Source organism: Tamandua tetradactyla, chromosome 4, assembly GCF_023851605.1.
Source record: "Tamandua tetradactyla isolate mTamTet1 chromosome 4, mTamTet1.pri, whole genome shotgun sequence".
Lineage (NCBI taxonomy): Eukaryota > Metazoa > Chordata > Mammalia > Pilosa > Myrmecophagidae > Tamandua > Tamandua tetradactyla.
In genome coordinates this window covers 182,940,078-183,192,933 of record NC_135330.1, presented here as the reverse complement: position 1 = coordinate 183,192,933, position 252,856 = coordinate 182,940,078, and the positions used below count along the sequence as shown (strand labels likewise).

Genomic DNA, 252,856 nt, shown 5'->3' with positions numbered 1-252,856 from the left:
AAGGCTAAACACCACGTGATTCCATTTATACGAGATTAATAACACTCCTGAAATGACAAAATCATAGAGATGGCCGATCAGTGTTTTCCAAGAGTTAAGGATGGTGGCAGGAGAGGGGAGTTGGATTTTAAGCTGCAGCAAAAGAAGCCCTTCGTGGAGCTAGACTAGCTCTGCCTCCTGGTTGGGGGAGGTGACAGGAAGGTGCACATGACAAAATGGCATAGAACTGTGCACACATGGTGCACCAGTGCCACTTCCCTGGTTTTGATAGTGTACTTATAATCGTGTAAGATGTAGCCATTGGGAGAAACCGGGTAAAGGGATCCTGGGAAATTCTCTGTAGTATTTTTGCAACCTCTTGTGAATCTATATTTCAAAACAAAAAGTAAAAAAAAAAAAAAAAAAATTAAACAATATACTTCTAAATGTTGGTGACTCAAAGAAGAAAATCACAAGGGAAATTAGGAAACATTCTGAACTGACTCGTAATGAAAATACATTTCAAAATTAGTGGAATGTAACTAACAGTGCTTAGAAGGATATTAGAAAGGTAATGAGGAAGATCTGTCAACTCAGTGGGCACAAATGATTTACAGAAAAAAAAAGTGTCCACAGGCACAATTAACTTGCCATCTGGAAAACATTTTTGAGCCCTGCCTCACCCTATGTACAAAATAAATTTCAGATGGGTTAAAGATAGTGTGTTAAAAGAAAAAAAGAAAGCGTATGTGGTGACTTCCTTGTAAAGAGTACAGTATGTAAAGGAGAAAAAGAAAAATTTGCAGTGGAGGAATTGACAGAACGGACCCGAGGAGGCAGCGAATTCACAGGTCAGTGCTGAGTCACGCTGCCCACAGGCGCGCTGCAGGGATGGAAAGGGCACGTCACCTCTCTGTCTTTCTGCCAAGACCTCACCACCCCAGGCTGACCAAGAGAAAAAAATCAGACAAATCCCAGTTGAGGAGTGAGTACTTAATACTCATAAATATGTGAAGGTCAGGGGTACGAGGGTTGTTCAGTGGTAGAATTCTCCCCTGCCATGCTGGAGATGCAGGTTCGAGTCCCGGCCCTTGCGCTCCCCCCACCCCTCCACATGGCCAAAAAAAAGAAAAGAAAAAATTCAACAAATGGCGCTGCAGTAACAGGATACTCAGTGGAAAAAGAGTGAATTGTCACCCCTGCCACACATACAAAAAGAAAAAAAAAGTCAGGGTCATTAAAAACAAGGAAAGTCTGAGAAACTGCCAGGAGGAGCCTAAGGACACCTGATAACTAAAATGATGTGGGATCCTGGATGGGTTCTTAGGACAGAAAAAAAAGGGCATTAGGTAAAAACTGAGGAAATGGAATAAAGTCTGGACTTTAGTGAATGATAATGTATCAATATCAGTTCATTGGTTGTCACAAATGTATCATATACTAATGTAAGATCATAATAAGGAAAAGGCGGTGTGTGATATATAAGAACTGTGGACTTAGCTGCAATTTTGCTGTAAATCTAAAACCATTCTAAAATAAAGTTTACTAAACAATAGGTTAAATATCCTAAAAGAATATATGGGCAGACCTTATTTTATTGTGCTTTGCTTAATTTCACTTTGCAGCTATTGTGTTTTTACAAATTGAAGATTTGGGGCACCCTGTGTTAAGCAGATTTATCACTGCCATTTTTCCAGCTGCATGTGCTTACTCAATGTCTCTGTATCACGTTTTGGGAATTCTCACAATATTTCAAACTTCTTCATTATTGTCTATCTGTTACGGTGATCTGTGGTCAGTGACCTTAGATATTACTATTGTAATTATTTTGGGGTACCACTAACCACACCTGTGTGAGACAGCCAACTTCATCAATTAATGGAGAAGTGTTTGTTTGACTGCTGCACTGATGGCCCTTCCCCCTTCTCTCTCCCTCTCCTCAGGCCTCCCTATTCTCTGAGGCACAGCAAAATTGAAATTAGGCCAATTAATAACCCTACGATGGCCTTTAAATGTTTAAGTGAAAGGAAGAGTCCCCTACCTCCCACTTGAAATCAAAAGCCAGAAAAAAAGTGAAAAGGGCAAGCTGAAAGCCAGAGAAGCTGAAAGCGAAGCCTCTTCTCCTAAACAGCTGGTCCCCTTATGAATGCAAAGGAAAAGTTCTTGAAGGAAATTAAGAGTGCTACTCCAGTGACACAGGAGTGATAAGAAAGCGAAACAAACTTTATTGCTGATAGAGAAAATGTTAGTGGTCTGGATGGAAGATCAAATCAGCCACAACATTCCCTTACACCAAGGCGTAATCCAGAGCAAGGCCCTAACTCTCTTCAATTCTATGAAGGCCGAGAGGTGAGGAACCTGCAGGGGAGAAGTCTGAAGCTAACAGACGCCATCTCCATAACATGAAGTTAGAGATAAAGCAGGGAGTGCCTGATGTAGAAGCTGCAGCAAGTTATTTAGAAAATCTAGTTAAGATAATTGATGAAGGTGGTTACACTAAACAACAGCTTTTGAATGTAGAAGAAACAGCCTTCTATTGGAAGAAGATGCGATTTAGGACTTTCATGGCTAGAAAGAAGTCAATGCTTGGCTTCAAAGGACAAGCTGACTCTTCTGCTAGGAGCTAATGCAGCTGGTAACTTTAAATTAAAGACAATGCTAATTTACCATTTCAAAAATCCTAGGGCACTTAAGAATTATGCTAAATTGTTTACTGATTATTTTAAGCTCACTGTTGAGACGTCCTACTCAGAAAAAATGAGTCCGTTCAAAATATGAATGCTCATTGACAATGCACTTGGTCATCCGAGAGTTCTGATGGAGATGTACAATGAGATTAATATTGTTTTCATGCCTGCTAACACAGCATCCATTCTGCAGCTCATGGATCAAGGACCCATCTCAACTTTGAAGTCTTATTATTGACAAAATATATTTTGTAAGGGTATAGCTGCCACAGATAGTGATTCCTCTGATGGATCTGGACAAAGTCAATTGAAACCTTCTAGAAAGGATTCACCAGTCTAGATACCATTAAGAACATTTGTGATTCATGGAAGGAGGTCAAAATATTAATATTAACAGGAATTTGGAGGAAGTTGATTCCAATTCTCATGGATAACTTTGAGGGGTTCAAGACTTCAATGGAGGAAGTAACTGCAGATGTGGTGGAAACAGCAAGAGAACTAGAATTGGAAGAGCCTAAAGATGGCTGCAATCTCATGATAAAACTTAAATGGATGAGGAGTTGCTTCTTATGGATGAGCAAAAAAAAAAAAAAAGTGGTTTCTTGAGATGGAATCTACTTCTGGTGAAGATGCTGTGAACATTGTTGAAATGATAACAAGAGATTTAGAATGTTACAAAAACTTAATTGCTAAAGCAGCAGCAGGATTTGAGAGGACTGACTTCAATTTTGAAAAAAGTTCTGTGGTGGGTAAAATGCTATCAAGTAGTGTGGCATGGCACAGAGAAATCTTTCACGAAAGAGTCAACCAATGTAGCAAACTGCATCGTTGTCTTATTTTAAGAAATTGCCGCAGCCGCCCCAACCTTCCGCAACCACCACCTGTCCAGTCAGCAGCCATCAACATGGAGGGAAGAGCCTCCACCAGCAAAAAGAGCATGACTCACTGAAGCCTCAGATGATGGTTAGCATTTTTTAGCAATAAAGTATTTTTAAATTCAGGCATGTACATTTACATTGGTTTTTAGACATACTGCTATTGCATCCTAAATAGACTACCGTATAGTATAAACATAACTTTTATATGCACGGGGAAACCAAAAAAATCACGACTCGCTTTATTGTAATATTCTCTTTTATTGTAGTGGTCTGGAGCTGAATGTATAATATCTCTAAGGTATGTGTAATTAAATATGTGTAAAACTTGAGGTCCTACAGATACTTAAAAATGTGGTGAGGAATCCTAAAATTATTGAATAATGACAGACCTATTTGGCTACATTAAAAAACAAACTTGCTTTTTTTTTTTGCCAAAAATAACATGACAAAATTAAAAGGCAAATGGTATACTTGAATGAAATATCTGTAATGTACAAACAGCTCTTAAATATTGACAAAGGAAAAAAAGGAAAAAAATTGGACAATATTAATTTACAAAGGTGCAAATGCAAGTGGCCAATAACATTTGACATGTTCAATTTCACAAGTAGCTGGGGAAATCCTGATGGAAGTAATAATAAGTCAATTCTTATACATCTTACCAAATATTAAAAGGAGCAATAATTTTCGCTGCTGAAAGAAATGGAGTGAAGTGGATATTCCCCTATATTTTGGCAGTGAAAGTATACATTTTTATAGCCTTTTGGGAATAGCTCCAAAAATTTAAAATAGACATATCTGAGCAACCCCATTCCTGGGGATCTATCTAATGGAAAGAAAATCCTCTGTTTGAAAATGCATGTACTAGGATGTTTGTATGAGGTTGAGTTCTTGGGATGTAAGCAATAGAAATTGACCCAATTTTTAAATAGAAAGAAAATTTATTGGAAGGATGTGGGAAGTTGTCAGAATTGATGATGAGTCTGGAGGATGGGCAGAAACTAAGACAAATGAGGTAGCAGGAATCATCTAGACTGAAGCCAGTGGTCAGCACTGCCGATGCGGGAGGCTGAGGCTGTGTTAATTTGCCCAGTTGTTATTCCATCTGCCTCATCCTGCAAGATCCAAAGTCTCAGACAAAAGTGTCTGACTGACTAAGGCTAGAGCACATGCAGAGGTGGGTGGTGGATGAGAGGGGGGCAGGGAGAGGGAGGCTTTGCCCCCTTCCAGTTTCCATTCTGAAGCAGAACCTTGCCTCACACCGAGAAATGGGGTATTTCCCAACTAACGAGGGGTTGAGATGTTAGGTAGTCCCCCAAAATGGGGTGGGGTGCAATTTTTCTTTCATAATTTATTATGATTCTTTGAGGTGGTAAACACTAGAAACCAAGCTGATGCTTGTAAACTGAAAATGATTAAATAAATGAGGGTGCATCCATACCGTGGAGTATTATGCAGCCATTAAAGTGAATGAGTTAGTGTTAAGCCACATGCCTTCGAGGAATTTCTGCATTTTTTGTTGATAGGTGAGAAAAGCACAGTGTAGAGAACTGCTTAAATATTACATTTTGTGTAAAACAATGAAAATGTTTTCCTCTGTGTATGTGTGCATAACGGGACGGTATGAGCATGGATGGAGTGAGACAAGGATATATGCACAGTACAAATATTAGCTATTTTGGGTGAGTAGGGAGCGCATAGGGTTCAGAATTTAGTAGGAATAAACAAATACATAGAAAAGCGTATTAAGCATTAGAACAAGCAATTGACAGAAGTAACAATGGTAAATAAATACATACACAGAGGTTCAACCTCAGAAGTACGCAGGAAAGAGCAGATTTAAACAAGGAGATTCTATTTTCAACCATCAGATAGGCAAAAAGGAGCGCAACTGACAAAAAGTTTTTGATAAGAGAAGGGGAAGCAGGGAGAGAAAAAGAGTTCCAGTAAGGAAAGGAGTGAGAGTCCAGAGGGACTTTCCAAAAGCCTTCATTAGTGCAGTTTTGCTCCTTGGGTGAAGCTCACCAAGGACACAAAGCCTACACCTGTCCCCAGTGCCGTGCTGTTCCCTTTCACTGTGAATAGCCACTCCGTCTTCCTCGGAACCTCAGCGTGGGCTTCCTTAGGAATAGGCGGACAAATTGGTGTTGGACCAGATAGGGAAGGCGCCCTGCAGCCTTGGTCAATGCGGGTGGCTGGTTCTCCCTGGGCGCAACATCTTACCTTACTTGTGCTCCATTCAGGATGTGAGACTTGACGCCACCATAGTCCCAGGGGATTGCACTGGAACCAGAAAACAAAATCATCAGATCCCTCACCTTCAAAACTTCACTTCAGATGTATTAGTCAGGAGAAACAGAACCAACAGGAGAGAGCTGTAAATATGAGACTTATAAGGGTGTCTCACTCAACCGTGGGAATGGAAGAGTCCAAAATCCGTAGGACAGGCTGTGAAGCTGGCAGCCTCAAAGAAGGAGAGGCTTGCTGGCTGAAGAAGCAATGATAAATCTTTTTTTTCCTTAAAAGTCTTCACCTGATTGGATTATCTAATTGGTGGGAGACACGCGTTAGTTGATAGTAGATACAGTCAGTCACAGCTGTACTCAAAGGACTGATGATTTAATAAACCAGCCTTCCAGTTTCTCAGTCAGCCAGGAAATATCCTTGCAGCAATGGTGAGGCCCGTGCTCGCCTGAGCAGACAACGGGGCACAATCAGCCAGCACCAGATCTTTACCACCACACCGGATCTGAGAGTACTAATGAGTAACGATGAGCCACGAGTCCCGGGGAGAGAGGAGCTGGAAAGGCAAGAGAGTTCAGTACGTGAAGGGGTTTGGTTTGGGCAGCTGGGCTCCATCAGGCATCTAGTCCTTCCTGGTTCTAGTGAGTTATCCTTTGTTCTTTCCTTTATATAAATACATCTAGGCACCTAAATAATACCAGCCATCATTAAACGGTGCTCATGGCCATTTATAAATGATCTTACTTTGGCAGTTTCCTTTGCTTTTTTTGCTGAACTTAAACTTAGGCACATAAGTTAGCTATTATTATATAATCAAATTAAACTTTTTGTACAGAATTTCTCTAACATTTGTTAAAATGGAGAAGCTTATATAGATGTTAGTTTGAAGGACCCTGGTACTCTACAAATCACTGACTTAAAAGTGATGATTTACCTTTTCCTAATTAGCTAAATAGAAGGCAGTTAGACCCACTGTAGAGCATGTAACAAATATTTCTTTTTTGTTTTGTAAATAGGTAGGTAGATACGGTACCCAATCCGTGGTCGTATATATTTGTAAACTTGAGTGCCTTTTGAGAATCTGATCCTGTCAAATACTCCTTAATCAAATTTCAATAAAGCATTTTGGGTATTTAGTGCAAAATCCTATTCTTAAAATGTTTATGAACATTCAAATAATGGCATCTAATATTCTGTGATTTTTCCCATTTATCCATTCATTAATTCATTCAACAAATATTTTTTGAGTAGCTACTACATGCAAAGCACTGGACTAAATGGGGCAGATATGATAACGTGCAAAAAGAAATTCAGTATCTACCTTATGTGGCTTACAATTTAGTGGGCAAGGCTGGCATTAATAAACCCATTCACACAGATAAAGGTAAGATTACAACCTTGATGAATGCATGAGAATGTATTGGGGGTGGGGGTAGGGCACTGACCTTATCTCGTAGACATCAACACTTAGAAGATATGTGGTCTTAAGTTCAGTAGAAAACACTGATATCCCAGGGATGAGCAAACAAGCAACTTGTTTAGCTTGTTTTCCCGGAGAATGCATGCAGTAGATACGTATTTATTTTTAAGTATGATGACCATTTCTGTGCTACTGTGCTTATTTTTTGTACTATATTGTCCAATTAGTAATCTCCTTTCAGGTGTCTGTGATAACCTATGAATGCTGAGAATGGTCAGTTCTAGGGTTACAATATATTTAATTTCACTGGTCAATATTTTCGCCTTCATTTGTCCCTAAAATCTTAGCTAATTAAAGTATCATGTTGATTTTTATCTCCATTAACTCTTATACTTACAGTAGAGCTTTTAAAAGTTCTAAAGATATTTAAAATGATCTGAGATACTCAAGAGGACCTGTTTGTTCTTAATCTTAAATCCTTTCACTCTTTGAATCTTGTTAAATCAAGTGAATTAGAGCACTGGTAAGTAATTTCTCCAAATTATGATTTTGTGTAAGTAATTTTAATGACTAATATATACTCTTAATAAATAACATGTTTAGGAATCCATAGTTCTCAAAGTTTTAACAAATAAATTAGGGAAGCACGAGTCAACGGGCCCATGCTCATGTCTTATAATTTCTCATGACTTGCTGATGGGCCAAGAGAAAGCCAAAGTGTGCATTGATAAGAGATAATGTGCTGTAATGGGTGAAATGTAAAATTTTCTCAACATCAAGCAGTAAATGCTTACTCAAGATGAAATGGCTTTAGCCATGGCACCTGTTATCTAATTATGGGGTTTGATTTCCTCAGTAAGAAATTTTTCATCTGATTAATAGATAATGGGTTTCTAAGATTTTTGTTGGGTTTCTATCAGGTTTGATTAAGACTAAGTAATGTATCTCATTGATGAGTTAGAAATTTGCAAGCTGATTAAATGTTCCTGAATAATTCCAACAACTCTATGAATAATAAAAATGTATAAAAGCCAGCATTTCCCTTAAGGAAGTTAGCAGGATTATAAAATTTTAAATGATATTCCCTTAGTGCAAACAGAGTATCATGAAATTGTCTCCCCAAGATTTCCCACAAATGAGAAGGCTTAATAATTTATGGCTGTTGATAATGTTGGGATAGTGTTGAGTGAATAAAATGATTGGCCATTGAGTGAATAAAATGATTGGCCATTCAAATAAACACAGGTGGATGGCGTGGGTTGCTTACACCTGCTGAGTTTCACATCAAATGTGCAATCATTCAGCTTTAGAAAATGCAAGTGCCTTTACCTGAATGTGCAATCATCCGGAGTGTACGAGCTTCCAGGTTTGAGATCAGACATTCAGTTCACCTGAGACAGGTGTGTATGTTGGCTAGCCACAAAAAATAGTCATCACTGAGATTCTCAGATTCACCGTAGGCATTTACTTTCTGTACAGGCCATAACATCTTACCTGATGGTACTGTACTGGCTATTGGAGTTTGGTCTGTGACAGTGACAATCTATTCATTCAACATATATTAAGTACTTAATATGTGCTATTCTAGGTGCTTGGGGCCAGTGAATAAAACAAAGTTACCTGTCTTCGTGGACCTTCTAAGGAGGGGAGTTGGAAGAGGAGAGAGGAGCAATAAAAAACAAACAATAAATAAATACATATCACAGCACATTAGAAGGTAACAAATGCCAAGCAGAGCAGGGTCAGGGCGTTCGGAATGGGGGTGGAGGGGTGGGTAGTGGAAAGGCAGGATGCAATATCATGAGATAGTATGGCCAGAGGAGACCTTTAAGACTCTGAGATTTGAGCAAAGATGAAGGTAGATGAAGGAGCGAGCCCAGCCTCTAGCAGTAGGGAGACTCCTCCAAGTGGAGGGGAGACGGCAAAGCCCCGTGAGAGTAGGCTGCCTGGCACGTTTGAGGACCAGCATGGAAGCCCAAGGGGCTGGAGTGGGGGTAGAATAGTGAAATGTGGGGTTCAAAAGCTTAGGGACCACAACAGAGGCTCTCAAATTTTAGCACGGGCAAGAATCACACATCCCGTGATTCTGACCCAGGACCGGGAAACAGCACTTTTATCCTGGGGCAGGGGGCAGAAATGACCAGGAGCTGCTGTAGGGGAGAAACCCTCTATGGTCGGTGCAGGGAGGAGCGGGCCAGTCTTTGTCCTGCCCATGTTCCACTGCTCTCCCCAACTCCACCGTCTTCCTTGGCCCCTCTCCTTGTGTTTGCCACCCCTACGCCGGGGAACCTGCAGGGGTCTCACCTCTGTTGGGAGACTGCTTTGTGGGTGTGTATTTTCTGTGGAAACTAAAGCCCGGGTTGGTTAAGTGGAGCAGGTAAGGAGAGTCAGGACTAGAACTCTCTGCCAAGTCTTCTTTCAATACTTTCATTTGGTACATGCATCACCTTGCCTGAGCCTCTTAGAGGAGTGCTTCTCAAACTTAGAAAGTATCATCTGCATCTGAGCTTGTGAGAAACTGCAGACTCTGATGTAGCAGGGGTGGGATGAGGTGCAGACTTTGCATTCCCTACATGTTCCCGGGGTGGCCAATGCTGCTGTTTTGAGAACCACATTATTCAGTAGTGACTTGACTATGTCATAATTTATCATGTAGGTCAATAAGTATCATCTCCATAAGGATAGGGGCCAGTGCATATTTATCTCCAGATTCCCCAGTGCAGCCAATACAATGCTACCACAAAGCTGCCTTCCATAGCTGCTAAATTTAGTTCATGAACCAATGCAAAAGATCTTTACAACGGTGAGATACACACGTTTAGTCTGACCAACCGCTGTTCTGAAATGAAAAAAAACAAAAACACCCCTATGTACATACATAATATCTTTCTGATTCTATGGCTCACAAAATGTTTGTGTGAAGCAGTTTCGGAGTGTGTAAAGGATAGGGTGATTTCTCAAATCACATAGTCTGCTGACTTATGTTAATTAGTGATATAAAGTACTCCCAGATGATTTAACATTTATAGTTCTTTGTGTGTTACAGAAAATATTTGGCAAATAGAAAAGATGGGTCATTAGCTGGAGAATGGGAAGACAATAGCTTTTAATTCCTTAGTTGTGTTTCTCCTTGCCTTGCTAAGGCATTTTTCATCACACTTCTACTGTAGTTCTCTAGGAACAAATGAACGGGAAGAAACCAGTCTTCATACTTTTATTCCTGGGTGAGGACCGAGAAAAGGTCCTCTGTGCAATGCAGGCTTAAAGCCTCAAGAACAGAAGTAGCTGAAAATAGCTGGAGAACAGGAGGACAAGGGATCTCCCTGGTTGCTGCCTCACAAACATATTCTATGGTGCTGGAAATAAAAGTGGAGACATTGGAGTGACATCACAGAAGAACCAAATCTGTCTGATTTTAAGATTCTTTATGTCTTTATTTTTTGTCACTTACTATTTATGCTTTGCTTTTTCCCTCTCCCTTTGGTTGATTTGAATTCAGGATATTTAATCTCTTAATTAGTTCATTCAATCTGGCGGCAAAAACAACTTATCAGAGGCAACTTTTAGAATACAAGTTGCCTCCCAGAAAGAATGGTGGCAATCTTAATTTTTTTTTTTTGCACAGCACCTTATGCATCACCACCACACAAAAGGAATAAGGCTTTACTTTTTAGCATATTATTAAAATACATATCTTGGGAATTTGCAATTAAGTGGAAAATTGATATATTGTTACAAGCTAATGCACATGTGTTCACTCATTCTGGAGACCAGGGTGAGGTCAAGTGGTTGTGGCAAGACCCACTCATATTTGGAGATTGAAGATTACTAAACAGCAGAATACGTTAAAAATGTTGAAGTGGCTGTTATTTTCTGTGGGATCAGACCTCTCCCATTACAAAAGCACAGCTTTCTCTTGCTCTTTCACCCCCGAACACACAAAAGGGCAGCAGTTATTGTTTTTCCTGATACAAGAAGAAAAGATTACTCTAAAAGGTTAAAATTTATGAAAAGTAAAAGATGGAATCGAGATTATAAACTGAAAAGGTAAAAGGTAAACATTAAAGCCAAAAGACTAAAAAGAACTAGAAGAAAATAACATTTAAAAGAAAATAAAGGGCGGGCCATGGTGGCTCGGCAGGCAGAGTTCTCGCCTGCCATGCCCGAGACCCGGGTTTAATTCCTGGTGCCTGCCCATGCAAAAAAATCAATAAAAATAAAATAAATTGAAAGCTTAAAGATTTATTCATGCAATTAAAATTTCCAGAGCACTATCTATGTGTCAGAAATGTTCTCAGAGGAATAAAAAAGCAGTCTGACTTCATGGGAACCCTGAGGCTGTGGTACTTGAGTTAAGCAAAAGGTAAAGAGTAGACTGGGAAAGCGCCTGGCCCAAGTGAAAGTCAAGCACCGGCCCTGAGGCAAAACGAAACCTTTAGGCGTCAAAGCAGGCTTCCCCAGCCTGCTCCCACCCTCCAACCACGGGGTGCCACTCCATTAATCAGAATCCCACGAATTGCAATCAGATACTAGGATAAACATATATTTACACATTTTTGATGTGTTTTTTTTTTTTTTTAAATCCCACTCTCACCCCCTGCCCCTGTGATTTTCTGGTGCAGCCTGGTTGAGAATCACTGCTTTGGGGGAACCTAAGGAAAGTCATAGCTAGGAAAGGAATGCCAAGTGAGAAAGGCAGAAAGTGAGCCAGTGGCCCGGGCCTGTGGGCACCCCAGTGGCCATGAGAGGGGAAAAGAGCAGGAGTGAGCAACGGCTCAAGGCCGGGCGGACAAAGCCTCAGGGTCTTCCAGAAGAGGTGGGGGCCGTTCCTGGCAGCACCCAGCGTCCTGACTGGGATGGGAACAACAGAACGAAACTGCTCTACTAAATAAAGAAGTTGGATTTGACCAACAGAATCTGAGAGACTGGTGTTGGGGTTACAAGGGCCCCAGAATTTGGGCAAGAGCAGGGGCTGTCAGGAGCAAGAGGAGACAGAAGTGACCACGAGAGTGCAGGCTACCCCCCAGGCCACAGATTTTCAGTTGAGGGGATTCTGGATTTCCCACAGTATGTTTCCCACCTTTTTTTACTGCTGTTTTCGTTAGCAGAAAATATAAGTCCAACTTAAGATTTTTATTTATTTCTAAAGAAATTAAACCAGACATTTTCTTTTTCTTTATTGCAAGCAGATTCAGGTGTCCTGCTTAGAGAATCTACAGAAAAGTCTAACATAATTAATATTATCAAGTTATACTTTATCTACAGAAATAAAAGTTAAAAATAGCATACAAAATAAACTTTACAGAAATATAGGAATTGGTTTAATCCACAATTTTACATTTCAAAGCAGGTTAATGAATTATTATCAATTAAACATTACTGTTTGGAGGCTGATTTATGATGTTAAATGCACCTACTATATTTAATATTTTAAAAATAAATTCCAGTATTTATGATGATGATACCATTCATGTTAAATACACTTTGAAGATTTTCTTTTATTATATTACATAATGAATGGACACTTTAAATGGCAATGCATACCACATTATAATTTTAAGTCAGAGACAACATATGCATATTAAAATTCTGTATATTTCAATAAGGTAAAAAATAAAGCTATATAAACTGATCTTTACATTTTTTCTGCAAAAGTAGAATCACTTTTCATAATACTTCCAATACATCTTCATTAAAGCTTTGCTTATAGACGCAGTGTCAGAATGACTCTCATTACCATTCACCTCCCCTCCAGATTAAAAAAAATCTATTTGCCAACTGACATTTTTCCTGTTTTCAAAGTTATAAACAGGCAACTTCCAAAAGAAATGAAGACTGCAAGAAACTGTACTACACTGCTATATTGTCAAAAAATAATATTAATTTTAAGATAAAATAGAAATGGTTGCATTAGTTTATTAGTCAGTGCAAAACACATGAATATAGTGGTCTTGAAAAAAAAAGGCTAAAAAACTTCCTTCATGTTGCGTTGAATATTGGGTTGATGCCTAACAATAAAAAAAATCTTATAACAGCATGTATGAGATATTTTTGTAGTTAAAGCTGCAAAAAGCCCAATCAGCCAAACTAAGAAGTTATGTAAAGCTTATTATTGTCTAAACTTGTCATTTTTTTTTTACTCTCCTTCATTGGAATCTCCAAAATCTACTTATTTAGTCCACACATATACCAGTCATATTATCTGTGTGAGAGCTACAGCCCTCACAGGTATTTTATTTGGTCTGCTTTCTTCACCCTTTTGATTCAAATACACAGGAATGGGTTGATGTGGATTTTAATATGAGCTGCCAAGAAAAGGAAGGCTTTTTTTCTCCTAGCTGACTTGTGGCAAAGGGCTAGCCCCTCCTGATGTGGCAATGGCCTGTGTCCCTAGAAGCATGCAGGTATGTGTGAGCTTTGGTGGATTCCAGACTCTGCTTTCTGGCCACCTCATCTTAGGTGCTGAATTGCAAAGGAGGTTTAAATGGAGGGAGGTGAACTTCCTGCAAGAGAAAGAACTTAGTCCTGGGCACTGCTAAATCCTTCATGAATAATCCTTAGAAATGAAGCTATGGCTTCGAACCCCATTGCCTGCTGTGCAAAGGCTTTCTGATGTCTTTGTCAAAAATGAGCCTCTTATTACTACTTAGGTATAGAAAGTTTAAGGAAGTCTGATCTTTCCAGACTTGGGCAATGACTTCTTGCAGGGTCACCTTGGGAAGTTCAGGATCCAGGGAGAGTATACATGTGTGTGTTTGTGTGTGTGCATACATGCCAGCACACATGTATGCATATGGCCGCGAGTGAACTTGGAGATGAAAGCAAGAGAATACAAATATAGTCAGGACTACTCATGCATTTATAAAATGATATGCTTTTAAGGGTATGGAATGGGAATTAGGGATTGCATCATCAGATCAACAGGGTAATTTACAGGCTGATAATTTATTAACATGTATAATAGTGGACAAAAATAAGAAAAATGCCTAAAGTTGACATTACTTGCTTTAAAGTTAGTTTAAAGCAAGTTAAATACTAGCTATTATAAGGTGAAAATCTAATTAAATTATGTCTGAAATGTCATTTCAATGTTTTTATTCTCTTCCTTTTACTTTTCACCTCGTGCCCCCTTATGTACTTCAGATTATCAAGCACATTCATATAATAATTTCCTAAACAATGTTTTAAAAGATATTTTGGAGAGTATAAGTTTAGTGACTTTCATATTAAGACCTGAATTAATAGAGGTATATGGTAAATGTCTAGACAATAGGCAGGACTGGGATCTGGCATATTTAACCATCAAGCAAGAATCGTTTAAGGCTGAAGGATGGAAATTTAAAAACAAAAACAAAAGCAGATGATTTTGCAGTGAATTATGAAGAAATAGCACAGCAAATTACTGTACTCCAAGTATGCCTTTCAACTAATTACTGCCATCAGAAATACCAACAAATTAAGAGGTAAAGAGAATAAAACCAGATCTGAAAATCTCATTCATCGGATATTGAAACATTCAGCCAAAACTCTCACTAGAATTTAAATGTAAAGTGGCCAAATTTTCATAAACTTAAAAAAAGTTTTTTAAAACATACTTTAAAAATTAGATATGGTATGGTAACAAATAAATGCATAAAAGAGGTATAAATAGCTATGAAAATACTTCAGTGCAAAGGCAATTTTAAGGTTTCTAAAAAAATACATTACAAATAATTTGTTAACTAAACATACAGAGAATCTGTCACCCCTATAATATTACATTTATACCCATGTAAGGTTCTTAAAAAGTACGTAGAAATGCACACACCATTGATTTATAGGGTCAGGTTTGGACGGTGACTCCCATGATGTGACTTTGTGAGAGTCACATGACAGGGTGGCTGGAGGGAAGGGGCTTTTATGAAATGGTAAAGACAATTTTTAAGACAAAAATGGTATCCTCCCTCTCTATTTTTATACTAAGTAAAACTTTCATTATTCTAATCTTTGGTATGGTATTTATATTTCACTTAAATTTACTCCAACCACTTTGTGTTCACTGTTCATTCAATTCCCCTTTTGGAGAACAGTTCAAATAAATATTTTATAGGTGAAACATACAACAAAATTGTGAGGCATAAAATTTCACAATTTTTACAACAGGAAACCTAGCAATGGGCAAGGCGTTTATTTTTAGTTTAGTTTCTGGATGATGCTTTCTAAAAAAGGAATCAGTTTTAAAGTCTAAAGTCTGAATCTCAAACTGAAATGTCTTATTTAAGGACCAGTAAAGTTATGTTAAATAGCCCTCTGAGGTTAAGCTAAATAAAGTATCCCTAGAAACAGAAATACTGGTACAGAAAAGTAACAGGAACTTTATAATAAAACAGCCTTCTGATTGTTTTTCCACCCCAAATAAAACACTCAACAAAATCCTAAAACGAATGGGAGATGTACGAAAAAAAAATCAGAGCACAGCATGGTAAAATTATAGAGCAATGGAGGAAGTATACGATGGAGATACCGCTTTTTGAAAACTGCAAGGCCATTTTGTCATCACACCCATTTCAGCCTGAAGTAGATCTGGTAGAACATCACCCCCTAGTGGTCACGGTAATTACAGTGAAAGGGGTGTCTGACTTTTACAAGCCAAATACTTACCCCAGGGCACCCCAAACCAACACTCTTTTCCCTAAGACCTGTGAAATAAGAATTTTCCAATAATAGTAAACTAATAAAATTCATCTTTGGGAGGGTGACAGATAAATGTCTCAAAACTACTATTGGAAACGCTTACGTTAACAGTCTTAACGTATTTCTCATACATGAATAATTTTTTTTTCCCTCTACGGAGGCAGCTGGGTGATGGGAAAGGAAAAGACATGGACAAGCTCAAAAGCATTCTAAAACATACAGGAGTAACACTCATTTCAGCAAAAGGAGCTCAGAATCAGACAAAACAGGAAAATGGACACACAATTATTTGAATGTCTAATTTGGCCACTTCCAAAACCATAAGTATTAGAGGGTTTCTTGAAAAAAAGGTTTGCAGAACAACAATTTGTTCTACAGAGGGAGCACAGAAGGAGGCGAGGGTGAGTAAAATGCAAGAAACAAAGGGTATCATACATACTTAAAAATGATGGTCGCTGGGGATGTGTGAGGTGATAGCTTCTGGCTCAAATTTGAACTGCGGATCTCAAAACGGAGACCATTTGATGAGCTATTCTGTTCAAGTAATACCAAATACCAAATGACTGAAGACAACAGAAGGGATAAGAACACAAAAACCTGGACATGGGATGAAGAGACTTTCCAGTCTTACAGTACCAGAGCGTCCTTCTTTTTAGCAGTCCAACTAAATGCACAGAGAAAAATATGAGTAGCCACCAGGCTTGGAAAAAATTATAATGAAAGTGCTCTGTCTAGACTGTCAGAGCTAACTGCCTTTTAGAACAAGTCCTGGAATACATTTCTCTCCTCCTTTGGAAACAAAGGGAAAAACAAACACATATACAAACACACATACACTCAAGGACGCAGTTCTTAAAGGCTTGAATCGGTGACCTATCAAACAGGTGTTTCCAAATTGCACCCATGGCGGTAGTGTCTCGAACTGGACCTCCCAAAGTTATTTGAAATACCAAAAATGGGTGGGAGCACTGAATACTCCTCGCTATTCCAGAATGTTAACATCACTTTTTTAGGATGAGGACTAGACCTTGTGGCTGGCCTGCTGAGTTCGTTGCTCTGATAGCTCCGGCTTTGTAGAAAGGAAAGAGGGGTGAATTCGGAAACAGGGTTCTGAGAATGCCTGGATGTAGTCTGTCAAGAAAAAAGCAAAAAACAAACAAACAAACAAAAAAACAAAATCAGTCCCAGGAACGATCCTGTTAACCTCCATGAGAACCCTATCTAAAACTGATTGTGTCATTTCAAAAATGGAGTTAAATACTACTACTTCCTCTAGGAATTGCCAGACTCAACTCTCAGGTCATCAATTTTCATTAGAAATGGCAGGTCAGATGGTATCCATCTTATTTCAAATACAAATCAGGGATGGATATTCTAAGTATGAATCTTTCTCTCTTTTGGTATCAGTGGAGTGACTCTTTCATTCCAGAAACTAACAAAAGAGAATTGGGAAATAAAAAGACTGAGACTTAAAAGCTCAAAAGCCCTAAAGCTAAATAAAGTTTGACTCCTTTAACATAAAATTACAAGCCCACTACCGCGAAGGCAGGAAGGACTCACCCGATGCCAGCGTAGCCTCCCCAAGCCCCACCAGAGGTCGAGGGTGGACAGCGTACTGACCAGGCACGTCTTGAGTGTCTTCAGGTTACTGTTATTATTGTATGTGCCACAGATAAATGTGATTTTTGAGATTTCTTATTAATAGCCAAGCAAGGCCAACGACATGACATAAACATCACCAATAATGAGGTCTTGTGGGAAAATGGGAAGCTGTACAAGCCAACTATACTTTAATGAAATAAAAATTCCCATATAGGAATACTTTTAAATAGAGATGTCAGATAACGAATGTGCTTGTCAAACCCGGAGAGGTCTAGATCAGAAAATGCCTCATGAACAGTTATTTTACCATCTCCACATTTTTCAGATATAAGATATTAGTTACGTGTGTTTCAGCTAATGGGTAACAATGGCAACAAATAGTTAAGTGGGTTAATGTCCAGTGTAAATAGTGCAATATTCCATTTTTCATTTCAAAGTAGTATTTTTCTTCATGAACCTTTTAAGTGAAGCTATCTCCCCCACAAAGGATTAGGGAACTATTTTCTGGCAACACTGGACACTAAACATGGCCAGTGAAGCTAATATTGCAAAAATGCATGTTGAAGAACGTCAGCCACAGCATACATCTATGTGGGTAGGTATGTGCATACACACACGTGTGCACAGATACAATACACACTTGTGTGTATATACAATGCACATATGTGGGTAGGCATGTGCATATATGCACACGTGCACGTAGCAACAATGCATACATGTGAATGGATATATGCAAATACATGCATGCACACAGTACACATATGTGGATGGGTACGTGCGTATACGTACACGGGTGCATATATACAACATACTACCGTATGTAGTGAAATCATTCTCAGGCATGCGACTTACCTGGGATGGCAAATACATATGTGTGTGTAAAAGAGTTGTGTGTTTTCATCATCAACCTTTGTTCTCAAAAATGGCACAGCACAGCAAAAACTTTGGAGGAAAAACAGACAGTTTCCCAGAATCACAGCACACCAAGAAAGTGAGTCCCAATTTGGCAACATCTGTGCAATACTGTTACCTATCATTGAGCTAATTATGCTTCGGAAGCTGTAACAGGTCCTTCAAGAAGTGGCCCATCGGTGCTCGGCACTGTGCTTACAGATGCTTTATGTTTCATACTCTTCTGCAAGGATGAGGAAAAACACTGAGATGGTTGCTGCATATATCAGGGAAACGTGAAAGAACGTCCCAAGGTAGAGAGCAAAAATTCAAACTGTGTACTGACTTCGATCTTAATCAAACCAATTCATAAAAGTGTCAGGGCACCAGCGCTCTGTTAATATGACTCAGCTTCTCTCTGCTTCCTAAACCATTTCAGCATCTGCTGCAGGATGAATACAAACCTGTGGTTGTTCATGAGGCTTCACGAATCGTGAAAGAATACTGCCTCTGCTTTACTTTTTCTTTACTTTTTTTTTTTTTTTTAGCTTTTTTTATTTTATAATAGCTGCTTTACTTTTTAAAAGAGCCTTTCTCCTTATAGTGGCTAACATGGAGTCTGCAGCATTGGCTGATAAATATATACCTCCAGGGAGGCTGAAAGAAGTATAAAGACATCAGGGCAGCACAATGATTTCTTCTGCAAGTTGCCTATTTACAAAAGCAATTTACTAGGAACAGAGCTCTTTCCTAAAAGTTACTCATGGGGAAAAAATGCCATTAAGAACTGAAAAACAGCAAGAGGACTTAAAGAATAGGCCACAGCACCAAATGTATCTGTTGGGAAGGACAGGCAGAGAATCTGATGGGGGTCACTACGCAGTCCCAGGCCCGCGTTCCAGGTTTCAGAGGAGTCCCACTGACTCCTGCTCTCAGTGCAGCAGCAAACAGGGGCTGGCAGCAACAGGGTACACATCCAGACTTCTCAAGTTAAAATTCCTGCTATACTGTCACAAGCATTCTGCCCACCTATTTCCTAGGCAATGCTATGTTCTTCCACAAAGAGCAGCCCAAAATTTCCCGAGAAGAAGAAACTGTGGTTCTATCCTGTGCCGAATTACAGAGGAAGTTTGGCAGGAGATGCAGAATTCTGAAGACATAAGTAATGGTACTCCAAGCGCTTGTAGAGCAAAGTGATTGAGTGTCTGAGCATTCAAGATTTTCTAGTTAGGCTTTATAAGCTTCTCAGTAACAAGCATTAAATGCATTTTAAGAGTTGAAGAACTGCAGCCTTTGTAGCAGGTTTGAATTGGCAAAAAGTTTCCTGGTGAGAAAGATGAACTAAACAAATGATGGCGTTGTTACCCTCTGCCGGGGGGTGGGATATATATACGCATTATATATACATACATACATACATAGGTATGTATATATAGTTTAAAAGAAGCCTGGTGCCTGTGATTTTTTTTTTAATAGGAAAAGGTTAAAAGGAAAAAACATCCATTTGAAGTATAATATATTGCACATTGGATTGGTCAAATGTTTATTCCTCCAAAGTTTTGCAGAAATCTCGGCATTCATTTGTGTGTGCTGAGAACGTGTCGAGGCACTTGTGCTCATTACTCAGGTGTGGATGATGTTGAGACTGCAGATGACCCCACCTAGGGGCCTGAACTCCTCATGCCCTACACAGCTGTGGAAGCCTGAGAGTGCCAGGTGAGGCCTTCTCTAAGCAGTGAGAGCTTGGCTTCTGCAAATGTTCAGAAGCAAATCAACTCTTAATAAACCATGCCAACAGTTAGAATATTTACTTTTAGCTCGGAGTTGGTGTGATTAAATCAATTTTGTAAGCACTTCCTGTGACTTATTAAAGTATTCCTAATAATTTCATCCTAAATGTTTTCAAGTATATAAACAGTGAGATGAAATTATATAATTTATTCTAACAAATTCTGATGGCACCAGATTAAAAAATTTGATTGCTACTAATTTACCTTGAACTAAAAATGCACTGTCTTGTTAGTTAAAAACTAGTGTTTAAAATGTATAGAGATGAGCTGTTATTAAAAGGGAAAAAAAAGCCTTTTTCTTGCTTTAGACATTTTCCTATTTAATAAACTGCACTGGTAATTACTTATACCAAATATACATTTTCAAAAGATGATTAATTTTGAGGAATACATAAGTGTAGCATTTAGGTACATGACTAAACAACTACAAAAAACGATAGAAAACAATTTCTAGGCAATGATCTGTTTCTAAACAAATGATCTGCTCTTGGCTCTGAATAGAAAAGCCTTTCAGAGCTAACATCTGTCATGGGAAAATGCCATGCAAATGGCTCTATATTCCTGAGAAGTAGGTCACTATAGTTATTTAAAGCAAGTTAGAAGGCTTTTTTCTAAAAGCAACCAGATTTTCTCCATTTTTTCCTAGAGGAAGCATGGTTCAACCTGTCTTGACTTTTCCACTAGTGTTCTGTAGGACCCTGAGCAAATCACTTACTCTTGCAAAATGAGGGTGGTGATGCAGACCTCCCAGGGTTGTGCTGAGTTCACAGAAGTGCGTGTACTGAGTGGATTCTGGCACACTGTACAAATACAGGTATTGTCATTCATTCTTTATAGGCCACGGCACTGATATTCTTTATAGGTGGCACTGACAGAACTTTGGTTAAGGGCATTTATGAAATGGTAAGCAGTTGACTGATGAACTGCAAATGCCCAAACCTTCATGCATAAGTGTCACCTCAAAGTATATGTGTGAGAGTTTCACGTGGCACAGCTCTGAGCTATTAACTATGCCTGAGATAAAGATGTAATCTAACCCTCACTGATGGTACAGGTGAAATTTGGATACTTCTAATGGATACTGAGAAAGAAACACTGTTAGCTATTGAACAGCCCATGTCCAATTTGTATGTCTTAAGATACATTTTATCACAATATTTCTTGATGTGGGTTGAGATAATAAATGACAGACAGATACAAGCACCAGAGTGTTTATTCAGTAGCTCTTGATAATAAAAGTAAACCCTCTGCTGACCTGTGGATATAATCCCAAACATACAAAAAGGTAGAAAAGAGTCACCTTGTGTTCCATTAGAAACTCAGACTGCTGGAAGTCTGAGAAAGCATAAAGATGGTGGACTGCTCAACAGAAAGGCACTGATGTTTAGTCTGCTAGTCCCAGAAGTTTCAGGAGGGGCCCATGCACATCATTTACGTTTAAACAAGGCAGTGGTTATTTAGGCAAAGCAGGTTGGAAGACAAAAAGAGATACGGAAAGGAAAAAAAGAGAAACAACACAGGGTGGTGAGTCCAGTTAAAAGTAACAACTTTCTAGTGCATATTAATTCTGATGACACTACACAAACAGACATTGGTATTGTTAAGACCAAACTAATCATTTGTTCATTTTCTACCAATGACACGGTCCAATTTTATCCCAGCATTTATACCTCCTGGGTTTTGCTTTATATTTGACTTTCAGTAAGGGTTATCCCTGACTTTTGTGGATCATAGTGGTCAACAATACAGCTGGGACTTCTAAAATGCATGAACGAGATGGGAAGGAGCCACATTAGCATTTCTGGAATATTTTAAGGAACACAAGTTTCAGAAAATGTTCTGTCTAAAAAGGGGTTCTGTGGTCAAAATATATTTGGGAAGCACAACATTCTGTCTATCCCTCTTGAAAATGGTAATGCACATTAGCATCTTAAAGGCTCTGAGAAGTCCTGCAGCAAGAACCCTTTTAACAATGTCTAACTCTCCAGTTCTCAAACTTCTTGGCACCCTTCAACACCTAATAATAATAATACCCATCATTCAGGTGTTCCACAGAACACATTTTCAGAAGTACTGATCTATGTTACATATTGCCAATGCAAGGTTTACCCATCGCCACTAGTTTGAACAAGTGTCTGGACCCACACTCTTTTGGAGTCAAACCCACAACTCTACACAGTCTTGCCACACCGTCTTTGGTATGTTTATCATGTATTTGTTTCTACCACAGAGCTGCACTGCTGAAAAGAGTTTATGCACTAAAGATCTCATTTAGAAAAAAGTGATCTTCTACTACTGCTCAGTGGGTGGAAAAAAAAGAGGATGGGATGCTGCAGGTTGAACGGGGATTAACAAAGTTTTCCATAAACTATAGGAGGCAGCTGAGTCTCAGGGGTCTCCTCAGAGTTTATAGCTCTCACTGCCCTAACACCAAAGCCTGGTCCCTTTCTCACTGGTCAACAATGAAGTCCTTTACTCCCTTTTTCAGAAATCCTTTGGGAGTCATTTCTGGGCACTTCATAATCTGGAAGGGCAGTATAAAATTTATTTTCCTACAGTATGTATCCTGCTTGTGATAAAAGGGAGAAATGGCTCAAGTCCCTTAAAATATCCCTGGTCCTATACCACTTTTGTTTAAGGGCAGTAACTTAATTTATAGTGAATTATTTTACTATTACGGAGAAGAGATTTCTTCATCATGAGTTTCTGTTAAGCATGGATTTTACAAACTATGGCAGGAGGCATAAAGAAGGGAAATATTTAGGAACTGGTAGATAGGGTTTCAATATTTTAAAATTAGCACACAAAGCACTAAGAAAGCTTTATAAACAAAGACTTAATTCAAATTGTTGGGGATTAATGGTAGACGGGCCATATGCAGTAACATGAACTACATCCATTCTAACCCCAACACAGAATTACCCATTTTCCATTGCAAACACTGGCCAACACCACTTGGAAGTTTAAACCACTGATATCATCTAAGTTTTTAAAGAATTAATGAATACTGGTTTGGAAATAAAATTTCTGGGGCTAGAACTTGAGTCTGCATTTTCTATAACCTCCTGGAGTGATTCTAACCCAGGTGGTTCCCATATCACAATGTGAGACAAACTCCTTATCTTGCTGTTAATCAATATACAGGTTTCTTGTGAAAGAATGAGAAAGGAGTTACTGGGGAAATGTGTGGTCATGCAAATCCTCCCCTGGCTTAGAGATTGGAGGGCTACCATTCTCAGCCTCCGGGGTCTGCTGAGTGGTGGGAGGGGGAAGTTCCCACTTAATTTCCCACAAAGTCATGATGCCAGAACTGAGGCTGCTCCCAGCAAAGGCCAGGTGCTGCAGAGGGCATGTGCAGACGGACAGAGATGTGCTGCCTGGGAACACAGACGAGAGCCAGGTTAATCACAAATACCATTTAGTACACACATGTTTTGGTGCCCTAGACCAGGTTATGCCTTTTGCATATATTCTCTCCTGAGCCCAGAACTGAGTTTGCTGGCAACAGTTAAGGGAGCATAGAAAATAAGTAGCCCCATCAATAACTAACATCTAATATCAATGTAAAATTCTGAGCCAAATTCACTACCCTTGAAAATTACTTTATTTAACCTTGAAAGGAACGATGAATGAAAATCATTTTTGGATTTACATAAAATAATTTGTCTTTTGTATTGGCTTTCTCTCGCTCTCTCTTTTTTAAATCTCAATTGACAACTCTTTTAGGTCTAAACGCACAATTTACATTGGGCATCCTGAATCTTACTTAATTTAATATTAAAAGAAAAAAATCTATCATTATGACATTCATAAGTAACACTTGGACTGATCATATTCTCCTTTATAATGATTATTTCCCCATCTTAAATCCAGGAAGCTAAAACCACACCGGTGCAGAAGAGAAGGCCCCTCCTACCTGGATTCTTTCTGTTGCCGTGGGCCACAGCTGCCTACACAGGACTTTTTTGAGAACATCAGGAAGGAGGCTCACAGTAATGAGGAGAATGATGGCCAGCCACGCAGGACCACTAGACAACATCTGTATAAACACATAGTACATCCTTTGATAATTGAGGAACGGCCTGAAGGATTAAGGAGAAAAAAAACAATGGTAGGTTAGAAATTATCAGGAGAAACAATGAAAACCTGTTATCTGTTTTCTCTACGTGCATGAAAAGGCTATTTGTTCTGGCAATTTTTACTTCTATCACTAAGAGTTGTTTTAAATCAATGGGCAAGCCATTTAAGCCTGCCTGCTTTGAATTTATCATATAAAATATGGACGCAGACCTTCCTTTATAATACTGGGGTGTTAGGAATGGGAAAGGGAGGACAAAATTCTATGAAGTCATCCCAGGGGGAAAATACAACTCCCTGAAATTCAGTGTCATCAAAATGAAAAAAAGATTAAAATAGTTGATTTTCTTCCAATCTCAGAATCAGAACTGCCCAATGATTATTAACATAGACAAGATGTACAAAAGTTCTGAGTAGCAGAACTATGGTCAATTATCTACAGCTTAAGCTATAGAGGCATATTTAAGTATTTTCTACAAAAGTGCAGACTACAAAATGATTTTCCCACTAGATGAATTTATAATTCACAAAAACTATATGGGGCTTCATGAAAGAAGTTGGAAAAGGATGCAGGTCCTAACAATACAATTCTAAACTTGAGTTGTGTAGCTCCATTTCTCATATACTTTTCAACTAACTTTTATGGATCATCACATCACTTACGGGCCTGGTGCTATGAACAGTATTAGAGACACAGAGCTGAAGACCCTGCCTCCAAGAAAAACACAGCTAAACTGGATGTGGATAACTAAATAGAATGAGAGAACAGTGTGGTGAATTTAATGATACAGGTATGCACAGCATGCCACAGGAACACAAAGCAGACTGGAAGGTCCTGGAAAGGCTTCCTGGAAGAAGTGATGCCTAAAGTGACGGAAAGTTGGTGCTTCATCACCGAGTTGTATAGGATGGTTCCTAAATCTGTACGCATGGTGAGATTAGGTATGCAGGAATGAGACCTGGGAAGAACTAGTCAGTTTTAGTACCAAAGTTCTAGGACAGGAAGAAAAAAAAGCCACTTGGACTTTTTATCAAGGCCCACAGAGAGGCACAATGCCTAAACCCCAAGGGCCTGAGAGCTATTCAGAAAAGTTTTCAAGATGAAATCTTTCTCTTATAGCCACAGCTTCTGAAAGTTCACTAAAGCTATACAGTTCTTTAGTTTAGGGCAGGATTGTTGGAAACCCACCAGAAGTTTACCTAGTTTTTCTTAATTCTGACGTCTCAAAAGAACCATGTAATACATGTCTTTGGTCACTAGGGGTCACCCATTGAACAAGAGAATTGGGATGGATAACAGCCAAAGCAGGTATCAGGCACAACAATGCATTACAGAGCAATTTCCTCCTCCTTTTCCTTTGCCCGTCTCCGCCCCCCCCCTCCCCCCCAGGCTGTCTACCCTGCTCCAGGTACTGTGCTCAGTATTGGAGATACTGGAGTAAAGAGGATGATGCTTCTGGCTTCAAGGTCAGACCAGGACTAGGGCAAAGCAAGCGTGTAAAACTGAAGGAGGCACTTTCTCACGTTCAAGGCCCCAGGCGCCCTGTTAGCCTCACCCTAGTTCCAACCTTACACAAGAAATCCTGTCTTTCAGAAAAGACAAAAATGGAAACAAGAGAAATATAGAAAAATACAGTAAGTGTTAAAACACAAGCCCGAGGGAATGTGTAGGGACTGTGCGGCTGCCGCGTGGCCCAAGATGGTTCAAGGGAGCATCCAAGAGGTGGGAGCTCAGAGCCTGGAAGGTTACCAGGTGGGCGGGAAGGACGTTCTGGACAGAAGGCACAGCTGGGGCAAAGGCATGCTGTGATACAACCCCAACTTATGCCAAATCTACTGACTTCTCTGCCTCTTCAGGGCTAACCTAATCAATACCCTCAGTCGACTGTTGATTAAAATAGTCTCCAAACTGGTCTCCCCGTTTTGCTTTTGCACGCCTCAATTCATTTTCAACACAACAGCCACAACGATCTGATTTGTCCCTCCTCTGTTTAAAATCCTTCAGTGACTCACTGCTGTCCTCAGACTAAAGCCCAAGTCCTTACATGGCTGACATGGTCCAGTATGACCTGTGAGCTGACTTACTCCTCCAACTTGGCCTCATGCTAACCTCTGCAGGCTCACTACTCTCCACCTATACTGGGCTTCTTTCATCTACTAATGCCTTTCAGCCTCATGGCTTTTAGATATGCTTTTTCTTGGGCTGAAACAGACATTTCTTTCCCTAATAGTGGAAGCTTTGGGATTAGATGGCCTCAAATTCCAGCTCTGCTGACTTAGCAATTGTATGGTCTCAGTTTTATCATCTGTCATATGTGGAGAATATGGCTGTAGTGAAGATTTTATAAATGAGATTCAGTACAACATATAAAGTACTTAGCATTGTGCCTCATACTAGAGAGCATTTTATAAATGATAGCTATGATTTTCTGTTATGATTTTCTTCCAAATAAATTTAAATTATTACTTTTTTTGAGAAGTCATCTCTGACCATTTGATCTGAAATACAACCTTGCTATAGCATCCTGGTATATTCCTCCTTGTAACTTATCACCACTCTATTATTTACTCATATATGTTACTATTTAGCATCTGTCTCTCCCATTGAGAATGTAAGCTCAAAAGATCAGGGAACCGGGTGCATGGGTGGTTCAGTGGTAGAATGCTCGCATTTCATGCGGGAGGCCAGGGTTCAATTCCCAGACCATGCACCACCCCCCCAAAAAAGAACAGGCCCCACACTGTCTTACCCCCCTTCACTGTATCTGTAGGACCAGGCAGAATGCCTAGCAAATAGTGGCATTCAACAAATACTGGCACAAATGAATGAGGTTACTTGTAGAGAAATGGCCTATTGAGTCCTTCATGAAAGATAATACAATACAGGATATAATATTACATAATTATATAGTATTTATTAAATTCATACCAGATAATTCCTCCCCAGAGTAGGGAAAAGACAATGTAGAACAGTAGTGAACCCCAGATAACAAAATGGTTTATCCAAGTCCAGTAGTGTGTATCTAATGCAAGCTAAAAGGGAAAAAAAAGGTTATTAATAATGGTATAATCTAGGCATGTCCCATGAGCCATAACAACTAGGAAAACAAGTCAGAAAAACTAGGAAAGAAAGCCAGAAATAATGAAATACAAAACAAAAAAAAAAAGGGAAAATTTAAAGTTAGCCAAAGTACCTTTATAAAACGTTTTAGAAAAAACAAAACACAAAACATACTTCCAATGAAGAACAAGAGGATTGTAATATCATAGCTCTATTTAGTAACAATATCCCTAATAAACTCTCACCCACATTTTGGGGGAAATGGAGCCATGCAAGCATTGCTCAAACTGGTAGTCTTTAGTTTTAAGTGTTTGTATTACTACCTAAGAAAACTACTTTTGAATTTTTTTGCATCATTTTTTAAGATTCAGTTTGATAGGTTTAGCGACTTTCATAAGGTTTATCCTATATGGAATTTAACTTGACTTTAAAACAGAATGAATTTTCCAAGATATTAATTCAACTGTATTTTGATTACAGTGTAGATGAGGCTACTTACCATTTAAAAGAATACCTATCTGAATCCTTTTATTAAAAAAAGATGCATTCCTTACTTTATCATCTGCATGAATCTGTAAGCTCACCCATGGGATGGCTCAGGTGCACTGTGACACTGTGCTCTCCCCATGCCAATTAAACCAGAGCAGCAGGAATTCACCTGGGCCATGTCCAGGGGTGGCCTCCAGCCTCAGTGTAGGTAATAATTCAAAGGGTTCAGAGATGATGAGACCTACCTGTAGCAGGATCAAATGTGACCAGAGGATGAAACATTAACATGATAATTTACCTTCAGCGTGACTGTAAATACCATCACGGTGAATACCAGCGTCCCAAAGGTCCAGTTTCCAAATATCTGTTTTGGGAAAAAAAAGAAACAATCCAGGTAATCTCTTGCTAATGGATATTACCTCTTTCACTCTCAAAGTAAGAGTTTTAGAAAATATACCTCATTGTTCTTGAGTGACAACCTTCAATCCCCAAAGATAAAGGGAAAATATTTTGTCATTACTAAGTAAAAGAAGATGGCAATAAGCATCCCGGGGCACAGTAAGAACTCCTAATTTCCTCCAGAATACCAGTGATTTATTCGGAGCCCAACTACAATGCACTACCTGAATTCCCCTGACACTGATCCTACTCAATACTCTCCCGTGGTAACAAATATCAGTCTAACATCTCACACTGAGAATAAGAGACACACTTAACAGCTGATATTTAAATATGGGCAATGCAAACTTTGGTACATTCTAATCTTTTTTCCTTTTCATATTTTATGTAGAAGAGACATTTAACATGCTTACTTAGCCATACTTCTTTTGCATTTTTCAAAATTAGAGAAACTCAATAGAGTCTGAGACTATTTTTTGAATTCTTCTCAAATATCTGCCTACTATTCCAGGGACTCAATTGCTAGAACACTTGCCCAGTAAACAGTTAGAGGACAAACAATCATACAGATGATATCATAAGGATAGGATTTTCCTCTGGAAAATCATAAGAAAGTGAAGAAGTCAAGAAACAAGGACAGACAGGACAGAGCCAGATGAAGGCCCTCAAACAACCAGTTTGACGGCCAGAAAGCAGCACAGATACTCCAACAACCCAACGGAAGACACAGGCCCTCATGGGGCAGAAGAAGAGCCCATCAATGAAAAAGAGAGAAAATTAGGCAGGGCTTACATGCACTCCATTCATTCCCATTTTACAGACTTTGGCGGGATGCAATAGGGGAAATGGCAATTTTGTGGAAGTATGTTTATGAGTCAAAATCCAGGAAAACAACACATTTTTAACTAAAGACAAAAGACACAAGCAAAATGAAATATCTACTACTAAAGACCTCTTTCTTTTAGGAGAAATCAGCTCACTGGAAATTTTGTTAGTAAAAATTATTTTCTTTGAGGAGATTTCTATAGTATGTAAGAATTGACCCATTTCTAGTTTATTGGAGTCTGTAGAGAACTGTTCTTCTCAGAGAATGACCTTAAAATTTCTTCAAAATAAAATTAAAGATTTCACAAAGAATTAAAAAGCTGGACTACAAATGGCTTTCCTTTATGGTTAATTTTCAAACATGTATACCTCCATGCTCAATTTAGGTGAAAATGTAGGCTACAAATCTGATACAGGAAGGTAAGCGCTTACTTGTAGAATTCTAGAAGAAAACCTTGCATGGACTTTTTGGAGTACACACTGAACTTTCTAAGGACCACATTTTATTCTTCACTCCTGCATAATGATCAAACCTGGGTTCTTCTTCCTTTTGGCTCGGAAACCAACGAAATCAACTCAGATTGTATATACCAGTGGTTCTCAACAGGAGGCAACTTTTGCTTCCAAGAGACAAATGGAGATTCTGGAGACAGTTTTGGTTGTCAGATGGGGAAGGTTGTGTTATTGGCAACTCGCGGGTAGAAGCCAAGGATGCTGCTTAACATCCTACAATGCAAAGGACATTCTCCTACAACAACAAATTATTTGGCACCAAATGTCAATAGTGCAGAGGTTGCGAAACCCTGGTCTACACTCACCAGCAGTGTGTTCGGAGGCAAAATGACTGCTTTGTTTTATTGAGAAGCTAATATTTTCAGCCAAATGTAAATGATGAGCCTGCAGTAAGGTAAGGGCAGGCTTTGAATTCCCACCTGCACCCAAACAGCCAGATCTGAGCAGAAAGGCTCTTCTTACTCTGTCCGGCCTTGTAATTCTTCATAGCAAGGCTTAATGTTTACCACCCCTGCTGGGGAGGACATGTAGAAATCTTTTTATAAGTGCTACATAATAGCAAAATGTGGACATTGAGTTTGCATTATATGATATTACTAATAGCATCATAAAATGAGGAAGAAACTTTCAATCACCTCAAAGGGCTTCCTTATTGTCCCTCTTATCCTATTCCTGTGAAACAAGAAGGTGAGACACATTCCTATTTCATACTGGCATTCCTTGGATTTAGTAGATTATGGCAGAGTTGGAATTACAAATTAGATCTCCTAATGCTTAACCCAATAAAACACATGGGCCACAGCTGTAATTTTTACAAGCAAATAACAACAAAGGACAAATTATCTTGAATCCAGATTTGGAAATTTTGGCTAAGAACCCTGAGAAATACTGAGATATCTACTCTGCCTTTACTTGTGTTCTTTGGCAAACTATTTCCAGATCAGTGGAACACACAATCATAGTAACTTAATTTCCATATTTGTTCCAAGTGGGAGTTCTTCGATTAATTGCTAATGGTCAATTTATTATTAAAATTGTCGGATGCCCCCACAGGACCATTCCAGCCAATCGTAAAGAACATCTAGGCCAATACAGAAGATTCCACGAGGGTTCCATACACTAGAGTAACTTTTCAGAAACCTACAACCTCCAGATGGGTCCCTGGACCAAATACGTCCTAAAACCTAGAGGGCCCAGCCTCTCCAGAACATCAGCTAGTTCCATCTCCCTACCCCATATTAGTGACAGACCCTTCCAACATGAAAAAGTTAGAATGGCTTAAACACGCCTAAAGAGAGGGATAGAAAGACCAAACGTGATAGAGTGATACAGAAAAACAGAGTTTAACAAATGAATATGATTTCTGAATCATTGAATTGATATATGTTTTAGTCTCCAGTATCTTATAGCAGCTAGAAGTAAAAACCTAAATTATGGAATTGTAACCCATGTCAAACTCTGAAATATGTTATATAACTAATTGTGGTGCACTGCTTTGAAATTTGATGCTTTTTTGTATATATGTTTTTTCTCAAAAAAGAAAGGGAATAAGTCAATTGTGGTGATAAAAAAATATTTCAGACTTCTAGCCTCCAATATTCTGGAGCAGCTAGAAGGAAAAATCTGAGAGGATCATGGGTAGCCCCTGACAAACTCTGGAATCTCTCGTAACTTCTTGTTGCCGCATGCTTTGAAAACTATCGTTATTGTATTTGTTTGCTTTGTTTACATGTTATACTATACAATCAAAAAGTTAAAAAAAAATGGATAAGGGGAAGATTCTGGAAGAGCTGTAAACTAAATATATCCCTTTATTAAAAGGTGAAAACAAACAAACAAAATATTGTTAGATATTATATCTAGTAGGATTTTGGGATATGAGTCACTGTGACACCAATACCCCTTCTAAAAGGGTAGCCCAGAGGCATAATTTTTTCACAAGTGACATCAGTCCCCCACCTTCAAAGCTCTTATTCTGATTTAAGATTTAGTAACTCCGCACCTGAAAGAAACACGGTATTTTAATTGAAAATTTAATTAACTTTATAGCACCATTCAGATTATTAATAACTATCTGCCTTGAACAGGCTCTGGAACCAACCCTCACTGTTACACCAGATGTGAGTACCTCTTTTCCTCGCACCTCTCAGTCTCAGGCATGGGGATTCTTACAGGCAGTTTCTCTGCCCATAAAGCTCTTCAAACCCAGACCAGTTCAATTTTCATGTGTAAAAAAATTCCATAAAACATAACTTTTGTTTTTTCAAGGTCACAGTCATAAAAAAATCCTCTATGCTGTCTTCATGTACTAATTTTGTACTTCTATCATAACAGGTTCCTTGCCCATACTGTTGATTGTTCATATTTCAGCAATTCTTTTGGTGTTTACCAACTTCTATTATAACATGTTTCTGAAGGTTTAAGTGTTCATCTAGGAATACCCTGACATTCAACAATAATAAAATAATTATTGTTTAATTTTTCTTATTTGTGGCAGCAATATGTTATGATGGTTTGGGGTTATTAAGGCTTCTGAGGCTGTTACAGAAAATGCTCAATAAGTGAGTTTTACCTTTTCAAAAGTTATCAATGATTCTATCCCTCCCACTCCAGCAACATGAGTGATCTATAAGCTTTCCTTCAGAATGGTTTAGAAATTTTGGAAAAAAGAAAAAAGTAGTTCCTCACCTCTGCCAATCATAGAACCTGGCATCTAAACTTAATACAATTAAGATGCATTTTAGCCCTGAAGGAAATACCATAAGAAAGTGATGAGTGCTTAGAATCCCCAAATTGTCCTTCTACTCAAGAACAAAAAGAATTATCATTCATCTAGGCCCACCCCTTGGTTTACTTGAGCTATTGCAGACTTATCAGAATTATTACAGAACTAGTCTTTAAAACTGTTTTAAGTTTCCTAAGTGATCCAACACAACTTATCCCCAAAACAAAGTTTTAAAAAACCCACCAAAATCAATTTTCCAGAATGAGAACGGCTACTTCTCTCTGAAGGCATTGAGGCTCAGTGGTAGATTTAGAGTTCAAAAACCACAGGTCTTTCTGGGCTTTTCCACTTACTGGGTGAGTGGTCTTCAATCACTCACAACCTCCTTGAGTTCCTTTCCTCATCGGTCACATAAGGGGGAAAATATACACTCTGTGTCCTTAACAGTCATTATTTATAGTAAGAGATATAACTATAACTAGTCTTAATCTTATAGCTTTAAGCCTCCAGTTCTTTAGCTTCTATTAGAGCTTTACTAAATTAAAGAAAATATCATCTCCTCAATGCATAACTGTGGATAAACACTTCATATTAAATAACTTAGCACCAACTGCTCTGTGTGCTGTTTCATAATAACACTGTCTCTAAGGTTTTTATATTTAAAAAATGTATATTATACATATTTAAGTCAAATACAATACTGAACACTGCACTCATATATACTTTGTCATGACAAGCCAGCAAGTACAATAGAATGAGTGCTATAAAAAGCTCTCAGCCAACAAGTGTTGGCATCATACTGGGATTTTCTTAGTTTGAATGGTGCTGGTCAATTTGTTTATTTTGTTCTCCCTTTCTGCATCATTTCAAATTCTAATGGACAGTTTTGTCCACTAATGGCTGATCAAAGGCACACAAAGGATAAAAGGGTCAAGGAAAAGATCATCCCAGAAGCTTTATGATGGTTCAAGGTAACTTCAAGTAACAGTTAAAGGAAACAGAAGATAAGAAGTAGAAGGCAGTATGGAACTTGAAGAAACCCTCAGATCAAAAACATCACTGCAACCACCAGCCAAAAATAGCATGGAGAATGGGTGATGACACTGGCTGGAGATGCATCACGACTGCAGGGGACTTGAAAAGAAAGAAGAGACACTGCTTAAGCCTCTTGCTGCTAAGGTGTCACTCTGGGGACTATGCTATAAGAACCATTCAGGGCTGATTCAATCAGCACTCTCATTTCCAGAGTGCACGCCAGCCAGCAGGACTTTTTAATGTATGTGCCCTTTCCCCCCACCCTTAAATCAGCCTTTTATCATTACATACTTCTTGAGAAGTAGCTATCATTTTTACTCTGTAATACTGAAATTAATTAAGAAGCAGCATGAAATAAAACAAATACTATAACATTTTGCCCCAAACATTCTAGGTCCAAGTTCTAGGCCCTGCCACTTATTAATTATCTGACATTGTACAGTTATTTAACTCGGCTGAACTCCAGTTTACTCAATGTTAACATAACAATAATGTCCAATGTAAAGGGTGATTGCAAACAGGATAATGTCTGTGAAAGTAAACTGCAAAATAAAGTACTGGATGAATGGTGCTTATTGTTGTTACTGATCTTGGAAATTCAGTTCTTGGTATATAAAATTTTAATTCTTTTTAAGATACATGCAAAATGCTTACTTAAAGTTTGGCCCAGAAGGAAATTTTATAAGAGAAATACACAAGAATGAAAAGAAGTATTAGGTTAAATATGAAATGAAATAAATTCTGCTTATAAATTACCCTGAAGGAGTCGCTGAAGAAGAATTTTTCTGATGTCAATAGCAGTATTTATTTGCATAGCCAGTATTTAACTGGTGACATTTAAGTAGAGAACTCTAGACTACTCATTGCATCTCACTATTCTCTCTGATAGCCTAGGTGTGTCATATTCAAAAACAATTTCCCCAATAGGCTTCACATACCTGCTTGTGTTGCCTTTTAAACATAAGTAAAGGGAAAAACAAATACATCAAATCAATTTTTAAAAAGTCACTGACTTAATTGGCAATCCTGACACAGAAATCCAGAGAGAAAACACCAAATACAAATGATCAAAATGTACACAGACTATTCTAGCACAACTTTAAAATTCTAAAGTGATAGAAGGCAGGAGCAGCTAACAGAATTTCTACTACAAAGCACACAGAAGAAGTCACATTTGAAAATATTTTCAAGAAATATTTTATTTGTAATGCACTCCGAAAACATAAAGAAAGGACAAACCCATATTGTCTTACCATATGTGTGTTGGTAGTCATTATCTGAGGGTGGGAAGAGAAGCAAGTAGCAAAAAAGGAAAAAAAAAAAGCAAGATACAAATAAAACAAACCCCCAGAAATTATATTAACAATCAGAGAGCTGAATGTCTACAAGAAAGCTATAAATTTATTCATTGCAAAGAAAACAGATAAAGATAAGTACATGTGAAAAACAGTAAAAAATGTTAAATATGAAATTAATTCTCATATTAAAAAAAGTAATGCTTGAACGATCTAATTGAACCACAAGAGTAATGACTAATGGTGAAATGTAAACTATGAAAAAAAAATCTGAAAAACCTCAGAAAGGATATTCTTTACAATCAGCAGGAAGCTGTCTAGAGCATGGCATTTACTGACGCTGAGCACTAATATAATGTATTCTTTAAAGCAATTTGATAAGTAGATACACAAATATGTTTATCTTCTTATGACACCCAAACCCAATAGACATCCTCACAGGCAGTATTGGATTGACAAAATGATCACGTAGGATTAGGAGGGTGTATTCATAGTAGCTAAGTTCACAAGATCAAGTTAAATACTAACCTGTCCATTGCTGGTCACTGTTGTATTCTCAAACATGAAATAAGCACCAAAGAAAAATACCAGAGCATCAAATACTCCTAAGAATGTCCAATAAATGAACACTCGCCAGCGGAGTAGGGCATTCTTGGCAATATCTCTGTATAAAGAAAAATGTGAGATAACTGTATTCTCATTATACAGTCTCAGTTAATTTCATTATATTCACACCATAATCCCAACCATTCTCCAGAGCTTTGTAGTTATTATTCCTTTTTCTAGGTAGGTGAAGAGCTGTAAATCACTGGAGTTTTCCCCCTAGGTTAGCAGTACCCATGCATGGACCTAGCTTGGAGCAAAAAGACTAAAAACTTCATATCCTTTGGTATAATCAGTGGCAAATTCTGCTCTTTGAGGAGGAAAGGAGCCTCACTGGTATATACAAAATTATGAAACAGTGTTTCTTGTTAGTAAGAAGTAACAAGATCTAATGCATACCTTTGAGTATTTCTCCCTATTTGGGGGGGACTTATCATCCTCAACCCATACAAAGCCTATCCACTTCTCCGCCATGTCTACATGTCCACCCACTGTTTAGGCTCAGAATATGCTCTCTGATCTCCATTAAGTCTTCTGTGTTGATTCCAGACCATACTCTTCTTCACCCACAGCTTATATCACTCAATTTGTACCTAAATTACACATTCAGTGTTTTCTGATTGCTCTGCACAGTTTGATACTTCACTCAATACCATACTTGGTTTCAGAAAGGACTTGAGACAGCTTTTAACACAAAGGTATTACAACAGAAACAGAGACTCATAACCAAAATAAAAAGGAAGAAAATATTCTATGATGGTCTAAACAATTTTGACAATGTAAAATGTGTATGACTGATAAACATTAAGTTGGAGCCCCCTGGCAGCAAAAGCAAAATGTTTTCCGGATGTAGCATTTTACTACGCCTAAATATTCATGACTGATTTTTGTTTAAATATTTTATTTAAAAATTAGCTTGTAAATTCACAATAGGCAGACAGATGTCATAGCTCACACTTCTTTTGCCTCTGAAAGTAATCAACACAGAAAACAATGCACAATGTCCAGCATTCAGCGATTAAAATAGAGTGAAGACCACAAGTTTGTTACACAATTCATGGTATGACTTCTTTTCAGGCTTGAATATACCTGTTCATTCAATAAGAGATGATCTGCAGGATTCCTTCTGGATGCATGTCTAATAGAGTGCATACTCTTCTATTTTCTTATGCTTATTCCTATATTATTAAGTACTTACAACAAACTCAAAACTTTGCCTTTTTATTGTTGGCTAAAGTGATTATTTTGGAAATCAGTACTTCAAGAGCACATATAATGGCTTAATATTCTGAGAAAGGCAGTGAAATCAGCATAATAGTTTCTACAAAATCTCTCACAGGTGAAGCAAGTATTGTTTGTGATGGTGAATACATGAATCTATATATATGAAAATGGCATAGAATTAAATACACACACGTGTGGGCACACACATGAGTACAAGCAAAAGTGGAGAAATCTGAGTAAGAGTTGATGGAATCAATGTCAATACCTTGGATGTGACATTGTGCTACTGTTTTGTATGATGTTTGTAAAATGTTACCATTGGGGTAAACTAGATAAAGATACACAAGAGCTCTCTGTACCATTTCTTACAACTACATATGAATCTAAAATTACCTGAACATAAAAAGTTCAATTTAAAAAAAATCCAAAATACAGTAACACATAAAATCTGCCAGAGATCCTGGAGTGTAGTTCTGAAATGGCAGAAAAACATTTTTTTCTTTATTAAAAAAGAACATTTTAAGCACACCAAGATCTGTTAGCTTTTCTTTTCTTTTTCTCTCACTGAATAGAATACACTTAGTTTTTAAAATATAACGTGGGCTATGAATTTACAGGAGTCACAATGTGGCTAGTTTTTCTTAACTATCAAAAAGCATGGTAAGATACAAACTGGTTTATGTTCATCTCGAATGCAACTTTTACCTATCCAAACTTGAAGTATATTCATTTAAATTACATTGCTTCCTGCTTCAAGGATTACCTGTAGAAGTAAGTGTATTAACTGATACACTGGCTTTAAAATAATGTCAGTCACATATTTGTTTAAAGGAATTTTAACAATTTGCTCCAGAGAAAACTGGTTTGTGAGCCACATACCTGTACAGTGAAGGGTCTCTCTTGAGCATATCTATACTGACATGTTGTTCCATCAGACTGTACAAGAGAATTGGGAGGGAAGTGAAACTGATATTGTAGAGTGTAAGATATGCGGTATCATATAAAGTCTGTAAGAAGGAAAAAAATTAAACTGAAAACAATACTCTGTTGCATTTTTATAAACATTCTGGATGTCTTATTTAAATAGATTTCTTTTTTCATTTACAAAGAACCACAAGCATGAACATTCTAAAATCCATAAAGAGCCATCTTCCTACAGATACAGAATGACCAGGACATTTTTTGAAGTTTCATTATGTAAACTAGTTGGAATTAAAATTTCGCCTGACAGAAGACAGTGGCCATCTCATTCTGCCACTGCAAGCTACATGCAATTCTCATCCCTGTCTTTGAACTTCAATTGCACCCAATGCTAGTCCCTTCAAGGTCAAAGCAGTTGGCCCACAGTCCAATTGAGCAGGACAGAATAAGCAAATAAATGATAGGAAGGAGATATTTGCCTCTGCAGCAATTGCCTCAGGAGATCCTCCATTCCTTTCCCCAGTCAAGATTGCCTCTAAAGCACATTTAAAAAATATACCAAATTTTAATGATGATGAAAGGGTCAAGGATATAAGATTTAAAGTCGATTATTCTACCATCTTTCAGAGAGAAAGCCCAACAAAGTACCACCCTGGACCCTGGAGGGGAGGAAAGTTTCTCTCAGTCTCATCACCAACTGGACTACATTTAAGAAGTGTATCAGCACTTAAAAATACGAAGTCAGCAGAATTTGGGGAGAGCTGGGAAATGGCCAGAGCATGATCCCTGGTGCCATACCCTGTTCCTTTACCCCTATATGCAACTGGGGAAAACGCATGTACTCGAGAGAGGCAGGAGGATGGAGGTGTACTTTTGCCTTCTTCAACATCTTCCCAGGGAGGGTTTGCCTACATACTTTTGGCAATCTACTCTCTCCCTGACGCAGCAAAGCAATACGGTGGAAGGAAAATAAGGGCTCAGGTAGGCTTCTAATTTGAAATACTAGAACTGACCTGTTGTGAAAATCCACAGAAGAACTGGTATAAAAACTGAGGGAAAATGAAGCAGACATTCTGAAAGACAAGTCACAAGTTGTCAGTTCTAAGATATACTGTAAGAAGTATCCTTTACTTATAGGAAAATTCCTTGAAGAATATGTCAATGTAGTACCACTTTATTTGGAGAAGGTGATCCAGACATGTTCTTCTATTCTTACAGAAGAACAGGTAATGTGCATTAAAAATTATTCTCTTATTTCAATAATGTACCTAAAATGTACACATGACTATGTTCTGGCCGTTCTAGGAACAGACGATGTAAAAGAAATGAGAAGGCAATACAGGTGTCAATATAAATAAGAAAGAATTTAAGTTGCAGGACTAGAATGAAAAAAGAATTATTGAAAGGAATTATAAAAGGATGCCCATTCCTCAAATACTTCACTACTGATATCTTTATATTGGTGCCACACTGAATTTTGTCAATGTGAAAAACGTGCTGGGGGTTCCCTCTTGTAGTAATAGGATTATGTTTAACTTTCTGGTAGTTACTTCTATTTATTGAGAAAAATTCCCCTGGTAGCATCAAGTTACTCTGACAAATGTGTCATTGGGTTCATGTACATTATATGCCATTGAAACAGTGATAGGAGCAAGGGAAAGAATACTACCTTATAAAAGAAGTATTGCACAAGCTCAGATATCCTAATATAATAAAAATGCCCATGAACAAGTAGCATCTTCTTTAAATGCTTAAATTTGGGTATTGCATAGTCACTGTTCCTTGCAGCCTGACGACCTTCCTTTCCAATGACACCTATAAAAAGGGATAAAAGTGCTGTATAAATCCTTTTTCATCACCATGCAAATAAAAATAGGAAAAAGCAAAATAAGGTTAGCTAAGCCATTATTCCGAGGTTTTCCAAGAATGCACTCAATTGCAGATGGTGTCTTAAATGTACCATCTAAATTCTATGATATTTCCTTCGGCTGTATCTCCTAGCTAAAGTGACAAATCTTGGTTACCAAGATTTGCAGGTAACCAAAATGAAAAGATAACGGCTTACCTATGCCCACATGTGCTTCCAGGATCATGCTGACATCATTTGCACCATCACCAATTGCTAAAGTGATAGGGTGCTCTTTTGAAAGTTTAATTAATTTAACAATCTGTAAGAGAAATAAATGTAGAATTTATTTTCTCTGCTTTATTTTTACTCAGGCTATTCATTAGCTAGGCAGAAGTAACACAGACATGAAATTACTCATGAAAAGGAAAAAATTAATTGCTCAATTCATTATCTTCAATCTAGCTTGTCTATATAGGATAAAATATCTTTCTTATTGAAAGCAAAATAAATACAGTATAAGTAACTATGGTAGGATTACAATGTGGTAAATAAAAAAAAAAGGCTGGTAGGCAAACTGAAGATAAAGATATGAAACCTATGAAGTAGTTTTAGGTTACTGCTTACTCATATTTAAATATGTAAGAGAAAGATATTTAAATATATAAGAGAAACGTATTTAAATACATAGGGGAAAACTGAACATTGCATTTCATTGGATGTTAAGCTTCTATTTTTTAAAACAAGCTCTTCTTAATGCTATTTTAATTTTTAAATTGTCATAAGTGCAAAACCAAATCTGACAACTTAATGCAACTAATAGTCAAATTTTTGTTCATTTCTTTATTGTTTTTTTTAACATTTATGTGTTTATGTATAATGATATATACTGAACATATAAAACTGAAAAGATGGAGAAAGATGCATTGATTTCACTCTTGTTTCAAAAAGAGAATTAAACACAAAATTAATTCATTAACAAATTAATATGCATAAACAGATTGCAAAAGTTAGTTGAAAACAAAAAAAAAGTAACATGGAATAAATGAAGGGGCAAACATGAAATCCTTGTCATTCTGAGAATAATTATATAAAGTTTACACATATTGTCAAACATAAAAGAAAGAGATTACGCTATCAAAGTATTTTTATGTCAAATAGAATGTATATGAATTCTGAAGTATCAGATTGCCTTCACTGAGAATTAGCCAAAGTGGATCTTGTTTTTATATTTTTAGGGGTATCAACTTCTGGCATTGCAGCATGAGGAGCTCCACTGACCTGTTCTCCAGTGCAACTTGTGAAAACTATTAGAAAAACCACCACCACCACCATTTAAAACTTTTTGGAATAATCCTATCTGCAAACATAGAAGGAACATCTATTTAGAAAAATCTATGAATATTCAGTAAGAAAGGTTAGAATCTGTGGTATGTGAAACAAGACCAGTACTTCCTTCCCACCATAAACTCAGCAGGGCAGAAACTTCACCCAGAATGCTACAGCTAAGAACACAGGGTTCCCTCTTCCCCCAGCAACTACTTGGCAAGCTTTAGTGTTTTCTCACCATGCCCCCAGCTACCTGTTCCTGAGACCACATCCTGAGCAAGTGCAGTTGAGAGGTGACAGTCCCTTCTTCTGCCCAGACATCACTCTTGGAATGGAGGTTCCAATTTGGGCACAGGAAGCTGAAAATAACTGACCCCCACTATATTAACCCTTGTGGAGTGCTGCTGCCTACTCCACAGCCCCCTCCCCAGCTCTAGGGCCCTGGCTCAGGGCCTTTGCCTGTGGGAAGAAGCAGGCTGTAAGAACAGATAGCTCTCAATCTCTTCCCAAAGGAAAAGCATATAACAGAGCATGAGAGGTCAAGTCAAAGGGCACTTTCAAGAACAGTGAGGCTATGATGAAATACAATGGGAAGAGATTTGTGGATTTGATAAAGATACAGCCTAGACTGTAGGTCAGCTAGTTTGCAGGAGAGAACTAGAGAATAAGGTACCTGAGAGGAACTCCCAGAGTCAGAACACATATCAAACACTGACCTCCAAAAATATTCTTCCGAGGAGACATCATTTGATTGAATTTGTTTGTGAAGCAATTTATGCCCAAGTGTATTTTTGAAAACAACAGAGCAACCATCCAGCAGTTAGTGGAGGTTAAAAGTTGGCCTGGTCAGGGAAGAGAGGAAGCCCAGTATCACTGTCATCCAGGGTCACTGTGGCGTGCCCTAATCTCTGCCTCACTGAGGAGTAACATCAGAGATGCAGCACTGTGTAATGAAGTAGATGTCACCAAAATAATCCAGCCAGTCACTAAACAAATAAACAAGCAAACAGCAGTAACAAGCTCTGGGATAGAGACAGGACCAAAGTCCAGAATTGTTACAATATAGTACCTAAATCGAACAATCAAAAAAAAAATTACTAGGTATGAAAAAACCAGGACAGTATGAAGGTATAACCCAAACACCGGGGGGAAAAACAAACAAAAGCAGGCAACAGAACTGTCTATAATAATGACCAGATGTTAGATTTAATAGAAAAGACTTAAAACTAATAATTATAAACATGTTCACAGAACTAAGACTAAGTATGATTAAAGATGCAAAGGAAGGCATTATAATGTCACATCAACTAGAGAATATCAATAAAGATATAGAAAGGAAATAAAACAACCAATTTACTTTTGGAATATCTAAAGTTGAAAAGTACAAAAAGTGAAATAAAAAACTGATTAGAGGGGTTCAACAGTAGATTTGAACTGGTAGAAGAAAGAATTAGCAAAGTTGAAGATATGCTGATAGATTATGCAAGCTAAAGAACAGAGAGAAAAATAGAATGAAAAAAAATGAACAGGGCTGCAGAGAAATGTGGGACCATATTAAGTGCACCAACATGCACAATATAATGGGAATACCAGAAGGAGAGGCATAAAAGGAGAATAAATATTCGAAGAAATAATGTCTGAAACTTCCCAGATTTACTGAAAATTGGTAACTTACACATCAAGAAAGCTCAATGAATTCTAAACAGGATAAATGCAAAGATATCTGCAAACAGAGACATCACAGTAAGATGTCAAAACTCAAAGATGGAGATAATTTGGAAATAGCAAGAGAAAAATGACTCATCATTTTAAAAAACAAACAAACCCATTGTGGTGGTCTGAAGCTGTATGTACTCCAGAAAAATATATTCTTAAATTTAACCCATTCCTGTGGGTGTGGACCCATTGTAAGTATGACCTTTTGATGAGGCTACTTCAGTTACGGTGTGACCCACCTCAATCAGAGTAGGAGTTTTAACCCTATTACTGGAGTCCTTTATAATCAGAATGAAGACATGAAAGACAGAGAAAGCCACGTAACAATAAACTGAAATCAATGAAGCCCAGAAGAGAACGGAGAGACTAGCAGATGCTGCCATGTGCCCTGCCATGTGGAAGAGGAGCCATGGATCAACAGCAGCTGATCTTTGGGAAGAAAGCATTGCCTTGATAATGCCTTAATTTGGACATATTCCTAGCCTCAAAACATGAGCAAATAAATTCCCATAGTTTAACCAGACCTATTTTGTGGTATTTGCTTTTAGCAGCCTAGAAAACTAAAACATCTATCAAGATTAACAGCTGACTTCTCAGCAGAAACAATGGAGGCACTGGAGGTATGGAATAACATTTAAAGTGCTAAAAGGAAAAAAACAACAAAAAACTATCAACCAAAAATCCTCTGCCCAGCAAAGCTATCTTTGAAAAATGAAGTTGAAATAAAGACTTTGCCAGATAAACAACAACTAAGAATATTTGTTGCTAGCACACCCACCTTATAAGAAACATGAAAAGAATTTCTCTAAAAGAATTCTGTCAGGCAAAATTGCAAGTGATCCTAGACAGTAATTCAAATCCACATGAAAAAGCAATGATCACAGCAAAGGTACTTATATGATTATAAAGACATTATAAATGCACCTTTTCACCTTTTTAAAAAACTGAGTTAAAAAAGCAGTTGCATAAAATAAAATGTATAGAATGTATTGTTGGGTTGATAGTATGGGTAAATGTAATGTATTTGCCAGTAAACACAAAAAATATGGGTGGGAACAAGCTGTAACAGGTTAAAGAAATGGCTACAGATGATAAAAATTATGACAGTACTGTATTGCTAGGTTTGTAACATTAATAGATGTATTATTTATAATACATCTTTATATAACATGACCACAAAAAGGAGGGAAAGGAAATAGAACTATATAGGAGTAACATTTGTACATATTACTAAATTTAAGCTGGTATCAATTTGAAGCTAACCCTTAAAAAATACTTGTTTCCCCAGATTAACATGGCAGAGTGGGTAGTAGACTTGGAGTCAAATAGACTAGGAATTAAATTCTGACTGCTATTTTTCAACTTTTTGGCAAGTTGTTTCATTTTTCAGCATCTTAGAAACTTCATTTGTAAAATTAGGATACACATACTCATCACAGTTATTAAGATTAAATGAATTCTTACCTGTAAAATGGTACACAGTAGATGCTCAATAAATGTTAGTTCCCTCCCCAGCCATCTTTAGTATGGATTCTTAATAAATGAGCTATTTCTGTGGATATGATTTTATTTTACATGAAAAGACAGGGAATCTCTCCTGGGCTTTGCATCTGCAGAGGTCATATATTTGATTCAATCCACACCCAACTAACCACATGTTTAATCACAACAAGCAAAATAAGTTCCATATTTTTATTTCTATCATTTTAAACTTGTGCTTCAATTTATAAAAAAAAAGGTGATAACTTCACTAGATTAAAAAAAAATCAGTGATTATAAAAACTAATGAAAGGCTCTTTCTCCGCCGGCCCGCCGGGCGGCGCCCACGCCCCCGCAGCAGCCGAGCCGCCCGCCCTCCTTCTCCCCTCTCTTTCTCCGCCGGCCCGCCGCGCAGCGCCCACGCCCCCGCAGCAGCTGAGCCGCCCGCCCTCCTTCTCCCCTCTCTTTCTCCGCCGGCCCGCCGCGCGGCGCCCACGCCCCCGCAGCAGCCGAGCCGCCCGCCCTCCTTCTCCCCTCTCTTTCTCCGCCGGCCCGACGCGCGGCGCCCACGCCCCCGCAGCAGCCGAGCCGCCCGCCCTCCTTCTCCCCTCTCTTTCTCCGCCGGCCCGACGCGCGGCGCCCACGCCCCCGCAGCAGCCGAGCCGCCCGCCCTCCTTCTCCCCTCTCTTTCTCCGCCGGCCCGACGCGCGGCGCCCACGCCCCCGCAGCAGCCGAGCCGCCCGCCCTCCTTCTCCCCTCTCTTCCCCCTCCTGCTCCGGCTGCTCTCTAACCACCACGGTGCCCTCTTCCCCCGCCTTCACCGTGCTCCTCCGCCACCAGCCTCGACAGCCTTGCCACCCTCACCTTTCCTCCTCCAGAACAGCTACTGGGGGAGTGAAGATAATACAGAGCAGCTCCCGGAACCACGAGGGAGATCAAAGGGACAGCGTACCCCATCCTGGAACGGCTGACTATCTGGGAGAACCAGCTCCGGTGAGATCACCAAGGGGCACGGGCTTTCCTGGGTGGGACGGCAAGCGACCGGAGTCCCTCCCTTCCACCTTCCTGTGCCAGCTGGTAGAACTGGACAGGCGGTCCCCTTAGGCCGCGGCGGCTGGTGCCCCCACCACACGAGGCCCCCCGGAACAACTGAGATAGTTGGGTTGGAAATCCCCAGACTGCGGAGAACAGTGACCGGGGGATCCCTTCCAAACACGTGACTCCCCCGTCGGCTGGGAACAGTGTACTCTCCCGGGCTGCGACAGCTGGCGCCCTCCCGCCACGCTTGGTGCCCCGGGCCGACTGGCTAATTTGGCCGGACGCTCTCCTGTGCTGCGACGGCCGGCGACCCTCCCCGCGTTTGGAACCCCGGGCCGGCTGGCATTCTTCCAAGACGCTTCGGTTGCCGAACCTCCCCTACGGCGAGAGTTTTCCAGAGTTGAGGGACCCACAGCAACTTTCGCTGGTGGAACCCACAGACAGGCGTGTGCCACGAGCGCCACCTACTGGGCAGGATAGGAAGAACAGAACCCAGAGATTGCACAGAAAAATCTTTCAACCTGTGGGGTCGAACACCCGGGGAAATCTGACTAAATGCCCAGACGCCAGCAGAAGATAACGGATCACGCTCAGAAAATTGAACATATGGCCCAGTCAAACGAACAAACCAATAGTTCAAATGAGATACAGGAGCTGAAACAACTAATGCTGAATATACGAACAGAAATGGAAAACCTCTTCAAAAATGAAATCGATAAATTGAGGGAGGACATGAGGAAGACATGGGCTGAACATAAAGAAGAAATAGAAAAACTGAAAAAACAAATCACAGAACTTATGGAAGTGAAAGATAAAGTAGAAAAGATGGAAAAAACAATGGATACCTACAATGACAGATTTAAAGAAACAGAAGATAGAATTAGTGATTTGGAGGATGAAACATCTGAATTCCAAAAAGAAACAGAAACTATCCAGAAAAGAATGGAAAAATTTGAACAAGGTATCAGGGAACTCAAGGACAATGTGAACCGTACAAATATATGTGTAGTGGGTATCCCAGAAGGAGAAGAGAAGGGAAAAGGAGGAGAAAAACTAATGGAAGAAATTATCACTGAAAATTTCCCAACTCTTATGAAAGACCTAAAATTACAGATCCAAGAAGTGCAGCGCACCCCAAAGAGATTAGACACAAATAGGTGTTCCCCAAGACACTTACTAGTTAGAATGTCAGAGGTCAAAGAGAAAGAGAGGGTCTTGAAGGCAGCGAGAGAAAAACAATCCGTCACATACAAGGGAAACCCAATAAGACTATGTGTAGATTTCTCAGCAGAAACCATGGAAGCTAGAAGACAGTGGGATGATATATTTAAGTTACTAAAAGAGAAAAACTGCCAGCCAAGACTCCTATATCCAGCAAAATTGTCCTTCAAAAATGAGGGAGAAATTAAAACATTCTCAGACAAAAAGTCACTAAGAGAATTTGTGACCAAGAGACCAGCTCTGCAAGAAACACTAAAGGAAGCACTAGAGTCAGATACAAAAAGACAGAAGAGAGAGACATGGAGAAAAGTGTAGAAAGAAGGAAAGTCAGATATGATATATATAATACAAAAGGCAAAATGGTAGAGGAAAATATTATCCAAACAGTAATAACTCTAAATGTCAATGGACTGAATTCCCCAATTAAAAGACATAGACTGGCAGAATGGATTAAAAAACAGGATCCTTCTATATGCTGTCTACAGGAAACACATCTTAGACCCAAAGATAAATATAGGTTGAAAGTGAAAGGTTGGGAAAAGATATTTCATGCAAACAAAAACCAGAAAAGAGCAGGAGTGGCTATACTAATATCCAACAAATTAGACTTCAAATGTAAAACAGTTAAAAGAGACAAAGAAGGACACTATATACTATTAAAAGGAACAATTAAGCAAGAAGACATAACAATCATAAATATTTACGCACCGAACCAGAATGCCCCAAAATACGTGAGGAATACACTGCAAACACTGAAAAGGGAAATAGACACATATACCATAATAGTTGGAGACTTCAATTCACCACTCTCATCAATGGACAGAACATCTACACAGAGGATCAATAAAGAAATAGAGAACCTGAATATTACTATAAATGAACTTGACTTAACAGACATCTATAGGACATTACATCCCACAACAGCAGGATACACCTTTTTTTCAAGTGCTCATGGATCATTCTCAAAGATAGACCATATGCTGGGTCACAAAGCAAGTCTTAACAAATTTAAAAATATTGAAATCATACACAACACTTTCTCGGATCATAAAGGAATGAAGTTGGAAATCAATGATAGGCGGAGGGCCAGAAAATTCATAAATACATGGAGGCTCAACAACACACTCTTAAACAACAAGTGGGTCAAAGAAGAAATTGCAAGAGAAATTAGTAAATACCTAGAGGCAAATGAAAATGAAGACACAACATATCAAAACTTATGGGACGCAGCAAAGGCAGTGCTAAGAGGGAAATTTATTGCTCTAAATGCCTTTATCAGAAAAGAAGAAAAGGCAAAAATGCAGGAATTAACTGTCCACTTGGAAGAACTGGAGAAAGAACAGCAAACTAATCCCAAAGCAAGCAAAAGGAAAGAAATAACAAAGATTAGAGCACAAATAAATGAAATTGAAAACATGAAAACAATAGAGAAAATCAATAAGACCAGAAGTTGGTTATATGAGAAAATCAACAAGATTGATGGGCCCTTAGCAAGATTGACAAAAAGAAGAAGAGAGAGGATGCAAATAAATAAGATTAGAAATGAAAGAGGAGACATAACTACTGACCTCACAGAAATAAAGGAGGTAATAACAGGATACTATGAACAACTTTACGCTAATAAATACAACAATTTAGAAGAAATGGACAGGTTCCTGGAAAGACATGAACAACCAACTTTGACTCAAGAAGAAATAGACGACCTCAACAAACCAATCACAAGTAAAGAGATTGAATTAGTTATTCAAAAGCTCCCTAAAAAGAAAAGTCCAGGACCAGACGGCTTCACATGTGAATTCTATCAAACATTCCAGAAAGAATTAGTACCTACTCTCCTCAAACTCTTCAACATAATCGAAGTGGAGGGAAAACTACCTAATTCATTCTATGAAGCCAACATCACCCTAATACCAAAACCAGGCAAAGATATTACAAAAAAAGAAAACTACAGACCAATCTCTCTAATGAATACAGATGCAAAAATCCTCAACAAAATTCTAGCAAATCGTATCCAACAACACATTAAAAGAATTATACATCATGACCAAGTAGGATTCATCCCAGGTATGCAAGGATGGTTCAACATAAGAAAATCAATTAATGTAATACACCATATCAACAAATCAAAGCAGAAAAATCACATGATCATCTCAATTGATGCAGAGAAGGCATTTGACAAGATTCAACATCCTTTCCTGCTGAAAACACTTCAAAAGATAGGAATACAAGGGAACTTCCTTAAAATGATAGAGGGAATATATGAAAAACCCACAGCTAATATCATCCTCAATGGGGAAAAATTGAAAACTTTCCCCCTAAGATCAGGAACAAGACAAGGATGTCCACTATCACCACTACTATTCAACATTGTGTTGGAAGTTCTAGCCAGAGCAATTAGGCAAGAAAAAGAAATACAAGGCATCAAAATTGGAAAGGAAGAAGTAAAACTATCACTGTTTGCAGACGATATGATACTATATGTAGAAAACCCAGAAAAATCCACAACAAAATTACTAGAGCTAATAAATGAGTACAGCAAAGTAGCAGGCTACAAGATCAACATTCAAAAATCTGTAGCTTTTCTATACACTAGTAATGAACAAGCTGAGGCGGAAATCAAGAAACGAATCCCATTTACAATCGCAACTAAAAGAATAAAATACCTAGGAATAAATTTAACCAAAGAGACAAAAAACCTATATAAAGAAAACTACAAAAAACTGCTAAAAGAAATCACAGAAGACCTAAATAGATGGAAGGGCATACCGTGTTCATGGATTGGAAGACTAAATATAGTTAAGATGTCAATCCTACCTAAATTGATTTACAGATTCAATGCAATACCAATCAAAATCCCAACAACTTATTTTTCAGAAATAGAAAAACCAATAAGCAAATTTATCTGGAAGGGCAGGGTGCCCCGAATTGCTAAAAACATCTTGAGGAAAAAAAACGAAGCTGGAGGTCTCGCGCTGCCTGACTTTAAGGCATATTATGAAGCCACAGTGGTCAAAACAGCATGGCATTGGCATAAAGATAGATATATCGACCAATGGAATCGAATAGAGTGCTCAGATATAGACCCTCTCATCTATGGACATTTGATCTTTGATAAGGCAGTCAAGCCAACTCACCTGGGACAGAGCAGTCTCTTCAATAAATGGTGCCTAGAGAACTGGATATCCATATGCAAAAGAATGAAAAAAGACCCATCTCTCACACCCTATACAAAAGTTAACTCAAAATGGATCAAAGATCTAAACATTAGGTCTAAGACCATAAAACAGATAGAGGAAAATGTTGGGAGATATTTTATGGATCTTACAGCTGGAGGTGGTTTTATGGACCTTAAACCTAAAGCAAGAACACTGAAGAAGGAAATAAATAAATGGGAGCTCCTCAAAATTAAACACTTTTGTGCATCAGAGAACTTCATCAAGAAAGTAGAAAGACAGCCTACACAATGGGAGACAATATTTGGAAACGACATATCAGATAAAGGTCTAGTATCCAGAATTTATAAAGAGATTATTCAACTCAACAACAAAAAGACAGCCAACCCAATTACAAAATGGGAAAAAGACTTAAACAGACACCTACCAGAAGAAGAAATACGGATGGCCAAGAGGCACATGAAGAGATGCTCAATGTCCCTGGCCATTAGAGAAATGCAAATCAAAACCACAATGAGATATCATCTCACACCCACCAGAATGGCCATTATCAACAAAACAGAAAATGACAAGTGCTGGAGAGGATGCGGAGAAAGAGGCACACTTATCCACTGTTGGTGGGAATGTCAAAGGGTGCAACCACTGTGGAAGGCAGTTTGGCGGTTCCTCAAAAAGCTGAATATAGAATTGCCATACGACCCAGCAATACCATTGCTAGGTATCTACTCAAAGGACTTAAGGGCAAAGACACAAACGGACATTTGCACACCAATGTTTATAGCAGCGTTATTTACAATTGCAAAGAGATGGAAACAGCCAAAATCTCCATCAACAGAAGAGTGGCTAAACAAACTGTGGTATATACATACGATGGAATATTATGCAGCCTTAAGACAAGATAAACTTATGAACCATGTAATAACATGGATGGACCTAGAGAATATTATGCTGAGTGAATCCAGCCAAAAACTAAAGGACAAATACTGTATGGTCCCACTGATGTGAACGGACATTCGAGAATAAACTTGAAATATGTCATTGGTAACAGAGTTCAGCAGGAGTTAGAAACAGGGTAAGACAATGGGTAATTGAAGCTGAAGGGATACAGACTGTGCAACAGGACTAGATACAAAAACTCAAAAATGGACAGCACAATAATACCTAATTGTAAAGTAATCATGTTAAAATACTGAATGAAGCTGCATCTGAGCTATAGGGTTTTTTTTGTTTTTGTTTGCTTGTTGGTTTGTTTGTTGTTGTTGTTTTTTACTATTACTACTACTTTTATTTCTTTTCTTTATATTAACATTTTATATCTTTTTCTGTTGTGTTGCTAGTTCCTCTAAACCGATACAAATGTACTAAGAAACAATGATCATGCATCTATGTGATGATGTTAAGAATTACTGAGTGCATATGTAGAATGATATGATTTCTAAATGTTGTGTTAATTTCTTTTTTTTTTCTTTCCGTTAATAAAAAAAAAAAAAAAACTAATGAAAGATTTTCAGTATTTAAATGTATCTCAATCATTAACTAATTAAAATAGAAATAAAGTATCAACCTGTGCCTTCTGCAAAGGAGCCATTCGACAGCACAGCACTGCACTGCAGTTTCGGCAGATTTCAAGGAAGAGTTCTCTGTAGTTGCCAGAACTTCCATCTTCTCGGGGTTTCATTATTAAAGACAATGCAGCTCCATCAATAATTAAACCGTAGTCTTGCATATCTGTTGAAAGTCTGTTAGATGATACAAGTACGAAAGAATATTCAATAGCTAAATTTACAGAGTTTAGAAGACATACAAATTGTTTTGCTAGCTACAGATGTTACAAATCCACAATCAAGGGATTAAGGGAAAAACATTTCTTGTTTAATCAATACCGTCTTTACAGTAGTGGATGTAATACTTTTGACTGTATTTTTAAGTTGTGTTTTAATTAAATATCCTTATTTTATGTAAAGCAAAAACACATTTCTATTCGTGGATCCACACCCAAGTTCCAACACTTCTGAAACAATATAAGGAGAGTTTATTCTTGCATTGTAAAGAAGTCAAATTTATTCTTAAACTTCCTAGCTCCATTTGCTAAACTTGATCTTTTTCTTCACCAGCTAATATAATATCTCTTTGGTATTCTTCTCAGATTACCTACATTGGTAAGAACATGGCCATATTATTCTGTTAGGTTTCAAAAACAGACATTCTGCAGATCAGATAAAGAAAAATATTTTTGTACTATTTATGAATAATTTAAAATTTACATATGACTAAACTCCTGATTTTGCTTCACCTGCATTAATGAAAATCTGAAACAATTCAAATGAAATCTAATATCAGATAACACATCTAATTAGCCAGCACAGACAGCATTCCTAACATGTGTCAGAATAAACTGCTGAATATTCTTGGGTAAAAACAACCCTTGGGCTGTTTTGTCTTAATAGAATAAGAAACCATGCATTATTAATATTTCCCTATCTCCTTCTGGCAGACACTCTAAGGAATCTACAATGGAGCACCCTAACTGTCTTAGAAGCAGATGAAAATTATCCCATTCAAAAAAAAAAAAAAATGGAGAGGGGGGAGAGAGTAAGGGAGAGAGAGATGTGTTATATATGCTGAACAGAAATAGCTCTAGTCTTGTCCCCAGTGCTGCTATTGCTGCCCAAGGAGAGAACCAAATGCCTAATATATATATAATCAGGTTCTACAACCTTGCAAATGTGGGTAAAAGTTCAAATTCTCCAAATTTTGTCTTAGAATTAGAGGACTGAATGTGACCCCAGTAATAAAGATAGATGGGATGCATTTATGGGGAACATTACACGTGAAAATTTACATGAGGTGAGAGCTTGATGTGCATGTGGGGCTGTAAAGGACAAAAGCCACATCTGAACTTAAATGTTTACAAAAATACACCTTTTTTTTTTCTTTTTCATTTTTCTTTCAAAAAAAAAAACATATGGAATGCTTCACGAATTTGCGTGTCATCCTTGCGCAGGGGATGCTAATCTTCTCTGTATTGTCCCTATTTTAGTATATGTGCTGCCAAATCGAGCACAATATACCTATTTTTAAATTTAAAATGTTTAAAAAATACTTATTAACCTGGACTCAGAACACTTCTCTAATAAAATGAGGTGATCAGACAAAGTAAGTTTCAATGAAATAAATAAGGAATTGTAAGAAGTTCCTGATGTGCCATTTTTAAAACACAGCCAAACACAGTGCCTTCTCTTCTTGGAAGGTCCTGAGAACACTGTTTTGTGGTGGACAGCAGGGGCACCACCTACCCTGAGTTGTCTCTCGTTAAACTGCCACTGTGGCGGAGCACGGTCTTGCTCAACTCAAAGAGAACATCGTGTAAACTCTGCTCTTCAATTTTCTTGGTGGTAAGCTCCAGGAGTTGTGTGTTTCTCCTAAAAAGTTTGCAGGCATAACAGGTGGCTGCTGCAGTCTCCATTTTATCTCCTGTTAGTACCCAAACTTTAATTCCAGCTTTCTGTAGTGCTTCAATGGTATCAGCAGCTTTCTCCTGGAGTCTGAGGAAAGTTTAAAAAACAATACTGACAAAGGCAAATCAAGATAAAGAACTTCAGAAATTGTGACTCGATTAAAATATGCATGCCCTATTCCAACCCCAAATTAAAAAGCACTATCTTATTGGCTTATGATCTTATGTAGCATGCTTGAATCTTTTTTTAAAGTTACGTGGGGAAGTTTTCTAAAAAAAAAAAGCAAACACTTCATAATATCAGATAGATAAACACAGACAAAATATTTAAGAAATAAAGTGGTCCATCTTGTATAATGTACATTTGCTAGACATCACAGTTTTCTGTCTAATGGGACTCAGACTACTTGGAGAGAATTTTAAGCAATTATAAAAAGGAAAATCATACCAGACAATGACAGTGAAAAAAAGTCTTAACCAGCTGGAAAATGGGATCTAGCAAAGAAGCGGCAAGAAATATTCATTATCTTTTCTTTAGGTATAAAATAGCCTAATTTTGTAACTTATCAAATTGGAGTCCAGACACTTCTCAATAATACAAAAAAATACCGATAATGACACTAAAAATTCTACTATTAGCTAGTGTACTATGTGCTTATCACGTGCAAAGCACTACATTAAGCATTTTATGGGCAATATTTTATCTTCGCAACAACCTTATTACATTATTACACCCACTTTACACATGGAGAAAACAAAGCTTAGAGCAGTTTAAAAAGTTGCCCAAAATCCTGACCAAAAGGGGGAAAAGAAGCGTTACAAATAAGGTACCAGGGCTGAGAGAGTTCAAATAGTCGAGAGCCTACTCTGGAGGTCACTTTTATGCAAGCTTCATTTGGACACTGCTATTTATGATAGCTTGCCAACCCGCAACCAAAACCATTCCAGCTGATCCTAAAGAATACGGAAGGCAATAATACAAGATTCTATAAAGGTTCCATGCACTAAGGTAACTTTCCAGAAACCTACAGCCTCCAGATGGGTCTTTAGACCAGTTAAGTCCTTGAAATGCAGAGGGTCCAGCTTCTCTAGAACATTAACTAGTTCCATTCCCCACCCCATATTATCAACAGCCCCTTTCAACATGAAAGTGTTAGAATGGGCATAGTTCAAATACCCCTAAAGAGTGGGAAAAGATCAAAGGGGATGGCGGAATTATACAGAGAAGGTAGGGTTTAACAAATGAGTGTGATTGCTAAATCATCATATTGATATTTCTTTTAATCTCCAGTGTCTGGGAGCAGCTAGTAGTAAAATCCTAAAACTGTGGAATTGTAACCCATACCAAACTTTGAGATCTGTTTTACAACTAATTGTTGTGATGTCCTTTGAAATTTGTTGCGTTTTAATATATATATTATTTTTCACAAAAAAGAAAAAGTTGATTGTGATGATAAATGCACAGCTATATGATGGAAAAAAAATTTATATTAAAAAAAAAAAGGTGCCCCAAAATGAACAGCTATCTTAACATTGGTCAAGCTTTGCCATTATCCTTGGAAGGTTTGGTATCAAAACAATAATTATTCCATTTTGGTAGCCTAACATTTTTTTCCTAGATTTTAGAATTTTAACTTTTTATGGGTGTGTGTGTTCTAATGCATTATGTTTTTTTAAAGTACCGAAGGAATGGATTTAAATTAGAATGATTTGGGTTAGATTCTGTAACACACTTGTTAGATAATCTCAGGATCACACTATCTTAGCCTTTGAGAGAGAGAAAAAAAAAAACCCCTAACTTTCCAAATTTTTTTTTTTTAAGAAAGAAAACAGAGGCCCAGAGAGGTTTGTAAATATGCTGGCATGAACTTTTAAATTAATAATTTTGAATCAAATATCACTTCAAAGCCATTCATCCTCTCCCTCTCCCCTACTCTCTATTCTCTGTTTTTGCTGTGCCCCAACCTTCTCCCAGTCAACCTGCTTGCACAAATCCTCAGGATTGGCCATGTGCACGTGTGCCTCTGCATGTGCCACTCCCTCCGCCTGAAACATCCTTCTCTTCTCCGTCAATCTAGTTCCATCATTTCCTTTAAGGATTGCTACCAACTTTTTCCTAGGCAACACCACCCCACTCTTATTCTCTTATCCTGACCAGTCCTCCTCTTTTTGTCAAATGGGGGTCACTGAAAGGATTAAGTGTCCTAATAAGCATAAGCACAGTACCTGGCACACAGTGACTGCTCAGTAATTAAATCTATTTTATTTCCATAGCTTCACTTTTTAAAACTGTCTTATGCATGACGCTTATGTTTATATCTCGTATCCTTAATGTATACTGAATATAGGGGAGTGATTTAAGAAAATAAAAATAAAACCAACCCAAAACTTCCTATATTGCCTATTACCCTACTCAGATCAAGAACTCCTTATATGCTTGCTAATTAAAGACATTAAAAAACTATAAGCTTAGAGATAAGAATTTAAGTTTTGAACCATAATAAATCTTAAAGACTTCAAACTTTATAGTATGACCACTGCCAGGAAATGATATCTCAATAAATTCCCTGGAGTTTTTAATTGTATATATTTTTTCTTCTCCATTCCTTCAAAAGAAATCATTACCATTCCTTTCACTTTGCCTCTCAAAACAACGAAGTACTGTAGGAAATACCTCGAATAAGCAAATTCACAGAGACAGTAGATTACAGGTTACCAGGGGTTGGGGAGATGGAAGGAATGGGGTGGGGTGAAGAGTGGGGCGTTATTACTTAATGGGTACAAAGTTTTGTTTGGGGTGATTCAGTAGTGGATGGTGATGACAGTAGCATAATATTGTGAAAGTAATTAATACCACAAGTGTATATGTGAAAGTGACTAAAATGGGAATTTTGAGTTGTATATATGTTACCCACATTAAAAATTAAACAAAATTTAGCAACAACAAAAACTCCATGTAACAGCTGACCATTCATTTCTTGTGGACAAAACCTTAAATAACTCTAAATCCTTGTTGCAGAATTGTGGCAGAAACTCTTTTGTTTGGAGTTATTTGAAAACCTGTAATTTCAAATTGGTAACTTTACTAGTTATTATATTCATCTTTGCAATATTCCAGTACATTATTTTAAATTTCTTAACCAAGTAATGACAAATACATTTATTTGTGTTAAGATGTTTATTTGTGTTAAGAATGTGTTAAGATCTAAATTAAGGCAATAACTACATTTGGAAAAAAACTGTAAACAATTTAGAAACAGAATGAGCTACTGATTCCATTCTAAAGAAAAATTCTTAAGAAAATAGATGCTATCTCTTGATTATGTATGTCAGATGTTCTATTCATTGAAAGTGCACATCTTTTTTTCAAAATATAGATCAATAAATTTTCATCTTGCTTTAATGATAACTAGGTTAATTTTAAAGCATTCACATTTTCTTTGGTGATAATCACAATATCATCCAGTTGTTGACCTGTCCTGTGCTGTCACTCTACAGTGTGCAATGAAACAAACGTGTCTCTTCCTAATGAGCATATCAAATATGTGAGGTCACTGATAACAGTTCCTTCTGAAGCTCCCACTGTGTATCCCATGTTGTTCTAGTTCGTCATTATTGTTTCCTGAAGACAAGGTACAAGCTGCTACCTTACCGATCCTCAACAGCCGTGGCCCCCAGCAGAATGAGGTCCTGCTCTATTTGCTCATATGCCTCTGCTAATTTTTTTTCTCGATCTTGAAGTGCCAGTTTAGCAGCCTGAAGCAGCTTACAAACACCTTCATATTCTTCTTGGATGAGTCTTTTATAGGCAACACACAAAGTCCTCAGCCCCTCCTACAGAATAAAATGTAAGATTTAACATGAATTGAAAGCATCACATGATGAAATACTAGTTTTCAATAGCTTTCTTAATAACCCATCTCTAATTAGAATGACTGACCAAAGAATTATAAACCAATCAACCCTCAAATGAGTTAGTCATTTACAACTGAATTATTTATAGCCAATTAAATATGGCTAATCATTATAGATTATAGGTTTTCAGACTAGTAAGCATGGGAATAAATAATTCAAATCAGGGCCATCATACCAAAAGACAGACTTTGTTCTTTTATTTTGACAAAGAGTTCAATTTAAACTTTTCAAAGAATAATAACTTTCACTTTTATGGTCAATATCAACCAATATTTCTAAAGAAACATGTTTTATGTAGGAAGATTGTGCTATATTTTGACCTCACTCAGTTTTCACTGAAGGAAAACTGCTAGTTTATTTATCAAAATTCCTGGGACCACAAGAGAGAAATAAGACTAAGAACAACAAAATGCTTTGCTGTGATGAAGAGTTCTGAATTTCACAGAACACAAAACATAACAGCGGCCATCTAGGTATAAGTATATAGGACACAGAGACTGAAGAGACAAAAAAGAGAGCATTTAAGAGAAAAAATGTCTTTGTATCTGTCAATAAAAGTTTCATTCCCATCAAGACGAAACAAACCATGTCCACTTTAACTTTTTACAACTACATTTAATATTTACTAAACATCAATGCCAACACAAATGTTTTAAACTAATCATTTATGGTATGATTTCCCTTTTTGTTTTTGTTTGTTCTTTCATCTCCAACTGTACTGATAAGAGGAAAAGAACCAAAATCCCCCTAAATAATCATTCCAAATTCTGGGAGAATACTGGTTTTTAATACTGGTTTTCACTGTATGAGTTCAAATGTCCTATAACTATCGGGGAATATTCACATTTCTCAGGCCTCCAAATTTATTTCAAGGATATAATCACCATTAGTTTAATATCTCTTATTGTCCATGGAGCTCTTGAAAGCCAGAAGAGATGAAGGAAGAATCCATGAGGAGTGGGAATAAAAGAAACACTCGGTATTGTTTGAAATTCTATTCCGCAGGAACACTCTGGAACTTCTTTTCCTACCCCCCCTTCAGGCATTCACTCATGGGCTAAATGACATCTCAAAGAAGGCATCATTTTCCTTAATACTTCAATATTAAAGCTTTAGAAAGATGCTGCTCCCTCACATCTCAGTTTGCTCTTCTAATTTAGTACATTGCATTGTGATTTTCTGTTTCCTCATCTGTCTCCTTTGTCAGGCTATGAGTTGTCTGACAGCTGGCAGGGATTCATCACAGCCCTGGCATACAGGAAAAACCCAACAACTTTTGCTGAACGAGTAAGTGGTTGAAATTAGAGCAGAGGTGTACATGGCTGACCAAGCTCAAGATCAGAAGCGCAGACAAATGCTACAGGACTAATAATCTGACTTTTTAAAAAAGAGGTTATAAAAAAATGCAAGACCTATGACTTCATTTTAAAGACAGAAAAACTGCATGACAAGACAATGGTTCTATAAAGATAATAATTCATATTTGTCCCAGAAATTAGGGTTGGTGTGAATGGTTAGCAGAAATTTAGATCCTTGTTTTTAAAAGTAGGTGGGGAATTTCCTCTTGTGGAAAGATGGAGTCAAGTACTTCCCCCCTATTTCTCCTCCAAAAATCCTGGGCATGATGTGTAAAACAAACATCCATAGGTTGGGAAAGGTGGAGAGAAGGAAGACTAACTAAGAACAGGTTGGTGAGTTCCCTGGATTTTCTCTTTGTCTCATAAGGCCCAGACTAGGTGCTGGAGTTGCTGGCATTGGAACACCAATGGGCACAAACAAAAGTGACCCACAACAAAAGACTTTTAGACGACAACCACTCAACTCCAGCCAAACAGCACAGAAAACTGTAACTCCACACCTACTCTCACCAGCATAGGCTGAGGGGGGAGCCAGTCTTGCCAGGCTGTACCAAGGCACCCAATTCCCACACACCCCTGCCTACACAACACACCAGGGTGGTGACAGAGAAAGCTGAGGAGGGGCCAGGACATTCTTACGTGGAGGTAATGTGCCTAGACTTCCACCCCGACTTGGTGATGGAAGGTGTCCCTCCCTACTGGCTGGGGTGGTGGCACAGAAGGCCTGGTGAAGAGTCAGGACATTCACCACTGCCCAGCAGGAACAGGCCACCCCTTCATGGTGACAGTGGAGTCAAGAGGGGAGCACTCAACACTCTGGCTCCTCTCAGCCATGGTGGTACGAGAGCAGCCTACTGGGAAGCTAGAACTACATCTCCGACCCAGCAGCTATGAGGAGGCCCTTCCCCCCAAGTCACCAATTTCACAGGTGTAAATGGAGGTGGAGCAGGGAAGGTGGGTTTCTACCTCTGTGGCAGTAACTAGGTACATTGCCAGAGCAATGTCAGAGGAAGCCAGATAGAACAGAAGGTTTAAATAGCGGATCCGGACTCTCATGACAAATACCCGAAATGACCAGGGCTCAACTGAAAATCACTTGTTAGACAAAGAACGAGAGAAATCTCAACTTGAATGAGAAAAGACAAGCAACAGATGCTAACACTGAGGCAACAGACATGTTAGAATTACCTGGCAAGGATTTTTAAAGTGGTTACCATAAAAACTGCTTCAATGAGCAAGTAAGAACATGACTGAAACAAATGAAAAAAGAAATTCTCAGCAAAAAGACAAAGGTATAAAAGAACCAAAAGAAATTTTATAATTGAAAATTAGGATAACTGAAATAAAAATCTCAATGGATGGGCTCAACAACAGAATGGAGGGTACAGAGTAAAGAATCAATGTACTAGTTTGCTAGCTGCCAGAATGCAACACACCAGAGATGGATTGGCTTTTAATAAAAGGGGATTTATTTTGTTAGTTCTTCAGAGGAAAGGCAGCTAACTTTCCACTGAGGTTCTTTCTTAAGTGGGAAGGCAGAGGGTGGTCTCTGCTGGCCTTCTCTCCAGGTCTCTGGGTTCCAACAACTTTCCCCGGGGTGATTTCTCTCTGCACCTCCAAAGGCCTGAACTGAGCTGCGAGTGCAGAGATGAGGTATGCCAAGCTGCTTGGGCTGTGCTACGTTGTGCTTTCTCATTTAAGCACCAGCCAATTAAGTCAAACACCATTCATTGCAGCAGGCATGCCTCCTAGCCAACTGCAGCTGTAATCAGCGACAGATGAGGTTCACGTACCATTGGCTCATGTCCACAGCAACAGAACTAGTGCCTTCACCTGGCCAAGTTGACAACTGAATCTAACTACCACCATCAATAAAGTAAAAGAACAAAAAAATTACCCAATCTTAACAAAAGAGAGAAAACTGACTGAAAAAAAAAAATGAACACAGGATCAGGGGTCTGTGGGACAATAACAAAATCTAACATTTGTGTCATCAGAGAATGGAGACAAAAGTGAAGGTGGGTGGGCCTAGAAAATATTAGAAGAAATAATGGCTGAAAATGCCCCAAATTTGGCAAAGACTTAAACCTTTAGATTCAAGAAAGTGAGCAAACCCCAAACAGGATAAATCCAAAGAACTCTACACCAAGATGTACCATAGCCAAATTGTGAAAAGTAAAGACAAAACATGTTGAGTGAGATGAGAGAGAAACACTATCCTAACTACTGGGGATAAACATTTCGAATGATAGAGGATTTCCCATCACAAACCCCAAGGGTCAGAAGGACACACTGACGTGCTGAAAGGAAAGAATGGTCAACCCAGAGTTTATATTCAGTGAAACTATTATTCAGGAATGAAAGGGAACTCAAGGTATTCTCAGATAAAAGAAAACTAAGACTGTGTTGCTAGCAGACTAAAAGAATGGTTAAAAGAATTTCTCTACACAAAAAGAAAATGTTAGAGGAATCATGGAGCATCAGGAAGAAGACAAAGAATAAAATTATGGGTTATTATAGATTTTCCTCCTTTAGCTTTCTTAGTTATGTTTGATGGTAAAAGCAAAAAGTGTAACACTGTCTGATGTAGTTACCAATGTATATAGAGGAAACATCTTAAACAATTTTGTTATAAAAGAGGAAAAGGGGCTACGGTGGCTCAGCAGGCAAGGATGCTTGCCTGCCGTGTCAGAGGACCCAGGTTCAATTCCCAGTGCCTGCCCATTAAAAAAAAAAAAGAAGAAGAAGAAAAGTAAAGGGATACAAAGAGAGAATTGCACATTTCACTCAAATTGGTAAATATCACCAGTAGACTGATAAGTTATGGTTATATAATGTAATGCCTAGCACAAACAAGCTATATGAAGGGATACACTAAAAAACAAAATAGAAAAATAAAAACAGAATTCTAAAAAATGTTCAAGTTAACAGAAAGAAAAGAAAAGGAATGAAAAAAACAGAAGGAACAAGCAAAAGATAAAATGGTAGATTTAAGCCTTAATGTATCAATAGTCACATTAAATTTAAATGGTCTAAATATACCAATTAAAAGATAGATTACCAGAGTGGATAACAAAGCATTACCCAACTATATGCTGTTTATAGGAAACTCCCTTCTAAGCATAGGCAATTTGAAAGTGAAAAAATGGGAAAAGATATTCCATATAAACATTAGTCAAAAGAAAACAGAAATAGTCATACAGATATCCGATAAAGTAGACTTTGGAGGAAAAAAATTACCAGAGACAGAAAAAATATCTTATATAATGATAAAGGGGTCAATAAACCAAGAAGGCACAGCAGTCCCAAATGCGCATTCATCAACAACAGAGTTGTCAAGTACTTGAAACAAAAACTGATAAAGCTGAAAGAAGAAACAGAAAAATCCACAATTATCGTTGGAGACTTTAACATTCCTTTCTCAACAGTTCATAGGACAACTAGACATAAAATCAACAGGGATAAAGGAGAACTCACAACACAACCAATTAATTGGATCCAATCAGCATTTATAAAATACTCCACACAAGAACAGCAGAGTACACATCCATTTCAAGTGCCCATGGAACACTTACAAAGTAGACAATATCCAATTTACTAAGTAGACAATACCATGAAAAAACCTTAAAAAATTTGAAATAACTGAAATTACACAGAATGTGTTCTCTGACCACAGGGCAACAAAACTAAATATCAAGCACAGAAAGATAATGGAAAAATCTCCAAACAATAAGAAACTAAATAATAAATTCCTAAATAAGCTATACATCAAAGAGGAAGTCTCAAGTGAAATAAAAATATACACTGAACATGAATACACTGAAAATGAAAATACAACATATCAAAAATTGGGGGAGACAGCTAAGGTATTACTGAAAAGGAAATTTACACTACATGATTATATTAAAAAAGGAAAAGTTTCAAATCGATAACATAAGCTCCAATCTAAAGAAACTTGCAAAAGAAGGCCAAATACTCTCTCTCTCAGCCAACACTACAAGCAAACTCACTGCCCTCCCCCTCTCTACATGAGACATGACTCCCACGGGTGTGGACCTTCCTGGCAATGTGGGACAGAAATCCTAGAATGAGCTGAGACTCAGCATCAAGGGATTGTGAAAACCTTCTCGACCAAAAGGGGAAATAGCAAAATGAGACAAAATATAAGTGTCAATGGCTGAGAAATTCCAAACAGAGTCAAGAGGTTATCCTGGAGGTTATTCTCACACATTAAATAGATATCATCTTTTCAGTTAAGGTGTAATGGAGAGACTAGAGGGAACTGCTTGAAAATGTAGAGCTGTGTTTCAGTAGCCATGTTTCTTGAAGATGAGTGCATAATGATAAAGCTTTCACAATGTGACCGTATGATTGTGAAAACTTTGTGTCTGATGCTCCTTTTATCTGTTTTATTGAAAGACAAGTAAAACATATGGATTAAAAATAAATAAATAATAGGGAGAACAAATATTAAAATAAATTTATTTTATTAAAAAAATTTTTTTGAAAAAAAAAAAAGGCCAAATAAACCCAACACAAGCAGAAAGAAGGAGTTAATAAAGATAAGTGTGTGAATCAGTGAAATAAAAAAACAGAAAAGCAATAAAGAAAAATCAATAAAACCAAAAACTCTGAGAGGGTTAGAATAACTGTATTACATAGGTTCAAAAAATTGGAATAAGTATGGATATGAAGTTATAAAAAAGAAGCCCCAACAGAACTCTGAGATAAAACACCCTATGTCTGAGATGAAAAATATTCTGGATGGTAGATTCAACACCGCATAAAGGAAGATCAGCGAACCTGAGGGCAGAGTAACAAAAATGATCTAAAATGAAGCACAGAATAAAAATGTTTAAGATTAAAGAATAGAGCTTTAGTAAGCTGTGGGACACTTTCAAGCAGCCTAATATACAGGCTATTAGAATATATCAAAAGGAGAAGGAGGGCAGAAAAAAATATTTGGAAAATAATTCCAAACTTGATAAAAACTATAAACCTATAGATCCAAGAAACCCAGCTAACCCTGAGCACAAGAAATAAAAACAACACTATACCATGCCACTTCATAACTGAATTGCTTAACACCAGTGATCGAGGTAAAATCTTAAAAGCAGCCACATAATGAAGGCACGTTATATACAGAAGAACAGATATAATAATGACATCAGACTTTCCAAGAGAAAAGGAAATACATGTCCATCCTAAGACATTGACACAAATGTTCACAACAGCTTCTTTTTTGGCAATCACTGCTCAAAATTGGAAACTCAAATGTCTATCAACAGGTGAATGAATAAATAAGACACAATGGAATACTGCACAATAACAAAAAGGAGTGAACCATTTTTGTACATGTGACAAGATGCATGATTCTCAAAATAATATGTGGAGTGGATTCCATTTATATAAAATTCTAGAAGACGCAAACTAATTTATAGTGACAAAGAGCAGACCAGTGTGGGGAGGGAAGATTAAAAGGGACAGGCTCTCTCTCGAAGCCAGCTTGGCAGGTGAACTCATTGCCCTCCTCACTACATGGGACATGACATCCCCGGGATGAGGCTGGACCTGGCATGGTGGGACTGAGAAAGCTTTCTTGACCTAAGTGGGGAAGAGAAACGAAGCAAAGTAAAGTTTCAGTGGCTGAGAGATTTCAAATAGAGGTGAGAGATCATTCTGGAGGTTATTCTTATGCATTATATAGACACCCTGCTTTAGTTTTTAGTCTATTAGAATAGATAGAAGGAAACACCTGAAACTGTTCAACTGTATTCCAGTAGCCTTGATTCTTGATGATGACTGTAAAACCACATAGCTTTTACAGTATGACCATGTGATTGTGAAACCTTATGGCAGATACTCCCTGTATCCAGTGTATGGACAGATGAGTAAAAAAAAATATGGACAATATATAAATAAATAACAGGAGGTGATAAGGGGTCTGGGATGTTTTGGATGTTCTTTTTTATTTTGGGGGGGGTGAATGAAAATGTTCAAAAAATTGATTGTGGTGATGAACACACAACTATACGATGATACTGTGAACACTGTTTGTATACTTTGGATGATTATATTGTATGTGAATATATCTCAATAAAATTGCATTAAGAACAAAACAAAACAAAAAAGGGGGTGCAGAGAAACTTTGTGAGGTGATTTACACTAACTGTGATAATATTTTCATGCTTGTGTACATATGTTAAAACTCATTACTTTTATACTTTAATATATATTAGTTTACTGTGTATCAATTACATTTCATTAAAGCCTTTTAAAACAAAAAGTAGATAGGCTTTAAAATCATCGTAAATAACAAAATACCTGCTTTTCCTTTCTCAAGGGAAACATTTTATTTCCAGATAAACTGGAGAGAGAAATCATGCAGGACAAATAAAGTATATGAGGGTATAACTCTGTTCCCTAAACAAAACCTGCTACTCCCAGTGAACCCATGAAAGATATGCTCCCAGAGGCTGTTTCTGACTGAAAAACAGGGACAGAGTCCTCACTAAGCTCATGAAATTTTAGAGCAAACAGCAGGCTTTTGAGATTCTGGTACTAGTAACTTTAATAAAGCCCATAACATACTGCAAAATGCCACTTAACAATATATTACTTTGAGAGAAGATAAATAATGCTCTATTAAGAGAATGTTTATGTTAGCTCTGGGTTTTAATAAATGGGAGCAGAAGGTTGTTTTATTTTCAGTCCATCAGCAGATCTATCTGTTCTTCATTTTTTGGAGAAACAGTTACAAAAAGATGATCTCCAGCTTCCTCAAGAAGCACTGCTACTAAATTTCTAGGACCTGAGAGAAGGCTATGGCATAATCCGAAAGAAATAAGAAACTTTCATTTATGAGACACTGGTAGACAGAATGCTTAAAGCAACTTTAAATGTAGAAAGTAAGATTATTTAAAAGGAAGTTGAAAGAAAAGTTTCAAACTAGTTATAAGGCAAAGAGACTTGCCACAGATGAGAAAACTCCAGGCTGCCTGTACCTGCTTTTGCAGAAGCTTCTATATTTAGAAGGCTAAAATAATGCAATAACACGGCACAAAGAAATATTGAATTTGAAATATTTGATTTTTTTCAGACACAGACAAAAGGTGTTGAGATAAAATACACCAAATAACAGGTTTGGTTCCATTAACTTCCTTTAGTCCAGACGTGACTTGCTCTCAAAAAATGGGTGTGACAAAAGGAAGAGCAGAGTTAGGGGGCACATCGAGTCCTTACTCCTCTTCCTTATCATGGGCAGAAATGTCTGGGTTTAGGTCATGAAAAGCTTTCTGTCAAAAGCCTATCCTGTCTGACTCGTATGTTTATAAATGTGCTCCGAGGCACACAGTAATCGACTCCTTAGTGGCAAACAAGACTTAGCTTGCCCTTTCAGAACCCAGCTTTGAAAGTGAATCAAAGACCGAACTACCTCCTCTGGGAATATGATCTCATGCACCCTTGTAGGCAATGTTTTACTAATAAAACCCATATAAATGGACTGGTCATTCTTGTACATATGTACTTGTGGTACCTATAAGAAGTCAATTTTCCATGCTAAGTTTTTCATCTCTGTGGATAGTAGAAATAAGTGACTTGTTATTACATTTCATGATCCCATCCATTAAAAAGTTGTAAACCTGCAGCTTATTTGTTAATTCTTGTTGGCTCAATAGCTGCTACTCTATTTGACCAGTAAGTGTAATTAGGTGTTTTAATAGGAACCTAAGCAAAATAACATGTACAGGGATGCATGGGTATTTCAGTCGTAGAATGCTTGCCTTCCATGCGGGAGACCTGGGTTCAATCTCCGGACCATGCACCTACCCCACTACCAAAAAAAAAAAAAAAAAGACATGTATATTGATGGCAAACAACATTTAACAAAGTTTAAAACTTCATTAGCAAGCCTGGTCTTAGTATAAAATAGGCTCCACTCAGTCAGAAAATTTTAATTCTACATATCTTGAATAAAGCAGTCAAATATTGAGAAGGAGAAATTGATATGAGGACAATTGATTTATTTATAAAAACTAAAGCTGTAAGCAAAAGCAATGTTAAATTTTTATTAACATTATTCTAAGTATATTTTGGCTAAATCTTCTTTGACGTATAGTAATTCTTTACCCTTAAATTGGGTGGTGGATCATCACTTGAATTAGCATTATTTTGGGTCTCTGGGTGGGGACTTTGTCAGTTACCTTTGCCTTTTCATGAAAATACGATGACAGCAGCGTGAGGTGAGGGGCTACTCTGGGCTGCAGAGCGGGGAGGGAGGACCTCCCAAGAAGACTTCCTTGACTACGACCATAAGGAAAGAGTAGAAAGAAGGATGCGAATGTGAGGAAATCAGCAACCATGTGGATCAAGTTTGTATAAAGGATAAAGTCTGTATGAAGGCAGAATGCTTCTAAGTCAGAGTCACACACCCAGTGTGGAAGGGAAGGGGGCTAGTCCCTATGTCACAGCAGCCATAGCAGCCCCAAAGCTGGGGCTATCGGGTAGAAAGTTCAGACTTGGTGAAAGACTGAACTATGCTATTAAGATTACAGAAAAGATTCAGTTACAGGCTTAAAAATAAGATGTGGGATGAAAAACAAAGGTGAAATTACAGTGAAAAAGTATAAGTGCTAATTTATCTTTGAAACTAATCACTAGATATCCTTCAGGATAAAGATTTATTTGCTCTAATACAATAACCACAAAAGTATTTATGATTCTGACCCCACTTCCTCCATGCCAAGGGCACCACTGGTGTAGAAACCAACAGGTGAGTTTTACATTTCGTGTACACATAATCTATACTAATTTCTACACTGATATCTTAGGGAATCTAATATTCCCAGCCAGCAACTTTTAGAATACAAAAATTCCTTAATGATGCAGGAGAACAAGATGAGCCACTGTGAAATCCGACATCCCTCAATCCATCATCTTACCACTGCATTGCGCTCCACTCTGGACTGTATTTGATCAACTTTGCCTTCAATTACTCTGGGGAATATTGAAGAATCTGCTCCTTTGCAAAACAGATATATTTCCCCTATAAAATGAGAAAAATTTAATTAATCACAATATGGGGAAGACTAAATTATCTTTTAAATTATGCCAATATTAAAAAAACAAAAATAGAACTATAAGAGCTGAGACCATGGTAAAGGAGATTTCAATAGATTGGTTAACATACAAAGTCAGGAAAAAATTAAAGTACAGATTATCCCAAAGCTTCATTTTATTCTTTCAACCCTAGAAATCTCATAGGAAATTCAGGAACCATCAAGAAAAAAAAAAAAACCTGGGTCCTGAGAATTCTTCCTCCTTTCTCTTCTGCCATCTATGCTGTAAGGATATGAATGAGCAATAAAAATGACCTTGTGATAGGAAGTGGGTTATAAAATAAGACAAAGGGTGCAGCTGAACCTAAAGGTGGGATAACCCGCAGAAAAACTGCAAGGTGAATATAAAATTCCTTTCTGAAAGTAACATAACTTTATGCAGAACAAGAAATCCAGGCTATCTTTTTATATTAAGAGCTACAAGAAAAATCCTTTGTATAATTTTTTTCCTCAAGTAATGCCCCAAGGACTTCAAATGTATTTGTGCTATAAATGTATGCCTCTCATCTCTCAAGATGAAAAGATTTTCTCTTTCAGGTAAGTGTATGTGTGGGGTGGGATATTCTAGTACATGACAAAATAGAAGCTAAAAGAGGTTAAAGACACCAACACTGAACCAAAATGCTCCTTGTCATACAAATATTCCCTTCTCTTTTAGCAAAAAAAAATCTTTTAGACTGCAAAGTAATTTAAACCACTTTTGCAAGCCTGGCTTTGTTTTATACTGTTGGCTCACAGCAATACCACAGTCTCTATCATAACTGCACTGGCTGGAGAAGCACCACATCTACATCCTGTATTATATTCTTAATTTGTTTTCCAAATAGAAAGCTCAAATGCTGGCCTTCCTGGTCCAGTACAGATCTCTAACAACCCTGGAAACATATCAAGGAAACAGAATCCAGAGGGCACCACAAGAGATGCAGGCAATTGTTCGGTTGGAGCCCACTCTCACAGCAGGGGGTAGGACTAGGAAAGGGTGGGGAGCGGCACACTTCTGGAGCTGATGACTAGCTGAGGCCATACCAGCTGATCTACACTCTGGAACCGGGACAAGGGTCCATGAACTCAATTACACTATCAGGGACCCACTTTGGCACATTTCTGAGATCCTCAGAAGTCCCCTGTGATACACACACAGTGAAAACACTTAAAACAGATAAGCTTTATACTCACAGAAATCCTTAAATTAAATAAGGGTTAATGCCAGCCTATGTTCAGAAAGGATGGCATCTAATAATGTCTGTGCTGCAAGTACATGGAGCTGAGCAGACGGTTGCAGCCAAGGTTTAGGAGAGAACTGGGAGCACAAACAAGCCACACCAAGCAGGAATGCTATTAAGAAGTCCTATTACTACAAGAATCCTATAAAACCTAAACAGATTTTTAACCAAGGATTCTTAGTTGTTCCCCATGAAAGAGCAGATGGACTGGTTGGTCCAACTAGTTTGATTTCAGAATCAATTCTGTACTATCTGACATAATATCTAGCTAATACTCATATGCTATCATAAAATTATAAAATATTGTAGTCCAGATAATATAATGATGCATTCGTGAACAATAACATATCTTTTCTATAAAAGCATGTTTTGTGGCTTGTGACGCATGCTAATGGCATGTGACTGGCTTAAATTTCTCAGGCAACTGGGCTTTCTAAACTATGACAGCACATACATGGGTGACAAAATTGAACATTCAGAAATTTAGTCTCAATAGACAACCGGGTTGTGGCAACTATGGAACTCTGTGTCTGCTGTGTGGGTTTGTCTTCCACTCTGCCACACAGAAAAGCTCTAACAGCATTTGGAGAAGAGTGAGGATTTGATCCGATGGTGCACACTCATTGTGGATTGTGTTTCTTGCTGTGTCTCACACAAGCCAGTTCAATGACGTGAAAAGCCATGATGGACAACAAAGAAATGTCTCAGAAGTGGCTGTCTGGTCAAAAAATCAATTAAGCAGCTCCAAGACAGTCTGAAGCTATTACTTCTCTTTTTTCCTTTCTAAATTTGGTGATTTATGAATTATTTACACTTCATCTTGGGTGGAGTGGACCTCAGCAGAGGGAGGCACTGAAAGGTTACATTTCAACAGTCCACTCTTTAACCAGGACCACCTGATGCTGCAAAATGCGGGAGGACCTCCTCATTTCTTTCCTCAGATTCAGTTGCTATTAGTCCCAAGAGAAGTATACACCACTGAAACAGAGACATTTGAAAAGACATTAGGATCTTTCCAAAATTTGGAAATTGCAGAGGCAACAGGAATGTCTGCGTCTGGCTGAGATCCAGTTTTGACCTGCCAATCACAGCTGGGAGTGATAAGCCGTCAGAAAAGAAATCTAAATCGTTAACTGGTTTCAGTGGCTTCCTGCCTCCAATCTCACCCACTTACAAGGGTACAAAACAAGGGCAAGTAGTGTAGCGCTCAAGTGTCACAACTCAGAGAACAGCTTGTTTAATTAAATATTCAACTTTTCTTAAAACGCATAGAAGCAGTGGCTGGTTTCAGAGGGAATGGCTGGCTCCTCTTCCTGGGCTCACGGCTCCTCAGAGAAACCTCAGGAAATCTGTAGACCCCTTCTCATGGTGAGAATATTCCAACGGTGTGAATGCCTTGAACATAAACTCTTAATGATGTGACCCAACTCCTTTCCAAGCTTTTGTGACACCTTTTTTGGATGATAAATGGAAGTTATTTATGAAGATTCCATGGTATTCCATGGTAATATCAACAATGTGATCATGGTATTTCAGGGAAATGAACAGATGTGGCAAAGTACTTCCGTTGGGAAATTATTGTGGGAGGCAGCTTTATGATCTGTTACAGTAGATTCTCCTTATTTGAGATACTTACGTTCTATAAAGTTGCCATGAACACTGAATTAGCAAATACTGAACTACTGCTGCTTCCAGAAGAAAGACAGCCTCAGGTTCCCATGAGCCTCAGATCCCAATTGATCAATGCATAGCATTTGTTGATGTGTCACAGCAACGGCAGGCACTATAACCGATGGTTGAATGAAGCTTATCTATCACATGCATTTCCTCCAAAAGGCACTTCACAGCCTACTTGCACTTAAGAACACTAAACAGCACTTTAGCACTATGCTTGGGGGCTACTTAAAACAGTGATATTATCAAGAGAAAGCAAAAAAAAAAAAAAAAAAAAAGTAGCACTAAATATATTGCAAAAGGATACTGTTTATAGTATGAGAGGTAAAATAAGAAGGCAGAGTGTCATCTTGTCTGAGTTCAGCTGGGAATGGGCACAGCAGCAACAACATTTTTTACTGTTCTATGCACATTCATGAATGACCACAAACATGGCCTGAGTATTGATTTATGGGTTACAAATCAATTTTGGCAAGTAGGCACATTCACAAATATGGAATCAGTGAATAGTGAGGACTCAATGCATATCACTTCTGGAGAACTGTGATAATTACTGCAGGATCGTGAATTGGAACTTTTAAACCTGATTTAACTCCTAGGCTATACATTTTTATGGGGGAAAATCACATGACAAGAGGTTTCATAATGTAAGCTGCCACAATTCGATGTCTTTATTCTGATAATTTAGAATTATTTTGCCAGCTGAGCAAGTATTAGCATATCTGCATTTGTTTTTAAAAAATACAGAAATATATTTAATGATATATTTCATATATTACGAAGTGCATCTTGTTGATCCTATTGGCAAAAATCTCTCTTTTCCATGTATTATGGAGAGTACTACTATTATACATTCTTTTATTTTCTATGACATTTTAGTATAAGTCTCAGTGGCTGGTGCTTGTTCTTATCCCTAACATTTGATAATTTGTTTAAGAAGTGATGCTGTAGGACTTAATTGGAACTACATTTATAAGAGAATCAGATTTGAGACAGAGAGCTCCCAGAGTAGCCACGATGTTCTTTGGGCTGTTCATTAAACACCCAAAACTCAGATCCTTGAAAAATAATTGACATGGTATTACCGAAAGGTATGCCTTCAGCATTCTCCCATGTCTTCAACAGCCTTAGCAGAAAACACAAGCAATGCTAGTCCAATCAGAAGAAAGTCAGAATGTCTCTGTTTAAGGAACTCTACCTTGTTTATTTCACATTGAAATGAAATTCTGTCAACACGAATGTTCAGGAATTGGCTAACATAAAAAAATCCAAAGTGTCCTCAACTCACTATTTTAAGCTCAGAGTAGGTTTCATTCCAAAGTAGATGCTGTATTTGGTTGCTTACCAGGAATCTTTCCATTGAGATAAACACCCAGAGAGTGTCTAGTTTTAAGAAACAAGAAAGAATAAGATCCTATGCCTCTTGATAAAATGTCGTTTTGAAATTGCATTAAGTAAACTGAATTTAACAGATATTTATCAAACACTCAGGAGTAGGCGGTGCTATGTTAAGTATATTGCTAAGGAAACCACAGGTCCGCATTTGGGTTGCTTACAGTTTAGCAGGACCAGACAACAAATGAGCAGCTCTAACACAGAACAAAAGGTGGTACGTGCCATAAGAGAAACAGCCAGTAGATTACTATGCAGCTGAGGCAACAAGAAAAGGTTTCTTAATGAGTTGGCTGTTAATTCGTATTTGGAAAAATGAAAAGAATCTTCACAGGTGCAAATGAGCAAGAGAGTGTTCCAGATAGAGAAATACATGCCAGGCAGGAGGATAGTTTGGGACATGTGTAGGGAAACAATATACAGGGGAGGCCAGGGGACAAAGCTGGGAAGGCAGGTTTAGAGTCTTGTTTTAGTTTCCTGGCTACTAAAACAAATACCATACAATGGGCTCACTTAAACAATAGGAAATTTACAGGCCAACAACTCTGAGGCTAGGAGAAGCTCAAAACCAAGGGGCCAGCAATGCAATGCTTTCTTCCCAAAGATTGCAGCATTCTGGGGCTGGCTGCTAGAGAGCCTTGGTCCTTGGCTCTTCTGCCACAGGGCAATGCAGTGGCAGCCTCCTCTGGCTTCTCAGCTCCTCTGACTTTCCTTCTACCTATAAAGGACCCCAGTAATCCAGATTAAAGCCCAAGAGACTCAGTTGGGTTACACCTTAACTCGGGTAATATCTTGAAGAGATTTTATGTACAATGGACCTACACCCACCAGAATGTGGACCAAGAACACATCCAATTGGGATAATACAATTCAATCCACCACAGGCTCAATGAAAAGAGCTTTGAGTGCGGTGGGCGGAGATGTTATCTGATACAGTCAACCATAAGGAAACACTGAGTCTTCTAGCAAGGAATCATAAGGAAACTTGGGTTTTAGGAAGAACAATTTGGTAGCAGGATGACTGAGATATAAAGAGACTGCAGATGGGCAATCTGTTAGGAAGCAGGGTAGGTGTTGGCAGTGAAAAATGAAAGAGGTGGATGCCAGACAACTGTGGAAATAAAATCTAAAAGAGTTGCCAACTGAAGGGAGAAGCACCAAACTGACTAGTCTTTGATCCTAAGATGCCTGGGGGGAAGAAACAGAAGAGACTGAGATGTCAGAGAGTTGTTTACCCAGTAGCTGTTACTGAGTGGTGGGAACTGACTGGGGGTTAGGGCAGAAAAAGTATGGTCATCAGCCTAGAAGTGAGATTTCTAAAGTGAAAGTGGCAGAGTTTCTCAAGGAGAGTGTACGGCAAGAGAAGAGAAGAAAGCTGAGGATGGGACCTTGATGATAACCACACTAACACAGCAAGTGGAGAAGAGAAGCAGCAAAGGGGAGATGGAACATTAACAGGACAGGGGAAGAAGTGGTTGCCATAGAGAGAACCATATTAATATAAGAAGTGGTAAAAGGACTACAATGTCCAAACCAAACCACAGCCTTGCCCAGATTACATGGTAATTTGCAAACAAAATTCAATTTAAAACTATTGTTGTTAAAGGAATTTGACTTGAATATTTCACACCATTTATAATTCTAATATTCTAAAGAACAAACAAGTTCGTTATTCTCAAATAGACATATTCTTACAGCAACCCATAAATAAACAACAAAGGTCATTTAAGCATTTGGAATATCATTTTATATACATTTGCAAATCCATATTACCTTTCTTAAAAAAAAGGATTTTGAGCTATGTTTTATATTTAGATTATTAGATATACATAGAGAAAAGCAATGGGGATATGCATAAATGGGATTAAATATAAAAATTTCAGTGGTAAAATTATCCCAAATCCATACTAAGAAGAAGGAAGTACAAGTAAGTGTGGGATGTTTAGCTCAGTAGTTATTATTAAACATTTTAAAAAATATTTTACTTTTGTTAAATATAAAAATATCATGGAATGGTTTATCTGTACTTTCTCAAAAAGAAAAAGAACAAATCCTTAAACCTTCTACAGAATTTAACCATAAGAATAAACAATAACCATAATGTATAATTTAAAGAAAATGGTAAAAAAAAATTTCTACCTGTAGCAGATTTTACAATTACACTCATTCTCCTCCTTACTGAGTCAAAACTCAAAATTTCCAGCAACTCAAACCTGAAAAAGAAAATTTAAACAAAATATAATATACCTCTAGCAGTGCATGTTAACTCTGGATAATTATCAAGCTACTTAATATGGACCAAAATTTTACTGAGAAGAAAGGAGTAGAATGGGCAGACCAGCTCTCTTCCTCCCTTTTCTTATATACTGCTTTAAAAAAATTCTCCTCATACAACTATATCTCCTTCTATGTATTAATAGTATAAAGCAGCACTTTGAAAAAAAGAATATCATCCATTTTTCTGGATGATATGGGATGATTTCCTCCACAGATATGATGAAAATAGTCTGCATTTTAAAGCTGCCCAAACACAATTCATTTATTTAATACAGTGCTGGCCATTTACCTCCCTGCAATTTATACCAACTTTCTAAGATGGTGCAGGACTAAGATTGACTCAAGGATTCTGAATCTTTTCTCTACCAAGGACCTTCTTATTGTTTCTATCCACTGCATCACCTCCAACCCAGTATGCATATCTTACAAGACTTTGTTTACCCAACAAGCTGCATTCTTAAATATTGATCCATTAGTCTTAAATTCTGTTAATTATACACATAAAACGTTGCATGAGAGCTTTTCATGCCTATAAATAAGCTAGTGTACCTCTAGGTTAATAAAAATAAATAATAGGAAGCAACAAAACTGAGATTTAAGTCAGCTTGTAAAGTCTTATTATCAGAAGGCTTACAATTAGTCTGGAATTTGAAATATTGAGAATAATTCAGAAACCCCTAATACTAACAATGAAAACTCCTTAGAGTTTAAAGACCCCAGCTAGGACAGTTAACTTTTGTAATTCTTATCTGAGCTTAAAAACTGCTAAAAGATTTCCCTATAAATATTTCAGTAGCATTGTGATGTGTTCTGAAATCTAAATAGTGATTTTATCTACCCTTTTCAGTAGTTCCAGCTACACATGCCACAGTAATTATGTCACTGTTACCCTCCCCAAGGAGTGATTCCAAAGTTCCCATCGTGTTGGCACTGCTGACAGCCTGGATGCCTGCAGCACTCCAGGGAAGGAGCCAGTCTGATTTCAACCTAACACGAGGACTGTGTTCCATAGTTAAAGGATTTACCCTTACTAACCTAGGAGTCTATCTTTCTTAAGAACAAAATTTTTAAATCCATTTGTTTTTTGAGGCAATAGACACAATAACTTATGCTCTTTGCCATCTGTTTTTTTCCCTACATCTATTACTGTATTTTTCTGTTTATTTGTAAAGAAAAGATGGATTACCCTATTCACTACTAAATCAAAACTCAAGATGCATCACTTGTGAGACCAGCAACTTGAAATTGAAATGGCTCCTAAAAACAGAAACCATTTGGTCACTAAATCTATGAAAAGTAAAACAATCTAATTTCAAATTGAGAATTAAAAAACATAATTTCTCAATATGCTTTCTAGAGAACACTGTGTTCCATGAAATGTTAACTGTGTTATGGTGGTCTATGAAAATAAGATTTCATGGCCACTTACTAGAAAGGCTGCTTACTTCACCCCTTTCTTAGAGAGTCTAAGAGTAACCTGGAAAGAGTCTGAACATAATGAAAAATTTGAGAACTCTTATAATAAACCAATTTTAGATGGCTAACTCAAAACATAGTTGATAAGGAAACTTCTTTTTTTTTTTTTTAATTGAACACCAGTTTACATCTCCAAGGAAAACAGGCTGGGTGGGAAACACTCTAGTAATAGCACCACACCAACTTTTCCTCTAACTGTTGAGCTGTTAAAAATTATTCAGAATGTTTCAGTGACAATGTTGGTGTTGTTACGGGAAGAAGAGGGAGCAAGTAGTGGGGGGACACACAGAAATTTCTTTTTGCCCAAATGAAAAACTATGTAAAGGCCATTTTTCATTATCATCACATTTTAATGAATAGTATATTTACCTTTCAATGTCATTGTCCCTATTTAATATCTCCATATAATTGTCTTTTAGCCTTAGGTATGTAAAACCAAGTCTGCAAAAATCAGAAGGAAAATCCAGGGGTTAATCTAAAATTCTCGATATTTTCTTTAATACAATTTTTCTGTTCTACATTTTGGTAAAGCTTCCTTTTCAAGAAGAAATACTTTCAGTAAAAAAGATGTTATAAACTGCATTCTAAAGTTAGAAAATTAAAGTACTGAATATATTCAGCATTCCCAAAAATTCTCTATATAGGACTTCCAACTTCTTTCTCTTGAACCACAAATAATGAGGCGTACTATTATTTTCATTATTGGTAAGTATTAATGGTTTTCAGAAAGTAAGGAGTAGTTCTCCACATTGCAATCTCTATTTCTACTGACATTTTCACTTACTGATTAGTTTTGGTGGTGGTTTTTTGTAGTGGAAGAGAATACAATGTAGGCACTGGAAGAACCTTTGGAGACTTATTTATGCCCAGACTAATCCTTTCATTTTACCAGTAAAGGAACCGAGGCCCAGAACAGGCAGCCAGTTCAATAAACATTTGCAAAGTACCTAATCTGCAACAACAACCTCTTTTACCACCACGTTCAACCGCTTAATACACTTCAGGTGCTGGGTGGGTAGGTGCTAGAAGATGAAGTGAAAAAAGGAATGGCTTCTGTATTCAGGGAACTGGCAAATGAATGGAAATGGAGAGGGAGAGGGAGAGGGAGAGGGAGAGGGAGGGAGAGGGAGGGAGAAGGAGGGAGAGAGAGGAGAGAGAGGAGAGGGAGGGAGAGGAAGTGAGAGGGAGGGAGAGGGAGGGAAAGGGAGGGAGAGGGAGGGAGAGAGAGGGAGAGAGAGAGGCAGAAATTCGAAATAATGTACAGACATAAGGTGCTATACAAACATGGGGAAAGGGTCTCAACTTAACCCAGGTAGGAGGGGACAGGTTGAAGAAAAAACTTCTTGGAAGTGATAATACCTAGCATGTGTCTAAAATGGTGGGTAGAAACAGCCTATTCTAACTTTTAATATCTATGACTGAAAAGCAGTTTGTTTTCTGAGCACTCATTTTTCTAAGAAGAGAGCAATCAATCTTTGAGAAATCTCACCTATATGTGTTTGGATTTATACATTTAATAAAGGTCAGTAATGATATATTTTACATAGCTAATGTGAATACGCAAATTGCATCAGAAAATAAATGTTAGTTTAGTCAACAAAAAATACATTCTTCTTATTACATGAGAGGTATTAAAATGCTTTTCTCATCAATCTTTCAGTCCCTGAAGGTGACAACCACACTTTTAATAATATGCTCTCAAACCACAATGGAATTAAAATAGAAAATCAACAACACTAGCTAGCTGGAAATTCTCAAAATATTTGGAGATTAAAATACACACTTCCACCTAACACATGGGTCAAAGAAGTCATCTCAAGAGAAATTAAAAAATATTTTGAACTAAATGAATTGAAAATTCAATTTATCAAAATTTGTGGGACAGAAGGAAAAAGATGAATAAAAGTGATAAACCTCTAGCTAGGTTTACTAAGAAAAAAAAAGAGAAAAGACATAAATTAGTTATATCAGAAATGAAAGAGGGGACATTCTTACTGCTTTAACATTATTATTAAAAGGATAATACTAGTTTCAAAGTTTATGTGGAAAAGGAAAAGACACAGACTAGACAATACAGTGTTGAAGAACAAAATCAGAAGACTGACATTACCCAACTTTAAGATTAACTATAAAGCTTCAGTGATCAGATGGTGTGGTATTGGTGAAACTACAACCAAACTGATCAATGGAACAGAAGAGAGATTCCAGAAACAGACCCACACAGATACAGTCACCTCATCTCTCAAAACGGAGTAAAGGCAACTCAATGGAGAAAGTATAGACCTTTTAACAAATAGAGTCAATCAATTGGATAGCAACATTTGCAAAAACAAAAAAGAATCTAGACACAGACCTTAACCTTACACAAAAAATTAACTCAAAATGTATCACAGAACTAAATGTAAAATGCAAAACCATAAACTTTCGGAAAATCTAGACAGTTTGTTACAAAACTAAACAGAGAAAAACAAAACAAAACAGAACCAAAAAAACTAAACATAGGCTTACCATAAGATCCAGCAATCATCTCCTAAGGAGTGAAACACTTCTTTTCACACAAAAACCTGTACATGAATGCCTATGGCAGCTTTATTCATAATTGCCAAAAATCAGAAAAACAAAGATGTCTTTCCAACAGTGAATGAATAAATTATAGTAGATCCATACAATGTAATATTATTCAGCATTAAAAAGAAACGATCTATCAAGCCATAAAAAGACAAGGAGGAACTTTGAATGCATATTACTAAGTGAAAGAAGCCAGTTTGAAAGGCTACGACATTGTATGATTCCAATTATATGACATTTTGAAAAAGACAAAATTATGAAGACAGAGATCAGTGGTTGCTAGGCGGAAAACAGGGAAGAGATGAATAAGTGGAGCATATGGGATATCTGGGGCAATGAAACTATGGTGCATGATGGTACTGTAGTGGTGGATACATGACATTATTAATTTTTGAAACCAACAGAACTATACAACTCAAAGAGTGAACCCTAATGTTATCTGTGAACTTTAATTACTAATAATGCATCAATAATCAATATCAGTTCATAACTGTAACCAATGTACTGTACTAACACAAGATGTTAATAGAGGAAGCTGTGTGTGTCAGGGCAGGGGTAGGCAGCTGGGCAGGAGGCATACGTGGGAACCTTCTGTATATTCTGCTCAATTTTTGTGCAAACTTGAAACTACTCTAAAAATAATCTACTAATTTCAAAAAAATACAATGGTTAAGACTCTTACGACTAGGAAAAAAACTTCTTACAAATAGACACCATCTTGTTCTCAAGAGAGACAGTACCTCAAACAATAAGGAAGTCAAAGAGAAAAATCATGAATAACAAAGACAATTACTGCCTAGCCCATTTTTTTTTTTAGCAAATATCCCAGAGCACAGAGTAGGATGAATCAAGGATAATTCGAAGTACAAATATTTGACTTTGGGGTTCAAAATGAATTCTTAGTCCAATAATTAGCACACCTCTCAAGTTCTAAAACCCACATATGAAGCCAAAAGACATACCTCTGAATACCTTCAACCAGTGCCACTTCATCAGGTGATGATGATATATACACACAAGATTTTCCTGAGTCCGGAGATTTCCTGGGTCCATCCACATTATCATCATCTTTCACCTGGATTGTGTGGCAAAGACAGAGAGCCCGAAAAAACAGCTCTTCTCGCTCCTATAAAAAATCATTTAAAAAACAAAAACAAAAACCACGAAACCAAAAAAACCTTATAACAAATCTGCTTAAAATAGAAGGAAAATTTAAGAAGGCAATAAACAATAAAGAGTGTTTATAAAGCAGGGAGTTATAACTTTTAGGTGTCTAGGAATTATTCACTTTGCCTTTGGTGGTTATAAAGTAAAATCTAATTATGGCTCTTCACTTTCTTGAGTACTTCTACAGTAATTAATATTAAGATTAATGGACTATGACCACTGGAAGGAAGGAGTGTTTTATTCAGTAGTGATACTTTTAGAAACTGCAAAGGCATAAACTCAACGCTGCTTAGAAATGGCAGACAACTGCTAAGCGCTGTAACAGAGCAAAGAGAGACTCTACAAGTACACTATAAAAATTCACAAATACCCAGGACCCTAATTCTATCACTGTAATGATGATATACACTATAGTGATATTTTCCTAATGATGATATATATATATATTAAACTAGGTATTACTTATAGAGTACCTACTGTATACTTGATAAATTCTATACATCATAAAATTCAATCTCAAAATGACTTATGAAGTAGAAGGTATTATCTTCATTTTGCAGGTGAAGAAATTAATGTTTCAGAAGATTAAGTGATTTGTTCAGGGTTCCCAAAATTAGTATATGGCAGACTAATTCTGCTTTTTAAATTCAGCTGATCTAACCATTTTGCTGCCTCCAAACCCAACTTGTATATGGAAACTTCAGAAACGCTGGTGCTTGAATTCCACTAGGATTTTTACAAGTTCTCCCAGGTGATTCTAATGGGCAAGGACGCTTGAGAAGCACTGTTGGAAGGCATCAAAGAAGGGCCTGACTCTTATGGAATATATCAGGTAGTTGAGTTATGGTAGGTAATAGGAGAGTGTGACTTTACTGTGATATGTCTTACTATGGCCTATAATTAATTTATTCCCTAATGTATGAACTTTGTAATTAAACGGCAGTTTTCAATAATGAAATCAATGGAAGCATAAATCACAGGTGATAAGAGATACTTTGCTAAATAAATGGTATCTTGCACAATTCAACTAAAACAAATCCTTCTTTAGAGAACCTCAGACGAGGTCTTGACACAAGGTCTATTGTCAACAAACTTTCTGGATTGGTTTTCCATCTAACCACTGACGAAGATTACTACCTCCTTTCTGTGGGGGGTGAGATTGGAACCACAGCACTGGGCGGTGTGTGTGCCTGGCGCGTGGTCACTCCACTCACTGCACTATTTCCTCTGCCTCTCCAGATCTTTAAAAGTCATTTCTAACACAGACATCACTGACCAGATTCACTTTGAATGTTAGCCATGAAATTCTAAAAGGGAAAACCTATAAATACTTTGGCATCTTACAATTTCCTCACTAATGTCACATAGAGGATTAAAATTGTTCCTGGACACCCACAGTAAAATGTGACCACTAGTCTATTTTTGTGAACTAATTATACATAGACTTCCCAACTCAAACTCGGCAAATGTCAACAGTCTGATAACTAAAACCTATATGCTCCTAAAGGGAGAACCTACCTTTCCACTGACTCCTGGAGAAGAGTCAATCATATCAATTCCTGAAGAATCTGGGAGAACCTGTCCATTACAGATGACATGAGGGACATATACATGGCCTTCAATACAGCATTCTTTAAATTCCATGTTGTTTTCTGTGAGGGTGCCAGTTTTGTCAGTGAAGATATATTCTACCTGTGGAACACAATATGAACAAAAGTTAGTATGATGCATTGTGAAGAATTAAATTTATCTTTCTCTACGAAGAGAGAGAAAAGTTGAGGCTCTCTGGCTCAGAATATCAGAGCAGCCATATATTTTCCCTACTATCATAACTTAAAAAAAAATGAAATAGATTTCTAAAGGTTTTACTCCAAACATGCTACTTCACCAAGTGTGCCTGACAATACATACTCATTCTCATCTTACAATATTACCCAGAAATTCTCTGAAAGAGAAATTCAGGGGGAATGGAGAGGCTTTTGCTTTCCTCCTGCTGGTAATGGTTTCATAATTTTCTTGGGTCTTAAGCAAAAAAGAATGTGACCTGTCAGCCATATATCCATCTCTCTGCCTACCAGGCAAATAAAAAAGGGATGAAGCTAGGTTTCTATTTGTTTGGAAAGAAAAAAGATTGAGGGGGGATAGTCTTGATTTTTTTTTAATGAAAAATATAGATAAAATAAACTATTTAAATGAAGCCTGGAAAGTCAAAATTTAATTATCATACAAAATTAACTTAAAATGGAACAAGGCCCTAGATATAAGAGCTAAAACTATAAAACTCCTAGAAGATAACATGGAGCAAATCTTCATGACCTGAGATTTGCCAATGGATTCTTAGACCCCTAAAGCACAAGCAACAACACTAACAATAGATAAATTCAACTTCATCAAAATTGGAAACTTTTGTGCATTAAAGGACATCATCAAGAAAGTTAAAAGACAATCTATAGAACAGGGGAAAACAGTTGCAAATCATATCAGATAAGGGCTTAATATTCAGAAAATTTAAAAGAATTTTTAAAATGCAACAACAGAAAGACAACCCAATTTAAAAAAATGGAAAAAAATTTGAACAGATGTTTCTCCAAAGCAGATACACAAATGGCCAGTAAATGCCATGAAAAGATGCTCGACATCATTAGCCATAAGGGAAATATAATCAAAACCACAATGAGATACCATTTCACATCCAGAAGGATGGCTATTATGAAAACACAGAAAATGACAAGTGTTGAAGATAATATGTAGAAATTGGAGCTCTAGTGTACTGTTGGAAATGTAAAACAACAGAGCCACTGTGGAAAGCAATATGGCGATTTCTCAAAAATTTAAGTATAGAATTACCATATAATCTGATGGAATGGCCTATTGGGGAAAATGATAATATTCTCTACTGGGGAATGAATCATGTCTCCCACAGAAGGCATGTCCAGGTCCCAACCCCTGGTCCTGTGGGTGTGAACAGGACCTTTGAAGAAATTACTAAAGTGTGCCCACACTGATGAGGGTGGGCCTAGATCGAATATGGCTGAATCCTTACAAGCAAAGGAAATTAGTCTTGAAAGGTGAAGCCCGCGGGTAGGAACCCAAAGCTGGAAGTCAATGGAACCCAGAGGAGCAGGAGGAGATATAGTCATGTGCACTGCCATATGACAGAAAAGCCAAAGAACAAGGATTGCCTGCAGCCAGCCCCTGCACCCCACAGTCTTTAGGGAGTAGGCCTGGCCTGCTGATGCTTTGATTTTGAACTTTCCTAGTCTCAAAATTGTGAGCCAATACATCCCCATTGTTTAAACCAATCCATTGTACGGTATTTGATTTATCAGCCAGGGAACTGATTCATATTTAAGAAAGTGAAAATAGAGTCTCAGTTAATTGAACACCAATGTTTACACCAGCATTACTCACAATAGCCAAAAGGTGGAAACGAATGGATAACAAAATGTGGAACATATACAATGGAATATTATTTGGCCATAAGAAAGAATGAAGTTCTGAGACTTCCTGCAAGATGGATGAATCTTGTAAACATGCTCAGTGAAATAACCAAGACACACCAAGACAGATAACACATGATGTCATTTGTAAGAGAGATCTGGAAATAGTAAATTTGCAGAAACAGGGAAGTAAATTAGGGGTTACCAGGAGATAGGGAGAGGGGGAAAATGGGTATACATGGAATATTTATAAATAAAATTAATTTTAAAAAACATTTTTGACAAAAAAAGCATATAGAATAGTAGAGTATGTTGAATATTATATGTGGAAAGATATACACAAATATATTAACCATGTCTATTTCTCGATGTTCAGAGTACCTGGGCTTGTTTTATTTTTTTACCTTTGTATTATACTTCTATATACTCAACTCTGTTTACAACTGATATGCATTATTAAAAGATAAGCAATAAGTACTATTAAAAAGTATTTTAGAAAGCTAGACATCAACAACCCTCAATATCTTTTAAGTTTTAGAGTAGAATTCAAACCAATAAGAAGACAAAATAAATGTAAGATAGAAAATTGTAAAAATACAACTAGCTTCAAATCCTAAATTTAAATAAATTTAATTATATATTTATCTTAAATAAATGAAAGAAAGTAGGAAACCTCTGGAAATGTCAGGATATTCTGATTTTGATGCAGGGAGTGCCTTCTCATATCCCTAAGTAGGTGCTGCCACTGTCAGAGACAGATGGTGGCTGGAAGGGGACAGAGGTGTGGCTGGTGCAGGGCAGAGAGCCTGATGCCTCTGCAGGCATCTTGGCACAAGTCTCCTGCTCAGAGTTTCTCAACTCACATCACTAACTCCAGAACAGAGAAGAAAGAGTCAGAGTTCAAAAGCCATTATAAAATAATTGGGGAGGCAGAAAAGACCTAAAAAGAAATTAGCTTGCATGTGTTACAGTAGGCCTTTTTTCACCTAGATCTTTCAGGAATATATTCTTTTTTGACTTATAAACCTCACAGTAGAAAATGCCTTTTCCACTGCGTGCTTGATGGTAATGGATACACTATAAGTGCACAGCAATGCTACCCTGAAAATATGTTATAAACAAAACAAAAATAAAAAAACCCTGCTATCCAAACACTTGCCTAAAACTTAGTTGCGCCTCCTTCTGGGGCCTGGAAATTTAGTATGATCTACACTGTGAATGACTCATATTCATATCACGTCTTCATATTCACAGTCTTTATGGACTCTCTGGAACAAATACTATTTTTTTAAACACGAATGGCTACTAAACTTTTTTTCAAAGCCAGAGTCAACAATAATAACTAATACTTAAGAGCAAGTCTTTCTCATAAATATCTGGAGCTGCCATATTATAAAGTAAATCCTAGACTTAGTGTGTCGGATGAAGGAACGTTTGATACAACATTTATATAATGTTCCTATTTTCATAGGACTTAATGTAACTTACAATAAAATGTTATTAAACCCTAAAACCATAATTTAAAAGGGTTAAATGGATAAAGTAATGACTGTTAAAAAAAACTTTAATTAAAAATTTAAAAAATGATTTATCATCCTGCTTAGCTACAGCTAAAGTTGGTATAGTTTTAGGAACTGTGACCATAGAAACTAATAATAAAATGAAAATTATAATGCACATTTACTGAACATTAGTATTGCATTGTTCATTCCAGGCACTGTGTATTCCCTCAATTAATCTTCACATCAACCATGTTATTATTCCAGTTTCACAGGTGAGGAAACTAAGGTTTGGAAACTCTGGACACTAACCTAATCAGTTCTGTTAACTAGAGAAACTAAGAAAAATTATCATTTGTTCCATTACTATTAAAATAAGTTGTAGAAGGTAGGGTTCTCCAGAGAAGCAGAACCCTTGACACATCACTTAAGCATCACATAAGTCACTAAGATTATCAACCACTAAGCCAAATGTTAATAAATGGTGCTGTCATCCTCAACTATCAGATCAAAAGATAGTTCTCCCTGCAATGCAATTTTGCTTGCATAACTCTGCATGACGTTCAGATATACTTAGTCAGGGAGACAGAGTAAGAAGGATCAGTGGGAAGGTAGCATTGCTTCATGAAACAAAGCAATTGTTGCTGCTATTTATGAGGTGTATGACTTTTCTGAGCTTCAGTTTCTCATCTGAAAAATAGAGACAACATCGTTCACAGGACTTTAGACAGGATTACGTGAGATAATGGGCACAAAATGCTCACTTAGTAAAAGGTAGCTGTTTTAGTTGTAGACAGAGAAACTTGAGTGGAATTTCTACTTCACATCCAAAAGAACTCATTTCATCATACTACATATCATACTACATAAATTAAATTGGGCATATAAGTTCCATCCACATCAATCTAATAGTAAGATGAAACCATTATTTGTTCATCCATCTGAATCTTAGTGTGTTCCTAGTATGAGCCTACAGAATGCTGTCAATGTAACCCTCATGGATGTACCCTTTTTTGTGGTCAGAAGAGGATGACATAAATCAAACCCTGTTACAATGAGCTCCTCCTGTATGACAGCCAGGGTGAGGGGAAAAGGAAATGTGCTGTACTGAATACAGCTTGAAATTTTTCTTGTTCCAGAAAAAAATTATTTCCTGTATGAATTTCTCAGGAACGCATAAAGTATACCATGTATTGTTACAAAGGATATTAAATATTCTAAGGTAAAAACATTTTATTACTTAGCAAATATGATGTGCATACCACTAAAACAGCATACACACCACAAGGGGGTGTGAAATAGGATTTAGCCAGAGCCAAACATCTCAATAAACGAAAGATCATTTCATAGTAACAATTATTTTTAACTGGAGGCAGATGAAGGTAGTAATTATCTACTAGAGTCTAGCCATTTAAATCTAGATTATTTTTTTCTAGGGAGATGAAGGAGAGGCTTTCAGATATCAATCTAAAATGGCCCTGTTTGCAAAGTTACTCCTCTAAGTATCTTCCTGTTTAAAAAAACAGAAACATAAAGAAAAAAAAGAAACAATGAACTGTCATCTCATGAAATGGTTTTCCTGCAAAACACATGCTGGGAAAGGTATTAGATTGAGAGGGGTGTTGGCAAGGCCAGAAGCCCAACGTCAGATCGGGTGAAACTTGAAGCTACTCTTAGGCAGTAATCAATCTTCCCTGGCTCCTGTTTTACACAGGAAATGGCCGAGGTTTTGCCATCACTGATCTGGGTTGGAATCCCAGCTCTGTCCTTCACGCCAAGGGGTTTCTGGACACCATGAGGGCACCGGGGCTCCAGGGTGGAGCAGCAGCTGCAACTTCTGCCATTTGTGGTGGTACCAGATACAGTGAAAGGCTCTTTAAATACATTATCTTATTTAATCCTCCCAGCAATCTAGCAAGGCAGATATAGGCTATTATCCCCATTTTATAGATTAAGAAACTCGAGGCACACAGAGCTCAGGTAACCTGCCCTGGTCACGCAGTTGCTAAGTGGCAGAACATATCTGAACTCCGTGTAACTCAACATGCCATGAGTTATTTAAACTCTCTCAAGTCTCAGTTTGCTCATCTTTAAAATGATAAAGATTGCTTGCTGTGAGGACTGAATAAGACACCATTTGTAAGAGTCTAGTTCAATGCCTGTTAAGTAGGTAGTCAATAAATATTAGTTCATTTACCCCTTTCAAGCCTTAACTCACACCATTAAAACCCAGAATGGGTACCAATTAGCCCATGTATTAGCTTATGTCAATTAGTGATATGACTAATTTTTCAAAAGTTATAAATATAAAAGCACTGTCAATTGTTGTGTAAATAAAGTTGACAGAAAAAAAGAAAATTCTGTCATCTTTCACCAGTTATAGGTTATATCTATAGATATGAATTAAAATTGAAAATTTTCATTTGACCATTTGGATAATTTATCTGTATGATATTAATCATTTAGAATCTAGATACGTAGAAACACAAAATGGATTGACTAAATTTTTAATAAGTCATGAAAGACAATTTAAGAGACACTGACCTGTCCTAATTCTTCATTTAAATCAGAGGTATTAACCAGAGGCCCTTCCCCTGCTTCCTCATCAAACATTTCTTCATCCCAGGTGATGAAATAAGAACCAAGAAATTTCTGCATTTCAACTGTGACATACATGGATACTGGGATAATGTAATTAAAGAGGACCATGAAAGCCAGGAAATCTGTGAAAGCTTTGAGAAACTAAAAAGAAACAAATAATTGCAGTTAACATTGCATCAAGTTTCATATCATTTCATCAATCGGTACAGAATAAAAGTAACATCGTGATTATATAACAACTTAAACTGAGGCATAAATAATACAGGTGATATTTTTAACTACAAGTGTTTCAAAATCCAAAGTAAGGACTACTTAGTGGTGGCAGGAGCCACCTCTTAACTAATTTTTCCTCTCATTACCTGCCAAAGGCCAAGGGCCCCTTAGCATGGCTGCTATGGCAATGGGGTAAAGATAAAGCTCCATCTTAAAATAATCCTACTGTCAGGAAACAGGAGATGATTCTACCTTGAATCCAAAGGAAAATTTTATTCTTTAAGCAATCTTGAGTTTCCTTTGTAACTGACATAATAGCGAACTTAATTGGTAACGATTCAAAAGATGTAAAAACAACTTTTATGTATCTCTCTCTACCATGGCTTTGTCAGATACTATTGCTACTTTTACTCCTAGAAATCTCTGCATACCATAGAAGAACCTACAGGCAACCTGGTGAGATAGCTCCAGCCCACTACCTAGGCAAGCACTCTGTGGCACTGGTCTAGATTTGCACACAAGCAATGAATCCAGCTAGAAGATGTACTATTTTAAGTATAGGGAGGTTTAATTATTTTACCTACATGGGTTTGGGGAAAAAATAATTTTGGTAAACGTGAATAATTAAACTGAAATTTCCCTAAGGAAAAATGAAACTTATTTTTACCACACTTTCCTGTAACAGAGATTTTACATACTTAGATATCATTTACCCCATAATTATTAATATATATTTACTAAGTACCATCTAAATATAGGGCACCAAGCTGGAGTTTGGAAACCCAAAAAGTGTTTAAGACACTGTCTTTATGAATTTACTATGGGAATTAATAAGCTTCCCAGGCTTGTATATCCAAATATCCAAACACTGCAGCAATAACCACGGTCTACAGCTAGGGAGGGAACCAATACATTAAATGTTAATTAATGCATCTATTATAAAGCTTTAATCAATCAAGATTTCTTTTGCCCACAGAAAATTCACCTTTATGATTTTATTGTTCTACATTTATATAACAATAATTGAAAGGTCATCTTTGATCCCTCTAAGGGGAAAAGAGATCCCAGGAGTCATTTTCCATACCAGATTCCTCTGTCTCTCTGAGTCAGTTTTCTGATTATACCATGGCTCATCTCGAAAAGGTTCACTCTGCCATACATATTTCAGGACAGTATTTATCAGTGCTTTACTGATAAGAATACAGAGGTACACAATTAGGAATACATTCATTGATCTAAAACAAAAAGACAGTGACAATTATTTAATTATTGCTCCTTGAAGAAATAATGAAATACACGTAACCTTTCTTATAAATGTTAGGATAAACACAAAGTGAAGAAAAAAACAGGAATAAAGGGAATTAGTACAGTAATGCTTTTTAAAGGAAGTTTATTCCCTGCACTTGGCACAATAAAAATAAAATCTGAACTCATCTATAACTGAGCTTTCCCCATAATCAATGGCATTTTATTCTAGAGGGCCATAGCGAAAGCAGTAAGTAAAGGGAAAGGTTTTGTAAGCAGAGAAAAAATTGGATGTGACCCTATTGCTGACAAGTATTTCTCTGTGGTTTAAAATTCCATTATTTAAAAGAACATCTGAAAATCAATTTCTTCTACATTAAGCATCAATCAATGAGTTTGAAATTTATTGAATACTACCCACAAATAAAGGAGGGAAGGAAGGAAGGGAAGAAGGGAAGATGGGAAATGTTTTCAGAATAGGAAATTTACTGAATAAGGCCAAAGTCTTATCAGGTCTTGTGAAAGAAATATGATCTTCCAGTACCTATTTTTGAAATCTATACAGACATTTGGAAACAAAGCAAGTTTAAGAATCAAATCTACATTTTCTTCTTTTATACAGGCCATAGAAGAATAGACACCTCATTTAAAGGTCAACAGTATATACTCCAATAGTCTTCCTAAAAAAATTATCGTTTTATTAAATAATAATTATTAAATAATTTGGCAACCATTTAGTTGTAAGTTTCAAGTCAAGGATTCACTTTAACAAGAGGTAAAGCAAATAAAATTCCAGGCCACATTTTCTTACAAATCCAACTTATCATCTTGATATATTATCACAAAGATTTTACTGTGTAATAAAAAGACTATGTCCTCTTTGATAATACTTTCTTTAATAAAATTATATCAGAAAATATGTGGTTTCCAAGAAATCCCACCAGAGTTAAAAGTGTCCCTATTTTAAATGTTTAATTAAACTGTGAGAAGAACTGTATGAGCATTTGCAATTGACTCCAAAACTAAAAGTTCTTTGGAATAACTATAAAGAGTGAGTGCTTTTAATGTGTACTGGATATTAATAAGAAAAATAAAATAAAATAATATAAAAAGGTTTGTGGCATTTTTAACTCATCATAAAATAAAAATGTGCTCAGTTGTTACTAAAATAACTGTGTATCTACAAACTATAAAGGAATTTCTAATAAACCCAGGAGGAAAATATTTCCCTATCTACAGTGGTTTAAGTACTTTTAAATCACAAATTTTTACACACTTCAAACAGAGTACTGAACCTTACTTTTCTACAGCAGATCGCTTCTGGGATTTTGATTGATAATTTAAAGCCATTTTGGTTTCCATACCAGTATAAATAGCAACACCTATAAAGGAGAAAAACAAATGTTATAATAATAATAATAATAATAATATAAATGCATCTTGCTTTTACTTAGTAAGTTATGGAGAGCTATGATAAAAATGGATTTGGGGTCAAACCATATTTTCAATTTCACTGAGCATACTAAGCATTTCATAAAAGGAGTTGCACAACAGGGTGGCTTTAATCTAATCCTTTTTTTTCCATAGAGAAAATGGGTGCTTTATTATTTTTTTAAAGCTCAGATTTTAATATACAGGGTTTTCTGTCAGTGGGACACGTATATTTTTAAAAGTTGTCTCATTATATAGAACATAAGAAATAATCCACCAGAATGGGAGATAATAACAAAGAAATGCAAATATTAAAAGAAACCTTCTGCAGAACTTTATTGTGTGCATTCCTTCATGAACATAACAATGTTTCTGAGTCAAATCTATAGGCACTTAATATGCAATCAATATTCTCAGATGCCATTGCCTTATAGATCGCATTTATACACTGATGCTAATTTTCTTAGTGAGGCAAAATTATTGCTGCCATAAAGTCTACAGTAGGTCAAAAAGAAGAGATCTTCTCATGGTACCATTATGGATTTTAACTTTGCTTAATGTATCCTTAAGTTTAGAAGCTAGTATTAATAATTCACTAATTAAAATATTTACCAAAGATTTTCTCAGTGTTCTTTAGCGTGGCTCCTCTAAGAAGCAAGTTTTCTGATCCTAATGGCCTGCAAAGATAATGATCGTCGAAACAAAAACAATAAAGCAAACAGAGGAAGAGAAGAAAAAGAAAATTAATTCATTTGCTTAACAGACTTCATTTTAGGGGGAAATCATTTAAATGTAGATTTGCTTATGTGTAGATTATTAAAGTTAGTCCAGGTTCATGTAAAATTAAGTGGTCTTTATCTGTGGGAAGACAAAAAACATCGCCTACTATAATTCTTCTAGAATTCTAGTTCTAGAATCGTACGGGAATTTGTCAGAAATGCAGAATCTCGGTTTTCACCCCAAACCACAACATATCCATTAGAGATCACTACAGATTAGTGATTTTTCAAAATGTGGTGGCCTTAAGGGACCTATCTTGGGAAGTTGTCAGAAACTCAAATTCACAGAGCTCACCCCAGAGCTGGTGAATCAGAAACTCAGGGGTGGGACCCAACAACCTGTCCTTTAATAAGCCCACTGGGTGATTCTGAGGCACCCTAAAGTTTGAGAACTGCTGCAATACAGGATGCCCAAATGTTCTGAAACGCAAAAGGGCAGTGCATTTCATAAATGTGACTTTCAGTTGCTTCTATCACAACTTCAGTGAGTTGGATGTTCTATTACATCTTCAATGAGTTGGATGTTCTCATTTAATATAATTATATTTTTAAAGATGAAGCTAAGATACTTTATATGACATCTATAAACACAGGTAGTCTAGTCCACAAAGATTCTCTGAATGTAGAAGACCTACCTGTTACTTCAGGGGGAAATGAGTAACAACAAGAGAATTTAAACAGCATTCATTTAAGAACATGTATTGCCTCAAGCACTAAAGACATAGTGAGCCACACACAGAAATCCCTGCCATTATGAGCTTCGTATTTAATGAGTTCCCCATTTGTGTTTGGACGGGCAGGTACTGGAAATCGAACCTGGGTCTCCAGCATGGCAGGCGAGAATTCTGCCACTGTGTGACGTACCGCCCAGGTTTCCCCTTTTGATGGATACTCATTTTCTAAGCAGTAAAAGAGAAATAAGAAGCAAAATTTAATTTTACAAATTTTGCTACTGAGAACATTTTACTGATTTCTCTGGAGGGTAGAGAGAGAATTTGAATGTGTATCCGTATATGTTAACCAACAGATGATATTCATGAGAAAAATTTCTCCACAAAATTCTGCTGAGAGTATCTTCTAATACTTTGTTTAAATATCTTGCCAGAATCACATATAATGATTCCAGAGCGAAGAGATCGTACATTTTCTTCACATTAGAAATTCCCTTTCAAAATTCATATAATAATATGTCTTCATCAAATTTGCTAAAGTTTGTCTTTTACTCTATCAGTGTATTTTGTTTCTTTTCATCACAGAAAGTTGAAAACCTACTAAATGCTATAAGCTTGAAATTCATTCTGCGTATTTGGCCCGAGTGGAGTCTGCTGAAAGGATGAGAGGCACCCCGGAATGTACATAAACTGACAGGCTCGTCCCAGGGCCATCAGATAGCTTCAACATCCATTTGTCTGCCTGACAATCATTAAGAATGAAGCCCTCTGGGTTGCACACTCGCTGTCTGGTTGTGGTATAAGTATTGCCAGCTTCTGTTGACATACTTACAATAATCATGTCACAAGTATTTATGAAAACAACGCTCCTAAAAAGTGTCTCTGGGAAGTCAAAATATCATTTACTTTAAAAGGTACTTTGTTCCTAGTTTGAACAAGAATGAAGAAGAGATACCACTGTAAATGGATTGAGAATTTGGATGTAAAATTCATAAAAGTCCAAACCATGAATTTATAAACATCTTTAAAAACCCGAATATTAAAAGTCTACTGAATAGTATAAATATTTAAGAAGCTTTACTTAGCATCAAAATGCAAAATATAAATTAGTAACTATCTTCCTAAGCTGTTCAGCAATAAATTTCATCTAAATATAAGGCAGGAAAACCCTGCAATGTTTAGCTTTTCAGACTTATTCCCCTGGCAATAGGAAAAAACTTAAATCTATTTACTCATTCAAGCACAAATTAATTCTCACAATGGACAGAAATATGTTATTTCTCCAAAGAAACTAGGAATGTATTTTTGGAATAATATGCATCCAGAAAAGAATAAGAAATGCTTTTAGGAATTCTATAACATACCTACTAATGTACTAATCACGATTAAAAAAAGTGCTGATTAAGAAATAAACAAATTGTTTCCTTAAATGATTTCAGGAGTCTCTAAGGAGATCAGCCATTAGGATTTACATTTTAGTAACTACTTATTTTCCAAAAATTTTCTATTGAGTTTATTTCTACTTACAGGTAAATGTTTTCTTTAATACCAGGATATTGACAACCTGGAGATGGCTTAAATTGGATGAAAAGTAATTTCTCTAACAAGTGGATCTTATGGAAAAGTACCAGCTTTAAAACCTACTGAAAGTCAATTTCCTAAATTTTAAAATTCAAACACATAATCAGCACACATACTGATAGGATCTTGAAACAATGTCCAGATAAAATATAGGTATGATAAAAATATAGACAAAGTAGAAGACATAGATAAGATAAAATATAGGTGTGGGAAATCACAGAACCAGCTCACAGACCTAGAAATCTATATTATAGAAGCATTATTCAATTGAATACTTTAATTCAGTTGAATTATAGTAGCATCCTTTCCTATTCTATATCAATGACTGGTTCTGAGATATGACTGTATTATAGCCAAAGTTAGGTATTCGATGTGTTGCTACTTTCTTGTGAACCTACTATGTGTACGATCACCTCTATGGAACTTCTATGATTAAATAAACAAACGTGCTAAACTGTGATCTGCATCAGTAACACATTCTCATCACCTGGCAATAGCTTCGTACATTCTTAGGTAGCTGGGACCTAAAATATGCCCTTTGTAAGGCATATTCTACTATATCTGGAAAATAATCTGGAACCAAAAAATTGTTCCAGTAATAAATATAAGTAGATTAATAAATTCCAACAAAACAGTCTCTAAATTAAAAGAACTTTAAACTGCACTGATGAAGACATATTATTATATGAATTTTGAAAGGGAATTTCTAATGTGAAGAAACTGCATGATCTCTTTGCTCTGGAATCATTATATGTGATTCTGGCAAGATGTTTTCCAAAGTATTAGAAGATACTCTCAGCAGAATTTTGTGGAGAAAGTTTTCTCATGAATATCATCTATTGGTTAACATATACAGATACACATTCAAAAAAACAACAGAAAAGAAAATAGAGCCATATCCTTTGGAAATATAATTCTATTTGTAAGACTTAATAGGGAAAGCAGCCATGAAAAACCCTTGTTAATAAAAGAATTAACTTTAAATTTAATAATATAGGTCACAATGGCTAAAAATATATAAAAGAAAGCAAGTACATCTCCTTACCTTACCACAGGGTCATTTAGATCATTGTAAACATTTATGCGACCAACAAATCTGACAACAAAAAAGTAAAATTACTGAAACATCAGAATCAATGGAAGAGACAGAAGCACATAATTTTACATACTGATTTTGCTACTATTCAGAAGGAAATACGTGCTATTATGATTTGTGATGCTTAACTCAAAAAATACATTTAATATGTGGTTAAACTACTCTACTCCCTTACTTTCTCCCCCTTTATTCTTTTATCTTCTATTCTTCTTGTACTCATGATTTAAATGATTTATTGTAATATAGTTTACAAATTACTCCCTCATAATAAAGATAATCAATTTTTCTCAAATTTAGTTCTTTCAAGTCACTTTAAATACTTGTATTAAAAGCTACAGATCTGAAGATTTGCATAAACTTCAAACTTTTTTCTTAAATCATTTTTCTTACTCATTCTTAATTTCTAAGTAGTGATTTGTCTTCTCTTACCAAACAACCATATTGCTATACTATTTGTGGCGAAGAAGCAAGAACAACATTGAGGGAAAAGAAAGCTATTTATGAGGAACACAGGGATTCTTCTTACTTATAGAGGTCGGGCTGAGGCTGCTCGCATTCGATGGTAGCATGTAGCCTGTCTACATCTTCTTCAGTGTGAAATCCCTTTGTGTCTTGAACTGCATAATGAGTCTACAAATTGACAAGAAGTGTGAAGTTACAACCAAAATGATCAAAGCCAACATAATAGCCAGTGCCTCCATTTCTAGGGCAGCAGCAAGATATAATTTTTTGTGCTTTTAAATAATTACAAGACTGGCTTACATTATGAGAGAAAATGAAGAATTTGTAAATGTTAAATGTTCAAAAGTTGTAGAAATATAAGGTATGACTGTTATTCCTATACTGATCCATGTTCCAGAAAAATTCTAATTCTTCCATTCTCACTTATTGCGATCTTCAAAACTAATAGGACAAATAGCAATGACTGGGTATTCTTCAAAATGGAGACTTCAATTTATCTGCCATAGTGATAGCTATACATTTAAAAATTCAGGAGCTAAAATGTTCCTTTTCATTCATATAATGCCCTATTGTTTACAAAGGGCTTTCACAGGCATCACGTCACTGAAATTTCAATACTCTACAGCAAACTCTCCTTGCAGATCAATGCTGAAGTAGCACAAGCTTTCTATATAACCGTTCACTTGTCCTAGACCAAAGGGGTTCTCAAGCTTGAGCGTGCATCAGAACCACCTAGAGCACTTGTTAAAACACTGATTCTTGGGTTTCAGCCCAAGTTTCATATTTAATAGATCTGGGGTGGAGCCCAAGAATTGCATTTCTAATAATTTCCCAGGTGATGCTGAAGCTCCTGGTCTGGGATCACTTTTTGCAAACCATTGGCCTAGATATTATCTGTATGGATGGATAGGTAGTCTTGGGAGCTACACCTGCTTTGCCTAGGGAGGAGAGAGAAAACAAAGACTCGTGTAGGAGGCCTAGAAGAGGGAATAAATCTCTGGATTTCATTATACCTTTCCTTCTAATAAAGAGGTGTCCGAAAAATAAAACGTGCAATTGAATCAAAACAGATATAATCACTGCATTATCATCACCACCATCATGTACAATATATTTTGGACACGCTGTAATGTCTGACATTTTGGAAAATTTTCTACGTACATCCTTACAAGAACCTCTGAAATACAGGTTTGTCCCACTTTTACAGATGTGAAAATTCTAGGAGCTGTTAAGAAATTTGCCCAAGGTCACACAAGCAATAAATGGCTTATTCAGAATTCCAACTAAGGTTGGCTGAACTTTCTTCGCTCCCCACAATGCTTTTCAGGGAAGGGCTTATATAGTTCTAGTCCCCAAGACAAATCAAATGCACAAATATGAAATTAGAGAAAACTCAGTTAAAATGAGAAGTGCAAACACACAAAAAGTAGAACTACTATAGCACTTTTCAGTTCTGACTAGGGCAACTGCCATAAAATTTCATCTTGAAAAAAGTGATATACTAAAGCATTTGTCTTGGTAGCAATGCTATGGTGCATTTGAGCTTGAACAGAGATATTTCTTACATAGACAGGGGGTTCAAACAGCAATTCACTGAGAACCAAAAGGACATCGATGGCTCATTAAGTCTCAATGATTATAAAATCTTAACATCCTTCATGCTCCAGAGGAACCAGCAGTAGCAGATGCATGTCACTATAAATACATGAATCATGCAGGGCTTTCCATTCTCCCCAAAGTGCTGTTGCTTATGATCTATTATGGCAGAATGTTAATTTTCTTAATATATGTCAACTTAGAAAATGTGAAAGTAAATGTTCCTTCTTACCCCCAAATTCACCAGGCTTTATACAATGATACCATGGATTATTCATAAAAGATTAGCATATCCCTTGGGATTTTTGCAAAGAAAGCTTCCCTTTCCCATAATATAAATTGCCTATTTTGAGAGGTATTGCTTAAATACCTTTTCAGCATTGCAACTTTGGGAGCTAATGCTTTAGAAATGATCGAATCTACTGAACTATGCTGATTTTCATAAATTTCTTGGAAATGTTCACATTTTTAAAATAATAACAAAAAACTTGAAATTTAAAAAACATTTTATTGTTTTATGACTGTTAATTAAAATTTTTGTAGAAGCAACTGTCAGTAAAGAATTTCGCACTGAGTACAAAGAAATTAAATATAATTTCAGAAAACCCTTCTTAAGAAATTTTAACAAAGACATTCATTGAAATAACAGGCAAAATCTAGAATTGTATATGTCTTTTCATGTAATTCTTGGCTAGTAAAGATATTAATTTTGACTAGTGAAATAAAAACCTTCAAAATTCCAAAAATCTATTCACTAAGTCCTTAATTTAGTACCTCAGCTAAACAAGAGGCTAATTTTGAAGTTATTTGTTAACATGATGGTCATTTGTTATAGACACTGAGGGAGGAAAGAGCAAAGTATAAAATAGGAAGAAGCAAAAGTGAGGGAAAATTCTGGTCATTACATCTCCCTAAGGTTTTTATCGTAACCAATGAAAAAATAACATGATGTTAATTTCTGTCGTTATATAAACATATGATCACACCTCCAGTGAGTAAGGAAAATTTTAAGACATTGTAATGGAAAGGCAAATAAAAGGAATATTACTTTATGGCTTGATTCTCCATCTAAACTGGCAGTCGTAACATGGCACGTTCCATCTCCTCGGCTGCTGGAAAGGAATATCAAGTCACAAGGAAAGGTCTCGTTCTCCTTTACCATCACAATGTCACCAACCTGCAGGACAAAACACAAAGAACAATTAAACTAAAAATTTCATACTTAAGAAATGGCTCATAGATTTTGCTGGGATTTCTTTATTGATCTTCAAAATATTCCCAACTGCATTTCCCAGTCAACCATGCTTCAGAGGTTTGCCAAGCCAGAGCAAGCATGCCTGGTTTCAGGGGATGAAATAAGGGGGAGTGAAGGCTAACCCAGTTTGCACTCTGTGAGTTTCCATGTTCCTCTTGAATAGCATCTAAGCACATTGTACTACAGGCTGCAGGAAACTCTGCTTACTCAGTACCATCCTGGTTTAAAGAGACATATGGATGCTAATGCAAATCCAGAAAAAGATCCCTTTACAGACATGCTAAGAAAACCAAGGAAAGACTGGAATACTTTCTAACTGCAAACAGAAACAAACATCTATAACAAGATTATCTTGATTCAAACCAAGCAGAATGAATTTATGGATTATTGTTTGTTTAAGTTTCAGAATAGGAAGTGCTACTGCGGGAAGGCTCTGATGGGAACCTAGTGTTAGAAATGCAGGTATGAAAGTCCTAAGAGCTGACTGAAGGACAGAACTGTCCAGATTACTTGAGCAAAACTAAAGATAAATGAAAGTGGCAAAAACATTTAAAAAACTATAGTCGAGATGAATCACAGATTATTCTGTCATATGAATTTTTAAACTAAATGCAATCACCCTAGTTTTATGTCTGTATCATTACCAAGAGGGCTCAAATGGTACTACAGTCACTTACTGTGAGAAGAAATCTAAATGACAACTCAGAAATATCCTTTTTCTCTGCGACTTTGACTGTGTATAGCTGGGAGGTAAATGATGATCAAAAATTCACAATAAAGCTGACTAGACAATGGATTCAATATCCTTTTACTCACCTGGACTGTCTTACTGTTACTTGTAAGGTACTTACTTCTCACAATCAGAACTACCATACTTCAGTCTGTACTGTAAATGGATTTCTCTGTCAATCCACATTACAGTCACAGCTCAAGGGAATGTGATAACTTTCAAATTAGAGGGTTATTCTCCCCAAACGGACCTATAGGTTTAATTAAATTTCTATCAAAATTCCAATAAGTATTTTTTGTTGACATGGACAAGTTATTCCAAAATTTATGAGGAAAAACAGAGGGCTTAGAAATGCTAGAACAATGCTGAGAAAGAAGACTAAGGTAGGAAGAATCACTCTGCCTGATGTTAGAGCTCACAATACAGCTACCTTCATTAAGACACCGTGATGCTAGCAGAGGAACAGACACAGAGATCAACGGAACAGAACAGAGCAGAGAACCTAGAAACAGACCCACACAAATGTGCATTATTGGTTTTTGAGAAAAGCAGAAAAGCAACTCAATGGAGGAGAGACATCCTTTCAACAAAAGGTGCTAGAGCAATTAGACATCATAGGCCCCCAAAACAAAATAAAATAATTTTGACCCAAACCTCATAGTCTTATGCAAAAATTAACTCCAAATGGATCACAACCTCAGATGTAAAACATAAAACTATTCTCTTAGAAAAAAAATTAGAAGGAAATCTTTGAAATTTAGGAATAAGAAAAGAGTTCTTAACTTTGACGGCAAAACCACCATTAAAGGGAAAAAAAATCAATAAACTGGATTTCATCAAAATTAAAAACTTTTGTTTTGTAAAATATCCCTATTTTTTTTTTTTTGCATGGGTAGGCACCAGGAATTGAACCCAGGTCTCCAGCATGGCAGGCGAGAACTCTGCCTGCTGAGCCACTGTGGCCCACCCTAAAATATCCTTTTAAAAGGATGAAAACATAGTTTTCTCTTTTAATAGAAAATACTTGTAAACTGTTATATCTAATAAAATACTAATAAGTAGAATAAAGAACTCTCAAGACTTAACAGTAAAAAATAATAATAATAATCCAATTTACCCTTAGAAAATAAGTAAAAGACAAGGAATTATTTTGCTTAAGAGGATACATAGATGGCAAATAAGCACATAAAAATATAGTCAACATCATTAGCCATTAGGGAAATTAAAATTAAAATCACAATGAAATCTCTCCACATACCACACCTATCAGAATGGCTCAGGTAAAAATACTGACAACATCAAATGCTGACAAGGATGTGGAGAAATTTGGATCACTCATACTTTGCTAGTGGGATTGTAAAATGGTATAGACACTCTGAAAATAGTTTAAAACTGAACATGGATTCACCCCTGTAATTTAACTCTTGGGCTTTTATTCTAGAAAAATGAAAACTGTATTTATACAAAAACCTACACACACAGATGTTCATAACAGCTTTAGCTGTAAGAGTCTCAAACTGGAAAATATCCAAATATCCTTTAACTGGTAATGGTTAAACAAACTGGTACATCCATACCACAGAGTATTACTCAGCAATAAAGAGGAAAGAAGTATTGATACATACAACAACTTGGATGAATCTCAAGGGAATTATGCTAAGTGAAAAAAGGCAATTCCAAAGGGTTACCCAGTTAGAACCCTACTAAATAATACCATTTTGAAATGAAAAAAAATCATAGAGATGTATAACACATCAGTGGTTGCCAGGGGTTAGGGAGAGTGGGGCGAGGGTGGGTGGGCGGGTAAGGAAGGTAGGTGCAGTTATTAAAAGGTTTGAGCTGATGAAAATATCCATCCTTGTGGTGACTGAACTGTTCTGTATCTTGACTGTGGGGTGGACACACGAACCCACACAGGATAAAACTGCATTGAATAAACACACACATATGCACAGAAATGAGTACACATAAAACTGGTGATGTATGAGTAAGACTGATGGATTGCATTTGTGTCAGTTTCCTGGCTGTGATATTGTACCACAGTTTTACAAGATTGGGGATAAAGGGTACACAGTATGTATCTCTATTATTTCTTACAACTATACCTGAATTACAATTACTTCGAAATAAAGAATTTAATTGAAAAGGAAAAAAATCAAAAGGTTGCTTTTTTAAGAGCTTCTAAGCAACCTCTAATAAGGCCAAAGTCAATATAGCCAATAAAATCAGATGCCTGGAGTTAAATTAGGAAAGCTCTACTTTGTCTTTCTTTCTCACACAGTAAATTTAGAATCCTCTCAATTAAAATATGCAGGATACAGAAGCAGGCCTTTCCCATAGGAGACCACTGCATTAAAAACTGAATTTTATGTTCGCAGAAATTGGAAAAAGACCTGAACAGACATTTCTCCAAAGAAGACAATGAGCTACCATTTCATCCCCATGAGGAGGGTTATTATTTTAAAAAACGGAAAATGACAAGTGTTAGGATGTGGACAACTGGAACTCTAGTGCACTGTTAATGGGAATGTAAAATGGTAGAGCCACTGTGGAAAGCAATACGGCAGTTCCTCAAAAAGTTAAATACAGAATTACTATATGACCTGGCAATTCTACTTCTAGGTATATACCCCAAAGAAAGTGCAGAGTCACAAACAGATACTTGTATACACCAGTGATTAGAGCAGCGTTATTCACAGTAGGCAAAGGGTGGAAACAACCCAAGAGTTCATCAATAAATGAATGGATAAGCAGAGTATGTATGCACAATGGAATATATTTGGCCATAGGAAAGAATGAAGCTCTAAGATATGCTGCAACATGGAAGAACCTGTGAAAACATGCTAAGTGAAATAAGGAAAGATATGAGATGTGTAGAAATAGTATATCTATAGAAAGAGTAAGTAGATTAGAGGCTACCAGGGGACTGGAGGAGTGAGAAGGGGGAGGATATGAGGACGCCTCTTCCCTCTTCAAGTTTCAGGAATGTTGCCTGGAAGCTGAGTCTTTGGCTGAAGAGGAATGGAAGAGAAGGGCCACTTTTCTGTAATTATACACGAGGGCTAGTAACGTCCCTTGATTATAATTTCCTTATTCCTCCCCAATAATTTTTGACCAGGAAAACAACCAAGAGAGATGGTGGAACGTCAAGAAAAGTGAGTGAAATATAGGAGATAAGGTGGTTGGCAGGGTGATGAGTACTAAATGGACAGAATAAAAAGGTAGGAAGAAGGATGCTTGGGGGTGGTAACACCTGTCATTTTATGTCACATTACTATGTGAGACAAACTTTAAAAATCACATATAAGTACTACTAAATTGTTACTACAGGTCTGGAATAATTAATTCACTTAAATAATTTAAACACATATTTAAACATATAATGATGTACTGGTTACATTAACAATCAATTTTAAAAGATATCAAAATTCCCAACTATTAATATGATTTCACCTTATTCTAAAACAAATTTTCTAAAAGTGTTTTAGGATTTTTCCTGTCTTGATTAGCTCATATAATCTCATAAAAATTAAAAAATTCAGACAACCTATTTTGGCAAAGAAGCTAAAAATGTTATTAGTAAGATAGATGCATCAATTATTACTTACTCTTAGTTTTCGACTTTGCTTTCGAACAAGTTTGCCATGCTGAATGAAATGAACAGGACACTGGTTCATTGCATTGTCTGCTTTGTGGCGAAGCCAGTCTTCATAACCCTACAAAACAAAGAACAAACAAATTCCATGTAACAGAGTAAGAAAAACATGTAAAGTGTCCCACTTTAGCTCTAATTCAATCATTAGAAATCCCTTTCTTCGGTTTGCTGAGATAGGCCAGAATTACTGCTGAGAGAGGCCACAGCTCACTTTAGCTCAATGCTATAAACAAGGCGGCTAAGGGCTTAGAAGAACAAAGTGTCTCTTCACCATCTCCATGAGGATGACTAACAGCACCCCAACTACACCCTATCTTTTTTTTTTTGATATTTTATTTTATTTTTCTATCAGAGTGGTTAACAGACAACTTTGTAGGCAGCAAAGCCTTAAATCAAGGAGAAGCATTAACATCTTACAGGAAAAGTAGTATGCTGATTGCTAAGGATTGTGCTATTTCTTACTAAAGAAATAGACTTTCTATTTTTAAATTTTAATACATTTGTTGGTTTTCTACTAATTCAGAAGTGATGCATGTTCATTGTAAAAAAAAAAATGAAAGTATTGACAAGTAAAAGGGATAAATTTAAGGATATTATAATCCCATCAGCCAGATTCACAGTGTTGCAGGTTGGGATGTACATCACATCCCTCTAGACTTCTACTATGTGCACTTTTTTAAAGTGGATTCTGCTGTTTATTTCATTATGTCATCTTCTTTTTTCACATGAGTAAACATATCTTTCTATATCATTAAATATTCTTCTCCAACATTGGTTTTAATGTTTATATAGCAATCCATTGTATGGATTTAGTCTACCCTATTGCTGGTGATTTAAGATTATTCCAATGTTGTTGTTGTTGCTTTAACTGTGAAAAATGACATATATACAAAAAAGCAATACATTTCAAAGCACGCAGCAACAATGAGTTATAGAACAGACTTCAGAGTTTGGTATGGGTTACTGTTCCACAATTTTCAGTTTTTCCTTCTAGCTGCTCCAAGACACTGGACACTAAAAGAAACGTCAGTGTGAGGATTCAGCAGTCATCCTCACTTGTTAAATCTATTAAAGCAGCATTCTCGACTCCCAGCCCCACCCATCAGTGGGTCCTCCCCCAGAGTTCCCGGTGATACCACTTGTTCCTTCTATTGTATGTCCCAGAAAACCAGAGGTCATGTTTTACTATTCTTTTCTTAATTCCTTACAACCCATCTGTGTTAGTTAGATTCAGTTGTCAACTTGGCCAGGTGAGCATACCTAGTCTTGTTGCTGTGGACATAAGCCAACGGTATGTGAACCTCATCTGTTGCCAATTACATCTGCAGTCAGCTAGGAGGCGTGTCTGCTGCAATGAGTGATGTCTGACTTAATTGGCTGGTGCTTAAATGAGAGATTGCAACGTAGCACTGCTAAGCAGCTCAGCATTCCTCATCTCAGCACTAGCAGCTCAGCCCAGGCCTTTGGAGATGCAGAAAGAAGTCACCCCGGGGAAAGTTGTTGGAACCCAGGGGCCTGGAGAGAAGTCCAGCAGAGACCATCCTGTGCCTTCCACGTAAGAAAGAACCTCAGTGGAAAGTTAACTGCCTTTCCTCTGAAGAACTAATGAAATAAATCCCCTTTTATTAAAAGCCAATCCGTGTCTGGTGTGTTGCATTCCAGCAGCTAGCAAACTAGAACACCATCCATCAACAAGTCCAGCTGCTTTACATTCAAAATGTATCCTAAATCTAATCACTTCTTAATGTCTCTAAAACTACCTTTTTTGTTGAAGTCCCTACTCATTCTCATAGGGACAACAGAAACGGTCTTCTAAACAGCTAGAGCTGCTACCAGACTTGCTCTCTCCCTGTATTCCATATTTACCAGCAAGAGAGATGCTTTTTAAATTTAAAACTGATCATGCACCTTCCCTATTCAAAATCCCGCAACAGCTTCCACCACGTATAGAATAAACTGGAAACCATGTCTTAACAAGTTTTTACATGACCTGATCCCTGCCGACTGTTGGGAACTTAGCTTCTTCTAAGCAATTCATCCCTCACTCCAACCTAATTACCGCTGTCTTCTTCTTCCTTTAAAATGATGCTTCAAAACCTCTTCTTTGGGGTCAGGATACATGTGGAAAATAGTAATTTTATGTAAAAATATTAATTTTGTATGGTTACTATATCAGGCTGCTAAATGGCAGGAGCCACTGTCTTTGGACTTCTTATGAGCCTGGAACCTACCTGGTTGGCTGGGGGGCTGAGAAAATCAGTATGTTGGCAAGCTGAACATGTACTGGGTGGGCTACATCAGTTAGTTCTTGCCTCTGAGCCTTTGCCCTTGCTCTTCCCTTACCCAAGAAAGCTCTTATCCTCTACTTCCCCTTCCCAGGGCTCACCACCTTGCTTCATCTGGTGTCTGATCAAATGTTATTTCTCAGAGAACACTTTGACATCTTGTATAAAACAGCCACAGACCTGTTCATGACACCTTGTCCCTAAACTTCTTTATTGTTCCCCAAAGTTTGATCACTACATGATACTGCATTATATTATTTACTGTTGCTTCTTTATTGTCTGTCTTCCTCACTAGCATGTTAGGATAGGGGATCTTGCCTGTCCTTTTCACCATTATTGTCTCTAGTGCCTAGAAAAAGATTCAATGTATGGTATCCATTCAAAAAATATCTGTAAAATAAATGAATAAACAAATCCAGAAGCGTCAAAAAAATGTAATGGAGAAAATTAGAAAAGACAAATATTTCCTAACTATTGGCTTGGGTTCCATCCAGTGTTTCTAGACATTCTTCTCTGAGCAAAATTTAGAAAATGCACATGAGATCCCCCTCCAAAAATAAAACAAAATTTTCAAAAGTATTGGTCCTATCACTCATTTAAAACTATTGCTAATATTAATGCATTAATATATAAAATTACAAATAAACATAATTCTAGCCAGTGAGGTTTGTATTTTCTCAAAATTAGGTCCACACTGCACATATAATTCTACTTTGTCTCCCTGACATATCATGGACATTTTCCTACATTACTAAATATTTTTCTAAATCATGGCTTCATAGCATTTTATCATATGAATATAGCATACTTAAACCAATTCATAATTTTTGGACATTGGGTTGCTTTAATTTTTTTGTAGTTATAAATTTACTTTGATAAAATATTTTCTTAACTACATTTTTGTACCTACATATGGTATGGAAAATTACTATTTTCCTGGGTCAAAATACAAAGACTTTTTATGCCAAAAAAGTCCTCAAAAATCTTAGCACCAATTATACTTCCACAAACAGCACTTAAACATTTTACCTTGAGAGGTACAAGATAGCTTATATACTTCTCTTAACTCTTTTATTTGGTTTTGGCAGTGTAGATTTTTATTAAACTGTCCCAATTTACTATATCACACCTACAGCGGCCTTCCAGTTTTCTGCGCAAATATGCATTTTGTTAATTGTACCAAAGTTGAAAATAATCAGAATCAGCTGGTTCTATCTAAACTCATCAGACATTGGCTAAAGCACTGAAAAAGCAGCCTACCTAATTCTTGTAACTAACAACTCTATGAAATCATCTTTGCCTTAAATAGGAGCATATACACAAATTAAAATTCTTCCTACTAGTTTTACAAGGTCTAAGGTCCTCCTCTGAAAATTCCCAGATATAAGAAACACACACTACTGGTCCAAAAGTTTGCTGTAGTATTTTGAAAGAAGTAGGCGCTAGAAGATGCAATATATAAAAGTTTTCTAGATTGACTGGTGTGTCTTCTAATTTAGGTTTTGCTAGATGGGAAAGTACATTTAAATTCAAGGATGATGAATAGGCTAATCTTTATAATTTCCTATTATACTGAAGAATGAAAACAAGGTGCCAAAAGAGGTGTAAGCAAAGTCCAACAAAAGGCTAAGGATCAAGTAGCACCAGATGTGGCATGGATAACCACACAGATTATGATGACATAAAATCTTTACAGATTTTGCAAGTTCTGTGACAACTTATATTGAACAAATTTGTGGAGAGGGAGACTTCTGCATTAAATACCAGATCTATAAAAGAAAAAAAACACAGAACAAGCATATATCTCAACAGGATATGTTAAAGTGTCTTTTTTCCAATAAGCTGCTCTGCAATGATAATCACTTTGCAACTGGAGTCTGCTCAGATGGGAAAACTGACAAGTAAACAAAAACACACTGTAGGCAGGCCTCGGTGGCTCAGCAGGCCAAGTTCTCGCCTGCCATGCCGGAGACTCAGGTTCGATTCCCAGTGCCTGCCCATGCAAAAAAAAAACAAAAACAAAAACAAAAACAACAAAAAACACTGCATTTTCAAGTTTCAGACAATTAAGAAGTCTGACATGGATGAATACCTGAATGGTAGGAATTTCCTCAGGTTGTGATAATTACGAAGGGATGCTGTGGCTCTGAATACTTTCTGACAGATTTCTCCTGAATTGATAAAATATTACCGTTCTGGGGAAATGCAGGAACTGTTTTACTTGGAAGAATGCAGTAGGTGGATAATTCCTGGGTTCATTAAACAAATGTTTATTTAATTCCAACTGTGTGCTCGGTAAGTACCAGGCACTAGAGACACAAAAAAGAAAGACGCGGTCTCCATTGTACTCTAGATTTGTGGGAAAGAAAAGGAAGCAATTGCAAATTCAATGTAGGTAAGAGACATACAGCACCAAAGGGGAGTACCCAGTTCTGTTGGATGAATCAGAAGAGGAGCGATTCCTGAACCAGTCTCAAAGGCTGATCAAGTATTTTCCAGGAAAAGTATAAGCAATAACATGTAGAAATGCTGCGTGGCAAAGGGAAAGAGATTATTGAATTTGTTGGGAAAACTTCAGACTGGTCATCTTGGTGGAATGAAAGGGAAGTATGGACCCAGGGTAGAAAACAAAGCCAAGATAAGGAGGAAGGGGCTGATAACGAAGGGTTTCGTGGGCCATCGCAGGAGGTTAGACTTAATGCTGAACGATGGGTAGGATAGTTGGGGGTTCCAAGGAGAAGGGTGACAGAGGTAGATCAGAATATTAGAAAAGTCATTCTGGCAGATGACCTAAGTTGGAGTAGAAGGCAAAATCAGATGCAGAACACTAACTAGAACACTGTTGTAGCAGCCAAGTGAGAAATGATGTGGCAGTGGGTTTAAAACGAAGAAGAGATCATTAAAAGGTAGACTCTAAGGAATGGAGAGAGCCTTTTAAATTAAGAGAGGAAGAGAAATTGAGGAGATGGTGGTGCTAGTAATGGAGTCAGGGAATACAAAGGATCGCCAGCACATATGTCTTAGTGGAAGTCACAATTGTGGGTGAGATAATTCAGGGAAAGTATATATATATTGAGAAGAGATAAGGTCTGGGGGCAAATTATGTCTTCAGGTTAAGAGCTGGATGGTAGGAATCAGTGGAGAGGTGAGACGAGGCAGTAGAGATGGCGACCATGCACTTTGGAGAATTTTGCCAGGATAAGCAAAAGAGATAATCAGATGGAACATGAAGGAGTTGAATGTGAGATGGATTAACCCTAACATGACATAGGAACTGAGGTCATTGCTAGATGGCTCTAATGGGGAAGAGGAAATGAATTTTTCAGAGGCAGATACAGAAAGCTGAAGATAAGTATTTGGACAAAGTTTTCACTTGCTTAGTACTTCGGAGGTTACAGAGCTCTTGAACATATATTATTTCATTTGATTCTACCAACAAAACACTTCAAGGTAGGTACTGTTAACCTCATTTTTCAAATGAGGACGTAGCGAAGTCTAAGACTTAATATGCAGTAGAGCAGGACAGATGCTGTCAGTTCTAAGATGGCATCGCACATTTGCAATTTACTCGACTCAGTGCACATTTACTAGAATGTGTGCATATTACCTTCAGAATAATGTGATAAATGCTTTACATGAATAAACTCAATCCTCACGACATTACAAGCCACTACTATAATATTGTCTGCTTCACAAATAGAAAATCAGACAGAGTGACCAGTAACCTGCCCAAGACCACGATGGTGGAACCAGGATGGGAAAAGTCTCACTGCAGGACCTTGCTCTGAGGCTCTGCACCTCATAGCCCCTCTAACAGTGCCATGGAGAGAAATGAGCTATGGACTTCAAGGACCTAGTGCTCTAGGAATAGAGACCCCACCCCCTCAGGCACCTTTTAGAGTATGTTTCTGAATAAAAGCTTTGATAACTGGCATTCTTTATGTACTCTTCTATCTAGGGGAATATATTTTAATATTTCTTCAAGAATGATGTTTGCTGAAGGGTTTTGTTAACACCCATGAATACCTGTTATCAAAATAAGTTGCTTTCAAAACTCAAAAACGGACAGCACAATAATACCTAATTGTAAAGTAATCATGTTAAAACACTGAATGAAGCTGCATCTGAGCTATAGGTTTTTTTTTTTTTGTTTGTTTTTTTACTATTATTACTTTTATTTTTTTCTCTATACTAACATTCTATATCTTTTTCGGTTGTGTTGCTAGTTCTTCTAAACTGATGCAAATGTACTAAGAAACAATGATCATGCATCTATGTGATGATGTTAAGAATTACTGATTGCATATGTAGAATGGTATGATTTCTAAATGTTGGGTTAATTTCTTTTTTTCCGTTAATTAATTAAAAAAAAATAAGTTGCTTTCTATCGCTAAGAGTTTTAAAATTTTGTATCAATAAATGTTGAATGCTGTCGAAGTTTTTTCTGCATATACTGAGATACATATAATTTTTTCCCTTAATTTGTTAATGTTTTAAATTATAAAATTCCTAATAAAACATTTAGCATTCTTGGAATAAGCCTTACTTGATATGATATATTTGTATTGATATATAGCTTGCTAGTATTTTACTTAGGATTTTCATAATATGACCATGAGTTTAGCCTCAATTTTCCTTTCGTTTACTATCCTTCCTGGGAATGCTATGTTAGCCTCATGAGAAAGGAAGAAACTTTCCTATTACTTGAATTCTATGAAAGAGTGTTTAAGATAAGGTTATATGTTCCTTGAAAAAAAATTTAATAAAATACTCCTGCAAAACCATCTGAGCCAGCTAGAAGGAAAAATCTGAGATGATGGTATAGGAACCCATGACAAACTCTGGGATCTGTCCTGTAACTACTTGATGAAGAGCGCTTTGAAAACTATTCCTTTTTTCTTGCTTTGCTTTGCATATATGTTAAATTACACAATAAAAAAAGTCAAAAAAAAATCTGAGCCTGATGCTGTTTTTGGACAACAATTTTCTTTAAGAGTTACAGGTTTTTACTCAGGTCTTCTTGGTCTTGACTCAATTTTGGTAATTTACGTTTTCCTAGAAAATTGCCCATCACACCAAAGTTTTCAAATCTATTTGCAAAGGTTGTTTATAGCAATATTCTCTCTCTCTTTTTTTTTTACATGGGCAGGCACCGGGAATCGAACCTGGGTCCTCTGGCATGGCAGGCAAGCATCCTTGCCTGAGCCACTGTGGCCCGCCCTATAGCAATATTCTTTTGACATTTGAACATTTTCTACAATATTTATTATTTGGCACTCTTCTTATATTTAGACTTGTTTAGTTGGCTCAACTAAATTTTTTTCTTTCAGTCTTGTCAGAGCTAGGTGAAGTTTATTGGTCCTTTTAAAGAATCAACTATTAATTTTTTCATTTCACTTTATATCAAATCTGCTTGTTATGGATCAGATTTATTCTCTCACTTAAAACAACCATAAATACCAGATAAAACATTTAAAACAATGGTTGGCATATTTTGGACAACAGGCCACATAGGACTGTGATCCTGAGACAGAGGAACAAATGAGTCCTACCTATAGCTGATCCAGCTCACAGCCCAGAGAAAGTTTCTCTTTCACCACAGTGTGGGAAAAAGAAATCCAAAGAGAGCCCAGAGGTTTCCCAGGCTTGAGGATATCAGAGTTTAGTATTTGGGGAAGCCAACATAGCTACCATTTGCAGAGCAGGGTACAGAGAGAGGGAACTGCACATTCAGAAATAAGTAGAGGATTCCCTCAACTATTTAGCTAAGTATTGATCAGCACACGAGTGTGAGAAAACTAGAGGCTAGAGAAAATACCACTAGAAAGAAGCAGACCAAATAATCCCTAAAGCCCAAAACTTGTGTACTCAAGCAGTCAAAGTAGAAAGACTTCCTGATTTCAAGGCCACTGAGTAGCATCCTCAGAAGTAATTGCCTCAGTAGTGGGACTAGATGAGCCCCAGACCAATGCCTGTGTTTGACCTGCCTAAGAAAGGTTAAAATCAAATCCTGAAGTTTCAGCTATTTTCAAATATCTTAACTGTGTCTAAGAAGAAATCCCCAAAATATCTAAAGGAATTTAAAATATCTACAATCAAATAATTTAAAATCCACAATTTCTGGCATCCAATTTAAAGTTACCAGACATTCAAGAAAGTAGAAAATTACAACCCAAAAGAAAAAAACTAAAAAGAGAAAAAAATCAGTCAACTTATGGACCTGGAAATGATGCAGTTGATGACACTAGCAGACAAGTATGGAATGAACCATGGCTCCCCGCAAAGACATGTTCAAGTCCTGTGAATGGGACGCCATTCATAAACTGGAACTTCAAAGCTCCTACTAGTTAAAATAAGGCCAAACTGGATCAGGGTGGGTCGCAATCCATTATGACTACAGTCTCTAGGAGAGAGGGGGAAGCAAAAAAGGACCAGATGGCTATATGAGAGAGGCAGAGATGAGTTATAGATCACCAGTAAGCCACAAAGAGAATGCTACAGACTTCAGAAAAAACACAATCCTGCCAACACCCTGATTTTGGCTGTTAGCCGGGAAAACTGTGAGATAATAAACTGCTGTTGAAGACAACTACAGCAGTCCTGGAAAACCAAGACAACAAAGACTCTGATATTAAAATAGCTATCATAAAAATACTGGATTTGCTCAAGAAGATAAAGAAAGGCAGGAGCAGGATAAGGAAAGAAAAGGAATAAACAAAAAAAATCTCTATCAAATATCCTAAGAAGAAAAAAACAGATTAGATTGAATTAACAGCAGAATACACCCTGAGTAGAAAATACTAGTGAACTTGAAAAAACAGGATAGAAACTATCCAAAATGAAAAACAGAAAAAAAAAAAAAAATGAAGAGAACATCAATGAGATTTGGAACAACAAAATCCTAACGTATGTGTAAGTGGAGTCCCACAGGATTAGAGAGATGATGTGACAGAAAAAATATTTATTTAAGGAATAATGGCCAAAATGTCCTCAAACTTAATACAATAAAATGCATTTGAGGAAATCCCATTTTTCACCTTCACACTGATGTGCTGTTTGTGCAAGGTATCAGAAGCCAACTCTCACCCAATCCAGCCAATACTACAATGACACAGTAAAGAGATCTCCCCGACTCACTTCACATAAAAAAACAGCGGCTCCTAACTTGGCCCAATCTCTCTGGGGTTGAAATTTAATTGGCTAAGTGGATAGTGAAAATACCTGAGATGCCTTCTAAGGAATATACCCCACCCTTGAAGACTATACATGGGTCAAGGAAATTAGCATGTTCTGCTCTGAAGGTTCCCACTTCTATAAGGAATCCTACCTTTGTGGTCAAAACAGACTAGGGCACAAACAGGTTAAGCAACTCATCTAAAACTAGCTATCACCTCTGGTTGATTTAACAATGTGAAAAACAGTCTTCTCTAACTCAAAGGGCATCAAACTAGCTACTCAATTATGTAACCTCTCTGATTTTAACTTGAGTATCAATCTAAAACAGTGAATTTCTAGAACTTAGTTAAATTTTATATGAACTAGCCAAAGTAAACTATATCATCTTGCTTTGAATCAAAACATATTCTTTGGATTATGATTTTCTTCCTTTCTGTCTTTAAAATTCTTACCTGTTTGATAGCTGTGACAGTAATGACAAAGAATAGTGGAAGTCCACTTGTTACTGGACTTGTAGGTGTATCAATAATCAACTGCAATTAAAAAAGAATTGTAGAATCATTTTCAAAAACACATATCAGTGACTTTAGACAGATCAGTTTCCCATGTTGTATCACCACTTAAAATTTCCTTTAAGTGCTTTACTGTTACCACATTTAACCTACCAAAAGATATGTTAGATAACATGCGTAACATTTCCACTTAAATGATTAGAAGGCTGAAAGTAGTTTCCTTAAGGAAACATTGGTAGAGAAAAGCAAAGACACCAAGTCTGATTACAGTAAACTGTGTTTCTGGGTGCCACACTTTTCTTAGATTACTTGGACAATTTAGCATTTGGGAAATATTAAAAATCCTTCCTTTGTATTTTTTTTTTTTTTTTTTTAAGGGAGGAAGGGAAGGAAAGACAGAGAGAAGGAAGGAAGGAAGGAAGAAAGGGAAACATCTTTAAACATTTTCTTGTTTTATTGTATTTTGTTTGTTTTTTGTTTTTTACATGGGCTGGGGCCGGGAATCGAACCGAGGTCCTCCGGCATAGCAGGCAAGCACTTTGCCCGCTGAGCCACCGCGGCCCCCCCCTTCCTTTGTATTTTATTATTGAGAAAAATTAGACTGCTGTGCTTAAAACACATCTAACCTATTGTTCCCTAATTCATACTCTGTTGTGGTTTTCACTTTTTTAAAAAACTTTTTTTTTATATGTAGCTTTTGTGGATTTTCTCTAGAGCATCTACTCACACTTAAGAAGAGGATAAGCATAATCTTACTTAGTTTGGCTGGTAGACTTATTCCAAAGGTTAGAAAGCTTTTGATTTCCCTTCCAGCTCTAAAGGGATGATAATGACTGACAGAAAGGTAGTCATAAATAACTTATGAACATAAATTAATTACTTTTATGTTTTAACTCATAGTTACTTTCACACTACCAACATATTTTGTGTTTGGAGAAAATAAATGGACTAATTGTGGATAAGGACCCCAAGTTTCTTTTCCTTTTAATTAGCAAGGTATGGACTACCTGGGGAAAAAAAAACTACTTATTTAGATTTACATTTGATAAGTTAGGAAAAAAATCATTTGATGAAATAGAAAAAGATGATGATGATCAGCCTTACCTGTACCAGAAATATGATAAGAAAATAAAAGTTGGCTATTCTTCTGAATTGTTCAAATAAGTTCTTGGGTATGAAGTTCCAAAATGTGTACTGTATAAAAGAAAAACAAAAAATGTATCATTTTTTATCACATTTTACTTCTTGTAGCGTTACTCTACTGCATATTAAGTAGCATTGGATTTCAAAGTAAAAAATGTTTAGTTTTAAATACAAAACTCAGTTCAAATTTTAGAATGTTTGCTGAAAATTTTAACAATATCAACCACAAAACAAACTGCTAACACAGAATTTGCACTCTAAAATTAGCATATATGAATGATCTAATTTGACATAATTCAAGATACCACAGAGTAATTTAACAATTATTTTACTAGCAATTTTCTGAAATAGAAATCTATGATCGTTAATTCAAAAATACATGTTTAGCATTTTTTACTTCATTTTAATCTCATTTTCATGACAGTATGACTAAGTGGTGACAGAAAACTAGAATACTAGTTAAAATTATTAGATCACCTTGAATCAGTCTGAAGAGTTTCTATAGAACAGAAGTGTATGATGTCTTTAATCATAAGCATTAGAGAGAACGGAGAGGAAAGTAAGGAGGACAGTTTTGGGGACCATATATTCTCTAAATTTTTAATTTTTGCCTTAGGAGGAGAGTTTTCACTTTAAACTTTCATGTAGAAAATTATGTCATGCCTGTTATTAACCTATAGAAAACAGTGAGTTTGGATATTCTTTTAAAGATTCCATCTAATGTGCTTTTTGCCTTCTAATGAAAAGTTTAGTGAAAATAGAAAAATTGCTCTGCACAATCTGTACTGTGATCCTTTGCCATCTATCTGTATTTTAAATATAAGTATTGTAAACTCCTGATCAGAGGAGTGTACTGGCATATGCAAAATCCTGACATTAGTAATCATACTCATATCAGGAATTGCTTTAATCCCAGGATCATAAACATGAGCTCTTTAACATTTAATAAAATAACTAAAGTCTGGCAAGGCCCTGAATTATCCAACACATTCTAAACTTGCTTACATATACATCACAGTAAATTAATGGTTTAAAAAAAGATTCTGTATTCTTAAGTTACAAACTGTTGGAATTTGTGACGGTTAATTTTTTTTTTTTTAATATAGTCTCATTGAGATACACTCATACACCATACAGACCACCTGAAGTATGCAATCACTGGCTCACAGTATCATCACGCAGTTGTGCATACATCTCCGTGATCAATTTTGGAACATTTCCATTACTCCAGAAGGAAATAAAAATGAAAAATAAAACCCAAAAAATAAAAATGAAAAATAAAACCCAAATAAAGATGGTTAATTTTATGTGTCAATTTGGGAAGGCTATAATGCTAGCTACTTGGTCAAACACCTATCTAGATGCTGCTGTGAAGTTACTTTGTAAAAGTGACTAATATCTCCAAGCAACTGACTTTAAGTAAAGGCTAATGTGCGTGGACCTCATTCAATAAGTTGAAGGTCTTAAAACTGAGGTTTCCCAGAAAAGAAATGCTTCCTCAAGACTGCAGCATAAAAATCCTGCCTGAGTTTTCCACCTATCAGAGCATGGCCTAAAGATTTTGGATTTGCCAGGCCCCACTTGTGAGATAATTCCTTAAAAAATAACAAGCAAAAACTCTTTAAATATTCATATATATGTATCCTATTGATTCTGTTTCTCTGGAAAACTCTGACCAAAACACATTTTGGTACCAAGAAGTAGAGTTCTGCAGTAACAAATACCCAAATACCTAAAAATGTAGAAATGGCTTTGGAATTGGGTAATGGGTAGATGCTGGAAGAATTTTGAGATGCATGCTAGAAAAAGTCTAAATGGCCTTAAAGAGCTTGAGAGAAATATGGACGTTAAAAAAGTCTTCCTGGTAAGTTCTTAAGAGGAAATGATGAGCATGTAATTGAATGGTGTAAAGACTATTCTTGTTAAGAAGCAGTCGAGAATGTGGCTGAATTATTTCTACTGTTTTGTGGAGCACACTTGTAAGCAATGAACATGGATATAAAGCTGAGGTAGTTTCCAAATTAAGTGTGGAAGGTACAGCCTGGTTTCTCCTTGCTGCTAATAGTTAAAATGCAACAGGAAAAAGATAAATTGAGAAATGAGCTGTGAAGCACAAGGGAACCAGCACTTCATATGGAGAATTCTCAGCCTATCCAGATAGTTTGCTCTGGAAACAGGGTGAAGGGCATGGTCGGACAACAGTTTGCTAAAGAGATTAGGCATGTGACTTATGGATATAATCAACCATCTCTGCAAAGACACTGCCAGTTGGGACTGAAGGGGACAGAAAGGGACTAAATGAAGGAAGGCCACTGGACTCCTAGGATCCTACAGGTAGGAATCAAGCTGATAGAGCTACTCAGCTGCTAACATGTACCATCCTTCAAGAAAAGGGAAGAGTTACAGAGGGCGGCTGCCACACCACCACAGGTCTGGTGAATGCAGGCCCAGGGCTAGGGTTGTGGCCTCCTCATTTGAAGGCCCAAGATCTCGGGCTAGGAGAGGTGGGGGGTCTGGCAGCTTTGGCCAAGAGCCCTGAAACCTGATAAAATTTGCTCTGCTGAGTTGCATCCCATGTCCCACTTTCTAGGTAGCTCCTTCATGCACATTCTAGTCCAAATGTACTTATCTTCCAAAATATTGCTTGAAATGGAAGCTCCTTTTTATTTAAATTACTGTGCAAAACACTCCCTTCTGCTTATCCATGCTCCACACAGCTTGCTTGTGCCTGGTATCCACCAGATTTGCTCCATATGCCTTTTCCCTTTGCTGATTTTGCTTTGTTTCTTATTAGTATAATAAATCATAGCCATGAGTACAGCTATATGCAGTTTCGTAAGCCCTAGCAAATCATCAAACCTAGGGGTGGCCTTGGAGACTCCTAACACACTGTGGGATCCTGATTCTTTCCTATAGATAAAAGGTTGATAGTTCTCCTACATGATATAAATTAATTTGGTTTATTAATGTGAAAATATTCATATTAAGCCCTTATAAAAGGAAATAAGTTTTTTTTTCTAGATTAGCTTTACAAAGTATATATTTCAAACTTGAATCAAAGATTATTGCTCAAGTTAATAGCACTGTCAATCCACACAGCTCTAGCTCTCTTAAACATCTCAGAGATCATTTAGAGATTCTGAAGTGCATTTAAGAACAGTCTAAAAATAAATTACATTCTTTGGTAGTTAGATTCTTTAAAGAACCACCTTCCTGCACCATGCACATTTTTAAAAATTAAGGAATCCTATTTGCTTTGGAAATTAACTTGCCAAAGTCAAACAGCCATAGGAAAGCAAAGTCAGAAATTGAACCCGTCCACCTCAAAGCTACACTGCTTCCTTCTCTATATATTCGATCTCTGTGTCTGTACAGTAAATTTCTAAAGGAGCTACAGCTAGGTCTATTTTCTGAGGCTGTCATAAACACAAATTTCAAGGCTCAAAATGATGCAAATTAATTACCTTACAATTCTGGAGATGAGAAGGCTGAAATGGGTTTCACTGGGTTAAACTAAGGGTAGCAGCAGGGCTGTTATTTTCTGGAGGCTCAAGAAGAGAATCCATTTTCTGGCCTTTCTTAGTTTCTAGAAGCTGGCTGCATTCCTTGGCTCCTTTTCCATCTTCAAAGCCAGTAATGTCTGGTTAAGCCTTTCTCACTTCACATCACTCTGCTTTCTGACTCCCTTTTCCACTTACAAAAACCCTTGTGATTATTTTTGCCCATGCAGATAGACCAGGATAATCTATCTAGTCTAAGGTCAACTGATTAGCAACTTTATTTCCCTCTGCAACCTTAATCCCCCCTTGCCATGTAATTTAGCATATTCATAGGTTCCAGGCATAGGGACATGGAAATCTTTAGGGAACCACTCTTCTGGCAACCACACTAGGTTTTCTTTAGTTAAGTACAAGTAAATTGAGGGTCTAAAGCAGGTAAGCAGGTGACATGGTTAGAAATAAAGAAACCTAGGTAGAATAGAAAGCATAGCTAGAGCTAGATTTTCACCTTTGCTACTAGAGCAGGAAAAAAAAAATCCAACTACCAGTAAAAACGAGCACTTTCAATATGCTACTTAATTTTCAATTTGCTACCCTGGTCATGAGATAATTTGGCTACTCTATGAAAATTTTGAAATATTTACATTATTAGGATAGTGGGGGAAACGTGGTCTTTGGAGTCAGATATATTAAATCACATCCCTGCCATTTAAAAGTGGTATAATCTTTGGCAAATTACTTAACTACTCTGAGTGCTGGTTTTCTTGCCTATAAAATTAGAATAATAGCAAATGCCTTGAAGGATTGTGGTAAGGATCAAAGTTCTGACTCAAAGTAGATACTCAAACATGACAGATAAATTGAAATTCTAGAACTTGACAAAGAGTTGTTTAATGAGTATTTTTTTAATGTTTAGGAAAGATATATATTTTCTTTTAATAAGCCATAATGAAAAAATAAGTTATTTTTCATTAATTTTCAAAGCTATTGAAGACATAAAAGTTTTTATATAAACACAGGGTTTATGTTCCATTCCATGTTTCTGTAATCTATAAGGAATGATTTTATATTCTTTATATAAGAGATATTAAATCCCAAAATTGAATTGTTTTTAAGGCCCTCTATTACGTGGTTCCAATCTATAACACCAATCTTATTCTTCAGTACCCAGACCAAAACATTTAATACCCATTAGTTAATCAAAGCATTTTTCCAAATTTCTGTAATAAATTACTCAGTAATAGTCACATTAGTGGAAAAAGTTTCTATTTAAAAATCTCATCCTACTGAAATACTTATGGATGAAATGATAAACTGCCTAGGATTTGCTTGAAAATAATCTTGGGGGATAAAATGAAACAAATTGGCCATGTGTTAATAACTGCTAACACTGTTATTAACATTAGGGAAATCAGTTTAGAGATTTATTGTGCTATTCTCTTTACTTGTGTATATTTTTAAAAGTTTCCAGGGTGGGCAATGGTGGCTCAGCAGGCAGAGTTCTCACCTGCCATGCCAGAGACGCGGGTTCAATTCCTAGTGCCTGCCTATGCAAAGAAAAATGTTTCCATATTAAAAAATTTTAACAATAAATACAAAATAAAATATCATCTTCTACAATCCTTCTAACCTACACTGTATTAACCCTAGCAGTTTATATTGATATCTGGTTGTTTTAATGTTCTTATTTCAGGATCCCTTTTAATTTCACAAATTCTATTCTACCTGGGAACCAATGCAATATTTGGTATTTAAAACTATGCAAATGATTGCTTTATTTTAATCAGGTGCTGAAGGACTTCTGTAGTTAAGATATAATGCTTTGTAATCTCTACATTTTACAGAATAAATAAGCATTTATTGCAGATTATTATATAATGTCAAAACAGGCTAACTACCTATGATGCATGATAAGAAAAGGAAAATCCCATGAAATAATCGAAACATTCATGACTGCATTATCATTAAAAATGGATAAAATAAAATAGTATGAGCATTTTATTATACATATAAAAGCTACCAAGCTGATAATGGGTGGCCAATTGTACAATTTTCACTGTTATTAAATCATAATAACCTAAATATTTACCTAGACATATGACCCAAAAGATAACTGTAATACTTTGACCTGTAATCAGTTATAAATCCTACCTTCTGGTATACAATCAGTAGAAGTACTTAATACTGGAAATTCCTGGTATCAAAGCCATCAGCATGGAATTAAAGTAGATTTTCCTTTCTATAATGAAGCCAAGAAATGTAAATAGACCACAGCATCTTTCTTTTCTATAACAGATATTTTTAGTTATGTTGAATTGAGACAATTAATAATTTCTTGCATTTCACATTTACAAAAAAAATTCATGTCCAAAGTCTTTTATATACGCTGTGTTTTTAACCCTGAGATAAGAAATAAGAAAACTTCACTTGCATTTAAGCTTTATGTTTTGATCTGCCTTTCTTGTTCCTTTGTGTAAATCAATCTCTGGTTTTGTATTACTTGATTGGAGTGTGGTTCAAGAACAAAGAAGAGAGCAGTTTCATCTGATCTACCTTTGAATCATGTGGCAATAAGAAAACCTGTAAGAGAAAAACCTTGGGATGCCATTCTTCTCTGATAGCAGACAGAAAGGAAAATGAGAGCATCTGAAAACATCCTTGAAGCCTCACCTGAGTTTACGTGGAAATGGATCCTGCACTACATCTGCCTAGTCATTAGTCTACTTGGGGATACAATCAACTCACAGAGTTGAGGCTTCTCTTTCATTTATGTTTGGTGAAAAAAGATATGAAAAATGGGAAATTATGCAGGAATTCTGGATTACTGATATTAGAAAATAAGTTAACCACCAAGATAGGGTGTCCATGGAGTGGCACTGGCACTCTGGAAATAACACTGGACTCAGTGACAGACAACAGCACCTAAGGATTGGCCTTTCCATTTCTGTGGCCCAGGGTATATTAAGCTGCTCTAAGCCTCAGTTTCTTTGTGAATAAATTGGGTATAATAAGTAGCAGTTGCCTCAAAGATGTGTTTTATAGTTTAACTGCAATGATAAACATAGAAGACATTTATACAAATAGAAATCATTAGAAACACTGTAAACATTTACTAATTGGTGGATGTGACTTTCCTTTCTAAATAATCAAAATTCAGTTTCCTTGAAGTTATGGATGACAGTTGTGCTGGTTTGAAATGATGTATGTACCTTAGAAAAGCCATGTTTTAATCCTAATCCCATTTTGTAAAGGCAACCGTTTCTTCTAATCCCTATTCAGCACTGTATGCTTGAAACTGTAATAAGATCATCTCCCTGGAGATGTGATTTAATCAAGAGTGGTTGTTAAAGTGGATTAGGTGGAAATGTGTCTTCACCCATTTGGGTAGGTCTTGATTCGTTTACTGGAGTCCTATATAGAAGAGGAAACTTTTTGGAGATTGTAAGAGATTCAGAGAGCAGAACCACCCAGTCCCGAGAAGCAGAGTCCACTAGCCAGTGACTTTTGGAGATGAAGAAGGAAAATGCCTCCCAGGGAGCTGGACAGGAAGCTAGTAGATGACGCTACGTTTGCCACATCCCCTTCCAGCCAAGAGAGAAACCCTGAACTTCATCGGCCTTTGTGAATCAAGGTATCTTTCCCTGGATACCTTAGATTGGACATTTCTATAGACTTGCTTTAACTGAGACATTTTCTCAGCCTTAGAACTGTAAACTAGCAACTTATTAAATTCCCCTTTTTAAAAGCCATTCTGTTTCTGGTATATTGCATTCCGGCAGCTAGCAAACTAGAACAACAGTACCAAGCCTAATATTTCATTTTGTACCTCCCAAGGGCAAAGCTGGGAACCACATAAATTTTGTGTCTTAAAGTACAATTTTGTAAAAAGTAGTAAGGAGTGTCCCATCATTCTTGAGTTCATAGGATTTCCCCAAATAGTGGGTTTAAGCATGATTTGGATAAGGAATTCTGAATAAGGACAGGAAGCAAAGGAAAGAAACCATTCTGGGAAACAATTATTTTTGTTTCTATGTGATATTGGACAATCACCAATAACTGTGCTATCTACCAGATTAGAGCTTTAGAATAACTAAATTAGCATTTTTATCCCCTATTATATTTTTTCACATGATAAATCTTTTTACAACCTTCTGATTTACTAAAAGTAAACTTATGATTTACAGGATTCAAGGGCACTTAAGTCTTAACTTCTAGACTTTTTTAAAATTAAGTCTTTTTATAAATACATAACAATTAGTTTATTGATCTTTCATTATACTACATAATCAATGTTACATTATAACACACAATCTGGATGTTACAATAAAATACACAATAATGTATTGATATATAATAACAAAATACATTACATTGCAGTATCATCTATTTTATCAGCCTGAGTTCAAGCAGAGAAGCAGATATAAATTCCAACAGTTATGGAGGTTGACTAAGCACATCTGAAATCCCAGCAGGTTGGAACTCTTCAGGGATGGGCCAAAGCTTTTTGGCCACAAGCAGGAGTCAATCTCTTTCTCCTCAGGGAAAGTCTAAGCCCTTACACAAGGCTATTCCAGCTGACTGAGTTAGACCCACCCAAGGTAATCTCCCTAATTTAGAGGTAATTGATTAGGGATGCAACCTAACTGGATTAGATTATATTATGGCAAAGAGAATAGTCAATAATGCTCGAGGTTGAGTCTCTAATTGCATCTTCAGAATACCTTTACTATAGTGCCTAGATTAGTATTTGAGTAAATAACTGGTGGCTATAGTTCAGCCAAGCCATTACATTTATGTTTCCAGACTTTATATCTTCCTCTGAAGAATAACTTTTTAAATAGGGTTTCTCTAAACACATATAAAAGGAATAACCCAGTCTGGATTCAGCAGGAATAAGTCTTTTATACTAAATCTCACTTTTACATTGCTAGGAAGAGCAGTAAAGTATGGTAGACATAGTTTATCTAGATTTTGGTAGATCACTGACAAAGTCTCTCTTAGAAAAGATGGAAAACAGTGCAAGATGCTAATGCAATGAGCTGTTGGCAGTGATCAGTTGAGCAGCCCTAACCAGAGAGTGCTGACTTGTTTTTCTGTAATTATGAAACGAATTCTGCGAATGGCATGCCATGACAGGTCTCTTTCTTGCCACCTATTCTAGTAAAAAATTTTCTTATCTAAAGCCTTAGAAAAATACATAATTTTTTAATGAAATAAAGCTGAGAAAGTTAAAAATGTGTTCAATAAGATCTTTACACGATGAAACTATGGGCTGAGAGTGACAAAAGTTAAATTTAACAAGTTCTCAACCAGGGGTAAGTCTGCTCCTCCCAGGGGCCATTTGCAATGTCTCAAGATACAGTTGGTGGTCCCAACTGTGAGCTGTGCTACTGGCACCAAGTAGGCAAAGGCTAAGGATACTGCTACACATTGTGCAATGCACAGGACAGCTCCCCACAACAAAGAGTAATCTGCCCAAAATGTCAATAATGCTGAGGTTGAGGATCCTTGATAAACAGTAATATGGGTGTTCATTCTAAGCAGTTTGCCCATATACCCTTCCCTAGACTTGCTTGTCATCAATCTCGCATTCTTGTTCCTTCAAATTTCCTGACCACCAAGCCAAACCATTAACAATGGCCCATAAATTAATACTTCTGACCATCTCTTACTACAAAGCAGACCACCAAATGCATCATTCAAACTTCTGCTGATTAGGAGATCTGTCCTTCATCAATGTCCTTCACAGTCACAGCTAAGTGGCTATAATGATGCAGCTGTCCACTTTTCAGTGGTGCTGACATGTGAAACTATCTGTAAACTAGGCTCAACGTTTTTCTTTCTCATTCATTTGGTCACAGGGAACTCCACAGGAGGTAAGCCTCTTTTATTGTGGTAAAATGCACAACATAAAAATCATTTTAATCATTTTTAAGTGATCAATTCTGTGACATTAAGTACATTGACAACATGGCACAACTTTCACCACTACTTCCAGGACATCACCACTATTTCCAGGACATTTTCACCACCCCAAATAGAAACTCATGCCCATTATGGTGGTTTGGAACTATGTACCCCAGAAAAATATGTTCTTAAATTTAATTCATTCCTGCAGGTGTGAACTCACTGTAAGATTTTTTGTTGAGGTTATTTCAGTTAAGGTGTAGCCCACCACAATGAGGATGGCTTTTAATCCTATTACTGGGATCCTTTATAAGAGAAATGAAATTCAGACAAATAAAAAACCGCAGGAAGCAAGAGCTAAAAGTCAACAGAGTTAGGAAGAAAAGGTAGAGGCCAGGAGAGGCTGCTGTGTGCATTGCTATTTGACCAAGTATCACTGCAGACAGTTCCAGAATGCCAGTCTTCAGAAAGAAAGCATCACCTTGATGATGCCGTGATTTGGACATTTTCCTGGCCTCAAAACTATGAACTAATAAATTCTCATTTTTGGAGTAAACCTATTGCATGGTTGATTGCTTGAACAGCCAAGGAAACCAAAACACCCATTAAGCAATAACACCCCAATCCTTCCTCTCTGTATCCATTGAGTAACCATTATTCTCCTTTCTTTCTCTGTAGAATTTGCTTATTCTAAGTATTACATATAAGATAAATCATATAATATTTGTCCTTTTAAATCTGGCTTATTTCACTTAGCATGATGGCTTCAAGGTTCAACCACGTGTAGTATGCATCACCACTTCATTTCATTTTATGGCTGAATAATATTCCATTGCATGGATATACCACATTTCGTTTACCCATCAATCTGTTGATGAACACTTGTGAACTTTTAACTATTGTGAATAATGCTGCTATGAACACTGGTGTACAAATAACTATTAGTTCCTACTTTCAATTCTATTGGATAAATACCTAGAATGGGATTTGCCAGGCCGTATAGTAATTATATGCCATATGATATGCCAAAATAGAATTTTCTGAGAATAGCCAAACTGCTTTCTACAGCAGCTATACCATTTTATATTTCTACCAACAATGGAGGAGGTTTCCAATTTCACTCCATCCTCGCCAACACTTGTTATTTTCTGGTTTTGGTTTTAATAATAGTCATTCTAGTAGTTGTGAAGTGGTAGCTCACTGCAGTTTTTTTTGGGGGTGGGGGGGTGCATGGTTCGGGAATTGAACCCGGGTCTCTAACCACTAAACTACTCGGGTACTCTCTCACTGTAATTTTGATTTGCATTTCTGTAATGGCTAATTGTGGTGGCCTGGAGCTACACGTCTAGGAAAAAAATTTTCTTAAACTTAATCCATTCCTTTGGGTGTGAACCCTTGTAAACAAGACCTTTTGATGGGGTCACTTCAGTTAAGATGTGGCCCAACTAAATCAGGATGGGTCCTAATCCTATCACAGAAGGCTTTCTAGGGAGGCCACAGAGAGAAAGTCAACAGAACTCAGAAAAGCCAGGAGAGACTGCCATATGCATTGTCATGTGACAAAAAAGCCAAGGGCGAAGGATCACAGGCAGCCTGCTTCCAATACCATACTATTGTGGGAAAAGCACAGCCTGATTTTGGACTTCTTCTAGCCTCAAATTTCTGTTGTCTAAATCAACCCATTGCATAGTACTGGTTCAGTACCCCGCAAACTAAAAAGACTAATACGTTGAACATTTTCCATATGCTTATTGGACATTTGTATATCTTCTTGGGAGAAATGTTTATTTAAACCCTTGGCCCATTTTTAATAGGATCATGTGTCTTTTCATTATTGAGGTGTAGGAATTTCTTACATATTCTGGATATTAAATCTTTTTCAGATATATGGTTTCAGAATATTTTCTCCCTTTCTGCAGGCTATCTTTTCATGATCTTGATAATGTCCTTTGACATACAAAGTTTTTAATTTTGATGAAGTTCAATTTATGTATTTTTTGTTGTTGTTGCTCATGCTTACGGGATAAAATCAAAGAATCCATCACATAATATCAGGTCCTGAAGACTCTCTATTTTCTCTTTTAAAAGTTTTATAGATTAGCTCTTATGTTTAGGTCCTTCATTTTTGTATATGATGAGGGATAGGGGTCCAAATTCATTTTTTTAGATGTGGATTTCCAGTTGTCCCAGCACCATTTGTTGAAGAGACTATTCTTTTTAATTGAATAGACTTGGCACCTGTTCTAGTTTGCTAGCTGCCGGAACACAATATACCAGAAATAGAATGGCTTTTAAAAAGAGGCATTTAATAAGTTGCTAGTTTACAGTTCTAAGGCTGAGAAGATGTCCCAATTACAGCAAGTCTATAGATATGTCCAATCTAAGGTATCCAGGGAAAGATACCTTGATTCAAGAAGGCCAATGAAGTTCAGAGTTTCTCTCTCATCTGGGAAGGCACGTGGTGAACACAGTCAGAGTTGCTCTCTCAGCAGGAAGGGCACATGGTGAACACGGTCAGCGTTCCTCTCTCATCTGGGAGGGCACATGGTGAACATGGTGTCATCTGCTAGTTTCTTCTCCAGGCTTCTTGTTTCATGAAGCTCCCTGAGAGGCATTTTCCTTCTTCATCTCCCAAGATTTCTGGCTGGTAGACTCTGCTTTTCATGGCTATGTCATTCTGCTCTGCTCTCTCTGAATCACCTTCATTCTCCAAAATGTTTCCTCTTTTATAGGGCTCCAGAAACTTATCAAGACCCACCAAAATGGTGAGACATATCTTCACCTAATCCAGCTTAACAACCACTCTTGATTAAATCATATCTCCATGGAGATGATCTGATTACAGTTTCAAATATACAGTGTAGAATAGGAATTATTCTGTCTTTATGAAATGGGATTTAGATTAAAATATGGCTTTTCTAGGGGACATTTACATCCTTTCAAACCAGCCCAGTACCCTTGTCAAAAATTAACTGGCCATAGATGTATGGGTTTATTTCCAGATTCTTAATTCTATTCCATTAGTCTATGTCAATCCTTATGCCAGAACCACTGTTTAAATTACTGTAATTTTGCAATAAGTTTTGAAATCAGAAAGTGTGAGTTCTCGCACTTTGTTCTCTTTTTAGAAGTTATTGTAAATGAAATCGTCCTTTTTATTTCCTTTTCAGACTGTTCATTACTGGTGTATAGAAACCTAAATGATTTTTGCATGTTTTTCTTGTGCCTTGCAAACTTGCTGCACTCTTTTATTAATTCTAATAACTTTCCTGTGGATTCTTTAGCATTGTATTCATATAGGATCCTGTCATCTGTGAACAGGGATAGTTTTACTTCTTCCTTTTCAATTGGGATGACTTTTATTTCTTCTTCATGCCTGACTGCTCTGGCTAGAACTCTCCAGTGTAACTGGTGACAGTGATCATCTTATTTTATACCTGATCTTGGGGGAAAGCTTATAGTCTTTAATCATTGAGTTGAGGTTCAGTGGGTTTTACATAAATATCCTTATCATGTTAAGAAAATTCTCTTTTATTCCTAGTCTTCTGTTTGTATTATGAAAAGATTTTAAAAGCCTTTTCTGCGTCAATTAAGATAACTATATGGGTTTTTTCCCTTCTTTTTATTAGTGTGATGTATTCCACATTGATTTTTCTTATACTGAACCATCCTTGCATTCCTGGAATAAATCCCACTTGGTCATGGTGCACATCCTTTTAATATACTGTTGAATTCAATGTGCCAGTATTTTATTGACGATTTTTATGTCTAAATTCATTAAGAAATATTGGTCTGTAATTTTATGTCTTTATTTATTTATGTTTAATTTTTATGTCTTATATAATGTATGTCTTTATTTGGCTTTGGTATTAGGGTAACATTGGCCACATAGAATGGGTTTGGAAGTGTTCTCTCCTCTACTTTTTGGAATAATTTACAAAGGACTGGTATAACTACTTCTTTAAATGTTTGGTAAAATTCAGCAGTGAAGCCATCTGGTCCTGGGCTTTTCTTTGTTGGGAGGATTTTAATTACTGATACAATGTCTTCAACTTGTTATAAATCTGTTCAGATTTGGTATTTCTTCTTGCATCCAACTGGGTAATTTGTATGCTTCTAGGAATTTGTCTATTTCATTTATGCTTTCTAATCTGTTAGTGAACAACTGTTCATAGCACTTCTTTTACAGGCCTTTTAAATCTGTTAGTACAGGAGTAATGTCCCCACTTTCTTTCCTGATTTTTGTTTCTCTCTCTTTTTTCTTTGTCAGTCTAGTTAAAGATTTGTCAATTTTACTGTTTTTTTTTCAAAAAAACAACTTTTGGTTTCATTGATTCTCTTTTTTAAATGTAATTTTACTGAGATACATTCACACACCATTTAATCCATCCAAAGTATACAATCAATGGCTCAAAGAATCATCATATAGTTGGCCATTCAGTGCCTCAATTAATTTTAGAACATTTTCATTATCCCAAAAAATTAAAATTAAAAGAACACTCAAAACATCCCATACACCTTATCCCTCCTTTATGTGTATAGGTATGTATATATGTATCTATTTATTTGTCTGTTTGTTTTTATTTTCTTACTCAGCTACCCATATACTGGATAAAGGAAGAGTCAATCACAGGGTTTTCACAATCACACAGTCACACCATAAAAGTTATATACTTGTGCAATCATTATCAAGAATCAAAGCTGCTTGGTTGATTAACTATAGAGATTTTAAGGTGTGACTGTGTTATTGTGAAAACATTGTGACTTACCCTGTGAACCAGTGATTGTAAAATCTGGATGAATATATGATATAAGAACAAAGTTCAATGAAATTGCATTAAAAAAGAGTCAAGGCTACTGGGCTACAATTCAACAGTTGCAGGTCTTTACTTCTAACTATTCTAGTATTCTAGAAATTAAAAAGGAATATCTACATAGTGTGCAAGAACAAGCTCCAGAATGACTTATAGAGCTATAAAATTCCCTGTGATTGGATGCCTTTTCTGCATCAGTTGAGCACCAAAATTCCAATAACCCACTTTGAAGACTAGGAAAAGCTATTGAGCAAATTTATTTGGAAGGCAAAAGGGTTTTAAATAGCCCAAAACATCCTAAAAAAGAACAAAGTAAGAGGCCTTACACACTTCCTGACTTTAAAGTTTATTATAAAGCCACAGTGGTCAAAACAACACGTTATTGGCATAAAGATAGATGTATTCCTCAATGGAAGCCAACTGAGAGTTCGGTAATAGACCTCTAGATCTATGGCCTATTCATCTTCGACAAGGCTTCCAAATCTACTGAACTGGAACAGAACAATTGGGGCTAGGAGAAAAGGATATCCATAGCCAAAGGAATGAAAGTGGATCACTACCTCACACCCTATAGAAAAATTAAGTCAAAATGGATGAAAGACCTAACTATAAGAGCCAGTACCATAAAATTTCTAGAAGGTTAAATCACAAGTTAATAGGCCAGTCCTCAATCTCAAGGCTGGCTCTTATGAAATTTATTTTCGTAACATGAAAGCTAAACCCACCTATGATTATCCCTAAGAGTCAATGCCAGAGAACCTCTTTTGCTGCTTAAATGTGGCCTTTCTCTCTAAGCCCAACTCTGCAAATAAACTCATTATCCTCCTCCCCATTCCCCCTGCCATGTGGGACATGACTTCCATGGTTATAAGTCTTTCTGACAATGTGGGACATGGCTCCCAGAGATGAGCCTGTGCTTGACCCTGGCATCAAGGGACTGACAATGGCTTCTTGACTAAAAGGGGGAAAAGAATTGTAAAAAAGATAAGGTTTCAGTGGTCAAGAGATTTCAAATAGTCAAGAGGCTGTTCTGGAGGTTATTCTTACACAAACAGCAGCTAGATATTGCAAATTGCCACAGTATGCCAAGCCCCAACCAACAGTATTCCTGAAAACCTTAAAGAATACCCAGAGTTCTATCTGAGACTCTATAATAGTTACACTCAGTTTACTTTTCATAAATTTAAAAATTCCATATTGTCCCTATACCAAATAAGCCCTGAAACCCAAAGGTACCAGTCTCTCCAAGAACATCAAGCATTGCACCCCCACCCCACCCCATAATGTCAACACTTCTTCTCAACATAAAGAAATGGGAGTGGTCATTGCCCAAATATCCTTAAAGATTGAGAGAAGGATCAAATGAGAGGAAGCAGTTGTAACAGAGAAGATAGGATATAACAAATGAGTATGACTACTGAATCATTATATTGACATTTCTTTTTAGCCTCTAGTGTATTAGAGCAGCTAGAAGGAAATACCTGAAATTATGGAACTATAACTCATATCATACTTTGAAGTTTGTTCTATAACTACTTGCTAAAATATACTTTGAAATCTATCACTTTTTTGCATATATATATATATTTCGCAAAAAAAAATGTTTTTAGAAAATAAATAAAACAAAAACCAAAAAGAGGTATATATTTAAGATTTCTCTGCCACTCTTGCTTAAGGGGTGCCCCCACCAGAGATCTAAAGTAGCTAATCCAAAGCATCAACGATCAGACCACTCTCCTGTGGATATCGGAGGACTAGGTCCCTACAGTACACCAAGGTAGGAGCAAGCTACACCCGGAGCTCAGGCTACAGTTCCCATTGCTCCTATTTGCTGCTAGGGGTCGGGGCTTGCTAGCCGCTACAGGGAGGGTGAAATTCACCAATATTTACAGCCTCTTCACCCAACTCTTCCTTGGATGCTGCAAATATTCCATTAGACTCCAAAATTCCAAAAATAGTTGATTCAAACCGTTTTTAGTAATCCAATAGCTCTTCTGGTGAGGGAATCGATTCCTGGAGCTTCCTACTTGATTAACTTCGCACAATCCACTGGTAGTCATTTTTAAAAGGCAGAAATAAAAGTTTTCTTCCCAAGAAAAGAGATACATTACTGCAAACATTCTGCAAAACTGGCTGTATACTTATGTTTTACAAATTAAGGTCCATCTTCGTAGATTCTAAAGAGCAGTTATTGAAACAAAAAAAATATGGAGTCTCAATGATGTGCTCTGGACTTCCACTTTGGTTTTTTTTTTTTAAATCCATCCCACCATCAATCCAGCTACCAGCTTTGATTCTAAGTCATCCACCTTTCTAAAGGCCTCTTCCTCACTGAGTTTGAATAGCAAGAGAGGTTTGCTTTAGTTTCTCTGAAATGTGGTAACACTGACTACTTGAAACTGAGATTATACCATTAATCTTAGTCTCTTTGAAAATGCACTAGATAATGCACAAACACATATTTGAGAGCACAGTCCCATTTTTTAATCTAAAACTGAGATTAAAGTTGCTCAAGTACTTTACCCAACACTTAAATCTATTTTACATGTGGACTCAGCAGCCGGGGACTTTTGACCCACTCTCCCTAAATTTACTTCCTCTGAAGTATATTGACGTTATTCTTTTAGTTCCTGCTCTAGAGCTTCCTGATATGAAGGAGGTTTAGGAAAAATATTTTCCAGAAGTCTCCTGGAAACCTTCAATTCTACAACAAAACTCTATTCTTACACACTTCCCAGCACAGGATTTCCTTGATTAGAAACCGAAGAGGCTTCCGGGAGTGCTCTAGTTCATACAGGGTGCTGTAATAAAGAGACTGCCACAGCAGGAACAGAAGAGAAGCAAAAGAAAAGAATACCGTGCTAACTTGTGGAGCTTGGAGGTTAACACATCTTAAAATTTAAGGCATCTTAAAGTTACTGTGACCTACAGTTCATAAAACTTTTTAATAAGGAAAATATGAAAACAACATATTGGCTCTGAAAATTGAATCAGATAATAAAGGGGTCTTAAATGGGATTTAGAAATCACTGCTTTGGTTTTCTCCTCCAAACACCTTTGACAGGGGATTTATAATACTAAAAGCATCCTTCAACTTCCAGTCATACTCCACCAAATGGATCAAGAGTGTGCTTTGAAAAGAAAATCTTATCTATTGTGAAGCAGTCTTTAAAAATGATAGCTTTTTTTGATAGCCTACAAAAGATTAGATAAATCTATTTTTTTTATTAATTAAAAAAAGAATTAACAAAACAATTAGAAATCATTCCAATCTACATGTACAATCAGTAATTCTTAATAACATCACATAGTTGCATATTCATCATTTCTTAGTACATTTGCATCGATTTAGAAAAAGAAATAAAAAGACAACAGAACAAGAATTAAAACAATAATAGAACGAAAAAAAAAACAAAAAAAACAAAAACAAAAAACCTATACCTCACATGCAGCTTCATTCAGTGTTTTAACATAATTGCATTACAATTGGGTAGTATTGTGCTGTCCATTTCTGAGTTTTTATTAGATAAATCTATTTTATATGTCTGCATATGCTCAGGCACATACTCATTCATGTACCTGAAAGGAAAAAGTCTCCATAATCTGGGAAGCATGTCACACTTATGTACCATTCTTCTTCAAAAGCCAACAACTAAACTCTAACTCCTACTTTTAAGACCAATTTTACTAGCTATTCTCTAATGTGTAAAATATACCCCACTCTCCCAGTCAATGAAAAGATAAAACACTTTATTTAAATGATGAATTCAAATCATATTTCTTCTTTAAACTTGTAGTATCCAATTGATAAACTCTCATATTTATTCAGTGTTTCAGAGTTTACAAAGTTATCTTACATATATTATTTCACTGGTAACAGGATCATTTCTATTTTACAAATGGAGAAACTCTGGCTGAGAGTAGTTTATGACTTACACATGGCCAAATAGCTGTTAAGTGGCCATAGTAAGATTTGAATGTCCCAAAGTTGCCACTATACCCATGGCGTAAGCAAAAGAGAAGTAAAGAAAATGTGCTGTGACCTCCTGGCATATCTGAAAAGTGTTTCTGGAACAGTCAAAGGGATAAGGACTGCAAACGCATTTTGTAAAGTTCTAGTCAAAAGTCCTTAGTCAGGAGAAGATAGCAGCTTCTATAACAGTCCTAATAGAAGTGTTGGTAATTGCTGTCAAAAATTAATACTCTCCAAAGCATTTTCTTTTAGGTAATTAATAAAACACTCAGACCAGAAGATAAAGTTACCTTGGAAGACACTATTCTGTTATCTGGGTACCTCTGCGGAATGTAGGCCTCAGCACCTGGAGGTGGTTCCCTGTGTCCCACGTAGATGGTCCGACTATCCACCCAATTCTCTTCTCCGGCACACTGTGGAAGAAAGCAAAATGTTACCAGAGGTCCCTAAGAACCTGGGTGCAAACATCCTCATCTAAGTGTTGGCTTTACTGCTAGTTTATACTAGCAGAAATGTGTACAGCTGGCTTAGAGCATCATTTCGGATTAAAAAGGAAGAGCTCAGGAAGAGTTCAACCGAAGTTTGCACTCTTCCTGAATCTTACTCAGCCCCCACAGTCTAAGTTCTTCAAACCACTGGCCAAAATTTTCAAGTAAATGATCGGAGCAGGCTGCCTATACTCCCACTAAGTGGTATATAGAGGTAAACTTTAAAAGTTCATTATCAATGGAAATAAGATAAGGTGGCTTCATTTAAAAATAGAATGCTTAAAAATCTTAAAATGTCCAAAAAGAAAGATAATGATGGTCATCTGTTTGGGGGAAAGATCTTTAATGGAATTAGAAAGTAAAACTATGACTTCAAATTAAGAATTCTTCAAGTGTTTCAGGTCTCTATACTTACAGGTCTTTCCTAGCTAAAACAATTTGGTCTGATTCACCTTTGTATTATCCAGAGTTGTGCACAAATGGCATTAAGTAAATATTTTCTGAGTACAAGAATCCTTAAAAACACACAGCCATACAGAATGCTATCAGCACTGAAGTGACCAAGATATTCTGGTTACTGATCTGAAACCAAAATGTAGACTCAGCATAAGAAGTTCTCTACCATGTAGTCCAGTGTACCAATCCCAATTCTTCCCAAAGACCTTTCAAGACATCAGCTTTTCTGGGGTGTAATAAACAGTGTTGGAAAGGAGACTGAAATATTCTTAGGTGAAGAAACAGTGTGATGCAATAGGAAAGATGAACTGCCACTGGAGTCTACAAACTATGGGTTTAATCACTCTAAACTACTTGTGCAAGTTGACACTGCTGAACTTCAACTTCACCATCTATAAGACAGTGATGGTAACACTTCACTCACAGAGTTGTCAAGAGAATGAAATGACTTATTGAAAAGGAAACACAACAATGTGCTAAGCCCAACAGATATTGTATTAATATGAGGTTTCATCTCCCTTCCTGTTTCTTTTGTTACTTTAGGAAACCCTCACTTTTTATAGTCAAACAGGCCGAGGTAACATAAGTAATCTAGTATCTCTTTGCTTGATGTTATAAGTCGCACAAGGGTTCCTTTTTTGTTTATTTGTCCTATTATTTCCTTTTGCTCGCTTTTCAACTCCTTGGAGTCAGGAAGTCTTTTTCACATTTGTGGAGTCAGGAAGTCTTTTTCACATTTGTATCCTCCTCATAGCACATTATGCACTGTAGCTATATAAATGGTTGTACATTTCCTTTAATAAATTTCATCTCTGTTTATAGTCACCTATAATTCCTTTCACTGGGGCCTATGTTAACTTAAAGGAAAAAGACCAAATTAGTTTGAATAAATTCCTATCTTGTTTTCAGGGATGTTCAGCAGAGCTACATGAAAGATCCTTCAAAGTTTCTAGGGAACAGAAATGGACAAGGCTGCTACCTGGCAAGAGATGAGTGGCTCTCAATACAAATGAGCTAAGTGCACTTTTCCTTCCTAAGAATGTGATGTGGAGCCCTCGGAGGAGCATGCTGGTTCTATAGTAACGATCACCTTAGATTTGCAATGAGTACTTTCAAAAACAAGGCACAGAGACAGGTATATAGAGCAAAGAGATGAAGTTAAGTGAAGAAGAGAAACACCCTGGAGACACTAAAAGAAGACTCACAAGAAAGCTCAGAGAGGTGTCCCTTGAGGAACAAACAAGGACACAAGGAACCTAAAAGCAATTGAACCTTGGAGGAAAGGACCAGCAGACACCTTCCCATGTGACAGAGGAAACCCAGAAGCCATCAGCCTTTCTTCATAGAAGGTATACTCATATTGATGAGTTAATTTGGACATTTCCATGGCCTTGGAACTGTAAATTTGTAACCTAATAAAATTCTATTGGAAAAAGCAAAAAAAAAAAACAAAAACAAAAACAAAACAAGGCAGACAGTGGTCATACCAGCATCTCTGTCTGGTCAAGCTGAAAGTCAGATTGCCCATCTCTGGCCCTTAAACTTCATTAGAAGGGACATTTCAATGTCCACAGTGGTCTTTCTTATCACCTTCCTATTTGGTGTGAGACCATCAATAAGGAATATTAGCTACAAAAAGAGCTTTCTTAAGAGCTTCATAAATAACTCTCTACATATGAAAAGGAAATATACAGAGTCCTTTATTTTCTTGGAACATAGCCAAATGGATGCTTCTCTTCTCATGGAAGAGATGTCATATTGAAAAAGAATATATTATAAATGATAAGGAAAGAAAAGCATAAAACACAACTTTTAATACAAAATGAAAATCCTAAAAGCCTTTTCCTAAACTTCAAAAACAGCAGTGTAATTTCAAGAGTAGCAACAAGCACACTACTATGACTTTCTGAAAGCTCAAGATCTTCCTAAGAATCACGAGTAACACTCATATGACAAGGTATGTGGTCCTTTCTATATCCAGCCGGGGGACAAATATGGCCTGTCTCTATGGAAGCGTAATTAAAATGAATTTTATTAAGGTAAGTTCATATCCTCGACACTGCCTGATAGATATCATTAAATAAATTAAAAACAACTCAAATATAATAACAGTATATATGTCATTTAAACTAATACAAGTAAGAATTATTAATCCTGTCTATGTGACAAGATCATGCATTAGGACTTCCCTAAATCACCAAAAGAAAAAGTTCATTTGAGAATAAACCATATATATATTAAATGCAAGCTAAACCCTATAAGAAAGGCACCCTTATATTGGCCACTTAAGTATGAAAACAGAAGCACATAACAGTTTTCTTGCTTCTATTAGGAGGTTAAAACTCAATGGACTGAAACTGAATGTCCCTGGAACATCAGTGAAATTACACTACCATCCTCCTACTTGGACTGACCAGCTTAGTCAGCATAACAGAACCCAGAGAGTTATAAAGAAAAAACTCACACTTTATGAGGTCATAAAATTTATTTAGATTATCTTACAAATGACATGAGAGGGTAGGAAAGACTTCTTTGGGTTTAGATTTAAAATCAAGGGTATTCCATGTGTTGTTCTTTTTACAAATGTTTCAATTCTAAGCAGGCTAAAATTAAATGTTCAAAAGGTAAAAAATACAACAAACAGAATGCCTAGTATAATATGAAGTTTATAATCATTTCAACATACAGAGTGATAAGTGCTGAGAATCACTAAACCTGGCTCTGCAGCTGACTGCCATGACCATGTCTCACTATCATTTGTGCTGAATTTCATCAGCCATAAAACGAAAAGATGAGACTACATGACCTTTATAATTTCCTTAGCCCTACAATTCTGATTCCTTGCACAATTAGCAATAAAAACCAACTTATTGGTTCTAATTATTTTTGTGTATTTCTTAATTATGCCAGGTTTGAACCAAATGTCAGCCTAACTGTTCACTGTCAAACAGGCTTAAGTTTTTTTTTTTTTAAAGATTAAGAATGAAGAAATGGATAGTCATGAATCTCTCAAGGGGCAGGAAGTTGAAGGCACCAATATGCATTTCCAGGCATTCTCAGATAGGAATTTCTTAGATAGGATCAATGATATTGCTCAATAAGCATTAGCTAAACTTACACCAACAGGGTTCTAGAGAAGGCCAGCGATTTTCATCAGCAGTGCAAAGCTAACACCAGGAACTAAATTCAGTTTCTCAATTAGCAGGTTTCCTAATGACTTACTAACAACTCAGTTGCCCAGTGCAGAGAATGCCACCTGGTCTACCCTCTGGAAGGCTGGGATCAATTTCAATTTCAGAAAATTGTGAGCTGTTCCAGGGGTGTGGGGCAGGCGAGTGTTTCCCGCTGAATACCGGAAATAACCACATGGTCCTCAGTTCATGAAGAATGCAACAATACTGAGATGCTACCCCTGCCTGGTAAGCTCCCAGACTGACAGAACTGAAGCTGCTCAGAGAAGGGAAGTGAAGCATCCAGAGTCTTTTTATTATTATTATTATTATTATTATTATTAACATTAATAAAACTGTCACCTACAAAAATAAGGGAGGGTCCTCCAAAAACCAACGGCTGATGGGGGAAAGTACAGCATAAGTAAGACTGGCAAAATATAGGGGGAAAATAGAAAAGAAGTTCCAGGAAGAACGTGAATCTAGAAAAATGACACTTCCTCAAGCAGTGCGTGAAACATGAATGAAGGGTGGACCCTACACGTGAACAAGTCACTGGTAACAGGGCACTTCCCCTTGAGGTGAGGAAGCAAATCAATATATGTCCATACAGATAAAAGGACTCAATCATTTTGTCTTCAACAGCTGGAAATAAAAACTTCCATTTTTGTGTCAAATGTTTACTACAAATAAATCTGATCATTTTACAACCATATATAATACTAGTCCAGGCAGAACTCAAGACCTTTTCCACAATACTAATTAAGTATATTAAAAAGGATAAAGCAATAATTCTGACAGCACAGCAAAACTAACAATATAAGTGAATTCTCACTGCTTTAATATGCTTAATCCTGGTGGATAAAATGAGGGATCTAGAATCTGTTCAGTATTTTTATACACAGCATTCATGAGGGGAGTAGGGAATTGTGAAGAAGAGGTGTGTTGTAAAAGGAGGCATATATGGATATATATGAATGTATACATTTAATCACTGTGGAAATAAATGATGACTATCAAAATAAGGACCAGGCTGTTGATTCAGAGTCAACCACCATCACTGACGTTTGGCAGAAACTCAGTGACAGACCAGGGAAGGGGAAAGCTTTGGAGTGAAAAAGGGGAAGATGCTGATTGGAAATTGTTGTAGGAAAAGCCGGAGGCAGCCTAACTAGAAATGGGGCATTGTATGTGATTAGTTTAGGGAACATTTTGGCTTTTTCTGGTTGGTCCTGAGTTGGAAGCAAGGGACAAAAAAATAGAGAAGCTGGTAGTCCGTGTCTAAGTCCTGACCACTGTCAGAAAACCGTTGCAAGGATTTTGGGTCAGTGTTCTATTTTCATACAGAGCCGGTCACACATTGCCCGTTTGCATATTCGGCCTCTCATAATTAAGTCTTATCTATACTTCTCCAAATTTTCCATTCATATTTTGGTGGGGGGGGTGAATTTTCAAACATTATTAAATAATTCAAACATACAGAAAGTATGGAAATAAACCATGCAAGTTTAACAAATATTAACATTTTTGGCATATCTGTGCCACATAATTTTTTTAAGAAATAAATTTAAAATATAGATTTTTCTAAATAAGCTATTTGAAAGTATTCATCTCCTCCATCTTTTTAAAATTTTGGAAAAATTTAAAATTTAAAATTAAAAAAAAATAGAGCTTACTTAATTTGCCTTAAAGGGGTAGGAAGATCCCTAGATACATGTTTAATTCCTAAGAGAGGGCCATTCTTCAATAAAACCACTGCCAAGTGCAATTATAAATTGTCAGGAACATATTCTTACTGTCCACCCAATCCTAATTCTATGTTAATCAGTTAAAACCATATTCATTTACATTATACGTTACACAGAAGATAAGTGCTGTGGCTTTTCAACATTCATTTATAAGGAAGATTATTAGACCATGAGAGTGTAGAGAAAACACTGTACCTCAATTGAAGACTATGTGCTGTCTACAAACAGCACACTCTTCCGGTTTGGTTCACTGTCTTTGAGCTATTTTGTAACTCTGTAAGTTGTGGGTAACTGATAACGATGCAGAGTAATTCTCATAGACACACAAAATATTTTCTGCCCTGTCTAGTATAATTTCTCACTCCTGTAGAAATACCAGTTTTATATTTATTTGCACATTCATTTCAACATTACTCCATATAAATCTGTGCTTTTTTATTTCTGAATCGGTTATAACATGTGGTTCCCTCACTATGAGTAAAATAAAATCTTTAACATGTATTCACTTATATATATGCATTAGAATAAAGGTTTTTATCTTTTACTGAAAATTATCTTTTAGTGGCAGACAAAAAGCCCCATACCTCACCTGAACTCAGAGGTGATGAAAAATTGCCTCTCATGACACCCTCACAAGGGAAAAATAAGGAGGCTGAGTGGGAAATGGCCTCAGAGTAGCGCCTAAGAGGCCTCTTATCTTTAGGTGTTGCTTGAGGATCACAGAACGTTCTGCCAAGAGTCAGATTTTCTAAGGTTCAAACTTGTGCCCGTATGTCTTACATGGATGCATGCACATGCCCCAGGGTGCCACAGTGGAGCCACCCCTACAAAAATACTTGCAAATCACATATCCAATAAGGACTTTGTAAGCACAGTATATCTAAAAACAACTAGAACTCAATAATAAAAAGACAAATTAGGAGGATATGAACAGAGAGACATTCCTCTAAAGAAGACACACAAATGGCCAACAAGCCTATAAAAGAAGCACAACATCATGAGTCCTTAGGAAAATACAAATCAAACACTGGCTAAGTGAAAGAAACCAATCACACATGACCACATACTGTATGATTCTATTAATAGGAAATCTCCAGAATAAACAAATCCAGAGAAACAGAAAACATATTAGTGGTAGCCTAGCACTGGGGCAGAGCGGGGAACCAGGAGGTTGGAGGGAGCAAAGAGGCATAAGAGGAGAAAGGAGGTAACTGCTAGATGTCTTTTGGGGGTGATGGAAATGTTCTAAAATTAGGTCATGTGATGGCTGCACAACACTGCACATTTTCTAAAAACCATGAATTGTATCCTTAAAACAGGTGAATTATATAGTATATACATACTTTATACCTCAAAAATGTTAATTAGCTCCTCACAAATTCATGAGATTCTAAACATGGCTCATTATTTTGTTTCTCATCTCAACCTGCTTCAGTCCAACTGCACCTTACTTTGCTTAAGCTACCATCTACCTACTTACTTCTCTTACTAAAATAAAGAATAAATTTTACCAGAATGTAGGTATGTATGCCTAACAGTGGAAAAACTCAAAAAGAAGAGATTATACCTTAAGTAAAACTGGATAAACACAGCTGAGAACACTGTAAACACTGTACAACTTCATACTCTATGGAAGTAAACCAATGAAAAAACTCACTGCTAAAAGGGCCATACATATGTTTATCAATTATCTCAGACACAATTGTGGAGTGCTCCTCTCTGCATTGCAAAGCCAAATACAATCAGAAGGAGGAATTTCACAGGCGACTTTGTTTAGTGCATATATTTTCTCCTGTCTGTTGTGCCAGTAAGGACAAGATTTTTCTCAACTCAAAACTTAATCAGGAAATGACTGGATCACAAAAAATAACCAAATTTTTGCACTGAGTTATACCTTCAAATTTAAGTTGAACTTTTTTAGGATTTGGCTTACAGTTGCCTTGAGTGTTAATGGTTAGAAGGCACACAAGGACAAAAGAGATTTTTAAAACATATGCTGAAAATCAATTTTAGTCCATGTTAGTCAACTAATGGAAGGTTTGAATTTCAGCTGAAATAAACAAAACTTATTAGCTGAATTACATTCTGGGGAACAGAACATAAAAGCATGTAATCTGGCCTCAAATTACTATATCTATTTTTAAACAGGCAGTTCCTTTAAATGACCATTTTCCAAATTTATAGGTATCCAATGGCAAAGCAATTTCTTGTTCTAGTATCTATTTACAGTTTTAAAATTTTTAAATTTCTTGTTTGATGGGTATGATTAGGAAGACATATATAGTTTCTTAAAATATCACAGGCATTTTTTAGGTTCATTATCTACAAATTGCTTCACCATTCTAGCTATAAAGACAACAATGGTTGTGCTCATTTGTCCTCCTAGGCTGGATCTCCTAACTTGAGTTTTCCCAGGTGCCGGGTCTACAGTGAATACCTCTTCCTTTGGTCTGCGCTGAAGTGGTTTTTAGTCTTGGTTTCGAAGGACCTAGTCAGGCATATAATAAATAAAAATAAATACTCCTAAAGTTGAATATAAATTTTTAAACTTTTTGATAAGATCAAAATTTCTATCCCATGAATTTTACCCACCTTTTTACTGATCAAAAAGCAGGATCTGAACTACGTGGTCAAGACTTTAAAGCATCACACTGCGAAACAGATATGCCAGTTATGTCTCGTTTCTTCTATCCTACTCAGTTCTGAGACATTGGTATTTGTAGTCTGGTGGGTTTTTTGAAGCAAATGATGAAAAACTTAATTTAATTCTTACTATTCATACCTTAATTAATAGTAATGACTCTTTTTATTTTCTTCTTTAACAAATGTGGGTATTCTGCAAGGCTCCGAGTAGCATTTTTTTTTTGGGGGGGGGCCTAAAAATATTTTTAAAACACAAAATTAAGTGGCTGACAAATACACAAATGAAAATCCACTTCATTTGGAAACAACGCCTATCTGGAAAACGTTGAACTTCAGCTAACCTAAACCATAACTTACTAGGTCCAGAACTGAAATAAAAGATATAAATTCTAATCACAAAGGAATTTTAGCTTGCTCTGGACTTGCCTAACTCTGATAGTTTACAGTAGTAAAAAGGAACACTGAGTTTCATAAAAGATTTCAGACAATGGACTAGTACAGAGAGGTCAGGGAAGAGAGAAGAAACTTGACTGAAGAAATGGTGCAACAGTGAACATGATTTGGATTGATAAAAAGCACTTAAAACCAAATCCCCAATGCCTATGAAATGGAACAGGAGCAAAAAATCATAATTTTGTTCAATTCACTATATGTTTTTGATGAAAATAATTTTCCAGAAAAGGCTGCCATCTTGAAAGTAAGTTATTTGGGACACATATATGAAAATAAAAGAAAAATAACAAGGACTTAGTTCAATTAGAACTGCTTTTTTTTGTTTGTTTGTTTTACATGCGCAGGCACCAGGAATCGAACCCGGGCCTCTGGCATGGCAGGCGAGAATTCTGCCACTGAGCCACTGTCACACTGCCCTAGAACTGGTTTGTAATCACAGTTTCACACCATGGCTTTGAGTTACTTACAGCCCGTTTTGCTTTATTGTACCATTTGTAGAAATAGAAATCATCACCTTTATCACAGGGTTACTGTAAAGGCATAAATGTCACATTATCTATAAAGGTGCCTAGAAATTAGCAGTTTCTCTGTCAATTTATGCAGGTAAATTATATTCTTTATATCCCTGAATGTAAAACAGAGGTTGGCTCACTGTGATATGTATCTCATCTGGAAACCCAAAAAAAGGATGAAATTCACTTTACTGAGCCATGTGCTAGGTTGTGGGGATTGTGGTGGTGATAAGAATAGACAAGGTCAAGGGCTTATTTGATCTTTGCCTCTTAGCAGGGAGCATGGAGAAACTACCTCAGGAAGTAAACAACCCCAGAAGCTAGCCTATCTGCAGGGACATTGTCTTCCAAATAAAAAGTCAGAAATCAGATATTGTAAAGCAGATCCAACAACTGAAATCTAAACTGATGTCGAGAATGTGTGTTTCGGGGTGGGTGGGTGGTGGTGGTGGTGGTGGTGATGAAACGGGGCCAAAATGAGTGACTCAGTGAGAAAATAAGAAAAAAAATCCTAAGAAAGGAGATGAAAGCTTCAAGGAAGAAATGTGAACTTAGATATTACAGGGGAAGCCAGGGGAGAAAGGTTCTTGAGGTCGGGCAGAACCATGGGAGTCAGACCTTTCAGCAGCCACTGCTTGTTTCCAAGTATAGGCTTGGAAATGTGTTTTTAAGGATTCAGCAAGAGGGGAAGGGGAGGGTATTGGGGGGCTCTTTTGAGAAATGGATGGGGGCAATGACTACGAGAACCATATATGACAGCAGAATTCTAAGGTGGCTCCCAAATTCCTGCTGCTTGGTGTGCATACCATGTATCATCATCCCCTCCCTTCAGGCCTGGGGAGAATCTGTGAATGTGATGGGACACCCCTCCTGTTCTAGTTTGCTAGCTGCTGGAATGCAATATACCAGAAACAGAATGGCTTTAAACAAGGGGAATTTAATGAGTTGCTAGTTTACAGTTCTAAGGCCGAGAAAATGTCCCAATTAAAACAAGTCTATAGAAATGTCCAATCAAAGGCATCCAGGGAAAGATACCTTGATTCAAGAAGGCTGATGAAGTTCAGGGTTTCTCTCTCAGCTGGAAGGGCACATGGCGAACACGGCATCATCTGCTAGCTTTCTCTCCTGGCTTCTGGTTTCATGAAGCTCCCCGGGAGGCGTTTTCCTTCTTCATCTCCAAAGGTCACTGGCTCGTGGACTCTGCTTCGTGGTGCTGCAGCATTCGCTGCTCTCTCTGAATCTCTCATTCTCCAAACTGTTTCCTCTTTTATAGGACTTCAGAAACTAATCAAGACCCACTCAAATGGGTGGAGACATGTCATCCCCTAATCCAGTTTAACAACCATTCTTAACTAAATCACATCAACCAGGGAGATGATCTCATTGCAGTTTCAAACATACAGTACTGAATAGAGATTATTCTGCCTCTATGAACTGGGATTTATATTAAAACATGGCTTTTCTTAGGGGGCATACTTCCTCTCAAACCAGCACATTCCACCCTCTGGCCCCTAAAAAAGACATGTTTTTCCCATATACAAATACATTAACTTCATAACAATATCAGAAACCTTAAACCTTTCAGTAGCAATACAATGAAGTACAAAATTAGAGACAGTATAAAATCTCATCAAGTCAGTTACAGGCATGGTATGTCCTAAGGCAAAATTTTCTCCATTTGCTCTGGACCTTTGAAAACTCACAACAAGTTATTTGCTGCCAACATACCAAGGAGGAACATTCATAGGATACATATACAGATTTCCATAGGGAGGGAGGAACACAGGGGTCACCGGACCCATACAGTTTCAGACTTTGAAATCTAATGGACTTTGCCCTGCAGGTTTTCGAAACCGTATGGGTCCAGTGACCCCTGTGTTCCTTCCTCCCTATGGAAATGTGTATATGTATCCTATGAATGTTCCTCCTTGGTATGTTGGCAGCAAATAACTTGTTGTGAGTTTTCAAAGGTCCAGAGCAAATGGAGAGAATTTTGCCTTAGGACGGACTATGCCTGTAACTGACTTGATGAGATTTTATACTGTCTCTAATTTTGTACTTCATTGTATTGCTACTGAAAGGTTTAAGGTTTCTGATATTGTTATGAAGTTAATGTATTTTGTATATGGGAAAAACATGTCTTTTTTAGGGGCCAGAGGGTGGAATGTGCTGGTTTGAAAGGAAGTATGCCCCCTAAGAAAAGCCATGTTTTAACATAAATCCCATTTCATAAAGGTAGAATAATCTCTATTCAATACTGTATGTTTGAAACTGTAATGAGATTATCTCCCTGGATGATGTGATTTGGTCAAGAGTGGTTGTTAAACTAGATTAGGGGATGACATGTCTCCACCCGTTTGAGTGGGTCTTGATTAGTTTCTGAAGTCCTATAAAAGGAGAATGAGATTCAGAGAAACTCAGAGAGAGCAACACTACAAAGCAGAGTCCACCAGCCAGCGACTTTTGGAGATGAAGAAGGAAGATGCCTCCCGGGGAGCTTCATGAAACAGGAAGCCAGGAGAGAAAGCTAGCAGATGACGCTGTGTTCGCCATATGCCCTTCCAGCTGAGAGAGAAGCCCTGACTGTGTTCGCCATGTGCCTTCTCACTTGAGAGAGAAACCCTGAACTTCATCGGCCTTCTTGAACCAAGGTATCTTTCCCTAGATGCCTTTGATTGGACATTTCTTTAGACTTGTTTTAATTGGGACATTTTCTTGGCCTTAGAACTGTAAACTAGCAACTCATTAAATTCCCCTTTTTAAAAGCCATTCTGTTTCTGGTATATTGCATTCCAGCAGCTAGCAAACTAGAACACCTCCCATGACCGAGTTATTATCTGTTGACTTGGAATAAACTAAAAGATAAAGTTGGCCTGATCTAATCAAGTGAGTTTTTAAAAGCAGGGCTGGGCCTTTCCTGAAGTCAGAGAAATAGAGAGAGATTGGAAGTATGAGAAGACCCATGGAGGGGACATGAAGCTAAGACTTATGGATGGCCTCTGCAACTCAGAGCAAACTGTGGGTGACTGCAAGAAAGGAAATGGAGATCTCTGTTTTACACTCACAAGGAACTAAATTTTTGCCCAACAACCTGCATGAGCTTAGAACAGATCCTAACTTCTAGATGTGAACCCAGCCCCAGCCAGGATCTAGACTTCAGCCCCAGGGAACCCTAGGAGGGGATCCCATCTAAACCTTGCTCAGAATCCTGACTCTCAGAATCGGAGAGAGAGTAAATTTGTGTCACTTAAAGCCACTAAATCTGTGGTGACTTATTACACAGCATAAGGAACTAATACATGTTAAGTTCGAGGTGCATTGTCTCATTTAATGCCCAAAATTCTACTACCATTAGTACATGTGGGGACAGCAAAACGCACAGTGGCTGAAAATGGGCTCTGGAGCTAGACTGCCTGGTTCAAATCGTGCCTCCACCACTTACCAGGTGTGGGATTTTAAGTAATTTTTAAAAACTCTCTGACTCAATTTCTCACCTATAAAATGAGGGTAATCAAAAAATTATCAACTCCTAGTGTCATTCTGTGGATTACACGGCATAATACCTATGAAACAGTTACAATGGTACCTGGCTCCTGGAAGGCACTCAGTAATATCGGTTTTTGTTTCTGTTTTTAAAAAGGTCACCCACTGTAAGTGGGTGGCAAACTGGTATGTAAACCCAAGTCTGACAGACTTCAGGGCCTGGCTGTGAGGTTATCCTACTGGATGGCTCCCAGCCGAGAGCATGTGCTCAGGGGACAGCAAAGCAGGGGCAACAATAACAAACTTTTAAAAATATGTTTCAAAACAACCACCTAAATAGACATAGGGAAAAGTTGAAATTTTTTTTTGACACTTGACAATTTCATATTATTTATATTTTGAATTATATGTGTAAATGCTGGTAATTAAGAGTGGGGCTAGACATTTTCAACCTATAAGTGTTAACTCAGCCCTGGTAGCCAGGAATTTTAAGATGCTGGGATTCAAAAGTTAGGAAGAAATTATTCTGGCTGAAGTCAGCTAGGCATTCAGATTTTCATAGTATATGAAAAATAAGAATTCTTGGCTCTTTGCTGTCTAAAAGATGTGAAAGAGAAATGAATTACAAGAACCAAGTGGTGGCAGGGTCAGTGAAATGAAAGCTATTTTTAGAGACCACTGCTATACTCAAACCAGGAGACAGAATTATTCTCCAGATTTCTTAACTTTGCAACTATTATCTCTGTATTTGGGCACCTCACGCGAACCTAACAAACAGAACCAATGTTCCCCCCCTACAATGATCAGAAAAGGGTCACATTTTGTGTCCAAGCCAAAGAAGAAAGCATAGACTGGAAGTCATGAGGCCTGACCTTTGGTTACAGTTATCAAGGATGTAGGTCAATGCCATCCAACTCTTTTAATTAATCCCCACATGCAAAAAGGCAGGGAATCATATGTGTCACTGACAAAAGACTTGCCACCCTTAGCTGTGAGCCAAAAGCTAAGGTGGATCCCATGGAAAAGGGAGCATTTTACCAGAGGTTCTCTATACCTAATCTTCAGAATGGAAGGCAAATCTTGGCCGGTCCAGTAGGTAAGCCCTGGAAGTGGACTTGTGTTGGTAGGTAAGTGGTTGCAGTAGCAGGAATGGTTGGAGGTGTTATTTTATAAAGAGAGAAACACAACGGGAATGTAAGATCAGGTTCAGAGAAGGCAATGGGAGTTGGGGAGTGAGTAGGACCGAGAGGGCTAAGGGGAGATTTATCTGGGGCCCTGCATAATTATTCTTCTGCCTCTTCCCAACTGCAAATCCGTACCCAAAGATAATATGCTCTCACCACAGACACCTATCTACTAACACTCACAATAAACAGAAACCCTGGTGTCTCCCTGTCTTAGTTTCCCAGGGCTGCTGTACCAAAGTGCCACTGACAAGTTGACTTCAATAATATAAATTTATTGTCTCATAGTTCTGAAGTTGGAAGGTCAAAATCGAGGTGCTTCCTCTGGAGAGGTTCCATTCCATGCCTTTCCCCTTGTTTCTGGTGAGTGGCTGGCAGACCACGACATTCCTTGGTTTGTGGTTGCATGACTCAGTCTCTGCCTCCACCACACAGCCATCTCCCTCTGTCTCTGTCTCTCTGTGTCCACATTTCCTCTCTTCATAAGGACAGCAGTCACACTGGCTCAGGGCTCACCCTAATCCAGTTTGACCTCAACTAATAACATTAACAACATTTTCAAAGATCCTATTTACGAATAAATTCACATTCACAGGACCTGGGGTTAGGGCTTGAACTTGCTTTTTGGTGGGACACAATTCAATCCATAACACTCCTCAATTATTAAAATCACAATATCACTTCAATAACTTTCAGTAATAAAAATGAATAAAGTATTGGAAAACTGAAAATCCAAAGAAAATCAGCCTAAGCACATGGATCAACAGTAAACACTGCACTTAAGATGGTGAATTAAATATCAATGGCAAGAGAGAGCCAACCCCCAAATTCTTCATAAGTCACTATAAAAAGTTGTGTAGTGCTTGCTTCGGCAGCATATATACTAAAATTGGAACAATACAGAGAAGATTAGCAGGATCCCTGTACAAGGATACCACACAAATTCGTGAAGCATTCCATATTTTTAAAAAGAAAAAAAAAAGTTGTGTAACCCAGGAATCTGGCATGAAAACCAAACGTTTTTCTATATTTCCCACTGCTAATTCCCTCAGTTTAAAGATGAATTAGGCAGAAAACTAAGCAAAGTTATCCCAATTCACAAATGAAAACATGTTGGTATATATGTAGGCTTTTAAGAAGCTAAAATTATATACCTTCCTACTGCATTGTAGGCATATTTTCAAAATATTGAATATATATCTAATGAAGACAAATGCAGGACTCTGAGTCAGTAATTATAGCACACTGTTTAGTGAATATACTGACAAATTAGATAACAACATACATAGAACAACTTCAGAAATCATGGTTCAGCTGGCTGACTATAGCCTTAAAAATAAGCTGTTTGAAATCAGACGTGAATCTCTGAAACACTGAAACCAAGATCTGTATCAGGAAAAATAACTGCATGATGAGATTGAGGCCAACCCATTGCATCATCCCAGTTCCCCAAGAGGTCTGTGCCATAGGCCTGTGAAAGTCAATAGCCAAATGCAGTCCAATGATGTCCTTAGATCTGTGGATGTACTGGAGGCTGCAGAAACCAAGGATGAGACCAGAAAGATGCTGTCAGAGAAACCATTGTCCAGATGAGGTCTGCCTATTTTGCCTTAAAGTAGCTCTCATCATGGGGCTGTAACGACTGTGTCCAGAGTCAGATGTCATCTGGGTAGACCAGAATAAAGGAAAGGATAAGCAATGAGGATGCAGGATAATAGGAGAGAAATTCCCTTGGAAAAAACTTCAGAAGAAAGAAAGAAATGACAAAAACATAGTTTCAAAAGGGAGGAAAAGAGAGACTGCCTCATAAACCAAACATAAAGCCAGACAAGGCATTGGAAGTTCAGAAGCAAAATTACAGTAAAATTCTACCATAGTTAACTTTCATTTTACTAATGTAATAAAACAGCCTGAGAAACATTTCTCAGACAGTGTTTTCCATGGACTTCTAAAGGATATTAACAAAATACAAAACAAATTTTATTCAATAATGTAGGCTGGTCACTGCTCTACCATTGTGATAATCAGTTTCCTAACCTACTTTTCCTGGAATCCACTTTTCTGTTTTTGCTTGTGTACTACTTGCATTGCTTTTACACTTTGCATCTTATGACCTATTGTTGCTCTTACCACTTAATTAACCTTTTAAAAAAAAAAGCAGTCTTGAATTTATAACCTAATCACAGGACAGGAAATGTATTCCTGACGGTTATTTTCACTTTTCTGCTCTTTCTACTTTAACTACAATTTTACAAAAATAAAAAGAATCTGTCTTACAAAAACAGTTTTCATCTATTGCACATAACCCATCTTTCAATTCTATTCCAGAAACATGGATGGGAATGGGATGCCTACTTAGGCACACTAGGATAAACTCCTTTTATGGGATACTGAAAGATGAACAGACTCAAAGAGTAATCACGGACAGTAATCCAACCCCTTCATTGCCCTAAAATTAAGAAAATCAAAACTGAGGATCAGAAAGGTGAAGCAACCTATGTGACAGACCCAGATCATTTTCTATTCAGAGCTAGCTTCTCATAATCATACTGCCTCCATGAAGAACTAGCATGCAAAGAACTCAGTTCTAATGACGTAAGAAGACCAACATTTTGGGATCAGAACTTACTAGGAGGAGTGAAGTCACTGCTCCACCCCAGCAGGGGTAGCAGGAAAGGGTTTCCAGCACAGCAGATAAACTACAACACCAAAAATCCAAAGTTGAGTGTTTAAAGTTGGCTCTAAAACATATAGATTGCTAACTAAATGTTGGTAAAAAGATAAGGCTTAAAAAACCAAGCACTCCTTTTGCTGGTTCACTTAATTTTCTAGAGTTCCAATGGACAAGGGTCATCCTAAAGCTCTAAAAGAATTTAGAATTTGTGGTGCTGCTACTGTTACCAACTGGCCAATTTACTTAAGAAGGGTAATTAACTGTCCAAGCAACACAGGGAAAGTAAAGCTGCCAACTCTTTATTATGAGATAAATTAGAACGAAGAATTATGTCTTTTCAGAATAAAAGAAGAGAGTATTTCAAACACACGTTTTAAAAAAATTCAGTTACATATAAATTATCTGAACCAAGCTGATATATCCCAGAATTTGGGCGTTTTGTGGTTAGACAATCACTATCATGCTGGAATTGTGAAAAGTTCTAAGTGATATTTTGTAGATTGGCAGGAATTACAGACACACAAAGAACTTCTGAGATTACCAGTTAACTCACATTTTATAGCAGAGAATGACCTTCTCAAATCACCCTTTCTCTTCACCTTGTTCATTTCCTTCATAAAATTAACAGAATTTTCTCAGTTTGTGTACTTGTTTACAGTCACTCGCCGCTCCCATTCCCCATAAGCTCTGTAAGGGCTGGGAACATGTCTAGACAAGTTGTCATTTTATATCTAGCACACTGTATAACGCTTAATATGCAGGAAGCATGAATAAGTATCAGGTGAATATATGAATAAATGAAAGAAACAAAGAAGGAATGGAATGAGAGAAGAGTGCTAGACAATGAGTCTATAGACATGAAAGAGGTATCTCCTTTTCTTAAAGAACTCACAGTCTAGTTAAGGAAACAAACACATTTAAAAAATCTCCTCCCAAAACCTAAATGGTTAGAATTTGCTGGAATTCGTCAGGTGAGGAAACTAGAACTTACAAAGGTAAGATAACCTGCTTATGTGAAATGACTGAACTAGGGTTCAGAGGCAGGAGTCTATCATCTAAGGCCTATGCTCTTCTCACTTTATCTTGCTGATTCTATGAGGGGTCATAAAGATTGAGATGAGTATTACAGATCTCCTCTATCCAATAAATAGCTAAAAGCCACATGTGGCTACTGAGCACACGAAATGTAGCTAGTTCAAAGTGAGATGTACTCTAAGTATAAAATACACACCATATGCGGAAGAACTAGTATAAAAATAAGAATGTGAAATACTCCATTAATAATTTTTATGCCGATCACATGCTGAAATAATATTCTGGATATACTGGGTTAAATAAAAGAAAATTAATTTTTTATGTTTATTTTAATTTTTTTAATGTGCTACTAGAAAATTTACAATTACATATATGACACACATTTATAGCTTGCATCATTTTTCTGATAGGGAAACAGCCAACCCCTGAGGTTCCCTATTACTGTCTGTGCTAGTTTGAAATGGTTATGTACTCAGAAAAGCCATGTTCTTTTAATACAATCTTCTGGGGGCAGACCTATTATTGAGTGAGACTTTTTGATTAGGTTGTTTCCAAGGAGATGTGACCCACTCAACTGTGGATGGGATCTTCTGATTAGATAGAGATGTGACCCCATCCATGTAAATGGGTCTTACTGGGGCCATGAAGAGAACAAAAGGCAGAAAGCATAGAAAGAGCTCAAAGCTGACACAGAGAGTAGAGATATGAAACCAAGTGACAGGTGTTTAAAGATGCAAAGAGATGAAATTCAGAGTTTGCCCTGGAGAAGCTAAGTGAGGACCTATGGACGCTTAGGGAGAAAGCCACTGAAATTAGAAGCTGAGAGCAACAAACCAGGAACAAGGACCAGCAGACGCCAGCACATGCCTTCCCAGCTGACAGAGGTGTTTCAGATGCCGGCAGCCTTTCTTCAAAGTCAAGTTATCTGTCTCTGGATGCCTTAGTTTGGACATTTTCATGGCCTTAGAACTGGAAATTTGTAATCTCATAAATCCCTTTTATAAAAGTCAGTCCATGTCTTGCATATTGCATTCTGGCAGTTTTAGCAAATCGAGATATGGTCTTGGGTAGGTGCTATGATGGGCAACCCAGATTCCCCTTTCAAGACCGAGACTCTCATTTCCCCAGTCACCAGGTGTGTTGGCTGCTCACAGCTACAACTGAGTACCTCTCTGGGACTGCCCCCACAAAAGGGAGCAGCCTGCATGTAAAACTGTTCATTTGGTTCCAAGAGGTCAAGCCCCTTAGAACCTCGTAAGCACTGGCAGCCTCTGATGTCTGCATCACAGACCACTGCCCCACTGCCCAGCCCTGCTCCCCTCCCTTCCTTACAGGTGTGCCCCTAATAATCCTCCTGCACACAAATCTCTGCCTCAGTCTATTTTCTACAGAACCAGGACACTGGCTTTCAGTATATTAGAAATGGAAGGAAAAAAGGCAAGCCCCCTCAAAGTAGTATACCCTCAATAAATCGGAAGAAAGCAACCAGGATATTCATCACCCTTTGCACCTCTCCCTCACAGAGATTGATTAAAATAAACAGTCCCCTCAGAGGAACTGATTTATGCTGATTAAAATCCCCAGAGACTCTGAAAAAAATAAATAAATAAACTGCCTGATATGTACATGGCACTCTGTAGTCTTAGACAGTACTTGCAAGACATCACCTATCCCCAGATACTACCAAGGCTAGTGAGTCCTAAAATCCCTTTTGGACAATGTACCTGCAGGGCTGGGAGGAGAGAAACAATGATTAACACAAAGATGGAAGAGTATTATTTTAACGGGTTCAAAGAGAAGCTGATTCTTCCACTAAAAGCAATTCAAAGATAGGGATTCACTAAAAAGAGCTGAGATTAAAGAGGACTGACGCTTTCAGCCCACGGTTCCCCTTCTCCTCAAATAGGAACAAACATTAAAAAAAGTATTAGGCCATTTTCTAAAAAACAGTAACAGTTGCTCCAGACTGCATCCGTAAAATCCATATTCTAAACTTAAACTACCAAGCACCACTGAGTCAGTGACCAATGCCAGAAATCATTCTCATAAAAAGAACGAAGAATGGGGAACAAAAGATTTTTATAATTATACCAGTCCAATTCTGTGAGCAAAATGGACTGTTTTATACTAGTTAAAATAATTTGTGCTGTGGGTTATTAAACCCACTGCCAAGAAATATCAATGAAAACACTTTCAGGAACTATTATTAAGAGTTACCTTGTGATTCTTTTATTGGTTGGCTTGCATTCTCAAAAGCATTTTACAACACAATAAGTGCATATGGCATAAAGATATTTTTTCTAAATGAATCTACTTTCCAAAACAAATGGTTCTTAACTGCCTTTCAAAGCACAAGAATTCATCTAAAAAGATCAACATTTGTTCTCACCATGAAAATATAACCAAATATTTCTTCACCTTTTTGAAGTTCACTTAAGAAATTTCAGTGTATTCTTCATCCCTTAAGCCATTTCTTAATGCTATTATGGCACAAGAACAAAACAAAACAAAAACACTCTCAGAGACATATTAGATGGAGGAAAGGGAGTGAAACTGGCTGGAGTGAGGGGAGTGAAAACAGAGAAGAGAAAATTGCCTAGAGAGAGCGTCACAATCAGAGAGCCCTCGTCCCCATATAGCTCCAAAGGTATATGAGCAGAATCCTCAACATGGTGTCAACACCAGTAAAGGTGACACAGGCAACCAAGAATCCGATGAAAAGAGGCCTGTTGTCAGGCAGCTCTTCAGAAATCTTTCTGTGAGAATTTGAGGGTTGGCATGATAACAACTCACCTCCCACGCCACACAACCCAATACTGCCACCTTTCCCCAGCTTTCCCATTTTTCCATTAACATGATACTCTGTCAGCGACCCCGGAGCTGTGCAGCTCCAGTGAGCAGGTTTTCTCGGGTAGGTGTGTGTGAAGTCTGCGCATCAGACCAGAGGAGTCAGGCAGAGAAAGACAGGAAGCCTTAGGCTAGAAGGAGGGAGAAGCCAGCACCTGCCGAAGTACGTCTGCAGGGAGAATGGGGAGCGCTGGCATCACTTCACTGAACAGCCTAAATAACCCCAGACGATTATAATAAACGCAAGCACTGTTCAAAGGGCTTCCAAGAAAATCGCATCACGGGGAAGGGAAGCCTGGTTATTTCACCCCATCTTTACTTGGTTATGATTTAATGTTTCTCTAATCAGCTCGTGAGACAGTTGTCTACCCTTTAGCCGGCAAAAGAAGGAAAAAACACAAAAAACAAAACAGGCAAAGCATAAATCAGAATGACCACTAATCCCTTCTAACTAGCAGATCTAAGAAATGTATTACTCTTAGTTCTTAGCTTTGACAGGTCCCCCCAAATCAAGTCAAAGATATACTGCCTGGCCACTAGAGGACACCCTGAAAACTGCTAGCTCTTGCCTCAGCTTTCTTCCTGAAAGGCCAGGGAGGTTGGGTCCGGAATACTGTGTGACCCAAATGGGATCCTGCAGTTTCTGGGAAGCAAATGCAGAGAGAAACAAATGCTGTAAGGAATTATTACTTTTTTCATCACAAGTTACTTTTGCTGGATTTTTAGTAGATGAGAGGAGAGAGAATTCATGAACATGGGCACATCCTGGTTCCCTCACCTATCTCCCTGTGCCCTACCTCCTAAATTTTTCAATAAAATATTCCTTTATAGTGAATATATTTGTGTATTCTGTGTGGGAGAGAGAGGGAGGGAGGCAGGAAGGTGGGGGAGAGAACATGCATGAGCAAGCACAGGCACACAAGGGGTTGAGAAGACACAGACAACGGTTTTCTCAATGAGTTAAAATCCTACTGAGAAGAGGGTTCATTTGTACGAGCATCAAGAATCATGATTTATAGGCCAGACGGCAACATGTGAGTAAAGGGTTCACATACAAACTAGGTCTGAGCTGTTTTTCTTTAAAAAAAAAAAAAGAGAGATAAAAGAGGAATGTTTTATGTGCATCATATCTTGGATATGAAGCAGCCACACATGCATTCCTGTGTGAATAAAGGGACAAAAGAAGCTGCACACATACATAGTGAGTCTTGGACCTTGATTAGATGAGAATGCTAGATATTCCAGATCTCTACCTTATATGTCTGTATCCTCTTGTTAAGTCAAGTAAACAAAACATTCTTACCAGATAACTATTGAAATAAACAGTAAAATATATAACTGATGGAGGGGGCATGCATGCATTCAAACTAAAGTAAGTGATGAGAAATACATCAGGCTGGACACTTTGAGAGATGCCTTATGAGAGGATGTCATATGGTAATTCTATACATATATAGTGACGTATATGTCCTCTGTCTTTTCTGAGCCTGTATTTTGTCTTGGGTGTGTTCTTGTTTATGGCCTTATGAATTTTCTGGTATCCAGGAATTTGAATGTCCTCTCTACTCCCCATGAAATTGATTTTCTCTCCCTCTGGGGTGCTCTATTGCATGACTTAAAGTAGGCAATCCTTTGCCCCAGGTTGCTTTGACTTCATTGTTTCTTTAACTATCTGCAATTGCTTCTGCTTTCAGTTCTAGCAGGATGAGCAGCCCTAGAGGAATTTCCCGGTTCAGTCTTTCAAGCTGCTACCCAGTAGCCTGGCGCCAATATACAGGCATCCCAGTACGTTGTAAAAGGGTTACTCTGCTCCCTAGGGAACAGGGACAGCAATCCACCATGGGAGCACAGGCTGGCTCCACAACTCGCAGGATAGGAGTTGGGGAAGAGGCTAGGCACAGTGCCGCGAGCTTTACCTGTTTTTAAGGCTGCATTTTCTTGATTTATCACTCACCCAGTTACTGCAACACTTTTAGAGTTTTCTGCGGAAGATGGTTCTGTCAGTTTGAGCTAGTTGTTCAGAGTCTGTAGGATAACAGCACCCTGGAGCATCTGAGGCTGCTATTTCTGTCCCATAGTTATCTTACAAATGGGAACTCTAGTGGTAACCTAGAATAGATGGAGAAGTTCTGTCTGGAAGCAAGGAGACCATCAGAGACAGTGGCCTGTGTTCTGAGCATAAATCATGGATGGGAACATTATCATCTACCACTCATCTGTCCACTCAGTTAGCAAGCATCTACTTTTCTGAAAGGCATTGTGCTTTTTAAGATAGTAAAGATATGGTTTTGTCTTTAGGGGACTTACTGTCTGGTGGTTTAATAATGAAGGCAACAAGCGGGTGTGGTGAGGGAATGAGAGTACACATTGAATCAGACACAATCCCTTACTACTAAGAGACTTCTCCAAACCTCCTGCTTGCTCTCAAGAGTAGTTTCTTTAGTGTGTGCAAAGAAAAAGATGCCTGAGTCTTCAATCATCCTTTCCTGATAACTACGTTAAGTTTCAACAACAAACGTTGCTGAATTGCCTTCATTGTGTCTGACGACACATCTTGGTTTTCTTAAGTTTCCTGAGTCAGCATGCCATATGCTACCCTAGTGATTATCTTTACACTTTTCTGAATCTGTGGTTTCTGTCAGATTCTAATACAAGATCGCCACACTGCAAAAGATCTTTTATTACCTCCTTATTGTACATTATGATCAAATAGTCACTGTCAGTACTCTTTCTTTGACCTAATGACAGAGGTTAACCTATAATAGAAAAGTGTGATAAAAATTATTAATCTTCAAGGAGAAAAGAATCATGTTGCAAAGATATCATAAGAAACATGCTTCTGGAACCCTATTCATGTCAGGAGACCTTTTAATGTGAACAGTTTGTAGCCCATAAATGTCCCTAACTTTTCTGTTCCCCCATACAGATAAGCGTATCAAGTGAAATACAAACCTCTGTTGAATTACACTGATTTAAATTACAGAGCCAAGGGAGGTTCTATCAGCTTGTATGAAACAAGCAGATAAGTGACATCACACAGGCTTCCAGAAGCTGTCCTGGTAAGTGATACCTTAGAAATCTTGTTTAATGTCTGTCTCCATGGCAAATTTATGGTCAGTATCCAAAATCACCATGATACCTAAGAAAACTCCTATCTGGAATATATTTAGGTATTAGAAGAAATGAATAACATATCCCAATCTCAATGGCACAGCAGTTTTCTAGTGCTGTATTCTCAATGTGTCCTGGCTCTGCTTACCAACATGACAAATGGTTCCCAAACTTTATGTATTCAGCCCAACATTTCCTCCTGTTAACATTTTCTACTGTCTCCATCTCAATGAAATTCATAAAGAATAAAACTCACACATTTAAAAAAAAAAACCAAAACGCTATACTGCCCTGTTTGTAAAGGAAAAATGAAATGGAAATAGGTGGTAATAAGCCATATACGCATTTTGGCCTAGAATGCACAGGTTTAGCTATCCCTGAAGACATAGCAAAACAGTGCTTGCACCTTTGAGTAAATCTGTCATGAATGCAATAGCTACAACTGTGGATTTCCAAAATGGCAACAATTCCTCATGAAGTTCCAAATAAAATAAGGTAAAATCGCCCCCCCCATTTAGTAATAGCTGTTTTGCTAGAAAACTTCAGTGCGTATTAAATAAAACTTTGCATGTAAGGTGGACCTAGCTCCTACATTCAAATAATGCTTACATGAATGTCTGGTGGGGCACTCAAGTCACATGAGGAGATGGGCAAAGTCTTCATTATATAAAACTATCCCACACATTGCAGGATGTCAAACAACCCTGACCCTACTTACTAAATACCAAGACCACCACCCAATCACATGACAAAGAAAATATTGTGTCCCCTCAGCCCCACCCCCACCCCAAACTCCCTCTTGAAGCAGTACTATTCCCAATTAAGAACTACAATAAAAGAATAGTATTTGGTTTCCACTCCCAAAAGTGCTTATCTTCCTGCTCTCAAATAAAATATAAAAAATAAAAACGAGAAAATAAACTACACTAGCTCCCTGCTAGATGATGCAAAGAAGATGTGCACTTACCCACTGGCATTTCTGTGATAAGCTTCTCTTCTTTCTAGGACTCGGTACAGTAAACACGAGCAAATGGTAACAGATGCCAGTGGGAGGATAGTGAAATGTTTGTCTCCTTTGAAAATGTGCTGCAATGGTCTCTGCCAGCAAATCACATGATATTTTTGATCCACACAATTTGCACAGGTAATTTCTTTGGTATCTGTCATTTTATTTTCACCATTTTGCAGACCTCCTTGAGACCTCTCTCGATTAAGAGAGCCCAAGAAATCCCTTTGCCTGTGGAATGAATACACTCATGGCTGGAGCGTCTCATGAAAAGAAGGTAGGGAATACATTTTAAAGGCAAGCAGAAATACATCCAAAAGAAGGGCTTAATGATTGTAACTGGCATATTTCTTAACATACAGAGCTGCTTATTCAAGAAATTAGACCCATGATAATGGATCAATTTATTTTTTTTAGATGAAATCATATAAAAGTGAGTGTAATTTAATGTTTATACTGTCAATAGAAATGTGCTGGGCATATGTGAATTTACATTTGTTTACAGCTACTGAAATGTATAACTAGGAAGTATCTTAACTAAAATAGCAAATATAACCCCAAGATTAGAATCATCAGGATGTAATAAACTCAAGCATATGATAAATCTCAAGATTAGAATCATTCCTAAGGCAGAGATTTTTCTTTGTTGCATCTAATAAATTTTAGTGTTTTACAATTTGGATATGCTGCCATTCTAGGAACTTAAAGATAGGAAACAGCATTAACGGCAAAAAGATATACTAAAACAAAGGCCCATCACAGGTGATTCAGAGATGTTTACTTTCATTTCATCTTTCAGCTCACTCTTATAGAATGGAAGACCATTTTAAATATGTACCTTTGATGTGTAACTACAGCATATTTGAGCTGCAAGTGAATTTAGAGGTATTTTCATTCAAACCCTTTATTTTACAGAGGAAGACACTGCAGCCCAGTGATGTTATGTGGCCTCTTGAGGTCACAGAATTAGTTGATGAAGACAAAGCTAGTACCCAGATCTCTAGATACTGTTCCAATTTTAAAGTGATTTTCCTGACAGAGTTTCTTCATTTAGTTTATAATTTCCTGAGTGGAGTGGCTGGCTGCATCTTCTATTTTTTGGCAATTCCCTTAGAATAATAATGGTTTCTGTTCAAAATACACATATTTCATTAATTTAAAATTAAGTAAAAGTTTCCTGAAACATTTTCTATGCTACATGTAGAATGCTTCTTGAAATTACAGGTATAAGATGGAACACACTACAGAATGTGTTCATTCTTCTCCCTCAAGAAGCTATCAAAAAGGAGTCTATAAAGAGACCAGTCATCTGGCACCTTTCTTTCTTTCTTTTTTTAAATCATTACAAAGATTTTATTGAAATCTACTTTTGGTTTGCCTTTAGGATGCATATTAGATGATGAAATATTATAAACATCTTGAAAATATCTAAATGCCCTCAGAGAAAATACAAAGCTCACTGAGGCAACAGAAAAAGCAGAAAGTGAAATTCAAGCAACACTTAAAAACTTTCTCCCTGTTGCACTTAAGGTGCCCTGCCTGGCTTCCTAGTGGATGATCTTGACCAAATCTACTACATGTACAGTTTTCCTGAGACTGGTTTCATAAGTTTTTTGTTTTATCAGTAGTTTCCAAAAGCAAAGAACAAGAACTCTACGCACCGTCTTTCTAACTACAAGCTTGCAAAAGCAGCATACACCTTGTGAAGATCATGGATTGGGCAATATATCACATACTCTAAGTAACCACTTTTCCATTTTATGTCAGAGAGAAACTATGCTTGCAACGTGAACCAAGTCAGGATCAAACCAGGAAAACTAAAGTGGAAACTAGCAAGGCAGGAAGTAACAATCATGGGGAAATGGGCAAACAAGCAACTGAAATTTACCAACACCTCAGCTTTTGACTACTTTACTAATTTCAGCATGAGAGAAGACATGAAGAAAAAGCATGTTTTAAGCAAAAATTGACAGTAGGAGCATTGAATGAGGAGAAGGCCTGGTGTTTTGAAAGAACTCTGCCACAAACCAGTTCTAGTGGCTCTGGGCAAGTTACATTTATGTGCGGCCTAAATGACCAATCAATTTCCTTCTAGTCTGCAAACTCTATCATACTTTGAACATTTTAAACAATATTCTTTGCTTCTGATGTTTTGTGTCTTATGATTTTGAAACAAATTATTTGGCAGAAGTTATCAGTTCAGTATAAGTGGGTATGAAACTCACTGTGTTAAAGTGATGAAATTTTACTGATGAGAACACAGGAGAAAAGACTAACGACATGTGGTCATCTCTGAGTTGTGATACATCCCCCTGTTCTAGTTTGCTAGCAGCCAGAATGCAATATACCAGGAATGGAATGGCTTTTAAAAGGGGAAATTTAATAAGTTGCTAGTTTACAGTTCTAAGGCCAAGAAAATGTCCTAATTAAAGCAAGTCTATAGAAATGTCCAACCAAAGGCATCCAGGGAAAGATACTTTGGTTCAAGAAGGCTGATGAAGTTCAGGGTTTCTTTCTCAAGTAAGAAGGCACATGGCGAACACAGCCAGAGTTTCCCTCTCATCTGGAAAGGCAAATGGTGAACACAGTCACGGTTCCTCTCTCATCTGGAAGGGCACATGGCAAACATGGCATCATCTGCTAGCTTTCTCTCCTGGCTTCCTGTTTCATGAAGCTCCCCAGAAGGTATTTTCCATCTCCATCTCCAGACGTTGCTGGCTAGTAGACTTTCTGCTTTGTAGTGCTGCAGCATTCTCTGCTCTCTCTAATCTCTCATTCTCCAAAATGTTTCCTCTTTTATAGGACTCCAGTAAACCAATCAAGACCCACCCCAATGGGTGGAGACATGACGTCACCTAATCCACTTTAACAACCACTCTTTACTAAATCACATCATCCAGGGAGATGATCTGATTACAGTTTCAAACACACAGTATTGAATAGGGATTATTCTACCTTTATGAAATGGGATTTTGATTAAAACATGGCTTTTCTAGGGGGCATACATCCTTTCAAACCAGCATAACCCCCCAAAAGACCTCATCTGTAGCTTTCTCTTACCAATGAGAAATGTACATTGAACCATTACAGACTAAGGACACATCCTTTCACAAATATTTTTTAAGTACAAAGCAGTTTTATGGATTTAACTTATAGTTCATTCGGATGCAGATACAGCAATTTCTTGCATTCTATCCAATAATGGCCTTTCTAATCACACTTTACAATCTCAGAAACCGCCTGTCAACTTTAGCAACCAACTTCCCGATTTCAGAATTAGGCATAATGAATGATGTAGAAATGCCATGCCATGGATAGTTGCCCAAACTCACTGTATAATAAGTGATGAGTCAAGGGAACATCTCAGAAGCTAACACTTCCCCACTATTGGTTTGGTTTAGAGGTTTGGGAGGTTCTGCATTTAACTGTTCTGTTAGTTTCCCACACACTACTTATTTTAAAAAACTAAAAAAAGAGAAAAAGAGAGAAAGAGGGAGGAAGAGAGAAAAGAAGGGGGAGCAAGTAGCGAAAAATAACTACAACAAGAGAAAAATTAAAAAAGAAGAGGTATACTGATCACCACTTCTGCTGGGATTTTATCAATTCAAAAAGAGAGAGTAATAGGGAAAAGCTGGAGGGTCTTCCATACAGTTAATTTCTATGCTAATATACTTTTCTTTTGTTTAATGAAGTAAAGTATCTAAGAGCATATTATAAACTGCCATGTTCCCGCCTTTCACAGTTGGCAAATATTAACATTTTATATTTGATTTAGTATTTAAGTACTAAAATATTAGTTATATTTTAAGTATAATTTAAGAACTAAAATCTGAAGTCCCTATTTTCCTTCTCAGTCTCATTCTCCTCTTCCCCCCTCCCCCCACCCAAGGTATGCACTATTGTGAATTTCCTATGTATTCCAAGTTTGTTGTCATAGTCTAGAATCTGTATTTATATATGAGATACAAACATTATCTAGCATTGTTTTGTGTGTTTTGAAGTTTTTATTGTAACACACTATTGCCTTCTGATAAACTGCTTTTTTACTCAGGATTATTGTGATAATGATAATAATGATGAAGCAATAATAATAGCATACCAAATGAATAAATATAGATCAGGCTCATTTATTTAAACCCTTGTATAATATTCCAAAGTATGGATATATATTTATATATTCCTTTAAGGATTTCTTTCTCCTAATTTTTTGCATTTACAAACAGTGATGAGGTAAACGTTTTTATACATACCTCACTGTGCATATGAATTAGAATTCTTAGGGTATAAACCTAAAAGTGGAATTGCTAGGTTGTAAGATATGAGCATAATGAGTTACAAGGGATTACTAAATTGTTCTTCAACATAATTTTATCAATATACACTCACACCAGCAATGCATGCAGAGTATTTATTTCTCTACATTCTTGTCAATCCTCAGTATTCTCAGACTTTTTAAATTTGTCAACCTGATCCAGGTGAAATATCCCACTGGTTTTACTTGGCACCTTAGATTTATTGGCCATTCTGGCCAATATGGTTAATTCTCCTGTGAACTATGAACTTAATATAATTTAATCATTTTTTTTTCCTATTGGGTTTTCTTTCACAGAGTTTTGTAGAAATTCTTTTTTGGTGATAAATATTAATAATTTAAGCAACAATACTGCATGTATCTTTCAGTCAGTTGTTTCTCTTTTAATTCTTACAGTGTCTTATCACATAGAAGTTTTATAGTTTGGTGCAAATTTATGAATCTTTCTGAAAACACTTTTTATGCTCCTGATATTTTAAAAATAAATGTTATCTGACAGAATTACTATAACTTTCAGTTCCTAGGTGATAAGAATTTGATGGTTGATTGCCCGAATGAGGTGAATACCCAGACACTTAATTTTATAAATGAAGTAACAGTAAAGCCCCGACAAAAGGCAAGTGACTTACAGAAGTGGCAAAACTCAGGGCTTCTATTCCCTGGTTCAAGCGGGGCAGCGAGGGAGGAGAATGGAAATAAAAGTCCAGAAAGTCAACTTGTGGATGAATAAAAGATTAGGGTGTAATAAAAGTCTCATAAGTCTGTATGACTTCAGTTAGATCAAAACTTGAAAGCAGGGATCGTATTCAATACCGCTTTCCATCTTCGCTCAGGCAGGGGCCAGCCAGGGAAGTGGGTGGGTGAGAGCCGTCCACTGGGCAGATGCTGGCCCACTCTGCAAACTATCTCCTTGTGAAATGCATGAATACAATCTGCCCTTGCTGCAGGGTCACGGTATAACTATGGCTAAGCATATGGATTTCAAGGGCTTATAAAAAAAAAAACAGAACTGTAACAAGCCAAAACATTCTGGTCTTTGGGCCAAATGTGGCCGTGACCCACCAGTTTGTCCAATGCATGCTATGGAATGCTTTCATCCCCACACCAGTAGCCTGTAGCTACTAAGAGTAGTTGTTAACTAAACAGAACATTTATTACATAAAAAAGTAACTTTCATCCTTTCCAGGCCACTATATTTTAAGACTCAAATTGATTTTCATATCAAAGCAATAAACATTTATTGGCAGTAGTATCAACAATGCAATGAACAAACATAATTTTAGGCACTTTAACTTCTGGTTTCTGAGTGAAAAAAAATCCTTGCAGCTTATAAATGTGTTTAATGTCTGTGTGAACTGGCTGGAAAAAAAACTAAACAAATGTTTAAGTTGAGAATCTTTTTAAAAACAGAATATTAAAGTGATAATTACGTGACTGTAGAAAAAATGCTGATACCATGGGCACATATTTCTATCTAGTATGTGAGAAATCTTCTTTGCTTAAATCGTCAAAAATGCACTGTACTAAAACCCTTTTCTTGTTGGCATTTATCACAGTTTGTAATTATGTACTCATTTGGGTAGATATTAACTCCGTAATTAATATCTACCACCCCTGTCATTAGATTCAGCAGGGAATCTGTTCACAGTACGGAGCACACAGTAGGCCCGCTATTATTATTAGCTAAAAGAATGAAAGTATAAAATCTTATATTGTTACCACTTCTTGGCCATACTCTTATGACTCATAGAGAAAAATAAGAAAAGTTACTTTTGTCCCAACTTTTTGGACTGCTCATGTGGAACAGATTAAGAAATTCAGTTCTTCTACCGAATATGATATGGAAAATGCAATCTGGCATATGTATCAGAATCTTTGTATTTCTCATTCTTTAAACCCCTGTAGCAGTCACTGTAAGGCATATTGACAGAAGGTTTACTATATAGTTCTTTATGGTGTTAACGATGACAGGAATTAGTGCAGCATATGGACTGAGCAAGGTTTTGTTTTACTTTGCATGTTTTTTTAAGTTGAAAAGCAAATCACATGAGAAATGCATAACTTGTTACCAAGTAAGTTACTATGGCTCGCTAAAAGAACAACTCATCCAAAGCTGTTGGTTTTTTCAATTAAAATACTAACATTAAAGTAAAGATTTACTGCAAAGAGATGGAAACAGCCAAAATGTCCATCAACAGAAGAATGGCTAAATAAACTGTGGTATATATATACTATGGAATATTATGCAGCTTTAAGACAAGATAAACTTACGAAGCATGTAATAACATGGATGGACCTAGAGAATATTATGCTGAGTGAGTCCAGCCAAAAACTAAAGGACAAATACTGTATGGTCCCACTGATGTGAACGGACATTCGAGAATAAACTTGAAATATGTCATTGGTAACAGAGTCCAGCAGGAGTTAGAAACAGGGTAAGATAATGGGTAATTGGAGCGGAAGGAATACAGACTGTGCAACAGGACTAGATACAAAAACTCAAAAATGGACAGCACAATAATACCTAATTGTAAAGTAATCATGTTAAAACACTGAATGAAGCTGCATCTGAGCTATAGGGTTTTTTTGTTTGTTTGTTTTTTTACTATTATTACTACTTTTATTTCTTTTCTCTATATTAACATTTTATATCTTTTTCTGTTGTGTTGCTAGTTCCTCTAAACCGATGCAAATGTACTAAGAAACGATGATCATGCATCTATGTGATGATGTTAAGAATTACTGAGTGCATATGTAGAACGGTATGATTTCTAAAAAAAAAAAAAAAAAAAAAAAGTAAAGATTTACCATTTCAGAATAGACTAAATTCTGTCTGCTTGGCAAAAATGGGGGAAAAAAATTAGAAGTTTACAAAACAGGCACCAAAAACCTTCCAGATAATATTGGAAACATCTTTAATACAGCAAGCAAAAGTTACAGAGAGTCCTATCTCCAATTTTTATATCAACAAATGAAAGTAAATGTGCTGAACCATAGATAATGATAACTTTTATTGACGTGTAAATTCAACAAACAGCATAAAAACTGAAAAGTAGTAGTCACAGCTGGCTTGAATTTTTGTGTTATACAAATCACGTTAAAAATTTGTTTAAGAAATACATTTCTGGGGTTGGCCACGGTAGCTCAGCAGGCAAGAATGCTTGCCTGCCATGCCAGAGGACCTGGGTTCGGTTCCCAGTGCCTGCCCATGTAAAAAAAAAACATTTCTGGTGACAGAGCCCAAAGTGTTAATTAAGAACACAGTCTTCAGAGCACCTTTCTCAGCCTCAGCACTGCTAATATCTGGGACTAGACAGTTCTTTGCTGTGTACATGTTGTGTTATGGGTAGAGGGAGAGAGAGCTGTCTTATGCATTATAGGATATGAGCAGTTTCCCTGGCCTCTCCAGTAGCACAATCCCCCTTGCCCAAATCATGACAAAAATGTCTCCAGACATTGCCAAGTGTCCCCTAGGGAATACAGATAGAAAATTGCACCCAGCTGAAAACCTCTGCTTTAGAGCGACAGAGATCCAAATTTAAATCCCAGCTCTAAAACAGGAAGAATCCCTTGGGAAGGCTTCATGATGTGGTCTATCTCCACTACAAACTTCCCTTCATGCTCCTCTACTTATTCATTCTCTCTCCTACTCCTATGCCCATTCTGCCTTTCAATAATTATCCTTAATACTAATCTTCAATGCCACCTGAAGATCAAATATTCTATACAATTCTTCTGTGGTAGCACAGTATTAAAGAGTTATTTCATCTCTCTAGTTATTTGTCAATTCCTTGTCCTCTTTTACAACCCTCTGGGGCAAAAGTACTTGTGGAACAGAAGGATTAAAAGTTATACCTTCAGAATGAAGTCGTGTGGCATGCAACCAGTGAATGAACCTTGGGGAGTGAAGCAGGCCCGAGACAAAAGGACAAATAATGTATGGTTTCACTAGTGTAAACTAATGAGAAAACTCTGAGAATTGAATGTTTGCATAGGCTATCAGGAGCTAGAAAGTGGACAGAAATTGGGCAATCGATGACTAAGGAGTACAGAATGTCAAAATAAAGCTCACTGCCACCATGGCAGATGAATTCACTGCCCTCACCCTACATGGGACATGACTTACAGGGGCATAAATCTTCCTGGCAATGTGGGACAGAAATCCCAGGATGAACTGGGACAAAGCATCTCGGGATTGAGAAAGCCTTCTTGACAAAAAGGGGGAAGAGAAAAATGAGGCAAAATAAAGCGTCAGTGGCTGAGAGATTCCAAACAGAGTTGAGAGGTTATCCTGGAGGTTATTCATATGCATTATATAGATATCCTTTTTTAATTTATGGTATATTGGAGTGGCCTAGAGGGAAGTATCTGAAACTGCTGAATGATATTCCAGTAATCTTGATTCTTGAAGATGACTGCATAACTATATAGCTTTTATACTGTCGCTGTGTGGTTGTGGAAAACTTGTGTCTGACACTGCCTTTATCCAGAGTATGGACAAATGAGTAAAAAAAATAAGGACAATAAATACACAAATAATAGGGGTGTTAAGAGTAAAAAAATTTGAGTAGATTGTAATACTAGTGGTCAGTGAGGGGGGGATAAGGAGTATGGGATGCATGGGTTTTTTATTTTTATTTCTTTTTCTGGAGTAATGCAATGTTCTAAAAATGATCATGATGATGAATATATCATGATATCATGAGCCACAGACTGATAAGTAAATAAATAAATCTGGCTCACTCACTGTAAAGGTTCCTACATTGTAAGATCACACAGCAGTCACATCTACTCCTGAGCTTTAACAGTTATTTCTAAATTCTGAGATGCTGTGCTCTTTGTGTATAATATGGTAGTTCCTTGGAACATTGGGTAGCAGACTCAGAGTTCGAGTTCTGCAGCTCTGAAGGTCAGCATTGCTCCCTATAGTAACTGTTAATGAAGCTGAAAAAAAGGTCAGACTCCAATTAGAGATATGAATGAAAAGGACTTGCTTAAGGATAATACTGTCTGTATTTAAAAACTTCAACTTCTGTGGGGGACCAAAGAAAGGCAAGTTTATTTGGTCCAAAATCTAAATTTTCTCTAGCACATTATCTAACTTAACCTGCTGGTGGTCAGTTAATGTAAACAACACTAATTACATGGAACCTAGAATAGGAAATGAAATCTTATTATTCCGTATAGGATAATGTAATACCCAGAAACATTCCAGAGTATTTTGGCAGAAAATAAAAAAGTAATTGCAAAGTCCCCTTGATGGAATGGAGAAAAACATGGAACTAATTAAACTTTCCCATCTGGGGGATTCCTGATATTCTCTCAGGCATTAGGGACACTCCATTTAACAAGCCAAGACATCATCTTGAGGCTTGTCCTTATGAAACTTATTTTTGCAATGGCAAAGCTAGGCCTACATGTAATTATGCCTAAGAGTCACCCCAAGAGAGCCTCTTTCGTTGCTCCGATGTGGCCTCTCTTTAAGTCAACACTCCGACCTCCCTCTTACATGGGACATGACTCCCAAGGATGAGGCTAGCCTTGGCATCGTGGGATTAACACTATCTTCTTGACCAAAAGGGGGAAAAGAAATGGAAAAAAGTAAAGTTTCAGTGGCTAAGAGATTTCAGATAGAGTCCAGCGGTCTCTCTTGAGGTTACTCTTATGCAAGTTTTAGATGTTGCAAACTAGCACAGTATGCCATGCCCCAACCAACAGTATTCCTGAAAACCATAGGGGTGCCCTGGGGTCTAGTCAAGTCTATACACAAGTTCTTTTTAGTAAGTTTATACTTTTCAGAAACTCAAGGTTTCTATATTGTTTCTATGCCAGATAAGCCCTGAAACCCAGAGGTACCAATTTCTCCAAGAACATCAACCAGTTTCATTCCTCTACTCCATAAGGTCAGCACCCCTTTCCAGCACAAAGAAGTTAAAATGGTCATTGCCCATATATTCCTGAAGATTGAGAGAAAGATCAAATGAGAGGCAGGAGGTGTAACTGAGAAATTAGGATTTAACAAATGAGTGTGACTACTATACTCATTATATAGACATTACTTTTTAGTGTCTAGTAATTTACAATAACCAGAAGGAAATACCTGAAGTTGTGGTAGTGTAATCCAGTAGCCCTGATCTTTAACCATAACTGTATGACTATATTGCAAAAAAAAAGAAAAAACATCAGTTGCCATGTCTATATGGATCTCTTCTGGAATTTTCAAATATATATCTATCTCTGACAATATTACACTGTCTTATGTTTACCTACCTCTACTGTAAGTCTTAAAATTAGGTAGTGTACAATACTAGTGGTCAATAAAAGGGAGGGGTAAGGGGCATGGGATGTTTGGAGTTTGCTTTTTTATTTTTTTTTCTGGAGTAATGCAAATGTTCTAAAGATGATTATGGTGATGAATGTACAACTTGTGATGATACTGTGAACCACCGATTGTATACTTTGGATGGATTATATAGTGTATGCACGTATCTCAGTAAAATTACATTACAAAAACTTTAGTTATCTATCTGTGTCAACATAATTGAGCTACTCTACTTCTTTTATTTACAACCACAATAGAGATCACTACAGAAATGTCCCAGTTTAATTTCATCCCCAACATCCTTCTACTCTCAACCAAATAACAACAAAAAGAATTTTGGTTTGCTCCCAAATAATAATAACTGGAACCAACTATTTAAACTATGCAGAATCACTTGAACATACTGTTACTTGTGAGTATGAAGAAGTTTTATAATGGTGCATATGTTTCACGTACAGGACAGTATTTCTCCTGTACATTCATGCTCATGTCTATATTCTTTCTCAGAGTTGAAACTTTACAACTGTCTTCCTTATGAATTCTTACAAAGCTAACATTACTCTGATGGTCATACAATGGGGAAGATTCTCCTAAATGTAACCTGCCATGTAAAATAAACTTTTCTCATAGCAAAACTTAATACTGGTTAATTTTTGTGATGTTTCAGAAATGAGCTGCTACCTGCATTAATTTCTTATTGCCTGGATTAGTTGTAAGAGAAATAATAGATAAGGAATCCAGAAGCAGGATTCTGCGGCAAATTAAATGACAGGAATGTCGAAAAAGAATACACATCTGGCACTTTACCTGAGGTAAGAGTTCTTCAAAACTGCCAAGTGATCCCAAACTCTTTCAGACAACTCAACTAAACAGAGGAGAGAAGGAGGGATGGACATAGCCAATTATCGCTAAAATAAGAGTTGGTCTGTCAGTATCATCAGATTTATTTTCAGGAAGTCATAGTAACAGTAAAAGGCATACCTCTTCTAGCTAGACAAGCACAGACACTACTTCTTTAAAACTCAACATCTCAGCATAAATCTGGGCTAGACATAGCATTATCAAAACACTGGCAGCCTCAGAAAAGAAAAATATATGTTGAGAGTGGTAGCAAGTAATGACAAAGCAGAGGTACTCTGCCGTTTTTATATTAGTATATTATTTTTATTCACTTTATCATTATTCTTTCTAGAGATGCTTTTTCATCCTTATCTCAATAAGCAACATTTTCCTAGTGGTTTATCCTAGAGGTCCAAAATGTAATAACATTCTTATATAAAACTCGATGCTTTCAATACAATTACACCAACCGATGAGGATTTAAAAGGGGACTAGGTAGGAGCTATAATTTACATACATTAAAGTTAAAATTTCAACAATTTAAATAATTTTTATCATTTGCATCATATCACTGTAGGTTTCCTGAGTAGGCCATCAAAGTTGGATGTACTCCACAATGAGATACCACTGCACATACATTAGGGTGGTTATGATAAAAAAGATAACAAGAGTTGGTAATACACAGCTGGTTGGAATGTAAAACCATTCCTTAAAAAGTTAAACATAGTGTACTATATAACCTAGTAATTTCACTCCTATTTATATACCCAAAAGAATTGAAAACATCCAACCAAAGAAAAACTTGTACAAAGATTCATAGCTACATTATTCATAATAGCCAAAAAGTGGGAATAACCTAAATATCCACCAACTGATAAATGGATAAATAAAACGTGATGTATACATACAATGGAATACTCAGCCGTAAAGAGGAATGAAGTATCAATACATCCTACAACATGAACGAACCTTGAAAATATTGTGCTAAGTAAAAGAAGCCAGAAACAAAAGGCCACATATTTGTATAACACCATCTATATGATATGCCAGGAAAGGCAAATACACAGAGACAGAACGTAGATTGGCGGTTCCCAGGGACTGAGGGCGGAGAGAGTGGGCATGAAGCTTCTTTCGGGAGTGATAGAAATGTTCTAAAATTAGACAATGGTGACGTATGTACAACTCTGAATATACATAAAAACACTGACAGCCTTTAAAAGGCTGACTTTTATGGTATATGAATTAGATCTCAACAAAGCTGTTCCATAAAAAATAAGAGGTGGCATACTACAAATTCCCTGTTTCCTGTGGAATGGTAAATCCAACCTTGTTGTTGTTCAGCCATCCAAGGATGTATATACAATTCTCACTATAATCTTCTGAATTCAGTTGTGGTTTTATTTCTCAGACATTAGAAATAATGAAAAGTTTGGTATAAAAGAGGATGTTGCTATGGCACTATCTACAGTATTGATCACTGAAGCAACAGTACAATATGCTTCACAAATGAAAGAACAAGAAATATTTCCTATTTACCTAATAAGGCTCAGCTCCCATGAGATCTGCTCCTTAAAAGGACCCTCATTCTCACACTGGATTTAATTGTTCTGTGGGGGAGTTCTTATCTACTCTTTATAACATCCTTCATTTTCTTCTGTTCTGTCATCCATCTGCCCTTTTTCTCTTTCCAACAAGACTACTGACTCCTGGAGGGCAGGCTCTAGGTCTGATTCTTTTCAGAACAAATCTTCAGGTCGATATCAGAGCTTTACAGATAAGAAAGAAACAAAATGAGTTGGAAGAATGAATTTCTATACCCTGAGCACACTGACATGCTCACGAGAAAGAGACATTTCAAGATGTCATTTCAAGAAGATATCACTTCAAAATGTCATTTGAAGAAAAGACATTTTCTTAAGAGAGATTTGTTTTATATTTACTCATGGATGTGACAAAAGCATAAATGTTACTTAATTTTTGCATTAAGTGAATGAATTTATTCAATGATTTTGTTTTACATTTTTGCTGGTAACTTCTGGTACCTTCAGCTAAATTTCAACTGTTAATCTCTTTTGTGGATCTGAAGAAATAAAGGACAAGAAGGAGAAAAGGGAAGAAAGGGAAAAGAAAAAAGAAATGCTTCACGAATGAGTAATTCTTGGGTTACAAGTAAAAGGAAAATATTACTTGATGTCAATTTCTTCTAGGTTCAACTACAAAACTGAAAATTCTAAAACCAATTTCTTTACCAACTGCTGTATCTAAGTTAGACAGTCTGCTTTTACAAAGAACACATCCTATTACAATTAACCATTTCGGATTATATATCTGAAAATTATAAAATGGTCTACAAGTGTTAATCAATTAGAGTGATTACGTAGTTTCAAGTATGAGAGGAGCTAGTGAGACATGATCAACTCATTTTATTTGAAATACCTTTAATAACAGAAGGCAAAGACTGAAATTTAAGTGAAACTTAAGTAGTAAGTGTTCTGCATTAGTCCAGCACTGATCAAAAAACCAGTCACGTGGGGTTTGTTCTTGGAAATGCTACCACCAATGGTATGCTTATAAAGTTCTCTGGGAAATAAAGGTACACAAATATATGTGTAGATAAGATAGTTATACATTTTACGGTTATTTTATAGTACACAATTTATAAATAACTCACAGTACTCTACTGTAAACTCCAAATATCCAATTCATTCTCACAGAATGCTTTTGTTGGCTTTTACCAAATTTTCATATCAGGAGCCAACCTATATGTTGCAATTGACAAAGGAGTGTAAGTTCTGATATGAATGTTGGCTGATATTTTCATTTACATTAAGAAATAACGTGATGATGAAACAGCAAATATTCATGTCAGAGCTTCATTCAAAGACATAAGCTACTTCTTTACTAAAAATGGATATCAGCTTTTGAACTCTGGAAGAATATCTAAATTTTTTGTGTGCTATAGATAATACCTACTTTAAGTTCAATTTGCATTAACATTTTTTCCTCCATCACTGTCTTAAGTGTAGACAATAAATTAAACCCTGATTTGTAAAACCCTGATTTGTAGCATTTTCTCATTTTCAAAGTATAAAAACATTCCCCCCATGGAATTTTAAGTTACCTCTGAAAAGAGTTAGGAAGAGTAATTATCATTATACCATACAGGTACAACAGACGTTCTCAAAAGCATAGAACACAATAAAATGTAGTGAAATAATTAGGAAGTGGTAATTTTTGAGTACTAATTATCTTTTTAATGTAACATTTAATTGTTTATATAATTTAATTTTTAATAATAGCTCATAATATTCCTGAAAATTTAACAGTCAGCTCCTGCAAATCAGCACAAGTTAGCTCCAATACCAATGGCTTGTACAAATATAGAATAGAAGTGAATAGTTAGGTCTAAGGATAGCATCTGGAGATTCCATCAAGCATAAGAGGAGCCAAGTTTTTGTTCCAATTCATTTGGGGACCCTTGGCTTTTTTCTGTTTCAAATAAATTTTTCTTCTGCAGGGGATGGGGGTCTAAGAAAAACATCAACTGGTTTTTGGAAACACATCAAATCAAAATGAGAAAGAATAGAGGAATCCTGAATAAACCTTCCAGTCTTCACAAATACCTATGAATGCAATTAAAATAAACATCAGAAAAAAGTTGAAAACAATGATAGTAATACAAAGAAAACTCAGACTAAGCATATTCCCTCTTCTAGAAAAAGCTGTATGTAATGAGCATGAGAATTTTTTTTTACCTTGTTTATACCCTAAAAATGAAAGCATTCTATGTCTGCTAACAACTAGAGAGGACACAAAGACCAGAAAAACACAACTTTCTTTGTTTTATAATCATCAGGGTTCTTCTATTGTCAGATTTTTTTCTCCCTGCTCTCTGTAATGGGGAAACAAGAGATGTTGAATTCCCAAAAGTTTATAAGGTTGTATAGCCCCATTCGTAACATTTAAAAATAATTTTGGTCACATATTTTTATATTTTTCTTAAATAAACAATATGGCACTTAGCATACAGCAAGTACTCAAATGACTATATAAGAAATTTTTAAATATCATTTTTTAAACAATGTTACTAATATATAATTTTAATCTTTAAATTACTAGATGTCAAAGCTGCTAAAATAAGCAATTAATATATTTCAATATCCATTTTTTTCCTAAAAGACACTCAGTTCTTATTATTGGCCCACATCTTCAAAATGTTTGAAAAGTTTTCATCTCCAGACTATCTGGAGCACAGGAAAAGCCACCATCATTCATATGTCCTTAGACTGTCACCTCTACTCCCCTATTCCATATGGAAACTTCTGGCCTGGGCCTAGAAAGAATTTGGTAGTTAGACAAAAGAATCAATTCTGGGGAGTAGCGGGAGCTGGGAGGGATGCCCTTCCATCTTTCAGAGGAATGCTTCCTTCTCTTCTGTAAGGCACCATTCTACTCGCAGTCTGGGAAGCTCCACGGTCCCATCACCTCTTCCATTCTTCTGATTTAAAGGAGCACTGGTTACACTGTTGTTGCAGTCAACTAACCAAACCCAAAAGTGAAAAAATGAGTTGTTCCAAAGTTTGCAGTTTATAAATTAGACATAATGTATCACACCTAGGTAATGGTGAGAAGAAATACTCTAGCTACACACAGAATAATGGCTGGCTATTTATTTACACATTACTTCTGACTGTTTGATATATAACTATTAAGCCACATGTTTTTTGCTTCGTTTTCGCATGGGCAGGCTCCGGGACTGAACCTGGGTCTCCCGCATGGCAGGTGAGAACTCTGCCACTGAGCCACCATTGCTGGCCCAACCCACATATTTTTATCCCAAAAGAAACACTTACAGAGCTTCACCAACAATATAATGTCTTCATAGTCCCATTTGGTAAATAATGAGGAATCCAATTAAAGAACAGTAGAGGACAGTGTGAATTAAATTCCTCATCTAACCTATAATATGCCAATGTGTTGGCACAGAACCTGATAGGTGATGCCTCAGTATACTCTGCTAAAGATATACTATACAGAGCACTTGGAGTGATCTGTCCCATCTCCTATTTTAAAAACCTCCTCACTGTCTTCATTATCTTTCTGACCAGATGCACACTGGTACATCTTAGGCCCTGCCTACAGCTTAAATTAAAACTATTTTCCTTTACTCCCCAAATTTTGGCATACCAATGGATCCATAGCATTAATCCATACTGCAGAGAAAACAAGAGATCTCATAAATTTAGTTGAGCTCACTCAACATCTGGCAAGAACCTCAAAACTTTCAAGAATCAGGGACTGTCTTAACATTTTATAATCCCAAATGAGCAGCTCTCTATAACTTAGGCCAGAGCCCAGTTGGTGTCTCTGCCCAATTTAGTCTTAGATAGACAAACATCAAAATGCCACCAAGACTCTCTCTGAAATGGCGGCCACTGAGCAAAACCATCTATATAACTTGGTATACTAGTTAGGGTTCTCTGGAGAAACAGAATCAACAGGAGATATCTGTAAATATGAGATTTAATAAAGGTGTCATGCAACTGTGGGGATGCACAAGTCTAAATTCTGTAGGGCAAGCCATAAGCTGACAGCTCTGATGAAGGTCTTAATGAATTCCCCAAGGGAGCGTGGCTGGCTGAAGGGGAGACAGACATTCTCTCTTCTGATTTCTTTAAAGCCTTCAGCTGATTAAATTAATTGGAAAAGACACTCCCTTAGGCCAACTGCAGATGTAATCATCCATGGATGCAATCAACGTGCTTATGATTTAACCAGACTTCTGTTTTATTAACCAGCCACAAAATGTTCTTGCAGTAATGGTTAGGACAGTGCTTGCTTGACCAGACAAATGGGTACCATCACCAGGCCAAGCTGACACATGAACCCAAAGCATAACACTTGTCAAATAAAATTACAAGGGAAGTAATCACTGTAGTTTATCTTTATATGCTCTGTCAAGAAAGGATCTACAGAGAATAATTAATCACATTAAAATTCAAAAGCTTCAAACCCCAATAAGGGGATAAAGAAATTTTTATTACGTGAAAATTATATAAAACATAAATTTCAGCATCCATAATTTTAGTGGAACACAGCCACCCTCACTCTTTACATATTGCCCATGGCTACTCTTGCCCTCTGATTTCAGAGTTAAACAACTGCAACAAAGACCAGATGGCCAGTAATGCCTGAAATATTTACTATACAGTCCTTAAATGAAAAACTATGCTGACATCTGCTGTAAAGTACGTGGTAAGGATGCATGCTTGACCAGTGATAATGAAGGAAATGGGTTAAGAAAGTCTGAGAAAATCTGCAGTGGGAATTGATCAGTGTTCCACAAAGCTAAATGATTACAATTAGTCAATTCTGGATCCCAGGCCTACTGACTTTGACTCTCTCGAATGAATCTCCAGCATTTACATTTTGGACATATGTCCTGGGTGATTCCGATGGCCCCTAATGCTACAGATATACTGGCATATGAGATCCACAAGGTCCATCCTGTGAGATAACGGCAAGAAAGTAACTATTTCACCCAGAATTGAGGGCTTTTAATAAGCTTACTACATGATTCTGATGTAGGTGGTCTGCAGACCACACTTTGAAAATTTCGCCCGTAGGGTAACACAGGCTAAGCACACAGACTTTAGAACTAGACTGTCTAGGTTTATACTTTCTAAGTACTACTATTTCTTACACGTGGAATCTTTGGTTAGTTAATCTCTCTCTGTCTCATTTCCCCATCTGGAAAAGGGGGCTAAAATTAGATAACATAGGGTTGTTGTGGAGAGTGAACGAACTAAATATGTAAAATGCATGACATAATAAACACAAAGCAAAAGGTTTTTTTTTTTTTTTAAAGGGAGAAGTATAGGTAAGGGACTGGGGGACTTTTTCCAAAGATCAAGAATTAGGTACAAAAAAATAACTGGATCATAAAGGCAAACAGTCTATGGAATGAAAATAGTCTGTGGAACGAATGAAAGCTTCTATCACTTAAACATCTTCATGTTCATTCTCTGTGGAATAAATAACTTTCCCAGATCACACGTCAAGGTATTTTTCCACATGTCAGCAATGGTTAACATGGTTCAAAAGGTGGCTCAGGATAAAAGTTCAAAAAAACCAAGGAGAATAAAGATGGAACTTTTAAAAGCTTGGCCAAATGGGAAAAATCACACTGCCAAGATCCCTACATGCATTGGGTCACTCAAGGCCCCCGACTCACAACAATACAATTGCTGGACAACACCACTCTCCCAACAGCCACTGAAAAGGATGCAATAAATAATTTTAAAACTCAATTAGAGCTACATAAATGCCCTTGTAACAATAAAGAGCCAAATAATTTTCCAGGAAGAAAATATATTTCTTCTTTCTCTAATTTTTAAACATATTTGTTTTATTAAAATAATTTCATATTGGATTTTGGAAAAAAGTATTCACAAATAATCTTGTCTGACTGCAGTAAAACAATTTACATGTCTCTGGACTAGAGTATTAGTCTCATTTATTATTATTAATAAATATGGCAGGCATACAAAAATATTGAAAATAAAACATAAAAAGAAATCTAAAAATTGAGAAAAAAGATTTATAACCCAAAAGAAAAGCAGGCAAAAAATATAAACAGGTCATCACACACACACACACACACATACACATACACACACACAAAGGGCAAATGGGCTTAGACATATGAAGATTCTCCACTTCTTTATTACTAGGAGAAATCCAAAATAACAACACAATGACACACAGTTTCTCAGCTAGCAGATGGAGAAAAACCTGAAAGTTTGGCAACACATTCTGTTGGCAAGTAGTTGGAAAGTCAGCATCCTAATACATTGCTGGTGGTAATGCAAAATAGTGAAAATACAAACACATTTCCCCCTTTCTCGGAAATTCCACTTCTATAAACTTATTTCAAAGATATCCTTGCAAAAATACAACTGAAGCATTCACAAAGGCTTATAACTGCAGCATTATTTATAATACCAGAAGACTGGAATTCAAATGTCTTTCCCAATTTCATTCCCTTCCTCCACACCCCCAGATTATCATTCTCTTGATTTTCCTCTTTATCATTCCCATGAACATATATGTACTCATAAACATATAATGTTTTGTATATTTTTAAATTTTACATATAGAGTATACAGAATATATAGTAAACAGTTTTTGCTCAACTATGATATTTGAATTTTTCATGTTAATATTTTAATCTATTTTAGCTGCTGTATATTCTTTTTTATTTTTTTGCATTTTATTTCAGAAACAGTAAAGGCAAAAAACCCATTTCAAAAATAACTTCAAAGTCTAAGAAACTTTTCTACTAAGAACATATTACTAAATCAGGGTTTCTCAATCTCAGGACTATTGCTATTTTGGCTCAGTTAATTCTTTGTTAGGGGGCCTGCCCTGTGCATTGTAGGATGCTGAGCAGCAACCCTAGCCCAACCACTAGCTGTCAGTCGTACTCCCTGGTTATGACCCCAGGCATTTGTCAACGTCTCTAGGATGACAAAATCACTCCCCATTTAAAACCACTAAGTGAAATATGCAGGCACTATGAAAACTTTTAGCTGCTGGACCATATAATCTACCTGCATGCATGATAAATCTTACTCTTCCACTTATATTTCAAAATTTGGGTTAAAAAATATCAGCCAAGCTATTAATAATTTTTCCTAAACCATTTCTGCCTCTTGAATGAGCTTTGAAATTCTATTTGCCAATTATAGTGATTTTTGTTTCTATATTAATAAACTAGCATCCTATTTAATTATTCAATAAAATAATTAATTTGCTCATTGATATTCAACTCTATCCAATAACTATTAATTGTATGAATCTGTTATATTTTAGGAACTATCCTTACTTCTAAATTAGCTAATTTGCAGACATAAAACTCAAAGAACTTCATGCACTCTGGAATTTCCTTTCCTCAAAGAAGTGTCCACAGAGTAAGCTAATTTTGAAGAAGACAAAAGTTTGATGGTATTAAATTAACAGATTTTCACCAAGATATATTCCTCAGACTATTTGTGGCCCAGAAGATACTTTCCTTGACTGCCATGATCATTCACCCTGGCCCAGATGTTATCTTCTATCTCATTATAAATCTCTGGGTAAAAAAAGGCAAAAACAAAATCTTAATTTTTAGCTTAAGCAGGATTTACAGATTACATAGCTTCTATCAATAGATTCACACTGGAAATGGCTTCAAGAAAACTCCATCACAGACAGCCGGTAGAAACCAGACAAACCACTGGTTTGTATCATGTTCAGAGTTTTCCTGGAAATTCTTAATTTATACTGACTTCTACTACATTTTCTCCATAGCATTTTGAAGATGGCAGGAATGCACTGTGGTTTTCTGTAACGGAAAGTAAACTGTTGACATTCGACTGTTATTCCAGGCTATTAAACTACATTACAGTATTTTGCTTTGTGGAAATGTGTGGTTTATTCCATTTAAAAGGCAATTAAAGTTTGTAAGGTCAGAACATCTCTGAATAAAACTGTTCATTAATTTTCTCACGTAGAAATACACAACCAGTTAGAACGAGGGTGTAATTTAATGTTGAAGACGATGGCTGGGGGAGAGCTGGAAGAAGCAGGCAATGAAAAGACGACACTACATTCTAGGCATTCACAGTTCTGCCTCTAACCCATAGAGCTCCAACGCAAACTAGACTTTCCTAAACCCCCACTTCCCACTTACATGAACGTTTAGAAGATTTAGAACCAACATGGTATCTTCTATCCAGGGCCTCAAAATTTCAGCCTGGAATTTTCTTCTCAGAGACAGCTGCATGGCTGGTCTCTTCTCATTATTCAGGTTTACGTTCAAACCTTTCCTCTCAGAGATGCCTTCCCAGATGTTATTATCTGAAGACGGTCCTCTGCCTCTTCCCTAATCACTCACCCCCTCCAATACCCTGCCTTATTTTCTTCGTAGTACTTATCACAACCTGATATAATAACAATGATATTATCATGTATATATCCACTGCCTGCCTCCCCCAACCAGGATATATGAATGAAAGTAGAGGCAGTACCTGTTGATACCCACTGACAAGTACACAGCTTGGCATGAATTAGGTATCCAATTAGTATTTGCTGAATGAATGAAACCCAAGGGGGGGAAAGACTCACTGGTGTAATTAACAACAGAAACAAATATTAATCACAAATTCTCATCATATTCTTTACATTATATATTTACACATGACACTTTTTTGATTTTTTTCTTCCTATTATTTCTTATTTAATTGAAAGATCAGTGCACAGGGCACTAGCTACTTCATAATCATCACAGATAACCAAAGAAATCTATATTCCCCCCAAGGAATTAAATCTTAAAAAAAAAAATCCCATAACATAATGGCAATCTAACCATAGCACCCATGGGAAATGCTGTACACAGCAAGGTATAAAAAAAGGCAAATTAAAAATTCTTCTTTTACAACTTCACTGAATACCTGATTCTCCCTAGCAGAGAAAGAGGCAACCTACCAGAGTATGGGATATATTTTCAAGAGTGCAGGGAAGGGACCTTAACCCCCAAACTGGTCAGTCATGCTACAAACATAAAATTTACCTTTTTAAAGGAGACAGACAATTTTATTACATAACTAGACACAAGGTTCAAAGTAAAATGCCCTGGGAAAGATAACACCATCTTAAATTTCCTAAGATATGAATGACCAATATCAGACCAATTCATGAGAGGAAAGCTTATGACTGCGGGAAGGGAAATGGTCCCTTTAAGCATGTGGCGCCCCAGGGGGTATAAAATGATAATAATCTGACCACATATACAAATATACACACACATATATGTATATACATATATTCACACATACACATACATATGTATAATAAAATAAAGTCAAAAAACAAATGAGGAGGGTGCGAAGGTGGTTCAGCGGTAGAATTCTCACCTGCCATGCGGGAGACCCAGATTTGATTCCCAGATCTTGTATTTCCCAAACAAAGAAACCATCAAGAACAAGTAAAAAGTTCAATAAATGGTGCTGCAATAATGGGATACTCCCATGGAAAAAGAATGAAAAGTGACCCCGCCATACAGCATACAAAAAAAAAGAACATAAGAGCAAATGAAAACCAGGAAAACATTTGAAACGTACATACTAGTCAAAGGCTAATACCTTAATAAAAAAAAGAGCTCTCACAAACTAAGAGAAAAAATGAATAGCCCAAGAGACTAATGCAAAACACATTAATAAGGGGTTTCACAGAAAAATATTGTGGTGCTACATGAAACAAAAAGAAGCTTAATATGTCTCATAATTAAAGAAATGTTAAATCATAACAACATGGTAATACCATATTTTACCTACGAGATTGGCAAAAAAAAAAAAAAGTAAAGTCTAAGAATATCCAGTATTGGCAAGGATGAAGGAACTTGCTTAGGCATTGCTGTTGGGAGTTTAAACTTAGGAGGCTTTCTGGTAGGCAGCTTGGCAGTAAATGAACAAACAATAAATAAAATCACACGTTTTTTGATGTAATAAATTCACTTCAACAAATATACAGATACATTCATAGTGGTATGCTTCTTCTGTGCAACTTATTAACAGTGTCACAATGCATGACTTTCTTCTTTTTGTGCCTCAATTCCCATCTGTAAAATATAAATAATAGTGCTAACTCTACCTCAGACAGACTTGTAAAGATTAAATGTAAAGTACTAGAAACAATGACTTGCACAGAGTTAATTGTTGTATAAATTAGTTGTATAATGATTTATTTGCTAAAAAAAAAAAAAGGAGCAAAATCTGCATAAATGTAACCTAGAAGTTGTCAGAGGTCAACTCTTCCAAACAGGAAGCTTCCATTTTCACCCTGTTTCAAACTTAAAGTAAAACTCAGCATTCTCTCTGCCAAAAGAAAACCTAATCCATAAAATATGAGTTAGCAAAGTATACTGAAATACTGAAGAATTCATGGGGGCTAGGGGGTTGAAGAAGGATTTTAAATCCTGCACCCTTACGGCACATTTGTTGTTCCCTACTCAACCTGCCTCTATTTCCCCAATTTGTCCTTCCCATTTGCAAGGTGGGGAGGATGGAAATTCTTCCATATTTTCTTCTCTAACATAATATCCACCTTCCTAGAAACCTTGATTAATATCAAGGTTCAATATTTTTCCAAAAGCATGTTTGCATTTCTTTTTCTTTTTTGTAGTGGAGTCACATTTCATTATCTTTTTCCATGTGAGTATCCCTCACAGCACCATTTCTTGAATTTTTGTTTGTTTTGCTTGTTTGCTTGTTCTTTTTGGGGGGGAAGTGCATGCACTAGGAATCAAACCCAGGTCTCCCACATGGCAGGCGAGAATTCTACCACTGAACTACTCTTGTACCCTCTGTTTACATTTCTTTTTTGACTTCTGTATATATTCTTTGCCCATTTGCAACTACAGGGCTCATAATAGTTTCTCAACAAGTTGCAAATCTTTGTGAAAAATTTATTAAGCCTTTGATTACTCCTAGGTATAGTTTACAAGAATATTGTTAATTCAAGAAAAAAGTTATTAGATGGTGAAAGACATTTTAATAAGTATTACCTAAAATGCTACAAAATTTAAAGAGTGACAAATTCCAATGACCTCTCAACTATGATGCTACTAAAGTACAGAGACTGAAGGCCTCAGGAACTGAGAGAGCTACACAGAGTATAATGGTCTTTCATACTAAGACAGCGAGTGTCCCAAGCAGGAGGCCATGAAAAAGGATACTGATGCCATCAGCCCCCAGAGATGCCAGGTGAGGCCTGGGGCAGCCTGAGCCTGGACTGGTCACTCCAGCCAGGAGCATTTTCATATCCTGCCTACCCATTTACCCAGTATATTGTTCAAATATTATCATTTTGTATGTATTTTGTGGTGTGAAAAAGGTTGGAAAGTGCTGCAATAGAGGGCAGTAATGGTTACAAATTTAAGTAATGGTAACAAATTTAAGGTGTTAAAGATACCAGCAGGATCTTGTAATTCTAAAAGAGCTGACCTTTTCTAATCTTCATTCTGCCACATATTAAAATTTTAATTGTGCAAATACTAAAGACACTGAACTATGAACATATGTTCTACACGATAATACGGTTTAAAAAACATTTTTTACATTATCTCTTGCAGTTGGTTAGCAAACAACACGATTGCTTTTCCAGATTAACAAAAAACCCCAAATTATTGTAATTTTAAAATTGTATTCGTATTTAGTTGAATAAATTTGTCTACTACATATCCATCAAAATTAAAAGGTAATAAAAACCTATCTTGGTTTGGAAATCATGTAAATACCACCTAAGCTCTGTCCATAAATACTTTATGAATTCATTACCATTCCTTCCATTTTGTCTTATGCTTTCTTTTTGCAAAGTCCTACTTCACTTATTTTTATTTATTTATTTATTTATTTATTGCTAAAAGCTATAAAGGAACTGCCAAATGTGCACATAATGCACTCTCTAAGAAAAACATTGTTTCTTTGAAACATTGCCAAAAAAACTATTTTGCTTTGCTGCTATCTTGGCATAACTGGCTTCTGAGCTGGATGCCCACACGCTGAGTAGAAGCGAATCTTTACCAATCAATGGCCTGCACTCCAGGAGCTCTGTATTAGTGTCTGCCACAATCCAAAGAGATTGCCCAGAGGCTTCTTTGTCACCATCTCCCTCACTACCTACCTCCATCCTATCCTCTAAAAGGGGACAGGGAGGCATTCAAGAGTCCCTCCTCTTCCTCTCCCCTTACTGATCCATTCATTCTTACAGCTTTAAGTATACCTGTAAGAGAATGACTCCTAAATACACATCCCTAGTCCTGACTTTGAAGATGAACACCAATCCCTTATTCCCACCTGTTTACCAGACATCTCCATGTCAACATGTGGAATGTTAACTCATTTTCTTCCACAATCAATCTGGCAGATATTTATTTCTACTCTCTCTTCCTTCCCCCACTCCTGCAAGCCCACATCTTCTGAACACAGTATCTAATATATGGCACCTACCCATAATCTAAGGTCAGACCTGTTATTTATGCACTTGTTTTAAACCTGGGTCAATGGTTTTCAACCCTGACCTAGGGTCACTTTAGCATCACTTAATAATAGTGATCCCTGAGCCCCGCCTCTCAGAACTTTAATTTAATTGGGGTGGGGCCTGGGCATCTTTTTTTTTTTTAAACAACTTCTCATATGATTCTAGTGGATAGCCATCACTAAGAACACCTATAATTTATAAACTAAAATAAAAGATATCTAAATTTTCTGTATACTAAAGTACACAATAAGTGTTCAGTATTTATGGATTGAATAAAATCATGAAATGGTTAATTTGGCAGTAATATGACTGGATATATTTAAGAACACTAGGCTAAAAATATAGGGTTCTACTTTAAATTGTGCTGCTAATCTATCTCAAGACCCACAAGTCTTTTAGCCATCCAGTGTCCAATTTTCCACCTGAAAAATAACTAATAATAGCTAGCATTTATTTATTAACTACTATGTGCTAGACACTACTTTAAGTACTGCCACATATATTATCACATTTAATCCTCACAATCTTATGAAGTGCTACTCTTATTTTCATTTCATAATTGAAGAAACTGAGACCTGGAGAACTTAAGTATCCTGTATGCATTAGGGCAGGGATTTGAACTGGAGTCTCTTAATCACAACGTTTTAATTTATAGCCACAGAACAGTATCAAGAAACAGTAAAGAAAAGATTTTAAAAAAAACATTAGTCAAAGCCATAGCTACATAAAAGTTCATTTTTGCTCTATTTCCTTTCATTTTTAATTAAGGAAAAAGAGTAAAATCTATAAAATACAATAAATTTGCTCTGTAATTACAGCATGTATGATTCAGACCAAAAGAGTCACACATCTTAATGATACAGTTGACATGACCATAACCAACTGTTGTGTGGTTTCATAAGAAAGGCATCATAATATACTGCCTGACCACACTGAGGCCCCGGCCTCCTAGATCCTCTGTAGCATTAAGCTCACCAATATGAGGGAACATGCAGCCTCCACTTTCATGCATTGTAACATCACCTGGCACCCATCCTTTTAATAAATAACTTGCTGAATATGAGGTATAAAATTCTCCTCAAACTCATGACACAAACCTTCTCTAGGCTTTTGATTAGCCAATCTTATTTTCTTACCTCTGATGATACTGACTAAGCAAAATATCAAAAATAAGGCTAAAATCCATAATTTGAACATCATAAAGCTGTTTCATATATTTAAGCACTGTAGTGTGAACAGGGATGGAAGGTACAGGTGGGAGTTTCAAAGGAAAGTATGTAGGACACAGTGTTAGCGTGCCCATCACCTTCTACTAGCATCCAAACCATGACCTTTCCTTTGGATTAAAATTGCCTTTTTTAGTCTCCTATAAACTACCAAAGTTATAGTTTTAAATGATGCTTTTTCACTTGGTTTGAAAGATGCCACTTAGGATCACTTTTTCATTCACATTTTCACTTTTTATAAGGAATTTTAATTTCAACTCCGTCTTAGGCTAACGTTGATTCTCTGCACCGAAATGCATCTTAAAGCATCTCCCTTAAAGAGTACATTTAAAGTGATAGGCATGTCTGAAAGGATATGCTTTGTGTTCCCTGTGATTGCAGTTTGGAGAATTTACATTTAAAATGGTTCCCAACTTCTTGAGAAGTCATATCAAAACAGACCTTTAGGAACATTTTTCTTTCATTTAATACATTCATCTCTTCAACTATAGCTGAGTATATGAGAATATGCAACACTGCATTTTACATACCTCAAGAATGACAAAGAGTCAGGTGAAAAGGGTATAGGGAAGTGTGCAATCTTGGCAAAATCAAAATATCTTAATAGCACTCAAATGAGAGGTCACTGCAGTTCAATGAACTTAAGCAGTGAGTCGGAGAGTCAGGTGAGCACTAGTTTATAAACTATCAACTATAATAAAGCCTCATCTATTTCATATTAGAAATATGTCCAGGGCTCCTTTTATCCAGGGTATGGACAGATGAGTAAAAAAAAATAATGAGGGGGGGATAAAGGGTAAAAGATTGGGTAGACTGAAATACTAGTGGTCAATGAGAGGGAGGGGTAACGAGTATGAGATATATGAGGTTTTTTCTTTTTTCTTTTTATTTCTTTTTCTAGAGTGATGCAAATGTTTTATAAAATGATCATAACGATGAATACAAAGCTATGTGACGATACTGTGAGCCACTGACTGCCCACCATGTATGGACTGTATGTGTGTGTGTGAAGATTCCTCAATTAAAACATTTTTTAAAAAACAGCCACAGACAACATATAAATGAATAAGCATGGTTGTGTTCCAATACAACTATGTTCTAAAATTTGAATTTCTAAATTAATAAATAAATAATGGGGGTGGATAAAGGGTAAAAAATTGAAATACTAGTGTCAATGAGAGGGAGCGGTAAGGGATTTGGGATGCATGAGTTTTTTTCTTTTTTCTTTCTATTTCTTTTTCTGGAGTGATATGCGTGTTCTAAAACTGACCATGGTGATGAATACACACCTATGTGATGATATTATGAGCCACTGATTGTATACCAGGTATGGACTGTATGTGTGTAAAGATTCCTCAGTAAAAATATTAAAAAAAGAAAAATATATCTAGGGAATCACCAAATGGGGAGATTAAGAAGTCCTTTATGTCTAAGACGGACTGTATAAAAACTATGCTTGAAATGAGCATTCAGAGAAAACCATAATAAATCAGTAGAGAAAAAAAAACAACACTCAAATCACACTATTCTAGACCATGCCAAATCAGGTCACTTAAAGAGTAGTGATGCCTTCCTGGTTCTTTTGTTGACCTTCTTGACAACTGACAAATTGTGCCAAAGAAGAAGGTATTTCTTACTGGAAAGCAGCAAGCAGCAAAATTCATTCCATTTGAAGTTTAGGCTTAGTTTTCGTAGTTGTATGACTAAAATAACGACTTTCCACAGCAACAACAACAACAAAATTAATTTGAAAATTGGCTCAGCCTATTAACTTGTACTGCTGACAGAATCATAACCAAATACTATGAAAGTTCCATTTCTCTTCCAAACACTTCTTTAGCATTCTTGACAAAGTCTCAAAAGTTGAAATAAACCCTGCAGTGACTGATGAGCCCATTTTTAAACCTCAGGGAGGAAAATGCTGAGACCACAGTAGATAAATTACTCTTTTTTTCCCCCAAAACTATATAAGTTAACAAACTACTGTTCACAGACTCTTAAATTAGAAGGCCCTACAACATCAGGATAAGTAATCAAACACCTTCTCTTGAAACATCTCCAGAACCTTCCTCAGCCCATTCCATTTTCTGAAACATTAATTGTTGGTACATTATTCCTTATTCCTTATGTAGGAATGAAAACATAGTCACTTTCATAAGTCAAAACCTCACAAAATAATATCCATTTTATCAAGATGAATAAAGAGGTAAAAGGATGAGAGTATCACAACCACTGTTTTGTTAGTTTGAATCGTTTTCATAAAAGCCATAGCAGGCTAATTATTTTGCTTCTCCATAAAACCTTCTGCATATGTAAAGACTGTCAGCAATCTACTGCGTACGGCTATCTAGGCCTAACAATAGAAATACATTATTCCTGTTAAATTATACTTATCAGACTTCTGGTCAATTCCTGACTGAGTTTCTTTCCCAATCGTACTATACACAAGAAAGATTTGAAAAATGTATGTTCTGTGAATAGGATGTCACAACATTCTCACAGGTCAGAATCCAAAAATATTCTTTCTGATTTTTGAGAACATGTGGCCAAGCCCTATGAGACAGTGTTACCCTGCAGGAGGGGCTCTGCATGAAGGCTGATTACCATATATGGAATATATTGGTAAAATAAAATAAAAACAAGGTTAGTCTGACAATTAATGATAAAGTTGTTATGCTTCATGGATAACTGGTATAAACAGTAGGTGTACTGGTTTGAAAGGATGCATGTACCCTAGAAAAGCCATGTTTTAATCCTAATCCCATTTTGTAAAGGCAGCCATTTCTTCTAATCCATATTTAGTACTGTATGTTTGAAACTGTAATTAGATCATCTCCCTGCAGATGTGACTCAATCAAGAGCAGTCGTTAAACTGGAATAGGTGGAGACATGTCTCCACTCATTCAGGTGGGTCTTGATTGATTTATGGAATCCTATAAAAGAGGAAACATTTTGGAGAAAGCAGGAGATTCAGAGAGAGCAGAACGACAGAGCAATGAAAAGCAGAGTCCACCAGCCACCGACCTTTGGAGATGAAGAAGGAAAACACCTCCTGGGGAGCTTTGTGAAGGAAAGCCAGGAGAGAGAGCTAGCAGATGATGCCGTGTTCGCCATGTGCCCTTCCAGATGAGAGAGAAACCCTGACCCTGTTCACCATGTGCCTTCTCACTTGAGAGAGAAACCCTGAACTTCATCAGCCTTCTTCAACCAAGGTATCTTTCCCTGGATGCCTTAGATTGGACATTTCTATAGACTTGTTTAATTGGGACATTTTCTCAGCCTTAGAACTTATACTAGCAACTTATTAAATTCCCCTTTTAGAAACCCATTCCATTTCTGGTGTATTACATTCTGGCAGCTAGCAAACTAAAACAGTAGGCTTCATATAAATCATCATAATTGGCATTAGTTTTATACTGTCAAGCTAACCTTTAGTTTTTCCTTTTCTCCCGTTTGGTCCTTCAGTACCTAAAATTAGTGCTAATGTCAAGTTCACCTCAATATCAAAAAACTACTCAATCAGACACCACCACTAATATACAGCTCTTCTCTACACTCAAATGCACCTGTAACATCCCAGAACTAATACTTTAAAACATAGAATCCCTTTTCTCCAGGCCTCTCCTCAAGGGATAGTTGCCTGGAGAAAGATCTCTTCATTTTTTAATTCATTTATTTATTTATTTATTATATACTCTATGGCGGGGGTCACATTTCATCCTTTTTCCATTTGACTATTGTAGCATCATCTGCTAAATTTCTGTTGTTTATTTGTTTTGGGGAAATGCACAGGCCAGGAATCGAACCCAGGTCTCACGCATGGCAGGTGAGAATTCTACCATTGAACAACCCTTGCACCCCCACCCAGTCTCTTCATTTTTTTCAATCCATATTCTGAGCACTTACACAATGCTGAAACTAGCGTTTTAGACACATCTTTATGTGGGAAGTAACAGCAGAGTGCCCATCTTTTGCATTATGTACCTGTCCCAGTCGATGTAATTTTTTACAACACTACAACAGTTGATGCCTACGCGTATTTTAAAAATCTCTCAGCAACCATGAAACCATGTAGGCCAGTGTTCTAGTTTGCTAGCTGCTGGAATGCAATATACCAGAAACGGAATGGCTTTTAAAAGGGGGAATTTAATGAGTTGCTAGTTTACAGTTCTAAGGCCGAGAAAAATGTCCCAATTAAAACAAGTCTATAGAAATGTCCAATCAAAGGCATCCAGGGAAAGATACCTTGGTTCAAGAAGGCCGATTAAGTTCAGGGTTTCTTTCTCAAGTGAGAAGGCACATGGCGAACACAGTCAGGGCTTCTCTCTCATCTGGAAGGGCACATGGCGAATACGGCATCATCTCCTAGATTTCTCTCCTGGCTTCTTATTTCATGAAGCTACCCGGAAGGCATTTTCCTTCATCTCCAAAGGTTACTGACTGGTGGACTCTCTGCTTCGTGGTGCTGCAACATTCTCTGCTCTCTCTGAGTCTCTCATTCTCCAAAATGTTTCCTCTTTTATGGACTTCAGAAACTAATCAAGACCCACTCAAATGGGTAGAGACATGTCATCCCCTAATCCAGTTTAACAACCATTCTTAACTAAATCATATCATCCAGGGAGATGATCTCATCGTTTCAAACACACAGCATTGAATAGAGATTATTCTACCTTTATGAAATGGGATTTATATTAAAACATGGCTTTTCTTAGGGGGCATACTTCCTTTCAAACCAGCACAATCAGCAATTAGGATTTATGCTTGCTTTCAAAGTTAAGCTGCTTTCTACGGGTAAGAAATTTATAGGAAGCTTCAGTGCTGCTATCCAGAGGCAAAAAGAAACAGCCCAACCACAGCTACAAACAAAACACCGCCACGTGCACACGAAAATGAGCACAAAGAAAGTCAACTTCACAGGCTAAAAATCTAAGGAAAAGAAGGAAAAGGAAAAGGCAAAGTCCCAAGCAAATGCAGTGGACTGCTGCTCTCAAGGCAAGTGCGTGGATGTGTGACAGTGTGTATGAGATCAAGTGAGTGTGCATGGAGTGTGAAAGTAAATGTGAGAGGGAGTGGGCTGGTAAGGAGGCATGGAGATATGAGGTAAGTGTGGGTGGGTTTAAGGGGAGTAGTAGAGACCATGCAACCTGTGGTTTCTGACAATCCTCTCTGAAACTGGCACTGGACTGAGTACCGTGGGGGCCCTGAAGTGTAGAATCCAGCCCCACCCAACGAGGAATATCAAACTAGTCCGAGAGAGAATTCTTGTAATACTCATATATGTCTCTGGGTTGGTGTGAAGTCCAGATTATTTGGCCTGCAGTCTGGAAAGAGGTGTATTAACCATGAAGGTACACGATTCACACATATTTAAAAGCACAAGCAAGCAAGCCCGGGGTGCGCACTGTGATTGCCACAGGGGTCCCAAGAACTGGACACCTAAAGCATGCAGAGGATGACCGTGGGGCTCTGCTTGCAGCCAGCCGGGCCCTACTCCAAATCTGAAACCAGGACGAAATATTTCTGATTTAAGCAGAAAGGCCTGAATTCCAATTCTTTGTTGGTGCCAAGTAAGGCCCATGGCCTCGGACACCAGCCACGACTGTGTGTGGCGTGGGTGCCCTCAGCACTTGGGTTGCCACCCTTGGGCACCCCCAGTGATTGGCAGGCGTCTTCCCTCACTCCACACTGAGCAGTCTGACTCCAGGGCCCTCCCACAGCTACCCCTCTGACTTGGGGCAAGCCTTGATGTCTCCCTCACCCTGCAAGGAGCTTACTCCCTGGGCCTGGCCAGCCACACACGCCCCTTGATAAAATATAAAGTCTTGCGTGAACGCAGGCACAGAATACCAGACATTTTCCTACACTGTAAATTTTTTCTATCTAGGCCCTCTATTCTTCAAAATATTGACCTAAACAAAACACAAAGTACCCCCATGTGAAAAGCATTCAAATGAGTGTCAAGCTTTCCTTGTTTGGCTTTCAAACAACCACAGAAAACACAACACTCTAGATCAAAATCTATTTTTGATAAATTTGATACTGTTCTTCCCCGTTAATGTTCAGTACAACATGACCTAAGCAGCCAAAATGGCGATTATTCAGTAATACAACATGGGATTCCAACAGGAAGGGCCTTCATTAATGAAATTGGTTAGTATTTCATAAGCTGTAATGGTCAAGTTCACATTCAATTTAGCCAGGTTCTGGTGCCCAGTTGTTTGGCCAAGGAAGCATTTGCCTGATTGTTACTGTGAGGATATTTCATGGATTTAAATCATCCATAAATTGACTGCATCTACAGCTGATTCCATCTACAATTAACTAAGGAGACTGCCTTCAACAACCAGATGTTTCCTTATCCAATCAGTTGAAGGCCTTAAAATTAGAACTGATGATGTCAGCAGCCAAAAGGGAGAATTTTCATCTTCTACTTCAGCCAGCTGGCTAGCTTCTCCTGGGGAATTCATCAAAAATGTTCCTCGGAGTTCCCAACTCGTGACCTGCCCTAAGAAATTTGGAACTGCCCATCCCACAGTCATGTGAACCAATTTCTATAATAAATCTTATAAAATGTGTACTATATACATTATATATATTATACATTCAGCTGTGGGTTCCGTTTCCCTCGAGAATCCTGACTAATTCACAACCAAGACCACTTGGTATTTGAGAGCAGTGTCTCTGCATGTCATGCACGAACAGGAAGCCATACTAGGTGACATAAAGGAGCTATGAGATAGGTGGTGACAATATAACCCAGTTATATTGAAAAATGAGTATCTAAAAAAACACGTCTTGTCCTCTGAAATATAAAACCATTTCTTCTCTGTGGAAGTCTTTTTCTGGACCCCTGGGCTATGTTTCATTTTAAAAGCTTCCTCTAAAAGGTTACTGAATGCTACTCCAATGCGAAGGATAAAATTTTTTACCTTAGCCTAATACAAATTTCTGCCAGAGGCCAGAAATAACGCATGAAACATTCGTATGAAGGGTAGTCTTATTTCATATTATTCAAGGCTGAAAATTATGCTAGATTACTTATCCATACATTCCCATGATAAAAATAAAATTTGCTCATAAAAGTCTAACAACATCGTCTTTTAGAAAACTGAAATTTAGAGTAACAGAAAAAGAGTTGAATGCTTATTATGTGTAAGGCACTGTTTTAAGCAATTTACATGTAGAATTCATTTAAACCCAATGATAACTTTATTAAAAAAGTTATTATGATTATTATTACTATCCCCATTTTGCAGATGAGAAAATTAAGGAGGCTAAATAACTCGCCTAAGGCTACACAGCTACTAAACAGCAGAACCCAAGGAGACTGACTCTACAACCTATGCTTTTTACCATTACTGTACTGTGACTGGCTCCTATTAAAATATAAAACTATCAGCAGGCAGAGTTCTTGTCTGCCATGCCAAAGACCCAGTTTTGATTTCCGGTGCCTGCCCACGCAAAAATAAAAAAATAAATAAAAATAAAACTATTTCAATGTTTGATCGCTGATCTGATAGTTTCATCAAGAACAATTCATTTCAAGTCTCTCTCTCTATATATATATACATATCATCACAACTGTCAGCTTTCCTGTTACAATAGCTTTTTAGGCTAATTTGGCTTGTTGAAATAAACCATTCTATTTATCACAAGGCTTAGTGAGGCAGGTAATGAAGCAAATTTTGGACTATTGCCACATTTATACTGGGCTATTAAGGAGCTCATAAATCATTACAATATCCTTTAATATCCTATATATATTTTTTTGAGGGGGTGTATGGTCCAGGAATCAAACCTATACACATTTTATTATACAGAATACTATGTGATTTTAGAAATTGTGTCAAAATAATTTAATGGCTAAAAATATTCTATTTGATAAATTGAAGCTATAAAATCCTTTTTATTTTTCCTGTGGAGCACAGACATGAGACTCAGCATTCTAAATATTGTTTCAAATCAATGGTTCTACCATTTCTCAGAGAAAAGATTTTGTAGTACTCACAAAGCAATCATGCCTCTAGTTTCCACTTACTAAGAAAATGTTACTGTGAATCCAGTAGTATAATCAACTTCATTTTTCTATATTATTAATTTCAAATGTATCTACATATTTCAGAAAAACAGTTGTACTTACTTGTGAAGTATCTAGTGCATTCTATAAATAATGCTGGCAGGCCATTCAAACAAAACTTTTAACAGCTCCACACAGTTTGCAGGTGTCTACAAGTCCACAAATTAGAAATTCATAATTTGAAATATATGATATCAACCTAGAAATTTAAAGTTTAAAAAAATGCCTAAACTATGAACTTTATGAGAGATTGCAACACTTGCGATTTCTCTTCCCATTTCTGAAATATGAGCTTTTCCGTTTTGTCTCATCAGGATCTTTTAAGAGTTGGCTACAATAACTGTTTGGTTTGAGTTCTATCAAATCAAACAAAGCTGAGAGGCACTGAAAAAGTAGAAAGTAATAGTATGGAAGCTGCTGGGAGTAGGCCTCCTACTTAAGGAGCCTGTCTTGGGTAGAAAAAAAAAAAAAGAAAGATTTAGTTTAAAATTGGCTGCTGATGAAACCAGGCAGCATCTCCAGACAATGACTCTTGCAGGTGGCTGCAAGGTTCTGTGTTATGATTCTCAGTGAGCATTTACTGATAGGCCATCATTTAAGGCATTTGCCTACCTCCACCCATGATCAAGAGTCCAGTTACTCCTAGTCCACGCACTAGAACTAAATAAAGGAAGGGATAAAGTTCCTTCAACTTTCTTTACTGGCCTTGGTCCTGCCCTTTCCACTTTTAAAAAGGCAAGAGAGCCTGAGAAATCAACATGCCTGATCTGTCTCATTCAGAGCAGTCTTGGCCATACAGGAACCCCACTGTCTGATTCCACAGATGCTATGACTGCCAGCACCGCTCCATTGGCCTGGACTGTTATGTTAACTCAGTGCTTCTGCTACACCTTCTTGTTTCCTGGACAAGTCTCCTGTGTCCAACGGTGTAGCTGAGAAAGCGCTGGGTCACACAGGGGCAGGAGCGCAACAGACCTATTATATAATTGTCAGAATCAGACTAGGGAAGAGGAGAGGGAGATTTTTAGAAGTCTGATGAAAAAGAAAATGATTCTGACCCCCCCAAAAAAAGACTGCTCTATCTTTGGTTGATGGTCACACTGAATGTCAAAATATATAAATTATGAACAAGCTCATCATTTTTCTATAAATGAATAGTCTCAATACTTCTACTAAAAATCTCTGTATTATCCACCACCATAAAATTCACTCTTTGAAAGAATACAATTCAATGCTTTTTTGTATTTCATGGAGTTGTGCGAACGTCACCACTCATCTCAAAAATATGCCCCATACATTCCATGCTCATGGACTGGAAGACTATCGTCAAGATGTCAATTCTACCCAAAGCAAATTATATATTCAACACAATCCCAATCAAAATTCTAACAGTCTTCTTTACAGAAGTGGAAAATCCAATCATCCAGTTTATATGGAAGGGTAAAGGGCCCCAAATAGCCCAAATCATCTTTATAAAGAACTAACTTGAGAACTCACACTTCCTAATTTTGAAACTTGTTACACGGACATGGGGCAAGATGGCAGCACAGTGAGGTGTGCAAGTTGGTTTGGCCTCCAGAACAGCTAGTAAATAGCCAGGAACCATGACCAGACCACACATCTTACACCAGTCTGGCACGGCTGAGATCCCACACGGAACTATAGAACTGAAAGCACAAGCAGGCTCAGCCCTGCCCCAGGCAAGGGCAGAATTAAAGCATGTCCCAGAGGCAAAGTATATAGTCAGGTGAATGAGGACAACTTCCTAAAGGGTGTAGCATACCCAAGAAAAGGGGGCAGGGCCAACTCAAGTGGCAGCCCTCCTTCAGGGAATTCAGGCCCCAGAGGCTGGAAAACAGAAGCAACCTAAACCCTCCCTCCACCGCAATCTCTATCTCAGCCATACCACTGGCAGGAAGAGACAATGCATCATTTTACATTGGTAGGAAGCTGTGGGCAGATAAGCGCCATATGCTGGGGCAAAAGAGAAAAAGCACAGAGTCTAGAAGCGTCTAAAGTCTCTAGTCTGACAACCTGCTGGGTCTCACGCTCAGGGAATCTTGATACTGACTACTCTTTCTTCCTGAGATGTGTGGCTATCTGGTCTGGGAAAATCTGACTGGGTCAATCATATCTGAGGAGACCCTCCTCAAAAAAAAAGGTCCCATATATGTAGGGCAAAAAGCAGAAAAACAAAAGTTAAAAAAGTCTGATGAGTTAAAAAAAACCTATGATAGAGCTTTAGAATAAGTTGAAATGAATGCCAAATAACAGACAGAGAACTAAGCAATACAACAAGAAAACCCTACATAAGAGTGAAAACAACCTCCTGAATAAACAAGGAATTCAAATGCCTAGATGTCAGCAAAAAATAATACTATGAATATCGAAGATATGGCCCAGTCAAAGGATCAAACCAACATTTCCAATGAGTTACAGGAGTTGAAATAACTAATTCAATATGTTCGAACAGACATGCAAAATCTTATCAAAAATCAAATCAATGAGTTGAGGGAAGATATGGCAAAAGAGATGAAGGATATAAAGAAGACATTGAGCGAAGACATTGAGCAAACACAAAGAAGAACTCGAAAGTCTGAAAAAACAAACTGCAGACCTTATGGGAATGAAAGGCAATAGAAGAGATGAAAAAAACAATGCAGACCTACAGCATCAGTAGATGTGAAGAAGCAGAACAAAGGACAGGTGAACTAGAGGCTTGGACACCTGAAGTCCTACATACAAAAGAAAAAACAGTGAAAAGAATGGAAAAACATGAGTAGGGTCTCAGGGAACTGTATGACAAGATGAAGTGCATGAATATACTAGTTATGGGTGTCCCAGAAGGAGAAGAGAAGGGAAAAGGAGCAGAAAGACTAATGGAAGAAATAACCACTGAAAATTGCCCATCTCTTATAAAAGACATAAAATTACAGATGCAAGAAGTGCAGTGTAGTCCAAACAGAACAGAGCCAAACAGACATAGTCCAAGACACTTACTAATCAGATTGTCCAATATCAAAGAGAAAAAGATAATTTTGAAAACAGCTACAGAAATGCAATCCATCACATACAAAGGAAGGTCCATAAGATTATGTGTGGACCTCTCAGCAGAAACCATGCAGGTGAGAAGGTAGTCTCTATACCAATAATTCTATACCCAGAAAAACTGTCCTTCAAAAACTGAAGGGGTAAAAAAAAGGTAGAAGAGATTAAAATATTTTCAGACAGTCACTGAGAGAAATTCACATTGAGAGAGATTCCCCCAAAATGGTAAAGAGAAAAATAAGACAAAGTTTCAGTGGCTGAGAGATATCAAACAGAATTGAGAAGTTTTCCTGGAGGTTATTCTTATGCATTAAACAGATACCCCTTTTTAGTTTATGGTGTATTGGCGTACAGAAGAAAGTACCTGAAAGTGTTGAACTGTGTTCCAGTAGCCTTGATTCATGAAGATTGTATAACAATATTGCATTTAAACGTGACCCTGTGATTGTGAAAACCTTGCGGTTGATGTACCCTTTAGCCTGGGTATGGAAAGACAAGTAAAAAATAAAGACAAAAATAAATAAATAATGGGGAGGAGGGAGAAGGGATAAAAAAATTGGGTAGATTGAAATACTAGTGGTTAATGAGAAGAAGGGTGAGGGGTATGGGATGTATAAGTTTTTTCTTTTTCTTTCTTTTTCTGGAGTAATGAAAATGTCTAAAAATGATCATAGTGATGAACACAAAACTATGTGATAATATCATGAGCCACTGATTGTATACTTTGGATGAACCACATGTATATGAGATAGCTTTATAAAAATATTTTTTTAAAAAGTATTACAAAGCTACAGAGGTTCAAAGCAGCATGGTACTGGCACAGGACAGACACATAAACTAATGGAGTTGAACTGACAGTTCAGAAATAGACCCTCACATTGACGGCCAACTGAATTTTGAGAAGGCTGCCAAGTCTACTCAATTGAGAAAGAACAGTCTTTTCAACAAATGATGCTGGGAGAACTGGATATCCATATGCAAAAGAATGAAGGAGGACACCTATCTCACATCACACACAAAGATTAACTCAAAATGGATCAAAGAACTAAACAGATGAACCAAGACTATACAACTCCTAGAAGAAAAAAGTAGGGAAGCATCTTCAGGACCTTGTGTTAGGCAATAGTTTCTTAGATCTTACACTAAAAGCACAAACAAGAAAACATAGATAAATGGAACCTCATCACAAAAAAAACTTTTCTGCAAAGAATGTCATCGAGAAAGTAAAAAGACCACCTACAAAATGGGAGAAAATACTTGGAAATCACTTATCTGATAAGGGTTTGATTGTCAGAATCTATAAAGAAATCCTACTTCTAAAATAACAACACTAATAAAGTTAAAACTTAAATCACAGGGCGGGCCGCGGTGGCTCAGTGGGCAAGAGTGCTTGCCTGCCATGCCGGAGGACCCCGGTTCGATTCCCGGCCCCAGCCCATGTAAAAAACAAACAAACAAACAAAATATAATAAAATAAGAAAATGTTTAAAGATGTTTCCCTTTCTTCCTCCTTTCCTTCCTTCTATCCTTCCTTCCTTCTCTGTCTTAAAAAAAAAAAAAAAAAAAAAAAAAAACTTAAATCACAAACTCTACAGAAAATTTCTGAGTTCTTAAAGAGGTCCACATATTACAGTTTTTACTGAGCCATGTTTTCTGGGGAGACTAATCTTTAAAAAGATGACAATCTTTTCACAGCTGGAAGGTACTTGAAAACTTTGACTGGTGCTGGAGCTTTCCATTACCTTGACCAAAATCCAACATCTCCTCAAAATGACAGAACTGAACAAGAAAGGGCAGGACGCACAGAGGAGGGATTAGCATTAATAAGCACCCACAACATGCCAAATGATTTACAAAGGTCTCCTTATTTTCTTCTCAAAAAACCATATAAACTGTAAATTGAACTTCTGCAGTTCAAAGATTCAGCACTTTGCCTAGCATCAGTTGCCTGGTTCAGTGATAAACCCAGAGCTGAAATACCCTGGCCAGTTTAACTTTAAAGCAATTACTGCTTTTTTCCACTACAGTAGAATGTACTCATTATTCTGGTCACACCATTTCTACCTGCAACCTCTCCCTAGGAGGAGGTTATACCTGAGGAACCACAGCTGCCCAGTCAGCCTTCCACTCCCATTCATGCATCCATGAAGTCTTTATTGTTAACTAATTAGAAAAGTTAAGGCAATTTCCACCTCTTGTGCATTTCCTAGTCTCCTGTTCTCTTCATACTCAACTATACCTGTGTTTATACACAATGTAAATTTACAAATATAAATCTGTTCAATACTCAAAGAACAGAGGACTATATGCCTTTCAAAGTTGCCAATAATTTCTGTTACAAACCAACAACATAGGGGTCCAAGGGTAGTTCAGTGGTAGAATTATCGCCTGCCATGTGGGAGAACTGGCTTCGATTTCCAGCCCATGCACTCCACCCCCCCCAAAAATAAACAAACAAAAATTCAACAAATGGTGCTGCAATAACAGGATACTCACATTAAAAAAGAATAAAATATGACCGAGCCATACAACATACCAAAACAAAAAATACCCAACAACATAGGTTGGATCTACTTCATTCAGAGGCACAGTGCTTTCAAAAGCCAAGTATTGAACAAATATGAGAGCTTTCAAGTGCTTTCTACCATAGTTTGGTTCCAAGAAAAAGTGAAAATGGCTGACAATAGTATCTCTGAAGACTTGTTCAGATAACTTGTAAGGGCCAATCTTCAGCTACTTAGGAGGCTATAAAAGGTCATACACAAGCAGTGATCCAAGTGAATGATGGGGAATGCACATACCAGACTGATCACCATAGAATCAGCATGCATACCTTCATTTATTAACTCAGCAACATGTGAACTGCCTTACCTTACCCTACTACAGCTATTCTCAACACAAGCTAGGGTGATTTTTAAAAAATATATAAATCAGCTTATATCACTCCTCTTCCCAAAAATCCTCAATGGTATCCCATTCCAAAGGACTCACAAGGTCCTCCCTATGGCCCCCATTCTATTTCACCATCTACTACTTTCTATTTCACCTACTGTCTCAACCACTCTGCCCTCCTCACTGGTCCTTAAAAAAAGGTCAGATAGGCTCCCCTCAGAGCGCTATGCCTGCTACCTCTTCTGTCTCAATTATTCTTCTTGCAGATATCACAGGTCCCCTTCCCTCCCCTTCTTCAGGTCTTACTTCATGTTGCCTTAGTTAGGCCATCCTTTATCATTCTATTTGAAACTCCAAACTTCATCATTCCCTGTCTCCCATCTGTATTTGATTTTCCCCCATAATACTTACATGTGATTTATTATATATTTTAATACACATTTCTTTCAAGTAAGATATACAGACTTAATCTAAGTGTAGAGCTCAATTTTTACCTGGGTAACTAGCACCCCAGGAAGTCCCCTTCTGCTATTTTCCATTCACTCTTCATCAAAGGTATCATCAATCTTGACCTCTATCACAATAATTTAGACTGGACTGGTTTTAAATTTCTTATACATGGTATCTTATAATATGTACTCTTTTTAGCCTGTTTTCTTTTGCTTAATCTGAGGCCTGTGAGACTCATCCCTGTGGTTCATTTTATTTAATGTCATATACCATTGCATGAACAGAGCACATTTTATCTTTTTTCAACTATTGACAAATGTTTGAGTTGTTTCCAGGTGCATATATTTAACTCTACTGGAGAGATCCAAACCATTATCTGAAGTGTTTTTTAATTTACACTACCACCACAGAATATACAAATTCCAGTTCCTCCATATCCCTGCCAATGCTTGGAATTATCTTCTATATAATTTTAATAATTCATCTGTTTACTGTCTTTCTCTCCCTTTAGAATGGACACTCCTTAGGTACATACTATTAGGGCAAAATTTCCAAAAAATTCTTTTTAATTATTTGTAAAACTATACTGACAGAAGACCTGCACACTGAAATGTATTATAAATATTACTTTAACCTACTGGAAACGAACCAGATTTTAATTTTATCTGTATTGACAGATCAATACACATTTTTTTTGTGCAGACATCAGAAGAGAACTTTTTCTATGGTCCGTAGTTTCACGCTGGCATGTGTGTGTGTTTCAGTTTGCTAGCTGCCAGAATGCAACATGCCAGAAACAGAATGGCTTTTAAAAAGGGGAATTTAATTGCTAGCTTACAGTTCTAAGGCCGAGAAAATGTCCCAATTACAACAAGTCTATAGAAATGTCCAATCAAAGGCATCCAGGGAAAGATACCTTGATTCAGGAAGGCCGATGAAGTTCAGCATTTCTCTCTCAAGTGAGAAGGCACATGGTGAACAAAGTCACAGCTTCTCTCTCAGCTGGAAGGGCACATGGTGAGCAAGGCGTCATCAGCTAACTTTCTCTCCTGGCTTCCTTTTTCATGAAGCTCCCCGGGAGGTGTTTTCCTTCTTTATCTCCAAAGGTCACTGGCTTGTGGGCTCTCTGCTTCTCGTGGCTATGTCATTCTTCTCTGCTCTCTTTGAATATCTCATCCTCCAAAATGTTTCTTCTTTTACAGGGCCTCAGAAACTAATCAAGACCCACCCAAAAGGGTGGAGACATGTCATAACCTAATCCACCTTAACAACCACTCTTGATTGAATCACATCTCCAGGAGACGATCTAATTACAGATTCAAACACACAGTATTGAATAGGGATTATTCTGCCTTTAAGAAATGGGATTTTGATTAAAACATGGCTTTTCTAGGGGACATACATCCTTTCAAACCAGCACAGTGTGTGTATATGTGTATTTTAGTTCAGGTAAACTACTTCAAATACTTCCTGGAAGAAGGAAGACAAGAAATCATAATGAACAGCTCCTTTCTATTACATCAACTAGCCCCTCCCAGCCAAGTATCATCAGTGGCTTATATTACTTAAAATATATTCTGGAAATTGGAGGACTAATGCTCAGCTGTCGGAGTTATCTCAGGAGACCACACTATTTCATGAAACACTTTGATGACATTTTTTCTCCTACAAAATTAGCTAATGCTTTTTGAGTTCTTATTATGTGCCAGTACTATCTGACTGCTTTACATATATATTCTCATTAATCATTATATATATTTTTCCAATTAATCATTATAACAACTTCATTAAGGCATTATTATAATCTCCATTTTACAGACAAGAAAACTAAAGCTAAGGAAAATTAAATAACTTGACAGAGTCAACATCAGAACCCAAGGCAGCTAGATCAGGGCTCAACTCTCTATACTGGTCTCATAAATTAGCAACCTACTACTGCCAACCTCATAAATGTGGGTCTTCAGTACCAGACAAGGTGTGGTATGTATGCCCTGCACATGCTCCTACCAAGGTGCAGTGGATCAACATGCAATAACAAGCAAGTGTTTGCATATTGGCAAAATCCACAGTCCTCCTGCATTATAATTCAAATTAGCAACTTTAACAAATCTTTGCTCTAAAGATTTGGTTGCATGTATAAGAAAATTAAGTTTAGCTTTCACACAAGATGGCGCAGGAAAGGGCTACAGAATAACTCAAATCGATTTTGCAGGTAGGCAAGGAAAGCGCCTATGACTTAAGCCTAGAATTGGTGCAAAACAGAAACAAAGTTTAAGTAAGTAACGGCCAACATCATTGAAATATAAAGCATAATCAAAAGTAGGAACCTTCTGCAGGAAATTTGAACTAGTGAGACTATCTGGATAGGGTGTAACTTCTGGAATATCCAATCAGTGGTGAAACACAGGAGGGGCCTACATGCTAAGCTCAGGATATAAATACCTGTGGCATTCTACTGTTTGGCGTGCCAGCCACCTTTTTCAGGTGGGCACCCATACCTGCAAGATCATGAATAAATTCTTTAAAATCAGGTGAGTGCTTATTCTCTTTCAAGTACAGTGTTCTTTCTAACAGTATGGATTGATCTTTTTTTTTTTTTTGCATGGGCAGGCACCGGGAATCAAACCAAGGTCTCCAGCATGACAGGTGAGAACTCTTCCTGCTGAGACATCATGGCCAGCCCTGGATTGATTTTTATGTTTAGAAATGCAAGCACTGTTAGGTGGAGTTAGGGAGATGCTCATGAGTTCAACTCAATAATACCTCTGTTCAGTTTCTGGAACATTTTAAATGAGAGCAGAAAGTGAAGGGTTTTAAAAACTGTTCCCAGTTTACAACCACTTATCTGTGTTAAGATTTTCTCAATACCATGCAAGCAAAACAAAAACGAGAAAGAAACAGGTTGGCTCCAACAGGCATCATAAACTCCAACTTCAAATTTTTATGTTCTTTTCAGCCTGCTTTTCATTGATTTTATGGGAAGTAAATGTTAGAACTTGGAACTTAAAAATTCATACAAATACTTTATTTGAGAAGAGGCTCTGTTGAAAAAATCTGTAGGGAATTACTGCTGCAGTTCTCTAATTTCTACTCTGGTATGAATTCAGATGATCAGAAAGCAATGCCTATCAATACATTGTAGAAGCTGCCTTGCTTAGTTGCTATGTGTTTCGGTTTGCTACAGCTGCCAGAATGCAAAATACCAGAAATGGACTAGGTTTTATAAAGGAGATTTATTAAGTAACAAGTTACAATTCTAAGGTGGTGAAAATGTCCAAATTAAAGCACTAACAAGAGGATACCTTCTCTCAAGAAAGTCTGATCACTTCTGGGGTTTCACTGTCACTTGGGAAAGTACATGGCAATGCCTGCTGTCCTTCTCTCCCAGCTGCCAGGTTCAAACACTCTCAAGCTCCTTCTGCATCTCCAGACGCCTGTGTGCTCTCTATCCGCTCTCCAAACATCTTTGCTTTCTTTAAAAGGTCACCCCCTTTTAGGACTCCAGTAAGTGGATTAAGGGGGATTAATGGGTGGGGTCACATCTCCATGGAAACAAACTCATCATAGGGTTTCCCCAACAACAGGTCTGCCCCACAAGACTGGATTAGAAGAACAGGGTTTTCTAGGGTACATAGCAGCTTCAAATCAGCATACTATGTAATACCTTGCTTTCAGCTTATTCAGAGAAATCAACTTTTTATTTAAAGAAAAAAATCTCAATCTGAACATGATCGAAACACTAGCAAAACCATACTTTCAGATATGTAGATTTCCCAGTGTCCCTTTAATAAACTATTCCTTGAATGTAAAAAGTTAATTTTCCAAATAAATGTACAAAGTATCTTCCATCAGACTCAAATGGATAGATCCTTTTTTCACTTTAACTGCCAGAAAACTAAGAGCTAAATTCTTCCCAGATGTCTATGACATTTTTGTTTTTTGTTTGTTGTTCCTGTTCTATTTAATTGTATAAGCTACTTCAAATTTTTCTTGGAAATAAGAAGACTGGAAATCCTAATTAACAGCTCTTTTCTATTACATCAACCTGTCCCTCCTAGAGAAATGGCTTTAGTGGCTTATATTACTTCTACTATATTCTGGAAATTGAGGCATATTTAAAATAACACTCAACTGCTGGGGATGCTATCTCAAGAGAAAGTGCATGATGTCCCACAAACACTCTGGTAACATTCCTACATACAAAAATGTAGGCAAGGTGTACCAAGTGCAGGATATAGAATAGTTTTTATGTCAAGAGAAACAAAACGTCTATAAAGAGACAAATGTTTTTTTGCACGTTGAAACTACAAAATTATGGAAGGGAAAGTACATAGAGAAGGATTAAATATTAGGTCACATTTTTGAAGACTACATCTGTTACTAATATTTACCATACTAGTAAACTTACCGTTAGTCCAAAAGAACCGGATCTTTCTAGTGAAAACAGCCTGTGGTTTTACAAATGTGAACGGCTGATGTTACTGACTAGGCACTTGAAATTGAAAATTTCTGCCCAGAGACACAATTTTTTAATTTACAGATTAGAATTGAAGACCAGAAATTTTATTTCCATCTTAAATTTTTGGTTACTACAAATTGCACTACAAAAACATGTTATTGTTGTTGTGACAGTTTGTTTAAAGAGTTAACCAGCAGGTAGGAAAGATGTTTTACTTACCCTTCCCTGCCCCTCCAACCCCACCACACCTGATCTGTTTTATCATCAGCACCAATTAAAACTCAAGCCGAGGGAATAAAACTAAGCTAGGCTGGGTTTCAGCTATATTATTCATATCCATTCTGCAGTTATTCCAAATTCATAGTGTTTAGTTTCTCAAACAAAAAATTATTTCCATTTCGAGGCTAAAAAAGGTATCAACAAAGCTCAGGAACATCCATTTTTCTGGTGGTTCCATTTTTTAAGGCCATTTTACTTCATTAAACTGGATTAAATAATTACTGGGATAATCAAATAACATAAGGGCCTGGCTTAATTATAGAAACTCAATGAATATTTGTAATAAATGACCTATCAACGAAATACAAAAATTGCTAATTTAGGATGGGAAAGAAAATGAAACTCTGCTAAATAACCCAGAAACTCCTAAAGACAAGAATCACAGAAGTGAGTCAGAAAGGTGCCATTTGGCTCTGTACCATATCTGACAATGTAAGTCAGCAAAGAATTTCTGGAGTTCTTGGACAAAAATTGAAGTTGAAATGGGATATACATTTCAGATTTATATATATAAATACATATATATATTAGCTTTTCTAAAGTAGGCTCCCATTTGCACAGACTACTACATCTTAGAAAGAAAAAGAAGAAAATTCAGTGCAATCCTCTTCCCCATGTGACCTGTACCCCATGATCTAATGTGTAACTGGGATTGAGTTAAAAAGTCCAGAATTCTTTAACACACCAAACAACCTGTTAGCTTTTCATCAAAAAGCCAGTCCACAATAAGACTGGGCTCAGCCTTATTCAGTAAGTGAAATGCATGTTAACACAATATAGCAAAGGTAGTTTAAAATTTTAATATTCAGTAGTGGCAAGAAAACAGCAAAATTTAACTTCATACCTGCTAATGTGAGTGGTAAAAAACTTTCTGGTCAGTAATTTATAATCAGGAGTTTTAAAAAACTATCTCTGACCATTTAACTCCCCTTTTGAGAATGTGTCCTAAAGAACAAACAAACAAAAAACAGAAGCCCAAACAAAGATCTACATACAGAGATGTTCGCTGCATTATTTATTATAACAAAAAGCTGGAAACATGCCTAATGTCCAATAGAATTGTTAGTTCTAATTCAAAAAATACTGAACATATACAAAAAGTTACGATATACTACTAAGTAACAAGTACATAAATTGGGAAGACTGACTTAAGGAGTTAGTTATACTGGATATTTAAAGCCAGGATTAAAATAAGATTTTAATATTCCTGTCTAGAATATCTAGATAAAACAAGCTCCAGCTCAGTATTCATCCTTACACCCAAGGCAGACTCCTTTGTTTGGAAGATATATATATCTTATACACTGAGACCGTCCTGAATCTTTCACTGGCCATCACTGGTTTTAAAGTAAGACTCCAAGTTTTACTACATATACCACCCATGCCACATTCAGTTTTCATCTTAGCTTCCTGTGTGGAAGTACATGGACAACGAGAAATATAACAGATGCATTTTAAAATATGATTTAATTGTATGATTAAGTCTTTAAGGGATCTATCATTGGGTTCCTAATGTTTAATTTTAACAATGAAATGTATTTTTAGAACAAAAATGCACAAAAATCTTTATATAAATAAACTGCAAACAAGATGTCTATTGCTCTAACTGTAAAATGAAAGGGTTTAAGTCAAATCTCTGTAATTCACCATCTGTCACGTAAATAAAACATAGACACTAATTAAACTACAGACAGGTATGTCCATAAAATAAACTCTTAGGTATTAGTATTTCCCAGACTTACCCACTGTGCTGGCTTGAAAGGATGTATATCCCCTAGAAAAGCCATGTTTTAATCTAAATCCCTATTCAATACTGTACCTTTGAACTGTAATCAGATCATCTTCCTGGAGATGTGATTTAAGAGTGGTTGTTAAGCTGGATTAGGTGACGATATGTCTCCACCCATTGGGGTGGGTCGTGATTGGTTTACTGGAGTCCTATAAGAGAGGAAACATTTTGGAGAATGGGAGATTCAGAAAGAGCAGAGAATGCTGCAGCACCACGAATAAGAGCATCCACCAGCCAGCGACCTTTGGAGATGAAGGAAAATGCCTCCCGGGGAGCTTCATGAAACAGGAAGCCAGGAGAAGCTAGCAGATGATGCTGTATTCGCCATGTGCCCTTCCAAAAGAGAGAGAAACCCTGACCGTGTTCACCATGTGCCTTTCCAGATGAGGGAGAAACTTTGACAGTGTTCGCCATGTGCCTTTTCACTTGAGAGAGAAACCCTGAACTTCATCAGCCTTCTTAAACCAAGGTATCTTTCCCTAGATGCCTGATTGGTGTAACTGGGACACTTTCTTGACCTTAGTACTGTAAAACAGCAACTTATTAAATTCCCCTCTTTGAGGGCCATTCCGTTTCTGGTATATTGCATTCCGGCAGCTAGCAAACTAGAACACCCACTAAAGGTAGTAAAAGGGGAAGAAAAAGACAAAAGAATGAAGAGAAAGAAGTTAGAAAAAGACCTACTGTTTTCGTTTGCTAGCTGCCAGAATGTAATACAACAGAGACAGATCGGCTTTTAATAAAAGGGGACTTATTTCATTAGTTCTTCAGAGGAAAGACAACTAACTCTCAACTGAGGCTCTTTCTTACATGGGAAGGCACAGGGTGATCTCTGCTGGCCTTCTCTCCAGGCTCTGGGTTCCAACAACTTTCCCTGGGGTGATTTCCTTTCTGCATCTCCAAAGGCCTGGGCTGAGCTGCGAGTGCTGAGATGAGGTATGCTGAGCTGCTTGGGCTGTGCTACGTTGAACTCTTGCATTTAAGCACCAGCCAATTAAATCAAACATCATTCATGACAGCAGGCACACTTCTTAGCCGACTGCAGATGTAATGAGCAACAGATGAGGTTCAGGTACCATTGGCCCATGTCCACAGCAACAGATCTAGGTGCCTTCACCTGGCCAAGTTGACAACTGAATCTAACTACCACACCTACGACCCAGGTTCTCAGTGGCCCACTACAAAACATCATTTCTTTTTAAATACTGTGGTTATACTTACAGTTTTATGTGAGCTTTACATTCTATTCTACAATAAACCAGAATTTGTTCAAAGTTTTTTTTTTAAACTGCCTACCTCTGAATAAACCCAATGAACCAAAAAATGCATACATTCATCTTTGTGGTTTTTTTATCCCCCAAACCCTCCCCCACTTCCAGCAAACTAGTATAATGGCCCAAATTGAGAAGTGCTTACCAGTCAGAGTTATTATAATGTATCAGATATATCCATGCTAAGATTAAAAACTAAAACTCCAGGTTATCCCTAGCCACAGAATCAAACTCTCTGCCTCAGCCTTACATTCCAGCTCCACAACTATTCATTCAGTGCTTATGAAGAGGCAAACACTGTACATACAAGTATCTCCAAGAATATTCTCACCCCAGCCACATTCTCGGGTCCTGAGGACACCTGGCACTTTCACACTCCTCGCCTCTGTTTAAGTCAGCGCATCTTCCTGGACCGCCCTTCCCTTCCCCTGCTTCTCCACTAAACCAGATTCCAGTGCGCCTGCAGCACTGGGCTCACCAGCTACCTGACTCCTCGCAGCCTTCCCTTGATACTTGCAGGCATTTTCTTCCCTCCTGTGACCTCACTTGGCCAGTTTCTGTACTTCTGAGACTTCTCATAAGTCTTATATCATAGCTGTGAGCATGATTTCAGTCTCCTCCTGTCTTTCACACCTCAAGTTCTTTGGGGAGGTCTAGACAATGCCAACGTAAAGTCAAACGAATAAATGCATATCAAATTCTAACATGTGGTCCAATTGTCATTTATATTATGACATTTACAACTCATATAATAAATAAAACAGAGAACTGACAAGCACAGTGCAATTCATACTACACTACAGAAGGTTTGTTTGCCTGGTACAAGATTTGTGAGTTTGTGAAATTCTGGCTGATAAGAGAGCAAAATACATTAAGTAAATAAATGCATTATGCAGCCATCATAAGAGTTTTGGAATTTATCTTCTATTTTTGCTCAGGTGGTATTTCTTCTTTGTTTGGTAATAAAGCTAATTTTTTAAATTATAAAGTCATATTTCAGTTAATTAAGAAAGCTTGTACAATGAGCACAACTGTCCCATGAAAAAGTATTTTTTTCAAAGATTTACTTTTTTTATTAATTAAAAAAATTAACTAACACAACATTTAGAAATCATTCCATTCTACATATACAATCAGTAATTCTTAATATCATCACATAGATGCATATTCATCGTTTCTTAGTACATTTGCATCGATTTAGAAAAAGAAATAGAAAGATAACAGAAAAAGAAATAAAACGATAATAGAGAGAAAAAAAGAAAAAAGAAAAAAAGAAGAAGAAAAAAAAAACTATACCTCAGATGCAGCTTCATTCAGTGTTTTAACCTAATTACATTACAATTAGGTAGTATTGTGCTGTCCATTTCTGAGTTTTTGTATCCAGTCTTGTTGCACAGTCTGTATCCCTTCAGCTCCAATTACCCATTATCTTACCCTATTTCTATCTCCTGATGGTCTCTGCTACCAATGACATATTCCAATTTTATTCTCTAATGTCAGTTCACATCAGTGGGACCATACAGTATTTGTCCTTTAGTTTTTGGCTAGTCTCACTCAGCATAATGTTCTCTAGGTCCATCCAAGTTATTACATGCTTCATAAGTTTATTCTGTCTTAAAGCTGCATAATATTCCATCGTATGTATATACCACAGTTTGTTTAGCCACTTGTCTGTTGATGGACATTTTGGCTGTTTCCATCTCTTTGCAATTGTAAATAATGCTGTTATAAACATTGGTGTGCAAATGTCCGTTTGTGTCTTTGCCCTTAAGTCCTCTGAGTAGATACTCTAGCAATGGTATTGCTGGGTCGTATGGCAATTCTACATTCAGCTTTTTGAGGAACCGCCAAACTGCCTTCCACAGTGGTTGCACCATTTGACATTCCCACCAACAGTGGATAAGTGTGCCTCTTTCTCCGCATCCTCTCCAGCACTTGTCATTTTCTGTTTTGTTGCTAATGGCCATTCTGGTGGGTGTGAGATGATATCTCATTGTAGTTTTGATTTGCATTTCTCTAATGGCCAGGGACATTGAGCATCTCTTCATGTGCCTTTTGGCCATTTGTATTTCCTCTTCTGAGAGGTGTCTGTTCAAGTCTTTGTCCCATTTTGTAATTGGATTGACTGTCTTTTTGTTGTTGAGTTGAACAATCTCTTTATAAATTCTGGATACTAGACCTTTATCTGATATGTCGTTTCCAAATATTGTCTCCCATTGTGTAGGCTGTCTTTCTACTTTCTTGATGAAGTTCTTTGATGCACAAAAGTGTTTAATTTTGAGGAGCTCCCATTTATTTCTTTCTTTCTTCAGTGCTCTTGCTTTAGGTTTAAGGTTCATAAAACCGCCTCCAATTGTAAGATTCATAAGATATCTCCCTACATTTTCCTCTAACTGTTTTATGGTCTTAGGCCTAATGTTTAGATCTTTGATCCATTTTGAGTTAACTTTTGTATAGGGTGTGAGATACGGGTCCTCTTTCATTCTTTTACATATGGATATCCAGTTCTCTAGGCACCATTTATTGAAGAGACTGTTCTGTCCCAGGTGAGTTGGCTTGACTGCCTTATCAAACATCAAATGTCCATAGATGAGAGGGTCTATATCTGAGCACTCTATTCGATTCCATTGGTCGATATATCTATCTTTATGCCAGTACCATGCTGTTTTGACCACTGTGGCTTCATAATATGCCTTAAAGTCAGGCAGCGTGAGACCTCCAGCTTCGTTTTTTTTCCTCAAGATACTTTTAGCAATTCGGGGCACCCTGCCCTTCCAGATAAATTTGCTTATTGGTTTTTCTATTTCTGAAAAATAAGTTGTTGGGATTTCAATTGGTATTGCGTTGCATCTGTAAATCAATTTAGGTAGGATTGATATCTTAACTATATTTAGTCTTCCAATCCATGAACACGGTATGCCCTTCCATCTATTTAGGTCTTCTGTGATTTCTTTTAACAGTTTTTTGTAGTTTTCTTTGTACAGGTCTTTTGTCTCTTTAGTTAAATGTATTCCTAAGTATTTTATTCTTTTAGTTGCAATTGTAAATGGAATTCGTTTCTTGATTTCCCCCTCAGCTTGTTCATTGCTAGTGTATAGAAACACTACAGATTTTTGAATGTTGATCTTGTAACCTGCTACTTTGCTGTACTCATTTATTAGCTCTAGTAGTGTTGCTGTGGATTTTTCAAGGTTTTCGACATATAGTATCATATCGTCTGCAAACAGTGATAGTTTTACTTCTTCCTTTCCAATTTTGATGCCTTGTATTTCTTTTTTTTTTTTTTTTTTTAGGAAAGACAGAGAAGGAAGGAAGGATGGAAGGAAGGAAGGGAGGAAGAAAGGGAAACATTTTTAAACATTTTCTTGTTTTATTATATTTTGTTTGTTTGTTTTTGTTTTTTACATGGGCTAGGGCCGGGAATCGAACCGGGGTCCTCCGGCACGGCAGGCAAGCACTCTTGCCCGCTGAGCCACCGCGGCCCGCCCGCCTTGTATTTCTTTTTCTTGTCTAATTGCCCTGGCTAGAACCTCCAACACGATGTTGAATAACAGTGGTGATAATGGACATCCTTGTCTTGTTCCTGATCTTAGGGGGAAAGTTTTCCATTTTTCCCCATTGAGGATGATATTAGCTGTGGGTTTTTCATATATTCCCTCTATCATTTTAAGGAGGTTCCCTAGTATTCCTATCCTTTGACGTGTTTTCAACAGGAAAGGATGTTGAATCTTGTCAAATGCCTTCTCTGCATCAATTGAGATGATCATGTGATTTTTCTGCTTTGATTTGTTGATATGGTGTATTACATTAATTGATTTTCTTATGTTGAACCATCCTTGCATACCTGGGATGAATCCTACTTGGTCATGATGTATAATTCTTTTAATGTGTTGCTGGATTCGATTTGCTAGAATTTTGTTGAGGATTTTTGCATCTATATTCATTAGAGAGATTAGTCTGTAGTTTTCTTTTTTTTGTAATATCTTTGCCTGCTTTTGGTATGAGGGTGATGTTGGCTTCATAGAATGAATTAGGTAGCTTTCCCTCCTCTTCAATTTTTTTGAAGAGTTTGAGCAGGGTTGGTACTAATTCTTTCTGAAATGTTTGGTAGAATTCACATGTGAAGTCGTCTGGTCTTGGACTTTTCTTTTTGGGAAGCTTTTGAATGACTGATTCAATTTCTTTACTTGTGATTGGTTTGTTGAGGTCATCTATTTCTTCTTGAGTCAAAGTTAGTTGTTCATGCCTTTCTAGGAACTTGTCCATTTCATCTACATTGTTGTATTTATTAGTGTAAAGTTGTTCACAGTATCCTGTTATTACCTCCTTTATTTCTGTGAGGTCAGTGGTTATGTCTCCTCTTCCATTTCTGATCTTATTTATTTGCATCCTCTCTCTTCTTCTTTTTGTCAATCTTGCTAAGGGCCCATCAATCTTGTTGATTTTCTCATAGAACCAACTTCTGGTCTTACTGATTTTCTTTATTGTTTTCACATTCTCAATTTCATTTATTTCTGCTCTAATCTTTGTTATTTCTTTCCTTTTGTGTGCTTTGGGGTTAGTTTGCTGTTCTTTCTCCAGTTCTTCCAAGTGGACAGTTAATTCTCGAATTTTTGCCCTTTCTTCTTTTTTGATATAGGCATCTAGGGCAGTAAATTTCCCTCTTAGCACTGCCTTTGCTGCGTCCCATAGGTTTTGATATGTTGTGTTTTCATTTTCATTCGCCTCAAGATATTTACTAATATCTCTTGTAATTTCTTCCTTGACCCACTGGTTGTTTAAGAGTGTGTTGTTGAGCCTCCACGTATTCGTGAATTTTCTGGCACTCTGCCTATTATTGATTTCCAACTTCATTCCTTTATGATTCAAGAAAGTGTCGTGTATGATTTCAATCTTTTTAAATTTGTTGAGACTTGCTTTGTGACCCAGCATATGGTCTATCTTTGAGAATGATCCATGAGCACTTGAGAAAAAGGTGTATCCTGCTGTTGTGGGGTATAATGTCCTATAAATGTCTGTTAAGTCTAGCTCATTTATTGTAATATTCAAATTCTCTGTTTCTTTATTGATCCTCTGTCTAGATGTTCTGTCCATTGATGAGAGTGGGGAATTGAAGTCTCCAACTATTATGGTAGATGTGTCTATTTCCCTTTTCAGTATTTGTAGTGTATTCCTCACATATTTTGGGCCATTCTGATTCGGTGCGTAAATATTTATGATTGTTATGTCTTCTTGTTTATGTGTTCCTTTTATTAGTAGATAGTATCCTTCTTTGTCTCTTTTAACTGTTTTACATTTGAAGTCTAATTTGTTGGATATTAGTATAGCTACTCCTGCTCTTTTCTGGTTGTTATTTGCATGAAATATCTTTTCCCAACCTTTCACTTTCAACCTATGTTTATCTTTGGGTCTAAGATGTGTTTCCTGTAGACAGCATATAGAAGGATCCTGTTTTTTAATCCATTCTGCCAGTCTATGTCTTTTGATTGGGGAATTCAGTCCATTAACATTTAGTGTTATTACTGTTTGGGTTATACTTTCCTCTACCATTTTGCCTTTTGTATTATATATATCATATCTAATTTTCCTTCTTTCTACACTCTTCACCACACCTCTCTCTTCTGTCTTTTCGTATCTGACTCTAGTGCTCCCTTTAGTATTTCTTGCAGAGCTGGTCTCTTGGTCACAAATTCTCTCAGTGGTTTTTTGTTTGAAAATGTTTTAATTTCTCCCTCATTTTTGAAGGACAATTTTGCTGGATATAGAAGTCTTGGTTGGCAGTTTTTCTCTTTTAGTAATTTAAATATATCATCCCACTGTCTTCTTGCTTCCATGGTTTCTGCTGAGAAATCTACACAGAGTCTTATTGGGTTTCCCTTGTATGTGATGGATTGTTTTTCTCTTGCTGCTTTCAAGATCCTCTCTTTCTCTTTGACCTCTGACATTCTGACTAGTAAGTGTCTTGGAGAATACCTATTTGGATCTATTCTCTTTGGGGTGCGCTGCACTTCTTGGATCTGTAATTTTAGGTCTTTCATAAGAGTTGGGAAATTTTCAGTGATAATTTCTTCCATTAGTTTTTCTCCTCCTTTTCCCTTCTCTTCTCCTTCTGGGACACCCACAACACGTATATTTGTGCGCTTCATATTATCATTCAATTCCCTGAGCCCCTGCTCAAATTTTTCCATTCTTTTCCCTATAGTTTCTGTTTCTTTTTGGATTTCAGATGTTCTATCCTCCAGTTCACTAATTCTAACCTCTGTCTCTTGAAATCTACCATTGTAGGTTTCCATTGTTTTTTTCATCTCTTCTACTGTATCTTTCATTCCCATAAGTTCTGTGATTTGTTTTTTCAGACTTTCCATTTCTTCTTTTTGTTCATTCTTTGCCTTCTTCATATCCTCCCTCAATTTATTGATTTGGTTTTTGAAGAGGCTTTCCATTTCTGTTCAATATTCAGAATTAGTTGTCTCAGCTCCTGTATCTCATTTAAACTACTGGTTTGTTCCTTTGACTCACCCATATCTTCAATTTTCCTGGTGTGATTTGTTATTTTTTGCTGATTAAATTTAATCAGATTTCCCTGAGTGTGAGACCCAGCAGGTTGAAAGATTTTCCTGTGAAGTCTCTGTACTCTGTTTTTTTTTTTCCTGCCCAGTAGGTGGCGCCTGTCTGTCTGCGGGTCCCACCAGCAAAAGATGTTGTGGCTCCTATTAATGCCACTATTGGTGTTTGGTTGGACCCAGTCCCTGCCACTATCGGAAACCTCCTCCTCTCCCTCCGGGCAGCCGCCTGTGGGGGAGGGGCACCGGTCACCAGCCGTCGCGGCTTGGGGAGCCCGCTTATCCGAGACTCGTAGCCAGTCCAGGAAGCCGCCCGCGAAAGAGGGGCGCCGGCCGCTGTGGCTTGGGAAACTTGCCTCTCCGAGATTCTCAGCCGGTCCGGGAAGGAGGGAGGGAGGGGCGCCGGCCGCCAGCTGCCACAGCCCGGGGAAGCGCGCGCCGCTCGGGGAGCTCACTGCAGCAGAGTATCGAAGATGGTCTAGCCAGTCCAGACTGGGGTACGCTGTGTGTCCGTTCCCTGCCGTGGCCCCGGGAGCTGTTCTGCAGTTTCTGGTCACCTAGTAGTTGCTCTGGAGGAGGAACTAAGACGCGTGTACTTTACTAAGCCACCATCTTGGCTCCTCTCTCCTCAAAGATTTACTTTTAATTGCTACAAATGATGAACCAATATTGATACATGATTATTAACTAAAGTTCGTAATTTTCATTAAAATTCATCCTTCCTGTTGTACAGTTCCACTGGCTTTAAAAAATGTATTATGTTTTGACTTTACTACTGCACTATCATATAGAATAATTTTGTTGCCCTAAAAATGTCCTGTACTGCACCTTTTCATCCCTCCCTCCTAAATACCTGGCAACCACAGTTCTTAACTTTTTCAGTAGTTTTGCCTTCTCCAGAATGTCATATAACTGAAATCATACAGTAACTGCCTGGGTTTGCTAAAGCTGCTGGAATGCAATATACCAGAAATGGAATGGCTTTTATAAAGGAAATTATTAAGTTACAAGTTTACAGTTCCAAGGCCATAAAAATATTCAAATTAAGGCACTAATAAGAAACTACCTTCACTCAAGAAAGGCTAATGCCATCTGGAATGCTCTGAAAGGTGGGAAGGCATGTGGCTAACATCTGCTGGTCCCTTGTTCCTGGGCTCCATTGCTTTCAGCCTCTGTTTCTCATGGAGGGGTCCTTTACTTGTCTTCTCCTGGGCTAGATTTCATCTCTTGGCTTCCCTTGGCCCTTTCCAAATCCTCGCTTGCTTAGCTTCCCACACATGGCAACATCTGCTGGGCTCTGCCCAGCCCTGCCCATGTCAAGACATCTGCTCTCTCTGTCAGCACTCCAAGCATCTCCAAACATCTGTGTCTCTGTTAGTTCTGAAGCAACTGTTCTCCAAGCCTCTGCATTTGAGGTTTCTCCAAAATGTTTCCCTTTTAAAGGACTCCAGCTAACTAATCAAGACCCACCTTGAATGGGTGGAGTCACATTTCCAGCTAATCAAAAGGCCACATCCAATTGGGTATATCACAACTTCATGAAAGTAATCTAACCAAAAGGTCACATCCACAACTGGGCATGTCACATCTCCATGGAAATAATACACTCAAAGTTTCCTACCCTAAACAATAGGTCTGGCCCCACAAGATGGGATCAGGATTAAAGCACGGCTTCTCTGGGACACATAATAGTTTCAAAATGGCACAGTAACACATTAAATGTCCTTCAAAGAAACTCTGACCTTGTAAAAGTCAAGTTAGGTGATTTATTAGAAAACCCCAATTGTCTTGTCTCTGGTATGTGATAAAACCTTAAGTAAAGGGTACTGTGTCTGAGTAACTGATTATCCTAGGGAAAATCCTGTGCAAACAAGTCAGGAAATATTTATTAGCTTCTCCTTGGCAATTTTACAGCATTTTTCCTCCAAATATTTAAAAGCCCTCTATAAAACCTCACCCTTAAAAAATGATTTACAAAATCACAGTGTGAACCCAGTCCTAACTGCCCGTATGCTTAGCGGGCAGTTCTGTGTATTGGAAAAACTTTTAGCCCAGCAGGCAGGCCCTGGAAAGGCCTAAATAGATTCACCCAGCTGCAAACCACTCACCTCCATAAACCTATCCACCTCAAACCCCACACTGACTCAGGTATCTTCATCTGGCCTAATTTCCTGGGAAACTATTGTGTTCCATTTCCTACGGCTTTAAGCAAATAGCACTTTATTACTAGAGAATAGTGATTTATCAAGAGTTTACTCATGTATTTCTTTGAGGAGATAATTCACACTTAAGTCTAGTGGCAGTACTGGGAGACAAGTATCAAAATGATGAAACAGTTTTGCACTTAGGTGATTCTGCTCTTTGAGAATAAGTCGCTATAGAGTGGTTTGCAGCTGGGTGAATCTGTTTAGACCTTTCCAGGGCCTGCCTGCTGGGCTAGAGGTTCTTCAAATACACAGAACTGCCCGCTAAGCATACGGGCAGTTAGGACTGGGTTCACACTGTGATTTGTAAATCATTTTTTAAGGGTGAGGTTTTATAGAGGGCTTTTAAATATTTGGAGGAAAAATGCTGTAAAATTGCCAAGGAGAAGTTAATAAATATTTCCTGACTTGTTTGCATAGGATTTTCCCTAGGATAATCAGTTACTCAAGGAAGTTGTCCTCTTCTTCCCTCGACGTTGCCTTTCCTCCCGAGAGTCTTCAGTGAGCAGCCCAGAGGTCTGCAGATAAAGAATGCAGAGACCTTCCGGTAAAGAAACTGAGAGGCCACAGTCAGGGGGAAGCTGGCCACTTGACTGCTAATGCAGAAACACACTCGTGCACACTGGACTCCAAGGACGCATTTCCTATTTTATTACTTCAGGATGTCTTCCGCTCTACAGCAGCCAGCCGAAGGAGGTCACTTCTCATTTTTTTCCGTTTTAGAGAACATCCACATCTTACAGACATATTTACCATTACTGACGTTTCCCGCAGGTTCTTTCACTTCACATTTAGAAAGACACCTTTCTAAAATCATCAGTACACAAACTTAACATGCCAACAGAAGATGTTAAACCAGATGAACTCTGCATTCACCTCCAAATATCCAAATCTATAATTAAGAATTATGCCTTTAATTCTAAGTATAAACTTTGACTAATGGAGAGATACATGCTATTGTTTTATCTAAGTATTTGTCAAGTTAATTAATACTACCCTTTTAAAAGTAATTTTTTTTAACTAATTTGCTTACAATCAGGTCCATTATTGATGAAAGTAACAGTTTGCAAGTTTCCAAGACAGCAACTTCCAAGGTTTCCTTTGTTAGCTTTCTAAGAGGTGGTAAGTCAGTTTCACAATTTCTTTAAACCTCATGTGAAATAAAGGTGGCCTGCTGGTCTATCAGGACATGACTTCATCAACTAAAGATAGCAGGATAACTAAAAATAGCAGAGTGCAGTAGCATTCTCTGACCATTATTCACATCAAGACATGCTAAAACACACCAAGGGTTGTTGTGATGTAGAAGGAACAGACTTTAATTTGTGATGCTTCAGGGGGCAGAGCTCAGATAAGCAAATGGATGTTACAGGGATGAAAATGTAAATGTAGAAAGAACCTCATAAAAAAGTTATATCTGACCAATAATGGAATGACAAGCCATACAAAGTCACAAGCAACTGTGTGGGGAAGGGTTCAACCAGAATTTGAATGAGCAACTCCTAGACATGTCAGAGACTCCTGCTTCCTGGAACATATTATATTGGATAACGTGATATACTACAAAAATTCCTTCCAATTCTTAAAATGGCTGGACCCTTTCCTGGACACTAAAGGAAGATCAAAATCTTTGCTTTGAATCCATTAAAAAATAAAGTCACCAGAACATTCTCAGTGTGAAAATCTGCTTTAGCTAAAACCTCAAAGTCACTCTAAATACTCTAGTATATCTGCATCTCTGGAAGCCTAGAGCAGAATCTGGTAAAGCAGGTTTCCTCCTGAGGCTGGGTCACTGGAAGACAACTGAAAGCGAGATTTCTGCTGTACATTCTTCTCTGACTTTTGACCCATCTGTCTGAATTGCCCATTCTGTAACTCCATTCCATAAATAAATATATCAAGATATATTTAACAAATATCCATTCAGTATATCATTACTCAATTACTCAATAAATACATACAAAATAAATTTACTGCTAAAGACAGATGAAGAAAACTAACAATAAAGCTAGGCAATGATATAATATTTTTAGCTAAAACTAAGCGGATATATTGTGAACCACTGACTGTACACTTTGGATGATTATACAGTATGGGAATATAAAATATATATCAATAAAAATTTTTTTAGGAAAAAGCCATTGACTATACATTTTGGATGGATAGTATGGTATGTGAATATAACACAAAAAAACTGCTTAAAAAAAAACTAAATGAACACGGATAATGCGATTTTAAAAAAAAACATAATGCAGGTACTAAGCAAGGATGTGGAGAGGTATATCTCTAGCATGGGTCCCTCAGAGCTGGGTCCTGACCCCTTGTCTACAAAATGAAGCCCTAAAAGGTATACCTGTAGCTCAGGACAAAACCAATAAAGTTTTTGTAAATAAAGTTTTACTGAAACACAGCTACACTCATCCATATATCTATTGCCTATGGCCACTATGCTGCTACAAAAGCAGAGATGAGTGTTCACCACAGAGACCATGTGGAGAGGTAAAGCCTAAAATATTTGCTATTCTTTGCAGAAGAAAAGCTTGCCAACCACCGGTCTAGGAAGGGTATATTTTTCCTTTGCTCATTAGAAGGGTCCTTTCTAGAACCTTCAGTATAACTATTACCCATTTATTCTAAGAAGAGACAGAATACTTGTGCAAAGAGTATGAGAGTCATGGGCTTGAACTTTAACAAAATAACAGTAATAAAATGGTCATCCAGCCCTCATTGCTTGTGTAAGCTGGATGAACAGTGTGTCATAATGTCTATGGTCAGAGTTTAGTCATAAGAAGAGATCAAAGTTAACTTCGGGTTTAAATTTAGTGAAGCAATGAACTTCTTAACAAGTCCAGCTGTCCTAAGTGAAGGAGGCTAACTCCTAAGACAGAAAGGAATGGCACATCAGATAAAGGGTTGGATAGGATCTTCATACTATTTAAAATTCCTTCCAACTTTTAAGATGATGTGAATCTTTCAAGTGCAAAGAATGAAAGCAATGTTCTGGGTAGTAATATAGATCACTTATGCTTTTTTGTAACTACCTGTTTGTCTAATTCCTAGAGGCAAGAGAACAAGTCTTATTTTTGTTGGTTTGTTCTGTTTTGTTTTATTTTGTATTCTCAACACCCAGCACAATCACTGTCCCATCTCTTTCATGCTCAGTAATTACTGGTTGAGTAAAGTGAATAAATATAGTTTAACTAAAATTAGAGGAGCAAGTCATCAATGAAAACAGAGTTCAGAGTGTACTGACACTCAAAAACACCTAGTTACTTTAAATTCAAAGAAGTTCTGAGTGAGTTTTAAAGCTGGAGATTAAACAAGAAATTGCAATGTCCCAAAAGTTTCCTACAAAACTTTCCCTTATTGACATGTGTCCCAAGAAAGACATATTAAACTTTATAATTCTAAGGTAATATTTTAGTGTTAGGAATTGCGGTTTTTATTCTGATTTGTGTTTTTCTTTTCATGGCATGTATTCTTTACATTTCAAGTTTATACCTTAAGATATGCAATGATTTTAAAACACAGTTTTATTACCACCAATTTTCTGCTCCTTTGAGCCCTTCCAAATGCTAAATCTAATGAACTTTTCTTCTCCTATCCCATATTATCAACATGAAAAAGTTAGAATGGACGCAGCCCAAATATTCCTAAAGATTGCGAAAAAGATCAAAGAAGTAGGTGTAGTTATACAGAGAAGGTCGAGTTTAACAAATGAATATGAGTGCTGAATCATTATACTGGTATTTCTTTTAGTCTCCAGTATCTTGGAGCAGCTGGAAAGAAAAACCTAAAACTGTGGAACTGTAACCCATACCAAACTCTGAAATTCATGCTATAACTAACTGTTACAGTGTGCTTTGAAATTTTTTTTTTTTGGTATATATGTTATTTTTCACAATTAAAAAAAAAGAAAGAACTTTTCTTCTATTTTGTAAAGCTACTGTCAGGCAATATTCTTTGTGCCCTATGAATCTAGCATTGGTAACACTCCCACAGCCCATCTGGTTTAGTAAGAATCACCGAGTTTCAGCCCCAGTCCCTTGCTAACAACCACTCTGAACTCATTTAACTTTTTGGATCTTAGAATCTGCTGGGAGAAAACACTTAGAAGCACAATCACCTGCAGTCCCTGCTCTCCTGGAGCAGCACACATCCCTCAGCCTGCAGGCAGACAGGCGAGCCCATCTCCCAAGGGCATTGCATTTTTATCTCCAGGTGACAGACAACTGTTTCCTCCAGGGATGCCCTTCTTCTTTCTTTTTAGGGACCCACTATAGCTCCTCAGGCATTAACTGCATTTAAAGCTGCAGTGTCAATGAAAACTAAAAAGTAAAAAGCATGAAGCTTATTTGGTACAAAAACACAGCTCAGAGACCCTAAGAAATATGTCTTTCCAACCTTCCCAGCTGCTTTTGCAGCTGAGGCTATCCTTCCAAACAGTAATTGCAGGAGGAGAGGCTGCCTCCACCTTTCACATGCCCCCTTTACACCATTTCTCTCCATCTTCCTCAGTCACCCACAAAACCTCAGACAAATGACCCATCCTGAACCTCAAAGACTCCTGTAACCAACAGATCATCTTCAGGGACAATGAGTCTTTAATCATCCTCTACAAATAGAGGCTATGTTCTTGAAGTCCCCAGGGATGGAGATTTCATAACCACAGCAGTTGACTCTAGCTTGCTGGGATCTGAAGATTTGGATATGTTTGTTTTATCTTATGTTCAAAAGCAATTCTGTTATTCCATCACTATATTCAAATTTTAAAGAGAGGGAAAAAATTCCCTGTACTTGATCTCTAGGGTTACTCAGCATACTGATTGCGCGCTAACTATAAGCATATTATTCAGAGGCACCTTGAAAACTTAGGCACCTGGATATGGAGTCTGCCAACTCACGCTGGTGCACGAAGGGATACAGGAAAGGAAATAAGAGAGAAAGAAGTGAGGAAAGGAATGAAAAAGAAAAAAAAGTGAAAAAGTAGATTGGAGCCAGATTATGGAGGACCTTAATGACAGGCAAAGGAAGTAGCCTTTCTAAGGAGACAATGGAGCACCAGTGAAGGCCTGGAAAGAGAGAACAAAGGGCCATGTTTTACAAAGAATTACATTCTTCAACGCTGATCTCATCTCCTCCTCCAGGAAGCCTTCTCTAGCTAGTGCCTCTGTTCCCAAATGCTCTGTTCTCTCCTTGAACACAGAAAAACCGCATCTTGGTGTCATTACTGATGTGTCTGATCCACCCCCAGCCCATACGGCCTCACTGCCCATCCCCAAACTGAAAGTCATCTCCTGAGAAATGGGTCTGGGTCTTTTTTTTTTTTCTAACAGTACACTGGATTGAAAGCAGGGGTGGTATGATGGTTAAGTTCATTTATTACCTTGGCCAGATTATGGTGTCCAGTTCTTTGGTCAAGCAAGTACTAGTATGTTTGATACTGCGAGGACATTTTGTGGACATAAATCATCAGTAAGTTGATTGCATCTATGGCTGATTACATCTATAATCAACTGAAGGGTCGCCTTCAACAATGAGAGATGTCTCATCCAATCAGTTGAAGGCTTTAAACAAGTGATGACTTCAGTAGTGAAAAGAGAGAATGTCCATCTCTACTTCAGCCAGCTGGACTCTCCTAGAGAATTCACTGAAAACTTTCATCAGAGTTACCAGCTTGCAGCCTGCCCTATGGAATTTGGATTTGCCCATCCCCACAGTTGTGGAACAGCAATTCTTATAAAAATCTTAATATATACAGATATCTCCTGTTGGTCCTGTTTCCCTAGAGAACCCTGATACAGACAGAATTCAAAACATTTAACAGGTATGATTCAGACACTGCCCAAAAACAGGCATGCTAGCCTTAATAAAGCGGTGCAGCCCTGAAGATGCATGTTATGGGGTGAACTATGTTCACTAGAAAGACATGTTCAAGACTTAACCCCCAATCCAACGAATATGGCCTTATATGGAAATAGGGTCCCTGAAGATGTGATTAGTTAAGATGAGGCCAAACATGGATTAGGAACGGATTAGAAAGGAAGTCTGGACACAGAGACAGACAGACAGATGAGCGCAGGGAATGCCGTATGATGGCAGGGGCAGAGAAGCGCTGTGGCTGCAAGCCAAGAACACCAAGGACTGCTGGCGACCCCAGAAGTCAGAAGAGACAAGGAAGGATTCTCCCCGAGAGGTTTCAGAGGGAGCAGCGTCCTGCCAATCCCTTGATTTCGGAATTCTCGCCTCCACAATTGTGAGAGAATGAATTTCTCTAGGAAACTAACACAATGCATATCAACTGATTATACAACCTAATGTAGGCAAAAAGAAAAGGATGGTGGGGGAAACAGACTATGCTTTGCCATGGTCCAAAGCAGAAAAACAAAGGGGAAGCAGAAATGAAGAGAATGGCATGTGTGTTAGTTTGTAAGCTGCCAGAGTGCAATATACAGAAACAGAATGGCTTTTTAAAAGGGAATTTATTAAGCTGCAAGTTGACAGTTCTAAGGCCATGAAAATGTCCACATTAAGACAAAGCGATAAAGATGTCCAAATTAAGGCATCCAGGGAAAGATACCTTGGTTCAAGAAGGCCAATGATGTTAGGGATTTTTCTCTCAGCTGGAAAGGTACATGGTGACATCTGCTAGCTTTCTCTCCAGGCTCCAATGGCTTCCCCAGGGACGTTTTTTTTCTTCACCTCCACACAGTTTCTTCAAATTTTGACTGATGTCACAAAATATAGACTATTTTGTAATATACCACCATTTACTTAATCAATTCAATACCATCAGAAATTTAGGGGCTTAATCAGCTATGCCATTACAAATAGTACAATGAACCTGAAAAAGAATTAACAAATGAAACCTAAAAGCTGTAAAAGTAACAGTAATGTTTATAAAATACAGTAAAGGTTGCAAAACCAGCCCAGAATCATGAAAATGACAAACATTTATGACAAAAGTACGTGGGCATACTTATTTTCAACAAAATTATACTAATTAACTTGCTTTCCAAAAATGTCTTCAACCAAATCATATGTGCTATTCGGGTCAACAATCTCATGTTAAGATAATTTAATTAAGTACAATGGAACACAATAGTTGATTATTTCCTTGTGAGGCTACATTCTGCAATAAGAGTAATCAAACAAATCTGAGTGTGATTCAGGAGAAAAATTATCTTTGCTTTGGAACTGCTCACGTGCCAATTTTACTAATTTTTATTACAAATAAATGAAATCATTCTAAACATTTTTATTTGTTGTGATTTTTAAAGTTCTTTATATTTGAAATTTTTTCTTCTTCACAGCATAGGTACTTCTGTTCTCAATTCCTATTTTTCATTCTCTTTTTGGTAGAATTTCCCAACAGAATAATCTTCACATCTTCTTTGTTCTCAGACCATATCTGTGTTCTACCTCTTATCCTAAAAGCAGATATTCAAAGCCTTTTGCAACTTTCCAGACCAACAGCTATGAATCTTATTGCTGAGTGTGTTTCCCTCTTTCTTCTACTGCTAGAGAAAGCATATATATATACACAGGCTTATAGCTGTTAGCCTCTTTCCTTTACCTTGTATTGCTTTAGTTATTTCACTTTTATGTTGTATTTCTTTAAGCTTCCTCAAAATCTGAAGAAAGGAAGAGTAGAGGAAGTGGGATAAGGGGAGAAGCATGAAATTTTGTTATTGTCCCACCCAAAATCATGCATCTGGGCCTCCCTACATAAACTATTTTGATGCTCACCATTCAAAACTGGGTTCTCCACCTAGGGCTCTAGCTACGATTCTATAAAAATTTCATGTGCTACTATTACCTTCCAGAAACATACAACCTCCAGATGGGTTCCTAGGCCTGATAAGTCCTGAAACTCAGAGGGGCCAGTCTCTCCAGAACATCAACTAGTTTCATCCCTCTGTCCTGTACTGTCAACAGCCCTTCCTAACATGAAAATGTTAGACTGGGCATAGTCCAAATACCCCTAAAGATTTTGGGAGAAGGATCAAAGGAGAAGGAGGAGTTAGAGAAGATCCTAACAAATGAATATGACTGCTGAATTATTATATTGATATTTCTTTTAGTCTCCAGTGTTTTAGAGCAGCTAGAAAGAAAAACCTAAAATTGTGGAACTGTAACCCACACTAAACTCTGAAATCTGTTTCAAAGCTACTTGTATGATATATTTTGAAATTATTGTTTTGTATACCTGTTATATTTCACAATTTAAAAATGTTAAAAAAATAAAATAAACTCAGCAACTCTCTGAGAAAGAGCCTATTCTCCAATAAATGAACAAGGTGCTGAACTTCTACTCCCAGCACATCCTTTCAAAGATTTTTACCAGCAGTCCAACCAAGACACGTGTCTGACTCAAAGCAAATCATTAGGTTTCGACACTGTGTGAAGGAATATAAAGTGGAAGGGAAGAGAAGTTTGTTCATGTTTGACAATGCCCAAATCCTGGGTCAATCCTTGCCACCCTCCCTTATCCTGCTTCTGTCCCTGCAGGAGGCAGAATTGGTGCCTGAGTAGCACTCAGAGAAGGAAGACAGGCAGCAGGTGAACTGCCAAAGTAGGCATCAGCACTGACTTCTACAGCCCAGGGCTTGGGTACTTCCTTCTGCACTGCTCTGAGCTGTGGTAAAGCAAAAAGCACTGTGGCGAATCTAGCATAATTATCAGGGCCACAGCATCTAACCAAGTGACTCCTCTTGTAGGTTTATACTTCAGCTCCCCAGAGCTATGCACAAAATTCTGCTACATCTGGCAAAATCAAAATGCAACCTTCTGAAATTCTCTTCTCATGTGATTTTGAAATGTCTGGAGCCTGAGGGATACACTCATGTCCTACAAGTGTGTGCTGACTTTGAGCCCTGCGATTCAAGCAGGACTGGGAGACACAGAAAGCAACTCTTGCTAATGCTGATAAATAATTTATTGCAGGGATTTAGTTAGCTCTTAGCCTCAAAGACAGAGCAGAAAGCCGGGCTCAGAAAACAGAAAAACAGCCATTGAGTAAGGTGGTTAAAATCATTCCCCCTATCTCGTTAGCATTTCTCCAATATTCAAATTTCCACAAGAGCATCTCAACCTCTGCCAAGGTTATGGGGTAGCAAAAACAAAAAGGAAAACAAAAACCTACAGTACTATACATCCATAAACATCCAGTTCTGACCCCCCATTATGTGAATGAAAAAAAGGAAAATAAAAAATACTTTCAAGGAAAACATGCTTTTCTCAGGCACTCTCTCATGCCTCCTTGATAAGGATATTACTTCCCCAAAGGTCTATGAGCACTTCTGGGACCTCGAAGTTTCTAATGCAGTTGGGGCACCAGTAACCTGAAGTTACTTAGGAATATTCACAAAGCAATTTGGAAACCGGTGCAAATTAATGCCATGCAAAGAAGCCATGTACGTGCTTAAAAGGTACAGATTAATTCCTCCTGCATCTGGAGGAATCTATAATTAATTCCCAAAAAAAGGGAGACTTTAATCAAATGTAAAAAGAACAAACAGAGCAATACCAGGGTGAAGAGGAGACGCGTCAGCACAGATTTGGAAAGAATACGGCCAGGGCACTTTAAAAAGCTAAAAAGGTATGTGCCAAAATACAGGAAATTCATTCCTCTTTCACAGATTTTGAACCATGCTAACACATTCTTCTGGGATAGAGTTTGGGGCAATATGAGGACACTGATGCTTTCAGGTTTTGAGTCAGTAAAAATTGCTGCACAATCATCTCACCAATCTATCAGACTACGGACACAATGTTCTGGAGTAGTATTTCTCCTTCCTGCTCTTTTGAGCCTCCCTCAAAGTCTTATGCATACAATACGTCTATTGTGCTTTATAGAAGCATATTTTTAAAGCCCACAATGTTGGAGCCCAAAATCATATCACAAATTAGCAACAATCCAGGACTCCAAAACCCATCCTCTTCTTCCTCCACTCATTCTGTTAATTCTGCTCTCCTCCTGCCCTGGTGGTCAAGTAGAGCTGGTGGGAGAGTAGTGGCAAGAAAGAGGGACGGCGGGTTCCGATGACAAGGAAGCACTCCACGGGGCTGCCCCAATCACTAAGGTCTCTGTGAATTTGTAACCAAGAAATTAGAGTTCAGGGGGTGGTTTTGATTACTGAATCATTATATAAACATTCCTTTTTGCTTTCTGGTATATTGGAGTAGATAGAGGGAAATACCTGAAATCTCTCATTGTAATCCAGCTGCCTGATCTCTGAAAATGATTGTATAGCCCTTATCTTCTGCCCCATGATCGTAAAAACCTTGTGACTAACGTTCATTTGTACCTATTTATCCAGTTTTTCAACTTAAGAGTCTTATAATCACTAAAGACAGCCCCTAATGTTTATTAATGAAGGTCTTGGGTCAGTCCAGAACTAACCACCCCAAGTCAAAGGTTATCTTGACAACCAACCAAAGTAGGCCTGCCTGATATGCGCAGAAGCTTTGACTTTAATCTACGTCACTTATACCTCATTATAATACTAAAACTCACACCTATCGTCATATTAAGGCTGCCATGTTCTTACATATCTTCTGTGATTAAGCATGGAATCAATCTGCGCATGCGCAATAATTAGATCACCTCTAATTACATCATCTGGGGCCCATCTTTTTCTCTAATAAAACTATCAGAATTACTGCAGTTTGGAGTGACATATTCTGGGCTGATAGGCCATCTGTCCGCTGCCTATACACCAAGCAATAAACTTTTCATCTCTTTGAAACCCTGGTGCCTCAGAAATTGGTCATTTGAACGCATCAGGCAAAAGAATCCACCATCTTTGCCCGGTAACAATTTCTTCTGGACTCCCCAAGCCAGATGATTCTCCCTAATGAATCAGAGATGAAGGCTGGAAAAGACAAGAGAACTGAAGAAAGAGATCAGGCTAATCGTAATTGAAGAGAAAGTGAGGGGAAAGAAAGCAGAGGCAAGAAAAAGAGAAAAGGAATATCTGGGAAGAATGGAAAAGTAAGTGCATTTTATCAATAGTTAAGCATGAAGACCACATACATTTTATTTTGTTCTTATTCTGTCCTGTATACTGCCTGGCTGGGTATCAGTTTTTTATCCTGCCTTTTTTTTCCTCCCTCAACTGGGTACACAGGAACTAATACCTAATTTCATTTTATCCTTATCAACAGCTCCTTGTCATCAAAGGATTAAATGGCCAAAATGAGATCTTCCCTCAAACTAAATGGAGAAATGAAATTCCCATTCTGCTTGAAACAATTGGATCTTAGAAACTACGGCATAAGGCAATAATTTAAAATATTCTGAGATTTTGGCGGGGGGGGCATGGTCCGGGAATCGAACCCGGGTCTCCCACAAGGAAGATTAACATTCTACCACTGAACCTCCCATGCACTCAAGATTTTCTTTTAAAACACAGATAATGACACTTTTAAAATACTATAAAATTATCAGTCACTCATTTATGACATTTAAATGTTTTTAATATAAACTTCTACATCCACAAGAACCCAAAACTTTTAAAATTACTTCATGATTATTCATAAAGCTTTGTGAACACTGTGTTTTATATTATGCATGTAAAACATAAATTCATAACAATTATCATAAGCCCAAAGAAATTAAACTTTTAAAAAATTTTACAGCCTTTCCTGATATGAGCCAAACCCGTCCCTTCCAAATATTCAAACGTTAACCCTTGATCTGTTCAGAAATTGAGTTCCATTGGCTAGCTGCTATAACAAACCACACTTATGAAAATATTCATACTTATATACTTCATGCTCAGATATGTGTGGATGAATTAAACAGCACCAAGCTCCCAATAAAGCACAACAATAAATGTGTTTCGTTTTGTTTGCCAAAAGACATTAGAAAATGCAGCAGTGAACAAAGTCTAGACAGGACTGACCCTTGGCTTGAATGATTTCAGTTCATTCATTGGCCAATCAGCATTTCAGATGGTGAAAAGAACTAGGTTCACTCCTGGGCCTGTCCTTGGGTATGGTATCTCTTTTCGCCTAGACATTTTCTTTCCCTCCCCCTCCTTCTTTATTGGACAAACTACAGAACCTACACAGGAGCTTACAAATTGAGGGTTGAAATCCAGCCTCTGCCTCCTTACTAAATGTGCGACCTGGAACTGGTTGCTTAAATTCTCTCAGCTTCTATTATCCGTAAATTGGGGGGTGGGGTGGGGGGTCGGGAGATAAATAATTCCCACCTAGAGGAACTGCTGAAGATGTGAAGAGGACTGCAGAAACATATCCTCCATCCCTTATCCAGAACTAATTCTAACCATGAACTGAACATTTTACAGCTCTCTAAGTCGGGGGGCTGAGAGAGCACACTTTATAAAGTTGTTCTTTATTTATAGGTACCACTAGGCTGTTTTCTCCTGGTAGTGGCCAGAATTTCGTGGGAAGTAGAAAGCAGCTGTATTTCAGTATTTTCAAACAGTGCACATCACTACGTATGGGGAAAAATGATTAAAACATTTAGAGGCAAACATGTGGCAAAGGCACATGATAGCTTTTGTTTTCGTTTTTGAAAATAATCAATAAATGGTCTTACATATCATACACTGGGTCAGTGTTATCAGGAGTCAGATGCCCTAATTCCTGGTCCAGTGCTTTGTTCCACAGACACCATGCCTGGAATAATGAATCTCAGATTAGGCTGAATGTTAATTAAGTCTTCTCCTCCCTCTACCCTTCTACTTATCTGCACTCTCCAGAAAATGAGTCATCACTGGAGATTCCTTCAGGTTATATTTAGAAAGCACAGAAAAGACCAGAGGGAAACATACATCATCCTCACTTTCAATCTGTTTATATCAATCCAAAAGTTAATGTTATTTCACATATTTAGGCTGTTTTGCAATTCCTGGAGACTTTACTCTCTAGTAAATTCAAGTATGGAATGGAAAGCCACAAGTTACAGCTGCTTCAAAACTGAAAGCAAAACAAAGAAACACCCACTGAGATCAAAACCTGTAACCTCTGAAACACACAATACTAGGACAGATTGTTTATGCGCAATATCAGTGGGATATTTCCTACCCCTGCCTACCCTTTTGTCTTTCTCAACAGTGAAATTAAGAATTTGACCTAAATTAGGTTCTTTCCCTGAGTTTATCGTTGTTGTTATTAACAAATAAGTAATTTATGACAATTTTCCTCTTGACTGCTTCAAGTCACTTTTTTAAACCACGAAATTTTACACTCAGGACTAAATTCTAAATTTCAGCCGATTAAAAAACAACAACAACAATTACAACACATGACTTTGGTTCAGGAAAATTATGGGAAATCAGAATGCTGGGATCCAAGGCCCAGCTGTACAAGTGACCCTCTCTGTGGCTCCTGGAAAACCTTCCCACCACTCTGTGCATTGGTTTCCTTAAAAATCCCTTTCTTATGGAGTTGTGAGGACCACATGGAAAGAGACAAAATGGGAGAGCCCAGGTAGGCGGAACAGATTAGGTGTGGACTATGAGGTCAGACAAGCCCCACCTGAAACCCCAGCTTTCCCAACAACTGTTGTAGGACTCTGGACAACCCACCAGCCCTCAATGAAGTCCTGACCCCTCAATCATAAACCAAGCATGATCGTGGTTCATACATCTCTCAAGTTAAAAAGTGGTAACACAGGCAAAGCACTAGCACAGTGGGAGGGCTTGACACCAGGGAAAACGTACCCATCATTAAATGTTGACTATCATTTTTGCTATTTCGGGTTTAAGGTCTCTGGCATAGGGACCAATTACCTGTCAATTCCCTTCTCCTTCCCCCAAAAGCAAACCAGCCTTCTACCTCCGATTTCACCAACCTCCATGATCCTAATGACCTCACACTCTGGCAGCCCTGGGAGAACAGAGCCCCTGTCTTAAACAACTTGTGCATGCCTCCGAGCTCCTGGCACGTGGCATGTTAATGATGCTTTGATCCGACGACTGCTCCGTGGTCCTGGGTGGATGATGGCTCTTGTGCTCCTATTAATAGCCACATTTGTTTCCCTCTTCTCCCTCCATCCTTGAAGGCAAATACTTCTCTGTGTGCTCCAGGGAACAATACAGTGAGCACAGATAAAACAGTAGATATCTGTAACTCATCCTATTATGTTCTTTAAAATCAACTTTTATTATGTTCAAGACTTGCTAAACAACAGAACTGGTCATGGAAAATTGATTTTCCATGCTGGCCACCTGCAAACAACCTCAATTCAATAGCCCTTTTGTTCAATATTTAACAGATGGCTGCTCTAGCCTCTACACAGACACCACCATATGCGAATCTATGGTGTCAGAACCGCCCCTGACAGCTACCTGAAAAGGAAGGTGAGGGATGCCTCAGGCTGAAGAAAGCCCACCTGTAAGAACCAGCCAGACGGAGGGCTGCCTGCAGCCCTGTGCTCCCACGTCTCCTGTGCCTCATCTGCTCCCTGCGGGAATTTCTCCTGCTGACTGAACACCTCAGCCCCTTCCTTCTGCCTCCTGCTCCTCTTCTTCATTGTTAAAACAACAGCAACGAGATTGTCTCAACGGCCCATATACAAGTAGTGAAAACTGAGGCAATGGAGTGGGAAAAGAAACATTTTTAAATGGCACCCTGGCAGTGATCTTGGGGTGCTTGTTTTCTGGGGAGTGCATGCACATGAATGGGCTTTTTCTTCTCTGCTTCATTCATGTTTAGTGTATCAAATTGGGGGAAGTCAACATTTCCATCACTTAGCACTGCCCAGACCTAGACCAAGTGAGGGCTTACTGCCCAGCGGCCGGGTGTGGGCAGCGTCCAGCCACCCGCTGTCAGCAACTGCGGGATCAGCCTCGGCACCAATCTGTTGTGGCCAAAAGCAGATCAGTGGCTGTCTGGAGAGAGAAGGATTACAAAGGGGCATGAGGAAGCTTTGTGGGAGGGGGTGGGAGGGAGATGACATGCTCAATGTCTTGATTGTGGGGTAGCTCCCGTCACAGGTGTATACCTATGTCAAAATGCATCAAACTGCATATTTTAAATAACATTTATTGCATGTCAATAAAGCTGTTAAAAAAAGAAAAATGAAATAAAACAAAAGCACAGTATACATTGTTCAGATAGACTTGATTAAATTCTCAAGACAAAAAAACATTCTCGATGAGTTCAGAACACAGGCTAGAGATTGGTCATTCACATCAAGTTGACCAAAGTTATGTAACTTGTCTATTGTGGGGTTAGGACATAAAAATCACTTCTATACTACCAGCCCCAAAGTAAAAAAGAAAAAAATACAAAAGGCTACCTCTTGAACGACGAAGAGAAGACATGTATATAGAGCAAGTTGTACATTAGACATAAGAAACTAATAGCAACCCATTTTTTAATGAATTAAAATGTGTGGGTACTTAAGGAAAACCCATTGATATACTCTTTAAACTTTTAATTTTTACATTTCTGTCAACTCCAAAGGTTACCTGCCAAATAGGGTGTGGTTAGTTTGAAGCTGTATATACTCCAGAAACACATGTTCTTAAATTTAATCCAGTCCTGTGGATATAAATCCATTGTAAGTAAGTAGGATGTTTTGATGAGGTTACTCAATTAAGGTGTGCTGGTTTGAAGCTGTTATGCACCCCAGAAAAGGCCATGTGGGTGCAGACCTATTGTGGGTGGGACCTTCTGATTAGGTTGTTTCAACTGAGATGTGACCCACCCAATTCTAGGTGGGTCTTAATCCTTTACTGAAGTCCTTTATGAGGTTAAAGGACAGAAACTCAGACAGCTCAGAGAGAATCACCTAGACAGGCTTGGAGAGAGCTTAGAGAGAAGATGAGGACACACTCACAGAAGATGAGAGCCACTGAAACCAGGAGCTAAAAGCGAGGAAACCTGGGAGTGAAGAACCAGCAGATATCAGCCATGTGCCTTCTATCTGATAGAAGAAGCCCAGATGCCTTTTCTCAGAGAAGGTATTGTCCTGTTGATGCCTTAACTGGTACATTTTCAAGACCTTAAAACTGTAAATTTGTAAACTAATAAATCCCCATGGCAAAGCCAGCCCATTTCTGATATACTGCATTCTGGCACCTTTAACAACCCAAACATAAGTTGTAACCCATCTCATTCAGGATGGGTTTTAATCCCATCACTGGAGACTTTATCGGAGAATGAAATAAAGACATAGAGAGAGAAAGGGAAGCAAGAAAAGAGAGCAGCAGATGCCACCATGTGCCTTGTCATGAGACAGAGGAGCCAAGGCTCACCTGCAGCTAGCCTTCGGGAAGAAAGCGTCGCTTTGTTCGATGGCCTGATTTGGACATTTTTCTTCACCTCAAAACTGTAAGCTACTAAATTCCCATTGTTCAAGCCAACCCATCTCATGGTATCTGCTTTAAGCAGCCTAGGAAACTAAAACAGGGTTTCTAGCCAACTTAATGTTGTGATTATGTTTATTTAAATGAGCCATAGTATTTAAGAGATACAATCATCCAGTTTTACAATTAAGTTTCTTATTAATAAATCACATACAAATAAGGATACTGAAGAGCTTTTAAAACTACATGGTCCTTTAAAATGCTGCAGTGATTTATGAAATAAAAAAAGAATTATTTTAACATAAGGAAAAAATTTTATATCACCTTAAAAAGAAGAAATAACAGGAAATTGTTTATCATAATACCAGCAATTTTACAGAAATAAAAAACTACTCCAAAAGTAATTTTAAGTTCCATTAAACTACTGCTTAACACTTTTTTGATAGTAAAAGAATAAATTTTATAGATTTACTGAAAAAAGAAAATATATTCAAATTAAACAGTCAGTTAGCAGACTAGAGCTTCTGGAAGTAAATTTCATAAATGCCTCAACTCCAATTTCATATAAATGCACTTAGGAAAAAACCATGTAATCTTATAACATCATTAAACAAACTTATCATTATTAGATGTATTATTTATGCACACTGCCACCTAAACATAACTCACAATATTTTATCTTTTATTACTACAGTATTATGCCCTAAGACAAACACCAAATTTTCATTTCTGGGACAATAATCACATTTGTTATTCAGACAAACACATATTAAGCCAAACATAAAGTTCAAATAAATCCTTATATTCAAGTATTTAACTTTTAAAAAACATACCATCACCAATTATTTAAAAGGAAAAAAGCCACCCTGCTTACCTGGGTACATTTTCCATTAAAATTTAATTAGTGCTTAGGTTCCAGTAAGTATTCTCATGGCCCTGTTAAGGTCTTTTCATTGATTTTAAAAAAAAAAGATCCCAGAAAAGCAAGATATACAATATCAATCACATAATAAATTATTTAAAATTGTCCATAAATCAAATTTCTATCTATTCATTCAATAAATCAATACATTTTTATAATATTAAAAAATCATACTAACTTATTTTCCTCATTTGGCCATACAATTTTTAAACAAGTTTAAATTTTATCAAAAGCTAATACAGGGCGGACCATGGTGGCTCAGCAGGCAGAGTTCTCATCTGCCATGCCAGAGACCTGGGTTCGATTTCGAGTGCCTGCCCATGCAAAAAAAAAAAAAGGTAATATATTCTTTATTTTAAGCTGTAAGACTTGATAGGGAGCCAAAATATGACCCCTACTAAATATAATAAGTCAGGTCATGTCATTTCTGCATTTAAAACCCTTCAATGGGTCTCCCTTCCTCCAGGCTCCTATGGTCTGCCTTCAGTTACCCTTCCAACCTTCATGGACCCCAGCCAACCAGCCTCAATGCCTTTTTATGCTTGTGCTTTGCCTGGACCCATCCTCCCTGGTTGGCCATTAGGTGAGAGACCCCCAACCACCTTCAGGATTTTGCTCATGTCATCTCCTCAGTGAACATCTTCACCATTCCCTATGACCATTTCCTGATCCTCCATCCATTTTCATTCTTCTCCATTGACCTTATTAATACCTAAACATGCTATGCACTTATTTCTTTTTTATCCAACGAACAAAATGTAGCCTCCAAGAAAGAAGGGATTTCTGTCCATTTTGCTCACCACTGAATTCTCAGTGCATATAATAGGCATTCAGTAAATATCTGATTAATAAATATTCACACTGAACATCTACTATGTACTAAGTACTTTACACAGCTTTATAAAAACTCTGATGGTTTTGTCTCTACACATAATCTTCAATGCCAAGAGCTTGCATATCATATCATCTTACATCAGAGAAATGGAGAAAGGAGTTAAGAAACATCAGAAATAAGCACTACACTAAAGTCATCTAAAAGAAAACTCTAACCACTGATACAATTACTCCAGCTTTCTTTATATGACATTGTTCTCAAATTTATATAAAAGTAGATTACTTTAAAAACTGCATGTATATATTTTATTGTTATCTAATATTTTAATGGCTTAATCTATCTGAGTCAAAACAACTATTTCAATAAACTTTCTAAGGAAAAAGGTAATTGAAATTATTTCAAATGCATACGAGATACCTGATCCGGAGGTAATAGAAATCTGGGTCTCATTTACCCTCAAATCACACATCTTTCACACCAATTATCATCCTATGATTTAATCAACATGTTTATTATGTTTTAATAGGTAATCTCTGAGATTTTCTTGAAAAAAATCAACCAAAACCTAGATACTCTTCTAATGGAAGAATTTAATTGTCCTTAATCTTTTACTGAATATAGATTAGAGGAAATCCTCTTTTCTCAGAAGCAGGGATTATTCAATGTCACCAGGAAACAGGAGGCTTCTTCCCAGGCAGTCAAGAGGTCTGTCCAGATAGAAAAAAGGAAAATATCAAGGCGCTCCTATACTTGGAGCGGGTACAAAGGGAGAAAGAACATAAACATGCAAACCCAATTTCAGACATTCAAATTTCTCAAAATATAAAACTTGAAATCAAATCCCTCAATTTTAGGATCTCATTTTGCACAGTCATTTCCATATAAAATACTTGTTACTAAGACTGTGGACTTTTTTTTTTTTTAAGTACTAGTATCTTAAAGTAAAGCTGAAATGGGTACTGTACGTATATCATTAAAATAGGCATTATTTAGATTGTCAATATTCAGAGGTTTGGGGACTAGAAAAGAGGGGCAGTTTGTAAAAGCATATTCTATCAAATAAATACAGAAACAAATATTCCACAAAATCTTAGCTTCTAGTAAGACATGGAATCCAGTGACAGATTCTATTGCTTTAAATAGTGTCCAAAAAGTGTATGTTTTTTTATTTAATGCTGGAACAATTCAGCTCTGCATTTATAGTCAAAGTGAATGAAAACTAGCCAGAATTCTTCCAACAACCACCCAAAATCATACTAAGTACTGGTTGAAAGACAAGTAATGCTTTTTTTTTTTATCATTTCTGACACATGCTTATAACAGTTGAAGTAAATATTCAACCAAACATAATGAAGCTATGGTTACAAAGAAATCGAAAACAGAAAGTGAGAAAGCAAGCTGGTTTAGGAACTTACTTATTGCCAAGAGAAGCCATAAGGTTACTGATGCACAAGTAACAAGGTATTGACATGCCAAGTTTTGATTTCTATACTACAGATAATAGCAGAGATAATATGTCCCTATTATTCAAACTTGTATTTCAAGTTCAACTTCCTACTACCACTTTCTAATTATGCCAAGATGTCATCCTGCATAGAGGTAGGTCAACAAAATGAAAAACACCCCCAAAAAGCAAATTCAATTTACTAGAAGAACTGGATTATTATGGAGCAGCCTACTATTTTACTAAACCCAGACACGTCCAATCCAGTTATGTGACATATACCGAAACATCTGTCTTGTCAACAACCCAGAGAGTGCGTCTGGATTATAATACAAAACTAAAACCAATACATTATAAAGTTATCTTATTACAAGCCACCTTTCCCCCTGATGAACCCTCTAAAAAAAAAGGGAAGGGGGGGTAAAAATATAAATATGTTCTACCTTAGATTTGATCAAGTCATGAGAATTGTAGTCTATTATACTAATAATCACTGAATCATTTTAAATCTGTCTCACAATTAAAAAAAAATCCATTCCCACTAAATATTCATTTTTATGTCCCATGTCTTACTAGAAGCTAAGATTTTGTGGAATATTTGTTTCTGTATTTATTTGATAGAACAATATGCTTTTACAAACTGCCCCTCTTTTCTACTCCCCAAACCTCTGAATATTGACAATCTAAATAATGCCTACTTTAATGATATACATACACAGTACCCATTTCAGCTTTACTTTAAGATACTAGTACTTAAAAAAAAAAAAGTCCACAGTCTTAGTAACAAGCATCTCCAAGAATACATCCTAAACACTGATATGCCAATTTTTCACAGTGAAAAAATATTCTTTCCTTAGCCACAATTTTAGCATCCTTTTTCTCAATAATCAAATTTGTATATTAACATAATTAACATCTCAGCAACTCACCAACTATCAGATCTTTAAAAGACACACTGGAAAAAAAAAAGCATGAAAGAATGCCACGAAACAAAGTAAATGGCACAAAATCTACACAGAAGATCATATTCTTATTGGAAAGTCCCTCAAATCTACACCTCAAGCCTACTCACTCGTTTCATACATACTTTTAACAAGCTAATCTCTTTTTAAGCCCACAGTCATATGGCAGAGATGGACAGACAAAGACAGGATAAAGAAAGCACTAGCATCTCTGAATTTGAGTAAAAGGGAAAATGTTACATTGTATATAGGTAACAAAATAAAAAAAATTTTTAAATCCATGGAACCACATTACATAAACCATGAACCCTGAGTTAAACCATGGACTGTAATTAATAGCACTATTATGAAAATGTGCTATCATCAATTCTAACAAATTCCACACCAATCCAAGCTGTTAATAATAGAGTACTATATGGAAATCTTGTCTTTTATGTCTGATTTTTCTGTAAACCTGCAACTTCTCTAATAAAGATAAAAAGACAGCACTAGGAAATAAAAGTTCATTCACAAAGAAAAAGAAAGCAAGTCATATAAGGGCAGATAAAAGTATACAAAACACATGGAATAGAGGCATGTGACATGGGGCAAAAAGCTCTATAGAATTCACTACCCACATTTTTTAAATTGGATATAAGCCTTCTCCCAGGTTGTTTGAGGATTTGAGAGTGAGAACATACATACGAGACTTATTATCAGATGTTCAATACACTTGTTGCTACCAAACTAAACAATAAGTTCAGAGGAAAAGCAAACTAGAAGAATAACAATGACTCACTCTCTTTCAACAGTTCATCTTATATTGTTTTTAATTAAAGTGTTTTTTAAGCACTCTGTAGAAGAGTAAAGAATTGCTACTAACCAAAGACATCACATATCTTCTCAGGCACATAATGCATACTCATTATTAACTTGATAACCAAGGGCTATGTCAACATTTTCTCTGTACTCTTATCTACTAGAGATAACACATGAGGCATCCTAAAATAGAAATGAGAAAGTTTCAAAAGAAGGTAACAGCTGAAGGAAAAGGGTAACATTGCATCTAATCAAAACTGTGGTGACTACATATTTTACCCTGAAGGTGAGATGTACTGGTTCAGCTCTCTATATCTTTGGGGTTATAAATTTGTTAAAAATTGATTTCTATAAGGGAAAAAAAATCCATTTCTTGAACTTCTGCTATGTACCAGACTCTTTTCTGGGCACATTCTTCAGCAGCTCTGAATTCTCACCATTTCACAGAACTGGGCAAACTTGTAAGTTTTCACTCAAAGAGTAGACTGTTTTTCCCCTGCATCCTACAACCATTTTATCTCAAAACTAAACGCAGATTTATTACCAAATACCAAATATGGTCAAAATACCCCTAAAGTACTAAGTACTTGATATACTACTAAATACTAAATGAAGAGCCCAGAAACATATTATGCACATTTATCAACAAAATGTGATATAATTATCATTTCTAAATAACCTCCAAGAGTTCAAGCCTGCTCCTGGCTGGAATGAATGCCCTATTAGGAGTGAGGACAAAGTAGAAGGAATAATAGTAGAAAGAACCAATACATTAATTACAGATGAGCTCTAGTTTCTCTGCAGTTCACATCTTAAGGTGCCAAAGAATATTCTTATTCCTGAATTCACCACAAAGTCATAAACTTCGAATTCCGCAAATCTTCCTGACAAAGTCACTTTTTTCACAAATAAACTTTTTTTTATTATTTTCTTATCTTCTAAGGAAAAAAGTGATCTTATTTTCATTACCTTTAAAAGCTCCCCCCCAAAAAAATTACCTTTGTCACATGAGAAACACAAGAAATCAATATTTTTATAGCACTTTACAATGTACAGATTATTTTCATGTACCTTATTTCATTTGATCCTCCCAACCCAGGGAAGTCGAGACAACAAATACCATCAGTGTCATTTTACAGCTGCCTCCCAGCAGTGAAGTGAACTGCCCAGAGCAGAGCGGGATTAGACACAAGGCTGCCATCCAGAAAGCTGCTCAGGGACCCCATCTAGAAGTCACCGGTAGCATGATTCACAAATAAGGTGCTGGTTAAACTTGGCTTCTACCAATTCTATAATTCACGAAACACAAGCTGGCCCCAATACAAGCGTAAGTAAAATGAACACAAATTAAAACACTCCTTGCCAACAGCAACAGTTTTTTTTTAACAAACACACAAACTGAACAGAGCAACTAACTCGGTGGACCCCCAACCCAGATTTCAGCCAACTAATGGTTCCCTCAACTCTGCAGAGGCAATCAGCGGAAATTTTGACACCAAATAAAAGCATAAGGCTGTTTCCCAGGAAAAAGGGACTTATGCTATAGTCCAAATTGTAAAACCTTAATATGCCTTCCAAGAAGTGGCCTGGTTCTGAAACTAGCAAAAGATGAAATAAAACCACAGAAAAGTAGGAAGCATTCCATCAACAGAAAATGAGAGGAGAGCTTTGAGGGGTGGGGGTATTACTTAAACATATTCAGAACACAATTTTGAACTTACATTCATGGAAGTTATCTCTATCTGTACAGGACTAACTCAATCCAGTTATGAGTGATGGAAAAACTGAAATGAAAGGCAACTGGACATAAGTGTAAGTACATTACTAACAAATTCTTAACTGTGAACATAAAGAAGGGTACGATTTTTATACCTAAAAAAATAGAAACCTCTATTCTCTTGCAATCGTAGCTGTGTAAATGATAAAGCAAGTGTATTAACAGACAAAAGCATGAAGCAGATAAAGCACAATTAAGAAACTTGAAAAACAACGTGTCAATTTGCTTTAGACTCCGTAAGTGTGACTAAAACAGAAGAGCCTGTATCTCTCTAGGGGAGGGGTCACAAACTCAAATGTAACAGAGGTGGGACAGGTAACAAATGGGTGCATCAGAACAGGTTCGATCACAGAGCAGTGCGAGCACCTCCCTACGTGCCCACTCACTCCAAAAGTGATCATGATGGAAGCTGGCCCAGTATCGCAAGACTGCATGATTTTTTTAAGAAGTGTGGAAATCTGGCTGTTTATGTACACTCACTCATACTAAAATGTTGACAACAAATTCAAGTAATTTTTAAGTCACTTTGCAGACTAGTGCAACCATATGGGAGGGCCAATTTCTACCGGTGCTCTAGGATAAAGATTCCTAACCTTAACTAGATCAGGGACTCCTTTGACAATCTCATGTTAACCTGTAACCCCTGCCCAGAAAACAAAAAGTATATATGCAAAAAGTTTTACATATTGCTTCGAGTGATTACTGATCCCATTCAGGACCAGTGAAGGGCCCCGCTCTTGACACCAGGCTTCCAGGAAAGGGACATTGTTGGCTGTTCTCTCACTTCTAGGTCCTGCAGACCAAGGAATGGATGCAAGAAAAAAGGAAACACATTCTAGGGACCTCGGTTATCAGAGTAGCAAGCCACTATTAGAACACAGTGACGTACTTCCCAACGAAGCTAGAGTCAAGGGCAGCCCCACTAGAGGGACAGTGACCCAAGAGGCAACAGTGAACCAAGAGGTGGAACTACCATCTGATCTCAGGACTTAACCTCCTTCCACCTTTGCAGTTTACTAAATGAGGGGGCTGGAGCAGATGCCTTCAAAACCCTGTTCATTTCCCCATTTTATGACACTATGAAATGAATCAAGGAAAGAGAATCCCAAAGTCGTGAAGCTGCATTAAATATGCTTTTATGTATTTATTTTTTACTGTTTTCTTTTTTAACTTTTTTTTTATTGTGAAAAACAACAAATCTACAAAAAAGCAATAAATTTCAAAGTACATTTTAACATGTAGTTATAGAACAGATTTTAAAGTTTTGTATGGGTTACAGTTCCATGATTTTTCCTTTTTCTTCTCGCTGCTCCAAGACACTAGAGACCAGCAGAAATATCAATAAGATTCAGCAGTCATGCTCATTTGTTAAATCCTATCTATGTTAGACTCCTTCCTCTCTTTAAATAACATATATACATAAAGGCAACAAATTTCAAAGTACATTGCAACAGTGAGTTGCAGAACAGATTTCAGAGTTTGGTATGGGTTACAATTCCACCATTAAAGGTTTTTAAACATGATTTTTAAAGACTGCCCAAAAATCACTCAAGTCCTTGGAAGTACCAAGAAGTCTCCTTCAGAATTGCCCCCAGACACCTTCTTCTTCAATGTTATTGCTAACAATAATGACAAGCGGGTAACTATTCATTCAGCAGATATTTATTGAGTACTGAGTATGTGCCAAGAACTGTTCCAGACAACTGGATATATGAGCCGGGCATACAGGCTGGAATACAGAGATAAATTTGGGATCCAGTGACATATAGAGGGTATTTAAAGTTTCTTCCTATGAAGAAGGTGTTAATGAAGAAGGGAGAAGGATGCCAGCAATAAGCTGCCAGTGACCCAAGGGAAGGCAGAGGAGACAGCAAAGGAGTCAGAGAAGGGGCAGCCAGGGAACTCCAAAAGCCTTTCATGGAAGGCTTACTACATTGCCCACTCTCTCTGCTTGGGACTCACCTCCCAGACACTGTAACTGAGAAATTAAGATTTAACAAATAATTAGGATGACTGAATCATTACACAGATGCCCTTTTCTTATTTTCTAGTATATGGTACAATAGCCTTTTAAGAGGAAATACCTGAAATTACTGACACCCACTGAACTGTAAATTTAAGAAAACCTCCTGACTGGCCCTGCTTGTACCATCTTATCCTGTTTTACAACCTTAGAGTCTTGTAATCACAAAGACAACCGCTCTAATGTTAATGAAGGAAACTGAGTCAGTTCAGCTCAGAACCAATCCTAACTACAGTGAAGTTACTTGTTCACTGAATGGCTATTCCAGCTTAGCTCACTCCTTCACCTTTGTAAACTGCAGTTGTTGATCCTTGTTATTATAATGGTAGCATCTCATCTCCCCTTGTCTGAGTCCATAAAAACCTTAAATGCCTCAGACTCTGGAGACAGATTTTAGGCACATTGGCCATCTGTTCTCCTTGCTTTGCATTGCAGTAAACTTTCTCCCTTTGAAGCCAGGGTGTCATAGATGGGCTGTTTTGAGTTTTGGACAGAGAACCCCATTTTGATCAGTATCAACGTGGCCAAATCCCTCACACTTGCAATCTTTGCTCAAGGAGACCTCCTATTAACCCTGAGTACCCTATTCAAATTTAAAATCCTCCAATTCTACTCAGTATTATTTTTTAGCACTCATTTTCTAATAAACTACATCATTTACTTATTTGGCTATTGTCTGCCTCCTCCTATTCAAAGGAAAGCTCCACAGGGACAAGGGTTTTTAATTCCCTAATAGTAGGAAGGGTATATGGGGTCCAGGAAGTTTGCGTTTTTTAAAAGGGCGATATTAAGGCACATGGCACAGGGATTACATAATGTGACCACAAAGAGGGAGACACTAATGATCCAGGAGAAAGAGGAGGTGAGTTGATTTCTGTTCTTTCCATGAAGTACAAGGCGAGGTCACCAGTTTTCTACATGAAGTGGAGGAAAGGTTATAGGAGAAAGTAGGTGAGAAGCAATCTCCTTGAGATTCTTGAGAAGTATGTAGGATTATAAAGCAGCATTAACTCCACACTAGTGATAAAGGGCTCCCATTCATTGAGCAACTACCACATACAAGCCCTGGGCTTCATTCATGCAGTGTCCCCATAAAGTAAGTCCTTTAATAATCTCTATTTCTCAGATGAGGAAACTGAGTGTAAAGAACTTACTTAACCAGCCTGCCCAAGGTTACACAATCAGTGATAGAAACAGAATGGAAACCATGGTCTGTTAGATAGACTCTAATGCCTAAAAGCTTGGTCACCATTATCTACTATTTTGTTTGTCTTGGATATCAGCATCCAAGTGAAAGCAAAAATAATCCCTTACTCAATATTGTCAAATTACTAGTGCTTCAAAAATTGCTTCCCCCTGATTTTTCATTGCAAATAAGTGGCATTTACCTTGCATGTAACTTGGTTAAGAAAAAAAAAAGCACTTATAAATCCGGGACCTGGAGATCTAACCATCTTTTATGAACACTGTTCCTACTGGAAAATATGGCCCAAGCACCAATGAACGATTTGCCTTCTGGGTTTCCAAGTCCAACACATTTGCAAATAGGACTTTCTGTGTAATTAAGCAATTAGGTATGTCTGTGAGTGGATCCAAGGCAATTTTAACCAATTATAAACTGAGGACATTGTTAACATCTCTAGAAATCTGACTATACTAACAGCCAAAAATATAAACTTCTGTTCCACCATGTAATTAAATTTACTGTCTGGCGTGGCATAAAAGCATTTCAAAATCAATTGTTCCTAATAAGCAGACATATAACGTTCCAAAGAACAACGGAAGGAATTTAATTTAGCAGCTAGAACACAAAGGTTTAATTATATACATATGCATACTGCTTTAAAATGTCCAGTTGAATCACATAAGCCCCTGCAGAAACGTAAGGTGCTTGGTAAACCTATTTTATGTGCAGCCCTGTTAAATATTTGTTAACTTATAAACACTTTACAAGTACATACTGTCGACCTGCAACCACACAGCCAGAGACATTCCCTCTATTCGTCTTGGATTATACACCTAAGGGCTCACCTCTTAAAATACTTCAAAGCCTTGGTGGTTAAAGTGGTTTAACTAATAGTTCTGTGACATGAGACTCCAAAGTTGAATAACAGGAAGGCCCCACTATATCAAATGTTAAATTATGAAAAACTTCAAAATTATACAACAATTAAAGTTTTTAAAACAAAGGAAGGTACAGGTGAATCAAATGGAGAAGTCCATCTTTTAGAACAGGCAATCTCACAGCTAGAATAGGGACATTAATGCCACAAACTGCTTGGTAATAAAATAAATAAAAGCAGACACATATGCACGCATTTAAATTGTTGCACATTTTAGAAGGTTTGAAGCAGGCAATGTAACAAACTACGAATCCCCAGCCTGAATTATTAAAAATAAATGACACAGACATTAAAAAATTATGCTCTACACCTGCAGAACTTTGAAGAAAAATCAAATCCCCTGAAAGTAAAAAACATGGAAGGGAAGAGGTACGTAACATACCACGGAAGTAATCCTGGCCTGACATGCTCTCCCTTAAGTAAATTTTATGTCCAAACGTGGCCTGCAGACTCTTTTGCTTGGCCTGAAGTTGTTTTACCATACCCTGCTCCAATTTTCTTTGAAACCCACCTGGGTCCTACACATTGCTCAAAAGCAGGGTACTCAGTTTACCTCTCAACTATAACCCCAGGGTCCCCTACTGGCCCGCACTGGCTGGCAGCCAGCAAACTGAACTGAAGGCAGGATGTCCCCACATCTTACTGCTTCCCCCCACCCCTCCACCCCAAACCCAAGGACTAAATTATGCTAACAGCTAGTAGTGCCAGGCACCACTTCAGCACTTTACCATATTGACTCATTAAATAATGGGGACCATTATTATCCACCGATGAGAAAACGGAGGTACAAACAGTTAAGAAACTTGCCCAAGATTACACACCTAAAAAGTGGCCAGGACAAGGTTCAAATTCAGGCAGTCTGCCTCCAGATTCTACCTTTCAAACCATGAGGCACTACTTGTCCTCCCAGAATTTAAATCACCTGAATCTATACCCCTGCTTCCCATCTCACCTCATTCTCTAAAAAGGAGACAACATTCATCCACTTCAAAAAATGCTTAAAAAAAACATTTACAACATGCACGTCAAACTACCTCATGGTACATAATAAGCACTGAGCTACTTATAAATATGAAATATCGCTAAATGGCTTTATCCATCCAAGCAACCAGTTAATCCACACTTTAGAATAGGACCTGACATGGAACAGAATTCTCTCATTCACTTAGCTATTCTCTCTGGAATTGACCCAGGATAAAATATCTATAACAATGGTTTCCAAGGACTTCTTCATTTTTTGGCAACCCTCACACAACCGAGAGAGCTTGAAGTTTTCTTCGTCCTAAGAATTCTGACTAGAAGGGAACAGATTATAAGCCATTTAGATTCATTTTTATTTTTTAAAGTCACATAAGGAAACCACAAGGAAATAAGAATATTCAATACCAGACTTTGTTTTCTCTAGCAAAAAGAAATATAATTCAAGCCTATGCTTTTCAAGCCTATGCTTTGAAAGATAATCAAATTACAAGAAAACAAATCATGTTTCTGGAAAAACTCAAATTAGTTTACTATCACAAAAATGAGCTTAATAACATAGGAATGAGTTGATTTGTATGTGAATATCCTGAAGTAGCCAAATGAACAGACCCGAGGGAAAAAAACCTGATGTGGAATGAGAAAAACATAAATAATAGTATCCCATGACTCATACTCAAAATATATATTATCAAATAATGATATGATGAGAAAGAAGAATGTTTAGCCTTAGATTTGGGGATAAAGTTTGATTTCATAAGTCTAATAACACAGCAAAAGGGAACTCTGAAAACTTTTAAACTACATCAAAACTTACATAGCCTGACAACATGAAAGCACAAAAGGCCTAAATGATGAAATGAGGGAGTGAAAACAGCACACAAAAATGGGACAAATGTCTGCTTCTCAGAGTCAGGAACTGGTTTGGGAAGGTATGTGAGCCACCAAAGAGGTCAGAGAAAAGATGACCCACCTTTCAATGTTCATGGAAACAGACTGCACATTATCTTCACAAATTCAGCCCTCCTTCTTTTTACAAAGTGATAGCCTTGGAAGGGACATGAAATTAACTAGAAAAACAGTAAGTGCATTTTCAGTAAATGCTAGTTCTACCCTGCCTTTTTTTTTTTTTTTTTCCCTTTGTGGAAAGTGAGGCAAGAAAATAACCCGCCTATGGAACCAGACATCCAGAGTAACAGCTGAGAACAGCATATCCCTGTACCAAAACACATCTTTCTCTCTTACATATCTGGTTACCTGTCATTATTAATTGGGTTTTATGTAACAGATTACTGTATAGAAACAAAGGTGTGACAAGATGTTGACCACTCAAATGAACATGAACATTTGGAGCTCAAGAATCAGTGAGGATATGGAATAGCGTGGGACACACTAAGCCTTCCCCTACCCTTCAGCAGAACCACCAGAGATAAGTTCTCCCCATTTAAATGTAAGGCAGGCATCTAACAATGGCTCAACTTCCCTAAGATTTCCTCAGAACAGGGAAACACCCAAAGTGCACACAAGTTTCCTTGACTTATCAAGTCTTTTGGTTAGTAAATAAATTTAGGGGAAAAGTTTTGATTTGGCTTTCCCCTCAGATAAAAAGAAACACTTTCATCTTCATCCAACCTCACCTTTCCAAAGAGAGTTGGTAAATATGAAACACTATTTGAAGTTCAAGTGCTATTCCAGGAAAAAAAAATAGTACCCATAATAAGGGCATGAGACTTTGCAAACCTGTGACTGACCACGATCAGTCATCCACCAAGGAATAATGAAGCCTTTTGTTAAAGACGGGGGCCAGGAAATACTGCCCTCGGGACAGCCATGTTTCTCGTGGGTGCACACGCATCCATGCTCCTTATAGACCTACTAGCAGCAATTCCTGCCATGTGCGAAGTTCAGCTTCCCCTCGGTCTGGAGCAAAACAAAACTAACTTTTCCCTCTCCCCTCATTCTCTCCTGACCTGTGGTCTGTCACCCCCAAAAAGCCCGCTGGTCCTCCTAGGCAGGTGTATTTCAAAGGACACCGAAAAGGCACCCTGGGCCACCTGATTGGCTACTTTCAGGCAAAAAGGTTTCAAACTTCAGTTTTGAATCCCCCAGAGGGGTTAGATTAAAAAAAAAAAAACTGCATTTTTCTGTAAAAGTGTAACACTTCCTCCCCAACCTCTTAATCCTCCGTGCAGATATTAATGAGCGGAAGAAGAATCTGAATACTTCTTCCCAAACCTATCCCCTCCCTAAGTAAGGTCTCTATCGGGGACACTTCTCCTGGGACAGCTCAAATCCCAGGCTGCACACTCTGGAGAGGAATTATCAAAGAACAAGGAGCTGGAGCGGGGAAATGAGGGAGGGGAGGGCACGGGGTGGCTGTGGTCAAAGAGCAAATGGGAGCACGGGGGAAGGGCCAAAGTACTGGAGGAAACCTCCACCCAAGCCGGAAGCCCCGAGGGTAGAAACTCCTTGTAGTTCCTCTCCAGCAACCCACTTTCCCCCAGGAGCCGGGGCGAGTCCCGGGAGGCAAGGTCGGTCCAGAATCACGTGGCTATCCGAAACCTTACAGGACCCTGGGGGTTTGCTGCCGGCAACAGGGTCCCAGAACAGGTTGGGGAGGCATGCTCCCTAGATGGAGCCCCGGCTGGAGGGGGCTGCAGGTCCCGGGCCCCGCCGGGTACGAACCCGCGGCTCCCAAGGCGCGGGCCTGGCTGCCGGGGCGTCCAGCCCCAAACTTTCGCGCTGTCAGAAGCGCCCTCATCCCGCGCGACACCGTCCCGGGCCTCCCCGGGTCGCTGGGTGGGGAGGGGGCGCACTCACGTATCTGTTGATGAGCGTTCGGATGAGGCTGCAGTCCATGGCTCCAGCCCGCTGCCGGGCGCGCCCGGGTCGCCTGCTTCTCCGGTCGCCGCCCGCGCCGCCTTATCGTCCCCGACTTCTACTTGGCGCGTCCATGGGCTCGGTGCCCCCGGAGTGTGGCGGCCGCCTGCGCCGGGCGGGAACGAGAGCGGCGCGCGCGAGCCGCGGGGTCCTCAGGTGCCGCGGGCTCGGGGTCGCAGCGTTTCCCCCCGGTCCCGCCGCCGCGCCCGCCCGCTCCAATCACGCCCGCAGCGGCCCACGCGGCAGCCGACACATGGGCGGGCTGGGCGGTGCTGGGGGCGGCCGCGACCCCTCCCGGCTCATGCCCCTCGGCCCGGCTCCGGGAGACGCGCGGGGGCCGCGCTGTGCCCGCGGCACCTCACGGAGGGCTGCACGGAAGGCGGCTTGAGGGCGACGAGCGGCTTATTTGGCGTTGTCGCGGCCGGCTGCTGAAGTTGCTGCTCCGCGTCCCCTGGCGCCCGAAGCCCAGGCTCCCAAGCGCCCTCCTTCCTTCGGTTTGGGTGGCTCTGGCTCCGGCTCGGCTCGGCTCAGACCAGACCCACCCACCTCCTCTCCTCCTCCCTCACCTCCTGCTCGGCTCGCCTTCCCCCCCCCCCCCCAAGAGCTGTGGCTCTTTGATCCTCTCCTGCTCCTCGGGCCGCGCACGTCACGAGCGGCGTGTGAGCATGCGCCCCGCCGCCAGCACGCCCCCTCCCCCCCCATTTTACACACTCACACCCACACTCTCCCTCACACACACGGTCGCTCTTCGCCCGAAGAGGCCACTCTTCGGCCTCGCGCGCGGCTCCCTCAGTGCGAGCGGGCGTTTCTGCGTCCGAGGGCTTCGCTGCCCGCCGCGCTCCCGGGGCGCCGGGTCCGGGAGCGCAGAGGCCGGAGCGGTCCCCAGCCGGGCCTCGCAGGCTGCGGGTGCCGGGGAACGACTCCCTGTTGCTTCCGCCTCCCCGGGTGGAAGCAGAGGCGGCGGCGGAAGGCGGAGAGAGGGGGTGATAAATCCTCTCCTTTCACAGTAGTGGAAAGCGGCCCCACCGCCGCCGCCATATGTAACCTCGGACCCCGGCGCGGACTTGTGGCTTCCGCCGCGCCTCCCTCTAGTGCTCTACTGCCCGAAAACTTTTATTCTCCACACGAAAACCCCACCGGGTGGAAAAATATCGCGGGGCCCTAAAGGGGAGGATGGTCGGCGGTGCCGGGAGTGTGGCTCGCGTTGGGGAGGTGTGGGTTTCTTGCGGGGATGACCCCGCGGCTCACCGGGGACCCTGAAGATGCGGCCCGCGTCTGCCCGGCCACTCTCTCACTGAGGGCATTTTGAGCCGAGGGAGTGAGGCTCTCCGTGGAGTTCAAGACGTGCAAACCTGGATGTGGGTCTCACCCCGGAGCCAGAGGTCGGCCACCCCCAAGCGTGGCTCCTCCCATTCTGCAGGTGGGGAAAAGGAAGCGGAGATGGTGCTCAAGTGGCTCGCCCGGGGCTGCGCAGCTTTTTCACACGGGTTTCCCAATTTAGGATCCTTGTACCTTTCTGAAACCTACTCGGCTCCCTATCGCTCGCCTGTTGGCCCCCAGTCTCCAGACCCTTGAGAAGCTGCACACACTTTAAATCAGAAGGTAGTGGTGGGGGGGTTTAGGGGCAGCCCTCGAGCCTGGTTTAGCTGCCGCCCCCCGGAGCATCCTCACCCCCTCCTGCTTCCTTCTCGGGGCCTCCGACCCCCGGCCGGCCACTAGGCGGCGAAGCGGAGGCTGCGCGCTGCAGCTCCACGGAGGGGAGAGATGCTCTCTTTACCTGGTTTCCAGCTCTCCGTGGCTGCTGTTTAATGCTGCTGGCTTCGAACCTGGACGGGATAAGAACCTTTCTACCGCACAAAATGCCAAAATTTCACACCCACTGTTTCGGTTTTCCCAATGGCGAGCTGCTTGCAACCAGAGTTAACGAATTATTTATTTTTCAAACTCCATGTTCAGCCTTGAATTTAATACTGTATTTGTTTCAAACTTCTCTTCTTGCTGTTAAATTATCTGTGAAACCAAACAGTCATAAAACCCTTTCTCAGTGGTCTGTCGCAAACACTGCCCCTGATCTGGATGTGAGAAATCCAATTTGATATGAATGTTCTAATTGGTAGTGGAAAAGAAGTAGTTATTGGCCACCTCTGGGATGAGAAACAGATAATCCTGATTATACTACTAAATAGTAATAATGATTAAACTACCTGTATTTGTAAAATATTTTCTTTAGTAAAATGCTCTGGGTTTTGGTCACCTAACTCAATGTTTTTCATCCAAATCTACTCTCTGCCCTTCTCTGTCCTGCTCTGTGCCCCAGGAGGCTGATGAACCACATCAATGGGGTTTCAGCAACAGAGGCACGAGCTGTAGATGGAGGACCCACAGGAGAGAGAGGCTAAGGTATTTTTTCCCCTCTCCTACCCTCCTTCACCCTGGGTTCAGGCAGTAGTTGTGTCCCTCTAAGACTACAACTGTTGTCAGCCTCACTGATTTCCATTGCATCAACACATGAGGCTCCAGTAAGGACACTTCTCTCCCTTCTGCCTTTAAAGACCTATGGATGGTTTCAGTATCCCACGGTTGCTAGTCCCTGGTTAACCGCATCCTTTGATGGGTCAGTGAACGTTACCACACTGCAGCAAATAGTCCCATAATTTCTGCCACTATCTATCGGTCAAAATAAGGCATAGTACAGCCTAGATTCGAGGGTAGAGGGACATAGATTTCACTTCTTGATGAGAAGAGTAATATGTACATATAGGAATGGGAGGATTTCTTAGTTATCATCTTTGGAAATAAACCACCATAAACAATAAAGGAAAGTGTTAGCTGACATCACTGTGAAGTGTGAAAGTGGAATAACTGTCACAGACTCCAAAGCCTACATATTTCTTCTTCACAGTCAAGGAGAAAGAGAAACTTTATTCTGATTGGATTAGCTTAAGTAGATCATGTGCCCATTCCCAACCAATCAACCACCAGGAGTTCAGGATGCCATGAAATGATTGGCCTAGGCCTGGGTTGAATGCAAATTCCTGAGCTAGTAAGTGTCCAAAGAGAATGGAATTATTTTAATTAGCGTCAGCTGATCAAGATTTTCCCCTGGCCTACTAACAATGACTTCTTCACAATGGGGGAGTGGTGGAATGAATGATGAGGAGGCAATAGGTAGGATGCAAACCTCAGAACCTAAATAAAATTGTGGGTTTGTAGCTACATATTTCAGACTACACCCATATCCACATCCACACCTGTGCACAGACTCATAAACAACTATTCTCCATTCCTTTCCTCTACCTTTACACCTTCAGGTTTAGAGAGTCTTGACTTCATTGCCACCTAAATGAAAAAGGCATTGGGAAATATTGGAATATAAAAGGGGGACCGCCTGCAAAATCATTTGAAAACAATTTACTAGGATTTCAAATGACAGACCTCAAGCCCAGTCTGAATTCTGGAAACATAGAAAGGATAGTGTGAGTTATTAACATGTTTCCTTCTCAGGCAGTAGAGAGAGGAGCAATTACCAGATTGTGGGAGAGCTTGGACTCCTGTAGGTGTGTTACAGGTATTACTGCTCCAAGCTACTCGAACATGCTGTACACATGTCTTAGGGGCCACTAATTCCACAGTTCCAGAGTTATTTAGATGACTGTCTTCTTGTGAATTGATCCTAATTCTTCAATGGCAAAAACTTTATCTCTTGCATCTCTCACAGGATGTCATCACCGAACCTTCCTGATTCCTTTTGTTTGGAACTTTCTTCCCCATCCCTTGTTTGTCTAGCAAAATCCTACTCATCCTTTTTAGGCACACTCAGATGTCATCTTTCCTCTAAATCTCATTTCCTTCTCTTGTAAAGTATTACTCCTCCCCCAGCACCTTACTGGCACCACTCAGTATAGCTTTAAAAATTGTCCAAAATATTTCTAAACCCTGACTGCATATTAACATTGCCTAGGGAACTTGAAAAAAACAAAAAAAAACTACCGATCCCCAGAGTCCCTATGCCAGCCACAGACATTTTGGTTCAGTTGGCTGGTGTGGGATCTGGGTATCAGTATTTTTTTAAAAGCCCCCAAATCCAGCCGAGTTTGAGACTCACCAGTCTAAATGTTTGTCTCCCACTTGACTGTGAATTTATTGAGAATGACCTGGTTCTTGAGAATGATCCTTTTACTCATCACTGTGTAGCAGTGTCTTGTATATAATAGATGCTCAATAACTGGCCACATAATTAACTTATACCTAAACTGCTGTTTCAGCCACTTGGCATTGATATAACAGAATAAAGGGAGACATAAAATTCAAGGAAATGTGGAGTTAAAAAGTGTATAAATTCAGCTGAGCTCAATCTAGAATGGATTACTGTAACTCCAAAAATGCTGCAGACACATACATTAGGATGACTATTATTTTAAAAAGTAACGATAATAAAATAAGTGTTGGTGGGGATGTGGAGATATAAAAAAATTTGTGTCTTGTTGGTCAGAATGTAAAATGGTGCAACAGCTGTGGAAAACAGTTTGGCAGTGCTGCAAAATGTTAAATATAGAATTACCATATGACCTGGCAATTCTGCTCCTAGGTCTATACCCCAAAGAATCGAAAGCAGGGACTCAAACAGATATTTGTACAGCAATGATCACAATAGCCAAAAGGTGGAAACAATCCAACCATCCATTGACAGAACAATGGATAAATAAAATGTGGTCTATGCATATAATGGAGTATTTTTCAGCTGTGAAGAGGAATGGAAAGTTGAGTCATGCTACAACATGGATGAAACTTGAAAACACTATGCAAAGTGAAATAAGCCAGACACAAAAGGATAAATATTGTATAATATCATTTATATAAAATATCTAGAATGAACAAATTTATAGAGACAGAAAACAGATTGGAGGAAACAGGGGCCTGGGGAAGGGGATTTGAGGAGTTATTGCTTAATGGGTACAGAGTTCCTGTTTAGTCAATAAAAGAAGTTTCCCAAATGGATGATGTTGATGGTAGCACAACACTGTAAATGCAACCAATGCCAATGAATGGTGCTCTTAAAAATGGTTAAAATGGCAAACTTAATGATAAATATATAACCACAATACAATTTAAATTAAATTTTTCTTAAAAAAGCATTCTTTGGAGAGTGTGGCCCTTCTTTAGAAATGTCTCTGAGGTTATCTTACTCCACCATAGCTGCCAAATTATTTCTCAGGGAATGTGATGACTAACCCCTATTGCCACATCTCTGGGAGGAGTTTATGGGATAGAACCATAGGTTACTTTGAAAGTCTAGCATAATTTGGTCATTACACAGGTATCAAAATGGAAAGTTTTCATTTCATTGTATTTCTTCATCCCAAATATATGAATAGTATGATTGCCCATGTCAAAGAATTAGCAGAATTTATTCCTCTGGATGTTGTTGATGTGAACTCCACCGGGAAAACTTACCAGCTCCCGGGACTCCTGGTCATGCATATGTTTGACTGGCAGGTGATGTCATGTTTGCTATTTTAACATCTATACAGAGACATCATGAGTTCTTTGATTTCAAGTCTGAGATTTTTGCCTCCTCTGTCCCTCAGGCTTTTTTCTTAAAGTTTGTTCTTTCAGGTGCCCAGACACAGGTTTGGAATGAGTCACAGGTATGAGTCATAGTCTCCAGTCTTTTCCTTAACAATGAAGCATTCATAGCTAATATAGAGGTTCTCCATTTCTCCCCTAACAATGGGAAATCATGCAAAGTGGGTGCTGGTCCTCAAATGAGCCTAATCAGGATTAATTTTGCTTCTCAGTTTCTCATTTTCTCATAGTTATTTTTCAGTGAGAATACAATGAATGGAAAATATGCTCAGAATTCTTTTCTCTTTCCCTATTTGTAGTTTTATACTCTCTTCTCCCTTGTTTTGTGTCTTTAAAAAGATCGATTGTTTTCCTTCCAGTTTTATTTCAGAAAAAGAAAAAAAAGCTGAGTTCTATGGCGCTTAAAATTACTGATAAAGCAATGAAAACAATATGTAGTACTTATTATTTGAACAGAAACTTTAGACGATGATTGCTCTTCTTCAACAAAATAAGTAAAATAATAGAGTATCTGAAATATAAATTGGATGATAATTAGAAATTTAACATTGTTCAAGGTAATTTACACCTTTGCTCCAGCAAGTAACTTTGCTATAACAAACATCATTTTAATTGGCATTCTATTTATTTGTGGACAATTTTTAGAAAACTAGGAAAATCCTTTCTCTTGCCCCTTGCTTTTATAAAGAGAAAGAGAAAATTATTTTTCTTAAAATATCATTTATCTATTATAATTCGTAAGAATATTTTATCAATTTTAACTAAAAATTATATAATTCTATTCAAAAGGCAAAAAACTGCATGTTAAAAATTAAGTGGTTCTAGAACCAGAGATAATTTTATATCTTACTGATCAATAATCATGACTTCTTTATCCAGCTCAGAGCACAAAGCTACATGAAGAAAAAAAAAGTCTTAAGAACTATAAAATCTGTTTCAGCCCTAATAATACATTTGAAGAAAAACTCTCATCCTGCAAATAGTTGTATTTGCAGTTGTATTTGCCAATAATTTTACACTTAATGCCACAGTCATAATTTATATACTTGTACATAAGACATATCTTGGAATAACTTCAAGGAGGAAGGAAGAAAAGTAGCATTGGAGCACCTGCTTTGTGCCCAGGCATTTTACTACCTTTAAACCTGAGGACTATCTGAGTAGTGGGCTTTTATTTTTTTTCTTTTATGGAAAAGAAATTTTATTTCTTCTGGTCAAAGCTGGATAGTTTTTTTTGTTGTTGTTGTGAAATATAGCATATATACAAAAAAGCAATAAATTTTAAACTACGTTGTTACCAAGTAGTTATAGATTTCAGAGTTTGGTATGGATTACAGCTCCACAGTTTTAGGTTTTTCCTTTTAGCTGCTCCAAAACACTGGAGACTGAAAGAAATATCAATATAATGATTCAGCAGTCATATTCATTTGTTAAATCCTATCTTCTCTGTTATAGCTCCTCCTTCTCCTTTGACATATCTCCCATCATTTATGGGTATTCGGGTTTTTCCCATTCTAACTTTTCATGTTGGAAAAGGCTGTCGATAATATGGGTTAAGGGGATGGAACTAGTTGATGTTCTGGAGAGGCTGGACCCTCTAGGTTTCAGGATTTATCTGACCTAGGAACACATCTGGAGGTTGTAGTTTTCTGGAAAGTAATCACCATGCATGGAACTTTTGTAGAATCTCAGATAGAGCCATAGGTGTTCTTTAGGGTTGGCAGGAATGGTTTTGGTTGGCGTTTGGCAAACCATAGTAAATAGCAATATCTAGCTGAAGCTTGTGTAAGAGTAGCCCTCCAGAACAGTCTCTCAACTCTATTTGAACTCTCTCAGCCACTGATACCTTATTTTGTTACAATTCTTTCCCCCTTTTGGTCAGGAAGGCATTGCTAATCCCACAGTGCCAGTGCCAGGCTCATCCCTGGGATTCATATCCCACATTGCCAGGAAGACTTTCTTTTCTATTTTTTTGATATTTTTATTGATAAATCTTCATACACATACATTCCATGCATGGTGTACAATCAGTGGCTCACAATATCATCATGTAGTTGTGTATTCATCACCATAATCACTGTTTAGAACATTTATATCACTCCAGGAAAAGAAATAAAAAGAAAAAACTCAAATGTACCACACCCCTTACTCCTCCCTCTCATTGACCACTACTATTTCCGTCTACCCAATTTCTTTTACCCTTTATCCGCACTATTATTTATTTATTTATTTTTCCATACTTTTTAACTCATGTGTCCATACCCTGGATAAAAGAAGCATCAGACACAAGGTTTTCACAATTAAGTAGTAGGCTTTTTAACTTCCATTTTTCTGATTTGGAAACCTACATTAAAATTGCTCTATTTGAAGATAGCCAAGGCAGGATTCAAATCCTGGTCAGATTGATTCCTAAGGCCACAGCATTCCATTATATCATGCAGTCTCCCAGTTCATCCCCCCACCCCCACCCCAATCTTAGCTACATTCTAACTTCCCCGTCATCTTTTGAGGTTGATCTATTTATAGGACATTCATCACCAGCGCTAGCATAGGACACACCATTGAAGTGTGAGGTTGGTCCCTTCACAAGCCCCCACCCTGCTCCCTTGCCAGGCACTCTGCTTTTCTCTTCTATCCCCTCTCTGCTTCCCCTCCAGGGTCCAGCCCTGCACTGCTAGAGTGGATGCAAGGGCAGAAGCGTGAAGAAAACTGGCTCTGGAATCAAACGGGGACATCTTTTGACTTTCTGGAAGTCCCTTAACCTAAAGTCTCCATTTCCTCTGTATATAGACTGGGGACAATAATAGCATGTATTTCTTGGATTGCTGTGGCAATTGGATGAAATAATACACAAAAGGGACTTTGTCCAAAGTGTGACACTAGTGAGCACGTAATGAATGTGAATATCATTCCTGCTAAATTCTGCTTTTCTGGCTGCCTCTCCAGAAAGAAAACATCCTTCTCTGTGGAAGAGGCCTTGACCTAGTTCTCTCTTTCTCCTCCAGTGGCCCAGAGCAGTGCATTCTCTGGTGTGAAGGTTCCACCCCTTGTTGTCCACCAATAGAATGTGAAGTTGGCCTCATTTTTTGTTTTTGAAAAGGCTCAGTATGGCAGTACATTCTTCATCTGGGATCCAAGGGTCAATTCCAAGCCCTGTTCCTATTGTTTATGCTCTTCCTTCCAAGGCTTCAGAACTAGGGACAGGGCAAAAATAGGGTGTCAACATGTTAGTTATCGGTCCTATGCCAGCACCAGTTTTCCATTCTAATGTTTGAAGAAGCTGAACTCAGAA

At 37.6% G+C, this 252,856-nt stretch overlaps 1 protein-coding gene and 2 non-coding genes across 5 annotated transcripts; 1 reads left to right on the top strand and 2 right to left on the bottom strand.

Moving 5' to 3' along the window:
* Positions 1 to 12,370: 12,370 nt before the first annotated feature.
* Positions 12,371 to 244,074, bottom strand: ATP11A (ATPase phospholipid transporting 11A). 3 transcript variants are annotated; one of them, XM_077158706.1, is made up of 30 exons: positions 243,919 to 244,074; positions 130,614 to 130,736; positions 112,091 to 112,180; positions 110,927 to 111,007; positions 100,967 to 101,074; positions 96,422 to 96,550; positions 93,842 to 93,945; positions 93,265 to 93,315; positions 89,801 to 89,865; positions 89,058 to 89,139; positions 87,597 to 87,747; positions 86,243 to 86,440; positions 80,278 to 80,451; positions 78,555 to 78,718; positions 75,394 to 75,465; positions 73,411 to 73,484; positions 66,806 to 66,909; positions 56,243 to 56,424; positions 52,430 to 52,678; positions 50,698 to 50,872; positions 39,397 to 39,499; positions 39,001 to 39,146; positions 38,345 to 38,404; positions 37,290 to 37,417; positions 35,112 to 35,247; positions 28,090 to 28,155; positions 27,171 to 27,274; positions 24,081 to 24,246; positions 18,514 to 18,618; positions 16,900 to 17,012 (listed from the first exon to the last, which is right to left on the bottom strand). In XM_077158706.1, the coding sequence occupies exons 1-29, from the start codon at positions 243,955 to 243,957 to the stop codon at positions 18,529 to 18,531; spliced, it is 3,414 nt and encodes a 1,137-aa protein (XP_077014821.1). In that variant the 5' UTR covers positions 243,958 to 244,074; the 3' UTR covers positions 16,900 to 17,012; positions 18,514 to 18,528. The 3 variants fall into 3 exon arrangements, with proteins under 3 accessions (XP_077014820.1, XP_077014821.1, XP_077014822.1); XM_077158707.1 differs by lacking the exon at positions 18,514 to 18,618 and adding an exon at positions 21,465 to 21,553 and having other exon boundaries at positions 16,901 to 17,012; XM_077158705.1 differs by lacking the exon at positions 18,514 to 18,618 and having other exon boundaries at positions 12,371 to 17,012.
* Positions 52,093 to 52,197, bottom strand: LOC143681823 (U6 spliceosomal RNA). Its single transcript, XR_013174880.1, has one exon. It is a non-coding gene; the product is annotated as a U6 spliceosomal RNA (small nuclear RNA).
* LOC143681816 (U6 spliceosomal RNA) lies at positions 145,320 to 145,426 on the top strand. Its single transcript, XR_013174874.1, has one exon. It is a non-coding gene; the product is annotated as a U6 spliceosomal RNA (small nuclear RNA).
* Positions 244,075 to 252,856: the final 8,782 nt, after the last annotated feature.

Coding starts and splice junctions, on each gene's coding strand:
- ATP11A (XM_077158705.1), bottom strand. CDS start 243,957: ATGGACTGCAGCCTCATCCGAACGCTCATCAACAGATAC. Junction 111,008..112,090: donor TTATCATATTTCTGGTACAG/GTAAGGCTGATC, acceptor TTTTAATTGCAG/TTGATTATTGATACACCTAC. Junction 86,441..87,596: donor CAGAGAGACAGAGGAATCTG/GTATGGAAAATG, acceptor GTTTCTTTTTAG/TTTCTCAAAGCTTTCACAGA.